Source organism: Cricetulus griseus, chromosome 4 (genome assembly GCF_003668045.3).
Source record: "Cricetulus griseus strain 17A/GY chromosome 4, alternate assembly CriGri-PICRH-1.0, whole genome shotgun sequence".
In the NCBI taxonomy this organism is placed as follows: domain Eukaryota; kingdom Metazoa; phylum Chordata; class Mammalia; order Rodentia; family Cricetidae; genus Cricetulus; species Cricetulus griseus.
In genome coordinates, this window is record NC_048597.1 from 138,129,055 (window position 1) to 138,417,412 (window position 288,358).

General features: G+C 42.1%; 1 protein-coding gene, 1 long non-coding RNA gene and 1 pseudogene across 5 annotated transcripts; all 3 read left to right on the plus strand.

Annotated features, from left to right (window-relative positions):
• The first annotated feature begins 12,581 nt into the window (after nucleotides 1-12,581).
• LOC107979159 lies at nucleotides 12,582-26,090 on the plus strand. The gene is made up of 5 exons (XR_004769574.1): nucleotides 12,582-12,627; nucleotides 16,207-16,285; nucleotides 22,037-22,149; nucleotides 24,104-24,532; nucleotides 25,199-26,090. It is a non-coding gene; the product is annotated as an uncharacterized LOC107979159 (long non-coding RNA).
• A 10,042-nt stretch (nucleotides 26,091-36,132) lies between these two features.
• Eepd1 (endonuclease/exonuclease/phosphatase family domain containing 1) lies at nucleotides 36,133-153,601 on the plus strand. 4 transcript variants are annotated; one of them, XM_027411704.2, is made up of 7 exons: nucleotides 36,133-37,823; nucleotides 100,028-100,079; nucleotides 138,260-138,370; nucleotides 141,880-142,014; nucleotides 144,638-144,776; nucleotides 149,046-149,240; nucleotides 151,616-153,601. In XM_027411704.2, the coding sequence occupies exons 1-7, from the start codon at nucleotides 36,946-36,948 to the stop codon at nucleotides 151,813-151,815; spliced, it is 1,710 nt and encodes a 569-aa protein (XP_027267505.1). In that variant the 5' UTR covers nucleotides 36,133-36,945; the 3' UTR covers nucleotides 151,816-153,601. The 4 variants fall into 4 exon arrangements, 3 of the variants coding, with proteins under 3 accessions (XP_027267505.1, XP_035299440.1, XP_027267506.1); XM_035443549.1 differs by lacking the exon at nucleotides 151,616-153,601 and adding an exon at nucleotides 149,361-151,588; XR_003484653.2 differs by lacking the exons at nucleotides 149,046-149,240; nucleotides 151,616-153,601 and adding an exon at nucleotides 142,875-143,277 and having other exon boundaries at nucleotides 144,638-144,775.
• Nucleotides 153,602-206,334: 52,733 nt separating this feature from the next.
• LOC100772654 lies at nucleotides 206,335-206,908 on the plus strand (annotated as a pseudogene).
• The last annotated feature ends 81,450 nt before the right edge of the window (nucleotides 206,909-288,358 follow it).

The window sequence follows — 288,358 nt, forward strand, 5'->3', positions numbered from 1 at the left end:
GCTATCAGTGTGGGGTCCATGAGCTTCCCCTTGTTCAGGTCAGCTATTTCTGTGGGTTTCACCAGTCTAGCCTTGACTCATTTGCTCATCACTCCTCCCTCTCTGCAACTGAATTCCAGGAGTTCAGTTCCGTGTTTAGCTGTGGGTGTCTGCTTCTGCTTCCATCAGCTACTGGATGAAGGCTCTAGGATGGCGTATAAGGCGGTCATCAATCTCATTACCGGGGCAGGGCATTTAAGATAGCCTCTCAACTGTTGTTTAGATTGTTAGTTGGTATCATTCTTGTAGATCTCTGGACATTTCCCTACTGCCAAATTTCTCTTTAAACCTATAATGGTTCCATCTATTATGGTATCTCTTTTCTTGTTCTCCTCTATTCTTCCCTGGAATCAACCTTCCTACTCCCTCATGTCCTTTTCTCCCCTCCTGTTTCTCCTACCTCCCTCTTGCCTCCTCACATGGTCCTAATTAGGTCATGAGATCTTGTCCCTTTCCCCTTCTCCAGGGTACCATGTATGTTTCTCTTAGGGTCTTACTTGTTTCCTAGCTTCTCTGGCAGTGTGGATTGTAGGTTGGCAATCCTTTGCTCTAAAATCCATATATGAGTGAGTACATACCATGTTTGTCTTTTTGTGACTGGGTTACCTCTCTCAGAATGGTTTCTTCTAGTTCCATCCATTTGCCTGTGAATTTCAAGATTCCATTGCTTTTTTTCTTGCTGAGTAGTACTCCATTGTGTAAATGTACCACATTTTTTCTATCCATTCTTCAGTTGAGGGGCATCTAGGTTGCTTCCAGGTTCTGGCTATTACAAATAGTGCTGCTATAAACATAGTTGAACAGATGTTCTTGCTGTATGAATGTGCATCTTTTGGGTATATGCCTAAGAGTGGAATTGCTGGGTCTTGTGGCAGACCCATTCCCATTTTCCTGAGGAATCTCCATACTGATTTCCAAAGTGGCTGTAGGAGTTGGCACTCCCATCAACAGTGGAGGAGTGTTCCCCTTTCTCCACATCCTCTCCAGCATAAACTGTCATTGGTGTTTTTGATTTTAGCCATTCTGACAGAAGTAAGATGGCATCTCAGAGTTGTTTTGATTTGCATTTCCCTGATGGCTAAGAATGTTGAACACTTTCTTATGTGTCTTTCAGCCATTTAAGATTCCTCTATTGAGAATTGTCTGTTTAGTTCTGTACCCCACTTTTTAATTGGATTATTTGGTTTTTTGGAGACTAGCTTCTTGAGTACTTTGTAAATTTTGGAGATCAGCACTCTGTAAGATGTGGGATTGGTGAATATCTTTTCCCATTCTGTAGGCTGCCATTTTGTCTTGTTGACTGTGTTCTTTGCCTTAAAGAAGCTTCTCAGTTTCAGGAGGTCCCATTTATTAATTGTTGATCTCAGTGTCTGTGCTACTGGTGTTATGTTCAGGAAGCGGTCTCTTGTACCAATTCATTCAAGGGTATTTCCCACTTTCTCTTCTAAGAGGTTCAGTGTGGCTGGATTTATATTGAGGTCTTTGATCCAATTGTACCTAAGTTTTGTGCAAGGCAATAGACACGGATCTATCTGCAGTCTTCTACATGCCCACATCCAGTTATGCGAGCACCATTTGTTGAAGATGCTTTCTTTTAGCTTCTTTGTTAAAAATCAGGTGTTCATAAGTGTGTGAGCTAATATCAGCATTTTCAATTTGATTCCATTTCTATTCAAGTTTATTTTTGTGCCGATACCAAGCTTGTTTTTAGGACTATAACTATAATAGAGCTTGAAGTCAGGGATGGTGATGCCTCCAGAAGTTTTTTTTTTTTATTGTACAGGGTTGTTTTGGCTATCTTGGGTCTTTTGTTTTTCCACACAAAGTTGATTATTGTTCTTTCAAGATCTGTGAAGAATTGTGTTGGGATTTTGATGGGGATTTCATTGAATCTGTAGATTGCTTTTGGCAAGATTGCCATTTGTACTATGTTGATCCTACCTATCCAAGAGCATGGGAGATCTTTCCATTGTCTGGTATCTTCTTTAACTTATTTCTTTAAAGACTCAAAGTTCTTGCTATACAGGTCTTCACTTGTTTGGTTAGCATTATCCCAAGATATTTTATGTTGTTTGTGGCTATTGTTAGGGGTGATGTTTCTCTGATTTCTTTCTCAGCCCATTTATTGTCTGTATATAGTAGAGCTACTGATTTTTTGAGTTAATCTTGTATCCTGCCCCTTTGCTGAAGGTGTTTATCAGATGTAGGAGTTCCCTGGTAGAGTTTTTGGGTCACTTATGTAAACTAACATATCTTCTGCAAATAGTGAAAGTTTAACTTCTTCCATTCCAATTTGTATCCCTTTGATCTCCTTTTGTTGTCTTATTGCTCTAGCTAGAACTTCAAGTACAATTTTCAAGAGGTATGGAGAGAGTGGACAGCCTGGTCTTGTTCCTGATTTTAGAGGAATTACATTGAGTTTCTCTCAATTTAGTTTGACGTTGGCTGTTGGTTTACTGTATATTGCTTTTATTATGTTTAGGTATGTTTCTGTTATCCCTGATCTCTCCAGGACCTTTATCATGAAGGGGTGTTGGATTTTTGTCAAAGGGTTTTTCAGCATCTAATGAGATGATCATGCAGTTTTTCTTTTTCAGTTTTTTATATGGTGGATTACATTGATTACATTGATAGATTTTCATATGTTGAACCATCCCTGCATCCCTGGGAGAAAGCCTACTTGATCGTGGTGGATGATTTCTCTAATGTGTTCTTGGATTCGATTTACCAGTATTTTATTGAATATTTTTGCATCAATGTTCATGAGGGATATTGGTCTGTAGTTCTCTTCTTAGTTGTGTCTTTGTGTGGCTTGGGTACCAAGGTAATTGTAGCCTGGTAAAGAGTTTGGCAATGGACCTTCTGCTTTTATTGTGTGGAACAATTTGAGGAGTATTGGTATTAGCTCTTCTTTGAATTTTCCCAGAGTTCCTTTAACCAAGAGATCTTGGCTATGTCAAAAGTGTAAAATTCATTATTATATTACAGTGATATGTAAAGCAGAGATTTGGTAGGGGCTCAGCTTGATGGAAAGGGACACTCTGAGGAGCCATACTCTCCTCAGCCTCCCTGACATGGAGAGCCTAATGCCTATGAGATATTTTGCAGAGAATGTTCTCCTGGATGGGTGAGGTGAGGCCTGACTAAAGTGTCAGTGTGGTTCACAACTTTATGACATAAAGAAAATGGAGCAGTGTAAGGAAAATTCATAGTGACCAGCATGGCCACCCCAAACCTTGCAGTGTCAGAACCCTGGTAAACAATGAGAGGTTATTGAGTAACCTGAAGACATTTTTCTGAGCAATAACTATCAATATTCAAAACCAAAACCAGGGACTGGAGAGATAGTTAATCATTTAAAAGCACACACTACTCATGCACAGGACTGGAATCCAGTTCCCAGCACCCACCCCAGCTCTAAGTCTGATGCCTCTGACCTCAGTGGTCTTTTGGACGCACATGCACATACAACTCTCACCTATAATTTTAAATAAATCTTTTAAAAAAGTGAGTTTTTGGAACACTATTTGGTAATTTATTTGACTATATAAACACATCTATTTTCCAATTGAAGAAACAAACTGAGTGACTGCAGTGGCATTGTTTTGTATTTCCTTATGTCTTTATATCACCTCAGTTTTCAAAAAGACAGGAGTCACATGCCCTGTAGCCATTGGAAAATGACACTGCAGACCCAAGGGGAAATAAAAGAGATGGACTAATATTGTTGTGAAAATATTTTTTTTTCTTTATGGCTTGAAAGACCCCAGAATCACCCAGGACAATTTGTGGATCCCTGGTTTAATGTTTAAGAAAATGCATTTTAGTGTTGGACTGAATGTCCAGGTTCAATCCTATCTCCATCTTCTACGAAGCAGTGCACACATCAAAGGTGATCTTTGTAGCAGGTACTTAGTGTATTCTCTGACTTTATCCAATAAAATATTGGACTGATTAGTATTGTTTGGCTGATATTCAAGCATTTCCAGCAGAAGATTTGAGCTTTCCTTGGGAGAATTCAGTACAGTCAGTAACGAATACTGTAGGCCAGTGCTGTATGTCATTCTTGTTTTGCTCCTATAAGCAATTTTCACGTAAGAAATCCTGCTAAAACACTAAACTTTGCTATCAAGATACTTACTTTCTGGCCAAAAGACAAATGACTTCATCATTTTGACACTTGGGCCCATTTCTCTCTTGACAATTTTTTTTCTCTTCTGTAGAATTAGAATTAACTAATTCATGGGAATTAACTAAGATATATCTGGATGCACTCAACCCACTACCTGGTTCATAGTCAACACCTGATACATTAGTTGCTCTCTCATAACTAACTCCCAGTTAATCATAGGATATTCATATAATATGGTGAGATTCAGCAGCAAGAATGACAAGGCTACATATTCAAAAAAGGACAATTTTTACAGTGTTAAAAGGAAATATTGGAAAATGAAGGTAAAATAGTCATAAGAATGCACAAAAAAGCCATAAGGAACCATACTATTAACTCTCTACCTAAGAATACCTGTGATGCAGGTAAGTCAGTATATAAATATACATGTGTAGTTTAAATAAAAATTTCCATCTGGGCTCACAATGCTTCCTCCAAGAGCCAAAGACCATCTAACAAAAGCCTCAACCCCAGGCACGAGAAGCCCTGTTTTGAATTGTTGCTCAGGGTTTTCTAAGAGACTTCCAAAACATTATGGGTAACTGCTATTGCCTTGGTTGCCTCTAGAAATAGAAGAAGATATCTCTATTGCTGAAGATACCTTGCACTTCAGATATAGGGCCCAGAGGTCCCTGAGCTGGAATTGACTTTAAAGCCTTCTCTGTAGGTACTAGCCTTCATGGTACCAGAAGTGCCTCCTTCAAACGGAGGGAAACAGCCAACAGTACTACCCAGCTTTTGATGCCCATGAACCACAACAACAGTAAGCATGACCATAGCTCTAGGGGTGCTGCAGTGGCATGCACACCTTGGCACTAACTAACATCTCTTTAATTGGACTTAAAGACTCACTCAAAATGAAAGAACTCATTCCTAGTACTGGAAACTTAACCAGCTACCCAGGCCTAGTGAGAATCATGGATCTTGGGGAAGAACCTAAAACCAACACTTTACTAAATAGTGTCATCCCAAATTATCTTCTAAACATCTGTCCTTATATCCACAGCATAGTTCTCACCCCTCATCAAGGAAAATTCTCTTTGCAATAGGCAGAGACTATTACATAAAACCACAACTAATCAAAATGCAGAGTTGTGGAGTCCAGTCCCAAATGGTACAAGCACAACACAATTCCTGCACCCAAGATTCATTGCAGGAATCGCTGCAGAAGAAGGAACAGAAAGATTGCAAGAGCCAGAGGATCAGTGAAGTTTGCTGTGAGATTGTGGCTCCTAGCAATGTCAGAAGCCACACCCATCCAGTCTCACCAACACCATTAACCTAAACATGAACTGAACAAGGACAATGATAATACACGTGCACGTGCTCATGTGGATGGGGCTTCAACCCTACACAAAGAACTACAGGCAACTAAGGAATTCTGAATGTGGGAGAAATAGCCTTCCTCATAGAAGAGTGCATCAATTGCTTATCCAATACCCAATGGTCAACCCTGAAAACATACATGCAAGTAACAGTATACAGGCTGAACAGGTTATATTTATACGTTTAAGAAAAAAACCCACATATATGCAGGTGTCTTAGGGTTTCCATTGCCATGAAGAGACACCATGACCACAGCAACTCAATAAATGAAAACATTTAACTGGAATTGCTTACAGTTTCAGAGGTTTAATCCATTATCATTATTGTGGGACATGGTAGTGTGCAGGCAGACAAGGTACTGGAGAAGGAGCTGAGAGTTCTATATCTTGATCCCCAGGCAACAGGAAGTGAACTGAGACCCTGGGAATAGCTTGAGCAAAGGAGACCTCAATGCCCACCCCTACAGTGGCACACTTCTTCCAACAAAGCCACACCTATGCCAACAAAGTCACCCATCTAATAGTGCCACTCCCTATGGGGAGCATTTTCTTCCAAACCACTATAGTATGTAACAACAATTAACCAAAAAGGCTATGAATTTGAAAGAGAACAGGGACAGCTATACAACAGGTTTGGAGGGAGGAAAGGGAAAGGGGAAATAATATAATTATATGATAATCCCCAAACTTTTTTTTTTTAAAAAACAAGAATTAAGAAGTGCATATTGAGAGGCTGTAGAGATAGCTCAGTTGCCTTGAAAGCTCAAGGACTCAAATTTGATCCCCATGATCTATGTAAAGCCAGTTGGGTACCTTGGCATGGGTTTGTTATCTTAGCACTGGGGAGGTAGAGACAGGTGGATCCCTAGGGCTCACTGGTGGGCTAGACCATGCTACTTGGGAAGTTCCTGGCTTATGAGAGACTCTGTATCAAAAAATAAAAAGATAGGCTGTATTAGAAACAATGTACTTACACACACACACACACACACACACACACACACACACACATACACGGGTGCGCAGAATACACATTATATGGCTACTTATAAAGCTCCTAAAGCTTGACCATGCTGGTGGAGAGCAGAGTAGCAAGTCCCCTTGGAGGAAGCACCTCTAAGGGGGCACATTAGTTCTATGCTCTTGCTGAGGTTGGATTTGAACTCAAGGGCTTAAGCAGTCTTCTTCTTCCCAGGTAGCTGGAACTATAGATGTGCACCATTGCACCCAGTCACATATTGCTTTTAACCAAATAGTTTCCTTTTAAAATTTACTTTTTAATTAAGCAAATAATGATTTTGTGTATCTGTGGAGTGCCATGTGATATTTACGAAAGATTTATCCGTTTGTTTGCTTTAAGTTTTTCCCTTTCTTTCAGTGCTGGGTTTGAACCCAGCTACTCATTCATGTGTTTTTTTCCTGAGCTATATCTCAGCCATTAGCAGAAGATTTGAGACTAGCAGTTATGTGTGGTAACACAAGGAACCTACTATGTAGAATGATTAAAAAGGTATTTGGTGTTGATACAAAATAACTCCCTAGTTGAGAGGCCTGGTGGTGGGAGACCAGAGTTTATTGGATTATGTTTCTAGAACTGACTCTAGGTTCCCAGGCTCAATCAGCTGAAGCCCAGAAATGGTCAGAGTTCACACATCCTTTCAGGACTGGGCCAGGCCAGTTACTGACCACAGTGGCAGGTGCACCAGGTCCTCATGGGCTGATTCACATAATTGGGAGTTCTGTCAGTCAATAAACACCCACCATCATCTGCTAGCAGAGTGTTGTGATAGATTCTGGCTGTCTTTGAAAACACAGAAAAGTGTTCCCAAGCCATTCTCACTTCGGGTAGTAGTGGCTTCTTGGAAAAGGCTGATAGAATCAACAGCAATCATATTAAGGCTTCATTGTCATTAATCACTCTCTGTTTCTCCCTATTTAATTTTATGGCTAAAATCCTTTCTAATATGATCTTTTACCTTCATAGACTGCACAATAATTACAATATGTCCCTTTTGACTGGTTCATGTTTAAAGGTTTGTGTGTGTGTGTGTGTGTGTGTGTGTGTGTTAGAGACCAAACCCAGGGCCTCATACATGCTAAGCACATACTCTATACTACTACTCTTGTCTCCAGTATCTTTTTTTTGTTCATCAAAATATGGAGAATCTCCATAGAGTGGCCACTATCTGCTTTTCTGTTGGCCAAGTCACTGTTATTGAATAATGCCACAAACAGGTACTGAACTCCACCTCTTTTGCAAACATTGCCAAGTGGACACAAGGGGAAAGGTAGGCCACGCTGGGCTGGGCTGGGCTCAGCAGGTAAGTCTCGATGATATGGAAACAGCTACACAAACAAACGGCCACAGTGCAGGGGAGTTCACACCTGGCAAGGACATCTAAGGTTGCCTCCTCTTATGGGAAGTTTTCAACTCAGTGTCACCAAGACATTTAGTCAGAGGTCCATTTAATACACAGTGATCTCCTTGTCTCAGTGTCATGTTACATGGTATGTTTGATTTCTCCCCACAATGTTTATTGTCACTCAAACATTTATTTGTCTTGTATACTATCTATATTCTGCCACGCCCTCCTCCAGATACATAGTGAGGTTTCCTAGTCAACAAGAGGAATCATCACATGAATATGTTAATTACATAATCTGTGTATATTGTTAAATAAAATCATCAGTCTGTAATGATTTGGAAGGAAAGGACAAAAATGACTAATATGATAGTTATCACTATCTTGAACATATCATAATTTTTAGTGAGACTGTAGATCAGGAGTCATCTGTGAGTATCACATAAAGTGGACTAAAATTAACTTGAGAAATTTTGTGGTAAAGCCCTAAAAATAGAAACATGAACCTGAGTTTAATTCTAAACACCAAGGAGACAAGTAAGTACTTAGTTTACCCCTGGTATGGGCAATGCCATTCTGTGGGCAGAGGTCCCAGACCCCATAAGAGGTGACAGCTGTCTGAGCACGAGTGTTCATTGCTCTCTACTTTCTGATTGCTAGCCAGCAGCTCCATGCTCCTGCTGCCGTGCCTTCCCTGATGGACCAACACCAACCCCTCCCGCCTTATGTTTCTTTGGTCAAGTATTTTGCTGCAGTAACAAAGAAAGTCACTAAAACATCCCCTTACCTGCTCAAAAGCAGAATGTTCACTCACTCTACATAATACAATATCCATGCAGCTATGCCCTAAATAACAACTCCTAAATAATAGCTCCAATGATGTAGAAATACACATGTACAGAATAAAACTGTGGCTAAATAAATGTCTGAATATGCACATATATTTAGGTGCTTACCATTATATACAAATAATTAAACATAGACACTTGGGGATGGCAGAAATATGGGGAAGACATTTAGCCATTCCAGCTTTTACAAAAAACCTCTGCTTGATCAACCTTATTCTCTTAGTTCTTGGGCACATTTATAGTGACACTTTCTGGGACAGAATTGTCACTAATAAGCTCAGTACCTGATGAAAGTGCCATGCATGTTCAGGACACTGCTTCAGAGTTGGGCCATTTCTTCACATTTTTGGAGCTTTGTATACCTAGGTGTCATAGTTTGAATTATAATTGGCCCCTATAGTTCATCAGGAGTGGCCTTGTTGAGGTAGGTGTAGCCTTGTTGGAATAAGTGTGCCACTGTGGGGTGGGCTTTGCGGTCTACTATGCTCAAGCTATACCTAGTTCAGAACACTTCCTGTTGCCTGAGGATCAAGATGTATTAATTTTAAGCTCCTCCAGCACTGCATCTGCTCTCCTACTGCCTTGCTTCCTGCTATAAAAATAATGAACTAAATCACTGAACAGCCCAGTTAAATGTTTTCCTTTATAAGAGTTGCTATGGTCATGGTGTCTCTTCTTAGCAATAGAAACCCTAAGATCGAGGCATTAGATACAATTTCTGATTGAGTGCTAGGCAGAGATATGGGGGAAACTTGTGCTAATGATGGTGTCAGAAAAGTAAGTACGTGAGTGCCTGACCTATGAACTAGGGCTGCTATATAACAGGTAGGAGAAAGGACACACCTGGGGTGTTTTGGAGGAATCTTGAAGGAGGTACCATTAACCAGAATTTGAAGGTCAAGTAGAAGCTTGAGGTTAACTCAACGGTAGAACAGTTCCCCAAGAATTTTTTAAGAGAGTAAACACTTGCCGAGTCCAGAGCATGGTGGGGTCAGGTTCATGGACTGAACCCCATCTTAGTGTGTGAGGCAAAAGGAACAGTATATGCAAAGGCAAGGAAAAAAAATAACAGCCCCACTGAGAACACAAGAGGGTGGGCTGGGTCCAGACATGGAGCTGCAGAGCATGCTGGGGCCCCATTTTCAGGGAACACTTGCTGGGAGCCAGAGAGCTTCAACTGCCCTGGGGTCTTGGTGCAGAATTGACTTTTAGAAAGAAACTCTTGGCAGCTGAGTGGGAGGAAACTTTCAGCTTTCAAGAACAGTTCTGGGCAGGGCAGTAAACAGCAAGTAGGTGGGACAGACATGAGGGTAGAGATGAAGATTCATCAGGAGGGCAGGATGTAATTGGAGGGGGATGAGAGGGACAGAGGATTTGATGAGGTTAGGGACTTCTGTGTATCCAGCTTCAAGACTTGATTGTGAACAGAGAAAATTCCCATTGCTGACTTCATGGTGCTGGCAGAAATAAGCAGGTTGTCATACAGCAAGTGTTGACCAGCACTGAATCTCTATGAGAAACATAAAGGTAGCTGGAAGGTTAGAGATGCTATACAGGGCAGCTGTGAAAGTTAGCATAGTGAAAGGACACTGAGAGGCCTGGCAAGTGACACTGGGGCAAGGGTGGAGTGCAGTGGAGAAGAGCAAGGTCAGAAGCACTGGGTGGGGTGGGGAGACAGTGAGCCTGGCATGTTCTAGGAAGTGCAAGGGGGCTGTGCAGCTGCAAAGACCCTGGTGAGGAATACGGGATGAGCCACACGGCTGCACAGGTGGAAAAGATGCTATAGATTGTGAGAGTATTTAGAATGGCTGTGTGGTCATTTAAATGTCCTTGGCCCCCATAAGCTCATAGGGAGTGGGACTGTTAAGATGTGTTTCTTTATTGAATTGGGTATGGTCTTACTAGAGATAGTGTGTAGCTGTGGGGATGGGCTTTGAGATTTCCTATGTTCAGGATACTGACTGGTGAGTCAGTCGACTTCCTGTTGCCTGAAAGTTGTAGAACTCTAGTTACCGCTCCAGTACTGTGTCTCCCTCTACACTGCCACGCTCCCTGCCATGATGATAATGAGCTGAACCTCTGGAACTGTAAGTGTTTTCCTTGTAAGAGTTGCCATGATCATAGTGTCTCTTCACAGCAACAAAAACCCTAACGAAGACAGAAGTTAGTGCCAGGGATTGGGGTATTATTGTGATAGGCTGGACCATGTTTTTGTTTGGACTAATTTGCACTTCAGTACTTTGGGTTAGAAAAGCAATGGAATGCTTTAAGCACTGCTTAATAGGCCATACTAGTAGGATCATGGAAGACAGTGGTGCTGAGTATGATTTGATGAACTATGGGGGGCTCACTCAAGAGGTTTCAGAAGAATTTTAGTATGTTGCTTAGAGATGGTTCTTGTGATATTTTGGTGAAGAAAGTATCTGCCTTTTGCCCTTCTTGAAAGGGTCTGCCTGAGTCCAAAGTGAAGAGTTTTAGGATTAATTTCATTGACAGAGGACATCTCAAAACAGCCTAGTATAAACTTTGTCCTGTGGTTATTAATGTTAACTCTAATGAAGATGTATAATGAAAATGAGCAAGCTGAGCAAATAAAAATACAAAATGTACAGATTGAGAAAAGGGACATGAGGAAGTGGAGTGGAACTAAATCTTCTGTTCAAGGAGATAAACAGATTAAGAAATGGAAGAAAGGGAGTGGTGACCTTAGGGCAAGACCCCACCCAGCTAAGTTTCCAACTTGTGAAGAGGAACTCAAGAAAGGTTTAGAGCTGGGTATGGTGGTACATGCCTTTAATCCCTTTAAGCACTTGGAAAGGCAGAGGCTGGCAGACCTCTGAGTTTGAAGCCAGTCTGTTCTACAGTGCAAGTTTGAGGACAGCCAAGCTTAGGCAATGAAGGACAGAAAGCTGGTGAAGATATAATTGAACAAGGGGGCCATGTTCCAGCCTCAGTAAGCAACAAAATTTGGCAGTTTTGTCCACATGGTTCTGGAATTAAAGGGGCTATGGGATTTGTCCTTGAGATTTGAGGAAAACCACTGAGGTCAGGCATGTGTCAAGGGGCATTCCTGAATGGGGGCCTAGTAGAGGCCATTGTGTGAAGCTGTGAAGTTAAAGCCTGGATTGCCTTGGAGATCTCAAGATGATGGAGATGCCAGAGGTGTGGAATACCTGCATAGGAGAGCTGCTAACAAGGAGTGGAGTCATCCCAAGAGAGAGAAATGTGTTGCAGTCCACATAGCTGAACAGACTCGTAAATCTGAAGAGTAATTTGACATCGGAAACAGAGATGCTGAGTTTGGAGTTTGCCCAGCTGGGTTTTGGTATTTGGTATTTCTTTGGTTCAGTATTTCCTCATTATGATCCTTTTCCTATGTTTTGGGATGGTAATATATATCCTGTAATATATATGTTGGAAATATGTGATTCTTTTAAATTTTCATTTTATACGGGATTACAATTAAAAGATTGCATGAATCTCTGAAGAGACTTTGGACTTTGGATTACTAAACATTGTTGAGACTGTGATAGACTATGGGGACTTTTGAAGTTGGAATAAATTCATTTTTCATTATGATACTGTTACAAGGTTATAGAGGCCAGGGAGTGGGATATGGTAGTTTGAATGTAATTGGCTCCCATAAGCTCATAGGGAGTGACAATATCAGGAGGTATATAGCTTTGTTAGACTGAGTATGGCCTTGTTAGAGGAAGTGTGTCACTGTGGGAGTTGGCTTTGAGGTTTCCTATGCTCAGGATACTGCCCAGTGAGTCACTAGACTTCCTGTTGCCTGAAAGATGTAGGACTCTCAGCTACCTCTCCAGCACCATGTCTGCCATGCCCCCCACCATGATGATAATGGCTGAACCTCTGGAACTGTAAGTGAGCCACCACAATTAAATGTTTTTTTGGTCATGGTGTCTCTTCACAGCAATAGAAATCCTAACTAAGACAGGCTGGCATTCAAATTCAGGAAGACCTGCAGTGATGAGATGGAGGTTTTTCAGGTTTAGCATGGCAGAGGAGAAGCTGGAGATGCAGGTAGAGAAGTCTAAGTAGCAGTGAGTTGCTATGGCCTGGCTATTCTGGATCTTCTGATGGAGTCATGATACAGGACAGATAGGAAGATCAGGTCGATGGCTCATCATTGAGTGTGTCAAAGGGATAATCCCTTTAGTTCTTAGGGAATGTTAAAGTCTGTCTTTAGAGTTACACTTCCAAATGCTGCTTCCAAAATGTCTATTCTCTCTAAGGGAATCAACCCATGCCAAACAAACAAACTACAAAGGTAGGGACACAGTGTTAGTATTCAGGCACCTGTACTTGCCTACCTGAATATTAATACACAGACAAGCAAGTTTCCAAATCTCTGTCAAGTGATTTTGATGGACACCATTGGAGAAGTAAGGTTTCCCATGTTGTAGAGAGATTGCTGTTTGCTTCATTCCTCTTTTAAAATGAAGAGAGAGTAAGAAAGATAGGACACGGATAGAAGTCAGGTATGACAGCACATGCCTTTAATGACTTTACCTGAAGCCCTCAAGAAGTAGATGCAGGTGGCTATCTGTGGATCTGAGGCCAGCCTGGTCTATATAGAGACCTCCAGAACAGCCAGGGCTACACAATAAGACCCTGTCTCAGAAACAAAACAAACAGAACCATCAAAAAAATCTGAACCACAGAATACATAGAAATAGCATATAAGCAAATGAAAATGCTTATTTTCATGTATTGGAATGCTCTAAAATCTCAAATGTTGACACCTATAACTGCTGAGAACGTGGAGCCACAAGGGCACCACTCATTGCTGATGTAAAACTGGAAGTCTGCATAGGAAGACAGTTTGATGGCTTATTACAAAACTAAATGCACTCTTATTATATGACTGGCAAGCACCCTCCTCGGCATTTAACCAGATGAGACTTCCATTCACTCAAAACAAAAAACAAAAACAAAAACAAAAAACAAACAAACCATATGAGAGTGTTTGAATGTTTCTAGCAGCTTCATTGATAATTATCTTGAATGTAGTCAAGGTGTTCTTCCATAGGTGAAGGGATAAACTGTTTTATCTGGAAACGGGAATATTTACTATTCATTGCTAAATGAGAATGAAGTTCTTGCTATTGTCAGTAGCAATAACAACATGTATAGATGTACCTTTGTACATTGTTGGTAGGGATGCAAAAATGAGGAATAGACACCACTTGCTTGAGAACATTATGCTAAGTGACAGAAACCAATTTTCCAAAGACAAATATTACATAAGTAATTTTCATGAGCTTCCTAGAATTCTCAAATTCATAGAGAAAATGTGGATAGACAGTTTCTCAGGCTGCGGATGGGAGTTGCTATTTAATGGGTACAGAGTTTTATTTGGCAATGATTAAGTCCTGGAGATGAATAGTGATGTGAGGTGGACAACAGTGTGATGTACTTAATGTCACCTAACTGTGCTCTGTGTGTGTGTGTGTGTGTGTGTGTGTGTGTGTGTGTGTGTGTGTGTGTGTGTGTGTGTGTACTGATACTGTGGATGTTCAAGGGAATGATTACTCTCAGAAGTGCACAGCTTTGATGGAGGCCAACTTCCCAGGAATGGGAGCAGGGAGGCCACTGGCAAATCCATCTTCTTTTTGTGTGGTCTTTGCTCTTCAGTGTCTCCATGTCTTATTTATGCTTCAAGCTCTGACTTACCAAGGACCAGTCTAGGCACCCCTTCCTCTCCTGAAATGTTCTGTAGTCTGCAGACATTTTCTTATTTCAAGATCCCACAATTCAATTTTGAGGGAATCAGACTAGCTACCCAGTTTATGTAGCATAAGCACAGTATCAGGGTCTAGGAAACTTGTGAGCTGTTGTTCCCTGATTAATCCCCTTTGCCTTGTAAGCATCCTTTCTAGTTGCCAGCTATCACCAGAAGTGGCCGGGGGGGGGGGGGGGCGGGGGGGCATCAGAGATGCCAGGTAATAGAACTTACCAAAGCACGAGTGACCTAACCTAGAACTTCAAGAGTGACTGGTTCCATATTCACCCAAAGTTATGGTTCCTCCAATTTCTCTCCCCAAAACTTCTGTGTTATTTGTTATTTTATCATATATTTACCCCAGAGACAAAAAATGATATATGAGGCAAAGGTTACATTATTCACTTTTGTATTTGGATATAAGTACATAGTATCACTTAAACAATGATTCACTAATTAACAAGAAATGAAACATTCAAAAGCATTGCTTTTGTAATCCAAACACACAAGTTGACTCCATTATCTGAATGACCTTTGAAAAAAAATCTTATCTCTCTGGTTTTGGAAAATGTACAGGCTGGATTGTATTAGGAGGCCACAGCATGCTCTACCGAATCCTGAAAAACTGGGGTGTATAACCTTACCTTCACTTGTTTCAAAGGCCTTAATAATGACCTTGTGAACATCTCAAGGGAGCTGAAAGAGACAACTTCCCAGGCTTGCCTGTGCACAGAATCCTTCGGACACAGACCATCCCATGGAGCTTGGCTGGGAGAATCTCAGACTACTTGCACATCTATTTGATGCTTCTGGCTTGATTACCTTAAGCTAACTGCTTTTGCACAATCTTGGGTTCCTTTAGTTGTTTCCTGTCTGTACCACACTCCTGCTTATCTGAGGTGCCTTTATCTCTGATCTGCAGGTCACCAAGTCCAGGGAGTCAGAGTTCACTGAAGTTGCTTTTTATCTCAAGGACTGATATGGTACTGCCTGTTACAGAGCAAGATAAGGCCCAGTTACTCCATGGCTGCTGTGCACGTGAAGCCATCTGAATGGGCACCTGTCACCTGGACAGGCCGTGTGCTGTGGTTTCCTCAGCAGAACATCTCACCTGTGAGGCACAGTGTAACTTTGCAGTTATCCTACAGCTTTAAGTATCTCTCATGCTTTGATTAACAAGCAGGTAATTAACAGATTGGAGGCCAGAAAGCAGCAGGAAAATGCCATAAAATACAGAATATAGGTGTGGTCTTGGCTGCAGGGACCCCTATTGTGGCCTCTAGGAACCATGAGCTGAGTAGCAAAGGTGACAGAAACAGCTCCCTTGCAGGTCTAGACTCTGGAAGTCTAGTATCCAGTGCTGCAGGGTCATGCCCTACCTAAAGCCTGAGGTTAGGTTTCTTGTTTCTCCCATCTTCTGAGAGACTTGGATGTTCCTCACTTGGTACCAGCGCGACTCCATCTTTGGCTCTGTTTGTGCAAAGTTGTCTTCCTTCTGATTGTGTCCATAGCAAAGGCTATGCTATGAATGCCTGAGAAACACGGAGAGAATATAAAATATTGATTGAATAAAGCAGGTGAGTACATAGAAGAGGAGCTTACATCATATTTCTTTTGCCTTACTGCAATTTAATCCTTTTAGCAACAATTGAAAGGACTTTTGTTTGTTTGTTTTTGACTTTGTTGTTGTTATTGTTTGGTTTTTTTGAGACAGAGTCTCACTATGCATCAGTGGTTGGCACAGAACTGACAGGGTTCTACCTGCTTCAGCCTCCCAATCGTTGGGATTGAAGGTATGTACCACCATGCCCAACCAAATTAAGGGTTTACAAGTCCAAACTTATGAGTGAGGAGACCTAGTCTCTCTGAAGAATGTAAAATCTTATTCCTGTCAGTGTACAACTAGCATTTGAATCCAAGTTGCTTTGTCACCAAGATCAATACTTTTGTCATTCTACATGATTCACACGCCTAGATAAATATACTAGTCACAAATCCAGGAGAGTGGAGGCTGGGGATGTGGACAAGGAGACTGTCAGCAGATTGAGGAGCCTGTTTTGTTCGGTTTGGTTTTGAGACTGGTTTCTCTGTGTGATGCTGGCTGTCCTGGAGTAGACTAGGCCGGCCTTTAATTCAGATCTGCCTGCCTCTGCCTCCTAAGTGCCGGGATCAAAGGTGTGTGTCACCATCTCCTCTCTTTCAACATTTGAACTCAAGACTCTCTTGATTTTTCTCTCTGGTTATCTATATCTGGACCAGTCCTGTCCTGCAGAAGGCATGCAAAGTCCCATAATTAATCACTTATTGTCCCTTCCCTATCTGCCCTTGACAAGCTTATTCTCTCAAGGTAACAGAACACTAGTGTACTACAAAGAGGAAGAAAGCATATAATTTAACTAGAGATTTGACAACAACGTGGGTCTGAAAGTGGAGAAGTGAAAGTAACCACTTGTAAAGTTTCTGGATATATGCACGAAGCAGTGTATCACCATGTGAAGGCAGACAGTCAGTGTTTAGTTAAATGTGTACACTAAAAACTCTGAAATAAACACAGAAATCATGATATAGATAGAGACCCCTAAGAAGCCACAGAGGAGATAAGATGAAATAAAAATGAGCAGTCTACCAAGAAAGATACACAAATAGCAAGCATTATTAGCTATCAGGGAACTACCTATCAAACCTCCAGTGAGGTACAGCTTGATACCCAACAGAATGGCTGCAGGCAAAAAGACAGATACTAAAAGATGTTGAGACAATGTCAAGAAGTAAGAATAATCAGACACTGCTGGAGGGAATGTACAAATTAGGCAGCAACTTTGCAATAGCTTGGCTACTATCCATATCATCCAGCAGTTCCATCCTAGGAACATTATCAGGAGAAATTAGCGGCTACCTGATGTCTTACACATCAGGGTTATAGTAGCATTATTGGAAGTTACCAGAAGTAGAAGCCAATCCAAAAGTCTGCCAACTAATGAATGGATAAATAAATATCGTGTGTGGTAGAATTCATTTTTTTAAAGGAGTGAGGTGTTGACATATGTTATAACATAAATGAGACTTAAAAAATCTTAGGCTAAGTGACAGAATCCATTCACCAAAGACTGTGCTATAGTATTCCATTTATATGAAATGTCTAGAATAGGAAAATTTATAGAACAGAAAATAAATTAGTATGTGCTTCGGGAAAGTGGCGGCAGTGAGAATTGGTGACCCAGTGGCAACATCTGAAGAATATAATTTCTTTAGGAAGTAATAAAAGTTTTATGATTGATGATGATAATTCCACAGTTTTAGATATCTTAAAATGAAGTGAGCATTTTGTGTAGGTGAAGTTTATAGCATATGAACTATAAACAAAAACTGCCATAAAAAGAAGTCAGTCCAAATGTAAGCAAGGAAAAGAGAAAAAGAACAGATGGAACAAATAAGAAAAAAAAAAGCAAACTGTTCAATCTAAATCTCACAGTATCAGTCATTACATTACATTTAAATGCATCTGTGCTTCAGTCTGAAGATACAAATTGAGATACTGGATGATTAACAATAACAGAAAAAGAACAAGCTTTTCTTAGTCTGATTCTTGCTGCTATAACAGAATGCTAGAGACTTAGTAAGTGACTATAGGCAGAAATATATTCAGCTCATGGTTCTGAAGGCTGGGAAGTCCAGGAATGTAGGACTGGCGGCTGGTAAGGACCTGGCTAGTAATGCAATGGCACAGGAAAGAAGCTAAAAGGACAGAGGAAAAGAAAGGGCCATACTAAAACAACAGCATGACTATATTCTTCCTATGACAAATTCACTTTAAATAAAATAAAAGGCATAAAATACATTAGAAGTGAAATGAGAGAGAAGGATTGTAGGCCGAGTTTTCCTGTCCCAACTGCCTACTCCCAAATAACTGGCAGCAGCTTCTCAAATAACTGACTCAGAGACTTAATATAAATTATAAATGATCGGTCAATAGCTCAGGCTTGTTACTAGTAACTTTTACATTTAAATTAACCCATATTTCTTATCTATACTCTGCCACATGGCTTGGTACCTTTTCTCAGTACAGCATGTCCATCTTGCTTCTCCCCTTGTTTCCTTGTGACTCCTTTGACTCTGCCCTTCCTCATCCCATCATTCTCAGTTTGACTTTCACCCCTAACTTAATCCTGTTCAGCTATTGGCCAGTCAACTTGTTTATTAAACCAATCATAGTGACATATATTCACACAATATAAAGAAGAATTATTTCACAACAAAGGATGTCCCTTACTAATATTACTTTTTATTATTTTTATTTTATTTTATGTTTTTATTGAGCTATACATTTTTTTCCTCATTCCCCTTCCAGCCTCCACCCTAACCCCATGCTTCCAATTTATTAAGGAGATCTTGTCTTCTTTCCATTCCTAGGCAGATTCATGTATGTCTCTCTTAAGGTCCTCTTTGTTACCTAGTTTCTCTGGGGTTCTGGCCTGTAGGATGTTTGTCCTTTGCTTTATGTCTAATATCCACTTATGAGTGAGTACATATCATATTTGTCTTTCTGGGTCTGGGTTACCTTGCTCAGGATGGTGATCTCTAGTTCTGTCCATTTTCCAACAAATTTGAAGATGTCATTGTTTTTTCCCCTGAGTAGCACTCCATTGTGTAAATGTACCACATTTTCCCTATCTACTCTTCAGTTGAAGGATATCTAGGTTGTTTCCAGGTTCTGGCTGTTACAAATAATGCTGTTATGAACATAATTGAGCAAATATCCTTGTGGTATGAGTGTGTATCCTTTGGATACATTGCTGGATCTAGAGGTAGATTGATTCCCAGTTTTCTGAGAAACCATCATACTGATTTCCAGAGTGACTGTATAAGTTTTCACTCCTACCAGCAATGGAGGAGTGTTCCCCTTTCTCCACATCATTTTCAGTATAAGCTGTCACCATAGCTTTTGATCTTGGCCATTCTGACAGGTATAAGATTATAGCTCAGAGCTGTTTGATTTGAAATTCTCTGATGATGTCTTTTGGCCATTTGAGATTCCTCTGTTGAGAGTTCTCTGTTTAGATCTGTATATCATTTTTTATTGGATTATTTGGCTTTTTGATGTCTAGTTTCCTGAGTTCTTTGTATATTTTGAAGATCAGTCCTGTCAGATTTGTGGTTGGTAAAGATCTCCCAATCTGTAGGCTGCTGTTTTGTCTTGTTGACTGTGTCCTTTGCTTTACAGAAGCTTCTCAATTTCATGTGGTCCCATTTGTTTATTGTTGCTTTCAGTGTCTGTGCTACTGGTGTTACATCTAGGAAGTGGCCTCCTGTGCCATTGTGTTCAAGGCTATTTCCCACTTTCTCTTCTATTAGGTTCAGTATGGTTGGTTTTATGTTGAGGTCTTTGATCCATTTGAACTTGAATTTTATGCATGGTGATAGATATGGATCTATTTACATTATTCTACATGTTGACCTCCAGTTATGCCAGCACCATTTGTTGAAGATGCTTTCTTTTTTTAAATTTTAAAGTTTTAGCTTCTTGGTAACAAATCAGGTGTTCATGGGTGTGTGGATTTATATTAGGGTCTTTGATTCTCCATTGGTCTACCTGTCTGTTTTTATGCCAATACCAAGCTGTTTTCATTACTGTAGCTCTATAGTAGAGTTTGAAGTAAGGTATGGTGATGTCTCCAGAAGTTTCTTTATTGTACAGGATTGTTTTTGCTATTCTTGTTTTTTTTGTTTTTCCAAATGAAGTTGAGTTTTGTCCTTTTGAGGTCTGTGAAGAATTTTTTTCAGGGATTTTGTTGGGTATTGCATTGAATCTGTAGATTTCTTTTGGAAAGATTTTCATTTTTACTGTTAATCCTACTATCCAAGAGCTTGGGAGATCTTTTCGTTTTCTGATTTCTGTCTTAACTTTTTTCAAAGATTTAAAGTCCTTGTCATTCAGGTCTTATGCTTGTTTGGTTAGAGTTACCCCAAGGTATTTTATGTTACTTGTGGCTATTGTAAATGGTGATGTTTCTCTGATTTCTTTCTCAGCCTATTTATCATCTGAATATAGGAGACAAATACTACTTAAAAAAATCTGGAGTGGATATATTAATAATAGACTGTGTAGACATCAGAGCAGAAAATATTACTAAGGACAAACAAGGTAATTTCAGAATGATAAAAAAGGTCAGTTTCATCAGGAGGCTAGAACAATTTTAAGTACCGAGGGGCTGAATATCAGAGCTCATAACCACACAAAGATAAACCTCACACAACACTGTGAGAGAAATAAAGATAGTCTTGATTATATCAGGTGTTTTAATTCAACCCTTTGTCCTATAAAAACACATGGCAGTCGAAGGTTCTCTAATGCAGTTCACTTACTTTTCTTTGTGGGGACTATGGGGCCTGGCAAAGTCAATTGACTTGTCCAAGGTATCAGAGCTAATTAATACCAGAGCTCGGCTGTCAGCCTGTGCCACTAGACTTCCTCCAATGTAGTGACTCCTCAGTTCCACATAAAGCTGTGCCGAGAGCTTTGCAGTCATAAGTAAGAGTCCCAGTAAGTAAGTACTGGTGTTTGCAGGGGACTATCCCTTGCAGATCTTTTCATAAAGGAAGGGCTAAGCGCCGTTGGAGCTGCTGGGGACACAACTGTGACATTCAAGTGTCCTCCCTCCAAGCATTTATGCTTTAGTGAAGAAGAAAAGGCAATATATGATGTATAAGAGGTGAATAATATTAAGAAAAATAAGGTAAGGGGAATGAGTGAGTCATGGTGTTTAGAGATTGTGATCTGCTATAGTTTGGGTCTGAATCCCTCTCTTCCATACCCCATCACATACTCACACACAAGACTTCTGTGTTAAAAGTTTAGTTGCTTGCTTATGGCAGAAGGCAGAAGTGAGAGGTGGAGTCATTAGAATCATTAGAAGGAGACCTGGAGAGAAGTCAGGTGGTTGTGGGGGTGCCCGATGTGGTGATATTTTGTTTATGGTCTAACAAATAAAGTTTGCCTGAAGATCAGAGTGCAAAACTAGCCACACTAGTTAGCCATAGAGGCTAGGAAGTGGTGGCACACACCTTTAATCCCAGCAGCCACATTAGTTAGCCATAGAGGCCAGGCAGTGGTGATACACACCTTTAATCCCAGCACTCAGGAGACAGAGGCAGATCTCTGTTAATTCAAGGCCATCCTGAGCTACAAAATAATTGATCCAGTCTAAAAGAGAAACAGCTCCCACAAAGGTGATCTCAGCACTTGGAATCCCACGCCTTTAATCCCATCAATAGAGAAGAATGGATATAAGGCATGAGGAGACAGGAGCTCAGTGCAGTCTGAGGTTTTGGTGGAGACAGATGCAGTCTGGAGATGCAGTCTGAGACCAGGCTTGCTCATTTCAGTCTGAGCAATGGGGGAGGTGAGAAATCGATAGTGGCTGGCCATTTTGCTTCTCTGATCTTCAGTTTTAAACCCAATATCTGTCTTTGAGTTTTTATTATTAAGAACAATTAGAATTAGTGCTACATCTTGTCCCTTCCTTTGTCTTTCTTTGTACCCTAAGGAAAGCAGAACTCTACTATGAAGTGCTGTCATATCACAGGCCCAAAGCAGCAGAACAAAACAGCCATGAACTGAAACATTTGAAAACATGAGCCCAAATAAATATCTCTGCTTGTAAGTTGATTGTCTCAGGCATTTCTATCACAGTAATGGGAATCTGACTCTTGCAAGGGAAGTCCACCAGAGAGCACACATAGACACTGTAAAAGCTGAAATGGAAGTCTTCCACTGGCCAGTGACTGCATGAGGAACTTTCCCAAATAACACTGACCCATCCTCACAGCTCTTTGTCTTTTGTGACCCCAAATCACATCGTGGTTGACACACCTCAGTTATCAAGAACAGTTAGCAAGAGGCCGAACTACAGAAGCCAGAGAGCAATGTTTGTACATTCATGGACCAGGTCTTTGGTAGATGAGGTCTTCTTTCCTGCTTTGGCAGGTGTTGGAACTCACATGCTGTGTTTTAAGGTAAGGATGGTGTCAGTTGTGCTAAGGTCTGGAGGCCTGTTACATGACTACACACACTTCATGATATCTTCCTAAGAGATGGAAGTCATGTGAAATGTTCAGGTAACAGCAAATAAACACTGCCTGGATGTCTTCCTTTTGGAGATTCTCTGTACATGCGAGTAAATTAAAGACAATGGGAAGTTTTACTGCAAGCATAAAACACACATTGAAGATCTCTTGGGCTCTGTCCTAGTTATCATTCTGTTGCTGTGATAAACATCATGACCAAAAGCAACTTGGGGATTAAAGTTGGCTTATACATCCAGATCTCACTGGATCATTGAAGGAAGTCAGGGCAGGAACCATGGAGGAATGTTGCTCAATGGCTTGCTTTCCATGGCTTTCTCAGCCTGCTTTCTTATACAATACTAGACAACTTGCCCAGGGTTGGCACTACCCACACTGGGCTGTACCCTCCCACATCAATCATTAATGAAGGAAATGCCATATACTTGCCTACAGACAGTCTCATGGAGGCAATCCTTTATTGAGGTTCCCCCTCCCAGATGACATTAGTATATGTCAGTTGACAAAAAGTGACCAACATGGGCTCCCTGAAACTCCCTTTGTGTTTTATTTGTAGATTAAATAACCCAAATTCTTTCTGTGTCTTTAACTTATTCTTAAAAAAGATCACAGTTCCGCTCAAAATTGCTTTGTGTGCGAGGTGATTATGTCTATTAGATGTGATATATGGAAGGGCCAGTGTTGGGCCTTAAGTTATTCCAAGACAGCAGTGACTGCCTTCCAAGGCTCCAGTGTCCTTGTGAATAAAGAGAGGACTGCTCTGGGCTTTCAGACTCCTATGGTCCATAGCTCATTGAATGAGAGTATCTGCTTTGGTTCATTCCATTCAGGCTCAAGGAAGCATTAGAGTCCTGACTTTCTAGTTTGGCATCTGAAGCTTTTATCAATGCCCTCTCAACACTTAGATCCCACTGACTTTGTCATGGAATTTACCCAGGAAAGGGCCTAGGGGGCATGTTTAATCTGGTTCCCATACACTGATTGCACATTTCTTGAGAATGAACTTTGTAGAAGACAACATTGTGTTGCAATTTCAAAAGGCTGGATATGCCAGGATGGGATTGCAACAACTGTCCTGGGGGTTCTTATGTTCTGCCAGGGCTGAGAATAACTGCTGTTGAGACTGTCTTCCTCCTATAACTTTCCTTGTACACCTTCACGGCTCAGGATTTTATTGAGTTCCATCTGTACATGGGAATGCAATCCTGCATATAAGATGGCAGACAACAGATTTTGTTGTAAATAGAAGTTATTCAAACAAAATAACCTGACAGAGAAAACAATAGGATTCAATTCAGGCTAATACTGCTGTCTGCCTAGAGTCTGAGCCTGAGGTCAGCATTTTCTCCTGGGAGACATTAACAGATTTAAGAGCATATTATGGTCACAGAGGCTTCAACTGAGAGCTTCTCCTGGAAGCTCTAGAGCAGCAGGCAGAGAAACTAACAGGGAGGGACTTCCCACAGAGAAGCTTCATGGTGTTTGTCATCTCCGGAACCTTCTAAATCCCTCTTTCTCTTTGACTTCAGGCCACACTCTAGGGGTGCTCTGTAAGACTTGGAGGAGCCATTCACTCATTCTTAAGGGAGGTAATGTTGTGGGGTAAGGGAACCCACCAATCAGTAAGTTTCCTGATATTTGGGAGGACAGGGTTACAAAAGGATATTGATGGTGATTTTGAAAGGAAAAAGAAGGGAGAAACAGAAAATAGCATCACGAGGTTGACCCGGTGCTAGTGTTGACAGTGGTGACTAGGCTGTTGCTTCTGCCAGGTGAATGTGAGGTAGGAGATAGGGCAGATGAGGTCACCTGCTGTTTCTATGTTCATAGCAGCCTTCCTCTCTATTCCCCAGGTCCAGGAAAGGCCACTTTCTTTTTCTTCTGACCCATGGCTGAGCCTCCCCATCCCACCCCACCAGCAGCACAGGTCATAAGGCATTGCTTCAGTTGATCGTAAGGTAGGAACAGTTGTCTTTCTTCCTTTTCTGTTTCTAGGTGGTTGTACAGTTACAGAGATTCTTCATTAGGCATGCAGAAATCAAATAACAGACTCCACCAAAAAGAACATTTCGTAAAAGCATTCAGTAAACAGAATAAACTGTTCTATGGAAAGTAAAGAAATCCGAAACTAACTGGAATTTCAGCTTTTTAGGGGAAACAAACAGAGCAAATGGAATCTTTATTTTCTAAGTGTCAAGGCAAGAACCGTAACACTTTTAAAGATTAATAAACATTATATTCTATAGTAATGGTAATTCTGGAGGGGGAACCAGGCCTCTGATGGTAAATGATCTCCATTGGGGTATGTAAATAAAGTTCTTATTCTGTTAGGGCTTTACCACAATGATCACCAACCAAATGCCCCACAAGTAATAAAAGACCAATCAGAAGTCATTTAGGATGTCAGGGGAGTGATAAAGGAGTTCGATTATCAGCCATGGAATGGAATAGTCTATCAGTCAATAGACTAAGCTTTAATGGAGCTGCTGAGTGCTGAGTTCTCTGGAAGCTAAGGGTGGGTGTTCTGGTTTCTAATTGGTAGCAGCCTCAATTTGAGAGCCTGGTATTAAGATACTTTTAAAAAACTGAAACGGATGAAAGTTCTTTACACTTATCTATGATAGGCCTGACTAGACATGGACCACAGTGATGAACAATGCAGGCAGGGCCTTACTCTCTTGGCTCTTCTTGTGCACATGGGAGTGAGGCCCACAGGAAGGAATGAAGCTTACTACTGCCAGTTGAGAGCACCCATGCAGTTCCTGAAAGGCCTATTACTACTGCCAACATTCATGGAGATGAGATGCTAAGAGAAGCTAACAAAGACTCAAAGTCTATTCTACTCAGAGGCATCTGGATTCTGAACCTTGTCTTCTTGGCCCAGGTGTTTAGGAGACCTCTTGTTCTCACCAGTGCCGATAGCTCACAAACCAGTTCTTGGAACACTGAAGAGTTTCAGGACCTCTGGCCACAGCTGACTCTGGTCCTTGATGACAGAACAACTGGGGCTAGCTGGAACCCTCAGTGCCACTTTAGCTCTGCTGTGATAATTTACCTGTCTGAAAAGTTTGGCATTCTCTATTCAGACTGTGCCCTGGAATATATCACAGTCATCCTCCGACAGAAATGTATCTGCTCCCATCAACGGGCTCATGGAACCCAGGAGGAAAGATGACCGAGGATCAGGGCTGGATACCCTGTGTTTGTTCACTGCTGATTGGGGAGACCACATTTGCAGGGGCAGAGAGAGGTCTTTAAGACACATTACTACCTTGACTCTTTAAGCAATGTATCTTTCTGAACACCATAGACCCAAGACTGCTGGTATAGCCTTGCACTAGAGGGGAAGTTTGTATTTATTCTGTAGGGAGTTTCATATATCAACCAGAAAGTTTGAAGAGGTTAAGAATATTCCTATGATGGATTAATTCTTTTTAATTTAAATTCTTTAATTATCACTCATATTTACATAGCCATCCCTCCCCATTCCCTTGCCCTCCCATGTTCCCCACCAACCCCGCCAACCCATCCCCCAACTCCTCCCCAGGGACAGTAGAGACCTCCCTCAGGGACCTTCAAAATCTGTCATATCATTTGGGGGAGGGCCCAGGTCCTCCTTGCTGTATCTGGGCTGCAACAGTATCCCTCCATAGGGAATACCCCCAAAGTCCATTTGTGCTCTAGGGTTGAAGACTGGCTCTACTGTTAGAGGTCCCATAGATTGCCCTGGCCTCCTAGCTGGCACCCACATTCAGAGAGCTTGGTTCGGTCCAATGCTGTTTCCCAGCTTTATGACTAGGGCCTCCATGCTTTCACTAGGTCAGGTCAACTGTTACTGCAGGTTTCTGCAGCACCATCTTGGCTCATTTGCTCATCCCTCCTCCCTCTCCACAACTGGATTCCAAGGGTATAGTTCAGTGCTTAGCTGTGGGTGCCTGTTTCTGCTTCGAACAGCTACTGGATGAAGGCTCTAGAAATGGTAACCAAGGTAGACACCAATCTCATTATAGGGGAAGGGCATTAATGGCATTTTCTCCACCACTGCCTGGATTCTTAGTTTGGGTCATCCCTGTGGATCCCCTAACATTTCCCCTGTGCCAGACCTCTCTCCATACCTGTACTGGCTCCCTCTATCAAGGCATCTCCTTTCTTGCCCTCCTCTATTCTGCCCCTGTCTCAGTCCTCTTGTTCTCCTCCCCCCTTCCCTTCTTCCCTTCACACCTCCTTCCTCTTCACCTATGCCCTGTGCTCAGGGTTTCTTGTTCCCCTCCCCTTCTTTGAGGGACTATGCAATTATGTTCATAGAAGCACTATTTGTAATAGCCAGAACATGGAAGCAACCTAGATGCCCCTCAACTGAAGAATGGATGGAGAAAATGAGGTACATTTACACAATGGAGTACTACTCAGCAGAAAAAAACAATGGAATCTTGAAATTTGCAGGCAAATGGATGGAACGAGAAGAAACCATCCTGAGTGAGGTAACCCAGTCACAAAAAGCTAAACATGGTATGTACTCGCTCATTTTTGATTTTTAGACATAGAGCAAAGGATTACCAGTCTACAATTCACACTGCCAGAGGAGCTAGGAAACAAGAAGGACCACAAGAGATGATGGATTAATTCTGATGAGTCCTTTTTCTCCTTTCCTTTCTCCTCTCCCTCTCTCTTGCAAAGTAATCTAAAGCCAGGCATGGTGGCTATGGTGGTTTGAATGAGATGTTCCTAATAGTCCAGGCATTTGAGTACTTGATCTGCAGTCAGTGGGTGGCTGTTTGGGAAGGCTTAGGAGGAATGGCCTTGGTGGAGGAAATGTGTTCTGGGGGCAAGCTTTGAGGTTTCAGGAGAGTCCTGCCATTTTGAATTCTCTTTCTTTGTTTCATGTTTGTGGTTCAGGGTGTGAGCTCTCAGCTCTCAGCTTCCAGATCCAGTTGTCATGGCAGCCTGCTGATCCTCTTCTCTCCCATGATGGTGACTGAGTCTTATCCCTCTGGAGCCATAAGCCCCAAATAAACCCTTTCTTATATAAACTGCCTTGGTCATGGTGTTTTATCACAGCAATAGGGACTCTAAGGCAGTGTGGCATGTGACTATAATCGCCACACCTGAAGCACTGTGACAGGAGTATTTCTGAGCGTTTAAAGCCAGCCTGAACTACATAGCAAGGAACAGGCCAGACAAGGTTACACAGCAAAAAATAAAAAGCTCAAATAAACACACAAAAAGTAAACAGAATTTAATAGGTTTTAGAATCTCATAGATCGAGATCCTCTTCTCTCCAGTGGGTGGTGGCATTTAAGTACTAGAAGTGCTGGTCCATTTTCAAAGTCTCAGGGACCAACAGAAAATATTTTGAGTTCTGAAGCTGGAACTGGGTTAGGAAAAAGATTGTAAAGCCATATTCCACTTTTCTCTGAACCAGAAAGGAGTCATTTTGTTCCAATTGTGAGGAAATATTCTGTGAGTAGGGATACAAATTAAACAGTACTGAAAAACAAAACTGTGCTATCATTTATAGGAAGTGACTATTTTTGTTCATGCATAAAATAAAGTTTATCTATATATGTATCTTCTTTATTCAACTCCACTGTTTATGAAACAGCTTTTGTGTTTTTTAAACATGTATACCAAGCATCATACATAATTATTTTTGGCACTTACTTTATTATCAAACAATGATGTTGGTTTTTAAAAAACAGTGTTTGAATTCTCTTCTTTTTCACTATCCATGTATCTGATGGGGAAAAACAGACTTCTCTATTTCTATTAGCATATGTGATCACCTGGTAAGTAGGAAGGAACATCTGCAAATAAGCAAGGAGACTCTAAATAGGGATTATTTTCACAATCATTTTGTTTGTTTGTTTTTGGTTTTTGAGACAGGGTTTCTCTGTGTAGCTCAGGCTGTCCTGGAATTCCCACTGTAGACCAGGCTGGCCTCAAACTCACAGAGATCCACCTGCCTCTGTTTCCCGAGTGCTGGAATTAAAGGCATGTGCCACCACTGCCTGATTATTTTCACAATCTTTTCAATTTAGTGGCTCAGTATGGAAAAGTATTGAATAGTTTTGCTTTTAAAACCTTCATTTCCTTAATGTGAAAGCCAGATAAAGATATCACAAAAGAGAAAACTACAAATCAATTATCACCCAAGAACATAGATGTAAAAATCCTCGATGGAATATCAGTAAACATGATATAGCAATGGATAGAAAGAATTGTATATGACAACCCAGTGGGATTTATCCCAGGTATACAAAGTAGTTTCAACATTTGAAAATCAACGAGTGTCCTTTGTTACATCAATAAGCTAAAGGAGGAAAAAAATCACATGATTATATCAATAGGTAGAGTTAAAATATTTAATAAAAATTCACTATCTGTTCATGATATAAACTTATTAAACTAGGAACATGGGAGCTTCTTCAAATAGTCAACCATTTCTACATAAAGCCTACAGGTAATATCACACTTAATGTTAAGAAACCAGAAGTTTCCTGTTAAGATAAGAAACAAGGCAAAGACAATCCTTGCCACATCATGCTGGGAATCCAGCCAGCCAATGCAGTATGACAAGGAAAGGAGATAAAGGGTATATATGAACTGGGAAGAAAGAAGACACATTTTGTTCATAGGAAACATGAGTACATATGCTAATCTAAGATAATTGACACATATTATACTACAGCTTATAAATGTACAAAACTCAGTCCTGTTCCTTCATGTCAGCAATGCATACATGGAAATTAAAATAGAAACTATTCTGTTTATATTAGTATCCTCAAAAATGAAATACTTAGTTAGAGATCTAACAATCCTTATGAGACAGTGAATAAAATGCTGATAAAAATGTAAAAGACCTGGGGTATAAGGTGGTTCAGCAAGTTAAGGTACTTTTCTTCAAGCCTGACACCTTGGGACCCACATGGTGGAAAGAGAGAACTGACTCCCACAAATTGTCCTCTGACCTCCACACGTGTGTGCCATGGCATTGGAATGCATGCTACCTCCCACCCTAAGAAAACAAATGTTTAATAAATAAATCAAAAGGACTACGTAAATGGAAAGAATCCCATGTTCACTGAGAGGAAGACTTAACATCGTCAAGTTGTTTCAAATCTGACCTACAGATTCCATACAATCCCAGTCAAATGCCTGCATATTATCTTTTGATGGTAAAAACAAAGCAAAAACCCAAGAAACCACCCCCAAACCAAACCAGAACAACAACCATAATAGATTCTACACAGTCACCAACTTAAACTTGAGGGAGAATCACTAATTTAATTGATACTACCTGAATTTGAGACTTGGTAAATGCCAAAGTAATCAAGGCAGTATAGACAGAATGTAGGGTACATGCCTACCACTTGCTTGTATGAGGCGAAGGGTTCAATTCCCGGCACCAACAAATGTACGTATTAATAACATTTCAGAGAACCCAGGCATAGACTCACATAAATACAGTTAACAGATTTTAATTTTTTTTGACTCTAGGTCTTGCTATGTATTTTAAGTCACAATCCTCCTGCCTTTGCCTCACCAAAAAATTCAAAATATATCAGAGACATGGATATAAAACTATAGAACCTCTATAATATAATACTTAAGGAGACATCTAAAGGATTTAGGGATTGGTGGTGACCTTTTAGGTACAATCTCTGAAGGAAACAAATGGTATGTTGGACTTGTTTAAGATTAAAAACTCCAAAAAAGCACTAACAAGAGAATGAGAAGACAAGACAAGACATAGACTGGAAAAAAATCTACTTGCAAAAGACATGTCTGATAAAGAACTATTATGTAAAATGTACAAAGAACTTGACAAAAGGAAACACAAAAGTTGATTAAAATTGTTTTAAGGGCCTGAAGGGCTTGTTCAGTCAGTAAAGAACCTGCTGCACAAGCATGAAGATTATATTTCACCTCCAGCACCCATTAGAAAAGCATGGTGACATGTGCTTGTAATCCCAGACATGAAGAGGCAGGGGCAGGCCCATCTTGGGTACTTGCTGACCAGACAGCCTAACTGAGCCAGGAAGCCTCTGGTCCTGATGAGAGGTGATGATAGAAAAAAAAAAAAAAAGGTAGAGTGAAGAAGAATGACATTGAGGCTGACCCATGGCTTCCATGTGTGCCAGACTTTTAAAAAGCTTTTGAAGGTCAACCAAAGAGATACAATGGCAACAATAAGACAAGCTACAAATTAAAATGACACTGAGATGCCACTACATACTCACTAAAACAGCCAAACTCCAAGTCCTTGATGTCACCATTAACAACAGGAAGTCTTACTTATTGCTGGTAGAAATATGAAGCTGTGCAGCAACTTTGGAAAAGTAGTTTGGTGGTTTTCATAAAACTGAAGATGCACTTAACATGAGATTTAGCAATTACACCAGTTTTTGTATTCTTTGTCCAGGGAGTGTTAGTCATCCTAAAAACTGCCTCATCCTTAGCCATCAGGAGTGGCTTTAGGAGGAAGGCAAGAGGGATCTATGGAAGACATGACCTGGAGGAGGATGAACCACATAGTCACTCCATATAGTCACAGTAAAGAAACTGGTAAAACAGCCAATGGTGTCCATGGTTTATAGAGAGCATTCAGGACTTACAAGGAGGAGAGGTGCTGCCCACTCATTTGCTCTTGTACGCCAAGAGATAGGAGTTGGAAATCATGCTGTTCTCACCTAGAATCACCTACATGACACTAATTCCACTGTTATCTGTGCTCCTCCCCCACATTGCAAGGAAGCACATGACATTCACTGGAAACCCCAAGCAGCTGAGTTTCAGTGTGTCTGTCATTCTCACCTCAGTTCTTCTTGAGAGGTGTTATAACAATAACAACAACAATAACAAAGCAATGAAAAAACCAGAGCCTGAGCCAAAACTCAGAGCAGAAGGCCAGTAGGACATCTAAAACATCCGCTAGCTCTCCACAGAGTCTAGACACAAAGATGGTCCATCATAGGCCCCAGCCAGGCTTTATGGCCTCCCCACAACCGCACACCACCACCAATGGTAGAAACACAGATGGACCCATTTCCAAAGATGAATATCTTCCCTGCATTCTGGGTAGCTGGGACCAGAAGAATATGCTACTGCTGGTGACCTCAGGCTATTCCTCTGGCCATAGCCAGGACCACAGGGGCCACTAAGTTCTGTCACCTTCCCACGAGAAGAGTTGCATTTCCGCTTACCTATGAAGGAGGAATAGAGATGGATGCAGAGTAGGGATGTGAAGCCTCAGGTGTTGAACAGTGAGGCCATCGTGAACACAAAAGCTGGTGGGAAGGTCAAGCAACCCCCTCTGTAATCTGTACAGAGCAAAGAGATGTGGACAAAGCTCAACGGAAGACGGTACAAACAACAGTGTGGATTATCTGCTGACAGCTGGGGTGGAGAGAGCAGGAAGCTCACAGTGTGGCATACTCCTGACCCACGTAGCTGCCACTGTTCCCACACAGGGGCACTGGGAAGGTACAAATGACCAGGGCTTAGTTCAATCAGGTCTGGTTGATAGGATGCCTAGCTGCTCCATGGCCCTCAGAAGTATTGCCTCAAGGTACATGGTCAGCTGCAAGGAGCTGTCTGGGAACAGAGGAGAGAGGCTGCCTGGCCTGGGGCCTTCAAAGACTGAACTGCCTCTGTTTCTCCCCCTGCCCTCACATCCTCTCTGGATTCTGTTCAATGTCTCTGTCCTGTAGAACACACAATACATACAGTGGTGAGCAAATTCATGGTTCTTGTCTCAGAGTTGACACATTATTCTGACAGATACAGTTGTCACCAAACCATCATCTGCAACTTCTCAAGGGGAAGCCCCTGAGCTCTTGTAACTCATCCTGTGACCAAGACAAAAAACAAACAGAAACATCCCTAAGGGAAACCAATACCTGAAGAGAAGGGGATGGATGTTAATGTGTGTGAACAGGGCTGAACTGGGAGCTGTACTACTTACTCTATTCTTGCTGGGAAACAAGCCCAGGACACAGACTGTATGATGAGCCTGCTGTGAGGGGCCACTGTGATATGCACTGACCCCTGACCTCTCTCATAATCTATGGGTACCCTGGGCACTGCTGGGTAGCTTCTCTGTCCTCGAGTCTCTACTGGGCTCCTCCTCTGGGCACATCTGCTATGTCTGGACTGGGTGAAGGTTCCAGTGGCCTCCATTGCAGAGTTGTGTCTGGGAGGTGAGTGGGCTGGGCTGTTTTCATTCTCCTCTGTGTGGCTTCTCTTTGCAGGTGAGCTAGATGAGTACAGCAGCTAGATTCCACAATATGGGGAGAGGTATGTGGTGAGGAGGATGGGGGTAGGGGGCGGGGGCTGGTTTACTGGGAAAATAGGCACAGTCTCCTCAGATTGGGCTGTGGCAGAGCTCTAGACACTCAGAGATGTGGGGGCATGTCTTAGTTAAGATTCCTATTGCTGCGATGAAGTACTATGACCAAAGAGCAAGTTGGGGAGAAAAGGGATTATTCAGTTTACACTTTCACATTGCTGTTCATCCCCAAAGATGCGAATTCTAATAGGGCATGATCCTGGAGTCAGGAGATGATGCAAAGGCCATGCAGGGATGATGTTTATTGGCTTGCTCAGCCTGCTTTCTTGTAGAACCCAGGACTGCCAGTGCAGGGATGGCACCACTCACAATGGGCTGTGGCTTCCCCCAGTGATCATTAATTGTGAAAAAGCCTTGCAGCTGGATCTCATGGAGGCATTTCCTTAGCTGAGGCTCCTTCTCTGATGACCCTAGCTCATGTCAAGTTGACACACAAAACCAGCCAGTATAGGGCCTTGGTTGCTAGGTGGAGTTAAGCTGAATGTCCACATGCAGTTTCCACAGCTGGGTGTGAAGGCCACAGGAACTTCTGTTGACACTGTCCAGGTATCTATCAGTGGTCATTCTCTGCCACCCTATGGCATGACTTGCAGAGGGGCAGGCCTGATACAGAATGTTCCAGAGCCTTGATGATGCCTGGACTTTCATCAGTTCCAAACACAGGGAGCACTTTAGTACACAGGGACAGGTCTATTGTCAGGGTCACACAAATAGTCATTGCTTTGACACACTGTTCTATAGAACAACACCTATGCATAAGGTTGATGCCAGGGTCCCTGTCAGCTGCCTGCTTGGACATTATTGATTTGGGAAGTGGGGATTGCCTTTTCTTTGAAGGAACTGGGAGTTTGTGGGTTGAGACATCACTTCTTTATTACTTTCAAGTCTTACATTAAACCTCAATTCCATGGGATGTCCTCTAGGGTAAGTTATCATTATTTTATAACCATGTCCCATTTTTCTCATCTTTATTTTAACATTTAGTATGCTTCCTAATGTCTCATCTACATCCCTGATGCTGAAGGCTCTGGGAATAGAAGAAATAAGAATTTGACTCATTACTGTCTCACAGTGCCTGCCCCATGGTACTGAAACTGGAGACTGACAAATGCTTTACCTCCTAAGTTCTACTACTTTTCTGTCATCACTCTTTATCTTTGCAACTGCTGAGTAAAAAGTGAAAGGTCACTGACCTGGTCCTCTCTGACTAGGCCCTAAATGAGAACTGTGTTACAAGGGGTAAAGGGCACTACATGTGGCATTTGGCTGGAACCATACAACCTCTGCCATCTTCTTGTCACTCAATAGTCAGCTAGAATTCTAATACCCTTGGAAACTCAAGAAAATTCATTTAAACTTTTGTTCCTTCTATAATAAGCCTTTAACCAACTTCTTCAAGTTAGTGTTGATTCTGGGAAGTCCAATATGTTGCTAGGTTATCTCACAGGCTGGTTTCCTGTTTCTTTGACCTTTCTGAGTAGTATATGCTGCTCTTCTGCTAGCTATTGACTTAACTTCTTGTCCTCTCTTACTCTTTTCAACTGCCAGCCTTCTCTCAATTCTGGATTACCTTGTCCTACCCCATTTTCATCTCTTCTTTTAAGTTAAATTATTTGTTGAAGGTTTGCCTAAGTTTATTGACATGTAGTTTAGCTACACTAAACTGTATACTTAAGACATACCATTTTATTGCTTTTTAACATGTGCAAACAGTATATCTCAAGCAATATTTCAACCACCCACCTTGAAAGTGGGTGCCGATTTTAGTCTGTTCTTCTCCCCTTCATCTCTACACACTCATTAACACTGTATATAACAGACAATTTCTATTTTCTAGTGTATACATGAGTCATGCAGCATGTTATTTTTTGCCTGGGTTCTTTCAGGCACAGACCGATTTTGAGTCTCTTTTCTGTTGTTGCTTCTGTTAAATAGTTTGCCTTTATTGCTCAACAACATTTCCAGAAATTGTTTTTTTATTGTACTACTTGTTTTCTGTTTCTATAATGAAATACCTGGAGCAAGGCACTTATGAAGAAGAGGTTTATTTTTGGGGTCATCAAGGAATAGTGCTGGCATGACTGTCCTCTCCTCAAGACCTCATGACACATGGCATCACAATAGTAGGGGAAGGGGTAATTGGGAGACTGGGAGCCACGGACAAGAGAAAGAACTAGAATTGATTTTATTGTAATAACCCTTTCCAACGACTGACTCAGGGTTCTTTAAATACCCCTTTACTTCCCTCAACAGGTGGCATCTCAGTGACCTCCCAAGAAGCGATGCCTAAAATTTAAAGTCCACCACCTTCTAATATCACTACCCTGACATCTGTAGCATTTCACATCCGATTGCCTTCTGCAGACATTCAAGACATTCAATTCAGGAGCCTTGGCCAGATGGTTGGGTTAAGATCTATTCTTTCAGGGGTCACTAACAAAATATCCACCATATTGTATCATATCACCACATCACTGCCACACGGCCGGGTTTGACTCCTGCTTCAGTGGATACTTGCAACTCATCAGGCCCTTTAATCTTTAACTAAATTATCGCTTCACAATGTGATCCAAAAACAGTTTGGGAAAGCAGCCTGCACTTCCCAGTATCATTTCCTTTTGTTTTAGTGATTAGACTTAATATTTAACAGAGGCATGCCCATATTTTCTCAGAGAGCTAAATTTGCAAATGGCAGCACAGGCACAACCTTTGTGAATACACAGGAGACAAGCCCTCTTCCAGTGACACATGGTTCGCAGGCATTCCTGGATGAATGAGGTCTCTCTGAGTAGAGGAAAGGCCTGAAAGCCAGGAGAGAACTGAGGTAGATCCCGTTTGATCCCGTCTGAGACTTTCAGGAGCCCTGGACTTGCTGGGCAAGCCTACCTCACCTGAGAGACTCCAGCTTGCCCCAGGCGGCCGTAAACAGCTCCACCCAACTAAAACAGAGCTCAGTTGGAGCCTAGGTTCCAGAAAAGCAGACAGGCTCACAAGTTCCAGTGAGCCATCCCTACCGCCCTTCCAGACTCTAAGCCCCGCCCTCGACTCCGCCCATCCAAGCATACCAATGTCCCGCCCCCCTGGCGCTCGCGCCCCGCCCCTACGTGCTGCGGGGAGGCGGGAGGAGGAGTTGGCGCGGAGGAGGCGTGGCTGTGCCGGCAGAGGCGCGGGCGGGCAGGCAGCGCGACCCGACTTCAGCTGTGACACCCACAGCGAGCAGCGGCGGGTGCGCGGCGCCTGGCTCAGGACGCGCTCCGCGGTATCTTGCACCGGAGTTGGGGGCCGGACTTTGTCTGGATCAACGCAGAGGCGACGCCGCAAGTCCTGGTGCAGCTTCGGGGGCCGAATTTCGCCACCGCTCCTGCTGCTCCTGAGCAGCCCTGCCTGCTCCGGGAGAACGGCACTGAGTTTCCCCCGCAGAAAGAGCCGGCACACGCGCTGCGAGCCACAGGGAACCGGGGGCCGACCCCAGCAGAGCGACCGAGAGGTGGGACGCGGATCGGAGGGCCGGGGTGGGTCCCTGAGCCCCTGATCGGCGTCTGTCCCCGCACGCTCAGCTCTGAGTTTCCAAGTTACAGTGTCTTGCGCGCCATAGGGGCTTCTTGTCTGTCTTCAGGAGCTCCGGTGGGGGTGTCCGAAGTGAGGAGGTGACCCCAGCGTTGCCAGAGCAGAGACTAGTGGGGATAGCTCTCTTCCCTTTTTGGCCCCTTGTGTGATAAATAATCCGAGGAAAACCCACAAGGGGCAGCCTCACTGCGTCTGCATTTTCAGAAGTTGACTGTCTCCCACTACTTAATGGACTTCCAATACTACAGGAGTGCTAAGGGTTGATTGATTAGTTTCAGTCAATTTCCATGTCAATTTCTAGGTGGTCCAGCAAAATTTTGAACACTAGCCATGGGAGATTTGATGTTTGTCTGTAGCAACTTCCTCGATCCCTAAGTCCTGCAACCTTCCATCCTTTTGTGTGCTTATAAAGGCTCCTGGGCTTCTCTATCCAGAGTTGTTCTGTGTTGGTTGGCCATGGGGAGCACTCTGGGCTGCCATCGCTCTATCCCCAGAGACCCCTCAGACCTGTCACATAACCGTAAATTCAGTGCAGCCTGCAACTTCAGCAACATTCTGGTGAATCAGGAGCGACTGAACATCAACACTGCCACCGAGGAGGAACTGATGACCCTGCCTGGGGTGACACGTGCTGTGGCCAGAAGCATCGTGGAGTACCGAGAATACATCGGTGGCTTCAAGAAGGTGGAAGATCTAGCACTGGTCAGCGGTGTTGGGGCCACCAAACTGGAACAGGTCAAGTTTGAGATCTGTGTGAGCAGCAAGGGTAACTCTGCACAGCACTCTCCCAGTTCCCTGAGGCGGGACCTGCTGGCTGAGCAGCAGCCTCATCACCTGGCCACCTCTGTGCCCCTCACTCCACGAGTCAATATCAACACAGCTACCCTAGCGCAGCTCATGAGTATCCGAGGCCTCACCGAGAAGATGGCTGTCAGCATCGTGGACTACCGCCGTGAGCACGGTCCTTTTCGCAGTGTTGAGGATCTGGTGAGGATGGATGGAATCAATGCAGCCTTCCTGGACAGAATAAGACACCAGGTGTTCGCAGAGAGGTCCAGGCCCCCATCTACCCACACCAATGGAGGTCTTACCTTTACTGCCAAGCCTCATCCCAGCCCCACCTCTCTGAGCCTGCAGAGCGAGGACTTGGACCTGCCACCAGGGGGGCCCACACAGATTATCTCCATGCGGCCCTCTGTGGAGGCCTTTGGAGGTATGCGGGATGGGCGGCCTGTGTTTAGGTTGGCCACCTGGAACTTGCAGGGCTGCTCTGTGGAGAAGGCCAACAACCCCGGGGTCCGAGAGGTGGTCTGCATGACGCTTCTGGAAAACAGGTGAGGACAGGAACTACCAAGGGTCCTGGAAGTGAAGGCATCTGGCATGGCCTCATCCCAGGATACAAATGAGTGGACCTTTTGGGGGCAAGGGAGGGGAGAGGTCATTTAATCCATGCTTCTGAGGTCCCGGATAGTATTCTCACCTACAGCTGCTTGCTGTGCAGTGGGCCCCTCCTAAGAGGAGGCTGTGTGGGTGTGGGCTCTACTTTGGAAGGTCTTGGGCTCACAGGGCTTCTCAGAGTCAGCTTGGAAACTGAGGTGTAGTTTTGCATGTAAGAAAAAACTGAGTTTTTGAAAGTTCTATTCATGGGAAGGAAAGTCATGTTTTCCCATCAAATACACCTATTTGCACGCAGAGAATCATTATATTTGCAAACACATATGCTGTATTTGCCAGGGTGCTGTGAACAAAGCACTTAGCACTTCCCTTTCCTTGTTGAACCTGAACTTGGCTTTTACCATACTCTTTCTCCTGTCCCATAGCCAGAAAAGGCCAGTTCGGGCGTGGATACTGGGCAGATTGTTCCTTCCGAACTAAAGGAGAAAAAACTGGCAGGTGGGGCCAATGGGAGAGATTGTTTCTGATAGTCACACAATCGCTGCCTGTTAGGAACATCTGCTAACTCCCCACACAGTGGAACAATACATCATGGCAGGAACTCCTGCTATTGCTAACATAATGTGCAGTGTAATGCCATTAGCTCCTTTCTGGGTCAGTAATCCTCAGATCACGATCTTCAGGGATCTGGGGTGTAGTGCGGGTGCTTCCTTGCTGCCTTCCTTTGGGGAGGTTGATCTGCTTGGCAAGGTGGTAGCTTGGTGTCTGGAAGCGAGAAGTGAACTCTGGGGTAGGTCATCAAGACAAATTAGCGAGGAGAAAAGCAGGTCACAACATTTTCTTGGCACTGTCCCATGGCACAGTATTGTCAGGAGAGAGAGGACTGCATGGTGGATCAGGATCAGTAGACCACTGAGTGCTCTTCCCCTGTTGTGTTGTCTCTCTGTCACCCCCAACTCATTCATTCTGCAAACTCATCTTGTTCACAGCCCCATTGGGATGGGAATGATAATAGCACTCTTTCACAGCTGCTGGCCGTTGGGGGTGTGTGTGTACAGGAACAGTGGTCAACACAGTTGCTTAATTCCCATCGGGGGCTTCATAAGGCTCAGTGTGAAGTAGAGACAGGAGTGAATCAGGATCTGAAGTCTTGGTAGGGACAACAGCCTGGGCAGTCCTTGTCCACTATTGCACCAGGGTTCTTTGGAGTATGGCCTCTGGACCACTGCCTAGGAAGCCCTAGGTGTCAGGATTCCCCCCCCCAAAAAAAAGTGCTTCTGGTGTGTTCTAGAGCTTGAGAAACATAGTGCTCTGTGTTGGGCCATCTCGGTACTTCTGAGTTTCTTTTAAAAGACCCTCATCATGTACTGGCATTTGCATGAGCATTTCCATTACTTTGCCCCCACCTTTGATTGTCCTGGTCATCCCTGAAGTCTGGTCAGGATTTGAGGACCTTATCAGTTTCTAGGACCTGTGAATTTGGAGAGTAGAAGATGGGAGGGTGAGAACTGGACATGGACTCGGGAGCCACTCAGGCATTTGGTTTGGCTCTGTATCAAGATGGAGCCACCAGGAGCTGCTTAGAGAGGGGTAGTAACAGTTCTTATCCAGCATGGACTCCTTGGAGGTTTTTGTCCTGATTTATTTATTTATTTATTTATTTATTTATTTATTTAATTTATTTATTTATTTAATAGAATACTGAAGACATTTAGCTGTTGACTTCAGGCAAGTTCACCCAAACCCAAGATATTGAAGGGACTTCTTGTAATAAGCGACGAGAAGGTGACCTCCACCCCCATTGTATTCTCACACTAGGCTGCTTGTGTGTTCTATGAGGTAGTGACTCCCTTGGCTAGGTCACAGTGCAGTCAGTATTCTGAGGAATCTTAGCACACAGTTAGTGCCTGGTAAAACCTAAGTAATAGGCTTAGAGCCTGATCCGTGCAAAGCTGGGGTGGGTGAATTTGCCTGTGTGGCTGTCCTAGGGCACCAGAAGCTGTCACAGAGTCCTTAAGGACAGGTGGCAATGCCCATGCTTCAAGAGCTATGTGCTCATCCTGATTCACAGCAGTTTCTCAACACCCCAGGAACTCCCTTCGTTCATAGCAGGAAGCATATTTAATGTGAGCAAGAGTGGATGCAGGGAGTTTTCCAGGTGGTTTTTATTTTCATATATATGTGTAGTACAAGAGTGCCTGAGTTTAGGGTGTGTCTTTGTATTTTCTGATGGCTTCCACATCTATATGATCACCCCAGTAACTATACAAAGTAGGGAATATTTATTTGGTTTTGTTAGATAACCTCCATCTTTGGGTTAGGAAACAAGAGACAGGAGTTAAAACACTTGCCTCTGAAACAGCTCATTTGTGACTGACCTGGGACAGTGACCAAGATTGGCTGGCTTTATACCATGCTCTTTGCAAGTGTGATGTTTGCTTAGGCCTAGCACCTCACACTGCTTCTTGGTTAGGTGCCCCACACTGTACTGAACCAAAGGTATTTGCCAATTTCTTTGTCAGTCACAGACATTAAATCTATTATGAAGGCATTATAAAGCAAGCTTCGGGCATTTTTGCAGCAGGGATGGCTGTCTCTTAGCTTCCTTTCTGTGAGTTTTGTTCAAGTATGTGCATTTTCTTAGGAGAAAGATACCTGTATGGGAATTGAGATCTTTATTGCCCTGATGTGGTGCCAGTTCAATAGGTGGACATGTTTAAGCCACAAGAAACTGTGGTTTGCATGTGAACCCCAAGGTAGAACCTATCAGAGCTTGATAATTATAGTCACTAGGAACCTTCAGGGACATCATGCTGTGGCATGTGTCCATGCACTGATGGTTTCATCAGACTGATTTGCCAAACTTTGGTCTTAGGCAATGTTCTTCCTCCCTTGGTATTTATGGAGCAAGACTGAGAGGAATGCTTCTGCTTAAATATCCATGCAAAGTTTGGGGACAGTCAGTATGAGGAATGATCCTTTACTGTTTGTTTATTGCTGAGTAATCTTTCTATCTTAAAGAAGTCCTTTGGTTTCTAAGACAAATGCAAGGAAGAGCTGACAGATAATCTCCAAAAGAAATAAGGAGATTCAACATCTCAGTTGTCCGTTTTCCTCTACATTCTATAGCAGCAGGAAACTCTAGTGTCGAAGTAGTTAGCTTTTTAATGGTTTCAATCTTATTTATTTCTTGCTGAGTCTTCACAGGTAAAGCACAGGTAGATTATTGCCTGGCAACATGTTCAGTGAAAAGAAAAAACACCACCACCACCACCAACAGATTTTAGTCTGTCTGACTTGATTAGTGGGATCAACATAGATAGAATTCATCTTGTCATTTGGTTCATTCATTGAAAAATACATATTGACTGTTCACTTGCTGTGTACATGCATAAACACAACTCAGGGATCAGCATGGCTCACCTCCATGGCAGAACTAAGTAAATGCCAGTCAGTTTGTGTGGTTCAGTGTCAAAACAGTGTGGTAAACCCAGAGTTTCTGTTTTTTGTTAACTCTCAAAGGCTGATTTGGCATCTGGTTATATTTTTTCCATATGAATAATTGGATCATGTTGGAGAATTAGAGAGTAGGTAGATGAACCAAATATAATATCCAGGGACAAAACTGTTCAACAACCCTCTTAAAATAGACACTGTGGCATCTCTTTTGATAGCTGTGGAAACAGGCTCAGAGGGTTGAGATACCATCCCAGTGGCCTTCAGAAATGCAGTTCTGGAGCCTGGATTTGAAGCTAAGCATTTGTCTGATTGCAAAGCTTGGACTAGGTGTTTATTTTACCAAATCCAGTATGTCCTTCCATGTTCTGTTTCTGGCTCTAGCTTTCCCAAAGTTTGCTGTTTCCTCCCTGTTGTGGGTCAAACATCAGGGATTTGGGAGAAGGATGGCTTCACCCAAATCCCTGAAACTGTCTCAGCCTCAGGAGGCCTCTGTGCCTCTCCTGTTTTTGTTCCTCCAAAGGATGGGGTGGTAACCAGATGTGTGGAGCAAATTCAGAGGACTTCAAGGCCTGCCTGCTTGGCCTTAAGTGTGAGTTTGAGACCTTGGGCTCCACTCCAAGGTGGAGTTCCGGTTTGCGGAGCCAAGGAATTCTGGGTCATTTCCAGAAAGAATAGTGGTCGGTATGAAGACTGTTGGATTTGTAAGAAGGTGGGGTGGGTAAGGGAGGTCTCAACGTGGGCATCAATCACTCAGGGCTATTGCACAGAAAGGAAAGGGGTTGTGTTTGTTTTTCAGAAAGGTTGAGTTTCTTTGGGGTCTAATGTCAAGGTCCTGATACTGTTGACTTTTCAAGGTGATTAAACACTCATTCAAGCATTGTTTTTTTTTTTTTTTTTTTTTTTTTTTTTTGAGCTTTCTCTGGGTTCCAGGTTCTTGCAGGCAAAGCTGGTGCTTTGCTGGAACTTCCCTTCTAGATAGGGAGAGGTGTATGTCAGTGCACAGGTACCTAACTGCAGGTAGGCGCAAAGGTGCCTTCCTCCCAGTGAGCTTGTTCCCAAGTTGGTCTAAATGGTGAATTACCAATACAGAGTCAGGTAAAGACATTAAGGTATTTATTAGGGAGATGTCTTACTTACAGAGCAACCTAGCCAACCAGCAGGGAAGGAAGGAAGTAGAGCAAGCCGATGATGATGATGATGCTGGAGATGAGGCAAAGGGAATAGATAAATAGATAAGTGGGGGTTAGAGGAGGCCTTGTCCAGATGCTGGAGGATGGCAGGGAGCCAGGCATGGGAAATCTGGGGATAGAAGAAGAGGCGGCCACAGTCTGAATGGGTTGAGTTCTGGGAGCTATTGTTGCTTCAGGTGTAATGACTGGGGAGATAAAATGGGTGGAAATAAAGGACCTACTAGAGGTAAAACCAGAAGGGATTTGTCTGTGTCTGAGATAGTGTGAGTATTAGGTAGTGACTGACAGTCTTGAAAGGAGATAGGAATCTGACATAGTCATCAAGGCAATGTGCAATCTGAGAGAGGAAGTGAATATTGCCGAGAGGCCAGAGAGCACAGGGTACCAGTCTGCTTGGTTCCACAGAGTATGTGGAAATCTCAGCCTTTGTGGCAGTGAGGACCAGTGTAGGGCACACCCTAACCACATCTCCTCAGGGTACTGTGGGGAAGGTTTAAAAATGAGGGTCACGCACATGGTAGCCCCTTCTTCCTTTTCATCATCGGCTTGCTCTACTTCCTTCCTTCCCTGCTGGTTGGCTAGGTTGCTCTGTAAGTAAGACATCTCCCTAATAAATACCTTAATATCTTTACCTGACTCCGTATTGGTAATTCACCATTTAGACCAACTTGGGAACAAGCTCACTGGGAGGAAGGTTAGCAGTCCCTCCATGCCTTCTCCTTCCGGTAGAGCAAAGAACTGACAGGGCCAAGCTGGGCTCTCTATTTAGGCCTATGTATAATACATAGAAACATAGAAGGTTTCTGATAGAATAGCACACAATAATTAACATAAGGAGCAAATGCCTTTGTCATAATTCTTTGAACCTTTTGTGGTGGGACATGCCTTTAGTCCCAGCACTGGAGTGCAGAGGCAGGCAGATCTCTGTGGGTTCAATGACAGCCTGCTCTACAGAGCAAGTTCCAGGACAGCCAGGCCTACGTAGAGAGATCCCCATCTTTGAAAACACAAAACAAGCAACAACAACAAAGTGTCTCAGTCCATAATTCCTTAATAATTTCTGCAAATAAAGTGATGCATTTCACTGAAGTTCCATTCACTCATCACAGATACCTTGTCTGAGTCTGTAGGGGCAGCAAGATGGGATCTGAAACTCGAATTCTCCCTCTTCCTGTCAGAACATTAAAGAGATGCCACAAAAATTCGGGGCAAAAGCTTCCTCGCCTTACTCCATGTAAAGCACTCAGGCCTTATTCTGGATCACAGTTATTGGGTTGTGGTTGATAGCTGCCACACACATGGATCCTGGTTCTATATAAAGAAACCCTGTTTGTTTGTTTGTTTGTTTGTTTTTTTGGTTTGTTGTTTGTTTGTTTTTTGTTTTTGGTTTTTTTTCCTGATTATAGTTCTCTAACTAACACTGGTTTGTGCTTATTCCCAACCAGCCCTTGTTTCCTGAGGGTTCTATTTTGGTCCAGCCATTACCTGATTAAACTGTTAGGCTGGGCCTTTGATTGCCAGGCTGCTGTGAAGTCCTGAAATGGAGTGCTTCACCTGGGGAACACTGTCCTGCTTGTCTGTGTCCCCTACATCCTGGTGTTCTCAGATCTATGCCCAGGGTCACATTGGTACTTTGTCTTTCAGAATTCAGGTTAAAAGCATGGAGTCTAAGAGGGCAGTTTAAGATAGATAACCAGCTCCAATAACTGGTTAAAGGAAAGCTCTCCTGAAGCTGTTTGAGTAAATTCATTAAAAAAAAAACCCTTTTAAAGAAACTGATAGTTATTTCTATAAAACAACCAGTTTTGCCACGATGTTTCATGCATGTGCTCTGTGTGTGTTAACATTCACCACCCACTACCATTCCCTTGTCTTCCCACTGCTGTTTCCATTGCTCTTCCCAATCCCTTTCTACAAACTCACATCTTTAAAAAACTATCTAGGTTCCACATTTGAGAGGAAACAGGGTATGTTTGTCTTTGTGGGTTGGCTTGTTTCTCCTGACACAACGATTTCCAGTTCCATCTATTTTTCTGCAAATGGCATGATTTTGTTTTCTGTTATTTTAAGTAGAAGAAAAAGTAAAACAACTGTGGTCTGGAACAATGATTGACTTTCTTAACCATCTTGCTGTCTACTCGGTTTCCTCTTTTCCTTTCTTGGTAGGAGTCCTTGCGGCAGATCTGGGAGTCATTTTGCCATTTGTTCTTGTTAACAAAGGGATCTCTAATCTTAAGCCTTCATGTCTCATTTTAAACAGCAAAATACTCCATGCCTGACTCCCAACACGATAGGGCTGTGGCTTTGGTCTGTTTGGTGGCAGTACATATGCCAAGAACAAAACCAGATAATTAACACTGGACTTTCTGGGGCTAAGACCTGAACCCAGCCAGTGTCACCTGTGGCCATCATCTTTGTCCGTTGTCTGATGGACATAAAAGGGGTTGCTCAGGGAAGCAGAGACCTCTGTTAGGGTCACATGGCTTTTAATAGTGGACTGAATGATGGTCTCAGCAGTTAGTGTCTAAGTTTGGTAGTTAGAAAGTGCCTGTAAATTCAGTCCTCCTCATGCAGTCTGTGTCTGGATTAGCAGCTCGGCTACCCTCTCTGTTCTGAGTTCTCTCAGTGTTTGGGTACTTAGTAATGCCATCATGTGTGTGAGTGCATGAGTTTGTTCTGGCTTTTGCTTCTTCAAAGTGGAGCAAGGATATTTGCAAAGCATACTGGGTGTAGGATATTGTGGGTTTTTAAAACTGACTTTTGAGTCATTTATAGTTTTCTTGCTCACACCTTTTTTGACAGCAGTTTCTTATATAATTTCCCTTTATACAAGCCTTCCAAAAATTCATCTTCCTTTTCTTAGGAACAACTTCTCTTTCTGTTCACACTTCTTGTTCATGAGTTGATGTCACATTTTAGGATGACATAGTAATACGTACAACTGGCATTAACAGTCTAGGGACAGATATAGTTGGCTCCTGGTAAGCACAAAATTCCCATAGGGGTGACTGGTCCAGTCAGGAATGTTCAGTGCGTGATGGATCTCCTGACTCTGCATTGATAGAGGACAGGGATAGTCTGTTGGGTCTTTTGAGTTGAAGTTGCTGAATAAAAAAACAAACAAACAAACAAAAAAACACATCTGTTGTACCTACAGATGAACCTCAAAACATACTAGCCAGGTATGGTAGCACATCCTCTCATCTCAGCGTTTGGGAAGCAGAGGCAAGAGAATTGAGAATTTGAAGCCAATGCGAGCTCCGTGGATCCTTTCTCAAACAAAAAAAACAAAATCCCAGTCAAACACTGGTACCTATGCCCAAGTTATTTAGTTTAGAGTGTTGCAGGGCATGGAGATTGCAGACTCCTGGTAGAAACTGAAGTTATTTGCTCAGTATCATTTTCCCATAAAGGGTGACTCAAAAGATGTGAGTCTAAACAAACAAGTTGATTGTTCCAGTGTACCAATTCTCCCTAAATGCATTATTTCAGCTTTCAGAAAGGTAAATAGCAATGAACTTTTATTTATTTCTATTCTTTGACTTAGAATTTGTATTGGTCAACAGAATAAAAAAAAAAAAACTGGTTCTCAACCTATAGGTTCTGAGCTCCTTTGGAGGGTGTCAAATGATCCTTTTACAGGGGTCACATGTCAGATATGTACATTATGATTCATAATAGTAGCAAAATTATTGTTATGAAGTAGCAACAGTATAATTTTATTGTTTGGGGTCAGCACAACATGAAGAACTGCATTAAAGGGTCAGCATTAGGAAGATTGAGAACCACCATTTTAAAATTGACTGCTTTTGAAACCTGTAAATTACTCTGAGCTGGGATGGATTTTTAAGAAGAAAGACTGGACCTGATGCCTTATAAAATGTTTTCCCAAGTTTTAAAGTTTACACAGTCTTTTTAAAATTGTTCTGAATTGAACTTTAAAGTTTAACTTTTGAAAATGTAGAATATGTATGATCTCTCAGTGACCAAGGGGAGCATTTCAGTGAACTGAACACAGTCAAATAGCAGGTGATTACTTGTGATCTTGTATTATGGTAGTTTTTTGGTTGTTTGTTTTGTTTTTTTCAAGACAGGGTTTCTCTGTGTAGCTTTGTAGAGCAGGCTGGCCTCAAACTCACAGAAATCTGCCTGCCTCTGCCTCCCAAGTGCTGGACTCACTGGCATGCATCACCACCACCCGGCTTGTATTATGGTAATTTTGATGATTCCACATTTATAATAAAAATATAAGCCATTGTTAGATATTGCTAATTTTGTAGCTAAAGTTTTTATCTCTCTAATTCTGGAATAAACTGAATTGAAGAGTATCTAAGATGATGGTTCAAATGTCTCCATATGCAACCACTTGTCTATGAAAGCAAGACTTTCTTGATATTACCCAAACAATTCGAGACCAAGAAATAACCTGGAGGATAAATGGGAGGCAAGACTGCAACATTATCCATAACAATCCCTCATTTCAGATATACTATTTTCTGTTTATTTATGTTTTTTCTTTTGGAAACAGGGTCTCACTGTGTAGCCATAGATGGTCTAGAAGTCTATTTAGACGTAGCTGACCTCAAATTCTGTCTGCTTCTCTCTCCTGAATGCTGGGTTTAAAAGTGTGTGCCACCAAACCTGGATCAGATACAATATTCGAGTTCATCAAAATTATTGTGTTAGGCCAGGAGGGTAGGGCACTCCAGTTCTAGCACTATGGAGTCAGAAGCAGGATTGGGTCGGGATCGTGGGCTCTGTAGTGAGACCCCATCTTGTCTTAAGGCCTGCCTCTCTCCCTTAATAGAAATCAAAAAAGAAAGAGAAAGGAAGGAAAGGAGGAGGGCCAAAGATTGTCTGTATGATATTTTGATTGGTCATTTTGTTGGTAAGTGTTATATACTTAGATGTATACAGTTCTTCTAAATTGCACAAGTCCCTTCTATTCTGCAGGTTTTTCCAGTAGAAAGCAAAGTGATCTCTATTTTCTGTCAAGCACCTAGAGTTCTGGGAAGGGAGAATGTTTCTGGAGATAGGGTTGCTATGATAAAGTACTGTAAAGAACTAAATTCATTGTCTCAATGCTGGAGTCAAGAAACCTCAGCCAGGGTTTAGCTGTTGTCTTTCTGTTTTATCAGTGGCTGGGACCCTGCCTTGGAGCTGACCTTCATCCCTCGGTGTTTTCACGGGGCCCTTCTACTTGTCCAAATGGAAATGTCCTCTCCTTGTGAGGACACCAGTCATATTGGATGATGGTTCCTTTTGCTTTTACCTCTTTACAGACTTTTAACTTCAAATAGTCATATTCTGAGCTCCTATGGGTTAGGACTTAACTTGTGAAGTTTAAGGGGACACCATTCAATGTATACAAAAATAATTTAGGGAGAACTGACTAGTTTGTCCCTTCTTGCCCATTTGAATTTTTCTGGTGAAAAATTTCAAGGTATTCAGTGTGCAAATTGAAGCTGGCATCCAGTTTCTTGGGTGACACTGTCCTCTGATATGAGAACAGCTTTCTTTTTTTTAAATTTACTTTTCATTTTACACCCCAACCACACTTCCCTCTCCCCCTCTTCTCCTCCCCCACCTCCCATCCTTCCCACTCCCCAACCACTCCTCAGAGGAGGTAAGGCCTTCCTTGGGGAGTCAGCAAAGTTTGGCATATCAAGCTAAGGCAGGACCAAGTCCCTGAGGTAAGTCCTGATGCCACTGCCAGCACCCTTCCCCCGCAATAGATCAAGTCTCATAACTGTCACCCATATTCAGAGGGTCTAGTTTTGTAGGACAGATTTCTTAGGAGCCACAGTAGGTCTGGCTTAGCTTTTGGGAGCTGGAGTTAGTTTTCTCTGCACTGCCCTTCAGAGGTGCCAGCCTGGACATCCTCCTGGAAATACATCAATGCCCTGAAGCCTTGTGGTCCACCTCTACTCCCCAGCAGTGGTCTTCAGTCTGCCAACTTTGGTGCTTGCCCTTAACCCCAGGTAATTTTGGCACTTGAGCTTGCCAGGCCCTACTCCGTCACTTCAGGTAGGATTTAGTGTCTGTCTGTTGTTTAGAACTTCATGTCCTTTAGACCTGCAGTAAGAAGGAGACATCCAGAGTGCCTGTCATAGAGCCAGCGCAAATTGAGCTTTTTCTCTTACTTTCGTTATTAAGTGCCCAGTTGAGGGCTCCTGTCCAGATCTCACCCACCATAGCGGGCCCTGTACCACAACTGCATGTAGAAGCCATCCACCCTCCTAGACTGACAGTTTCACAAAGGTAGGAGCTATGTTCAGTAGCATGGTTTTAGCACAACAGCACTAAGAAATTCATGGCAGGAATATATACCATGGCTCTTATTATTTAAGAGCCACTGTAAGCATTTTATATTCAGTAACAACTTTATTCTCACACAAACAAGTGGGTACAGTATGTCTACCATATACACAAGGACTTTCTTGTAGAGTTTAAGCAAGCTTGCAGGGAGTCACTTGGTTGGTGAGCAGGGAACAGGCCCAGCCTTCTTTATATAGAGAGGTGGAGAGTCTGTGGGTGTGGAGAGGGCCATGGGAGGTCAATAAGGGGACAATTCTGTACCTAGAGAGGCAGCATGAGTGGTGGGGTGGGAACCTGTGTCTTTGAGGGAGCTCAAGGTAGTTGTCAATCAGTGTGCAGGAAGTTACCCTATCTGTCACAGTGAGGCCAGCAATGTGGCAATTCATTGGTTTTTATTGTATCCACAAGATTGTACAACTCTCACCTGTCTAACTCCAGAACATGTCCATCTGTTCATAAGAAAGTTCCATATGTACTAGCTGTCACTTCCTATTGTCTCTACTTTCTTCTCGTGGGCACTTGGCTCTTTGTATTAGACCCCTTGCACATTGCGTGTTTCAGGCTTGAGCTGTGTTGTAACATGTATCATCATTCCATTTTTTTTCTCTTGTGAGCTGAGTAATATTTTACTCTATTGGTGGATGTTAGCTTTTTTTCTACCTTTTGGCTCTTATGAGCATACATGAAAACATTTTTTAAAGGGAAGGTATTTCTTAGGCTCTTGACTATATACAGAGTCAGGTTTGCTGGGTCAGAGTTCGTTTTAAGTTTAACATTTTGAAGAACTGCTGAGTTCTTTGCTAGAGCAGCCGAAAATCATTTTACATTCCCATCAGCAGTGTGGGACGGCTCATGTTTTCCACATTCCTGTCAATGCTTATTATTGTTTTATGCTTTTTGACCATAACCATTCTGTTGTATGTGGAATAGTGTTATCAATGTTTGGATTCCATTTCCCTAATAATCAGTGATGCTTAGCATCTTCTCATGTGTTTATTGGCTGTTTACTTCTCTTCTTTGGAGAAACATCTATATTTAGATCTTGGGTTAGGTTATTTTCAAATTTATTGCTAGCCTAAATAAAAGATACTGCACTGACAGCATGTCCTCTTCTTTCTTGCCACTTAATCATGGAGTCATTGCATCAGGACATAATCTGGAATAATTTCTTTGTAATAGGAGAAAGTACCCAACAGCCTATGAAAACAGACCTCCACCTGGGAAGATCTTGGCAGATTTGGGTTAGAGTGCTCCATGATTCTGGCTGGAGTCGTGTGTCTGAGCTGGACTTGTAGCAGAGTCCTTCAGAGGTTCTGAGTATCCTCCAACCTCACATTGAAGTTATGTGTTTTGGATGGGAGTTTAACACATTTATCTGAAGCCAGAATGTAACAGTGTGCCAGGGACTGTGATCAGAAGTGAACTCCTGGACTCTCACTCTAGGACCTGCAGTTCCCAGGCCCCCAGCCCAGGCAAGTGCCTTGAAGGAACACTTGCTACAGGATACTGGCAAAGCCATCATGCACAGATGAAATTACATGCAACGTGTTTATTTCCTGCTCCCTCTGAACCCCAGCTGTGGCAAGCTGAGTCATACCCTTTACTTCATGGGATCCTGTCACCAGCAGGGCTCTACTTCTCTTTGCTTTTGTGTTTAGAATGCCATTTCTTCCTCATGCTGCTCCATAGACTCTCAGTATAAAGAGATACTTCTATGTCCTCAGACATATCAGTGGGAATTACGATACTGCTAATTCACAAAAGCACGTTCTTCCGAAGGCTTTGCACTCAGAAGCAGTTAGTACGATACTGCTAATTCACAAAAGCACGTTCTTCTGAAGGCTTTGCACTCAGAAGCAGTTAGTTCACCCTGCAGCTGCCACATTTATGTGACCTCCACTACCGTCTCTCATGGAGATCTGTCCTAGTGTTAATTGTCTTTGTCGTCCCAGTGACCTCCCTAATGTATATCTTTATGGAATAGCCTGCCTTCTGTGGTGGTTAACAAAACACCTAAAACTGGGTAATTTATCTGATTAGAAATTTGTTTTGCTCATGGTTCTGAAGGCTGGAAGATTCCCAGGAATATAGTGCCAGTAGCCAGTGAGGACCTTAGGGGCTGCAGCATCCCATGGCGGAAGGTTGAAAGGCAAGAGAGTAGAGAGGGCCAACTTGCTTTTGAAGAGATGCTCAGGGTTAGGAGCATGCATTTTCTTTTTCTTTTGGTTTTTCGAGACAGGGTTTCTTTGTGTAGCTTTGGAGCCTATCCTAGCACTCACTCTGGAGACCAGGCTGGCCTCCAACTCACAGAGATCCACCTGCCTCTGCCTCCCGAGTGCTGGGATTAAAGATGTGCGCCACCAACACCCGGCTTGGTTTTTTGTTTTTGTTTTGTTTTTTGTTTTGAAGGAGCATGTATTTTCAAACTTACTGCTAAGCTGGAAGAAAAAAAAAGATAATTGCCCTGACTGCTCTATTCCCCCTCTTTCTTGCTACATAGCTACCGAGCCATTGCATCCGGACATAATCTGGAATGATTTCTTTGTGGTAGGAAAAAATACTGAGCATCCCACCAAATCAAACCTCCATCTGGAAAAACCCAAGAGGCCTGAGTTCACGTCCTACTACCCACACCAGGTGGCTCTTAGTTGCCTGTGACTTGAGCTCCAGGGGTTCCAACAACTAACACAACACAATCACACATACACATAATTAATAACAACAACAACAACAACAACAAAAGAACCTTGCTCTCTCGATAGCAATTCGCTTCCACAGTAAATGATGGCAATCCATTTGTGAGGGTGAAACTTTTTGGCCTGATCACCTGATATTTGACCCATCACCTTTCACTAAGTGTGAAGTTCTTAACATATGACTGAGTGGGGGCATGCTCAGACCATTTGTAATTCAGGACTAAATTTTCTAAAGCCCTCCTAATTAGAAATAAAGGCCAGTTGATCACAACTTCTTAGAAGTTCTCTAATACATTTGGAGGCCTCTGTTCTGTCTACTTCGTGTTTATCTTGTATGTCATTCCCATTCATTTTAGTTAATTTTACCCTTCCCTATGCTTTATATGTTTCTAAAAGCTCTAATTTTAATGTTGTGTGTGTTTGTGTGTGGTGTATATACTTGTTAGTGTAATTGTGCATACATATGTGCTTGTGTTTGTGCAAACCAGATGTTGGGTTTCTTTCCTCGGTTGCTCACTATGTTTGTTTATTTAGACAAGACCTCTCACCAAGATTGAAGCTCACAGATCTGCTAGGCTAGTTGCCCAGGGAGCTTCGGGAGTCTGTCCGTCTCTGCTTCCCATTCCCAGGGCTGTGACTACAGGTGTGTACCACCATGCCCAGCTTTTTACATGGGTGCTGGGGGTTTGAACTCAGGTCCCCATGTCTGCCTGGCACTCTATTGACTGAGCTATCTTTCCAGCCTCCCGTGCATTCTATCTTTAAGAAACAAATGAATTTATTTATTTTTGTCTGTGCTCTAAACCTTAGATTTTCCAGGTATATTTTGGTATGAGCAGATGCACAGATACTAATGGACCTAGCAGAAAAGCCAAAGCATATGCTGCTGGCTTAAAAGCAGAGACCCAAAACAATGTGTCTAAATTACAATTGCTTAAGTTTAAACCAATTTTATTTGTGAAAAATACATATAGCAGTGAATCAGACTTTATTACAGGTCAAACTTGAGATCAGCAACCTTGAAATGATCTTTAATGGTTCAAATAGGACCAATTAATGGAGTCTTACTTTTACAAACCTGTTTTGTGTTCCATGTGTCTCTAGGTTTGTATATGTCTGATCATAGACATATGTTTGTATATGTCTCCACCCACTGTGTCTGGCTATGTGAGAGCTATAAATATATCCATCTTTAAAAATAGATCTTTATCTTTAGTGCTAATTACATCTCTGCTTCCTTCACTTTCTCAGTGAGTAAGTCTAGTTGGGAGAAGCCGTGTGCAGTTGGCAGGATCCTGCCTCCTGACTAATTGTTTACAGGCCCTCCTCTCCAGCTCCTTTTAGACAAGCCCAGTGGCACCTGTCATCTGATTTACTATTGATGCAACCCAGGTGGAAACAGGGACTGTCTCTTGCTGTCTAGTGGCTGGAGGCTGCTGGAGCCAGGAACCTTGACTTTGGCTCTTTTCATAGTTCAAGGCCAGACTGTACAGCGAAGTTTTCTTCTTTTTGTCTTTGTAGAGTACTTAAATTTTGTGTGAAACTTTCAAAACAGAAAACCATGTAAACAGTGCTCCGGCTCCCTCTCTTAAGGTCATGGTGCATCCTACCTCGGTGCTCTTCTTTTGAATTCCTTCAGAACTTGAGAAATCCCCTTCCTAATGAGACTTAGTGGACAGCAGTGCTTTCCACCCTCTGAGTTCCTTTGCCCAGCACAGTGAGTGTGTCCCTGCTGTTCTTGGATTGAGGGACAGTTGCAACTATCCGAAAGCATAGGGAATATGAAGAACTCCACTTGGCTGTGGACACAATTGACATAGCATGGAGGTCTTAGGCAGACAGCAGAGACTATATGTTTGGTGGCAGGGAGTGGTGGTGTTAAGGACTGCTGCTTATAGAACTGCCCTTGAGGGGTTCTGTGCAGTAGTGCCTCTTTGAACCAGCCAGTGATGTTTTCTATTTCTTGCAGTTGCAACTCTTGGTAGATGTACCCTGATCCACAGGTCCTGGACAATGCATCTATTTATTTATGGTATTAGGGACTGAACCCAGGGTTTTCTGTGTGCCAGGCAAGCACTCCATCCCTGAGCTATAGCTCCAGATCCTAGACAGGCAGTGCTTTTAAAACTCTGTTTAGTCAAGGACACTTTTCCTTAAATGAAATCTTATGGCAATGGTTCTCAACCTGTGGTTCTCGACCCGTTTGGGGGTCAAGTGACCCTTTCACAGGGGTCACATATCAGATATCCTGCATATCAGATATTTACATTACAATTCATAATGATAAAAAAATACAGTTATGAAGTAGCAATGAAATAATTTTGTGGTTGGATGTAACCGAAACATGAGGAACTGTTTAAAAGGTAACAGCATTAGGAAGGTTGAGAACCACTGTCTTATGGGGAGGCACAACACACTACACTGGTAAAAGATGCAATGGTCAGGGCTAGAGCTCAGGGAGTATGTGGGGGCAGGGGAGGCTCACCACAAAAAGAAACACAAGCAAAATCCTGTGTGGACATTTTTTATCATCTGGCTCAATGTCAGGCTGCCTCCCTGCTCCCATTTCTAGGTTCTGTTCACTGCCAACAACCCATGGATGGTCATGGGACTGTTTGCTGCTGGTTCATCAGTTTGTTTTCAGGGCCTTCTAAGTGCTATTTATGTCCTCCATGTTGGCCTTCTGTTTATCGGGTGATTGCTTTCACAAGCATAAATGCTTGTATGTCTTCCCATGGGCCTGCACAGGTGGGGCCACTTGTACCGGAGGTCACAGTCTTTCTCAAAATACAAATACATTCTTAACATTTGGATTAAAAAAAAAAAACCAAAAAGCAAATAATAATACTGAACTAATTGGTAGGTGCCACATTGGCTGTTGCAGGTGAAGAAAGCTGGGCATTTAAGGCAGGCTTTCTTGGCCTCCGTTCTATCAGCTTTGGTTTTTTTAAATTTTACCTTTCATATTGAAATGATTGTAATTCGCATTCTATTAATATTTTGGGGCAGCTCATTCTTTGTGGTAGGGCTGGCTCATGTTTTATAAGGTATTTAATGAAGCCTTGGCTTCTATTCACTAGATACCACAAGGACCCACATGTGATACCCAAAGATTTCTAGGGAAAAATCTCCAAATCAATGTCCCTGGGGCAGCACTGGTCCATGCCAGTGCTTTAGAACCATTTTAACTGCCCAAGCAGTGGTATGGGAACTCTAACATTACCTAAGTGATTTTTGCCTAGCTGTAGGAGAGAGAAGGCAATCAACAGGGAAAGAGAAACCCAGTGTAGAGGCTATGGATCTGGGACCTCAACTGGACAGGAGAGGAGTAGTGAGGGGAGGTACTCTGAGGAAGTGCCTGCTATGTCTCTGTGACATTGACCAGTACATGTGGGCCGCCTCTTACAGGGAGATGAAGGAGGCAAATAGCAGTGGGCTCTTGTGTTTTTGGGACACTGGCATGTGACAAGGATGGAGATGGGGATGGTGCCAGAGACAGAGGCAGAGTGCAATGCAGGAATGAGGAGGCAAGGCCCAGGGTGCCTCAGCTATGGCAGCCTATCACTGGTACTTGCTCTGTAGAGGAGGAACTGAGAACTACTAGTCTACCTTGCCGATTATGAAGCTGGGCTGGGATAGGGATAAGAGGAAGCAGAAAAACTAAGCAAAGGCCTGAAAGAAGAAAGCTTCCTAGGAAAAGTAATGCAAGACTTTACGGATTTTGTGGGAGGAAGTGTTGAATCTCTTGGAAGACAGTGAGTATTTGAGAGGAGAAACCTGAAGATAATCTTTTCCCTTTGAGAAAGGGCAGGAGTTTGGAAGGAATTTTTTTTTTAAAACCTCTGTGATACCTTTTACAGTAGGAAATACTAGCTTATCGAGGCCCAGTGGATGTCTGAGCAAAATGACCTCAGTTCAGATGCTCTGAGCCATCTCCATTTTAGTTTTCAACAGCAGAGTGTTGTTTGTAGGCTTTGAGGTACTAAAGAATTAGTGTTTGTAAACCTCTGTAGGACTATAACAAATAAAGTGTTTTTGTAATAGTGTTTTCATTGTTTGTTGTGTAGAGGAACACCTAAAATTTAAAAGATACTCTATTTGACTTTGGATCACATTAATTTGATTTGTTTGACTCTTATTAGAAATATGATCCAAACTGAATTCCTAATGCCAAAACACCAAATGAATCATTGTCAGTGAGGCAAAAGGGTGGGAGATGGCATATGGTATGAAGTTGTACATGCTAAAAATAGTGATGCCTAGTCCGAAGTAGCTCTTCGGTACTTTGGATATCTTTGATGGGAGAGAAAAAGAAAGTCTAAGCATGATTTAATGTGCTTTGACTTAAGCTGTTATTGCATGTTGTTATAGACAGAGGGTGGGTCAGAGATTCGGGCTGGGAGTGAGAACAGGGATCAGCTGCAGATGGGCACAAGGAAGGTTTGGGGATGACTGGTAAATGTCACACCACTATCACTTATGCACTGCAGTGGAAAGTTATTGCTGTCTGCTTTAATGGTATCTACTGCAAGTTATCCATTTTTTCATCTCCTTGTTTGATTAGTCTTTTGAGGAGGTGTTATAGGTAAAATAAGTCATTTTAGCTCCCAGGGATCATCTTTAGGAAAACAAGATGATGCTGTGTCAACTCATGGAATTACTTGTAAAGCACTTGGGACACTCCTGGTTCATGGTCATCATTCATCGCCATTGTGACTTTCCTCTGCCCCTTTCATAGGCCAGGTTTCCTAGTTCAGGCTTACTGGGGAGCCTTACAAATGTACCCACACTGCCATCAGAGTGGGACTTCCAAAATGAAAATCCCAGTGTACCTGAAAGCATTGCTTTAGGAAGGTCCCTGTATGCTCTCTCTCTCTCTCTCTCTCTCTCTCTCTCTCTCTCTCTCTCTCTCTCTCTCTCTCTCTCTCTGTGTGTGTGTGTGTGTGTGTGTGTGTATGTTTCAAATGCCCTGTGCCCATGAGGAGGACCTCCATGATACTGAACCCCATCTCTGAGCTGTCTGTGTTTCTGTCAGACTTCTCCCAGTTTCTTAATTGCCTTTCCCCTGCCAACCCCAGTTTTTCCTTATGGTCTGGGCCTATGTTAGACCCTCCCAGTTTTGTATTCCTGCCCCCAAGTCCTTAGGTATTGTCATTACCATAATGACCCACATTCTGTGCAAGAGTCGAAACACCAGTAGTACCTGGCACAGTATCCAGCAACCAGGAAAGCAAACCATTTCTGAAGGGATGGACCTGTTTCAGTTGCCCTCAAAGATAACACTTGGTCCTGGGTGTGATTTATTCATTTAGAATGAATGAATAAATTTATTTATACCACTCCCTGTGTCTCCCTAAATTATCTACTCATATAAAAATATCTTTATGAAAGTCAGTACCAGGTACAATGAATACATGCAAACCCAAAGCAAAAGAGAAAGCCAAGGTCTAGAGCCCTTCTCTCTATGGCTCTTTATTCAAGAGAAAACTCCTTTCTGACTTCTAGTGTTTGACTGTGCCTGGGAAAGGGCTCTTGGTCTTTGCATGAAGTGGATGGTGCTTGTCATGGGGAAAAGCTTTCCCCCCTTTGATCTTGGCGTCTCCTGGTCTCAAGGTAGAAATGCTTTCCTTGCATGGGGCTAAGAGAGAGCATTCAGGAACCAGTTGTTAATCTGCAAAGCCTTGCTTGGCTGTATCCAGGATACCCCCATTCTCACAGGGAAGCATCCCCGTAGGTTGAGGAAGATGTAAGCTCATGAGGATATGATTATATAAAAGACACACGTGGCAACAGAGTTAGGACCTGCTCAGATTAAATGGAGTTTCAGGCTTTCTTCATTATGGAATTGTTAGGTGCATTTATTTTGGTGTCTTGTGTTCATTTGTCCTTTCTTCCACTTTTCATCAGGAGGAGGAGAAACTGCAGAGAGGCAGCACAGCCTTGCCCCATCTGTTCTAATACTGCTAACAGCAGAAGCAAAAAACAAAGGTTTTTGAGGTTTTCATTGACCTCGCTTCCTATCTCTTCTGTTTCTTACCAGGAATCAAGGCATTACACAAAAATGGAGATGATTTATAGAATTGTAGTGTGAGGGGGAAATTAAAATCTGTGCTACTGCTGCTGGGAATTTCTCTTACAAACCCGTGTGGAGAGTTCCACGTTGAAGTGTACTTTGTATGACAATCTGTGTGTCATCTGAAACAAACTGCTCCAGCCAGTCAGAAACGATTGTAGCTGTGACAAAAGATAACAGAGGAGGGCACATGGAAAATCTCCTATTCTATGTTGTTCAGAGGATAGCGCGCAGAACAGTATAGGTAAGTGGTTCTCAACCTTCCTAATGCTGTGACTCTTTAAACAGTTGCTCATGTTGTGTTGAACCCCCACCCTCAAATTATTTTCATTGTTGTCACTTTGTTCCTGCTATGAATCATAAAGTAAGTATCCATGTTTTTTGATGGTCATAGTGTGAAAGGGTTGTTTGATCCCCAAAGGGGTCATGATCTGCAAGTTGAGAACTACTGGCATATATTTTCCTCACACTTTCATGTAAGAAAGGGAGGCGTGAGATTACCTATTTACTCATATTTATTGCTACATTAAGAGACCCTGGTTAGACAGTAGTCAATAAAATGATAATCCAGGGGAGGACAGGGTGAGAACCCAACCTCTCACTGTGTTTATTGAACTCTGTGACATAAGTAAGAACAATACCTAGAATGGAAATTTTCAATTTAAAGGTATATAAATAGACTGATTTTTTTTTGTAATTAAAACCGAACTATCCACCAATGCATTTGCCCACTTGAATGCCCACGGCAGCAACAGACCTTTCACTCTGTCTTTAGGGGAAGGCTGTGGGCTTTCCTGGTCCCCTGAGGCTGAGTCAGTGTGGAACTACTGATCCCTGTCAAGCTCCATCAGGGCCTCTGTACAATGGCAGCAGCACGGAGTTACCACCACCCATGCAGAGCAGCACACAGACTCAGGCACTAAAGCAGCAATGCGAACTTAAATTCCTCATCTGTGTTTTCACCTTTAAATTTTGCCTCCTGCCTTCCTAGTCTGTGGCATGTCATATTCAACTAGACCCTTGCTGTCTATGTCTTTTGTCCCATGGCTCCTTCTTCTTCCTTCCTTCGTGAAAAGCAGGAGCCACACATTAGCAGAAGGGGCCTCCGGGTGGCTGGTGTGAGGCAGGCCTTAGAGAGGAGGGCCAGGTCGATGGCAGCCTGTCTCTAAGCTAACTCAGGGCTCACTGGTTTGTTCTGTTTATTCACCTACACTGAACAGTGGCCCTGGGCCATCCCTGAGTATCTTGTGATGTGCAGATGGCATACGCATTGTCATGCTCTCCACAGGGACTTAGAAACCTGTTTTGCTTGGCACAAGGACTGTAGTTGGCTCATGCAACCCTATGTTCCTTAGAGATCATAGAGCACACAGTGGCCCAGAGCATGGGCTCAGTGTGGCACGCTGGCCTTGCAACTAGCCTGATAGATGCCCCCAGAACAGCTATGCTTCAGTAATAACTCAGAACTGCACCCTCAGCTGCTCTCAGGAACCCAGAACCTGCTACTGCTTTGGCACTGGGAATGTTGTCAAAACATGGCCCATCTGTGAGCCTGCTTTGCACCTGAAGAGGCAGAGAAGCTTTGCTTTGAGCAGCTATTGTGGTCTTGTTTGCTTTCTTCAGTCTGAAGAAAGAAGCCCATCTTCTTGCTGTCTTGGTGGGCCTTCCCTGGTCCCATCTTCTTGCTGTTTCCAGATGATTCCTGGCCCTAAAGCCCTAAAGGTTTTGCTTTGCTTGGTTTTTGTGGTCCTGGGGATTGATCTTGTGTGTACAAACTAAGCACTCTTCCACTGAGTTACATCCTTAGCTCTGGGCTTAAGTTTTTTTTTTTTTTAATGTATTTTATAGAGTGCTTGTAATCTTATAAACAGTTTAAGCAAAGAAGCAAGCTATATCATTTCGTTCTTTTATACTTGATCTGATTGTTTTAAGCACTTTTTTCTTTCTAGTGTAGGGGTCAGCTACTTTTTTTCTGTCAAGGATCAGGTGTAAAGTAAATATTTCAGGCTTTTTTTTTTTTCTTTTTGTCTTCTTTTAGGCAGTCTATCCTGTCTCCTGCAGTTCCTCAGACAGAGCATGCACAAATAGGACTGTTTGCCAGCAGAACTTTGTTAGCAGTAATGTTTGAATTTCATATAATTTCTTATGCTATGAAATGTGTATTTTCCTGTTGATATTTTTTAACTGTTAAAATACTAAAACAAAGGTTGGGGGGGAGAGAATGGGGAGAGGAGTAAACAGAATGTATAATATCCATGTATGAAATTGACAAAGGACAAATTTAATTTTAAAAATGCCAAACCAGTCTTGAGAAATAGTTCGGTGGTTAAAGCTGTGCAAATGTGAGGATTGGGGGACCATCTCCTGAGCCCATGGACATGCCAGCTGTGTTGTAAGTCCAGTACTTGTGCATTGGAGATGGGGGAGACCTCTAGCAAGCTGGCTAGCTACACTGTCATTATTGGTGAGGCCTGTATTTTACTGAGAGATCCTGCCTTGATAAATAAGGCAGAGAGGGGGACTCCTGCTGTCAACCTTGGGCCTCCACACATATGTGCACACATGTTTGCATGCACATTTGTCCACATGCAAACACACACACACACACACACACACACACACACACACACACACACACACACACACACACACACACACGGGAAAATGCCAAAACCATTCTTACAAGCTGTAAACAGAAAAGTGGTGTACTGGATGTAGCCCATGGCCATAGTTTGTGGGCACTTATCTGGAGCACTGTGTTTTGGGCACTTCCTTGAACTAGGCAGTGTTTTGATAGCAGCCATAGACAGCTTAACCAGAACCCATCTTAACCAAGTGACAGTAAAAAAGTACATGTAGCCTGGGATTATAGGACCTAGGGTCATGAAGGGTAGGTCAGAGGTTTGAAACGAAAGTTTCCTTTTGTTCCTTCCCCTGAAGATTGATAGCATTTTTAGTTCTGGCCTGAAAGAGTCCACACAATTCTCTCAGAACCAGTAGCATATTACTGACTCTTTGTCTTGGAGAAATATCTTCATTAAAAATGGTACCTGGTGTTCCATATCTGAAGTTCCATCTCACAGAAGGTGGCGATAGGGGAGCCTTGCTGATTAGCTGTGCTAGCCTTATTGCTGAGCTCTGGGCTTCAAATGAGAGACCCTGTTTCTATACGTATGACAGAGAGCAACTGATGGAAGTTCCCAGTGTCAGCCTTGGGCCTCCACACATACACAGAAGTCAATCACAGTGGCATATACCTGTGTTCCAGCTACATGGGGTCTGAAGTTGGAGGATCATTTGAGCCCAAGAGTTCAAAACCAGTCTGGGCAACGTAAGACTGGGTCTCAAAACAGCAAAACAAACATTCAACGGATCTGGGAAAGACAGAACTAATACCACAGTGAGTAATCCATGAGCCACCCATGCAGCTCCAGCAGGAGAACCTCATTGCTTTGACATTCCTTTTGTGCTCTTCTTATGCAGCTGTAACTACTTGCAAGAAATGTGTGCCCATTGTCCCAGTGCTTTCCTGTGCTTTTACACAGGAGTTCTGATCCCTAAACAGATGCCTTGTGCTCTATATAACTGGGGTAACAGTTTATGCACTCCCCTGCAGCTTACTTTTGTTTCATTGCTGAATGAACCTGTTCCTGAGGTTCCCCCTGCCTTTGGCACCTGGCTGTAATTAATTCAGTTTTACCATAGTACTGTATTCTGTTGCGTGGGTGTACCATGATTTGCTTATCTGTTCTGCTGTTGAACATTTAGTTTGTTTTCAGGTTTTGTTTGTTTTGTTTTTGTTTTTGTTATTACAATCTGTACTTCTGGGAGCATTCTTGTACATATGTTTTGATGTATGTGAGCATACATTTCCCTTGGGACTAGATTAAAAAGTAGAATGGTTAGCATTTGAAATTTTATTTTATTGAACACACAAGCGCCAAGTATTCACGTTCCAAGCTTGTGGATCCCCAGATCCCTTGCCCTAATTCCAGTTGCTGTGTCCATCACCACAAGCCATCACTGTGGTCTGTTGCGTTTGGAAAGATGTGCTTCCTACCCTATGCCTCTGGAGTTGGAGATGACTCTTTTTAAGGGGAATCCACCCATTCTTCTTTGAATAGTTTCAAAGCTGCTTTGGTTGTTTCTTCTGTGCCTGTTGTGTGTGGCTGTGCTTGTTTGCTGTGTTGTTAGGAGCATCCTGGGACTGCTTATCAAATCTCTTGTAAGCCCTGTTTCTTTTTCAGTATGACAGCTAAAGTCTACAGACTGTCCTCAGAACCTCAGGGAACCACGTGTCTTTCTTGAGGTTGTGTCCTAGGGCTGGTTAGTGCAAGATTTTTAGACCACAACCGGAATGCCCCAAGTTCCTTATTCTGGTCTTTTACTGTCTGTCTTCCCTCAAGTCACTGCCGGCCACTGACCTCTTCCCCAGAAAAATACTTAGGAGGCCACTGAACTGAAATAATTTCTACATTTGCATTTACTCTGGAACTTTAGAGTTACTGTTAGGCTGAGTGGTAGAAATCTGAACTGTCCTTGGAAGCTGTATTGGTACCAGGTGACTTAGTGCCTATGGCTTCTGTCAAGGGAACAGTCTGAGAAGTACTGGATTGTAACATCATCTTGGCTATTTCTGTCAGTGGTTCTAATACTGAGCATGAGCATTGTGCTCAGAGTGCAAGAGGGAGTTTGTGGGAAAGGAAACAGGGCCCTAGGTTAGCACAAGCCATCCCCAACAAAAGTCGGGGATGGCTTTTTATTATAACCTAAAATCAATAGTTCAGCTCCCAGAAGAATATGGGAGAGAGGTATGCTTCATGCTGCAGGCCTGGAAACAGACATAAGAGAGGGGCAAATGCTGGAGTCATTGTGATGCCACCCTTGTACTGGCAGCTTTCATGTGATTGCTATCCAGTCTCTTTGTCTTATTCCATTATGGGTAAGGCCAGAAAGAACTATGGCTGGCTGGAGAGAAATATCCTTTGTTTCCTGCTGTAAGATTTTCACCTTGTACTGAAGAAGAGAGGGGACTGTGGTGACCAAAGGATGTATTCATTGCCTGGTCCAGATTGAGCCACTTGCATTGGCACAAGTCTTCAAACACACTGGATGGCCACTACATGTAGGCTTGTGCCTGCCTATTGCAACCCCAGGTGTCCGATGGGATGCATTTTATTTTAGGAAATTGTTCTTTTGTTTTGAGGGTGCTCACCATAGGGACAGTTTGTGACCAGACACTGTGATCTTCTGATTTGGAAGTCTAGGAGAATGAGATTATTTACTGACTCTTGTCACATGCCCTTGAGTTTGAAGGCATAGGCCTGGAGAGGTCAAGGTTTAGTAATCCTCTTGCTAGGATGGCAGAATCTCACAGGTCAAACCTGCTCATCTTTCTCTGCTCTGCCCTGGCATATGGAGGCCCAAATTGAATTTGAAAGAATGTACTGGGCGCCAAAGCCTTTCACCCTGCTCTAAAAGGGGAGCATGTGAGCTTTGCATTGCAGATGTGATTTTTATTTTTAAACTCTCTGAGTGATGGCGTGTGAGCAGTGACGCATCTACAGCCAGTTAATCTGTATTGTGCAAAAACACACAAACCACAAATTATTTTTAAAAGGGTAGAAGGCAGAGGAACAGATGCAGCCAGCTCCCCAAGTCACGTGAATGGAGGGAAAAGCCTGCCAGAGGCATTGCTGAGCAGTGGCAGAGGTCAGACCATCCTGGAAGAACAGGCGGGAAGTGGGAGGCTTGCTTTTTGGAGTAGCTGACCATACTGTCCAACTCTGTGTGTACTTCTTTCTTCTTTCTCTTTGAGAACAAATTCCTCACAGATTTCTTTGTATATACTGAGAAGAATGGTGACCAGGAGCACACAGTAACTTAAGCAGTTCAGCCTTACTTGTCCCTCATTAATGTGGAAACTAAACATATGATTGTATCATGTTGTCGTATTTGTATCTCAGATCTTTCTATTGTTTTATATCAGTTAATATTCCCATAGAAGGAGTGGAGATGTAGCTCAATGGTTATAGCCTCCCATGCGCAAGACCCTAGCTTCAAATTCCACTATTGTGATCTGCATATCCATTGGAGGTTTATCTCAACACTAAGAGTAGGCATAGTTGTGGATTATAGAAGTCATAACTTATTCCATAACTCAGCTCCTCTTATATTTTAGAGTCAGATCAGAATGTAAACAGGAATAGAAGTGGCACTCACAGGACCACAGCACAGAATTGTGTTTTCATGGATGAGATCCAGAAACACGTATTGTAAAAGCAACAGCATTCTAATTCTACTGTCTTCCCTGTCCCCAGTCCAGGGGGACTGGTTGGGCTGCTTGCTTCTTGTAAAGAGGAATAATGCCCAGTTGTCTCTCAGCCAGAAGGCAAGACTGGCAGTGTTCCTTCTTGCCATAGGCCATTGGATGGAGGTGGGATGGGAGGGCATCCTAAGTCTGGATTGGTTCCTGTTCTCACCATAAGGACAGTTTGTGACCAGTCTCTGGTCACAAACTTCAGGGTCTCATCTGGATCTTCAGGGCTCCGGTCCGAGTCTACACAGAAGGAATGCCAGCTCCAACAAGGGAAGCAAGAAGGGCACAGAGTGGGTGCTGTGGTGGGGTGTCGTTCCCATAGATGTTTATAGTTGTGATATAAAATCATCTTGAGTGGGTGGGGATTCAGGAAGAATCCCAGAAGAACAGATGGTGAATGGTAAGATCGGAATGCTGTCCATAAGTTAGATAAGTCGGCCCAGAGAACAGAGGTCTGGGCGGAGAGAATGGACAAAGACTTGAAGTCAGGAGACAGAGGGTTGCATTAGAATGATGAAACGGGGAAGCAGTGTGACTAGAGAAGAGACACTGCGAATTAAGATAAGGGTATGGTGAAGGGGCAGGAGGAGAGGGGGCACTGTAGTAGGCCTCAGCATCACGCAGAGGTGTGGCGTTACCTTGAGGATAGAGGGAGATTCTTGAAGGAGTAGTGGAGCCTTGGATGTTTCCTTGATTTATGGTGATTTTATCATTCACCGAGAGGGGAATCCCACTTTCTCAGCCTCACAAAAAGTCACTTTCCTGGTTCCCACAAGAAGGGGCATTGAGACCCCTCAGACTCTAAGCTAAGGAGAGAAGAGGGAGTGTGCCTGGCTATGCTAAAGGGAGCAGTGAGGAGATTCAGATCCACTCTGACCAGGGTTAAGTCTTATGAGAGAGTGTGCATGTCACATCAGAAAGTATCCTAAATGCCTTTCTATAGCTCACTAGCCCACTCCCATTAGAAGTGCCTTTCCTTAATAAGCTGTATCTATTTCTAGAAAAAAAAGGAGATTGTGAATGTCACTGTTCATATGTCTTTTTATTTATCTAATGATGAAGTACTCACAGTCCAAGAGCTGGTGGACTGGCCCTGGGCTCAGTGGTGGAGCATGGATGTCATCTCTAGTACCACACATACGCAAAACAAGCTAGACTATTTTTCAGTTCAGCGCCTCCAAGAGAGTAAAGGAATGATGACAAGAAGCCTAACAGGTTGGCAGTGAAGATACCTGGCTTTGGTAGATGCCACTTTACCAGGTGACCAGAGTTAATATCATTTGTTTGTATCCTTAATCACCAGTGTGTCCTGACTGACTGCATCCTTCTGAAGGGTTCAATCTCACCCCTGGTATTTTTTTTTTTTGCCAAAAATTCATAATCAGAGCATAAGCACAAAGAAATAACCAAGAAACCCAAATGGGGGTGGGGGAGGATATCCTAATCACCGACCTGCAAGAACTCTTTGTATCTATCAAGTCTTAGAAGATAGAGACTGGAGGGCAATTAGAGGAGGTCCAGTAACTAAGTGTACTCTAGAGTCCCCGGTTGGTCTTGGACCAGGAAAACAACTTCCATTGGTAGCTTGTGGAATGTCAGTGTAGGAGACAGAGAACTTAACCATGCCAGCTGTGGTTCTCTGACATCACCAATCCATGTGCTGTGTTTAACAAGTGTTATGATTTTGGGGGTGCTGGGTAAAAGGTTAACACGTTTTTTCCTCATACTGGAATGTGGAATAAAGTGCTCAGTTTTGTTTGTTTGAAGCCAGGAAGGCCTTGATTGGTTTCAAGTCTTATTTCCAGTGACTATTAGCTAATTACTGTGGACAGATCCTATGACCTATTTGAGTTTGACTTTTCCTCCTCTGAAAACGTTAAGTTACCACCTGGTGCAATCATGAAATGCATGGGGCACTTTAAGTAACCTGTAGTATGTGGCTTTGACCTCTGTGCTTCCCCTTCTTCAGTTGCCAACTGTCACTTTGCCATTTTCCCCACTTGGTCTTTCCTCTGACTTGCTCCTCTCCCGGCTCTTGCCACGGGGTACCCAGCCCTGTGATATTTCTAGAAACCTGCACTGGTCTATAACAACCATTTTTCTAGCCCTTCTTCCTTTAGAGTCCTTACTCAAAGAGTTCCAGTCCCCTGCCATTCTAACCACGGTGCCCTGGACCAGCAAAATTAGCATTGTGTGAGAGCTTGTTAAAGCCTCAGACTCAAGTGCTCAGAATTGGCAGTTTTCCAAGGTTCTCAGGTGATCTGTGATTCAAGTGTCCTCTACTTGACAACTTGATACAGGAGTTGATTCCAAAGCTGAGAGGACAATTTGCCTTCTATTGTGTGCCTCCACAGAGGAGGGCTGGAGCAGAGTCTATATGAGAGCTGGGAAATAGGACTGTGGGTAAGAAAGGATTTAAGGACATAGATCATTCCAGCCAGACCTTTGTGTGGAATTCTCTCCTTGGAGACAGCCTGGAATTTCTGTCAGGGCCTTTGCATAGGGGTTGCCTGGCCAGGATTTTGTCAGGGTTCGGTGTACTCTTTATTTTCTGGCCTAGATATGTGTTTCCTGCCCCATTTATTGCCTGTGCCAACTATGCTGGTGGCTGCTGGCAGGAAATGTTTGTAATCAGACCACCTTATAACTGGGACTGTCACCTGGTTCTCAGGGTGACAGGGCTGGTGTCCAGGCCTGAAAGGGTGTCTGTGGAAAATGAACAGCACAGATTGCCTGTCAGTGGCAAGTCCTAAGAACTCTCAGCTTGATTCAGGTGCTGAACAGGCTGTTCTTAAACCGAGCCAATGTTTCTTGGATGACTCAGTGTGTCTGAGGACTGAGCCATTTGCTTTTTATGACACAACCCTACAGACAGGAACTACCATTAAATAACCCTGAGCCTGGTTTTAGGAAGGCCAATGGGTCCGAAGGTCATGTAGCCCGAATATGTAACTGGGGTTTGAACCTACATTTCCCCAGTCTAAAGCCTGGCTCTTGAGCACCATGCTGCAGTGAACTCAGCTCTCCTTTCAAGTTTGAAGCAGTTTGGTCAAGCTTTTGTTTCTCAAAGGCAAGGTCAGAGGCTATCCTGTCCTCTCCTTCCTGAATTCTTATGATTGTTCTGGCCACATATCTGCTGGCAGGGCTTTCTGAAGGGGCGGCCTGTGGCTGGTACTCACTCTTGACATGTTGGGGGCATTGTCTGGGTTTGACGTTTTGGGTTTGAGTCCCTAGGCCCAAAGAGGGAAGAGTTTTGGAGTGCCTCAGGCAGAACCCCCTTTATTGTTGGTTAACAGCAGTTCACCATGGCTCGGCCCCTCAGGGCAGTCTGGGGTCATTGTGTTGGTTTCACACAGTTTTGAAGTGTGGCTCATTGTGGTCACAGAGTAGTCTGCATATGAGAGAAGTCACTTAGGAAAGCACTGTCGCTTGTCTCAAGTACTTTCAGTAGCATTTCTCGTCTGTGGCCAGTTTCTGTCCTTTCTTCCCCTCTGACAGGTAAACAGAGGGAAGTGGAAAACCACTGGAAAGTAAATTCACTCCTGTAAGTTTGATATATTCTTACCATAACTCTCTAGCCCAGAAAGTATCTTTAAAATTGTTCAGACATGATTAGATGTTGAAGAAAGACTGCAGCAACAATTTAGAAAGCTGCCTTAAGGAGTAATCATTAGCTGTGCTTGGATAGGAATGTGGCCCCAAACAAACAAACAGCAGACCCCGGCCCTCATCTTAGGGGCTGAAGGACACTGGCCCAGGTGGGATAATAAGGATCAGGCAGTGAGCCCAGAGTTATTGTGAGCTCTCTTCTTAATTAGGAAAAAGCTATATCTGACTGTGAAAATTTAGTGTTCAGAAAAGCAAAGCTAATGAAGAAAAATCACTTCAATACTCACACAGAACAGCTGCTTTCAGGCCCCAGCAAATGCTCCTGTAGTCTCCTTTCTGTGTTCACAGTTAAATGTTATCTGAGTACTTTTACAGACCAGTGGTTAATTCAGCAGTGTCATTAGATCCCCTTTTAGTGCTATTGAAAATGTTCACACTAGGTTTGGTGGCATTATAGTTAATCTATGAACAGTAGCCTCAGTGATGGTGATGGATAAGTAACTTGTTTTTTAGAAACAGAATCTAGTCTGACCCTTAACCTACTATGTATCCTAGGCTGGCCTCAAGTTCAGGGGGCTTGCCTCAGCCTCCTCAGTTCTGAGATGGTTGGCATTTTCTACTGTTCCTGGCTTGATGAGTAACTTCTGTTTAGAACTTGATCTGTGTCAGGTCCTGTTCCAAGTTTTACTTGATTTAGTATCACATGACTTTATGAGATAAGTTATGTTATTTCCATTTAATGTCTCCCTCTTCTCTGTCTCTGTCTCTGTCTCTGTCTCTCTGTCTCTGTCTCTGTCTCTCTCTCTCTCTCTCTCTCTCTCTCTCTCTCTCTCTGTGTGTGTGTGTGTGTGTGTGTGTGTGTGTGTGTGTGTGTGTGTGTTTACATGCACTAGGGTCAAATCTATGCTCAGGTCTCCAGCATGCTAGACAAATGCTCTCCCACTAAGACACACTCCAGCCAGGTTGGTTGGGTTGAGCTGTGGTTATGGACAGAGTTGCTGTCCCTAATGCTCTGTGCCTTGGTTTACTCTGTGTGACCTAGGAATCTAGGAGGAGCTGGTCTTTAGTTCCTGGATCGTTCTGCAGGACCAGCTGTACCAGGTTACTCTCTTGGCGTTTACCTTCTCACATCGTTGGTTAATTCAATTTCTTGATTTAGTGTCTCTCAGAGTGAAAATTCCCTGTGGGCAGTAACCACTTCTCATGTGCCCTCTCATAGCTGAGTGTGACACACTGGGCACATGTTCTGTTTTTATTAGCATAACAGAAAGGGGGGAAACTGTTTTAGTAAACCAAGGTGGGGTTTGCCAGTGACTGAAACACATTTCAGAGAGGGTAGAAACTGAACCATCTAAATCCCTTGCAGAAGGCCTATTTGTTTTGTGGATGAGGGTTACCTACATCCCTAACGGAAGCTCTAAGTTCATGAGAGTCACAGCTGAGTGGGTCCCCGACATCTTTGCTTTGTCTAGAACAGACTGGGAACCATGAGAGTGTGTGTCTGCAGGTGACATGAACTCAGAAAGCAGATGGCTCTCACCTGGGTTGCCACTTTCCTGGTGTGTGCTTCTTCTCCCTCTTCAGTATCTCGTGGGTGAGCTCTCTGGTGTATCTGAAAGAGCTAGACTTTATAGTGTGTCAGTGGACTTTAAAACCTACTTGGGATAATGTTGCAGGATAGTGCAGGCTTCTTAGATACGGGATCTATGCTTGATATTGTGGTGTGTGAATGAATCAGTTGTGGGGGTGGTGAGGGAGACCCTGTCTTTTAAATTGTGAGAGGTTAGATAAGCACAAAGCTGTGGCCTGGCTTATTTCTCTTCTTCACCCTGGCCTAAATGTAAGGTCATTCCAATCCCCCAACCATGCTGACTTTCAGTGGGGAGGGGAGGGGGATGTTTTTGAACCCCTGGTCCTCTAGGCTGACTGAGGTAGACAGGGTGAGGGAAGTGGAGGCTAGTGACATACTTGTCACTTTTCAGCCAGAGCAAAAGCTGGGATTACCACCTGCAGGTGCCAATGGTTCCAGCTTGTCACTCACTCCTTTCCATGTTGTAGGGTGTTTCTTCACAAGCAGATCATGGCTAGGGATTATTCATGTAAATAAAATAATAAAAAAGACACACAGTAGAAGAAATAATTAGTCTTTTCTCCAAAGACTAACCTTTTAAAACTGCATCATGTCTAAATCATCACAATTTGATTGTTTGGTGACAAGGACAACATCCTATATTTTAGGATGTTACAGTGGCATGTAAGATATTTCTGTGGTCTCTGTGCCCCCCACCCCATCCCATCAACACTTGATTTGTCCTGCTCCTTCCCCTCCTTGCCCAAGCCCACCAGTAAAATCTATCCTATGTCTCCTTCCCAGGGAGATCCATACCCACCCACCCCCACTTCTCTTTAACTAACCTCTCTGGTCTACAGATTGTAGCTTGGTTATCATATTTACTTAATGGCTAATATCTACTTACAAGTAAATACATACCTTATTTGTCTTTCCTGGGCCTGGGTTACCTCACTTGGGATGATTTTTTCTAGTTCCATCCATTTGCCTACAAATATCATGATGTCACTTTTTAAACAGCTGAGTAATGACTATGATAATGAATGTCTGTCTCTTGTGCCTGCTTTTGGGGCTCTTTTTTTTCCTGTTGGGTTTCTGTGTCCAACTTTGATATGATATCTTTTTGCTTCATTGTACCATATTTTATTTTGTCATGTTTGGCTGTTTTGTCTTAGAAGCCTGTTCTTTTATAATGAGAGACAGAAAGGGAGTGGATCTGGTGGGGGGGGGAGCTGGGGAGAAACTGGGAGGAGTAGAGGGGGAGGGGAAACTATAATCAGGATATATTGTATGAAAAAAGAACATTTTTCCTTTTTGTCCATATATCTACTTGCAAGTGTTCATTGCAAAGAATCTATTTTATTATCATTAATTTTTTGTTTTTGTTTTTCGAGACAGGGTTTCTCTGTGGCTTTGGAGGCTGTCCTGGAACTAGCTCTTGTAGATTAGGCTGGTCTCAAACTCACAGAGTTCCACCTGCTTCTGCCTCCCAAGTGCTGGGATTAAAGGCGGGAGCATTTTAATAATAATAATAAAAAAAACAGGTATCTCTGGCCTTCCCTGAGCAGAGATTTCTAGTTTCCTTGCCTCTGCAGGAAAGTGTTAGGAAAGAGTAAATTCAGGATTGCAGCATGACTAGTGATTGTTTCTGCTCAGATGAAGTGGTATGAGTGTGTGTGTCTATGTTGTGTCTGTCTGTGTATGTATGTATGTGTCTGTGTTATGTGTTGTTTATGTATCTGTCTCTGTGTCTGTCTCTCTGTGGCCCCCCCCCTCTCTCTCTCTGTGTGTGTGTGTGTGTGTGTGTGTGTGTGTGTGCGCGCGCGCGCACGCGCGCGCGCGTGCGCGTGCATGCTACTAGAGATGAACCTAGGGCCTCACACATGACAGGATAGTGGCCTATCGAAGTGACCTTTTCTCCAAAGGGACATGGGTTGCAGACAAAACTCCTTAAATTCACCCTGGACTCTGGGGTAATGGGGCCATAGGACTAAATAAGGGCAAGAGTTCAACAGGTTCCAGCTGCCAGCAGGATTGAGTCAGGATTGAATTGAGGCTGGTCTGTCTTCCATTCACGTGCTGGCCCTGTGTGTAGTTAGGTCCTGAGTGACATGGGGGTCCTTGTCTTTCACCAGTTGGACTGTGCTAGCTCTGCTGTCAGAAGGCTGAGTGATAACAGTGACCATAGACTGTAGCTCAGAAATACATTCTATCCTAAGAATCTAACACTCAAGGGACCTGCCTTGGTTAGAGAGTACTGCTGGGTGGGACTCCTACAGCTTCACTGCCAGCCAAATTCAATAAGAACCATGGGTGCTTTTTAAAAGTCTGGTAGCATTTGGAAGGACATCTTTTCAACCATGTTCATCACAGCATTGTTTGTAATAGACAGAAACTGGAAGCAGCCTAGATGCCCCTCAACTGAAGAATGGATACAGAAAATGTGGTACATTTACAAAATGGAGTACTACTCAGCAGAAAAAAAACAATGGAATCTTGAAATTTGCAGGAAAATGGATGGAACTCGAAGAAACCATTCTGAGCGAGGTAACCCAATCACAAAAAGACAAACATGATATGTACTCACTCATATGTGGACCTGCTTTATGATACATAGTAGTGACCGTGCTTTATCAGAGCTGTTTTTAATGATGTTGCTCAGAATGGTTTACTTCCAGATGATGATCGAGAAGCTAATTTAAAAAAAAATGGTGCCAGGTACCACAAGAGTAACAGAACTGTGCTGTTTTTCTGGAATTTTGTTTTTTACTTTTTTTTAAATGGAGAGTGCTGGATGTCTCTACAATTTTGTTCAAATGACTGCAGAACCTGGAAAAGCTGTTGCTGCTATTGATACATAACATACTGCCATTATTGGTCTTTTATATATAATATATATATATATATATATATATATATAATTTTTGGAAACTTTAGCTGTGCTGTCAACTTTGGAAAAAAGTATCCCAGTTTACCCTGTTGAATTGGCATTGTACAAAAATTAACAGCCATATTTGTCTAGAAATGTTGAACTTAAATTTTTTTCCATTTCTACAGGGGTAATGCACTGTATTAAATATGTAAGGTCTTAAAAAAAATGAAGGGATTTTGAGAGCCCATCCCTTGTGAAGGGATGCTCTCTTGACCTGGACACATGGGGTAGGGCCCAGGATGATGTGGTAGACTTTAGGGAGCCCCTTTTGAGGGCCTTACCCTGCCTAGGGAGTGGAGGGGGGATGGCTAGGGGAAGGTGGGATGTTGGGGGGGAGTGGAGAGAGAGGGAGAAGGGATTGACATCTGAAGCAAGCTTGTTCCTAATTTGAACAACAACAAAAAAGCCTGGTAGCACATTTAAAAGTTCAGAAGAAGCAGGCAACATTCACTTTAGCACTTTTTATTTTATCCACTGTATCCCATATGGGATATATTGCACATAGTCAATATAAAATTATTGCAGAAGTGTCTTCTATTCTCTTGTGACCCTTTGGAATCTTGTATTTTACCTGAATAGCACAAGAGAAAGGCCTTGGTCTGCTCAGGACACAAGGGCAAGATCTGAGTAGAGGGACTAGATGAGAGATCTGTGGTAGTAACTGGGAAGGGGTGGGCAGAGAGCCCTGAACACTGTCTGTTCAGTGAGGACTCAGCTGGGCATGTCTTCTTGACAGCCTAGACAGGTTAGGGTCCCTGCTTGAAACCCCACTAGGAGTTCACAGGAAAGGCCAGGAGCCCAGGAGTATGGGTTGGCCATCCTCTAGCAACTCTTCACATGGAAAGGGTTTCTTGGGTGTGGTCTTCACAAGAATACAGGCGTAGGAAGTAGCCAGTGCTGCAAATGGCTAAGTGGATGGCCTCAATTCTAAGTTGGGTTTCTTTTTTGTTTGTTGGTTTTTCTTTTGGTTGAGATCTGGAATTAGAATATTGTTCATGCAGTTCTGTGTAGTTATCATGTAGATCCAGTGAAGATGTATGCATTTAGTGCTTTGTCTTCCACGCTTACTCTGGAGTCCTGATGGGTTGGGGTGGGGTGGGGTGGAGTGGGGTGGGAGGCTTTGTTGCTCTGTCTTTGGATGCTGTGTGTCTTAGCTAGGGTTTCTGTTGCTGTAACAAAACATCATAACTCATAAAGCAAGTTGGGGAGGGAAGGGTTTATTTAACTTACAAATCTGTATTGTTCATCATTGAAGGACGCCAGGATAGGAACTCAAACAGGGCAGGGGATCCTGGAGGGGGTGCTGCTTATTGGATTGCTTCATATGGCTTGCTCAGCCTGCCTTCTTATAGAACTCCAGGACCAACAGTCAGGGATGGCACCACCCACCATGGGCTGGGCCCTCCCCCATTGATCACTAATTTCACTAATTGAGAAAATGTCCTACAGCTGGATCTCATGGAGGCATTTCCTGAACTGAGGCTCCTTCCTCTCCGATGACTCTAGGTTGTGTCAAGATGACACACAAAACCAGCCAGTATACAGTGGAACCAATGTGAATGGGCCTCTCTCCTGGAATCTCACTGCAGGCTTTTAAAACCTCGACAAAGAGCTGGGTTCTTGCCTTGTATCTGCTCTAGGTCCTTGCTCACCCCTATGGCAGAGAAGAGAGAGCACCAGCCTGAAGCCTGCTGCCCTCCAGGAACAGTGCACCCCCTCTGTCTCAGCAGTTTTATTTTTGTCTCATCAGCTTGTTCCTGCTTTTGAAGTGTGAATCCCAGTGACCCGAATGAGCAGTCTGCCTGGGCCTGGGCCAGCGGGACCAGGTTATTAGAGTTCAGAGGTGCCCCAGGGGTTTTAGAAGCGGGGTTGCTAGGTCCTATATGGTTGGGCAGGGGCCTTGCAGGCCAGCCTTGCTGTGGCCAGAAACAGGTGTCTGCAAGGCTGTAGTCTCCTCCCACATCCCTTTCATAGCAATTGTTAGCAAGAGCAGGCACAGTTTGATGCAAGTTAGATGTTACTTTTTTGAATTGCAGAATCAAGTATGTGTACCTGTCAGTGTCTGACAGGGCAGCATTTAGCCCCTTGCACCTTCACATTTGCCTATGGTGGTTTACTGTGTGCTGGTGCTTCAGAACAGGAGTGGGGGTGGGGGGTGCATAGTTAATGCCTATGTTAGGGTCTGGGAGCACATTCCTGTTCTGGGACTGTGAGGTCAGTAGTAACTTACTGCCTGGTGCTCAGGAGGAGTGGTATTGGTACAGGATGTGACGATACAGGGGATGCGATAGGCCATAGAATGTTAGATACAGAAAGCCCTTGAATACTTAATTCAGAGTCAGTTAAACTAATATTTGTGAAATCTCTTTACCCTCCCAGGAACTGGGTTAAGTTCTTTTCATGTGTAGCCCCAAGGATTCTTTACAACCATCTGTACACTCATCCTCTGAGTGAATGACAGCTTTCCATAAGGCTCTAGTCCCTTAGACTAGTGTGGTCATCGGCTGGATGGGAATGTCTTAGGAATACATATTTTCAGGCACCACCCAAGTCAAGGGAATGGGAATCCCGGATGTTTTAATGAATGTTCCAACCCTACCACAGGTGAGCCTGATGTCTAGGAAGTCCTGGGGACTCAAGATAGCAAGAAGAGAGCAGGCTAGGCTCCTCTCTCAGTCATATGCTTTTGGATGACTGGAGCAAGCATACTGTGTCTTAGTGCTCCCACCTGTAGATAAAGGTTGGTAACAGCACCTGTTTTTTGGGGGTGGCATGGGCTTCTGGGTCATGTAGCAACAACGTTGGTCATGAGGTAGGCATATGGTAAGCACTAATCATACTCAAATTTAGTCAGCTTTGATCTTGAGTGTGTTTGACTTCAAGGCTGTTTACTCAATGTATTATACTGATTGTCTCTTAGAAACCTAATTCACTTAGCCGTTAAGGCATCTCATTTTCCAACAGTAATGAGGGCTGTCTGTAGACCAAGGCTAGCAATGTGGTTTTCTCATAGTGCCAGCCCTGGTTTGTGTTTGCATTACCCCAGAGAAGGATTTTCTGGCCCAAGGTTGCCACGTTCAGCTCTTATTGCTATTACGCCTGTCATAGATATGTGGGATGTTGCATATTCTCCCTTCCTGCTGTGAACGGGGTATGAGTTTCTGACCTTTTTCTGTGACTGGGTTTAATGGGAAGAGCTTTAATGTCTCTCTTGAATACTTTAGGCTGAAGGAATCATATGGAATGTATGTTTGGGGCAAATCTGCTGGGCATTCCATGTGGTTTGTGGGCAGCTCCTGTGCTAGTAATTAATGTGCTTTCTGGATCCATGCCATCTCCTACAGGACATGTAACTATCTGGATGCAGTAAAGTGCTGAGTGAGAATTCAGATGTAGAGAAGCCTAGCCAAGCATCTGTCCATCTCATGACCATCAGGAACTTTGAGCCCCATTTTGCTGATAGGGAAAATACAATTCAAAAAAGCCAAGTGTTCTTTTTCAGTGCTTAGCCATGGCCACAGCGGGAGAAACTCTTAGTGTGATAGAACTTATGTCTGTGTGTATCTGGAAGCTTGGGTAGGGGCAGGGCTGGATCTGTTTGCCTGGAACCCACTCATGTGGCAGAGTAATACTTGAGCCAACCTTCTCTGCATCTCAAAGGTTCTTTTTCCAGAAGGCACCAGTTCTAACGTGCTCATGACCCCAAATGAGCAGCCAAAGCCCACTTGGCACCAGGCTCTTGGGTAGATGTCATTTTTCTTATCAGCGTTGACTCCTTCTGTCACGGCAGCTGTGACCTTGTTTTTATTGGAGGATGTTGTCAGTTCTGAGTGGACACTCCAGTTTAGGCTTCTGGAGAAGGATCAGAGCAAGCTTTGTTGGTTTGAGGTCATTGAGAGCTAGTTTTCTTAGGACTACAACATTTCCCAAGGCCTACTTCCATTCACGAGTATCTGTTTGTTGGGGTAGGGCTGGATCCTGCACTGATAACACAAGGTCCCTTTGTCCTGTTACCCTGTTTCAGCCCTCCTAGCCTGGAGGTGTATTGTGTCCCATTAGAAGTCCATCTGGGTACACTGGTAATAGCTTTGGTTCCTTCCCATTCTCATCCTCACCATACTGTTTTTGACAACATTCACAGCTTCTTCCTTCTGCCTCCCCTCCTCCCCTTTTTGTCTCTGTGATCATATCTGACCTTCACTGATTCCTGTTACACAACCACACATTCGTGGGCCTCCATGTACCCACCATTTTGCCCCTTCTTTTCTTTCAGTTAGAGGACAGCTTTCTGTGGAAACATAGGCCAGCAGTTAGTGCTTCTTTGTGGCTCTTCACCCAGGCAGCTGCTTCCTTTGCTTTCTGCGGCTCTTGAGGCCTCCCTTACCCAACTGACCCACACTTCCTGGTCAGGGGACTTCCTGGAAGAAGGAACTCATGCTGTTTACCCTTACTTGGTGGGCAGGACAGGTGTCTTGCACCTGAAAAGTCATCGCTTCTAGTATGTAGTTGTTCTGCTTTTCTGGAGGTGGTTTGGGAAGTGTTAGTTTATCATATTGTGTCTGGCATACTTTCTATGGGACCACCTTAGGAGTCTCTTTGGTGTCTCATGGAGACCCCCCTTCATTAATGTGTGCAAGTTCTCTTTAGACAGCGTCAGAGGCACTCTGGAGCAGTGGTTTCTTTCCTCCACAGCTTCACATGAACTGGGTTCTGAGAGGCTTCAGAGACTAACAGCTCATAGCTTGGCATAATTAATCTCATGACATCTGACCTAAAGTTAGCTTTGCCAGGAATGACACTTGGGGTAATGGTTCTCTCAGTTCCAGGGGAGGACAAGCCCCGTTAAGGGTTTTGGGAGAGCTTGGAGGAGGATGAAGGGTGTTGAGGCGTTTTGTAGGTCCCATGGATAGTGAGGATGGATGGAACAGAGGGAGCTGAGAGTGAGGAGGTTGGGATGGGGGTTGCTGGAAAGACAGACTTAGGGCTGCTGTAGAGATTAAAATGACACAGAAGGTGCCTAGCAGAGCCTGGCACATCGAGTAGGCAGACAATAAATGTTGCTTTTTCAGCACTCTGTTTCCCTCACCACCTACTAGAAAGGAGAACAGAGAGAAGTGTTTCTCCTGATTTTGTGTGGTGTACCCCATGCCTACACTTGTTCATGGCACATATTGTGTCTTGGTTAATGTTTGTTGAGTGAATATATAAAAACATGAGAACAGAACATACAGTAAGCGAACAATAATTAAAACAGAAGTTAGAGTACAAGTAGAGACAGATTATAGGAGCAGAATAACATCACAGAAGCAGCCAAGCCTTTCTGAGATCTTAGCACATGGAGCCAGGGCATTGCAGATCAGTAGGGTGGCTAAGTGCATGAGTGACCAATGAAAAAGAATTACATCCTTCCTTCACAGTATACATTAGAATTAGAACTGCATCTTTCAAATTAACCAGCTGGCTTTTAAAGCACAGAACGCTAGAGAAAATATGAGAAAAGACAAACAGTAGTGGATTGAATGACCTTTAAAAAGCAACTTTTGTATATCGCAAGCATTAAAAGCAAAATCTGATGTCAGTGTTGCAAACTTGACAAGCATAACAGGGTATTTTCATATAACATTTAATCATATAAATCAAGAGGAAATTATTCCTATCTATAAAATAATTACATGTATGGATGTTTTGCCTGCATGCATACCCGTGTACCATGTGCCTTGTGCTCAGGGAGGCCAGAGGAGGGTATTGAATCCCTTGGAACTGCAGTTATAGATGGTTGTGAGCCACCATTGGGTGTTGGGAATCTGTTCATTCTGGAAGAGCAGCCAGTGCTCTTAGCCACTGAACCTTTTCTCTGACCCCACCATTTTGACCCTAGTAGAAAAATCCGCCCAAGGACAGATAGAGATCATGCATGGAAGAATTATAAGCAGCCAGGCCACATAGGAGAAGTGTTCAGTGCGTTGACAACTGGAGAAATTCGAAGAAAAAGGAGAGAACATTTTTTGCTTATCAGCTATTGCAGCAGGGTTTGCCTTAAGACACTTCCCGAATTGCTGGTGGGAGAAAGGCTAGAAATTGCTTTTCTGGCACAGGCTTTAGAGAGGCTTAACAACGTGCACTTTTTTTTTTTCTTAAAGATAGTAAATTCAACTCTAAATTCAGATTAAGGAAATAGCTAAAATGTCTACCATATGTGCACATATATTTATCATAAATCACGGAAATGTTATAAGAATTAAGTGCCCAGCAACAGAGAATAATAAATTGTACATGCACATATGGAATATTACATGACCTTTAAAATAACTTTAAAGAATAGTTAATGGAGCCATTCTTAACCTCTATTGAGTCCTGTTTGCCGATACTTCATTGCCTAATTCAAGCCAGATGTAGTAGAAGTGCAGTAATCAGCTAGTACATCCCTCTATTGTATATGTTCAGAGCATGGTTATAGTTCATAAACTTGAGATACAGACACATATGTATATGGAAGTATTTTGTCAGTTGCTGTTCTTTAATTTATTATTCTCTGTGTTGTTAAAAGTTATTATAATAAGCTTTTTTGTAATAATAAGCAAAATGTTTTCCTTGAAGTAAGAACATTTGGGACATTTAACATGACAATGGATGCATTTGGGAGGTGGTTGAGTAGATAGAATTAACCAGTGTGGGTATTTTTTAGATATGGTACATGAGGTAGAAACTAGGTTGTCTCAAGAATAATGTAACTTTGATTGAATGGAAGGAACTGTGGGTAACTTTGCTTGGAAAAATCTAATTTAATATGTTGAGTTTGAGGTTCCTCTGAAGCTGTGTAATTGGAGATACCAGAGACATTGGAAATAATAAAGGCAAAGTTTAGGAGGGGGGAGGAGGGAGGAAGGAAGAGTTAATTCTTCAATATTAGTGACCACTGTGAGAGAGACAATGCCCTGCAATAGGACTGGGAGGGATGCAAAGATGGCAGAAGATAGGCCCTGTATTCACGGAAGTTCAAAGCCTGCAGAAGAGTCAGGAAAATGCCTGCTCTAGATTGCTGCTGTACTCACAGTGCTGTTGCTACCCCAAGTCCCAGTCTGCCTCATCTTATACAGCCTCGGCATCCTGCACCTCTCATTTGGGCCACTTGACCCATTTGTAATTCCTTTAATACTTGTGTCATTAGCTGACTGGTGGGCATGTTCTCTACCAGACTGTCAGTTCCATGGGAGCTGGTAGTCTGTCTTATTCTCTGCTGTTAATCACTGGTGCCTAGTACGCTGCTTGGCATGGGTTCTCTGGGAAGATGTGTGGCTCTATGAAGATGGAGGAAGAAGACTAGAGATGTCAGGATCCATGAAAGTACCAGTAGAGTTCCAAGGCTAAAATAGGCACCAGTATAGACCACTGTTAGTGTTGAGAAAGATGGGCTCTAGGTAACCAAGAATGCAAATGCTGTTATAGAGTAAGAATACAAGCAGGGCTGAGGAAATAAATGTGACGGATGAGTCAAGAACACGAGTGGACTGATGAGAAAAAAGCTGCAGAAAGCTTCTGAGTGGAATGGACCTCAAACAGTGATGGATGCGTAAATGTGTAAGAAGGGAAAGGTGGCCGTATGACAAATTGGGTATCATGCTTCACTAGCTCTGGGTTGACCCTCTCACACTGTGCTGATTGATTATTCACATCGTCCATAGGAGATGCACATCGTGTTTAAGAAATGAAATAGAGCTGTCTCTTCTTGCCCCACAACTGTCCTCAGAGCCATTGGGTGTCCCTAGGAGAGGCTGTCAGTGCCCCCACCTCCAGCTGCAGGTGTTGAATCCTTATGAAAGCCTACTGTGAGTCTGATGTTACACCCTCATGAGGTTCTCAAGTGATAGCCCTTCAAGGAATGACAATCTGGAGCACACACCCCACCCTTCAGTTTTTTTTTTTTTTGTTTTTTGTTTTTTGTTTTTTTTGGAATAGGAATTCCAAAGCCTCACCTGGGACCTACTTAGGAAGTTGGTCTCCATATTTGGAGAGCCACTGTCATGTTCTGAAAGCACAGGGCAGCAGATGCCATGAACTAATTCAGTCCTGGCTGACCTTTTTTTGTGCAGGAGCCCCTAACTGGCCTGAGTGGCCCTCCCCCCAGTACTCCCCTCCCCCACCTTCCTGAGAGTGCTTTTGAAGTTGTCTACTTGAAACCTGCTTCTGAATTCCCTAAGCTAGGGGAACTGGGCTGATAAAATTAGAGGCCCCTGTCATGTGACTGTTCTATTTTACAGGGTCTGCAGCTTCTGCTGGAGCCCAGGCAGTGTTCCAGGCCTGGCTGTGATTTGCAAATAAGTTTCTGAGCCAGAGAGAGGGCTCATGGGCCCCCTGAATTTGGTATTTTAAATTGCAGACTGAAGGACCAAAGGGAACTGAATTGCAGGCTGGAGGATAAGGTTTCATACATGGCAGCTGGAATTCATCGCTCTGGTGTCTGGGACGCATGCCTTTGAAGACTGGTGAGAGGCTGTTGCCTAACAGAAACCAGACCCAGGTGCCTGGCTCCAGTCCTCACTGTGACTCCACCCACAACGGGTCATTGAGCCCCTAACTGCACTCTGCCCCACAACCCCCAACTCCCAGATAAAAACTGGCTTAGCAGGGCATTTGCAGTTGCTTTTAAGGGGCCAGACCTCTCAGCTGCAGCTCTCAGCATGGAGACTCAGCAGCACATGCTAACTGCAGGAGAGGTGGGTGCAGTGTTTCCCATTTTGTAATATGGAGAGCGGTTCACAGAACTAGAGACCAGGCAGGTTCCTATATTTGAAGATGACTCAGAAACCAGGGTGTGCAGTTTCACAGCCCAGGCTCTGGACACACAGCAGGTGTTCCTTGGTCCCTGTGTGGATGCTCACTCACATTCCGAAGACCTATTCCTGCAGTGTTTGGGGCCTTCCTTGATGCCTGGGGGTTTGGTCCAAATTCTTTACTGTTGACTACAGTGTTGTGGGTAGATGTTGGGAGCAAGAGCCTATCTTCTCTTCCTGATGATGAGTTGGGTCTGCTCCTAGATGGCAAGTACTAGTAGGTTATTGCCTGCCACATCTCCTGGGGTGTACCCCTTCTCTTCTGAAAAACCTCTAGGCTTCCATACAGACCCCAATATATGTCCACTACAACTGCATTCTTTCATGGCTCTCCTGTAGGTGAGTCTTTACTGTTTCCAAAGCCACAGGGTGAGTCCAGTGAGCCCAGCTTCGGAATCTCTTCTACAAAATGATTTTGGGCCAATAAACCAATCTTTCTAAACATTCCTGTCCACTGGAATATGTAGGACTTTAGTCCTACTTATTTTAACTAATGGGCCCCATGCAAAACTTTTTGGACAAACTATCAGAAGCTTCTCATAGGAATGTTTGGAAATTTATAAAGCTACTAATAGCATTTTGATTTATCCAGGGAGACTCCTGATCAGGCACTGAGGCCCTGGTGGCTAATTGGTTGTTCTGCACAGAGGAGCTGGGTTCACTGGACCCCCAGCATAGCTTCACGGGTGAAGGCAGATCTCTGGGGCTGCTCTCTTCACTCCCCATCACTCCCTGTTTCAGATGAAAGAAGAATTGAGACTGGCCAATGATCAAATAAATGTGACTTTTCCACTGAATCACTGATAAGGAGTTTTTGATTACCCCATGCAAGAGTGTAGATTGCGAAACAGGTAGTGGAATCCTAGCAAATTCTAGTAGAATCAGAAGAGCAGTTTTGCAGAAGTTATAAAAACCACAGAAATTTACATAGCCCTTGACCTTGTACTCCCAGGAATTTACTGTTAAAAGCAGTTGGAGTACTGAAGAAAGCATGATGTTCAAATTGCTTCACCCAAACGCTAATGAGAACAGTGAAACATTAAAAACCCCGTTATCCACTAAGGCTTAGTAAGCCATAGCATACACTTGTATATTTGTAAATAGCCCCAATAATATCAGTTAATGACATAGCATGCCAATTATTATTTATATTACTCTGATAATTGCAAATGATAGAAAACAGTATAGATTATATTCCAATTTTATAAAGTGCACCTGGAACTCATTGATTTTGCTATGATTGTTAGCCAGTCAGTGAGCTCCAAGATCTACCTGTCTGTCTTCCTCCTCTCGCATTCCTAAAACCAGCCCTGGGGCTAGAGACTCACACAGCCACATTAAGCCCTAAAAGTATTAATTTATTTATGTATTTATTTATATTTATTTTGCCTTTTGTTTATTTTAATTTTTAATAAATTCTATTTTGAGATTAATATAATTATATAATTTCTCCCTTTCCTTTCATCCCTCTAAACTTCCTAAAGACTACTTCTTGCTCTGTCAAATTCATGGCCTCTTTTTTCATTGATTGTTGTTACATGTGTCTACACACACACACACACACACACACACACACACAGAGGGAGAGGGAGAGAGAGAGAGAGAGAGAGAGAGAGAGAGAGAGAGAGAGAGAGAGAGAGAGAGACAGAGACAGAGACAGAGACAGAGACAGAGAGAGAGAGAGACTCATAAATGCATAAATACAACCTGCTTATTTTGTGTAATATTACTTGTACAGAAGTTTTCAGGGCTGACCAGTTTGTATTGGATAACCAATTGGTGTCCTCTTCCTTGGGAAAGACTATTTCTCCTGCTCTTAACATTCTTTAATTGCCCGCAGTTCTTTGTGTGGGTTTGAGGCCTCATTGGCTTTCCCTGTTCATGTTAGCATTGTTGTTGTTCATCTTGTTCATCTCAGTCATATTGATGAGATGTTATGGGTGTAGCTTTTGACATTCCTAGGAAATATAATCTCACAGCAAATTCTGTATTTACTACAGATGAAAGGTTTATAGAAACCCTTTAGTGAACAAATTTATTGACAATTCTGTGTAGTCACTTTGCATCTCTGTTACATTCTTGGCGTCTTTCGGATTTCTGCATTATTATTATTATATCTGTGACCAGTGATCTATGATGCTTAATGACACAGCATGCCAACTATTATTTATATTACTCTGATAATTGCAAATGATAGAAAACGGGTGAAGGCAGATCCCTGGGGCTGCTCTCTTCACTCCCCATCACTCCCTGTTTCAGATAAAAGAAGAATTGATCCCATACAAGTACCGTATAACACAGGAAGCTTAATGAGTAAATGTCCTCCCCCATTGGAAAATGTGACTCTTGCAGTCTTTCTGTCCCTTTTTCAGCATTCCAGAGCCTTAGCAGTGCTTTATACATTATTAAGGTTGAGCTCTACAATTCTACATTTTGATTGGTTGTGGCTTCCTGTAATGGCCTCTGCCTGTTGCAAAGGATTGTCTGCATGAGAGTTGAAGACTATACTTATCTCTGGATATAAGGACAAATACCTAGGATGAAGTTAGAGCTTATGCTGGTTTAGTAAAGTGGTGGTTATAGGATCACCCCCAAGACCTATGACTTCAGTAACCCTGGGTTGTTGACTAAGTTCCCAGTACCAAGGCATGAGTTTCCTTTTGAGGAAATCTTAAGTTCAGTTAAAGAGCTGTTGGTTACTGCAAATATATTAGTGCCACTATTGTACCCTTATTATTATCATGCTATGCTGGTCATTGTTTTGGTTCATAGATGTCACAGCTGGGTAGAACTGTTGTTTGCTTCCCTTGTTTGGATACTTACATGGTGCTTTCTGGTTCTGTGAAAGCTGGTCCTTAGGTCACTTCCAGTTCAGGGCCCTCTGAGTCCTGTGTCTGAAGAGCATGGTGTCCTCGGCAATAGGGAAGGGACTTAACTGTCTACATCTGATGGGCCACTAAGGGAAATAACAATAGGCTGTATGTTTTTGGAGTCACTTGGACAGTCCTGAATGACAACTTGAAGCAGGCTTCTTGTACCTGGTATTGAGGTTCTTGAGGGAGCATTTCAAACTAGATGAGAAAATTTCATATATTTACATATGTAAACCATATATGTGCATTTATACACAGACTTACCTATATTGTACTTTTCTTAGGTAGATAGTTAATAGTATGATTCCTTATGACTTTTCAGACATCCTTACTGTTACTTTACCTTCCTTTCCCTTATATAATCATCTCCTTTGCTATCCCTAATTAGAGCCCACCCTTTTTCCCCACTTCCCCATTAGATCACTTGTACCCTGCTTTCCCCTCTCTATTGTTCCCCCACCACCCGACACCAATAGTGGTTGGTCCCTTTGTGCTTTCCTGGTTTCTGCAGTTACTACAGGATATTAAATCTGAAGATTTGGAGTTAGGAGATGCTGATGGGAAAGAACTGTGACATTTGTCTTTCAGGGTCTGCGTTACCTCACCTAACATTTTTTCTAGTCCCATCCATGTTTTTCCAGGAAAGAGTTCATGATTCCAGGCCCCCATGCTCTTCCTTCTCCTTCCCTTCCTTCTCTTCTTTTTTTATAGCTGCATAGTATTCCACATACTCCATTTATGTTCTACATTTTCATTGTTAGTTTTTTTGAAGGGCATTTAGGTTGTTTCCATTTCCCAGCTATGGCGAATAGAGCAGCGGTGATCATTGCATGGCTGAACAGTTATCTATAGAATTGGATATCAAGTCCTTTGGGCACTATATTCACTTTTCAAAGGTCTAGAATATATAATTAAGACTCTAATGGTAATTTCCAGTTAGTAGGATTATGATTCATGGTCCCTTTACTTTCTCTATATTTCCTAAGTATTCCAAAAAAGAAGAGCTTTGTAGAAAACTTATTCCTAAAGCCTAACAAAAAGACTTCTTTGAAATGTGACCCCCTAAGCTACTGCTTTACACAACTCTGAGCAGAAAATCCAACTGCCTGGTTTGCATTACAGGGAGGGGGAAAGTTTGCTTTTTGTTAATGAAGGAAGGCCAGGGTGGATTTCTTCGGGTCCTGAAGGAAGAACAGTGTTGTGAAGAGGTGAAAGGTCAGCCTTGGAAGTCAGATGAATTCTGGCAGGAGCAGTCATTTGGAACCACCTTGCCTGTGCTGTGTTAGAGAACTTGCTATTTCCTAGTGTGCTCTGAAAGCAGAAAGTTCCTCTTTACTTGCATGCCTTCCTAAATCCTCTCACATTTTCTTAGAAAAATAAAATGAGGAACAGTGTTCTTAAGATGTTGGCAATGGACTGAAAACACCAGTAGTGAGCCTGGATGGGGATGGGAGGCCATCCTGGCTGTTCGGAAGCACTCCATGATGGCTTGTTTTGTTTTAAAGTGCTGCAGAGGTTCACATTGGTTCCTATGTGGAAAACACAGTACCCATGTGTCCTGTCTGTCAGCAGATGTAAAATTTGACTTCAGAAGTCATTCCAGCATGGATGTATTGTTCACATTAATTCCTATGTAGAAAACATGGTACCCCATCCTGTCTGGAAACAGGACTTCAGAGGTCATCTATCATCAGACAGAGGTACTAAAGTGTGTGCGACAGAAGGGACAGGGAGGTGGAATAGTCACCTTACCCAGCTTGGGAAAGACTTGAGTATGTAGAAGTAGAGGCCAGAACTGAGAAGGGCCTGGGGAGAAGTCTGTCTGTCCTTTAGACGTCCTCAGTTCATTTGGACTTGGAGTCAATGATGCTGAGCGGAGAGCTTGGTGTAGACACATCTGTCTTGGGTCATCATCACTTGGATTAAAAATGACCACCAAGAACCTCCTGGGTGCTCTGCAGCTTCCTGTCCCCTTCTTGGATGTGGCATTCTGAGGAGTTTAGGATGAGGGGGAGGTACTGGTGTCCTAGGCCCTAAGTGTGAAGGAAGGCTTTGTTCTCCTGAGGCATCCTGGGCCATGGTGCTGTCCTTATCTTTCATGTAGACCTGATGACAATGACTCAAATGTCCTGCAAAGAGGAGTGTTTATCAAGTATGTAACTCAGTTGTGTGTTGGAGGAAAGTTATTTTTCTTCTTCCTTTTCCCTTAATTTGAAACTTATAGCTACACAGCATTCTTAAAGTAGCAGTTTTTTCTCTAGTTTAAGGGAAGCATTTCACTTCTCATTTTAAAATGACCTGATATTTAATTATGTTCTGACAGCTTATATTTTAGTTTCTGGAATTTTATCCTCATATTTTTTGTAAAGGTACTTGGATTTTTAAAAAAATCCTGTACACAGACTTGGTATTAAAGAAACAGATCTATTTTATAGGCTGACCACTTCTAGTTTGAAATCTGAAACATTTAAAATCACAAACATTCCAACCCTGACCTAATGAGATATGTTATACATAAAAGACATGCCACACACATATATAGTATGTATATACGGTCTTTATGAAATTCAAGTGAGTTTTTTGTTTAGACTCGAGTCCAATGCCCCAGCACATCTGTCTGTCTGTCTGTCTGTCTGTCTGTCTGTCTGTCTGTCTCTGTCTCTGTCTCTTTCTCTGTCCCCCCCCTCTCTCTCTCTCTCTCTCTCACACACACACACACACACAGGCATGCATGCTCACACACACACACATGCACACACACACTATATATATTTATGTATGTCTTTCAGGTGTTAAGGATTTAAGATAAAGAATAGTTGATCTGAATATGTTTGTCTATTATCTGCATACTTTTTCTTTTAAATTTTAGGGATGAAGAACAAAAGTGTGTTGTCTAGTCAGCTTTAGAGAACTTAGAGTAGTCGTGTACTTCTCTGAGGGGACATGGATCAGATGAGAGTGCTCATTGCTCAGTGATTCAGTGGTGATAGCAGGCACCCTGCAGTCCCTGATGTCACTATTAAAAGTTCTGGTACTGTGAAATGACAGCTTAGCAAGTCCACCTTCACAGTCCTTTTCCATTTGTTGGCGGTCATTTGCAGCATTTTTTTTTAAAGTTGTAAAATGCCAGTTTTATTTTGGTCAGTGACAGCTCTCTGTGTACTTTCCAGTTCTAAAGAAGGTAAGAATTGTGTTCATCTCAATGCATAAAAATATCATTAGGTAAAATTTATTGAGTACCCACTATCTGGTGCAAGCATGACATTTCTTTGAGTTTTCATAATGAGTGTATTAAATTAGAATTTTTATCCTGATTTTTACAGAAGAGAAATTGCAATCTTACCAAATACCTTCCATAGGACCGCCTTCACTAACTTCCTCATATCCCACTGACCACATGCTTTCATGTACTCAGTCATTCTACCTACTGTGAAACATTATAGTGGTATAATTTATCACACATTCTGTTTGTTATAGAAATATTAAGTATTTTGTAATCGTAGGTCATTGCAGATCTGGTCTGTCTTGGTCTGTTCAAGGTTCTGAGACAAAATACGGCAGAGCCAATGACCTATAAACAACAGCTATTAAGTTCTCCCACTTTGGAGTCTGGGAAGTCCAAGAGAAAGATGCCAATCAAGTTATTATCCTGTGAGGACCTGTCTTCTAATTTGTGCTTGGCTATCTGAGGCCTTGCTGGCATGTGTACACCGGGATGGTACCTTTGCAGTAAGAAGACTTGTTGTATAGGGATAGCATATTACTTTTGGTTTCCTAAGTGCAAGTAAAGCTCACTCTTCACTAGAACATGGTCTACTGAGTGTGCATACTTGCACTTAAAATATGTTACTGCTGAAAACAGCATATGTCATTTGAGCCTTCAGTGAGCTGTAGTTTTTGTTGGGGTATTGGGAGGTTTTCCCTAAATGATGCTGCCTATTGATCAAGGAGGTGGATGCCCCAGGTTATGGTTATTTTTTAAAATAACAATGGAGTTTTCCATCTGGATTGTTGTCTCACACATCTGATCAGTGAGATAGTGATAGTGATAGAATATGATAGTGTTTAATAACATTACCATAGCATAGCAGAACTTCTTTGAAAGTTAGAGACAATCCTCTCACATATTTATTGGTTGAGTTTACACTAACTCTGGGAGTCCTTTGTTTCACTTCAGCATCTTTCACCAGGCGCACCTTCATCAGCTGTAGTTTCCACCTTAGGAGATGACTTTCTTTGCTCATTTGTAAGAGCAAGTCCTCACCTCTTGTTTAACGTGACGTCATGGCATGCAGGCACACCCTCAACCTCCACTTATAATTCCTGCTCTCTATGGTTTCCCTCACTTCTACAGTTACTTCCTACTCTTTATTCCATCCCTCACCTCTACAGTTACTTCCTCCACTCTAGCCTTGGACCCCTTAATCATTCATGAGGATTGGAATCAAGTTCTTTCAAACTCTCATTAACGTCGATGTCTTTATCTCTCATAAATTTCAAATATTCTTAATGGCATATAGAATGGTAAATCCTTTCCAGAAGGTCCCCAGCCATGTCATTTACATCCATTAGAGGAATCTATGGCCGCTCAAGTCTTATAAATGCATATCTTAAGTAATAAGCCTATGCAGTTGACATGACAACTTCATAGTGTTGTCATGTTGGCTATGTTGGCAGGTTAAACGCAGCATTAATCTTGTTGGCTGCGTCTGCCAGAGTTCATGGGTGGCCAGGTGTTTTGTGAGTGTCCAGTAGTATTTGAAAAGAACTTTTCTGGGAAGTAGTTCAGTTATCTAGGAAGCCATGTTGCTGTCCTCTGCTCCTCCATTTATTGAGCGCAGGCAGAGTAGATTTCATTGTCAGTCTCAGGGGCTCTAGGAATTTGGGAACAGTTAATGAGCATTGGCCTCTACTCAAAGTCACCAGATACATTTAGTCCTCACAAGAGAGACGGCCTGTCCATAATGCTCTAAAGCCAACCTTTGATGTCTCTGGCTCTGAAGTCCTGGGGACTTGCAGCAGCCTGTACCAGTAGTCTCAGGAGCGCTTCGTTATTCCCATGGTTCCCTCATCAGCACTTGCTACTTCCCCTGTACTTTGTGTTCTGGACATGGCTCCTACCGTAAGCCCCAGCCCTGTTTTGTGCAGCTCCCTCAGCTCTCTCAGCATCACAGTTACAGAGTGCAGGGCCTTGCACTGGATTAGACTTGCCCCTGTTGTGGCTGGTGTGATCTATCCAAACCACTAAAACCTTTCCCTACCAACAGTGAGACTGTTTTATTTCTCTATCCTTTCTGTGTTCACTGACTTAGCACTTGTCATTTTCCCCAAGAATCTTTCCTGCGACCACCAGCATGGGTTAATTAGTTAATTAAAAATAAAAATCTAAAAAGAACTTTTCCTCTGTATGCACAGCTTGGCTAAGTGTCAGGCTCAACAGGTGCAGTGAGTATCCTGTCTTGCTTGGTGATTCTTTTCTACTAAGCTTGCTCATGTCTAGTTTTTGGTTAAAAGCAGCAGTTCTCAACCTGTGGGTTTTGACCCATTGGAAACTTCCCTTTACACAGGGCTCACCTAAGATCATTGGAAAGTACAAATATTTACAATTCATAACAGCAGCAAAATTACAGTTATGAAGTAACACTGAAAATAATTTTAGGGTTGGGAGGGTCACCACAATGTGAGTAACTGTATTATAGGGTCACATCACTAGGGAGGTTGAGAGCCACAGATTTCAAATGAGAGGATTTACACTCTTCCTTTTACATGGACACTCACAGGTAGCTGTAAGGTGTTTGACTGGCCTGGTTTCAATGTCGTGTCTCAGAGCCTATGGAGGCCTGAGGAGAGAGAGAGATGGGGAACAGCTTTCCAGTGAGGGAAGACATGCACATTTACTAATTAAGCTTCCTGTGTTATATGGTACTTGTATGGCATCCAAAACAATTATAGTAGTAACATCATGGATCACTGGTTACAGATATAATAATAATGCAGAAATGTGAAACACCATAAGAATGTGACAGAGATGCAAAGTGATTACATATTACATGGTTGTCAATAGGATTGTTCAGTAAAGGGTTTCTAGAGACTTTTCATCTGTACTAAATTCAGAATCTTCACAGCACAGCAGAATAAGGTAAGCCTGTGTGAAGGCTCCATCCATCATGGCATAATCAACCGTCTCCCAACTCCATCACACTGAAGACTACTGGGATTCAACATACAAATCTGAAGGGCCACATACATGTAGGCTCTAGCTCCTTCTCATAGAGAGTTCTGCTGCTGGGGCATTGAGGGTTTGTAATAGCCAGCTGATCACATCTCTTCCCAGCTCTGGCTTGAAACTGGTCACAATGAGAATGGCTATTATATGGCTATTATAAGCACTGAAATTGGTAGCCCTAGAGAGCACTGCTGACATTTCTCTATCAAGCAGTTCCTAGCATCAGAAGTAATTTTTCTTTTCTATAGTGAAAAGATATCCCAGTGAGTTTTTCAGTATGGGAGTGCTGTCCATAGGCATATCCAGCCTTTAACATTGCAACATAATGTCATCTATAGAGTCCTAGATTAAGAGTCACACAATTGAGTTTTAAAAACAATCACAAATCTTAATGGAAGTCCAAAAGGGGAGAGGAGATAAAACTTTTTATGCTGCTTGTCTGAAATACTGAGCTTTCCCTCAAATAGTTCTTTCCCATCTTCAAAAAAGTATTAGTGACCAAAAAAAGCCTCAGAGTAGTGTAATGCTTATACCAACCTCTGTGGATGCTTCCTATGAGCAGAGCAACATGCAGAGTTTACCTGTGTCCCTGCTCAGGGCCACCAAGGTATGTGCTGGACACTCTATCTTCTCCAGAGCTCCCGAGGTTCCTAAAAACACTGCAAGCAGGTGGAAGTCAGTACAGCTCACACTAACAAGCCCTTGGATCATACTCCCTGTACCACTATGAAGAAACTTAGTGGTAAACACTTATCAATCTCCAAACAGGTCTTTGAACTGCTCAAACCTTTGGGAAATAAAAGCAAAAACTCACACTGTAAAGGAGATCGGAACAAATGCTCTGAAATACTATCTTGCTGTGCAGCCCCTGCTGACCCCATCTCACAGTCCTGCATTTTCCCCACTAGTACTATGATTGCATTTGTATCGACTAGCCTAACTACTTCTTTATCTTTTTATTGGATAGGAAATAGAATTTGTTAGTGGATGTGAAGCACAGTGGGAGCCTTCAACTATAGACATGTATCACTTAGCAACGTGGAAACATTCGGAGAAGTGAGTCATTAGGTGATTTCATTATTGTTCATGAATCATAGAATGCACTCATACAGACTAAGAAGGCTCCAAAAGTACTAAAATAAAATCTTAATGGAAACACGACTGCATATGCAGGCCATCCTTGACTAAAGTGGACCGAAAAGACTGTAAGAGCTCTGAGATTTTGTTTTCTAGATGTGATGGGGATGCTGCACCATGAAATCTCAAGAATATGATTGCCTAAGCAAGTCCTACATAATGATAATACCAGTCAATGTGCCAATTTACAAAGGGGGAAATTCACAAGGCCACACCTCTAGATGAAGAGCCGGAGCTAATTAGTGACTGCCGAGAGAGGGAGAATCAGTTTTCTTCAGAGTCAAGTCCCTTGACAGAATGTCTAGTCCCACGTAGTCAGCCCTAAACACATGTACATATGAGAGACACTAAATGATCGCCATAGCTTTTGTATGTGCACACATATATAAAAATAATAACTAAAGAAGAGGTCATAAATTTGAGAGGGAGTGAGGGGAACATGGAGGAGCCAAACAGGGGAACGAAGAAGGGATGGAAGTGATACAAATAGAGTATTCATAAAATTCCCCCCCAAATTAAAAGTGTTAAATTATGTGAATGGTAAAACACCCCCCCCACACACACACACACAAAACCACCACTACCACCAACAACAGCAAACAAAAGCAAACTAAAAATCCCATAACCAACCCTGCCACAGAGGACTGAGATGAATAGAGGCTGTGTGCATAGAGAAACCTGTGGCTGTGTGTGTAAGAAATCATTTAAATAAATGGTTATCCAACTTAAGAAGGTAGTCAGAGAAAATGCAAAGGTGGAGAAAGGAATTACCTTAATAACTTGGGAAAAGAGTGGTAGAGTTGCTCGGTTTTCAGAAGGCTGACCAAGTAGACTGCATCCTCAGGAACTTAGTTCTTTTTAAAAACCCTCATTTATTATTCATGTGTGTGCATGTGTAGGGTTCTGCCTTAAGTATAGTATGTGTGTGGCAGTCAGAAGACAACTCTGTGGAGTCAGTTCTTTCCTACCACCCCTGCATGGGTTCTGGCATTCAAACTCAAATTGATGCACTTCTACAGCAAACCCCTTTACTCACTAAGCCATATTGCTAGCCCTAAACCCAGTCCTTAAGATTAAAAGAAAATATTTTCAGAAATGAAAGAGTGAAGAAGGGGACACATATTTGGATGAAGAGGTTGTCCTAGTAGGGTTGTTTACTCAAAACTTAGAAGTATGAGTAAACTGAATACATTTCTAAGGAAATGGAAATTATGTTAATGAATCCATTTTCAGTTGAAAACCTGAAAATGAAGCAAAACCTCTGGGGACCCTCCTTAAAGAAGGTCCTTTTCCCGACTGTAATGTGGACTCCCCAAGGGCAGTGACTGCAGGCTGAATTGTGTGCAGAATGTTCTTGAGTTGACATATGCAGTAGCACTCAGCTTTGGTGGAATGAGATGCCCGTGTGTTTGTTGGTAGTGACAACAGATGTGTCTGAGCACAGCAGGACCTGTGCCTTCCCTCAGAGAAGTCTACTGTTTGCTGGTGGTGGGGGAAAGTTAAACGTTCGGGAAAACAAGTTTGTCGGTGACATTCAGGACCTCTCCTGAAGATTGGAGACCACAAGGGAGATTTCTCCATGACCTTGTTCATGTGGAGCCTCCTCCAAGGGGAAGGGAGGAGAGTTTGGGCAGCTGGGTTGGCACCATTTCTGACCTTGACTTATTCAATTTCCTAAGCACTGTCCAGGGACACTGGATAGAGTGGCCCTGGCCTGTGGCCACCAGGCCTGGCTGTGGTTGTACCTTCACCTCTTTCCTTGTCTTGCCCTTGCTGGGAGCTTCCTGTCAGGTGCCTGCTGTAGCTTCCCTCTGCTAAGGCATGGGCTCTCCTCCTTACAGTTTGCCTTCCCAGGATCTCTGTAGGGTTTGGCAAAGGCTCTTAAAGTGGAGAGTCCTTACAGAGGAGACTGTGGGAATGTTGTATTATGATACAAAACTGCCCTGGGTATTCTTCAGAACTCTCTGGAATCTTTGTATTCTGCCCTAATATGCAATTGCTGATCACATATTCTAAGAAAAACTGAATTATTAGATTTTATCAAGGAAGGGGCCGAGCTTGGTGGCTTACTCTTCTCATCCCAGTGCTTGGGAGGCTGAGGCAGGATGATTGCTAAAAACAAGTGTGAGGCTAAATAGCATAGCATATCTTAGGCTATAAAGTAAAATACTATCTATCCAAAAAGAAATCAAACAATAACAGCAACAAAACAAACAAAAAATTTTAAGCAAACAGGATTTTGATAGGACAGAGACAAAAAGGAATGTGCAGAGCCCTACTTTGACTCTTGAACAAGGCCAACTGTATTATGAGAAGACAGAATGTATATTTTGCCTAGGTTTTAACCTGCTTCTTCTTAACTCTTGTCTACTTCTTCCTTTTTATTTTATTTTATTTTTTGTTGTTGATTTTTGTTTTTCAAGACAGAGTTTCTCTGTGGCTTTGGAGGCTGTCCTGGAATTAGCTCTTGTAGACCAGGCTGGTCTTGAACTCACAGAGATCTGCCTGCCTCTGCCTCCCAAGTGCTGGGATTAAAGGCGTGTGCCACCACTGCCCCCAGCTCCTGTCTACTTCTGATCCACTGAATTATATCATACATCACTCTCTGGTGTCTCTCTCACTCTGGGTATCAGCCTTTGTTCTTCAAATTGTGGCCTGGGTGTTGGGCTCTGGGCCTTCCTTCCACTTTCCTGGAAGTCCTCTCTGCTCCCCCAAAGAAGTTTTATTGTTGTTATTTTGTTATTTTTTTAATTTTTGTTTTGACAAGTTTTCACTTTTGTAGCTCAGGTTGGCCTAGAACTCAATATCTTATTATGTAGCACTGGCTAGCCCAGAGACAACATTCCTCCTGCCTCATCCTCTCAAGTGCCAGGATTATATCAACAGTGTGTACTACCATTCTGAATTTCTTTCTGTCTCTTAAATGGCTATGGCTTAGAGGCCTGGGGAGATGCTTAACAGTTATGGGTGCTTATCCCAGCACCCACATAGAACCTCACAACTGCCTGTAATTTTAGTTCCAGGGGATATGACACCTCTTCAGATCTCCTCGGATCCCCACATGCATGTATGGTACATACAGACAAGCACAGGCACACATACACATATAAAATAAATGAATATAAAAAGTGGTTATTGGTTGAGGCATGTGCTCTGTTTATTCTCCTGAGGAAGCTAACTCCTTTGGCACCATCTTCCTACCCAATTGTCCAATTCTGGAGCCCAGGACTTGCTGAGTTATAGCCAGCTACTATCTCATACTGTACTTCAAGGTCCCAAGACCCAAGTGTCAGAGTATTCCAGACAGAAGTCACCATTCTCCATGTCTACTTTCCTCCCTAACTACACATTCCCTGCAGTTCCCAGTCTTAATCTAGAAGTTGAGGTGAGGTTTCTCTTGACTTTCTCATATCCACTCATTTCTCATATTCATCCAAAAAACCCTGATGAGATGGTTCATACTCATGAGGCTGAGGCAGGAGGATCATGAGTTCAAGCCAGCCCAAGTTACGTAGTGAGACCCTGTCTCAAACAAAACAAAAAAGGATCCTCTTGGCTTTGGTGTCCTATTAGTGGGCTGTGTAGCACATTCGACTTGGAGAGTGTTTGCCATGTGGCCAGTATGATTATCTGGTTCTTTTATCAGACTCAGGTGCCTTAAGACAAAGGCTGCCCTTGCTTCTCAGTGTCTCCTGGTGGTGCCTGGTATGTAAAACAGGCATCTTAAATGTTTTGTTCATGTGATGAATAGTGTGTTATCGTGTAATACTCATGGATTTATCATAATGCCATCCTAGTCCACACACTGTGGTCCTTGACTCTAGTCTTCCACTTACTAGGGTGTAGTCTCCCTGAACGTATGCCTATCTTTAGAGTTGGGAATTTTGTGTTTAAATGTGTTGTAGCCCCATACAAGCTTTACACTTGAGGCTCAGGGAACATTGTAGAAAAGGAGGCAGACAGACTGTAAGATCCAGAGGACCAGAGTGTCTGTCTGTTACATATGACAGGAAGCTGTGCCCATGGAATCCCAACAATATGGTTGCTTACACAAGAGCAGCATAGTGATAGTACCAATTGAGACTGCAGGATACTTGTGGGGGACATCTCACAATATACCACCCCTAGATGAGATTAGTGTCTGCTGAGACAGTCTTTTCCCTGATAGATTGAGCCCCTGATTGATTATCCTCAAGTGGTCTGTCCTACACACATATACACATGACCAGCACTCAATGAACTATATATAGTGATCTATCTATCTATCTATCTATCTATCTATCTATCTATCTATCTATCATCTATCTATCTATCTATCTATCTATCTATCTATCTATCTATCTATCTACCTATCTATAATAACTAAAGAAGAGGTCATGAATCTGAGAGTTGGGGGGCTTGAGGAGAAGTTGGATGGGGGGAAGGAAGGGTTAGAATGATGTAAATACACTACTCATGTTTGGAATTCTCAGAACAACTGAAAACACAAACTGTTGTAGGCTCTATCTAGTGCTCTTGTCTGTGCCCTCGGGTGACTGAGGTCTGTTCAGTCTGTGGTTCCAAGCCACCCAGATTGCAGCTGCCTTTTGACTTATCTCTGACATGGTGGTACTTTTTTCCTCCCTGGGAGAGCACTCTGCACTCTTCCCCACTGCCTCTTCTAATCCTCTTAGAGACCCCACTGTGCCAGATGTTGCCCTGCTGAAAAGACAGTACCCCACCCCCCCAGCAAGTTCCCTCCTTGAGGCTTATGTGGCAAAAGTTAACTGTGTGTATTTTAGTGCTTGTAAGTGTTGCTTGTCTTCAGAACTTGCCTCTTAGGTTGTACTTTTTGAATCAAATCAGTGCTGCTAGCTGATTTGCTGTGTTTTCCCTCTCTTCTCTAAGTGGAGTACAGAAAAGGGAAAGACTGTTCATTGTCTTGTTCATCTGCTTGGCCTCTGTGATCTCAGAGAATGCTGACTAGGTTTCAGGCCACCCACAGACACATGCTGTCAGGCCTGATCCATTTTGGAACCTGTGAGAGTCTAAATACCATACACTCGTGCCCCTGAGTATGTACCTAAGTAGCACCTTTGTTTGTTTCTTTCAGCTCTTGAAGGCAGGGACAAATATGTGTGCACATGTGCTTCCCCAATCCCCATACATGATGCAGTTTTACAGCAGGAGATATTCAGTATATATTTGTGAAATTAGCAGAAGGAAGGATGGATTGAGAAGGGACAGAATTGAAAACAACACAACAGAAAATGGTTTTCCAGAGTACGGAAATGAGATTGTATCAAATGGTAAATAGGTTTGCTGCCCCTAAACATGTGTGAAATCACTTCCCAGGGTGTACCTGGTGAGCTAGAAGATTGGATATCATCAGTACTGATGCATGTGTCTGAGACTTGAGGAGCACCCAACATCAGACATAACAGTGTGGTATTCATCTAAAGGGACATCTGAGGACACCCTCAGAGCATGCAGGTCTCAAGAGGAAGAGTTCCAGATGGCTGAAGGGTTCCATTGCAGTAGCCTGGAGTAGCCACCTGCACACTTGCCCTGGTCCTGATGTGAGGCGCAGACTATCTCTAGATTGTGTGTCTCATTATTACCACTCCTGGCCCCCTGCAGCCCTTCCATTTTGGGATGGGTTTTTAAGTGTGAGAATGTCTGTTTGTCTCTGCCCTTTCCCAATGCCATTATTACTAGTACTGGTTTTAGAGCAGATGTTAAGTGGGTTTGAGCCTGCTATTAACTTTAATAGATTGCCTATGACTTGCTAGGGTCTTGAGAAGTATTCTGGAGTTCAATTAAAGTTCAATGGAGAGAAGCTCCATGGAAAGAGGTAGCAGAGGGCAGGGATGGTTGGAGAGGGGCCATGTAGATGTCACCCTGTTCTATAGGGTGGGGAGTAGTAGCCTAGAGTGGGTAGAGGTTACTTTAATTTTATTTTTCCCTCAGAGATTTCTCTTGGTGGTCTTCAGTAGGCTGAATATGGTATCTTATTGAATGTGGTATCTTTATGGATGGGGAGAGAAAGAGTTGAACCACTGCCACCTCTAACCTGTTGACATCTGATACTTGACACTAGATCAGACCCTGTGATCACAAACTAGCAGAAAAAGAGGCTGTTTACCACATCCCTCCACAGTCGATGTTTTGCAGTAGTTATTTCAGAGGCAATGTAAGCTTCTGTAACTTGAGCTGTGACTGGATACTCCTAACTTAACACATAGAGTACTGCCTACTTTGCTGACATAGAATCTTAGCTTTGGGAGTTAGAAGGTACTGACGAGGGGATCAATGGCTGTGAGCTGCCACTGGGTCTATTTTATAGTGACAGTCAGTTATACAATCATGTTTAGTAGCTTTTGTCTGGGGTGAATTTGTCCAGTCACTACCTTAAGGTGTTGTTTTTGTGTATGGAGAAACTGAGGGGCATGACGGGGCATTTGACTCAACCACACTGGAATGTAGGAGTTTTCAAAGTAATGTGGCCCTCGGGCCTCATGAAGTTAGCAAATACTCCTTGAATGTTTTACACGTCAGTTGTAGACATTACACGTGTAGCTATGGGCAAGAACATCTCAGCCCTCAGCTTTAAAGTGCTTCAGTAGTTGGGAGAAGATAAGTGGAAATCCAAGGTTTCTGAGAAAAACAATATGCAAGTAGAAACCCTCCACCATGGTTGACCAGAGAATCTGCTTGGGGACAGTCACACAGTGTTCCCTAAGTCTGAGAAACAACTGAAGCTAATCTGTCCAGTGGATGGAAGAGAAGTAAGTGGCTAGTGGAGAGAATGCCCTGAGGCCATCTGTTAGCACCCACCTTTGCCAAATTGTGTACAGATGTAGTGGTAGGCTTCTTATAGGCCTTGAAGGCACCAGTTGCCTTTCCTGGGCCTGCTAGTAAGATAATCCATTGCATTTGGTAGACTGTACTTGCTTAGTTGTACCATGAGTGTGAAGAAGTTTATAAGGGCTGGTGAGCCTTCAATGGCATTATCTCTGTAGGCAGCTATGCGTGACCATCGGGGTTCCCTCTGTTATGCACAGCCTATGACCAGTGACCATAAATACCTACATCAGCCTTGGGGATAGAGTGTTATCATCCAACTTACAGCTGACTCTTCTCCAAACCACGTCTGAATTCTCATGCATCTGTCTCTGTGTCACCTAGCCCAGGCCTTTGCCTGCATCCTTGACTATATCTGCTCACATTCCACAAATGCCTTAGAAGTAACTAAGTCTATTAAAGAAAGCATTGTTCTATAATCTACACCTGCTGCTGGATTCTGTCACCTCAGTCACTGGCTGTAGTCAAGACTCCAGGCCCTACCCTGAAAACTGGGATATTGCCCAGGTCTCTTGATGCCTTTGGGTATCCCCTCCATAACAGTGGTTCTCAACCTCCCTAGTTTTGAGACCCTTTAATACAGTTCCTCATGTTGTGGTGACCCCCAACCACAAAATTATTTTCATTATTACTTCATGACTGTAATTTTGCTACTGTTATGAATTGTAAATATTTTTGGGAATAGAGGTTACGAACCTCTGCTCTACAAACAGCCTTCATCCTAACTTTCACCTAGTAAGACTATTTTGGTCCCTTCAGAAAACCCCCTATGCTGTCTATGGAGCCAGCGCTCCTTTAGTATCTCTGTACATCCATTTGGCACACTTCATTTTATACCCTGATAGCAGCCCCGACCTCCTCATAGGCAGGCAACATGTCCTAAAGTCATGCACATCTCCAACCTCATGCACGCAGTGAGGGACCATCAGTGCTCGATGAGCAATATATGATGTTTGCTATTTGCCTATTATCACAAAAAGGATTGTGAGTGAAGATTAATACTGAACACAAGTAACTGTTGAATTCTTACTCAGAACTTACTCAAGTTCTTTACAGGAAATGATTATCAGTCACTTTAAGGATGCTTTGTGGTAAAAGGTATATAACAGAATTTACCACTTTAACCATCATTAAACGTGAATTTTGGTGGCACCAGTGCAATTTGCACTGTTGTGTACCATCCAACTCCAGAACTTTTTTTTCATTCTACACATAAGTGCCATACCACTTGAACAACAGCTCCCCACCCCTCTCGCCCCCAGCCCTAGGAAAGAAGCACTCCTCTTTCTGTCCTTATCAATGTGGCTACTCTTGGTACCTCATATAAGTGAAATCACTCAGTTATCTTTTTGTCACTGATTTATTTCACTTAGCATGTCTTCAAGGTACATCTATGATCTATGTTGTATATATTAGAATGTCCTTCCCTTTAAGGATAAGTAATACACACACACACACACACACACACACACACACACACACACACACACACAAATATACACAAACACAAACACACACACTCACACACATGCACACATACACAAATACACACAAGCACACACACAAACACATACACACTCACACATGCATACATACACAAATACACACAAGCACACACACAAACACATACACACTCACACATGCATACATACACAAATACACACAAGCACACACACACAAACACATACACACTCACACATGCACACACACCACTTTGCATTTGTTCACTTAATGTGCTGATGTATATTTGGGTTGTTTCCATCTTTGGGTTATGAGGAATAGTGTGAACATTGGTGTGCAAATTCCTTTTCAAGTACTGACAACATTTACTTGTACTGAAAATAGAAGTGTTTAATCCTGTGGCAAAGTTTCATTTGAAGTGTAGAAGCATTTTAAATATACTTGAAACAGTCATTTTGAATCAAACAGACAAAAAGTCACCTAAGGTAGGATGTAACTTAGAAAGATGGGATAAGAGTTCACATTCTTATTTTTGCGACCTGTGTGATGATGCCTGGTGACATGAAATGACTTGTTTCAAGTACTGTTTTAATTTTTGTCTTACAGCATCAAACTTCTAGCTGTGCAAGAACTGCTTGACAAAGAGGCCCTGGAAAAGGTAAATATTTTGTTCTTCCTGCCACACAGGAAGAATTCTGCTCCCCGACCAGAGGCAGCACTTACTGCAGAAGTGGTCTGCTTCTTTGTACTTTCCATGGGCAGCGAGTCTTGCAAGCTTTCAAAGCTTCCAGCCATACTCCGTTCACACTTGCAGACCCAAACTTGCTCTGTTCCTTCCAAGCTCTGTGAAAGCAGAGGCTTGTTTGTCACAGGCTAGGCTACCCTCTAAAGAAGGTTTCTTGGGCTTTTCTAAGCATCAGGAGCAAGAAAGAGCCTTGCCACATGCTAGCCTTCAAGTTTGCTGTCTCCTCATTATCTGCTCCATGTTTGATCATCTGAATGTGTGGATGAAGGGATTGAGGTCCAGCCACACACTCTGGATCTGGTCTAAGGCAAGTGAACTCAGTGGAAGAGTGAGGATTTGAACCCCACAGTTCCATTTCTGAAACGATGGCTTCACTGTTTGTGAAGATATGATTGTGGTAGTGCATCCTTTTTAGGCTGTTACTGAAGACTGGGAAATCACCACCTCCCCTGGGAGGTGATATTGGTTCATTTCTGCCTTCCCTGTTCGAGTCAGCCCTGGAACTGATAGCCTTTTGCTTGTGGGTTTGAGTCTAGGTGTGAGGAGGAATGGGCTCAACAGTGCAGGCTAGTTAGGGGCTGAGGAGGTCAGGCCCTAAATGCCATTGTGGAAACTGTTGTACTCATGCATTACACTCCCCTGGGCTAGCTCAGGACTCTTCCTACAAGTGTAGCTGCAGGTGTTGGTTGTAATCTGTAGTTTGACATAAAGTAAGTGGTTGGAGAGATAAATATCCAAATGGTATTTATCTTAGGAATTTAAACTGTTTGGATTAGTGCTCACTCTCTTGGTACTAAAATAAAGAAAGTCTTTAAAGTCAGCACCAAGCAGGCTATGAAGGGTAGGGAGTGGCCTGAGCTCTGAGGCTCCACTTGGCCTCTTTCCCATGAAGCAAGGACAGTGCTTCCGCCGGACCTCAGAAATACAAGATGCAAGGCAAATGAGTTAATGTAGCCAAATGGCTCTCTGGATGCCTAAGCACTCTGCTCATATTAATTCTTAATTATTCATATCAATTCTTCATATATATCCAGCTATTAAAACATTCTATGATGACTGACTACAAAAGCTATCAGTGGGCCAAATGGCAGCCTTGGTTGTGGATGGTAGATTAGATAAAGGGAATAAATTAACAATAACTTTTCCTGAAGCTGATGACTTGTTTGTGATCATGTAAGAGAATGGCCTGGTCCTTAGGAACCACAGGAAGGAATAAAGGAACAGATCTTACCAATCATTCTGAAAAGATTCCAGAGATAGTGGAGATAAAGAGGTGGAGGGAAAAAGAAGGAAGGGGAGAGGGGGAGGGATAGCTGTCCTTATCTATATCTGTCTGTCTATTATCTATCTGTCTATCATCTATCTATCTATCTATCTATCTATCTATCTATCTATCTATCATCTTTCTATCTATAGAGAGGAGCTATGCAGATGGGGGTAGAATACAAACTATTGAACCTTATGTATAAACAGGTATAGGAGGGTTCTTTGTATGTTCTTGAAACTATTTCAAAGACCTACAGCATTTTTTGTAGTAGTATTCACTGCAGCTATTTGCAGCACTTCCTCATTTTGAAAAGTTAGAAAAAGAAATGTTGCCACACATAGAGCTTCCACAGGCAGTGCATCAGTATAGTAAAAATACAGGTACCAAAAATACCAGTTATGCCTTTGAAGTGGTTACTGTCCAAGTAAGAGAGGCCACATGGCCAGCCCAATTCAGGGACCAAACCTACAAAATGGATCAGAGAGGTGGTGTCGGGCTTGCTGTGGCTGGCTGGCTGCCAGCCAGTGAGCCATTGTGCCGCCCTGAGAACCAGGCTTCTATGGCTGTGCTCCAAAGCCTGCCTTCTCCTTTCTTCCTGAATTATCTTGGGTTACTTATTCTTTGTGCCTCAGGTTCCCAGCTGTAAGGTCTGGAAGACTTAAGTGGGCAGTCTAGATAAAGGTGCTTAGGACATCTGGGTCCGAGCCATCTCCAGAAGTTAGTTAGCTTCTGTTTGTACTGCTCCCCTTGTCCCACCTCCAGCTGTCCTCCTTGTCTTCCCTTCCTCCCATTCAGGAATCCTGATGGTGGGTTTGTATCACCCCATCTCCACAAATGACGAGCAGAAAACTTTATAGGACCATTGAAATATACACAGGGACTGATAGGGAACCACATTCTTGCAGTTTGCTTCTCTCTTTTGTGTAGTTGTCTGCTTATTCGCTCATTCATTTTGCAAGTGTTTGTTGAGGTTCCTGTGTGCTGGGCAAGTAGTAAACATTTCTAGAAAATCCCAGAAACAGCCAGTAGTTTTGCACTCAATATCCAGTTGTATTTTGAGTGATACACGATATATTGCCTGGATAAGTCCTTATTTTATTTTTGCAGTAAGATTGATTCAATGATTTGTTGAAATAAGATATGTTCATGGATGGTAGATTTCTTTCTAATAGGTCAAGGGTAGAGAACCCTGGAGAAAAGTGCCTGGTAAACCATGCAGTTTTGCTATTCAAAAGTATTGTCCCTGCACCAGTAGCTCTGTAGGGTCATTAGAAATGTGGAACTTTGATCTTTAGCCCAGACCCATTGAATCAGAGCCACATGCTGCAGAGACCCCAGGTGGCTGGGGTGCATCAAAGTCCCTGAACTGTTCAAGAGGGGATCATTTGCTATCTCCACTGTGATTATTGACTAGAAACCTATTAGGGGCAAACATTTTGATTTTATATCCAATGAAGCTCTTTTGGGAGATGTGTGTGTGTGTGGGGGGGCAAGTAAAAAGAAGCAGACCCGTCTCTTTGTAAATTCCCCATTGTGTGTGGCTTGCACATGAGAATGCAAGGACACATACTTGTTTGCAAGCCAGAGCAGGATGGGGGAGGAGTTGCTCTCCATCCAAGGTTGCTGTCTGCCTTATTGCCTTGGGACAGGCTCTCACTAAAGCAGAAGCTCACTATTTTCAGCCAGGCTGGCCAGTTAGCCAACAAGCTCCTGGGATCTGCCTGCCTTTGCTGCAGGGCCCAGGGTTACAGATATGTGCAACCATGCCTGGCTTTTCTATGTGGATACTGGAGTTTGAACTCAGGTCTTCATGCTGGCAAAGTAAGCACTCTTACTCACCCAGACTCTTAAAACCTTACTTATAACTTTTTACTTGTCCTGCTAGTAATACAGCCAGCAAGAGAGGTCCCAGAAGTGTAGATTGCAAGCCTCAAACCTCTTCCATTATCATCCTGCTGGCTTCAAATGGAAACCTGCCTTTGGAGTTTATAATCACTGAATTGCTGAGATTTCACCATGTTGGAACTTGTGACTTCAGTCCTAATAGTAGGGGCCTGTGCAAGCCTCCATCTTGGAGGATGGTAGTGATTCTGAGGTGTTTTCATCCCCAGGCACTAGTAGGTTAGATCTGAACAGTAAAGACTTGAGTTGTGGAAGACATAACAGGAAAGATTGGCAGTGTTTGGAGGTCTCAGAAAATGAGGTTTCCAATGCTCTTACCTTTGCTGTCAGCCATTGTTACAATGATCTTAGTATTTTAGGTGAGGTTTCCCCGCTCTCTGTAGATCCCAGAACTGGGGCAGCTTCAGCCACGCTGTGCTTCCCTGTGGCTCCAGAAGCTTGCAGAAGACCCTCCTGGAGGCCTGGGTCCCCTCCTTACCTGATTTTGTTCTCCATGTTGCCTTCCATTCACACTCTAGAGTCATGCTTGTCAGACTGATCCCTGGCCACACTGTACTGAGGAGACCTTTTGGCTTTTTACCCTCTCTTCCATTTTCTCTACTTTCCCAGCATTCCTTACTGGGTTTGGGGCTCTTGTGACTTACCTGTTCTCTTCAGCATCAAAACTGGCATGCTGAAAGAGCAGTGGTTCTCAACCTGTAGGTTGTGACCCCTTTGGGGTTGTATATCTGATATCCTGCATATCAGGTATTTACATTATGATTCACAACAGTAGCAAAATTACGGTTATGAAGTAACAAAATAATTTTATAGTTGGAGTTCACTGCAACATGAGGAACTATATTAAAGGGTCACAGCATTAGAAAGTTGAGAACCACTGTGATTGAGGAATTGTGAACACCAGTGACCTCAATGAATATAGACTCCAAGAGTTCCTATTTTGACTTCTTGACCCCCACCCTCACCCCCTTTCTGGATTTGGTTTGGTTTTCTGTAGTTAAGGTTTTGCTGTGTAGCATTAGCTGGCCTGGAACTACTGTGTAGACTAAACTGTCCCTAGATGCACAGTGATCATCCTGCTGCCACTGCCCCAGTGCTGGGATTGTGGGCTTGTGCCACAGCTTCAAGTTAGGGATGTAGGTTGGGGAGAAACCCAAAGACATCTGGCAAGTCATGGCCCTGAATTTTTCTTTTTTCTGAACACTAGTTTCCAGATTAGCCACAAAAATTTGTCAGTTATTTTAAAAAATAAGTTAAAAACTATCAAATTAGCAATCTAAGTTTACTTATCAAGTTTTTATTTTAAAAAATTATTAGAACCAATGCTTAGGTCCCAAGAGCAGCAAGAAGGATGCTTGTCAACTGCCTGTCTGTTCTTTGCTCTCTGAGTATAGGACCTTTTATTTTCCTGAACTCAAGTCACTGGGAGTTGTTTTCCAGGATTTAAAAACAGACTCATCAAATGTGTTTAAATGTGTGGTGACATGAAAGGAAATAAAAATACTGGTACAGCTTGATTTAGAAAGATCATTTTTCAATGACCCTTTCAAACTGCTTCCTGCAAAACTGCAGACAATAGTTTGGCTAGCCATTGTGGCTGTAGATAACCTTCACCCTGGCAGTATGGAGGGCAGCCATCAGTGCCCAACTTGTCTCCAGGGACACAGACACTATCTAGCTCACAACTGCTGCCTGCTCTGCTTTGAGTCCTCCAGGCCATCACTCAGTCATGTATGGTGGGAAATTACCAAAATGGAGCCAGGTAGAAATACAAGGGATTTTAATAGGGAAAAAGCCTTATGTACAGAGCGACCTAGCCAGCTGGTGGGCAGTAGTCTGTACAGCAAGCCGAAATTGAAACCAAAAGCAGAAACCAGCCACCTGACCAACTCTCACTCTACATCACCCTGACCACGCTCTACAGCTTCCCCTACAATTCCCCTTTTAGTCGAAAAGAGGATTAAAACTTAACAGTGTAAACTATCCAAAATTAACAATCATAAAGGTGAAATATAAGAAGATACAACAATCTGCTTATGTCACATCCCAACTATCTATTTTAACTAAACCCTAAAGTCATCTGAAAGAGGTGTCTAAGCCTGAACACCTTCTTCCAATCCCAACCATAAACAATAGGAAGCTATCCCTAACTAGGTATATACACTATCCTAAGTGACAACAATGGGGGTAAAGGGGCGTAGCATCCTCCAAGTTACATCCTGCTGAAATGGGACAACGATAGCCTTGTGGGATCCTGTAGGAAGGAAATGTTAGTGTAATGAACGTCTTGAATGGATTGTATCCAGTCCATTTAGATGGGATCCGCTTGATTGAAGATCTCACTTGAAATCCTCAACTTGATTGAAGTCAGTACCCGAACCTCTGGCCAGAGTGTCAGTTGAAATGGAGCAAGTTGGATCCAGTGCATTCGAGGAGGTGTGGCCCACTTTCTTTCCAGGGTGTCCAGGAATTGCTGTCAGGCAGGACTTCATTGGCTGTGTGGGACTCAAACATAAACAGCAGAGAAATGTTTGCTTGTTTATGTACACATATTGGGGAAGGCAAACATGGGAGAATAACTATTACAAGAGGGTGTACACCTTGAAAGAAAGAGTCAAGAAAAGACAAAGACAGCCCCCAAATTCTTCTCTTATTCTGTATTACATCAATTGGCTTCTTGATATAATACAGAAACTCTAAAGCTTAACTAAACAACATGCTTCAATTTCAGAGGAGGAAAGCCAAATCCCCCTCTAAATACAGCATTGGTTTAATTGAATTGGGACTAAGAAATAAAGAGAAATAGAGTTCTCTGAGAGATAACTGTAAAGTTTACCGCATGGCATGTTCCTTTTGTTTGATGGTTATAGTTACCTTCTCTTTTTAAGTATCTACCCATGCAGTGTCCTTTGCCTTCTGGAGACGAGTTTTCCTGTGAAGATAAAAGCAAAAGACTTCCCCTTCCTTTGGGAGGTTTCTATTTAGTTTATGAGATATACCTTAGTAGAGTACCTGTCACTCGTCCTTGTCCAGAGGTTTGTCTTTTTCAACTCAATTCTGATCAACTTTGATGGTATCCAAAGTTTTTCTTCTCCTGTAGAAACCAATGCAAAAACCTTACCCCAACGTAACACATGTCCTGGTTTCCATACAGAGGTTAGTACATCTTTGAAGTCTACGGCTGATTGAGTTCAGAAGTTTTTTTCCGTCGTCCAGTGTCTTTCTGCAGCTGTTTGTCCTTTCTCATTGTCATTAAGAAAGTTTAGTGTTAATAAAGCATTATGCAACCTATGTTTGGGGGGGTTAGTCTTCCAAGCCTGTCTATTGAGCATCTCTTTTAGTGTTCTATTAGATCTCTCAACCACTGCTTGTCCTGTAGGATTGTGTGGTATACCGGTGACATGCTTTATGTTATAATATTTGAAAAACTGTTCCAGTTTTGTGGAGACATATGCTGGAGCATTGTCAGTTTTTATTTGTGCAGGTATATCCATAACTGCCATCAACTCTAGCAGGTGTGTAATAACAGAATCAGCTTTTTCAGCAGTAGCCCATTGGAACCCTGAGAATGTGTCTATAGTATGATGCCCAGATTTCAAATTTCCAAATTCTGCAAAGTGAAAGACATCCATCTGCCAAACCTCATTTCTCCGAATGCCCTTAGGATTACAACCTGCTGGCAATGGAGTTTGATTATAAAAGAATAAAGTAGGACAGCTTCTCACTATCTCCTTGGCTTGTTGCCAAGTGATGCAGAAGTACTTTTCCAAACCTTTGCTATTCACATGATGTTTCTTATGAAATTGTGAGGCTTCTAGTACACTTCCAATTAATAAACAATCAATCTCATCATTGCCATGTGCTAGTGGGCCTGGCAGACCCGTATGGGATCTGATATGTGTAATGTATATAGGATTACTTCTGTTTCTGATTGTTTCCTGTAATTGTGAAAACAATGAGGTTAATTCTGCGTTATCAGGAATGAATTCTGCAGTCTCAATGTGTAACATGACTCTCTCTGCATATTGAGAATCAGTAACTATATTAAGAGGTTCTGTAAAATCCATGAGTACCATGAGAATTGCATATAATTCTGTCTTCTGTACAGATGTATATGGACTTTGAACTACTTTACTTACCTCACCTGCTTTATAACCTGCCTTACCTCATTTGTTGGCATCAGTGTAGAAGATAAGAACTCCAGAAATGGGAGTCTGTCTTAAAATACATGGAAGAATCCAGACTGTCTTTTTTATGAATTTAATTCTGTCAGTTTTGGGATAATTGTTGCTAATTGTTCCCAAAAAGTCAGTAAGAGCTATTTGCCAATATTCATTATCTTTCCATAAGGAAGAAATTTCTTCATTAGTTAAAGGTACTATAATTTCTGCTGGATCTTTTCGAGTCAGCTGATGAAGTCTTAATTTACCCTTTAAAATCAAATCAGAAATCTTTTCTACAACCACTGAAACTGATTCCGCTTTCCCGCAGGCCAGGGGAAGCCTCTGCTGAAAGCCGAGGCCTATCTGGACTCTAGGCAGCTAGAGACTGTCTCCGAGCTTGGTGGATGGTTCTGAGCAGCTCAGCGGCAGCAAGTCGGCTGCTAGCCGGGAGCACCTGTGGAGAGAGGGCGCTTTCCGGGCCTAGGCCATGGGCCAATGGAACCCACAGCCTGTCCCAAATGGGGTGTAGGTTTCCAATATCCTGCTCCTGACAACCAGATATAGTGGGAAATTACCAATACAGAGCCAAGTAGAAATATAAGGGTATTTAATAGGGAAAAGCCTTACCTACAGAGCGACCTAGCCAGCTGGAGTGGCAGCGGTCTGTATGCAAGCCCCAAAGTGAAATCGAAAGCAAAACACAGTCCCCTGAAAGTCTCACTCTACATCACCCTGACCACGCCCTCACAAGCTTGGTCAGGCACACCTGTAGACAGCCCCTAAGTAGGCGTGGCTACAGCTTCCCCTACAGTGGGCTCATGTATTTCCTTAGTGCTGGCTTCTGATAGCCTTTCCACTCCTGACCCCACTTTGCTCAATCAATGTTTACATTGTCATAGTATATAAGCAATATGTATAACAACTATAGCATATTTGTTATACAGATAATTTTACTATCTATTAAGGGTTAAGGCAAATTTGAATATGAATTAGCTGAATGTGATTGTTTATTTTTATACGAAAAATTACATCCTGCCTGAATATTTGATGTTGTAGGATAGGCACTATCTTTAATAATTTTAGGAGTTGACTGATATTTTTGATTTTATAATAATCACAGTTGAGAATGCTGCTTTCTATAAATCAGTAGTATGAAATGGTAGAAGTATGTTTAAGATCAGTTCAGAAACTGTTAAAAATTTTGTTCGAATCACAAGCCACAATTCACCTAACATTTTAAAATGAAACTCATCCCAGCAAGCTAATAAGTAAAGTTTTACATGGGGAAATCAAACACAATGCAACCCAAGGAAGTATTAACTTGACACATGCTGGAAAATGGTAGCAGGAAATATTAAGTCTTTAGTTTCCTTAAGTAAGTCATGTTTTGAAGTTATATTTGTATAAGAACAAAATCTTTGTACATAGAATAAAAGCACTGCAGTTCACAACACACAATATTCCTACATCTGAACTGAGACTTTTCAGGAAGCATCTGTTGGCATTGCCAAGCATGATAGCATGCACAGCACAAAATATACCTTTTTTGTGTTCAGAACCAAGGCTGTAGTGAAGTCACATGATGCAACACAGAGAAGCACTGACAGAAACACCTCAGACTCATCATATTTGATTTTGAGGGTTTTGTTGTTTGTTTTCTTTTTTTGCCTTTACATACTCTGAAACTTTTACTGCTGACCTGTACACATTTAATTGCATGGCTCATGATCTAAATAGCTATGCTTTATAAAACTCACTGGACAGAATGGTAGGTGGTTTGGCTTCCTTTCTTGCTGTGACAAAAATATCTGTCCAGAAGCAACTGAAAGGTGTGTTCTAGATTAGAGGGGGTATATTCCATTTTGTCAGGGCAGGCATGGAGGCAGGAATGAGAAGTATACCGGCTGATTCAGTTTGGCAGTTTTCTCCGTAGCCCAGGGTCTTTCTGCAGCTGTTTGTCCTTTTTCATTGTCATTAAGAAAGTTTAGTGTTAATAAAGCATTATGCAACCTATGTTTGGGGGGTTTAGTCTTCCAAGCTTGTTTGTTGAGCATCTCCTTAAGTGTCCTATTAGATCTCTCATCCACTGCTTGTCCTGTAGGATTGTGTGGTATACCGGTGACATGCTTTATGTTATAATATTTGAAAAACTGTTCCAATTTTGTGGATACATGCTGGAGCATTGTCAGTTTTTATTTGTGCAGGTATACCCATAACTGCCATCACCTCTAGCAGGTATGTAATAACAGAATCAGCTTTTTCATAGTTAAGAGCAGTAGCCCATTGGAACCCTGAGAATGTGTCTATAGTATGATGCCCAGATTTCAAATTTCCAAATTCTGCAAAGTGAAAGACATCCATCTGCCAAACTTCATTTTTCGGTATGCCCTTAGGATTACAGCCTGCTGCAATGGAGTTTGATTATAAAAGGAACAAGTAGGACAGTTTCTCACTATCTCCTTGGCTTGTTGCCAAGTGTTGGAGAAGTCCTTTTTCAAACCTTTGCTATTTACATGATGCTTCTTATGAAATTCTGAGGCTTCTAGCACACTTCCAATTAATAAACGATCAATCTTATCATTGCCTTGTGCTAGTGGGCCTGGCAGACCCATATGGGATCTGATATGTGTAATGTATATAGGATTATCTCTGTTTCTCATTGTTTCCTGTAATTGTAAAAACAGAGAAGTTAATTCTGAATTATCAGGAACAAATTCTGCAGTCTCAATGTGTAACACAACTCTCTCTGCATATTGAGAATCAGTAACTATATTAAGAGGTTCTGTAAAATCCATAAGCACCATGAGAATTGCATATAATTCTGCCTTCTGTACAGATGTATAAGGTCTTTGAACTACTTTACTTGCCTCACCTGCTTTATAACCTGCCTTACCTGATTTGTTGGCATCAGTGTAGAAGGTAAGAACTCCAGAAATGGGAGTTTGTCTTACAATACGTGGAAGAATCCAAACTGTCTTTTTTGTGAATTTAATTCTGTCAGTTTTGGGATAATTGTTGCTAATTGTTCCCAAAAAGTCTGTAAGAGCTATTTGCCAATATTCATTATCCTTCCACAAGGAGGAAATTTCCTCATTAATTAAAAATACTATAATTTCTGCTGGATCTTTTCCAGTCAGTTGATGAACTCTTAATTTACCCTTTACTATCAAATCAGAAATCTTTTCTATATATGTCTTTAACTTTTTATTCTCTTTATGTACCAGAATATCCACTCCAATATGGTGTCTTCCTTTTGCATCAGAATTCCAGAAGGGTATTCTCTGGATGGCAAGATAACCAGAATACAGTCTGAATTAAGGTTTATCAGATCTACATGCACATCAAATATTCTGTTTTTTACCCATTGTAATTCTTTTTCTGCCTCAGCAGATAATATTCTAGGACTTTTTAGATCCTTATCACCTTTAAGGGCCATTTTAAAATGTTTTAAGTCATGTCCTTCTATACCAATAATCGTCTATAATTGAGAACTTTCCCCTAACAGCTTCTGAAGATAATTAAGAGTTTGATATCAATCCCTTTTAATTTGTACCTTTTGAGGTCTGATTCTTTGTAAGTCTATCTTGTAACCTAACTAGTTAATAGAACTAGTTAATCTCCTCTTTGTATCTTTTCTGGGGCAATCTGTAACCCCCATCTAGGCAGAACTTCCTTCACCATTTCAAACATAGGTTCCAAAGTTTCCTCATTAGAATCTGATAAAAGAATGTCATCCATGTAATGATAAACAAGAGATTGTGAAAATTTCTTACGAATTATTTCCAAAGGTTGCTGTACAAAGTGATGACACAAAGGAGGACTATTTAGCATTCTTTGTGGCAAAACTCTCCACTGATATCTCCTAACTGGTTGTGAATTATTAAGAGTTGGTACAGTAAATGCAAATTTTTCTCTATCATTTTCCTGTAACAGTATTGTGAAAAAAAAAAGTCTTTTAGATCAATAACTATGATCGGCCATCCTTTAGGTATCAAGGAAGGTAATGGCATTCCAGTTTGCAGAGAGCCCATTACATATTTATGGCTCTCAGGTCTGTCAGCATTCTCCACTTACCTGACTTTTTTAAAACAAATACAGGAGAATTCCAAGGACTGGTAGATTCCTGTATATGTCCAGCATCTAGCTATTCCTGTACTAACTTTTTTAAAGCCTCTAGCTTTTCAGAGGTCATAGGCCATTGTCCTACCCAAACAGGTTCATCTGTAAGCCACTTCAATGGCAGGGCCTTTGGCTTCTCTGAAGGCCCATCATTTGTACCTAGTTTCTGTACAGCATGGATGGTTGGTAACCATTTTCCATAGCGTCTTACCAGATCTTTTCTACTATCTAAAGATTGTACATAATTTGTATCCAACACTGGAGGAATATTAATCTGAGTATTCCATTGCTGTAAAAGATCACGACCCGAGAGATTTATAGCTATATCTGCCACGTATGGTTTCACTCTCCCTTTCTGTCCTTCCTGTCCAATGCAGACCACCGAGTTAACACTCTGTTGAACTCTAGATAGAGATCCAATTCCTAAAAATTGTATATTCACCTCTCTAAGAGGCCATTTCTGAGGCCAAGATTTTTGGGTAATAATAAGTACATCCGCCCTAGTGTCTACTAAGCCAGAAATAACTTTATTATTAATTTTCACTTTAACTGTGGCCTTTTATCATTAATAGAAGTTTGTCAAAATATGTCTCATTTTATCCAGTCACATTTGATTCTTCATCACTATTCAAACTACCATCTAGAGCAGTATCATTTTTCACAATAGGCAAAGAACTATCTATTCGTCCTGTGAGTGATTGTCTCCCACAGCTACTGGGAATGACTGGACCTTTCTCGATGTGGGGACCTTCTTGAGTCTCCCCTCGGGGTTTCCTGGCCTTAACGGGTTTCCTTGCATGTCCCTGGTCGATCTACATTCATTGGTCCAGTGTCTGCCCTTACCACATCTTCTACACAATCCAGAAGGCAGTGGCCTTTCCTATGAGGCATTGTTAGAATTTGTTTGTCTACAATTTCTCTTAGTATGTCCCATTCTACCACAGCTGAAACATCTAGGTTCCTGGCGCCTTCATGGTCTCCTGGGGAAGGCTCTTCCTACCCATGGTTCTGGTTCATAGTAGTAGTAACCTCTAGCCTCTTGGTACCTATGTTGACCTCTGTAAGGTGCTCTTTCCCAAGCCCTTCCGTCCTCATCTCTAGAACTTTTCATTTCCTGTTGCCTTTTTAAACCTTTCAAGATGGCTTCTCCTCCCCAACTCCTGTATCTTGCACATTATAGTCAATGTTGGCTGCATGCATGCAAAACCCATTCTTCTAGCGGACCTGATCTGATCTTTAAAGGCAAAATATTCTTTTGCATATTGGGTTTGCATTTTTACAAGCTATTGTATATATAATTGATTTTCTTGTTTCCAGATCTGTTACCTGTAATTCTACTGCCCTAGTTAACCTTTGTAATCCCTGTTCTATTCTGGTATAAGCTTCTAGGTATTCTTCTGGCTCACAAACCTTATCCCAGGCATTTAATGCTGCTTTCCTGCATATGGACAGTATATGGTCATCATATTCAGCCTGAGCCTGTGGGTTAGCATAAATACCCTCACCAAGAATCTTATCTAGGGGGTTTCAAAATCTTCCTTTATGCCTTGATGCTCAAGGAGCTTCGTTTCTTCCCTGAACCATGCCCTCCACTGGATTTCGCATGAATTTTCAAGTACAGTTGCTACCAGTTGTTCCCAATCTGTGTCACCCTGGTAAAGGTTGCCCATGAGTCTAATAGCTGTTTTATATATGGGCTATGGAGACCATATGAGACAACTGATTCTTTAATATTCTTAAGATCCTTCAGCTGTATAGGTTGCCATACATAAGCCATATGTCCCTGCGGGTGTTTCTTAGAAGCTGGCTTTTCTACCATGGTAGCTGGGTAGACTAATGGCATATGAGTAACAACCTTAGAAGAATATTCATGATACCTGGGTGGAGTAGGTGCCTTGGATTGGAGTGATTCTGCTTCTGAGGCATCCCAATGATCTTTAATGATATCCTTATGAAAAGTTTCAATCTCCTTAATCATAAAGGATTCCAAGCATGTTAGTGAATCTGTAAATTGCTCAAGCTGCTCCTCTACACGTTTTTCTAGGTCTTCAATAAGGTCGTCCCTAGGCAGCATCTGGATGGTATGGAAACTGACTTCTAGGTATTGGAGTCTAGATTCAAGGTCATGATTTGCAGATTTTGAGTCCTCAGCAATCGACTATATGGACCTATGTAATCTGTCAGCCCTGTACTGTAAATTATCTTCCAAACATTCAAATCTAGGCTAAAATTTATGATCTGCTACCTTAGATGCTTCAATAATTGATTGAATGATATTGTCCAATTCTTCAACCCTATCCTGGGTATTTTGCACCTTTGCCTCTAGTTTCTGGGTAACAGCGCCTATCTGAGTTTTTAGCTGGCTACAGATATTCTTTAGTTCACTTTAGTTTATCTTATCATAAATATGCTGCATCTCATCTTGGGTAACAGACAGCTCTGTCTTTAGTGTACTGGTCATGGATCCAAGCTTATCATCCAATTTTTGTTCCACTTGCTGCACAATTGTGGTCTGACCTAATCTGTTCTCCAAAACCTCATTGCTTAAAGCTGTTATTTCCTGTAAGTAGGTGGTGAGGTTATTCTTATCCCTGTTCCTGAGACTAGGAATGTTATTTGTACCAGCAAGCTAACTGCCATTACTGCAAATAGGCCAGTATATGGCAGATTAGCATCCTCCTCAAACATTGAATTCACGTAATAAGCAAAAATATTACCAATTTTAGCAAATGATAAATATTCTGTCATAATTTTACCTGATTTCTACTTTAGATGCAGTAACTATCTTTGACCAGCAGATGGCACAGCCATTCAGCCACTCCATGCGGCGTTTGGCAGCAGTCGGTCAGGCAAGATGGTGGTAGCTGTGGAGAGAGGTCACAAAAGCGATTGCACTTATCTTAGAGAGTATACGGCCTTGCGGTCACAACCACTGAAAGAGATGCAGCCAGGGGAAGCCGCTGTTGAAAGCTGAGGCCTACTTGGCTCTAGGTAGGAGGCCTCCAGGCATGGGTAGGCTGCAGTACAAGCCAGTCCTGTGCACACAGCTAGAAACTGTCTCTCAGCTGGGCAGATGGTTCTGTGTGGTTCAGCAGCAGCGGGAATGTGCTTGTGTGGTACAGCAGGCATTCTGTGGAGAGAGGGTGCTTCCCCGGCCTAGGCCCACAGTCCCAGTAGGACCCGCAGGCTATTCCAAATGGGGCCAATATCCCGCTCCTGACACAAGATATGGCGGGAAATTACCAATACGGAGTCAGGTAGAAATACAAGGGATTTTAATAGGGAAAAAACCTTACTTACAGAGTGACCTAGCCAGCCAGCATGGCAGCAGTCTGTACAGCAAGCCCAAAACGAAACTGAAAGCAGAAACCAGCCACCTGACCAACTCTCACTCTACATCACCCTGACCACACCCTTGCAGGTGTTGTCAGGCACACCTTTAGCCAGCCCCTAAGCAGGCATGGATACAGCTTCCCCTACAATCATCAGTCCTAGATCAGCTGATGTCATACCCTACCTTCTTGAACTGAGTTCCGAGACTGTAGACAGCTTGAGTCCAGGTCAGTTATTTCCCAGTGAGGCCTACTGGTCAGGTTACCCACAAACATCAGGGTTTCTAACCTCCCCCCCTACCCCCCGCCCCCAGCATGCATAGTTACAATTGTGACTACATCATTGAAATTTTGTGATAACTAACTGGAATAACTATGAAGCAAGAGACCATGTATTAGTAAACACCAGTGTGTCAGCATCTAATTACCCTACCACTGCCAGTGAGCTACTGTTCATTGTCATGTTTGTCATCCCCAAATCAGTGTTTGAGAAGCTTAATTTGAGCTTACAGTTGCCATTCGAAGATGTTAAAGAAAAAGCCATACCCACCCTCCCTGCTCCCCACCCCACCCCGCCTCCATTTGCCTAACTTAGACAGCAAGGTGTCCTTTGCTACAGCTGCCATGAGGTGTTTCTCTTAAAACACTGACTTTGAAATGTAACTCTTCATTTAGTTTTCTGGTAGGTGGAATAAATGATCTCTAAGTCTGTCTTTGGTGTTTTCTATGTGTGATAAGTGTATATTCATTTCACCAGCCAGCCTGGAGTTAGAAAATATAAACTTAGTGCAGTAGTCACTCTTCTAGCCAGACCCTAATGCAATAGTCAGTTGCTCTTCTAGCCAGACCCTAGTGCTGAGCAACATTGGGATTAGAAGTTAATAGATCCCTTGAGATCTTCAGAAGGAATAGGAGGCAAACCGTTTGTTTTCATATAGATCTGCATGACTAAGCTAAAGATGCTTGCTAGGCTCCTGGCAGTAATTGGTATTCCAAACTCACTGAAATGCACAAGATAAAGCCTTGTCTTTGTTGCACGCCTTCAGAGTGACTTCTGTTGTGATTTGGATTTCCAGTTAATTTAGCTTGTGTGACAGTACAGTGGCTATTCTGTCTCCAATTGTACTTTATACCAAAGAGAGTAAAGTTATAAAACTTTACGCTTGAATGGTCTGTATAGAATTACAAAATGTTTCAACTGAGGGAGACTTTTAAAACCATGTAAACCAACCAACCCTATACATTTTTAAGAATAGTACCCTGAGGCCAAGGGTATTGAGATATCCCTCTCTCTGGGGCTGTAACTGGTTTGTTGGTCAATCAAGGACCTTTCCGTCTGGTGGCCCAGCTTCCATATCTAGATGGTTACATAACCAGTGAAGAATGTATAGAATGATCATGGGATAGACACTCCCTGCATTTGGGCTAAAATACTTTCTGGAAATATGTCCTTTAAAAATATCAGCATGAGATCCTTCAGCTCCTGAGTGTTATCTTCCCTCTCTCACTTAGATTCTCATTAGTTGGAGCTTAATGTGAGTTCATGTTGAGTGGTTGGCATTCACACATCTATGAAGGTTGTCTGTTTTCTTACTGTGTTGAGTGGAGCTGTGTGTGGTCATAATTAATCTCATTGCCATCCTTTGCCTGGCAGGAAGCTGGCCACTTCTCTTTAAAAGGACTAGTGAGCAGAAATGGCACTCCCTGGGGGAGGTTACAGTCTCCTGAGTAGAGTCTGACTCTCACAGAGGCTTGCTGCAGCTTCCAGCACCAGGAGCTCCACTTTCCAGACAGCACCCTGGGGTCTACCCAGGAATCTCACTGCGGGGCCTTGGAGCATGTTGGTGAATTGTGGGCCAGGCTTTGTCTGTTTAAAGGAGGTGGGGCTGGGGGTGCAGTTCAGTGGCAGAGTGCTTACTTGTATCATGCATAGGTAAGGCCTGGCTTTAATCCCTAGTAGCAGCAAAAGAGTGGGGGCAAGAAATTTGACATTCCCGTGTGTGTGTGTGTGTGTGTGTGTGTGTGTGTGTGTGTGTGTGTGTGTGTGTGTGGGGGGGTTCCTGGGCCTGTCACTAGAAAACAGTAAGCTCATGGCTCACAACTTTTCAATTGTGAACAATTGGAAGGTCAGTGGTGTAGAGAAAGGCTTGCTTTTAAAAAGGACTATGGTAGATAGGCTCCAAGGATGGGAATGTAACTACCATAAATGGGAAAACAGCTTGGTGATATACCTTCCTCCCTCCCCCAAGGAAACTAAGCTTCTTCTTGCTTTCATAATAGCCATGTGTAAATATGCATTTATTCCTTCAGCCAATATTTATTGAGCCCCACCTTCCATTAGATATTGTGCTAGTGGATGTCCACATCTGTGAACAAGAAGCTCCACCCATGGTAGCTGGTAAGGAGACCACCATTAGCTGTTACACAGCTATGTAATTATACTAGTGAAACTAAAAATACTCAAAACAAAACAGAAAAAGCTGATTGCCAGGAAAGGGGCCCTAACATAATGTTCTCATTGCATCCAGGAAATAAGTAACACACATAATTGGGTAGGTTCTTATTTTTCTTTGTCATTGAGGTAATATTTCTGGATTGGACATTGTAAGGTCCCTTTGGAAGATGCAGTGGGAGGAGCAGGAAGAAGGAACATTAAGGAAGGAGACCCATGGTTTCTGAGGGGTAGGGTGGTGTACAGAGATAGAGCAGCCCCTGTAAATGGCGTGGCATCCTGCACAGTGCATCCTGATAGACCACAGCAGCTGGCTTGTCTTCATGAAGTATCACTGGAATACAGGCATACACACCCATTTAGCTCTGTGGCTGCTCTCAAGCTACAGAAAACAGTCCAGGGGTTGTAACAGATATTCCACAGACCTCAAGTTATCTATTAGTTGGTCCTTTTTCTTTATAATTTGCTGACTCCTCTTCTAGATAAATGTTACCTTTTAAGAGTAACATAGAAACTACATGCTCTTACTCTAGGAAAAAAATGCATGTATGAACTTTTACACGTGGTGGTTGACTTCCCTTATTTCAGGAGCCTATAGACCTCCTCAGGGTCATACTACTGATGATGGTAGGGTTAATTTCTTCATACTAGGTATGTTGAGTCATTTCTTCTTGTCCACATGAATGTGTCTTGTAGATGCTTTAATCATGGGATGATTTTGCCCAAGGCTATGGAGCATTGTGCTTGAGGTCAAGGAGAGAGATTTTGTGGTCATATCTGGTCAGATTTTGCACACAGTGTGCTACTGGTGCCAGGAGAGCATCCCCTTCAGTTCCTTTCTGTGTCTTTTGGACACTCTCACAGTGGGGACTGTAAAGGCTGTTATCTGGTTTTCAGAGCATCTGTGCTCCCATTCTTAGCCCCACCAGACATATTTAGGTCTCCCAAAACCTGAAGTGGGTTGACACTTGACCTACTCTCTTCTTTGCCTCTGTCTTTGTTGGTGCTTACTCAAATAAAAGTCTCGTTTTTCTTAGCCAGGCTTCATTCCCCTTCAGCTCCCCTTTGTATTTAGCCTGGCCCTTGTTTAATAATGTTAGCAATCTAGTAAATCATAGCTTACCTTAGCCAAATTCTTCTGTTCAAAGCTTTTTTAGTTGTAAATGCTTTTACTTTGGGGCCACAGAGATGGTTCAGCAGGTAAAGATGCTTGTTGCCAAGTCTAATGACCTGAGTTCAATCCCTGGAACTCACTGGTGGAGAGAACTGACTCCTGGAAGTTGTCCTCTGACCTCCATAATTGAACATGTACACAGAAAACACACACACACACACACACACACACACACACACACACACACACACACACACACACACTATACAATAAATTTTACTTTCTATTATTAAAGGTTATTGTTAAATTGTGTTAAAGTTTTTGTATGTAATATCTTGGATGATTTTTGTATACCTTATTTTGATATTGAAAATCAATTGATTTAGCTTTAAGAATATCTTTTAATTGTTTTTGTTTGGGGTATTCTGAGACAGGTTCTCAGCGTAGCTTACTATGGCTTCAGACTCCTAACCCCCTACATCTACCTCCCAAGTGCTAGGATTAGAGTCATGTACCTCCACATCTGCCTTTGAAAATGTTTTGAAGCCACAAAAGTATGAATTGGCAAGAAAAGGAAATTAGTCCCTTGGAGCAAGGTGGTCTGTCAGCTGAGCTCCTTTGGGGTGTTCCATGGCTGTTATCTTCTGTCTGTCTGGTTGTATTTGGGGGCTCCTCCTCTGATGGCCTAATTTGGTTTCCTGTATACTCTAAGAGTTCCATTACTACATCTTAGTCTTTCTAGATTCATAGAGGAAATGATTAAGTGATTATATACATGTGGATCATAGATGTATGCAGAGGCCGTGGCTAAGTCTACAAAAAAGGACAGAAGCCAGTTCAGCCATCTCTCAAGTTCAGAGAGGCCTGGCCCACAGGAAGTTGTTCAGGAAGTTGTGTGCAGGGAACCAGCTTTACTTTTGCTTCCAGAAGCCATTCCTCACTTGTGTTTCCACCAACCTGAGAGAGATTTTGGTGGCCTGCCACTGTGGCTCTTGACTTTGAGAAGTTCCTAGCCCATGTACTGGCTACAAATGTTCTGTGATGGCTTGCCCATCTTGAGATGCCTACCCCACCTCTGCTATCTTCAGTCTGCACTTCTGATCATGCTTGTGGAGCTTATGTCAGAATAACCGTCCCTCAGCTGACAATATAAACTGGGTAAGATGCACTCAAGTATTGCAAGGGTCCCAAAGGCAACCAAAGCAGGCAGAAACTACAGAAGTGTGTGTGTGTGTGTGTGTGTGTGTGTGTGTGTGTGTGTGTGTGAATCTGCGTTGAGGGAGGTTCTTTCCATGTGGCTTGTCCTTGTTCTCCAGAAGTGGGAAGCCATAGCCCTGGCAGAAGGGTGAGGTTTACAGGGAAGTATGGAATGTTCTGGGAGAGCTTGCAACTTCTCTGATTTTCTCTGCTGTTTTCTGTCTTCTGATATTACTGCTTTCTTCTCCCTGCATTTGCTTTAGCTTATTTTGTTTGGAAGTTTTAGATTATTGATTTGAACTCATTTTTATTTACTGGTGTAAAAAAAAAACAAAAAACAAAAAACAAAAAAACAAAAAACAAAAAACAAAAAAAACCCAATTGTTCATTGATCTCTAATGTTGCCATGGACAAGTTCCTTATACTTTAGCATTTTGCATCTTTTGTTTTACCCATGCCAAGCAGTTTTATATTCCCTTGTGATTTCATTTTCAACCTTTTGGTATTTCCAAGGGAATTGTTTAATTTCCACACATTTGTAAATTCTCTAAACTTATTTTTCTTATTAATTTTTCATTTCATTTCATCTTGTGTGGTGAGGGAACATGTTTTCTTTGACATCGATCTATATAAATGTGTTGATACATATTTCCTGGCTCAGTGTCTGGAGAGCTCCCAGGAACACACCAGAAGGTATGTATTACTAGATGTTTGCAGTGACTGTAGGCTTCATAGGTTCATGTTTTTGAATTATGTATGTCCTAGTCAATCACCTGTCTAGTCAAACCATCCATTTAGCTACAGTGGGTGAATTACCCGTTCCTTCAATTCTGTCAGTTCTTGGTTCAAGTATTTGGGGCCCTGTTATTAGACTTATAATGATTATATTATTCTAATCACTTGGCCCTTTTATTATATATTATCCCATCATCATCTCTAATTTTTAGTAATGTTTTTTGTTTTATGTTTTAAAGGCATTTTTTCTTTTCTTTTTGTTTTTTTAGACAGGGTTTCTCTGTATAGTCCTGGCTGTCCAGGAGCTCTCTCTGTAGACCATGGTGATGTCTAACTCAGACATCTGTTTGTCTTTGCCTCCTGAGTGCTAGGAGATTAAAGGTGTGCACCACTACACCTGGGTACAGTCCATTTTTTCTGACCTTAATATAACTCCTCTTTGTATATGATTTATACACTTTTTAAACACTTTTTTTTGCTATCACTTTCAACTCGTGCCTTTGAGTAACTCTTATATGCTGCATATAGTTGAGTCTTAATTTTTATATAGCTCTCCTATGTCCACTGTTAATCCATTCACATTTAATATTAATTAAAATCATGGTTGAATGTGTGGCCACCATTTCACCCTTGGTTTTCTTGTCTTTACTCTTTTTGTTTTGTTCCTCACCATTTCACTCTTAAATATTAAGCAAATATTTTGCCTTTATTTAATTTTTTTCTTACTGATGTTTTGAGACACAATCTCATTATGTAGCCCAGACTAGCCTTGAAATTGTGGCAGTCATCCTGCTACAGCCTCCTGAACAAAAGGATTATAGACATAAACTACCACACGTAGCTTCAGTAAATGTTTATAGTAGCATTTAACTTATTTACTCCCATTTTCACATATATTCTGGCATTCTTTTCTTAGTGGTTGTTTCAGGGTTTATCATAATACCTTAACTTACAAGGTTACAATAACTGCTTTCACATGTCTGCTGTCTCAGATTTATGCTGCCAGTTCCAGTAAGCTGTAGAAACATTTGTGCTCTAGAAGTCCACCCTATCCTTCCCACTTTTATGCTAGTGTTACACATACTAATATTTATCTTACAGACTGACTACACATTGTTATCATTCTTTCTTCTATGTCTTTTAAAGAAGGCAAGAGGTACAGCAAGCATTTACTTGTAGATTAGCTATGAGAATCCTCACTTATAACCACACCTGATTTTTTTATGCCTGTGGATTTGAGTTACCACTTAGTGTGGTTTTCTTATTCCAAAACATCATTATTTTTTCCCAGCTCCTTTCTACTTGACATAAGTGTATTGCATTTTTTGTAAAGTGTAGGCCCAACAATACAATTTTATATATGCTGCTTTATACAGTTCCCACCCTCATTACTCTGGGATTAAAATCACAACCCCATATATGCTGAGTATTCTGTACAGCTGAGCCACACCCCTGATCCCTACAATTGCTTCCTAAATGGGCTGAAGAAAGAGAGGAAATAGGCTCCCATAACAGCAATACACTTGCTTTTAAGGGTGTTGCTCTTTTTGTCTTAAGGTTTCCCATAAGTGTGAGGTCACTTGCTTTTAACCTAAATAACTTATTTATTTTTAAATTATTAAAATATAATTATATCATTACCTCCTTTCCCTTTCCCTTTCCTCCCTCTAACTGCGCCCATCCCCTTTTTCTTAAATTCATGGCTTCTTTTTTTTGATTATTATTGTTACGTATATGTACACTATAGTTTCTTATATATACATATTATATATAATTGCATAAATAAATACAACATGGTCATTTTGTTTAGTGTTACTTGTATGTGTATGATTTTAGGGCTGATCACTTGGTATTAGATAAGCAATTAGAGGACTCACCCCTGGAGAAGACTAATTCTCCCTCTCTCTAAGTAGTCATTAGTTTCCAGTAGTTCTTTGGGACTGGAGTTCCATGAGATTTCTCTCTTCTCTGATAGCACGTTTATTGGTCTTGTCATTGTTCAGGGTTGTTTAAATAGCCATACTGTTGAGGTGCCATGTGTATGGTTTACCTGTCATGTCTTGGAGTCATGATCTCACCACAGACTTTCTGGTCCTTTGCCTCCTGCAGTCCTCCTGAGCCTTAGGTACAGGAGTTGGGTGGTAGATGTATCCACTGGGGCTGGCATCCCACAATCAGTAATCTCTGCATTTTGACCAGTTGAGGTTTTCTATAATGGTGTCCATCTGTTACAAAGAGAAGCTTCTTTGATAAGGGCTAACAGCTATACTTATATGTAGATACAAGGACACATTTTAGAATGGAGTTAGGAATTATGATGGTTTAATAAAGTGGCCCAAGTAGGTTCTCCTCTAATCCATGCTTCACTAGCTGCAAGTAGTTGGCTAGGTTTCCAGTACCAGGCCTGATTTTCCTCCTGTTGAGCCTTTGGGACAGTTAAAGAGCAGTTGGTTACTGCCAAGATATGATTGCCACTGTTACTCCTTTAAGGAGTAATATATTGCTATACTGGTTATAACTTTAAAGTATTTCTCATCATTTAAGTTTCATCAAAAACTGACTTGGTTTTTGTTTATCTACAATTTTATTCTATCCTAGCTTTTGAAAAGCAGTTTTCCTTATTGTAAAACTGGTTGGCAGTCATTTTCTTTCAGTACTTTGAACACATCATTTCTTCCCTCCCCTCCATCCCTTCCTTCCTTTCTTTCTTTCTCCTTTTCTTCTATGACATGGTTTCATGTAGCCCAGGCTAGCTTTGAACTGAATGTATAGCCAAAGATGATCTTTTAATTCTCATCCACCTGCCTTCATCATTCAAATATTGGGATTATAGATGTTTACCACTCCTCCTGGCTTAAACATGTCATTTTACTGCCTTTGGCCTCCATTATTTTTGTGCAAGTTTAGTAGTCAGTCTCACTGGGAACAAGTGATTTTTGACAGCTGGATATATTCTTGGGTGGACACTGCCATGTTAACCAAATGAAGTATTACTGGATCTATTCGGTTTCTTAAGAAGTGACCCATACATATTTCCTTAGTGCTCTAAAGCTGGTTCTGCCTGTGAGACACTCTTTTGTTTGAGATGAGCTTTAAGGCATTATCTACAAAAAGTACAACAAAAGTTTCACAAGGTTTGGACAAAGGGAAAACAAAAAAACGACAAAATGTCGAGATATTCTAGAAACACCAAGGGTGTTATAGTGAGTAGACATTGAGTTTGACTCAAATACTAGGTCTTGAAATCAGTTTAGTATGTCTCTTCTAACATTTGTTTCAGTATATGTGTACATGGGGACATGCATGTATGCATGGATAGGGTGGGTGAGTAGGTACAGGGATGAATAGCTGAATGACAGGAAGACAGAAGAAATAAAATATATCAGACTGCTACATAAAATTCTATCTGTTGATAGAACTGCTGTGGCAGTTTGTTGGCTTGGAAGAGGGATGCTGTGGGATTTTTCAGTATCGTAACAGTTCTGCTTGTTCACTTTTTAATGAAAAGAAAATCGTACTCAGATAAGTCCTGGCCCTCACAATGACTGCACATAGCCAACACCACCTGTAAATGCTGAGACAGCATAGGGCAGGTATTCTACAGTTTCCTGACTTCTTTAGTCCATCCTCAGTGCTTTTCTTATGAGGAAATGCAAACAATAGTTTAGTCCTGGAGAGAACTTTCAATTCACTCTTTTTAGAAAATTGTTAGGCTTTTCATGAATCATTCATGCATTGGGTTCTGAAAAATGACTTTGTATTCAGCAAAGTGTGGGAGAGTCGGTCATTGAAAAGAAACAAAGGGCTTACAGATGAGACTCGTTTTCTTGAGTTGTTAGAAACATCACTGCAGACGTTCTCAGCAGTAAAATATCCTGAATGAACTGGTCCTTGAAGTTCGCTTTGCCAGAAATAATTCACAGAAGCATCCTAACAACTAATTGTCAATTCTGCATTTAGGATGAGTAATTCCTACACCTGATAAAATGTTTTGTTTTGTTTTGTTTTGTTTTTTAAACCTCTAAGGACATTGGAATGATGAGTTTGGGCCTTAAGATTCTACACAACCTGGGCAGTGATTCGGAAGTGTGCACCGATAATACCGGATGGAAGACTTGAGTCCTGGTCCTGGGGTCCTAGACTTGGCTTTCCCATCATACACAACTACTGCCACTCACTCCTGCCTAATCTTTCTCCACCTAAGCTTTGCCCATGAAATACAGATACGTTCATCATACAGAATTAATTATGGTGGAAGCAGAGAGCCAAAGCTGCCCAAACAGCTCTTTGACTATGAGTTGCTCTCAAGTCCCCTGCCCTAGTGGTTTTATTTGTCAGTGGCCCTATATAGATGGACACTCAAGAGATCTTAAGATCTTCTGGCCCTGCAGAAGCACAGATGACTCACCACTTCACTTCCCAGTGTGACTGTTCTAGTGCTGCAGAACTCCAGGGACCAGAAGTCCCCAGGACTAATGCAGATCCCCAGCATTTATGAAACAAAGCACCAAAATTGAGGAAGTTCCAGGGCTTTGCCTAAATGCCGATATTTGCACAAGTTTCTGGGGGAGGCAGTCAAACTCCCGGGGCTTCTGGCCTGAAAGACTGCAGTCTCCCCCTTTTCTTCTTTTCCCCATGGAGAATCAGCTCTCTCTTGAGTGTCACTTTGCTTTCTCTCTCCTTCTATCACTTAGTTTATATGAATATCTTTGGGAATAAGAGATGCAACACATTTATGCTTCATTTCAGGATGAGGCAGGGGCATTTTTGAGGTTTTGGTAATAGCAGTTAATGAGCTTTTTTTTTTTTTTTCTGGAAAAGAAGGGGACGAGAGTGGAAAAAGGAAAGCCCGTGTCTTCTACATGGGTGAAGTTTAAGGCAATTCAGTGATATTTTTTACCATGGGTAGATGAAATTTTTAGAATTTGGAAAGCTGGGAGAGAATTTAAATATAAGGTTATAATTTGGTTCCTCTAATGTTGTTTCAGTCTCTCCTTTATATTGTTATCAGAATAACCCTTCTATCCTAGTATTTGTACACAAGTCCTCTGGTAACTGCACAGCATTGTGCCAGGACTCCTCTGCACCAGTTCCCCAAATAACAAAGTATGTGCATGTATCCTATATGTATCCTCTCTTCCTATGTAACCATATTTAGTTTATAGTACTCAATACAGTGCAAACACAGTGCAAATAGACTTTGTCTGTGTTGTTTAGGGAATGATGCTAAGGGATGTTTAGTATGCACAAAGGAACTTCTTTGTGAATTATTTTCATCTGAAGTTGGTTGAATCCACAAATTTAAATATGGGACTCATGGGTATTGAAGACTAACTGTGTTTGCTTTAGAGTGGAACCGAGAGGCATGCAGACTTGGACAGACATACTGGTGATGTGTCACATTGATGTGATGTGGCTTCCCTGTCCCATAGCACTGCCCGGTTGCCACAATACAAACCTTGCCCACCATTTGGCTTGGTTTCAGCACCCTTTTTCTGGCCCTCTCTGTCCAGTACTCACTTAGCCCACCTTCTGCCTTTATCCTGGAAGGATCCAGAAAAGCCTGTGAAACTAACATCACATAGTTTGGCGTTGCACCTGGCCAGAAGCTTAATGAGAAAGCAACTTGACTGAAAGATACCATGGGGATTTGGCTTTCTATTTCCCCATTAGCCTAGAAAAATTAAGAATTAATGGATCTTAGACATTTTCCACTTCTTGCTGCCACCAAGCCTCTGGGAGTGAAAAATTGTAGGTCTCTCTATCTTTTGCTGCCCACACAGGAAAGAACTCAAAGCTATGGAGTCTACTGGGAAGAAAATAGGAAATGTAAAGGCTTTAGAGAGTAGGATTTGGCATAATGCAAATCGAAGTAGAATAACCTAGTGAACTGGAAATGTGCTCACCCACAGTGCTGAAGTCTTTATGGTATGATTACTGCTGAGGAAAGCAGGTCGTATAAACACAGTTTAGAAAAGCTGGAGACCAGCATTTCATAGGGAAAATGGCAGATGGAGCCATTTCCCTGAGGCTTCATAAGTGCTAATTCTGTTTAATGTGACAGTTCCTACATAACTCTGGGTCCCTCGCAGAAGCGTGAATAGATAGTGTTGGGGCTCTGCAGTCTAGAGAGAGTCACAAAAGAGGCTAGACATCAGCATGTACAGACCAAGAAAATGTCACTGGGGGTGGGGTGGGGCTTAAAAAAATGTTTGGTTGTTCACATAAGAGGCCCAGGAGCTGGTGTGAACAGCAGCTTTGTTCTGCTCCAAAGGGATTGCCTTTGGACTGAAGCTCCTGAGCACTGGAACTTCCTCATGTTTGCTGCCTTCTTCTCACTTCTCATCTTCTCCTTCTCTGTCCTTACCCTTTCTCTTGCCATCTCTGACCTTTGAGACCTCTGTGGTAAAAATGTCCCAGTAGTTATTTTTACATTTCTCTGTCAGAAATTCCAGACCTACAACTTTTAAGGCAGGATTTTCTTTGACTCATGGGTCCTGAGGTTTCAACCCCTAGTCCTTGGCTCCATTCATGGTGACAGGAGGCTCTTCACCTTGTGGCAGCCAGGAAGTAGATGGAGAAGATGCTGGTGTACCTGGATCTAGTTTTTCCCATTTTACTCCAGCAGCTCCAGTGTTTGGGATGGTGCCAGTCCCATCTCCCCCTCTTAGTCAATGTGGTTTTAGAAGTGTGTTCAAATACACCCCAAGGCCCACATTGCTAATTTCCCAGGCACTTGTCAGTCCAGTCAAGTGGATGACCAAGATTAGCCACATAGGCTGGAGAGATGGCTCAGTGGGTAAGAGCACTTTCTACTGTCCTAGAGGACCTGAGTTTGGATCCCAGTCCCCTCATCAGATGGCTCACAACTACCCATAACTGTGGTTCTAGGGGAACTGATCTCTTTCTGGCCTCCATGGGTATCCATACACATGGCAGATGTTCACAAGGACACATATACATACACATTTAAAAAAAAAAAAAAACGTTTAGAAATGATTTACCATCACACAGTCTTGTTAGTCACTTGGTTGTAGCATAGTTTCAGGGATGAAGGGGACAGTCTCTTTCTTCCATCTGTTACTCATTCTTTCAGCCTACTCATTTGCTGTCAAAGAGGAAAGAAGACTCTAGAAAGGAAAGGGGTGTGCTTGGCTAGGTTAGCAAGGCCTGTCTTAGGAAATGCATTGCCATGTAATACAAGTTCAGGGCAAGTGCACTTGATCACAGTTCCATGTTGTAACACACAGCCTGACAGCTCTTGCTGAACTGGGGGTTCAGCATTAGAGTAGGAACTAACAAGACGGCTCTCTTTCTTCAACCTTGACTATCAGTGTGTTTCCCAGGCCATTTAAACTTTACATTCTGTGGGCAAGCATGTTCAGTGTAAACCATGCCATGACCATCTCAGTATTTTTGCTGTGATGTAGGACGTGCTTCAGTCTGCCTGCAACTTGCCCACGCTCTCCCAAAATAGCTGCAAAATCCTTAAAAATGCATTGCTATTTTTAGACTTGCTTCCACTTAGAATAATTAGTTTCAATCATTACTCACAAGTTCAGTGCCTAATTGGGAAAGAAGAGCTTATTTTATTTGCCCTAAAACGGATCTATCCCCCTCCCACTCGATTCAAAGAGCCAGTTTTCGAAGAATTACTGGGCCAGGCAGTCCACTGCTAAGTTCGTGGAGAGAAGTCTTAAGTTACTTCCCTACTGTAGGCCCTGACCTCTCTGTTCCCATTAGATCAGTCTGCATTCTGCACTGCAGCAGAGCAACCTTTGAGATCGCAGGGCCCATCTTCACAGTCTTTGGTGATAGGGTGCTCTGGGCAAGGGACTGACCCTTTTCCTTGCCTGGCCAGGACTATGTAAGCTCCTACTGCCCCTGCTGTGTCGGCTGCAGCTAAATAGCTATGTTCTATTAACTGTCCATGCTTTCCCTACTATAGTCTTCTACATGGTATCTTTGCTTCTGAAATGCTCTCCCCTCTTCTTTCTGTAGTCAACTCCTCTTGATTAGGAACTCAGACATTACCTCCGTAGAAACCTCCTCTGACCAAGGCAGATTTTCCCATCTGCAGCATATATGCGTGCCCACTGGGTTCCTGAGTCATGTCTTTGTAGCGTGAGTCACAGGTCGAGTTAGGCTGTTATTTGATTAACTGTGTGTTTCTGTCTCTGTTCCCCAGCCTTTGTCCCTAGCCACCTTAGGCTGGGGAGGCAGCATGTTCTTTCCTAACTACTGGAGGTCCAGAACTGCTGTGGACCAAACGTTTGTCTCCTCCAGCCTTTGTGCACTGCAGCTTTAATCCCCGCCGGGAGGTGGGGCTTTGAGATAGAATGAAGGGGAGGAGAATGCAGACCTTGGGGCTAAATAATGAACATGTCCGGGAAGGGCACATCCGGGAAGAGAACCTTAGTGGTAGCAGTGGTGTGATATCTAGTGAATTTGTGGAAGGCACCCGAGTTGACCACAGACATTTCCACAAAGTTCTAGTCAGGTGATCAAATGACACTTTCAAACTCAAAAAACAACCAAACTACTTAGCTGCTTTAGGGCCTTACACTCACCCGAGGGCCCTAGCAAATACAGAAATAGAGGTTGGCGTCAGGAGAAATTAGTCACAGATGTGTTTTATTATAAGTAAAACTAGAGAGGGGGAGGAGAGAGAGAGAGGAGTATTGTCTGTCTCTGGGTGAAAGGAAAGTTTGTGATGAGTCCCCTTTTTATGCCCATCAGACATTTGAAAAAGGGCAAGTGTCAGATTCTTTATGGTCACAGATTCTGGGAGATAGAGTATGCCTTTGGCCATGTACTCTCCAGGCCCCTGTGTTGTCATCTACCACAGGTGCATGTTAAAATAAAACAAAAATTCTTGATTTACTCTCAGAAACAAAGACAGTATAATTTTAAATTCTTAAGATATTTTAAGCATGTGGATAACAAGCACTTTGAGTGTGTGAGGGTGGAGTGGTTGCAGGTCTCTTGTCAGCCTGTGAGGTGACTTTAGTTATGTTTATAGTGAAATAAGCCTCCAAAAGGCAGACATGTCCTCCAGGTAATGAAACTTTCACTATCGGGGGATGCAGTGTAGATGATAGTGGTTTGAAGAGCACTTTAAGTGGTTTCTGGGTAGTTTCTACAAGTGTAGCACATAAAATCTAGGCAGGGGCGTGGTTATCCGTAATCCCACTGGGGAGGTAAGACAGGAAGATCATATGTTTGAGGCTAGCCTGCTGGGCTACCTGCTGAGATACTGTCTCAGAAAAGGGGTGAGGGCACCATAGATATAGGAAAAGCAGAATGTGTGTGTGTGTGTGTGTGTGTGTGTGTGTGTGTGTGTGTTGGGAGGCCGTCCTTCCTTAGTACATGTTACTGTCTTTTGTCTGGTGTCTTTTGGGAACACAGAGAGATTTCCAGCCAACAGCCACTGGAGACAGGTTGTGTGCAATCAGGTAATAATTAGAATGTTGTGGGGCTGCTTGTTCCTTATCTTCCTCTGTGGAGTAAGGGTGTATAGACAAGGGTGGACATCCATCTCGAACTTCCTTTTGGTCCCTATGGAAAGAGGGGCTGAGGAGCTGCCCTCATAGTGGCATGTGATAATGCAGGATCAGACAATCACGATTTCTCTGGACAAAGAAGGGCAGGCGAGAGCCTTTAGAGCAGGGTCCCTTACTATACTGTGAACCCTTGGCTAGGGTTATAATTCCCACCAGAGGGAAGGCTAACCTTTGGCATGGCATTCATATGAGCTGGATATCATTGGAAAGCTGACTTCAGCAGGATGAGTTCTTTTCAGGCTACAGTTCCAGAGAGCTGACTAATTGCAGTCTGAATGGGCATTGCATGAGGGCATTGCAAAAAATGTGCCACCATGTGTCAAGTGCCTGCCCTGTGTGAGACTCTTAGGAAACGCTTCCCTTCCCTTGCCTTGCCTCTTCCTGCTGGCTCTTCTTTTTTTCTTCTTTTTAACAGAAGCATACCTGGTTGTAGATGATTAGGTACTTGAGTATTCTTATTATTGGATTTAGCCTACAAGGATCACTACCCATTATTAAAAGTAAGTTTTTGTTTTAAGCACTTTAGTAAGGGGACTTGGTGGGATTTAGGAGGCATTGAGGAAAGCTGGTATAGACCCTTTTGGGGGAACCAAGCCACTGGAAAGTTGGCCCCAGTGTTGTGATTGTATTGTCACCTTCTTCCTAGGGTCTTTCTTTGCTATTGGAAAAAGCTAGTTGCTCACTGGGCCTCTGAGAAGCAGGGACTGAAAAGGATCCTCCTTCCCTCTCCACAGGCCTCAGAGTCTCTGGGCACAGATCCTAGAGGCAGTGCTTCCAGAGTACTGTGTGTGGGTTTCAGAGAGGTCTTGGAGCCCAGCAGCTCTGTCTGCATTTGAACTGAGGTAGCTGCAGTTTGGCTGTGTAGGAGCACAGTGCTCATCTTTAAACAACACAGGCCAGGGACTCCTTTCCTTCTATTAAGGTTTTGGGAAAAGGGGGGTGGGAGATGTTCTTTGCTTTGCTCTCTAATTGTGTTGCTTGCATTCTGCCTGAGCCCTGTCTCTTCCTAGAGATGTGCCAGGGCTGTTAGGGTGCAAATCACCACCAAAGATATAGCTCCCAGTAGAACTGAGCAAAGGAAGAGTATTTCTGTCTCCTAGGCAATATGGCCTTTCAAAGCCTTGATAGTTGAGAGAAAGTTTACAATAGGCTTGTTGTATTTAGAAGGTCAAACATGGTTACTATTTAGTTTAATACTTAATGCAATATGCTTAGTTTTCTTCTGCAACAGGCTGAGGCTTTTTATGCATCTTGGCCATTTGTTCCTTCTGCCCACAATTGAGGGCTACTGGTTTCCAATGTCATCTGTCATGTCTTGTACTCAAAACATGCTGAAAAGGATAAGCCCTTCCTCCCCACCGACATTTCTACAAGCATTGTTTCTGTCTCTTGCCATGGTGTATCATAGTTACATGACAGTTGAGTCCCTTGCCCTTGCATGACCTGAGATTGGGCTTCTTCTCTTTGTGGCAGCGATATATCTTTATAAGGAGAAAACACTCCACCTACTGCGTCCACCGAAGTAGACTGGATTTTCAGTGGCCACACTGAAAACACAGAGGAAATCACTCTCATCATGTGGGAAACTCATTGTCAAAGGGAAGTCACGTCCAAAATGAGGAAAGTAAATGAAATACCAACCCAGGGAAACAACCTCATCTGGAAATCTGACCCCGAGGTTTCATCCTGGAGCCGACCCTCCCTATCCTTCCAGGAAGCAGGACGAAGCGGCCATGTGGTGTTGGCTTTAAAATACCTACCGATACTCTAGGTCTGCCTTCAATTAACTGTGCGGTTGCCATTAGCAATACATCTTTATAAACTGATCACAGAGCCACGGCTTTCTTTAACTTGACTAGAAAAAGAATTTGAAACCTCTTAGAGGGTTAGAAGACAGTTGTCATTTCTATTTCTTGGTCATGGCCAGTTGAATTAAGGGAATATTCTGTTTAGAAAGGGGAAGAGGTTAAAGTAAAGAAAAAGTGCAAAGGTCCATGGGCAAGAGTAGTTGTTTTAAGTTTTAGGTTTAGGGCCCTTTGGTCACTGTGGAGATCAGCAGTTAGCTAGTCCTGGGCAGACCCATCATGAAGAATGCACTGAGGTAGAAGCCACACTAGTCTTTTATCTTGGCATTTCCCAACCTTGGTGTCCTGGGCATCTTGTAGATTGCCATTAAGATGATTGACTCAGAGACTTCCTGTTGCCAAGGCCTAGGGTAGGGTGGTGATCAAGTAATTCCTATCATTTCTTCATTATTGGCTATATTAGTCAGTTTTCTGTGACTGTGACAGATATTTTGACTCATGGTTTTAGTCACTTCATTCCATGATCTGTTGGATATGCTGCCTTTGGGCTTATGCAAGGTGGAACCTGACGGTGGAAGAAGCTACTCACCTCCTGGAAGCCAGGAAGCAACTACAAGGAGAAAGGGCCACAGTTCCAATAGTCTTTTCAAAAACATGACCTAAGAAACCCAATATCTTCCTGTTAGCCCCCACAATTTGAAGATTCTGCCACATCCCCATCGAGCCACCTTGGAGGGGGGTTAGACCAAACCTTTGATACATAGGCTTTGGGGTACATTTTGTATCCACACTGTAGCACTGGTCATCTTTCTGGTCACTAGCTGTGGAATAAGTTTTAAAAATGATTTTCCCTGTTTGGGCTGGTGCTAGAGAAACAAGTTCTTTCCCTGGTCATCCTTGTAACTCATGCTGGGAGAGAGTAGAGGGTGGAGTCCCGCTGACTTACTCCTAACAAGCACTGCTGCTGCCTGCTGTGTGCCTAGCTGGCTCTTTTCAGATGTTCTGTTGTGATCTCCTGGATCAGCTACAGAAAGAACTACACATCAGATGCTGTCAAGGGGGATTGGAAAGCTAAAGTGGTTTTTGTTTTCAATAATGGAAGCCATTTTCCCAGACATTGAGTAATGGAAGTAGGAAGGCTGAGCTCTACAGCAGCTAGCCAGCTTGTCTGAGCTTCTCAAACTCGAGAATTGTGCGGGGAGATTTGTCACAACTTTCAACCTCCGGCTTAACCTCAGAGATTCAGCCAGTTAGGAGCAGGGTTTCCTAGTTAACTATATTAAGGGCAAGCAGGGCAAGTGATGGTATAAGCTTGGAGAGACGTCTGAACATAGATGAGTAAGGATGAAAGAGATTCAAGTCTTGAGAGTTGTCTTCCAGCCTCCACATATGTGCCCTGGCATACCCCCACCCTGCCCCCATAGGAATACTAAGCAGCTAACTTACAAAGGAGCAGAAGCCAGCTCAATTCTGAGATAAGTTGATATCCAGTTAGCCGTAAGAGTTCGAGGGTGGCGCATTGGTATTAGTGCTGAACAAATCAGAATTATGAGGACACTTTTTTTGTATAACACACGTATCTTCTGCCATTCCTGACATTTTGTCTTTTCTGTTTTGGTGACCCAGTTGTAGCTCATGAGGTTATTATTTCTTCTTGGTTGGGTACGTGAAACTGAATATTTAAGAATCAGCTGACTTAAATAAAACAGTTTTAGTCACAGGCCAGGTTGAGAGTACTTACAAGATGCTCTCAGTCCACTGGTGTATATTCATTATACATGGCCCTGGGTTACATAAAGACGTTTTCAAATGAATAAATATATAATGTACTTTGAGCATATTATTGTCCCATACCCATGCCTTTCCTTTCCTGTTAGGCCCCTACTCTCCTGATAGTTTTGATTCTACTTTAATATTATATGTACATTCATGATTTTACATCTCTAAAATTTGGGAACCACAGATGAGAAAACAAAAACAAACATGTGACAGGTGTCTTCCTGAGACTGACTTAATCCACTTAATGTGATTATGTCCAGTTGTGTCTGTTTTCCTGCAAATGACAGAATTTTGCTCTTTGTAACTGAGAAGAATTCCATTCTTCGTCTTTAGAATACTTTCTGAAGATGTATTTACTTCCTGATGCATGGCTGGGATTCAAGGACTCAGTCGAGAGGGCCTGGCCTCAGCCCCTCTGACCTTGACACACTCTGATACACACCCCCTGTCAGGCAAGAGATGCAGCAGAGAAGACATATTTCCAGACCCTCCCTCCAACACTTGCCAGCTGTGTAACTGTGAACTTAAACCGGAGTGTCCCCTGTCTGTGGGCGCTTTGCTTGTGAACAACTGAGGGCTGTGTGGAGACAGCAGGGATTTTTTGTACTGCCAGAGTGAGGCCAATAGGAAGGCAGGCATGCTGATTTCTTACAGCTTTCCCAGCTCACAACTCATCCTGGGAACCTGTGGACTTGGATGAAGTCTGTCTCAGGAGCCTGCTGAGGGTCATGCTGCCAGTCCATGGACCTCACTTTGATCAGCAAGGACAGAGGACAGAGGTATCCTACTGTGTAGGTTAGCTGTAAACACTGAGTGTACAGTCATCTCTCTTTATAAACAGGTAGTTCTTTTTTCCAGTCCAAGAAATAGAAGAGGCTCCTACCTATTACTTAACTCTGATCCTGAAAATCAGGAAGTCATCAACATATCTCCTCAGGTTCTTAGGTTATTATGTGTCTTCAAAAGCATAAGGAATACACGGAAGAGTGCAGAACAAGGAAAATGTGCTATATGGGCTGAAAGAGGATGACAAGGGCCAGACTAAAGATGCTTTAAATTAAGGTGGCTCACAGCGATCATGCTTTCCTTTAGGGCTCCTAGCGTTTACCAATGAGTCAACGAGTTTTAAATTTGAACTAACAAAAACATAATATAGTTCCATAGATCACAGCTCCATTTTTAGGAGTGTTTCATTTCCCAGCTGAGTTAGTTACTTGTCTCATTACTGTGATACTGCCTGATAGAAGCAACTTAAAGAAGGAGGAGTGTGGTTTGAGGGTAAACAATTGCTATGTAAAATAGGTTGGCCTGAAAATCAGTGTCTTCCTGCCCCTGAGTGCAGGGATTACAGGTATGTGCCACCATACCATGCCTTGCCTGAGCCTTGAGTTAGAGTGATGAGTCCCTCTTTGATATTGTCATGTAAGGTTATCCAGTCCTGTGTAATTATCTATTATTCTATTGCCCCAGAGGAGTTCCTTCTTCCCCTCCCTAGCCCATGCCCCACTGTGTTCTTTGTATACATCATGGTGGGGAAGGCATGGCGGCAGCCTGACGCGTGGTATCTCTAGTTAGGAATCAGAATGATGAATGCCCATCCTCTGCTTGTGTTGTTCTTCTGCATTCAGTGTAGGACCCCAGCCAGGCGAATGATGCCACTACATTTAGGGTGGATCTTCCTGTAGGCAACTTGTGAGTGAACTTGTAATGGTGGCCACAACTCCTTGGGCATGGCCTCAGGCAGATGGAAGTGGAAAGAGAGGAGCTTGAGGTGTGAACTTTTAATGGTGGTCACATCTTGCCCTTGAAGCTCCAGGAGATGTGCCTAGGAGTTTATCTCTCAGATGATTTGAGAACCTGTCAAGTTTATAATTATGGCACACCAACAGAGGATGGGTTTTAGCCAAGGGGATTCACCCCATCTCTCCTCCCCACCAGGCAAAAATATCACTGTCCTCCACTGCTGTGCAGCAGGCAGTGTTGACAATAAAACCAATGAAAGATGCTGGAGACAAAACTCGTGGGTAAACGCTTCCCAGACACCCTGAAGTGCAGAATATGCCTGTGCGCCAAACACCCAGTGAAAACTGAGGCAGCTACCGAGGGAGGAACTTGCAGGACGAATCCTGTTTGTCTGGCATGGATTTGAAGATTAGTGTCCACTTACATTTTCCACTCACTAGCAAACTGGCTTCTGTGCCAGGGGAGGGTTTATAAAGGCACAGACCCTGTCCTGACAGAGTCCACTGTTGGGGAAACACAGGTTTTTAGATGACTGGAAAAACAACTCCTTTCTAAGTCGACTTCTGGGTTCTTGCCAATCACCTGGTTCATTTTCCCTGGAGCACTTCCTGTGAAATGCTTGACCGAGTCCTTGCTTGTGCCTCATTGTCTCTGTTACAATGTAAGCAGCATCCAGAACTTTCAAGTGTACCTCTTGGCCATCGGTTGTATGGTTATGTGCTGCCCAGAGGTTGTGAAAGGAGCTTTCCCCAGCCGAGGCATTCTGTAGGTTTATTTGCAGCACTGCAGAGTCTAGTCTGCTTAGGCCAACAGAGGTAGCCATAGCTGTTCTCAAACCTAATTACCCAAAGAGCTTGTTTCAGGGTGGATCACTGGGAAACCTACAATGTGGTCAGAGAATTTCTAGTAATTTCCAGGGGATGGTGATGTTGCTGTCCTTCAGACCACTCAGAAGAAGCATAGGGTGGGGCCTCGATGTGGTCTGCTGCTTGCATCTGGTGGATGGATTGAGATTGGGAGGACAGGCTCAGAAACTCCTTAGAGGCCACTCAGTGTCACCATGAGGGAGATTAGGATCTGAAAGGGGCCCCAACAGTGGGACTGGAAAGCAAAAGAGACTTCATACCCAGGTGACAACAGAATCATTGGGCTTGGGGAGAGATGGGACAAGGGAGGATATGGAGGAACTGCAAAGAACCCAGTGAGACACAGGCTGTGGAGGAGGAGAAGGTGGCCCTTTGGGACAAGAGCAAGTAGATGCTTAAGCAGGACTGGAGGATTCTGCATGAATGTTAAAGAGGCTAAAGTTAGCTGTACGACTCAGAGCTTAGGCAAGGCTTGGAGTGATGCCACTCACTTGTAATCCCAGCACTGAGAGGCAGATGCAGAAGGGTGATAAATAGCAACTTTCAGGACAGCCTTGGCTGTCTCAAAATGAAGAGTTATCAGCAATAACAGAAAACCCTAAGAGACAATTTTGAACCAGAACTACTGATTTTGGTGCCTTCCAGACAGTGCTTTAAGCTGACACTATGGGGATGGACAGTCTTGATAAAGAACAGTTTGGTAGAGCAGACGTATATGGTACTCAGAAGAAGCCAGGAAGAGAGAGCTGGAGAGATGATTTGGTGGGTAGGAGTACTTGTTGTATAAGCATGAAGACTGGAGTTCCTGTCAGCATTCACACTAAAAGGTGGCCATGACCAAGGACAAAGTATGTGCCTGTAACCTAGCACTGTGCAGGACAGATGCAGGAGGATCACCTAGGCTTGCTGGTTGCCAGCCTATCTTGGAACTCAATGAGAGACCTGTCTCAGAGGAATATGACCAGATGCCCAGATGTTCTCCTTTGGACTCCTCGTGAATATGAATATGCATAGATGTGTGCACTCCCATACACCCATGCACCCATGCATACAACACACACACACACACACACACACACACACACACACACACACACACACACGGAAAAAAGCCAGTCAAGAACACTTTTTGCATGGGGAGCAGGTGAGCAGAGAGAAGTGAGTGCTTTGCTGCATGATGTGTCAAGCGACGAAAGGGTGTCATCAGGGAGGGGCAGGACCAAATGATGGAACATCTTGGAAACTGGCCCCAAACCCGACAAATTCTTGGGATTCCTTGGAAGAACCCAAGAAGAGTGTGTTAGAGTTGTTGGTCTTTGTGGTGTGCAGTCAGTAACTTTTCACCTCATCTGCGGGGTTTTGTGTTGCCTCAGTGATAAGACATGCTGTTCCCCTCTGAGCCAGATGCTGTGGTGGACACTTGCAATCTATAGCACTTAGGAGGTGGCAGCAGGAGTACTGTAAATTTGAAGCTGGACTAGGCCACATGGTGAGATTTTATCTCAAAAGAAGAAGAGAAAAGAAATAAAAGTAGCTATGCATACCATTGTCATGTACACAGGCTGTGGTAGCCATCCGGGATAGAGGAGAAACAGACAGAATAATTTGCTCTTTCAGAATTAAGCTGGGGTCATTTTTGGCCCCTCTAAGCTAAGCAAGCACTGGGGAGGAAAGACACTCCTTTGGGTTTGATCTGCATCCAGGTGCTCCTGGGAACCTCTAATCCACTGGTGTCACAGTGTGTAGAGGGACCTTTCTGAAATGCTTAGACTAGAACAATACAGAGACTCCATTTCTCCTCAGGTGATGATGGCTTGTCAGATGATAAATACTTGCTTGTTAGCTTAGTTGTGTGAATCTTTGCAAACCCTCTTTTTTTGCTTTGTTAAATTCTTACATATTTATTTTACAGTAGGCAGACTAGGCATTGCCACCCCTGATCTTTGAGAACACAGGGATGAAGTGTTGTGTGGTGACTTGGAATCATCTGTGTCTAGTTTCTAAGGATGCCATGTACAAGGACATAGACACACTAACCTGTGTTCTGTCTTTGCAGTTCTGTACAGAGCTAAACCAGCCGATCCTGCCCAACATCCGAAAGTGGAAGGGGTCCAGAGGATGCTGGAGGTCTGTTATTGCTGAGAAGCCTTCAAGTCAGCTCCAGAAGGTACCTTTGCACAACAGTCCTGAATGCTTTTGTATTTAAACATAATATTTTCCCCCAATAAAGGGTAATTTATATTTTCCTTTTTCAATATCCTTGGTCCAGTTTTGCATATCTGCCCTTACTTTTAATCATGTCTAATGCCCTAGGTCTCACTTTATATTTTGATCAGGGATTTATTTCTTCCCAGATAGAAATGGGAGCTTAGCATCTGGGGAGGAAAAATCCTGTCTGGAGCCAAAGCATCTCTGCATTTGTCTATATATCTGTCCTTTGTTCTTGTATTCCTTGGGTCACAGCTCTGTCCTCTGCTAAGTCTGCAGAAGCTCATTATTCACTGGCTGAGAATTCATGCCCACTGTAGTTTACACATGAAGCATTGCTTTCTGTGGGGAAACTTAGGCATCAGGAGGTATTCTGTTGAAATTTCCTTCTCTGTAGTCCTTGAAGATATAGGCAAATCTGCATATGAGCATTTTCATTCCCACATATATTCACACCCTTGGAATGTTTATGTCACCAGGCTCCTAGGGTTTGGGTTTTTTTGGGGGGTGGGAGGTTGAAGTTACCATCAAGTGTCTTCCTCCATTGCTCTCCACCTTTTATTTTCTCAAGACAAGGTCTCTCAATGAACTAGAAGCTCACGGATTCAGACTGGCAGTCACTGAGCTTCAGGGACCCACTGTCTCTACCTCCTCTCTCAGTGCTGAGGTTAGTCACAGGCCATTGCGTTCAGCTTTTTAGGTGGGTTTTGGGCTCTGAACTCAGGTCCCTATGCCTGTGTGACAGTTACTCTACTGACTGAGCCATCTCCCTAGCCTAGGTTTTTAGATTTTCAAGAATATTTCTTGTAACCAGTTGAGTTGGAAAAGCATGTTTATAATTTTTGCACAAATACATATTTTTTAAAGGTTCTAATATGACTCATCTGCTTACAACATTATGAATTATATATTTTATTTACATGATAGATTCTTATTTGGGCTCTTAAATTATCAATGTAGACTGGATTAAAATGATCTATTCATTTATTAGTATTGACCATAAACCCCTTTTTTCAGTGACTACTGAAAACTGTGCATGTAACTCCTTTCTCTGGGTTTGCTGTTTTGGGGTGGAAACAGCCTTGCAGAGGACAATGACTTCACAGTGGACTGAAAGGAGCTCATGTGGGATGCATTTGGTTTTCCAAATGTAGGGCCCTTCCTTTTACTCCACACAAAAAAATAATGCCGCTTTGCTTTTTTTTTTAATTTAAGCATTTTACATGGATATCAGTGTGTGAAAATTCATGTGATTCTTAGAGTCTGTTCTTCCTTATTCATTTATTCAACAAATCATTCATGAGAGGTTATTCATGTGTATGTGAGAAAAACAGACCAGCAACCCAGCCCTATCTGTGACCACTTTTTATAAGAACTACTAGGTATCCCAGCCCCTTTCATTAAGTTTACAGCCATTTTGTGGAACAAGTCAGCTCACATTCCTTTAGGAGGGGAGTCAAGGCCATCAGAGTATAGGGCTCTCTGCCTTAGTTACATCATCTGTACCATGGGAGCAGTAGCCCCTTCCTCAGTTCATAGGTCATCCCTAGTATAGGAGGAGATAGTGAGTGTTGGGGTGCTTCAGTAATGGAGCACAGACCAGGGCTAGGTGGGATGTCAGGTGATGGTGACTTTTGGACTGGGATCTCTGCCTGGCCACCTGCTATCATGGAATATTATGAGTGCAGTGGTTCTGAGTCACCCAGATTAATGGCATGCACAGTTTCTTAAATTTTAAAGATGCACAGATCCAAAAATTATTTTTAAACACAATGTAAGTCAAACATCATATATCCATAGCCATGAACCTACAGTCCATATGCCGAACAGCTGTTGTGTCTCTGAGCCCTGGAGTCATATCCAGGTACCTATCTGGAGGGGCAGTTTACAATGAGAAAGCAGAGAGATGTAGGAAGAGATGATTTTCCCCAAAGCAGGTCCCTGTGATTGGAAGTGGCAATTCACCTCGAGTCCAGTGAACTATCTCTGGCATAAGTGCTTTTCGATGGCTGTGGCTGTCCTGGCCACTTAAGTCATATGCGAGAATGGTACTTAGCAGAGGGTCAGAGCCACAGTGAGAAGTGTAGGGTTGAGAAAGGTCTAGAGAACCTGGGCATGGGTTAGACAGGTCTGAGGAGCAGCACTGGAAGGCAATCCTCCCAGGGGACCCCCACCCCCTTCCATATCCTGGAGGATTATGGGCCTGGACTGGTTTTCAGGCAGATGACGTGAGCGATGCCCAAGGAAGCTTGCTTTGGATCTTCTTCTTGGGGAATAATAACAAAATAACAGCCTCAACTCACAGCTTGCCATAGTGACTTCATTCTCTCTGTCTTTATGAGTCTTAGACAACCTGATGGGCTTCCTTGGGTTCCACGGTTCCCAGACACAGCTGGACTGAGAACCAGGTGTGACCATGCTTAAACTAGTGCGAGCTTTAGTGGTGGGCAAGGAGGTCCTCACAACATAAAAGGCTCACATACACGTCCTCGCTACTTCTGTCCTAAACACACCTGTTCAAAGGAGGTGGGTGTGCCTGTCAAATGTCTGTCTGGGATGTGAGCTGAAGTTGTATGTGTGACAGCAGCTGCTCAGAGGTATCCAGGGTTACTTAAACAAAGAAGAGCAGTGACAAGTGCTGCTGGCCTGCTTGCTGGCCTGTTGATCTGTCCCTGGTGTCAGACACTTACGAATGCCCTGGTGGCCAGCAGTGGCTTAACTGGAATAGGTAGGCTAACATTTTTCATGTTCTGCAAGGCCCCTGAGGCAGTGGCAGAAGCAGACAGCATGGGAGCTACTCCTCTGATTCCTAGAGCAGAAGGGGGTCCATGACTGTGCCCACTCTACTCCCAAGTTTGTCTGCACCTCCTCATCAGGGTCTCCAACCCAGACTTTAGACCTGTGTGCATCCCTGTCCATCTGCAGAGGACTTTGTTCAGTTTCAAGTCATTAGAACTGTAAGCACTGATTCTGTACATCCACCAAATACTGACTGAGAAGTGACTAGGGGCTAGGCACCATTTGTGTAAGCATTGACTTATCAACAAGCAATAGCTGCCCCCAGAGCCTTATCTTTGAACCCTCACACCGGCACTTATGTTGTGGGGTTTTAGGGAAGTTACTTAATCTTTCTTAGCAGCAGTGTCCTCCTCTATCAAATGGAGATGTGACCTGTTGTCTCGTGGCATGTGATGGTTTAAAAAGTGATTCTGGGCCTGACCTCTGCTTCCCTTACCTCCTCCCATAAAGGGAAGAGCCAGACAACCTTGGCCATGAGTAAAATTCTGCAGTGGGCATTGGTGCTGGTGCACTGTGACTTGGAGGTATGTTCTTCATCATAGAAACACCCTGTGCAAGTGTCCTGTTGCAGAGCCTGTTGCTGTGTATCTGGCCCCTCTGCCAGATATGCTGTGTGCCTCTTGGAATTAGGAACCTCTTACCAAGACCCTGTTCCTGTCTGCACTGCAGGGCGCCTGCTACTCTGGATTCCTGTGGGACACAGCAGCCAGTGTGGAACTGAGGGACATCCCCGGCCAAGAGAGCTCACCTAGCAATGGTCATGGGAAGGCTGTGGGTCCCAGTCCGTTCCTCGCCAGGTTCAAGGTACTTGCTTCTATCATTTTAGAATTCCAGTTCCTTCCAAAGAGGAAGTCCTCGGAACGCCGTGACCCAGAGAAGTCACATCTATCTCAGTTGATTCTTTTCTCTTAGAGTACGATCAGTACCCATTCTGGAGGCTTCCCTGGTAGGTGACCTTCTTCAGGACAGGAATGAAGGGATTTCTGAGGGACCCTAAGCCCCAGAAAAATCTAACACACAACAAGAAGGAAGACAGTAGCCTGGGAGGAATGGTACACCCTTGTTTCAGCATAAGGATTGCTTGAGTCCAGGAGTTCAAGACCATCCTAGGCAACATAGCAAAACTCCTTCTCAAAAACCAGTAGATAGACTGATAGTTAGATAGATAGACAGACAGACAGATAGAAGAGAAGGGAGAAAAGTGGAAAACAAATTCATATGGCTGTTCCCAAACATGATATACAGAAAAATCACCTGTCTTTTCCTAGTTTCCTTCCTTCCTTCCTTCCTTCCTTCCTTCCTTCCTTCCTTCCTTCCTTCCCTTTCTTCCTCCCTTAACTTTGGAGCTTATTCTTGAACTAGCTCTGTAGACTAGTCTAGCCTCGAACTCACAGAGATCTACCTGCTTCTACCTCCCAGGTTCTGGGATAAAAGATGTGCTCCACCAGCGCTTGGCCAAGAGTCACCTTTCTTAAAGTCAGCCATTCCCCAAGTCTTGCCCTTCTGGGATATGGCCCAGGTTGTTTTCAAAAGTGTGTGCAGTGGTCCTTCCTGCTTGGTATTAATTAGTGTGTGCAGTGGTCTTACCTGCTGGGTACAAGTTAGTGGAGAGTTTCAGAATGGCCACATTTGACAGAGTTGCTCCTTTTCAACTGCCCTTTTAGATGTCAGGAAGAAGGGGCCCACTGAGGGCTTGTTGGATTGGAGGTGGAATCCAGAAGCAGCTCTGGGCTGAAGGAAACTCTGTCACTGGCATCTTCATATATATCCATGCCCTGAAGAAGCCATGTCGACCATGTCTGGGAGCAGCTAGGCAGGTGGATCTGAGTGCCATCCTGCTGTGGCCTGCATACCTCTGAGGAGTGTTCTGAATAGCAGAATGCTTTGATGCTGGACAAGACAAGAGAAAGGCAGCCAGAAGATCACTACAGAGGCAATGAAATTCATCTCTACTTAACTGTGAATTTCAAGGTCTTGATCCCTTACAAGAGCCCAGGAAGCCCATTCTCTATTGGGCTTAGAGACCCTTTCTTTCCATGTGCTCTCTAGCAACTCTGGAGCTTACCCGTAAGCCACACATCATTTATCTCTAGAAGGAGATAGGGCTTGGGGACAGCCTGTGGCAGGGGATGTATAAGCCCGTGTGTCATTTCTCACAGTTTTAGCTTTAGAAGTGATGGGAGTGGTGTATGCTCACACACAGATGTCTGTTGTGTCTGTTGTGGTACTTAGTGGCTCCTTCTATCCCTCTTCCTGCTGTATTGATGAGGTTCTGTCTGGACACATGGCACCTGTGGTTCTGATATTTGAGTTGGCCAGGATTGTCTTTAAACCTGGTACTACTATCATTTTTTGAGAAAGAATCTCACTGTGTGGGCTATATAGTGAAGCTCCCAGTCCTAGCCCCTCAACTTCCCTAGTGCTGGCATTACAGGGTGAGTTACCATACCTGGAACCTTACAAAAACAACTTGTAAAAACTGTGTTTAGTTAACATGAAAAGGAGGTAAATTATTTTTAATAGGCTAATAAAAATATACTAGCTGCTTCATATACATCATCTGAAGCAGTCACCCAGCCTAGCCCTTGACTTCTTGTTCTTCATGTTCAATGCAAGGACAATGATCTGGGGCACAGAGAACTTATCCTTACAGGCAGTATGACCCAGTCCAAGTCTCGAGGTGTTTTTCTGGAAGTGACAGTAACAGCCATAGAGCTGTCAGTCCTGGGTATCGTGATGGTGAACTGGGGACACACTTACAAGACAAGATTGGCACTTTGCACTTCTTGGGGCCCCTACACTCATCCTTTCTCAGAAGTGTTTAGTGTTTGTTGCCATAGCAATTGAAAAGGCAAAACTGCTAAACTTGGGCAGCTGAGCAATGTTGTGATCACCCAGAAGGTAAACTGCCCTTATATGCACACACTTTAAGACCACGAGAGCCACCTTGGGGCCCAGGATCTGGGTATATCTTCTGCCCAGTATTGGTGAACTGTGGTTTTTTACAGAGGAAACCAGGTTAAAGTGGATTTTACACAATTGGTGCTAAAGAGAACCGGGGGTGAGGGGGAGGGCTTCCGGCTAGCCTCATGAGTAACAGCCTTGGATCAGTAACATCTAGATGCTAGAGATACCTCTTGCATACAATTGCTCAAAAGGTTTTCAAAAATCCTAACACTTCCAGATATGTGAAGGTTTTTCGATCTGAAGGAGTAGGTAGGAGGCTGGAAGAGTATTCGTGGTGGACCTTAGAGTAAAGGAATCTAAAATAAAATACCTCATGTTGCCTCCTATTCATGTGAGCTAGCTTTGCTTCTGTTTACCATTGCCAGCTGTTTGCACAGAACTATTTATGAATCAGTTATAAAAGATAAAAGAACCATGAGTATCTAAGCTTTTTCCTTTTGCTTCACTTCCTGCTGACTAGGTGGGAAGTAATGACTTGACCCTGGTTAACCTTCAGCTGACAGCCCTGGCCCTCCCAGGAGCTGAGAATCCAAGCAAGAATCACGGCGATGGCCACCGGTTGTTGAACTTTGCACTAACTCTACAGGAAACTCTAAAAGGTAGGGATTCTCTTTCTCTGTGGCTAGGCAGCACTTCTTCAGGGCAGACAGAGGTGTCTCGTTCCAGACATCTCTCTGACTTCTTAGCCCGGCCACTTGCCAACAGTCATGGACCCAGGGGCAACCACACTCCCTGCTCTCATGGAGCCTGGCTGACCTTTCTGTGTAACCCACTTTTGTGTCTGAGGGCCTCTGCAGTGGGTGCCAAGTTGTCAGCAGTGTGGTCTGTCAGCCTCTTGGACAGAGAGAACTAGAGCAAACCTAAGGGTTATATTCCTCCCCTGTGACAACACATCCTGGGTCTACTTCTCTGGTGGTTCCACCTGCAGATCTGAACGTGTTCTTGTGAAAGAGGAGCAGGAGGTGGCAAGGTGAAAGAGTTGCAGCTGAAGACCTTGAAATTCCTCCCATATTCTTGAGTCTTGACAGCTCTCCAAGCTTCCTAGAATTTTGTTATCAACTTATTCTAACATGGTGGGAAAGTCAGCAAATAATTGGCTGCAGAAATATTTCTGTCTAGTTATAACTTTGTGTTTTAAAAGCTTTTTATTGTAGTTAAGTAGACATAAAATTTGTCATGATGATGATTGGTAAATCTGTAGTTCAGTGGCTTTCAGGACATTCACACTATTGTGCTTCACACAAACTCCCATCTTCAGAACACTGTCATTGTCCTTCTAAAACTCTGTACCTACTGATTCCTGATCCCCTGTTCCTTCAGTGTCCAGCAACTGCCATACTATCGTTTTGTATGTATGAATTTGACAGCGTGCTTCATATAAGGAGAATCACATGGTATTTTATTTCCCTCTGTATCTGACTTTTCTCACTCAGAGTAGTATTTTGCAGATTAGTGTGTTATATCGTGTATTAGATATTCCATTCTTTTGTGGATGAATGATATTCTATTGTTTGTGTGTGCCACATTTTGTTTATCTACACATCTGTTGGCAGGGTTGCTTCCACTTTTGTGCACTATGAATATGAATGTACAGGTTTATGTTTTCAGTTAGGACCTGCTCTGATGAGAGTTCTACTTAAATGATGAATCTTCAGTCTGAAAAACCATTAAGCATACAGTTCAAACTGAGAAGCCCCATCCAACAAGTAGTCGTGTGGGGAATTCTTCACCCACAGCTAGTCTCTCACCTTTTCATATTGGTAGATATTTCTATTCCTGTCTATCTCTTAGATGCAGAAAAGAAAGATGCTGGTTCATAATTTTTCTGATAGCCTTGAGCAGACACCATTCACCCCTTGGTCTCCAGGGTGAGCTCAAGATTTTGTCTGAAAACTTCAGACAGGTTCCACATTTGCAAGGGACTACTGATTGACCCACAGTATGACTCAGCCTTGACACATCCAGGTAGGGACAGTGACTCATGCCCTCCATGTCCCTGCTTGTAACTAATACCCAGTTAAATGTTAACTGGTGACCCAGGGAATTCAGGAAGTGCTCCAGCCTGTGGCAAAGGAAAATCAATGAGTGCAGGATTCTGCTCGAAGGAAGATAAAGCTGCCTTTGCACACAGAGACAGAACATCTGATTTGCAAACTCCAGGCCTTTCTGCCTTTGTCTGCAAGGCGAATCCCAATTGGCATCAGGGATCCGATGCTTGTCCTTTCACAGAATTTTCTTTCAACCTAACAGGGTTTGAGGACAGGGTCTCCCTCTGTGAGCCCAGTAAGTATAGAGCACCCTGCTCACAGCCTCTGGTAGAAAGGTCCTCAGGTAGGAGTGCACATCAGTGGAGACCCATTTCAGTTGTTGCTACTGGCCCTTTCTTTTTTTATTATCATTTTTAACTTTAAAAACAATCTTTTCTCATTTTAGATACTGATCCCAGTTCCCACTCCCCTCCCCTCCTCCTGCTATCCCCCCATTCCTTCCACTCCACCCCCATCCACTCTTCAGAGAGGGTAAAGCTTCCCATGGGGGAGTCAAGGAACTCTGGCACCTTACTTTGAGACAGGACCAAGGCCCTCCCGACTACATCTAGGCTGAGCAAGGTATCCCTCCAAAGAGAATGCGCTCCAAAAAAGCCAATTCAAGCACTGGTCCCACTGCCAGTGGCCCCACAGACTTCCCAAGCCACACTACAGTCACCCACATTCAGAGGGGTTACTGGCCTTACCTAAATCAAGGGAATCTCTGGGGAATTTGACCCAGAACTTTCTTCCCTCTTAGGAACTCAGGGAGCAGTGACTAGGGAGCCTATGCAGGCATGCGACTAAGAGGAGAATTTGGGCTTCTGTGGCTGCACATTCCCAGGGGCAAAGCTGCTGCCATGTCACCTCTGACACATGTTTATCTGGAAGAACAAGTTGTGAGAAATATGGATGTGCCTATTTAAAAAGAGCCTTTGTTTTCATTTGCAAAGCTACACAGAACTGACTGTTTGACCCCCTGACACCAGCTTCCCTCCTGCTCGCCAAGCTGCCCTTTCCCACCAGTACTCAGGTCTGCACCCCACTGAAAGCCTTCTTCATTCGTATGGGAATTGTGTTCCTCGATCTCCCAGAGCCTCAGGGTTGTTGTCCAGCTTTTGCCTTCATTCAGGGGTCTTCTTCCTACCACACTCCGTCATCCAGCACAGGTTCCTTGTCTGCTGGGCAGCGGGCCCTGATCTGAGTTCTTCATGTGTCAGGGCAAACAGCAGCCCCAGGCCTTTTCCTCCCTAGCTCTTTGTGGAAAAACTCTGGGTTTGAGGGCTACCTCCATGATTTTGGGCAAATTATTCAATTTTCAGAGTCTGAGCTTTCTACCTGCAAAGAGGAGAAGGTGACATCACCTGCCTTGTGGGAGCAGTGGCAGTTAAGTGACATACTGTCCAAGAAGTGGTCAGTGTAGTGCCTAATCCATCGGAAGGACTTGGTGACTGCTCATTGACCCTGGTGAGGTCAGGTATGGGTTGTGATCAGCAACATGCTCAAGTTGGTTTTCCTGTTAGACACTGGCATTGGTTTCCCCAAAGAGCCTGAGCTCCCCCTGAATTGTATTGTGGATGTGATCTCCATGTGAGGAAGTGGAGCAGCACAAGAGGCTTCTATTGGGGCCTCCTGGAGGAGGGCATCATTTGCAGCACACAAGTGCCCCCTGCTGGCCTCTTCTGTCATTTCACTTTAGATTTCTTTCCTTTTAGCTATTATTAATACTGCATACTCATACTGAAGAAAAGAAATTTGCTGAAGGTCTTGGATATGCTATTTTGTTTATGAACTGCTTTCTCTAAAGTGCCTCTCACAGAGTGCAACAGAAAGCTCATTACCTAGGGCCCCTGGCTCCCCTGCAGTGAATTCCCCTCAAGGGTCAGCCCTGTCCATGGGAATCTAGCAGAGCCTGGCTGGGGGCCATTGTTCTTTTCGAATTCCTATTCACATTACTTGGGAAATACTTCATAACCATTCCATTTCCTGCATGCTGTGAGAGCGATGTCTAAAATACTTCAAAGAGACGACCCTTCCACTTGGCTCCCACCCTCTCTTTGTAGCCCTCACTTACACACAAGTGTGTATCTGCTCCTGTTTCTCTGGGGGACTCTTGTTAGTGTGGAAGGAGAGAGGGAAGGAGGCTTGTGCTGCTTGGGAGGTCCTGTGCCAGGCGCTCCTGGGAACTTGGGTCTTCCACATCTAACAACAGCTATCAGGAAATGGATTATTCTTTCCATGTGATGGACCACAAAGCCCTGCCTAAGGCCACCAAGCTGAGAGGTGGCAATGTCCAGTCACCCAGCTGCTTTCTCGCAGCACAGGAAGCAGTGTTCACAGAAACACTACTTTACAGAGTTAATCTGCACAACCATTCTTCTAGCTCTTGTGGGAAGCCTAGACAGGGCAATGCATATCCCAGGCCTGCCAGGGATGAAGGGTGGTAAAGGCCATCCCGGGCCACTTAGGAGCATCTTGTCTCAAAGCAATTGTGTTTTCTTTATCCCTGACTCCCGCATGGGCAGGCTGTGAGAAGCTTAAAGGTTTGCTAAGTTTCTGTTATCTGTCTAAGCAAGGCCTATTTTTCCTTTTCACACTCTAAGTTTAGGGCCCAGAGAGACTGAATGGGGTGTTCCTTCATTATGCTGCCCCTCATTTTCAAACTATCCTCTGCTTATTGCCAGTGGGTGTGCAAAAATTACCAAGAGAATAAGACCTAGACCTGTGGCTCCCAACCCTGAGTGGGTGGGGAATCCCTGTCCCTTCAAATTGGTGGGGCCAGTGTTGGGTTTTGCTTCTCACCTGTTCTTTACTTCTTGATTTTCTTTCTTCCATTTCCAGGAGAAAAAGATGTTGTTATTTTAGGGGATTTTGGCCAAGGGCCAGATAGCAGTGACTGTGATATCCTAAGGAGAGAAAAATTTCATCATGTGATCCCAGCTCACACCTTCACCAACATCAGCACCAGGAATCCCCAAGGCTCCAAGTCTGTGGACAACATCTGGATCAGCAAAAGCTTAAAGAAAGTGTTCACAGGTAGGGGAACCGCCCCCACCCTCACCCTCCACCCCTGTGCCCTGTGCTGTCTGTGTTCACTCATGGGCCGTGGCCCTGTAAGCATCTGAGGTGACTGATATCTTCTTCCCTCTTCTACAGATACTGACAGGGTTATGATAAAAAAGAAAGACTGTCATTGGTCAGAGACACACCTAAGAGGGAAGGGCATGTAACAAGTAATTTAAAGGTAACCATTAAGTCCATGTAGGCATTTTACATGCAAACCCAGCTGTAGTCACCTCTGAAGGTCATGGGGTCATGATTCAGAGATGAACTGATAACCTACCTGAACTTTAAGGACACTTAGTCATCCAGGGAGCATTCATCAAGTATTCAAATGCTGTGCTGTGGAATGAGGTATACTACACACTTTGAGAGGCAAGGAGACACGTCACTGTTAGTGTTTCTGTCACTGTGACAAATAGATCCATAAGATAAGCAACCTATAAGCAAGACAGGTTTACTTTGACTCATAGTTTCAAATGCTTCAGTCTGTGGTCACCGGGCCTATTGCTTTTAAACCTCTGGCGAGATAGTACATGGTGGTAGAGATATGTGGCACCCCTGGAAGACACCTGTGTCAGGAATCTTGAATTTGAACCATTCTTTTATCTGTCCCCTCTCCTCACACACTTCTGAAAGCAGACAGAAAGGAGAGGGAAGGATCCTATGCGGTGGCTGAAGTCCAGTGTCCCTGACAGGGCATGCACCCAATGACTTATCTTTCCCCACTTCCTCAACCTTCTATCACCTCCCACTCGTACCATCATTTGGGGACCAGTCCTACAACACACGAGCTTTTAGGGAACATTTAGGAACCAAATTGTAAAACATAATCACAGCAAGGTGAGAGAAGTGCTCAGAGCGCCACAAGGAACATAACATGATGGCTATGCCACCCTTCCTCAGCCTGTGACCCACAGAGCCAGGAGACAGCTAACAGCATGGAAGAACAGTAGGTTCTTCTGCCTGTGTGAGTGCAGTACTGCAGACAGAAGGAACTGTGGGGCCTTTAGATGCTCAGGAGGCCAATCACCATCTCCTGACCTACTGTGCATTCTTTGATGAAAGACAAGCATGACATTGTCAGCCTCTCCTGCCACTTTGCAGAACCCAGTGGGTGTGTCATGTCCCTCAGTGAGGGACTTAAACAGGAAAAGAAGCAATTCCTGGGTACCATTGCAAGATACCAATACACAGTCAAATTCCTTGGGATTTAGAGTTTTGTTTTCAGTGTGGATGACTGTGTTGCCAGCACTTCCTTCTCTCCGCACACTGGTTTCCTACTGGGCTCAAGTGAGCACTGACTCTCTCATCTGAGGAAAGACGTAATTTGCAGAAGTGCTTTGGAGGCCTACTAGGTTCCTTGGTGGACACTGGGGGAGGCACATGTATCAAGAATAGTGAATCTGAGCCATCCTTTCTTGTGCCCCACACCCACCCCAAGATGTGGACGCTGAGGTGTAGGAACAAGTTCTCTTACCACAACTGTCAGCTATGGTGCCCAGGCCAAACCCAGAGTCCAGGCCCTTCAGATCTTACATTAACCTTGACGTCACGTATCACAGAGGACTGCAACAGTGCCTTATAATTGTTTTGCAATCATTTGTTGTTTTCATATGTAATTATAGTACATATATTTCTGTCTCTACTTAAAGGTAACATTACTTTCTCAATAACCACTGTAAGTTTCTCTTTTCCATGCTTTCTGTAGGAAGAAGTTGTCCCCTAGCCCCTCTTAGGTGATTTGTTTTTGCTTTGTGAAGCAAGTCTTCCACTGACTGTCAAATACTCATTTGTCATTAGCAGGATAGTGGAGTGCTTGCCTAGCATATGTCGGGCCTGAGGATTAATCCCTAGCACTGAAAAAAAAAATTAAAAATACTAATTTGACTCAGGTTATAATAAAAAAAAGAGGGCATGAAGTTGGGAGGGAGATATAATTGAGGGATCAGGGGAGAGTTAGAGAGATTGGGTTGGATAGGAACAACAACAATAAGACACATGCTGCATATATGTGTAACAATTTTAAGAATAAGCTAAACATCACTGAAAAAGAATAGTAAAAAAAAAAGTTCTGTGGGCCATATTAGTCTCACTGCACGAGCAATGAGTAGGTCCCCCTGCACACTGTTTAACTGAACAAGGTGCCTGATCTCTGGGTGCTTTCAATGCCTGTGTGAGTAAACTGCCATCTTTGTATTATATGAAAAACAAAACAAAATAATAAAAGTGTTCCTGAGCTTTTGTTTGTGCAGGCCAGCTTACCAAGGAAGGCCATCAGGGCACCTTGACTTACAGATGAGCAGTGTTGATCACCCGTTGTCCTAATTCTTGGTCTCTTCTCTTTCCAGGTCACTGGGCTGTTGTGAGAGAAGGTCTCACAAACCCTTGGATTCCAGATAACTGGTCCTGGGGTGGAGTCGCTTCTGAACACTGTCCTGTGCTTGCTGAATTATACATGGAAAAGGACTGGAGCAAGAAGGAAGTCCCCAGGAATGGCAATGGAGTCACCCTAGAGCGAAGTGAGGCCAACATTAAGCATGAGCGATGATGACCTCACTGTTTCTACCGTCTGACTCGGGAGGGCAAAGGAAGGAGCTGGCACTACAGGCTGAGAAGATTCGGGGCCTTTGAATCAGCATCCTGAGGACCTTCGTCTTGGTCCCTGGACCACTGCCTGCTTTGTGAACACTTTAGAACATCTCCTGAGGGGAGCCTATCAGGCACTGGATATGCTGGGCACTACAGCAAAGCTAGCTGGGACTGCAACATCTTGATGCTGGACAGCTGAGTTCAGGCTTGGGGTGGGGGCTGCACTGCTGAATGCATCGCATGGCAGCATGAGAGCAGCAACAGAGGTAAAGCAGAGATGTGGAAGTGGTTGAGGCTGACAAGCAATGCCACGGCTCTCATGTCTGCCTCACCGGGACGTGACGTTCTGCAGACAAATTCCAGGAAGCTTTTAACTGTGATGAATGCACTTCTCAAAGATTTTTAGTTTTGTTTTTAAAAAGTAATAATAAACAGATTAATCTGACTGGCTTCAGTAAGGGTGTGGAATGGGGAGACAGCAAGGGCTCTGTCACCTGAGTCTGGTCATCCCTGTGGGCCATGGCCACCCACTCCCAAATGCCTATTTCTACCCTGTTCCTTTTATGTCCCTACCTGATACCCTACAAAGGTACCTTCCACATGCCTATTGTCCCTATTGTCTCCTCTCCTCCCAGCTTCTCCTTCATCTATGCTTCGGCAGATTTTCTCCTAGGACGACCATTTAGCTTCTAGGCTTTTAGTGTAAAACATGAGTCCTAACAGAAACGCTCTTTCCCTCCCACTTTCCCACACATTTGCTTAGTTAGAGCCTTCCTCTGCTGATTCTTTGTATCAGCAGATACTGCACTTACAGATCCAGTCAACCATAGATGAAAACATAGCTTTTAAATTGTGTCTGTGCTGAACAAATATAGTTCCTTGTTATCATTCCCTAAACGACACAGCGTAACTGTTTTATAGGATTTACATTGTCTTGGCTGTCTTCATATCTTTTGGATGGTTTAGCGTGTGAGGGGAGATGTGCAAAGGCTATATGCAAATACTGTACCATTTCATGTAAGGGACTTGAGCATCCTTAGGCTTTGTGCTTTAGAGGGAAGAGTCTGGGCGCTGGTTCTCTATGGTTGCTAAGGAATGATTGCTGATTGAAGGTATGCAGGAGTCTAAACCTGAGTGTATCATCAAGGGAGAGGCCTCTGGGGTGTGGGGTTGGGAGGGCAAGCAAGAATAGGTGGACTTCACTGAGGCCCCCTTCTGAAGTATTTATCTAATTATTCTTTATCAATAAAAAAATCAGGAGTCAGATATTGGGGTAAAAACCTAAATGATCAGAGAAGCAGCAGAGAATCGACCAATGACCTCCTCCCTTTCTTGTTCCTCAATTCAAAAAGGCCAAGACTCTATTTCCTGTGTCTATCTGTCCTCAGTCCTCCAAAACCTCTATGGCTAATTTTGGTCAACTAGTACCTAGTTTCACCCTCTGATTCAAATCAAACTTGATTGTCAGTCTTAGCAGTGTTAGAATGCAATCAAAATATCCCACAACACCCTTCTCTGGGCCTGAGCCAGGTTAGGCTTAACTTTAGGCATATCATTGGACTATTACAGTGACTCCAAGGTTAGATCCAGGGTTATACTGTTGCCCGTTTCACAGCTTGTGATAATCTCCCAACCAGTAAGTAAATACAGGGTCCAAGATCCTCTGAATCTAAAAGCCACTCACAATGTCAATGCCACACTTACCATGTATGTAAAGTAGTAATAAAAATAAAATGTAAATTTTAGTCATGCATTCTCTAGTTCATTCCAGTCTCTTGTGTACTAAGAGTATATTACTCTGTCCACACCAAGTACAGCATTGACCCAAGACAGAGAACCTCTCCCTGTCTTCATCCCTCTTGTGTCAACTTTTTCTGGAGAGTTGTGAACAAATGTGTGTTCACCAACAACAGACTAAAGAATGATTCTACCAAGTCTAGCTTGGTGGACCAGTGACTTCAGTTTACTTACAGGAGCATGGGAAACTTACAGGCAGCTACACCACCAAAGAAAAGCCTCCTCAGCCACTGTCAGCCTCTTTCTTTGGGAGTGGTGGAGCCTCCCTTGAGGTTTTATGTGCTGCCTCTGAGCAAGTCCCTTGTACACTGCCATGCGTAGCTTATGAACCCTCATTAAGGAGTTTTAGTGTGTCCCATTTTTTGAGGGCCTGGTGTAAGTAATCACAGTACTGTGATTTCAGAGTAGCCTTGGCCATGTTGTGACAGTGTTCCACAACAGGCCTGATGTCTTAAGTGCTACCCTGAAGCCCCATCACTGGTTTCTTTGCTTCTGACATCAGGCCCCTAGGAGGAGCTTGGCCTGAGGGCCATTGTTTTGTTTTTTTTTTCTTTTTATTTAAATTAGGAACAATCTTATTTACATATCAATGCCAGTTTCCTCTCTCTGCCATCCTTTCATGCCCTCCACCAACCCCCACCCCATCCCATCCCTCTTTTGCTCCCCAGGGAGGGTGAGGCCTTCCACGGGGGATCTTCAAAAATCTGTCACATCATTTGGAGCAGGGCCTAGGCCTTCCCCTTGTGTCTAGGCTGAGAGAGTATCACACAATGGGGAACAGGTTCCCAAAGTCCATTTGTGAACTAGGGATAAATGCTGTTCCACTACCAGAGGCCCCATAGACTGCCCAGGCCTCCTAACTGACACCCATGTTCAGGGAGCCTGGTTCAGTCCTATGCTGGTTTCCCAGCTGTCAGTCTGGGGTCCATAAGCTCCCACTTGTTCAGGTTAGCTGTTTCTGTGGGTTTCCCCAGCCTGATCTTGATCCCTTTGCTCATCACTCCTCCCTCTCTACAACTGGATTCCAGGAGTTCTGCTCAGTGATTAGCTGTGTGTCTCTGCTTCTGCTTCTATCAGCTACTGGATGAAGGCTCTAAGATGGCATATAAGTCGGTCATCAATCTCATTATTGGAGAAGGGCATTTAAGGTAGCCTCTCCACTATTGCTTAGATCCTTGTAGATCTCTGGACATTTCTGTAGTGCCAGATTTTTCTTTAAACCTGTAATAGCTCCCTCTATTACGATATTTTTTTTTCTTTGCTCTCCTCTATTCTTCCCCTGACTCAATCTTCCTGTTCCTTCATGTTCTCCTCCCCACTCCTCTTCTCCCCTTCTCTTTCTCCTAATGTCCTCTCCCCTTCCCTGTGCTCCCAATTTTCTCACGAGTTCTTGTCCCTTTCCCTTTCTCTTGGTGACCATGTATGTCTCTCTTAGAGTCCTCCTTGTTTCCTAGCTTCTCTGGTAGTGTGGATTGTAGGCTGGTGTAGATTGTAGGCTGGTAATCCTTTGCTCTATGTCTAATATCCATATATGAGTGAGTACATGCCACGTTTGTCTTTTTTGTGACTTGGTTACCTCACTCAAGATGATTTCTTCTAGTTTATCCATTTCAGGCCATTGCTTTTATTCTAGTCCCTTTTGGTTTTGGTTGACTTTTTTGCTCTATTTTTTAAAATTAATATCCTTTTATTTTAAGACCTATTTTGGGAATATAGGAAAACTGACACAAAGGACAGTTTAATTTCATCCTCAATGTCTTATTAACATGCTTTTACAACAGGTAATTTGTTACAATTGCTGTGCCAACACTGGCACATTATTATTGACTACAGGCCACAGTTTACATTTTTACATTTACAAATTCACTCTGTTGTGCATTCTATGACTTTGACAAGCATACAAATGCACCTCAATTTACTGTGAGATTATGTTCCAGTTAAGTTCCAAATATGACAGAAATAGCTGCCATCTTAGTTATAGTCATAAAACATCATAACCAAAATCAACTTGGAGAAGAAAGGGTTTATTTCAGCTTACAACTTTCAGGTCATAGTCCATCACTGACTGAAGTCAGGGCAGGAACTCAAAAAGGGCAGGAACTTGGAGGCTGGAGCTTATGCAGAAGGCTTGCTCCTCATGGTTTGCTCAGCTTGCTTTCTTACAGCTCCCAGGACCACCAGCCCTGAGTGTCATGACCCACAATGGGCTAGGCCCACCCAGCCTCACTGAGACAACTAGATGCATATCACTGGCAGCTCAAATTCCAAAGCACTTTTTTTCTGGTGCCAAAATGAAGGCAAAAGCCTTAGTTCTAAAGCATCCCAATGCACTAGGCTCAGGCATGTGTCCCAGAAAAACAGTCAAAGACCCACAGTACTGAGAGCAGGTAAGGAGATGAATTCTCAGTGTAGCACAGTGTGAAGAAGAGAGTGATGACCTGAATCCTGGTTCTCCAGTATTCACTGCAGTCTCAAAAGTGCTGAAGGAAAGCAGGCAAGGTGGGGACTACACTTCCACAGTAGCAGCAGTCCTGATTGTCATAGTCTGGCCTTGATCTCATTGGGCACCCCCTCAGGGTCCCCTGTCCAGAGCTTTGTGCAGCACCAATGACTCTTGTTGCCTGGTGGAGGCTGGGGGCGGGGATTGACTCTTTATCTTAAGAAGTTTATCTGTCAGGATTTTAGTTCCTGTGAGCCAAAGTAACCCAGGGAGAAAACTATGGAGGAGATGCACTTGAGAGGTGGTGGAGAGGTGGGTGCCTCAGAGCTCAGAAGGAAGGAGCTGAAGCAAGATGGGACTATGTCATTCAACCCATCAAATCCCCATTAAGCCACTACATTTCAGCAGGAGTGGGGCTGAAGGTAGAACACTTTCCATATCCACTGAATGCAACTCACTCTTAGACTATCATGAAGTTGAATCATATGTCAAATGGTAAGTTGGTACCATTTGTAAAATGGCATATATCACATTACAGTTTCACAAATAATACCTTCCCACATTGTCTTTGTTAGGGTTTCTATTGCTGCAACAAAACACCATGACCAAAAAAACAAGTTTAGGAGAAAAGAGTTTATTTGACTTATACTTCCACAGCACTGTTAATTATTGAAGGAGGTCAGTACAAAAACTCACACAGGGCAGGAAGCTGGAGGCCAGAGCTGATGCAGAGGCCATGGAGGGTGCTGCTTACTGCCTTGCTTCTCAGAGCTTGCTCAGCCTGCTTTCTTACAGAACCTAGGACCACCAGTCCAGGGATCGCACCAACCACAATGGGCTGGGCCTCCCCCAACTCCATCAGTCACTAATTATGAAAATGCCTTACAATGCAATATTATGGTGGCATTTCTCAATTGAGGTTCCCTCCTTTCAGAATACTAGTGTGTGTGACAAGTTGACATAGACTAACCAGCATACACACACTTTGTAGCTTGTGAAAGCCACCACTCTCGGTCTTCACAGTTTTTTTCTCAGCACTTCATAGATTTGGAATCATACACAAATCTTTCAGAGCTACTTTTTCACCCAGACAAATGCATTTGAGATTGTTTTGTTTTGTGTATCTGTGTGTTCCCTCCTTCCCTCTCTCCCCCCATTCCCCTCTCCCTCCCCTTTTCCCTCTCTCTCTGTTGTTGAAATATATCCCTCAGTATGGAACTGATCTGCTTATCCTTGAATTGACTCCTAAGCCTTTCCCTCTCCAGTGTCCTGTCAGCTCAGTCTCAACTTTGTCTATAATGACACTATTTGGTGTTCTCCTCTCCTGTTGGTTATTTCCTTCTCGTGCCTTCCACCACTGTTTGATAGGCAGAGAACTAGCCTAACTGTCAAGGATTTCATGGAAAAAGCCAATGTGAGTCTTTGGACACTAACCCTAGGGGAGCTCTTAAAGCCAGCAAGTGCTGAGTGAAAGCCTCCTGAGTTTCCCAACTCTCCCCACTATAGGTTTACCTCAGTGGCCTGTGATGCTCCCTGTCCGTTGTCAGGTGAGCCAAGCCAGCTTCCCATCAAGGTTAGGTGCTTTGCAGCCCACAACCACAGCAATGCTACTGGTTCTAGGCAGTATTTACCCTGTCAGGAATGACTCTGAGGACAACCGGATGTCCTCTTGGCCCATGAAATGGTTCCCTCACTACTCTGGGGATCCAAAGGAAAGCAAAAGCAACCCGAGCCTCTCAGACACATTTTTTTTTAATTCACTTGGTTTGGGTCCATTTCTCCTCTTGTGAGTTGGTGGAGAAGGATGAAAAGACAGAGAACTACTGAGCCATGGGTAAAGAAAGGAGCCCCTCACTCTGGACTCTCATTGAAGCATTTTTCTGGCTGAGAATCAAGGATTCTTTCACAATTAACAATTGCTATGAAGGTTACCAACATAGAAGAAGTGTTTTCTAATGAAAATGTTAACATAGCAATAAGTCAGTTTTAAGACAGGAATATGTATGATACTGAGTAGGGAGGGCCCTAACTCTCCTAAATATTTTCTGGGAAGCTCAACAAAACTATTAACTTTTGTTTCTTAAACAATGAAAATGTCCTAATTGCCCATGTTTCTCATGTAACATTCTATCAGGAATGAAGACAATATAAGGAGCTGCCTGTGCCTTTTTTGGGGGGGAGGAAGGGACTATTAGACTGTTAAAACAATGGGCTCCTCAAAATAAAAAATTCCCCAGGAATCTCGTGCTAGGATGAGGAAAGGGCTGAAGCCTGGTGCCAGCCCACTGGGGAGCATTTCTCCCAGAAGAGATTTGCATGTTGTGCCAACTTGCAGAGACTGGAGCCAAGAAAATAACAGGACCATGCCCCAGCTTACTTGTGAACACCCATTCCTACTACATAAACCTCATGTTAGGATCCTGAAAATGCATTTGGGGTAGAGGAGCTCACTAGACTTCTTTGTTCTTTCCCCAGTGTTGCCACATTGAATTATCTTCTTTTTGCTATTACTTTGTCTCTGTAAGGGGCCTATTGAGGGAAGTTGCCAAGCCCACGTGGTTAGACTTCAGGGCCCAGGTTCGGACCCTAACAACTCCAGTAACAGTTTTGGTGAGCCAAACAGAAGTTGAACCCACATATCCTAACTACTCCGGTAAAGCCTGCATCCTTGGAAGCTAAAGTTTTTCTCTGTTGATTTAATATTTTCAGCTATATCCTAAGAGCCACCCTGTGATCTCATTTGAATTGCTAAGCAACACAATGACCTGTAAAAACTACCCACATCCTAGGTATGATAAAGACAACTAAGTACAAATTCCTCTGAGATGCCCATACCCATACTTTTGGGTGTGTGTTCCTTTTCTTCTGAGTGCAGCTCTTGCAATCAGCTTCTGGTCATAAACCCATTAAGAACACATCCAATAAGCTCCTACATCTACCTGCCTTTTGCTTTCTTGGTTTGGAATGCTTTTCTGTGGTAAAACTAGGGATCTGCTTTTACCTGAGTGGCACTTCCCTAAAGATGACAGGAGTGGATTTGCAATTGGAACCCTGAAGGAATGAAGAGACATGAACATCAATCACATGCCTGAGAGTACAGCCATGAGAACCACACCAGTCTCTGTAATCTGATCCTGAAGAAGGACCACTCATCACAGAGGTGCTCTCAGGGGTGACACAGAATCCTGAGAGCTAGGGAAGGAAAGCTGAGACATCTGAGGCTGAACCCGGAAATCGGGCTAATCTTTTTTCCTATCTCACATCCTTGCCCAACTCTCCTTAGCATCTATCTCATTGTCATTTGTTTATGCCCGGTGTAAATTTAGCATGCTAACTTGGTCCTGCCCTGTTTTTGTCCTCCTTACTCTTTTTCATTTTCTCACCCAAAAGAACACAGACTGATCTGGTGTGCAGGTCCTCTGTGGCTCAGACTCCGTAGAGATAGATACTTTATTTTATATGGTAGCATTTATTTACACCATATTCAGTCCACCTTTAAGTAAAATACCTCCATCTCCTTCAGTTCTCCTTCCTACTTTTGTTTCATTTTTCTGCTTTCTATCAACATAACACTGATCACTAGTTTAACTCTGCTTGCTGCTTCCCTGTTTCTTTCCAAAAATACAGTAAGTAACATGTTGGTTACTTACAACCCATGTCCTGTTGCCCTTTAAAGTAATTGCTGCTTAAGAGAAAACAGTGTTTTAGTTGACTATTACTCTGTTTTCACAGTAGGTCTACTCATTGGTCATTACTACTGCAGCAGAGGCAGTCTAATCTCAGGGCAGTACTGGGAGCTGTTGTTACTCTGAACGCAAGGCTAGCAGAAGAAAATGACAGCTCTCCTTACAACAACCTTGTTCCTCTGGTACATAGCAAGTTTTCCCCGTGGAAAGAGGAAAAGTGATTTAAGTTAAAAAAAAAAAAAGAAACAAAAACTCCATCAGCCAATGGTTTCAGTTCAGATATACAAGTCCCAGGGCAAAATGCAAATAGCATGAAAAATCAATAGAAGTATCCTGCAAAAATGACCACATCCACAGTGATTCTATCAGTGAGTGACTTTGGAGAAACTCCAGACAAAGAGTTCAAAAGAGTGATAAATGAGGAAATCAAAGAGGATGCAAATAAATTCTCCAAGAGAACACGTGGATGAATGAAATAATGAATTCAGCACAGGATATAAAAATAGAATTCAATAAAGACACATAAATACTAAAGAAAACCCAAACTGAAAAGCTCAAGGTGAAAAATTTAGTAAGCCAAATAAAATGTTCAATGAGAAGCCCCATTGTAGAATAGATAAGGAAGTCATCAAGATAGGGACTTGAAGACAAAGTAGAGGAATTGTAACATTCAGTCAAAGACAAAGAAATGAATAAAAAATGTTCAAACAGTATATAAGACTGTTGGCATAGTGTAGAAAGACCAAATGTATGACTTACGGGCCAAGTAGGAGGAGGAGTGTGGAGAGAAGAGGAGAATAATTCTCTACTAAATACATAGAAACTATTTTCAATAAAGAGTAACAAAAAATTCAAACCCAAAGAAAGATATTATTAGAATACAGGTACAAGTATATAGAACACAAAATAGGACATAAAAACAAACACACTCTTCAGATCATAGTATACAGAGAGTGTACTGAAAGTTATAAGGAACACCAGATATAGAGGTAGGCCCCTCAGAGCAACTGGGGACTTGAAGGCAGAAATTTTAGAACCAGAAGTGTGCTGGTGCTTGCCTTTAATCCCAGCTCAGAAGAGAGAGGAAAATGGATACCCATGAGTTCTAGGCCAGCATAATATACATATTGAGTTCCAGACCAAACGGGGATACATACTATACCCAACAAAATAGTCATAATTGAAGGAAAAAGAAAAACTTACCATGATTAGAGATAGATAAGAGGATCTGTAATCCCTTCAGTAGCTCTAAAGAAGATATAAAAGGAATTATTCAGCTCATAGGTGGAGTAGATAGATGTTGGGGTGTACTAACTCAAAGGGCTGGATCTGGGCTCAGACAGTGACTGAGTTAGTTGGTCAGCCCCAGGCCAGCCTGGCATCCACCTGCATGGCTCTTCCAGGCCATCATCTGCCTCCATAGATCACTTTTTTAAAATAAATTTTTATTTAGATTAAAAACAATCTCATTTTATATATTAATTCCTCTCCCTCCAGTCCTGCCATTCTCCCCACCAGCCACCCATCCCACCCGTCATCTATTCCTCAGGGAGGGTGAGGCCTCCCATGGAAGATCATCAAAGTCTGACACATCATTTGGGGCAGGATCTAGGCCCTCCCCCCTCTATCTAGGCTGGGACAGTATCCCTCCATAGGGAATGGGCTCTCAAAGCCCATTCATGCACTAGGGATAAATACTGGTTCCACTGCCCCAGGCTCCCCAATTGACATCCACATTCAGGGGATCTGGGTCGTTCCTAAGCTGGTTCCCCAGCTCTCAGACTGGCGTCTGTGAGCTCCCACTTGCTCAGGTCAGCTGTTTCTGTGGGTTTCCCCAGCATGTTCTTGACCCATTTGCTCCTCACTCCCCCCTCTCTACAACTGGATTCCAGGAGTTTGGCTCAGTGATTAGCTGAGTGTCTCTGCTTCTGCTTCCATCACATTCATCACAGATCATTTTTTTAAAGACACAAAAAAGCACATTTTTACAAAGTGAATAGCATGTGGCCAAGACACACACTAAGGAGTGTGTCTTTCTTTATAAAACACTGTGTTGGTGATACAAGATGTACCATACACTAAGGGATCTCACAGAAGGGAAGAAGAAAACACAAGGTTTGGAATCTGAAAACCTTTACTGTCCAAACACCCAAGCGTGCTGCCTGTCAGCAGTGAATACAATATTTAGAAGACCTGAGGAATGTGTCCTTATAAAACCGTCCATGCATGCTGATGCTGCATGAAAGATGCATTGGATACTAAATGATCTTATGCAAAAAACAGACCTATGTTTCTAATGGCATCCTTTCAGAAACACACATGGGCCTATGCTCACATAGTGAGTGTGATGCTAATCGTTGTGATTAGCATCCTTTGTGATGCACAAAGGAATTCGTGCTCATAAACAGCACTTGTGGATGCAGAAGACAGACAAACAGCACTTGAAGATGTTACTTGGATGGAAGTAGAAAACGGTGTTAGGTTGCTGGCAGGTTTCCTTCGTCCAATGGCTCAAACAAATAACATTATCTCAAATACCAACTATGATATCTCAGGACAAGGCGCTTAGTCTGTGTGGATGCTGGGTGAAAGATGCAGCAGATTTCTGCCATGTAAGGGGCAAACATGCTTCTGACTGTACACCTGTAGGGAGTCACCCTAGCCCCGCCCAATAGTCCTGGGGCAGGTGGACCCGGGGACTCACCCATAAGGGCGGGGTGAAGGAAAGCCGGGATGACGTAAGGGAGCTTCTTAAGGGGCTGCACGTGGGGACGCGGGCCCCCTTTTTGTTCTGGCCGCGCTGGCTGGGTTCTTAACCTAGCTCTGGCCTGTGTTTCACCCGGCTGTGCTTTGAAATAAAGAGACCTTAATCCAATATCTGGCGCCCAACGATTAAATTCATAAAAAAGACGGTTTGGATTCTTCCACGCATTGTAAGACAAACTCCCATTTCTGGAGTTCTTACCTTCTACACTGATGCTAACAAAACAGGTAAGGCTGGTTATAAAGCAGGTGAGGTAAGTAAAGTAGTTCAAAGTCCATATACATCTGTACAGAAAGCAGAATTATATGCAATTCTTATGGTGCTCATGGATTTTACAGAACCTCTTAATATAGTTACTGATTCCCAATATGCAGAAAGAGTCGTCTTGCACATAGAGACTGCAGAATTTGTCCCTGATAACACTGAACTAACCTCGTTGTTCTTGCAGTTACAGGAAACAATCAGAAACAGAAGTAACCCACTGTACATTACGCATATCAGATCCCATACGGGTCTGCCAGGCCCACTGGCACAAGGCAATGATGAGATCGATCGTTTATTGATTGGCACTGTGCTAGAAGCCTCAGAATTTCATAAAAAGCATCATGTAAATAGCAGGGGTTTAAAGAAGGGCTTCTCCATCACTTGGCAACAAGCCAAGGAGATAGTGAGAAACTGTCCTACTTGTTCCTTTTATAACCAAACTCCACTGCCAGCAGGATGTAATCCTAAAGGCCTTCGGAGGAATGAGATCTGGCAAATGGATGTTTTTCACTTTACAGAATTTGGAAATTTGAAATATGTGCATCATACCATTGACACATTCTCAGGTTTCCAATGGGCTACTGCTCTCAACTCTGAAAAGGCTGATTCCGTTATTACACACCTACTGGAGATGATGGCAGTTATGGGCATACCGGCGCAGATAAAAACTGACAATGCTCCAGCATATGTCTCCACAAAAATGGAACAGTTTTTCAAATATTATAACATTAAGCATGTCACAGGTATACCACACAACCCTACAGGACAAGCAGTCGTCGAAAGGTCTAACAGGACACTTAAGGAGATGCTCCATAGGCAAGCTGGTAAGTCGAAACCCCCCAAACATAGATTACATAATGCCTTATTAACGCTAAACTTTCTTAATGCCAATGACAGTGGGCAGACAGCTGCGGAAAGACACTGGACTACGGAAAAAACAGCTGAACTGAACCAACCAGTGTATTACAAAGATGTGCTGACCTCGGTATGGAAACCTGGACATGTATTACGTTGGGGTAGGGGTTTTGCATTTGTCTCCACAGGAGAAGAAAATCTTTGGATACCATCAAAATTGATCAAGATTCGAGTTGAGGGAGACAACCCCCTCGACAAGGATGACTGACAGGTATTTTCTGAGGAACCCCCCTCTATAAGTCAAAGGACATTACATGTATGGATACTCAAGGAAAGAACGTAGCTATAACCATCGAACAAAAGGAACGTGCTATACGGTAAAAATTTACAGCTGTCTCTCGAATAACTCTATGTCTATTCATTTCCTAGTCCCTATTCAACTAAATCGAGACTGGATTTAGAGTTGGGTTTGACTTTCCTACTCTAAAATCCAAGCATGTTATTTAACAACATTTAAAAGTTTCTGTGTTATATCAAGAAGCCAATTACTATAATACAGAATAAATAAAGAATAAGAGGACTATCTTTGTTTTTTCTTGGCTATCCTTTTACACCCTCTCATAATCGTTGTTAGTCAAGGTTCGTCAAGGTACCTTTCCCGGTACACATACATAAACAAGTGAACATTTCTCTGACGACACTTATGTTTGAGTCCCATACAGCCATCAAGACCCAGCCTGACAGCAATCCCTACATGCTCCGGAAAAGGAATTGGACTACACCTTCCCGACTACACTGGATTCAACTCACTCCGTTTCTACTGACACTCCAAACAGAACCTCGAGTAACGACTTCAATCAAGTTGAGGATTTCAATGTAGATCTTCAATCAAACAAATCATCTAACATGGACTAGACATAACTCATTAGAGACTTTCCCTGTACTGGCATTTTTTTTTCCACAGGGCCCCCACATGACCATCTTCGTCCCTTTTCAGCAGGAAGTAACCTAGAAGATGCTACGCCCCCGTTCCCCATTATTGTGTATTAGGGTAGTGTAAGCCTAGTTAAGAATAACCTTCTTATTGTTTAGAGTTGGGATTGGAAGAAGGTGTTCAAGTTAGACACTTTTTCCACATGACTTTAAGACTTAGCTAGAATAGACATAGGATGTATCATAGCAGATTATTGTATATTCTTGTATTCCACCCTTATGATTGTTAGTTTTGGATATTTTACACTATTAAGTTTTAATCCTCTCTTAGACTAAAAGGGGAATTGTAGGGAGTCACCCTAGCCCCGCCCAATAGTCCTGGGGCAGGTACCAGGTGGACCCGGGGACTCGCCCATAAGGGCGGGGTGAAGGAAAGCCGGGATGACGTAAGGGAGCTTCTTAAGGGGCTGCACGTGGGGACGCGGGCCCCCTTTTTGTTCTGGCCGCGCTGGCTGGGTTCTTAACCTAGCTCTGGCCTGTGTTTCACCCGGCTGTGCTTTGAAATAAAGAGACCTTAATCCAATATACACCTTTTCCAAAGATACAAAATGTTGCTTCTCGAAAGGTGAGACAACAGAACAAACTGTTTATGAGCATTATGGAAGGTGTGCTTGTAACACGGCTTTTGCATATAACATGGTTTTATGTGGCATGAAAGGGACATCTCATACATCATAAGATATCCAGAATTCTCTTTTCTTTTCCCTTTTCCAGAAATAACCAAAGAGTTTTCATAGAGCAAACAGAATGCTTATGAGTGCTACAGAGTGTGTGTTTATAAAACAGTGTCATCGATGCTGTTTGAAAGACACATCACACATAACCTCAGGCTACAGAGAGCTGTCTTTTCTAGAGGTCCAAGGAGGCCTCTTTTCATACAATGAAGCATCTATGAGAACTAATGGCTGTGCGGGCACAGCGTTTCTGTCGGCTCTGCATGGGCAATGCAATGCACTAAGGGCTCTCGTGGAAGGGAAGAAACGAGTACACACTTAGGACTTGGACCCTCCCTGCTTCAAAGGCTCAAACAAGCTTCTTGTCATAGAGTGGAGGTGGCATTTGTGAGCACCCAGGAGTGTGTGCTTACAAAACAGAATGAGTTGATACTGGAAGAAAGATGCATCATAAACCAAGTGTTCTGAAGGAAGAAAAGATAAAAACACATTCTTAGATTTCATATAATACCCATTTATCAAAGACAAAACAGGCTTCTTTTCAGGCAGCGAATACATAGTCAATGAGTACTAAAAAATGTGCCTTAAAACAACTTGTGATGACGCTGAATAAAAGATTCACCACAACCCAAGTGTTCTGAAGGAAGACAAGAAGACACAGTCCCTGGCTTCAGAAAATATCACTTTTCCAGACACACAGACAGCTTCTTTTCACACAAGGAACACAGCACTAGCTGATACAAAGAGAAGGTGCTTGTGAAACCTCGTGTTGTTGCTGCTTGCAATGGTCTCAGAGAAGAGAAATAGAAAATACATTATTAGACCATGGGAAGATTTATTTATAAATATGTATATGCATGTGATTTATATGTTGTATAATAATGAAAATGTATATGCTTTCATTTGAGACAAGAACCAAAAACCCTGTCAGCAAGGTAACTCAGTGGGTAAGGTCATTTGCTGCCTGATGACCAGAGTTTGATCCCCAGGACATACACAGTAGAAGAAGAACCCTGACTCTTGAAAGTTGTCCTCTTCCCACAACATGTGTGCCCTGGCATGTGTACACACATGCATACCGAGAAATAAATGTGACCAACTTTAAAATGGAGAATCAAAGACATGGGTTTTGGAGAGATGACCCAGTGGTTAAGAGCACTGTCTGCTCTTGCAGAGGATTAGGTTCAGTTCCCAGCACTCACCTGTGGATCACAACCATCTGTAACTCCAGTTTCAGGGAACCTGGGACACTCTTCTGGCTCCCAGAGCATCAGACACATAAATGGTATGCACACATATATGTAGGCAAAGCGCTCATGCACATGAAATAAAACTGAAATTAAAAACAATCCAAAATGCCTGAAACCATCTTCTGTGAGTTAAATCTTTTCTTGTCCACCTTCAGTACTTTTTCATTTTCTTTTTGTTTCTTCTTGTTGGGGAAACTGAGTCAAGGGAGAAACCATCAACCACCAATTCCCCACTATAAATTAGCAACAACCTTTTCAGCCAGATACCTCTCATTTAGGAGAAATTTATTTTCCTTCATGGAAAAAAATTATGTCTTTATACTTCAACTGAAGTATAAAATAGTTCTAGAGTCCAAATTGGCAGTATTTTTAAACTGTGAATGGCTTCTACTTTTTCTTTTTTAATTTATGCATTGTTTTGTTGAGAGGATTTATATAATGAGAACTAGTAAAAGATGAAAGGTTTCAAAACAAAAAATGAAACTAATTGGAAATAGCGGAACATGTGGAAATGTGCCAGAGCAGAACACCACAACATTTCACCAGCATTACCAATCAGAAAAGAAAAATATGTCTGCAAGTAAATTAAATGAGCAATTAGAACAGAACAAAAAGATTTAAAATAGTTCCAAATGGCCAAACACCAATTCACTAAATCATGACTTCGTGGGTTTTCACTTTGTAGGGTGTGTGTGTGTGTGTGTGTGTGTGTGTGTGTGTGTGTGTGTGTGTACATGCATCCTTGGAGTAACAGATCATTGTGAGCCACCAGATGTGAGTGCTGTGAACCTCTTCAAGGGCAGGTCAGTCTCCTAACCACTCAGCGACATTTATGTTCTGAATAAAGCATAGGTGGCATTTACTGAGTTTTAACTGTTGAGTATTTTATGTGGAAAATACTTCTCCACTCTCATGGGCAGGGCACAAGTTTCCTAGTATCTTCTTTCATGTATATACAAATCTTAGAAGCTGGTCTCTGCATATGGGAGAATATGCTATATTTATCTTTGTGAGCTTGGGTTCACCTCACTTAGTCCTATATTTTCAAATTCTAACCATTCCTGAAAGTCACATAATTAAAACTTTCTTCATGGCCAAATGAAATTCCAGTGTGTTCATAATCTGTTCATCTATTGCTGGACATAGAGGCTGAAGCCATTTCATTGTTACTGTGAACAGAACAGCAATAACCACGGATTGGCAAGTGTTCCTGTAGAAGGCTATAGTTATTTGGACACATTGCCAAGAGTGACGTAGATGGTGCTGATGCAAAAAGCAGCTCTTACTTCAAAGGGAATAAGAGAGTTAGTTTATTTTGGAGTCAAATTTGAGTGACAAGATAGATAATGGCCCAGGAAATAGCTCTCCCCAAATGCAACATTCCAACATGAAAGTAGTTTTCACAGTAACGGAACAAAGAATAGTTATAAATCAGGGTGTTTTAACAATAATTGGTGAGAACATTAAGTGGGTGGTTACGCAGCAGAGGAATCTCAACTGTAAGCTTCAGATGCTCTCTGACTACATCCTTAGCCCTCCCATTGGTGGAGAATAGAGTTTTGTTGAGTTAATATATTTTAAAGGTTTTTTATCTGTTTGTCAGGATGTTAGGTTCAGCTTTGTCTGCTGAGTGTACAGTGTTGGGTCTAACATGGAGATGGGCAAGGAATAACTGTTTGGTAGTCTAAATATCACTCAAGATGAAATGTAATTTGGTTCTGAGGTTGCAGCATCCCATCTCTCCATGGTTATTGAATCGTAATCAGGCCCTAGCCTCTGTCACATGGCTTCTTTCCAGAGTTTTCATTTACACTGGGTAATGTTGTCTTCTCCAATGAGTATTTCCTGCACCATTATAAAGATCAGTGCCTATGGCTGCATGTGTGTTTGTGTGTGTGTGTGTGTGTGTGTGTGTGTGTGTGTGTGTGTGTGCCTCTATTCTTTCCATTGGTCTAAGTGTTGACTTTTGTGCCTGTACCATGATGATTACCATAGCTCTAGAGTATAACTTGAAATTAGAGATTTCGATACCTCCCATATTATTACTTTTGCTCAAAATTGCTTTGGCTATCTGAAGTCTTTTGTACTTCTAAGGGACTTTTAAGATTGCTTCCTTTAAGTTGGTAAAGAATGGTACTGGTGCCGGGCGTTGGTGGTGCATGCCTTTAATCCCAGCACTCGGGAGGCAGAGGCAGACGGATCTCTGTGAGTTCGAGGCCAACCTGGTCTCCAGGGTGAGTGCCAGGATAGGCTCCAAAGCTACACAGAGAAACCCTGTCTCGAAAAACCAAAAAAATAAAAAAACACAAAGAAAAAAAAAAGAATGGTACTGGTATTTTGAAGAGGATTATGTTGAATCTGTTGATTGTGTTTGATAAGACAGCCATTTTTACAGTATAAAGCCTCTCTCCTCTCTCTCTTTTCTTTTCTTTCTTTTTGAGACAGGAGTTCTCTGTGTAGCCCTTGCTGTCTTAGAACTTTCTCTGTAGACAGGCTGGCCTCAAACTCATAGAGATCTGCTTGCCTCTGCCCCCTGAATTCTGGGATTAAAGGCATGAGATACCACGATCCAACCATATAAATTCTTCTATTCCATGGACATGGTATAATCTTCCCTTTTTCAGTATTATCTTCAATTTCTCTTTTGAACATTTTAAACTTTTCATTATAGAGATTGTTCAGGCTTGTTCCAAGGGCTTTATTTATTTATTTTGAGGCAATTGTTTCTCTGATTTCTTTCTCAGCATGGTTGCACTGGTATATAAGGAGGCTCCAGATTTTGTAGGTTAAATTTGTATGCTTCTATTTTGGTGAAAGTGTCTGCCAGCTCTAAAAGTTTTCTGGTAGAGTATTTAAGGCCTGTTGTGTCATTGGCAAATAAAGATACCTTGCCTCTTCCTTTCTTGTTTACACCTTGTACTTTGCTTCTTGGGTCTAAATGCTTTGGCTAAGATTTCTGGCACTGTACTGAACAAGGCCAGAGTAAGGGAGTACCTTTGTCATGTGCCTGATTGTAGTGGAAATGCTGCGAATGTTTCCCTGTTTAGTATAATGCTGGGTTAATATAGCATAACTTAAACCTTATTATTCCAGAATGAGTCTTTACACTCTTCCTGAGGTACTAGGTTGTTATCACCTGAATGATGTGGTTGGAGATTCAGTGGACATACTGACCTGGCCAATCACCCAGTGAAAGGTGAAGCTATGTCCTCTAGAGCATGCTGGCCACACAAGCACGATGGCTGGAGCTTATGCCTCATGAATATGTTCTGTCAATCAGGGTGATTGGCAGACCTGGGCCTCCTTGGAACACTGAGTGACAAAGGAGAGATTGAAGTCTCATGGATGTACTGGCCTCACTGGAGTAATAGGAAGTGGCTGAAATTTATTGGTGCACTGTCTTTTTTGGAGTGATGGAATAAAGACTTGAGCGTATGGATTTATTGATCTCATTGGGGCATTGGGAAGGACTCGAGTGCCCTAGACATTCTATGCTTACTAGAGTGAGGACTGGGGTTGGAGAGTCTTTCTTTTTTCCCAGATTTTTAAAATCTGAATTAGAAACAAGATTGTTTTACATGACAATCCAAGTTCCCTTCTCCCTCTGGTCCTCCCCTACTACCCCACCCTCACTCCCTACTAAAACCCTACCTATCACATATCCTTTCTGCTCCCCCTGGATGGTGAGGACTTCCATAGGGTGTCATAAGAGTCTATCATATCCTTTGGGATAAGGCCTAGGCCCACACCCGTGTGTCTTGGCTCAGGGAGTATTCCGGGGTTGGAGAGTCTTAGACATTTGTTCCTCACTGGAAAAATGGAGGGGCTGGGGACTACTGGGCACATTGTACACACTGGGCAATCAGAGATGGTAAAGTCTCCTGGGCATTTGCACTCATCAGGACAATGTGTGTGGCTGAAACTTCCCAGATTCATAGTCCTCCCCTGAAGATGGAGGTTTTTGTCCTGCTGCCCTTCAGCCCCAAATAAACACACAAAACTTACATTAATTTGTAAACTGTTGGCCGATGGATTAGTCTTCTTATTTGCTAGGTCTGTCTTAATTATTAACCCATTTCTATTAATCTATGTATTGCCACAAGGCTGTGGCTTACGTGTAATCCAGCATGTAACTCCTTCTGCAGCACAGCATCTCTTCATTGTCCCTCTCTGCCTTCCTCTCCCCAGCCTTCTCCTGGTCTGGTCACCCTGCCTATCCTTCCTGCATGGCTACTGGCCAAACAGTGTTTTATTCATTAACCAATTAAAGAAACATATATACAGGAGGACATCCCCCATCATTCCCCTGTGCCATAGGCATGGCTGAATCTTCCTGGGAAAGCAGTGTTAACTATGGTGACAGGCCTGGCTTGTTTTTGCTTGGGCTATGAGTGTGGCTGGCATCTCCTGAACACATAATTTCTACCAGAGTGACAGGCAAGGCTGGAGCCTCCTCGCCAGGCTGTGCTCACCAGGGAAACCAGAGGGGCTGGAGCCTCCTGGGAGCCAAGTGACTTTGGGGGTAATTTGTAGAGCCAGGGTCTCCCCAGAGTGCAGTTCTGACTTGGATGATTGGGGCTAGGGCATGCCTGGCTTGCAATCCTCCCCTGGGCAATGGGCAGTGCTGGAGGCTCTTAGGCAGGCTGTGCTTCCCAGGGAAATGTGTGAGCCTGGAGCTTCAAGAGCATGCTGTGCTCACCAGAGAAGAGGAAAATTCTGTTTTCAAAGGCTCAGTAAAGCTTTTCAAAAAGCAAATGTAGTGCTTATGAGCACTAGGAAATGTGTGCTTCTGAGTTAGTTTTTTGTTGATGCTGGATGAAAGAGGCGTACATGCTAAGTGCACCCAAAGAATGGAGGAAGAGCATCCTACCAGGTAGCTGGCATTTGTTTTTAAAAAGTCACACCCAGAGTGTTTTCATCTAATAAACAGGATGCTATTAGCATGTACAGAATATAGAATATGTCCTTATGAACAGTTTTGCTTTGATGTAGGATGAATAATGCATCACACACTAAATTTACAATACATGGAAAAAGTCACATTTTCACTTACCTAGCACTTTTTTTTCTTTTTAGATTTTTTTATTTGAATTAGAAACAAGATTGTTTTACATGCCAATCCCAGTTCCCTCCTCCTTCCCTTCCTTCCCTACCACCCCCCAACTAAAACCCTACCTATCACATATCCTTTCTTTTATTCTTCCCCTGACTCAACCTTTCTGCTCCTCATATCCTCTGAATCCCTCCTCTTCTCCCCTTATTCTTGTAGCTCCCTCCCCTCTCTTCCCGTGCACTCAATTTGCTCAGGGGATCTTGACCCTTTCCTCTTCTCCAGGGGACCATGTATGTCTTTCTTAGGGTCCTCCTTGTTTACTAGCTTCTCTGGCAGTGTGGATTGTAGGCTGGTAATCCCTTACTCTATGTCTAAAATCCACATATGAGTGAGTACATATCATGTTTTTCTTTTTGTGATTGGGTTACCTCGCTCAGAATGGTTTCTTCTAGTTCCATCTATTTTCCTACAAATTTCAAGATTCCATTGTCTCCCCCCCCCTGAGTAGTACCCCATTTTGTAAATGTACCACATTTTCTCTATCCATTCTTAGGTTGAGGGGCATCTCAGATGCTTCCAGTTTCTGGCTATTACAAATAGTGCTGCTATGAAAATCATTGAACAGATGTCCTTGTTGTATGAACGTGCTTCCTTTGGGTATATGCCTAAGAGTGGAATTAGCACTTTTTCTTAACAAAAGAAAAGTGTGTGTGTGTGTGTGTGTGTGTGTGTGTGTGTGTGTGTGTGTGTGTGTGTATACATGAATGCCCACAGACTCCAGAAGAAAGTATCAGATCCCTTGGAGCTGGAGTTACAAGAATTTTTGAACAACCCAATATGGATGCTGGGATCTGAACTCTGGACCTCTTGGCAGAAGAGCAAACACTCTCGACTGTCTCTCCAGCTTGCAAATCTTCTTTATTTTGTAGACAGATGTAAGATGTTTTTCACACACTAAATAAGCCACGAGCAAGAAGTATTGTGGGCATAGAAAATATTTCATAGTGATGCCCCAATAAATATGTACCACACATTGAGTTAGATCATGGGAAGGAAGAAAGAGTAGCCACACTTTCTCACTATGAGAAACCTCATTGATTCAAAGGCACAAGTTAGCTTCCTTCATAGAATGAGTGCTGTATCTATGAGCAGCCATCTCTTTCAGAGGCAAAGACAAGTTGCTTTTCATGTGCTATGCTGCTATGCTTATGCACAGGAAGGGGTATGTTTTTATGACAGTTCCCGCCAACGACTTTTGACGTTTCACGCACTGTGTGCTCCCATGGAAACAAAGAAGACATCTCGTTATCAGGTACCCGATATTTTGCTTCTTCAAAGGCACAAACAAGTTGCTTTTCATGCACCTAATGTGATATTCATGTCTTCATAAAACTATTTTTGTTGGTTTTGAGGAAAAAAGACCTCACATTTTCCTCATTGAATAGAAGCAGGTCTTTTTTTTTTCAGGCTTCAAACTGGCTTGCTTTATAAGGCTTCAATGAGGTTCTTTTGAGATAGGGGATGCAGAATTTATGAACGCCGAGGAATGTGCACTTTTAAAATAGTGTTGCTGCTAGACCATACACTGGGTGCTGTCATGGTAGAACATACATTGTCAGGCATCTGGCTGTCTTCCTGATCACAAGGTGCTTTGACAGAGTGAACACAGCATTTGTGAGCACTAGGAAATGTGTACTAAATAGCTTACCGTGATTATGAAATATGCACTGTACCGCAATCGATTTCAGCAATGGAAAAGAAAGCACAGTGTTAGACCATCATGCATTCCTCCTTTTAAGATCAAAAGCAATGGTCTTCTCTTGTTCCAAGTCAAAGTTAAGCCAGCAGTAAGGAATGTGTTCTTACCAAACCGTTTGTGGAAGTGTTTGACAAAGATGCTATGGATAAGTAGTCTCAGGGAATGGAAGTAGAAAACACATTCTTATATTTCGGACAGTCTTGCTTTTTCCCAAGGCTCAAGCAAATATCTTTCAGAGTAAATACAGCAATTATGAGCACTGAAGAGTGTATTTTACGAAACAGTTTGGCTTGATTGTGCATGAATGATGAATCACAAACTAAATGAGCTCACAAAGGGAAGAAAAACACATCGTTGGGCATCTGATGGTCTTCTCATCTCAAAGATGCAAACAAGAAGCTTTCCCCACAGTTAGCATAGCATCTATGAGCACTAATGAGGGTATGCTTATTAACCAGTTTGTTTTGAAGCTAGATGAAACTAAAGTCCTCTCATGAAAGGGAAGAAAAAGTCATATTGCCAGGTGCAGGACAGTCTCTTCTTTCAAAGGCACAAAGGATGCAATGAGATAATGCACGCTTATTAAGCTTTTTGCTCTGGAATTAAAAAAGCACAAAACACTAAATTATCTCCCAGTCAAGGTCCAGGGAATGATAGTCTGTAGAATTGCTCAGCCTTAAATTAGACATTTACATCACACCTCCTTCTAGCAAGTCCAGGGATCCTTGTAGAAAAGGAGGCAGAAAGATGGTAAGAGGCAGAGCTAGTGGAAGACTCCAAGGAAATAGTGTTTTCTGGAAACATCAGGGCAGTTGCAGGTATGAACTCAGTATCTGTGGCAGCATGAAATCTCAAGCCAGAGAAACAGAGTCACAGCATAGAGAGGGAAGGGGGGCATGAAGTCCCATGCCCGGCTGAGGGAGCTATTGACGATTGACAGGTGCCAGGAAAAGGGAGACTGGGTTCTCTTTAAGGGATTATCCACATGCCACACCATATTCAAGTGGTTGACTACACACTTGAGAGCATGTTGACAGCACAGATTGGACTAGATTGATTTAAAAAACTAAGGACACAAAGTTGGGTGGGCATGGGATGGGGGTGGTGGATCTGAGGGGAGTAGGGCTAGGGAAGTGAGTATGGTCAAAATAAATTTTATGAAATTCTTAAAGAAGAAATTCTCAAGTAATTAAAAATACTCCCAGACCTGGAAAATGCTTGATTTTAAAAAATGCCTCAAAGAAGTCCCCTTCCCATGCAGAGCATTTATAACCATTAATACATGTATAGTTACAAAATAGTTGGTGCTCAGTGAAAAACATCTCATAGTAGGTGTCTCCTGGGAGGGAAGAATAAATCATGTTAGTAATCCAGTAGTCCTTTTTTTTAAAAATATTTTTGGTTGTGAGCCTAGCCTTTAACGTCTCTCCAGCCCCCCCCCCCCTGTTTTTTAAGACATAAAGAAGTTGTTATTTGCAATGTGGATGTAGCATTTTGGTACAGTAAAAATTCATCAATATAAATGAGTTTTTTTGATGCTCAATGAAATATACATTTCATGTTCAATTGTCACACAATAGAAAGAAGAAATCACATTTGCAGGAGTGCCAAGTGCACAGAGGACCGTCTTACCACAGAGAATATGGATTTCTGTGAGCATTAAGGAATGTGTGCTTTTAAACACGGCTGGTGTTAATTCTAAGGAGAAGATGCACACACACTAAGTTGTCTCATGGGATAGAAGAGAACACATCTAAAGGCTCAAAGGTTCCGAATAACATTGCTTTGTCAAAAACACAAGTATGCTTTTCACACACCATCCACAGTGTTTTTGAGCACTAAGAAATTTGTCTTTATAAAATGGTGCTGAGTTTGAATGAAAGGGGTGTCAACTTCTACATGATGTCAAGTAAGGGAAAAAATAGCACACACTGTCAGGACAAGGATTACTATTCATTGAGTTGGGTTGTATTTAGAATCACCGTGGAAACAGCTCTGAGTGTATCTAAGGAAGTATTTCCAGAAAGGTTAAATAGAGTCATGAAGACTGACCCCGTGTGAAATGCACCATGCATTGGCAGAGGGTCTCAGACTGAATAAAATGAAAGCCTGCCCTGACATTCATCTTTCTGTATCCTGACTGCAGATGTAAGGTGACCAGGTGCCTCACATACTTTTCCCCAGCATAATGGACAATATCCTCAAACTGTGGACCAAGATAAGTCTTTCTTTCCTTGCACATATCTGTGCATATGTGTTTGTGTTTTGTAATGAAACGTGTGTGTTCACATGTGTAAAAGTGCATGAGTACAGCATGTTTGCAAGTGTGTATATGTGAATATGTGTACCTAAATGTATGTGTATGCATTCATATTAATACATCTATACGTATACATATAGACATATTTTGTGTATGTAGGCTTATATGTATAGGTATGTTCCTGCACAAGCACAAACATGTTTTTCTGCACGTGTGGGTATTTGTGTACATGTGTGTATTCATGTGCATATGTGTGTCTGTATTTGTGTGCGTTTGTTCAGGAACATGCACAAAACGAGTTTGTATGCATGCCTGTGTGTATGTATTTATACTTTTGCACACATGTGCAAATGATAGAGTATATTTGTGTATTTATGTTCACACATGTGTATTTGTGTTTAGGAATAAATCTACATGAACACATGTGTGGCAAGTGTGTATAGTTTTTAGTGTGTCATAAGTATGCACACATTCATACTTGCAACATGTCTCAGAATATGTATGTAAGCACACGTGTAGTGTATGTGTTCCAATATGTGTTTACTCCAATGTGTGTACATATGTACACATGTGCTTCTATTTATATGCATGTCTTCAGGTCTGTTCAAATGTTTGTGTATGTATTGCATTTTTGTGCATGCATACATGTATCCATCTATGTGTTTTATATGTTCATATGTGCATTATTATGTCCATATGTTTGGTCATATATATATATGTGCAGTATTTACTTTTGTCTTTGTGTGTACACATAAGTATCTGCTTGTGCACATATGTGTATATATGTGTGCAGATAAGTGTACTTGCATTCATGGATTTGGGTGCTTATCAGTGTATGCATCAATGTATTTCTGTGTTTATTTATGTTTTTCTTCATTTGGTGTTTTCAGATAGGGTTAGGGTTTCTCTGTGTAGTCCTGGTTCTCCTGGAACTCTCTCTGTAGACCAGGCTGGCCTTGAATTCACAGAGATCCGCCTGCCTCTGCCTCCTGAGTCCTGGGATTAAAGGTGTGAGCCACCACAGCTCAGAATTTTGTGTTTATTTGTATGTGTATACTCATATGTGAATAATCTATGTGTGTGCTTGTGAACATTTCATGTATGCATTTGTGTGTGTTCATGAGAATATATATATACATACATATGTATATGTATATTTATATCTGCACCTGTGTTGTATGTGATATGTATATGTGTATGTAAGAACTCACAAATGTCTGTGTGGTTTCATTCATATTCACTTGATATTTTGTACATGGTCACAATTGACTGTATGCATTTGTGCCTTTGTGAATGTATGTACATATGATAATATATGAATATGTTTTTGTCTATACGGGTGCATATCAATGGGTATATGTGTCTGTTTTTGTGGCTGTGTGAGAATGGATGTTCACATGTACATATCTGTAGAAATACATTCTTTTTTATTATTTAGAGAATACTTTATTAGTTTTTGTAATCAAACCCATGTAGATAAGACCTTACATATTTAATACAATGCACTATCTCTGTACAAATGGAAAAAAATAAGTTCAATATTTCTAGACCAATATGGCTGTTACTTTCTGTACAATGCCAACTCAACACAGTAAACTGGGATACTTTTTTCCAAAGTTGACAGCACAGCTAAAGTTTCCAAAAATTCAAATTATATATGTATATATATTTATATTTATATAAAAAGACACATAATAGCAGTATGTTATGCATCAATAGCAGCAACAGCTTTTCCAGGTTCGGCAGTCATTTGAACAAAATTGTAGAGACATCCAGCACACTCCATTAAAAAAAAAAAACCAACAAAAAAGTAAAACCAAAACCCAGAAAACAGCACAGTTCTGTTACTCTTGTGGCACCTGGCACCATTTTTTAAAACTAGCTTCTCAATCATCATCTGGAAGGAAACCATTCTGAGCAACATCATTAAAAACAGCTCTGATAAAGCACGGTCACTATTATGTATCATAAAGCAGGTCCACATATGAGTGAGTACATATCATGTTTGTCTTTTTGTGATTGGGTTACCTCGCTCAGAATGGTTTCTTCAAGTTCCATCCATTTTCCTGCAAATTTCAAGATTCCATTGTTTTTTTTTTCTGCTGAGTAGTACTCCATTGTGTAAATATACCACATTTTCTTTATTCATTCTTTGATTCAGGGGCATCTAGGCTGCTTCCAGTTTCTGGCTATTACAAATAATGCTGCTATGAACATGGTTGAACATATGTCCTTGTTATATGAATGCTTCTTTTGGGTATATGCCTAAGAGTGGAATTGCTGGATCTTGTGGTAGACTCATTCCCATTTTCTTCAGGAGTCGCCATACTGCTTTCCACAGTGGCTGTACAAGTTGGCACTCCCACCAGCAGTGGAGGAGTGCTCCTCTTTCTCTGCATCCTCTCCAGCATAAACTGTCATTGGTATTTTTGATTTTAGCCATTCTCACAGGAGTAAGATGGTATCTCAGAGTTGCTTTGATTTTACATTTCCCTGATGACTAAGGATGTTGAACACTTTCTCATGTGTCTTTCAGCCATTTTAGACTCCTCTATTGAGAATTGTCTATTTAGTTCTGTACCCCATTTTTTAATTGGATTATTTGGTGTTTTCGAGAATAGCTTCTTGAGTTCTTTATATATTTTGGAGATCAGCCCTCTGTCAGACGTGGGGTTGGTGAATATCTTTTCCCAGTCTGTGGGCTGTCGTTTTGTCTTGCTGACTATGTCCTTTGCCTTACAGAAGCTTTTCAGTTTCAGGAGGTCCCATTTATTAATTGTTGATCTCAGTGTTTGTGCTACTGGTGTTATGTTCAGGAAGCGGTCTTCTGTACCAATTAATACAAGGGTATTTCCCACTTTATCTTCTAGTAAGTACAGTGTGGCTGGGTTTATATTGAGGTCTTTGATCCATTTTGACTTAAGTTTTGTGCAGGGCAAAAGGCTTGGGTTAGAAATAGATAAATTCTACTGTATGTGTTCAAACGTATGAGTGCATTGGTGTGCTTGTGTATGTATAAATTTATATGTGTGTACATACCTTATTATGTGTCCCCATTTTACTGTGCAGACATGAAAAGCCATGAGTGTGTGTATACAGGTGTGCTTGTGTGTTTGTCCATTCATGAATACGTGGGTTTGCATATTTCTGTGCATACATAGTGTGTGCCTTTGTGTTGTGTATCTGAACATATATGTACACAGCTATGCATGCAAGTGTATGAGTGAGTCTTTTGTACATGTGTCTACGTGCACTTATATTTATTTCTGTTTATTTCTGCCTCTTTGTGCATGCTTGTTTGCTTGTTTTGTATATTTGCATGCATGTGAATGCATATTTTAGCATGCATAGATGTGTTTCTGTGTGATAATTTGCATGCCTGTGTATATGTGGTTATTTGTGCATGATGTATTCATTTCTTGTCAGATGTTTAAGGATGCATGTGATCCCATATGTATATCCATATGTATATTCCATATATATATGCCTGCTTACATATATATGCAGTTTACCCATACAAGTTCATGTGTACTGTGCATGTGTATTCATGCTGGTAGACAAATTTTTGCATAAGTTGATTTACTCAGGTGTGATAAGGATGCTTTTTATGTGTTTCTGTCTGTATGCCTATGTATGTCTTTGGTATGTTCACATATATTCATGTATATTTCCATAAAATTTAATGTATGGGTGCACGTGATCTTGTATGTGCACATTTATACATGTGTACATGTGTTACATATGTGTGTCTATTGATTTACATATGTGCTTATATGATCATGTGTCTCTATGTCCATGAATGTTAATATTCATTTTTCATGATTATATGGAGATATATCTATTCATGTGTGTGTCTTTCCATGTGCTTGGGTGCATTTGTGCATACAAATGTTTGTGAGAGGGTTGTGTGTTTGTGTGTGTATCTGTATGTGCAGGCAGGAGAGTGTAAAGAAACACAATTTTTTACACATGTGTGTGCATATGAGTCTATGCTTATTTGTGCATCATTGTGCTTGTATGAATGTGATCATGTACAGGTATTTATGTGTGCATAGTTTTGAATGTGTGTTTGCATATACACATGTACATTTTTATATCTATGACATCACATGAGAAAGGCAGGTAGACAGACAGACAGAGAGAATTGGGAAGAGGGAGGGGCGGGAGTGAAGGCCTCGAAAAATCTGGATAAAGGGAGTTCAAAACAATTATCTTATGGTGTGAGACAGTCCAATTTGGATAAATTTTGTAGCAGACACCCTATGGGTGACTGAGGATTGGAGTTTAGACACGGGGTTGTCCATTTCCAAACCTGTGCTGGAAACGAAAGACTAGGGTGAGGTGTCCCCCACAATAGCCAGGGATCAAGCAGTGGGGGTGGAGGTAGCATTTGGGTAGGAAGTCTCCTTTGCAAAGGTCCCCTTGCTCCTTTAATACATTAGGCTTGGCCTGACAAGTCCGTCTGAGGCTTGGCAGGATGTCCCAGGATGGGGTCTTCGACCTAGAAAAGGCCTTGACCTTGAAGAGGTACCCGGACATCTGTAGGAAGTGGCTTGGAAATGGGTGATTTACCCCAAGTCAAAATCGATCCTGTCTGGCAGAGAGAAAGATAAAGAGAAACAAGTGCTCCTCCACCTCCATGTGGCTGGGGCACCTGGTCCACTCACTGGCTGGAAAGCTCAAGGGGTTTCCTGGCACCAAGATAATAGGTTTTCTATACCTTGATAGTAGGTTTCTCTGCCCACACAGTAAGCCAGATAAAACTGATGTGAAAAAGTAAAAGAACAGGTTTATTTTGAGCAAAGCAACTCCAGGGTGAGTTCTCCAGCCCCCAGGGACAAAGGCAGGAGAAGGGGGCAATAGAAATCAGGTCTCAGAACTAGAGCAGGGAGCTTAAATATCCTGTAGGAGGGGGTGATGAGGTATCTTCCATAAGCTGGGTTTGTAGCTAACTATAACACTTTGGGTGGGGACTTGGGCTGCTAGCAACTTCAGGGGAGGAGCTGCCACAGTTGTCAAGGGTGCAGAACTGGGTGTTTTGGTGCCTTTCCTTTGGTGGAGAGTCTCGGAGAGGGTGGGATTTGGCGAGAGGAATGGGGCTTCCTGGGTCAAGCAGGAGTGAGCTGGAGAGTCCATCTGACCAATAGGTGTTGAATCTATATTTGCTGAGTGAGTGAGCGATCAACTGATCATCAGCATTACACAAAAGCTCATGCCATTCCTTAGAGTAGGCAATTGGACGTTCATATACTGAGTCTATTTGTGTGGCATTGCTCAATGTATTTATTGGTATTTTTCATTTATTGAGCATTTATCATATGCCAGAAATGTGAATACATGGGTTTATCAAGGTCTATCAGAAGGAACTGGGGAGAGAGAAGAGAAGAGAGGAGGACAGAGAGGACTTTGGGGAAAAAAAGGTGGAGTCACAAGCTACACAAGGAAGAAACAAGATGGACAGAATGGAAATGAGGTAAGGAGACCAATCAAAAAACAGACTAAAAAATATGGGTTAGTTTGAATTATAAGAGCTAGTTAGTAACAAGCCTAAGGAACGTTGTACTTTTAAAATTAATATAGAAATATCCATGTCATTATTTGCAGGATGGAGGTCCCAATGAAAAAAATTCTACTACAAAGAGAAGAAGAGAAGAGAGGAGAGGAGAGGAGAGGAGAGGAGAGGAGAGGAGAGGAGAGGAGAGGAGAGGAGAGGTAGGTATTATGTTCTCTTTGAAAAAGCTGAGTGCATTCCCCAAAGCTACACAGCATCCATCAGTCCCCTAAACCCTCACAAACTGAAATGTTAATTCCTCAACTAGCAAGTGCATAGAGGCTGGGCCTCTTGGGAGGTGCTGGATTCACAGTGAGAGCATTGCTAACTGGATAATGTCTCATTTAGCCCAGCTGTTTGTCTCTCTTTTCTTTCTTTGTGTGCTTTTCTCCCATATTTCATCCTGTGAGCTAGCATGGGGCCTTCATCAGGTGTGCTGCCTGACCCTGAACTTCCCAGCTTCTAGAATCAACAGCCAAAATATTTTCCTACGCAACCTAGTCTTGGGTGTCCTGTTATAGCAAGAGAAAACAGACTTAAGGCCTCCAGTGCTCTGACTTACCATGTGCTGGGTTCTTCTTATGTTAGAGGTTTCTTTCCAGGCCAGCCTCTGATTAAGGGCTATGCACAGACATCAGCTTTACAAATTTAAGGCTACCCCTACACTTTGAAGCACATTGCTGTTGGTCACCTTGCCACCACACAGCCAAGTGAGGGCTCCTGTGCTCTACCTGAATAGAAACCATGGTCGGCAAAAAACACTCTCAGGGTTTGTCTCTAGTCTTACAGCAAGGAATTGTAGTAGCAAGCAGGTGGAGGTCATGGCAAGTGGCACTCTAATATTACTGTCCTTTTCTAGCCTTGGGTGTCAGGGTTGGGACTCAGTGTTACAAGTGGTAGAGTTTCCAAGCAGGCCTCAGGTAGTAGGTATTGGGACCCTGAACCTTGGCAGCCAGCACTATAGCTCTTGATTTGCTATCTCAGATCTTCAGCTTGGAGGCTTGGGAGGGCTCTGTGTCTCTTCTAGAGAGCACAGATAGCAGGCTCTCCTCCCTCACTCTCTGTAGTCTTACTATCTTTCTGATGTAATGTTGCTTCTGCTCCCACTTCCCTCTTCCCTGACCTGGCTATAAACCCTTTAAGCCACATAAGTGACTGCTCCTTCCCCAGAGGACTGCCAAGTGCCAGGTTCCACCCCTGGAACACTCTAACTGCTGGACCCAGCCCTTCATCCTACAGAGTAAAAAGCACAGTCTCTGGACATGAAATCCCATCAATCTCCATTCTGGAAAGCTCCACCCGGAAAAGTTCCACCCCTCTCAAGAAGCTCTCTATATGCCCTGTATGCTATTCAGTTCTCTGCTGATTCTCCAGAGGCAGCCACCCTCCTGGTTTTATCCCTCTCAATAAATCTCTTGTGTGAAGTTTGTTGTGCCATGTTACTTTGTGGTATTTCTTAGCTCCCGACTGCCAGGACGCCTTTCCATCCCAGCTGTAATGCTTCCATTGGCCACTGTCAAACTGTTCATATTGGAGGCGGTTCAGGAGTTGCCACTGGGAGCAGGCCCAATTGACCAAGTACAGACAATCCTTCCTGCAGTGAGGCTGGAGTCCAGCAGGCATGTGGATGGGATGTCCTGGTGGGGTTAGCTGGCATCCTGAGGCCTTGTGCATCACAGGTGCCACTGGATAGGTTCAGACCTAGGGACATTGCAAGTGGCTTCCACAGGCAGCCACTTCAGCTGTCAAGTGGCTGTGCCAAGGCTTCCTCCTTGTGGCTTCTTCAGATGTCATGTGATGGGCAGTTGCAGTTGGCCATGGAAAGCAAGGGCCTGGCTACTAACAGGGCTATCTTGGAGCCAGGGTGACAGGTATCAGAAATCAACCCCCCCCCGCCGACTTCCTGCAGATGTCAAACAGTTGCAGACACATTTACACTCAGAAGCCCAGGAACACACACTAAAAAAGGAAGTGACATCTAGGCACAGGGTATCATACAGGGCAATGCCCAGCAGGGGAGAGATTCCCATGCACGTGTAGATCTTCAGCTATCATGGTGGCACCTGCAAAATCAGGCTCTGGGGACAGTCACAGGATCAAGCACCTGCCAGAGGGTACATGCTGCTGCAGGAGGTTGGAGCTTATCCAGCTGTCTGCGTTGCCAAATCACATCCTTACTGCTATATAGTCTCTTGTGCTTCCTTTATGTTTCCTATGCACCTGGACCACTGAAATTAGGCAAGGAAAGTTCACTTCTGGGCACTCTTTACTTGGCCTGATGTCATATCACCAGAGGAGGTGACCCAGGAGAGTCCATCCTAGTGGCCCCAAAGCAGCCTGCTTATGAATGCAGCACTAGAAGGGTTGCTTGAACCATTCAGGCATTTGTTTGGCTAATCACAGCTTTGCCTCTAGCACCACTCACAGTCATTAGGACTTTTGACTCACACCCGCATGAACTTCCTACCAGCAGAAGTACTCCTCATTTGGAGGAGGTAAAGTGGTTTCAGGCTTGTGATTGCAAAAAGCCTGGTACAAATGGTTTCAACAACTCCTGCTGGGGCTGTGCCTTCAGGAACCAGGGAAATCAGCTACAGTCTTCTGCACAGTCATCTTGAGGTGTCCAGAGGGTGTTTGTGACGGCTGGTGCAGGCATGAGGGTCATCTGGCTGGCTGCTTGTCAGCCAAGGCAGCGAAAGGGTTCACTAGCAGCTATTTAGGGACTCCACTCGATTGTCTCCAGTGTCTTATTTACAGGAAAATGAACAGCAGATGGTGAGCTTCCCGCGTAAACTTGGAGAACTTATCATTAACACTAATAGCGATTTGAAAAGATTTTGACAGTGCCTTAACAATGCTGTGGAACTGCCCAGTGTACAGGGAGGGAGACCTCCCTGTTTATCACCAGCTGAGCCACTGGCCATATCTTCCCAAATCAGCACTTTCTCACAATGGCTTTCCTATTAAAAGGCAAAGCTTTGGCACCATCTAGAACACAGCACGAAGGGCCATTCTGAGCACCATTCCACACATCACGGGGGTGAAGGTTAGGTTCCTGTTACTGCTCTAGGAAATTACTGAAAACCTGGCACTTCAGGCAGCAGAAACTTATTCTTTTCCAATCTAGAATCAAGAGATCAGAAGCCTGGCAGAGCCTTGCTCCTTTCCAGGGTGATAGAGAACCTCCCACGCTGTACTTTCTCCAGCTTCTCATGGCTTTGGTGGCATTCGTAGGCTTGTGGTCGCATCTATCTTCACACAGTTGTTTCCATAGATCTGTCCTGTTCTTGTGAGTCCAGAAGCCCGCTGCCTCTCTTTTGGAAGGGTCCACGTAAGACGTGCTGAGTCAGGTTACATGTTTCTGCTCTAGATTCTTAACTTCATCACGTTGATCACATAGACAGCAATGTTTCTGGCTAAAGCTGCGGGCAGCAAACATGTCGTTGGGGCCACTAGCCAGCTAACACAAAGATGTCTCCAAATGGTCCATGGCACACCATTGTAACAAATACATGGCCTCAGAACACTCAAGAACAGGAAATCAAAATGCATTTGGTCACACCCATTTCACCACGCTCCTCACGAGAATAAGAGCTGGGTATATTTAATATTCACTCTGCCTTGTGTGTGTGGGAATCTGTTGTTTTGTCTAATGAACTTGCAAAAATAGTTAAGCACTCCCAAAAAGTACATGACAAAATACAAAGTGTTTGTATAGGTTGTTTATCTTAATTTTGGTTTTATGTAGAAATCCACTTTCCTAATCCTCAGACCAAAGGAACATCCTATTCTATATGGAGCCTAGAAACAGAAACACACTTTTTAAAGCGTGTTTTTTAAACCTTTGAAAATTTGTGTTTTGAGATTTATGTAGTGAGAAATTAAGAGGAATCTGTAAGAAAAGTGCAGGATCTGTTTCTTCAGGCAGTCTCATTGCAATTGACTAGACGGACACTAGAGGGCACTGTTGCAACAAGAAGAAACTATTGAGGCCTAGAAATCCCAGAGCAATTGACTAAGCTGAATCTTCAAGGATGTTAGTTAACACGTTAGTAACAAATTATACCTAACACTTAACAAATGCTTACCAGGCACTATGCTGGGTGCTTAAATGCAAACTTCTACTCTTCCTTCCTCTCCCATTTCCATTCCATCAGCACAAAAGCTTTCTGGAGAGCGTTCGTTAATGCCCCCACTTTACAGTGGAGGACACAGAATCTCAGCAATGACACTTAACCTGCCAAGGCCACAGTGGGTTACAAACTGAGATAAATCTCAAGGATTAGATTTAGTCAACACACATTCTCTGGTGTATTCTGGGCCTGAAGACCCCCACGGCATGTCCTAGAACTCTTTGAATGAGTGGGTGTTGTGTCCAGACTTCTCTGGTCTGCTTGCTGTCCTTGTGATTTAGGCTCCTGTGTGCAATGCTCATCAGCAGGGTAAAGATTGGCAGCTTCCTCATTTCTCTGCCTCCCAGGGGAGGGGTTGGGAGGATGCAAAGCCATCCCCCAGTTTGGATTTTCATGCATGTCCCCTGAAAGACAGATACTCACATCAGTGAAGGATTCATGATCTAGTAGTCAGGATTCTTTCAGATCTCTCTCTCTCTCACTCTTTCTCCCTCCCTCCCTCCCTCCCTCTCTCTCTCTCTCTCTCTCTCTCTCTCTCTCACACTCTGTGTGTGTGTGTGTGTGTGTGTGTGTGTGTGTGTGTATTAGGGGTCATTGGCTGGGGTGGACGAGATGTTCTACTCGATCTCCAGTTTATTCTTCCTCTAGTCCTGCTCTTCTCTCAGCCACAGTCTGGAAGTAGACAGCAGTACAAAGTGGAGCAAGGCCTTCGGGCTTCTCTAACAGAAGCTAATAGCAGTAGATCTTTCAGGAACCTGGGGAGACTGAAGAAGAACAACTCCAACAATGTATTGCAGGTGGTGGACATTCAGTGGACATTTGCTTATTTCCTGGTCACGTCACATATGAAGACTTGGAGGATATCAGCCGAGAACACAGCTGTCCTCTTTGTCCTGCCTATGCACAGCTGGCTAATTTGAATCCTTCAAGCGCCCCTCCCCCACCCCTTTCAGGTTCCTTTTCCTGGCTTCTTTCCTGACAAAGGGAGCACAGTTGATCTCTTGGGAACCCTCATTTGACATTATCCTGGGTGAGAGATGGTTGTAATGATGGCAAACATCTGTCAGTCTCTAGGGCCATGACCTGTCTCAGGGGCATTTTGGATAAAACTTAGGGCTGATTTTCTCCTTCCAAAGACACCTGTCCCTATGTCCCTTAAGATTCACTCCAGCTTCCATTCTCTGACACCTTTGCAGGAATCCTCCCTCCCCCTCCACTGTTTCAGGTTCACCATTGAAGGGAAGCGGGGGCTTAATAAGCTCTCTGTAGTTCAATCCAATGCTGAGGATGCTAAAGAGGTGAGTGCTACTGACATGTCAGTGCCCTAAAGAAAACAAGAGTTCTCAAAGACTAGGTTGAGCTCTTCCCATCAGTCTCTCGGTGCAGACCCAGCCGCAAGCCCCCAGCCTCAGTTCTTCCCTTTCTCCTTTCCAGCCTTCTCTTCTAGCCCACCTCCACCCTTTCTGATCCCTTCTGCCCCACAGAACCACTCTGCATAAGGAATCCCACATTCACCACAATTGGCCAGACCCTGGCCATTCCTTTTAGCCCTTCTTTATTTCTTAGTGACTCCTGCTGACCCACAGAAATATTCTCCACCAGGGACCCGTGATTTGTCACACTTAGCTAGGACTCAGGTTCGGTAACAGCAATTAAAGACCTGAACATCCACCCATGAAAGACGAGACCAGACATCTACATCAAGAACACTTCAAACGTCATAGCTCAAGATGCCTCGATCCCGAACAACCAAGATAATATGCTTCCTTCAGAAACCAGCAACCCCATTGTAATAAGTCCTTAGAAAATCAATTTGGCTGAAGCCCAAGACAAGGATTTCAAAATAGCAATTATGAATATGTTCAAGGACCTTGAAGAGGATATGAAAAAATGTCTTAATAAGACTGTGAAATCGCAAACAGTTGAATGGAATAACAAAAACCATTCAAGATATGAAAATAGAATTTACTGAAGAGCTAGATTCACTAAAGAAAAACAAAACTAATGTAAAATTTGGAATGAAAAGCTCAAGCAGTTAAACACAGAGCTCAGAGATAAGACTCACTAACACATTAAAAGACATTGAAGACCAAGATTCAGAAGGACAAAGATTGATTCATGTTTTCTCCTATTGGGGTCTACTAGCTCCAAATCTCCAGATGTAAGCATGTAGCTTGTAGGAGCTACATATATCAGGAAAGTAAAATGGTACCCTTGCTAGGATAGGGAGTGTTGGGGAGCAATAGAGAGGGGAATAGGAGGACTCTAGTGATCTGATCAGGGAAATGGAAAGAGGGGCTCTTCAGAGAAGGAGAGGAGATAAATATAGAAGAAATCAGGTAAAGGGTAAAGGAGGATACAGTGATCTGACAGGAAACATTAGGAACCAGGGGGTCTTGTTGTCCCAGGAGGAAAAACAGGAGGGAGATTGGTGAATAAAAAAAGGAGGAGGGAGGGAGGCAAAATAACAATAAGGATGTCTGAAAGAGCCACAGGAATTGTACTATTAGCTGTGTACCTAAAATAAAACCCCAATAATATTCATACTCCATGTGTAAGCATACATAAATAGTTGTAATAGATGGTGTCCAAAATCAGAGCCAAAGACCCATCTAATACCCCCAATATCAGACATGAGAATCCTTCTTTTGATTCGTTGTTTAAGGCTACCCAGGAGACTCCAAAAACACACAAGTTTTTGCTATTGTCCTTGGCAGCTCTCCAGTGGTGGATGGTTAAGTCCCTATTGCTAAAGACACCATAAGCTTCAGACACAGGACCCAGAGTCCCCTGAGCTGAGCTAACCTGAATGCTCTCTCTATGAAGACTAGATTTGCTGGTTCTAGAAGGCTGCATGCAAGCTTCCAGCAGAGAGAGGCAACCAACAGTCCTGCCCAGCCATGACAACCATGAACCACAACAACCAGCATGATCCAATAACCCTAAGGGTGCAGCAGAAGCAGACATACTGTGGCAGTAACCAGTAGCTCTCTAAGGGAACTTAAGACCTGCTCACCAAGAGGGATAATTCCTAGTAACATAGTGCTTACCCATAGATTAGGGCATTGTTCAGCCCTCATCAGGAAACAATGGTAATTAACACAGAGATACACAACTGGATGATGTGGAGAGAGTGAGAGACTTTGGAGCACTAAGCCCTAAATGGGAGGTCTTCATCAAACCCTTCCCCTCAAGGCTCAGGGAGCTATGTGGAAGAGGAGGTGGAGAGATTCTTAGAGCCAGAGCTGATGAAGGACTGCAAGGAAACAGAGACAATGCAGAGCTGATGCACATATGAACTCATAGAGACCATGAAAACATGCAGGAGGCCTTCACAGGTTCAGTTTAGACACGGTGTGAGCACTGAGAATTGGACACAGTCTTGAACTAAGAAGTTGTTTGCAATTAATATCTGCTGGGAAAGAGAACGTCAGTTTTCCTTAGTTCAGTGACACTGGTTATATCAGCCACACTCCAAGGAAAGCCCAATGCACAGGAGTGGCTGGCTAACATGAAAGAGATTCCATTTGTGTGTGTGTGTGTGTGTGTGTGTGTGTGTGTGTGTGTGTGTGTGTGTGTGTGTGTGTGTGCTTTTTTTTTACTTGATAATTTGTGTTTTTGTCTTTTTTTTTTTTAAGAAAAAGAGAGAAGACATGAAGGTATGAGGAGGAGAATAGAAAAGAACCTAGGAGGAGCTGGGGGGCAAAATATGATCAAAATACGTTGTATAAAAAGCTTAAAGAAAAAGTAAATCCACATAGCAAAACAAGAAGAGGTTTGCTTCAGCCCCAGCTCTCCCTTGTTGAAGGTGTGGTTCTGTCCTTCCTACCATAGCCGTGGTTTGGTTTGAACTGTTACACATGGCAGTGAATGGGGTTGGGGACTTTTACTAAAAGCCACAGCTGCTGTTTAGGGTGTTTTCTCTTGTGCTTTCCACTTCTGAGGACAGTCTCCTCGGTGCTCTGTGTTACCTACTTAAATCCGGGAGCCTCATTTACTCTTTCCCATCATCTGCCTAAAAATTACTTCTCTGAACTTTCTGTGTCCTCAGATCTGCTCCCTCTTCACCAGGGCTTTCCCTCCCTTCGGGATCAAGTTCTAGATTTCAGTTGCTTTACCTGACCTCAGTTTCCTCTGCTCACCTTTCCCCAAGCCTCAGTCCAGGAGCATCCAAACCTTATCATCATCACTGAGATAGGACCAAGGCTTGGGCCTCCCTTCACTCTCTCCTCATGCTTGGCTGCCTCATAAGTAAACTCTTGCCAAACTTGTCATTTCACTGATTGACACTGTGTGGCAGGCCAAATGAGTCCGGTTCACTACCATCTCGCCATCTGGCTGCCTTGGTCCGGGCTCAGTGGATGTATGAAACTAATAACAATGCTAGAACACGATGGGGGTAGTGCTGCAGCACTCGCCACCAAGGAGTCATGTACATGCCCCACCCCCACCACATAGCAGTCCATAAATACAGACTGCAAGTGTTAAGAGGCAAGGTCCAGAACCCCTGTTTGTGGTTGATGGTAACAGAAGTTGATGTGACTGCTCCAAACACTCCTTATTGGGTTATAAGCAGGTGTTTAGGTTCACTCAGGAAGTTTCCTGGGACACCCTCTCCCCTGGGGCTGTAACATAAGGTCAAGTAAGGTTCTCCTCTAGCTTTGTTCTTATTTATTTATTTTAATTTTATAACCTTTTTTATAAAAGAAACTGTAAAAGTAAATAAAAACATCACACATCAAAATTAACCAGACTCAAATTTTATACAACTCAATGAACTTTTTTTATGGTTAGAACTGACATCCGACTTAAACATTTACTACTGCCCCATGCTTTTTTCTTACCAATTTTCAGGGGTGTGGGCTGAACTGGCAGCAGGAGGAAAGCAGCAGAGAGCCAGGAAGAATCCTTTTGGCCCCTGGAGAGGTCTCTGCAGCCTCTGAAGTGTCCCTCGTGCATGCCCATAATTTCTGTCCTGGTGCTGGGCTCCTGAACAGGTCACTTTCTATCTAGAACATGGTTACTGAGCCTAAGCCCTGGATTCTAAGTGTAGGTGTTACAACAAATGCTTGACAATCAAATTAGCCTCAGACTGTGTACTTACCCAGTGATGGACCTAGTGCTGACTCTGAATGGCATACATGTTTCTTACGATATCCACATCGAATTGATCTCTACCACACCTAACATCAAGTGTCTGATTGGCTCACTGTCATGAGTAGATACCCAACTTCGCACCCAGCCTTTCAGACAAAGTCTCAACTAAAATAAACATCTTGAGTCATTGAAGCATCATCCACTGGGTTACTGAAGGTCAGACATCCAATCAACTGAAGAAATAAATGAATGACTAAATGAAATAATGAAGACAGCGCAAGCTATGACAATTGAATTCAATGAAGAGCTAGAAATGTGTAAGAAAACCCAAACTGAAACGAAATGAAAAATTCAAGAACTCCACTAAAAGTCTCATGTGGAGAAAAGAATAGAAAAGCTTGAAGTCAAAGAAGAGGAACTGTATTATTCAACCAAAGAAAATAAGAAATTAAAAAAAAGCCCTTGTGAAAAGAATATGCAGGAACTTTTGGCCATAAAAAGATTAGATTTGAGCATTATGGACTGAGAAAGTGGAGAATTCCAGTCCAAAGGCACAGAACATATCTTCAATAAAACCAGAAGATTTCCCAATTGTCCTTCCCAAGGATAAGCTCCCTTATTGGTTGTGTGATACAGAGTGGTCAGCCCTGAAACCATATACACATAAACAACAAAATGGGCTCCCAGATGGTGTTTATATGCACACACACACACACACACACACACACACACACACACACACACACAGGTATATATGTATATTGAAGAACCAGTCTGCCTACATCTTAGGCTCAAAAGTCATCTTAGAATAAAGACAAACTAGGTTCATTCTTTTTCTTTTTTTCAGAGACAGGGTTTCTCTGTGTAGCTTTGGAGCCTATCCTGGCACTTGCTCTGGAGACCAGGCTGGCCTTGAACTCACAGAGATCTGCCTACCTCTGCCTCCCTAGTTCTGGGATTAAAGGCATGTGCCACCAACGCCTGGCATCTACTAGGTTCCTTCTTATTTATGACTAAACCTCTGTCTCTCAAGGATTGAGCTATGCTCTACCTGTAACCCTAACTACAAATGGTTCTGGGGTGCATGTTTAGAAATGGCAATTATGTCTTTGTTTCAAAAACTTAATAACTATCTTGCAACCCTGTCTTTGTTTCAAAAGTGTTACTATGGCAACCTTGTTAAGACTACCTTTACAACCACCTTGTAATCATGTCTTTATTTCAGGAGGTCATGTGATGGCTAATGTGATGCTTATGTTCTGCTCCTGTAATCCCACCTATTTTGCCTGCAAATACCCCATTTGGAAGCCCCTTACCTCTGAGATATAAAAACCTTGCCTTCCTCACATCCAATACTGACCCTCAAACTCCACCTTAGGGGGAGGCAATCCGTGTACACAAATAAAAAGAAATCTTGCTTTAATTAATTTGGCTGTGATGATTTGGGTCAGTGGCCTTCCTCCTCAAGTCTTTGGAATTAACATGTATCCCAAAATAATAAAGTAAAATAAAGAGGCCATCAACTTGAAAGAGGGGGAGTATGGGGGGATTGAGGGGAAGAAAGTAAGGGGGTAAAGGAATGTAATTTTATTTCAAATAAAGGTATATTTTTAAAAGTTAAAAAGAATCAGGAACAAGACTGGTATCCATTATCTCTGCTTCTGTTCGATACATTATTTGAAGTATTTGCTACAGAAATAAGACAAGAAAAGAAAACAAAATGACACAGACAAGAAGAGAAGTCCAAGTATCCTTGTTTGAAGATATGATACTTTACAGAAGAGACCCTAAGGACCCCATCAGTAAACTCCTAAAATTGATCAACACTTTCAGTAAAGAATCAACACATAAAACACATGAATAAAACATAAAAAACAGTAATCTTGCTACATATAGATGATACCTTGATAAAGAAAGCAGGGATAACAGTCCTATTTACAATAGTTTAGAAAAACCAATAGAAAGCAAAAGCAAAACAAAACAACAACAAAACCAACCAATCAACCACCAACAAAAACCTATCATAAACCTAACCAGGAGATAAATGATGTCTACAGTGAAAGCTTCACAATTATGAAGAAAGAAATCAAGGAAGAACTTGGAAGAGAGAAAAATCTCCCACAATCATGGATTGGTATGATTACTTTTGTAAGAATTGCCATCATACCAAAAGCAATTTACAGATTCAGTGCAATAAAAATCATGACGATATTTTTTAACAGAAAACAAAAACAACCTTAAAATTTGTACATAAATACCAAAAGCCCTGAGTAAAAAGAACAATGCTGGTGTGATTACTACACCCAGATATCAAGTTATGTGAGAGAGCCATAGTAATAAAAATGGCCTGATATTGTTTAAAAAAGAAACAAAAAACAGGTAAATCAATGGGAGAGACTTAAGCTGATGCAATCACAGCCACCTTATTGTTATAAACATGCCAACAATACACAGTAGAGGAATAAAAGCATCTTCAACAAACAGTGCTGGGTAAACTGAATGTGTACCTACACAAAACAAAAGCTGGACCCTTATCACTTGAACTAAATCAACTCCAAATACATCAAAGACCTCAACATAAAACCAGAAACTCAAAAACTGATGGAAAAGGAGGTAGAGAATATGCTACAGCATTGATGCACAGGTAAGAACTTTCTAAATAGTACTCTGGTTGCTTAAGAAATAAGCCTGCCACTTGACAAATGGGATCTCATGAAATTAAAAAGGGTTTGTACAGCAGAGGGAACACTCAATCAAATGAAGAGCCAGCTTACATAATAGGAGAAAACCTTTGCCAGCTATATATCAAATGGAAGATTAATATCTAGAATGTATAAAAAAAACCCAAACCAATCAAGAAAACAAATGACCAATCAAAAAGGGACCATAGATCTGAACAGAGAATTCACAAAAGAAGTGAGAATGGACAACATACAGTTTAAAGTAAGTTCAATATCATTAGCCATCAGGGAAATTTAATTGAAAACTACTTTGAGATGCCATCTTACCATTGTCATAATGGCTATCATCAGGAAATCAATTGATAACAAATCCTGTTGAGGAAGAGAGAAAAGAGAAACATTCTTGCTCTGCTAATGGAATTTCAGAGTTATATTGCCACAATGGAAATCAGTGTGGAGATTCTTCAAATATCTAGATCAGGACTACGATGTGACCCATCCATTCCACTCCTGGTCTTTATATCCTACTACCAAGACTCTTGTTTGTTGTCAGTTCGTTTATAAGACCTAGAAAGTGCAAGTGGCCTTGATGTCAATCAACTGATAAATGGAAAGTGCAAATGTGGTACATTTACACAATAAAATTCTTCTAGCTGAAAAAGAAACTAAACTATGAAATTTTCAGATAAATATATAAAACTGGCAGAAACTGCACTGAGTGAGGAAACTCAGGCACGGAAAAACAAATGCCAACTGTTCTTTCTATGTGGGTCAAAATTTGAATATCCAATTTTGTGTGTTCACCTTAGAGTTTCTGTACAGGTCAGAAATCTAGAAAGAGGGTTGCTTGATACCTTAAGGGAGGTATCATAAGGGTAATATGAAAATAGAGGGGGCTTATCTGGCGGTGTGGGTCAGGAGATGAGGGACTGGGAGGAGAGAAGGAAGGGGAAACTAAATGTAAAACAAACAAACAAACAAATAGGGGAGACAAAGGTGTGGAGAAAAGGGTTAACCAAACAAAGGCATATGACAGAGCCACATAAAAAAACTACTATTTTGTAACAAAACTAAGTTGGAAAGGAAATTCTCTGCAGGTTGGAAAAAGCTTCTTCTGGAAACTATGTTATCAAACAAAAACTCCAATTCTAGGTGTGGCCCAATGTCTTATGAGTTATTGGTCAGTGAGGCCTCAGAGGCCCCCAACAATAAAGGCTCTTGCCATTCCTCTTGGTTGCCTACCAGAGCTAAATGATACCATCCTATTGTTGTAGAAACCACACACACACTTGTTTGTAGGAAATGGAGAAATCCAGTTTTCATGGTGCTGGAATGTGTTATTCAGGCTTCTGGTATGGGGGTGACAGTACCTGTCTTACTCAGATATGAATCCTACAGACTTTCCAGGAAAGGCATGCACACTTCCACAAGAGTGGCATGGTCATTATGGCAATTACCATTGTTCTCTTATTGTATTTGAAGTCTACTCCACAGGAGGAAATCTATAGCTAGTACTCTAAACTTGCTCAAAAGTCCATGGCAGTGGAGATCATAGGCCCTAGGGGGAAACTTAACATTTGTTGTTTAGCTAGCTTGACATAGCATCAGGCTACCTTATAATTAAATATGTTCATACCCATAGTAATTATCTCTCTTGGCCTTAATCAGAGAAATCTCTTTCCAGTAAAATGCAGTGAATACTGAAACTCATGGCAGCACAAGATTCTCATAATAAATGATGATGGAATGTTCAGCTATAAAAAGGAAGGTAAGATCCAGAAAGTAGAGAGAAGAGGTGTAAAATGCTGTTTACTGGGCAATATACAGCTACTGTAATCACAAAATTTCTACAGTTGTGCATGACTGCACTGGGTCTGCACAAGAATGGGCCCATCAGCAGCTAGGTGTGGATGGAGGAGGGGGGCGATGGAGCCTATCTCTTACTGATGAACTATTTCCTACTGATAGAGTCAAGGAAAGGTGGAACTACTGTCTTCATTTGGGTATCCATTGGTGAGCCTACTAGGCTCCAATGTGTAGTTCAAATCTAAGAGTCATCTGATGGCCTTAGTTAAACTAAATGAGTCATGAAACAAAACTGAAAGTCATGAATCTGGGAAATGGACAGGTACTTTTATACTTGCAAAGCAATGCTGTTTTTCCAACTGGAAGCTTGCAACTAGGTTTTCAGGAGGATACTCAGAGGAGAGAAGACAGGAAGGTATCCTTGCCCTTCAGGTAGCTTCCCATGGCTGTCCTCCACCTCATCTGAGCTGGAAGGCCTTGGAACAAATTACACAGGGTTCTGAAGAGGGAAGGAGATGCTCCCTGGGTAGCTCACTCAGTGTGCCAGCCTTTAGGGTTCTGATGGTTCTGTGTGACTCTCCCTACTTCCCAGACAACAAAGCTGGCTCCCTGTCCCCTCATGAGGTATTCAAAGGCATTATTCAGACTTCAGCTGGAATCTGAACTCCTGTTATTGCTCTCATTTTCATTACTGATGAGTTTCCAAAATCATGAGAATTGTGGGCTTTTGATTCTGTTTTGCTTGGGTGTATTTTAATTCTCTCTCTCTCTCTCTCTCTCTCTCTCTCTCTCTCTCTCTCTCCCCCCCTCCCTGTCTCTTTCCCTCTCTACCTACCCCCTGTGAGTGTGTGTGTGTGTGTGTGTGTGTGTGTTTGAATCTACACACCATCCCCAATTCACTAGACCTTTTACATGCCAGACAAGTGCTCTACCACTGAGCTACATCTAAGTTATAGCTATTTCCACCCCATAGGGGAAGAAGAGCAGAGATCCCTATCAGAATGCTTGAAAACTCTAGTCCCATCTGAATCTCATTTACCTGGGGCTATAGTGTGCTGAGGGAGGTGACACTTGACAATGAAGAAACTGGTATCTGTTTAGGGTAGAGATGTCTTCCTAGATAGAGGAGGTATTAACTCATATTCTCTTCTCTGTGGTTCTGATCTTTCCTTCCTTTTTTCTATTTTCATAAAGAACATAGAAATTATAATTATCAGGTCATAATCATTATGAGCTCACTCAAACTCTTTTTGGGAGACAATATAGGACGTAAATATAACTGGTAAATTAATAAACTAGCCAATAACAAATAACTTAAATTAGGTGCAATTGCTATTTTAGTTTTGCCCATGTTTATGTACAAGACTGTGTAAGTTTATGCTGATCTTATGTCATTGCTTTTCTCAGAGCTCTGCTTCCCGTTGTCAGTCAAGATACTGGTCTATATACTGACTCCCAAGGCTCTTTGCAAGGGGAAGGTGCAATTGTAGAACACTTACATCAATAATATCATAGTGATGGCAATGATTTCACATCAAGTTAAATGAGTTCTGAAAGGAAGGTTCTTATTTCAACAGCAGTCTCAATGATGACTGGATTTAAACAGCTTCAAGCAGAGAGCCTTAGAGACAGTGAGGAGAGGCGCCACCTTCTCATCTACCTTGGCTGCCCTTTGAACTCAGCTGAATTCTCCAGGGAAGTGAATTTCAGCATGAGATCAGCACTGTATGACACCAGGAAGAGAAAAGAGAGGATTTACTCTGATTTTCATAAAATGAGTATGATAAAAGAGAACAGAATAAGATGTGTGTGTTTGTGTGTGTGTGTGTGTGTGTGTGTGTGTGTGTGTGTGTGTGTGTGTGTGTGTGCGCGTGCTTATATGCATTGGTGTGTGCATGTACATGTGTATGCTTGTACAGAGAGATAGAGAGGCAGAGATATATAGAATGGAATAGGAGTGATATTTATCTTATGGAATGGACACATAATTGTGGTGTTAGTCAAATCTGAAATCTGGTAGACAGGTAATGAGAGATCCCTGGATGAGTTGACAAGTAGAAGCTGTCTATTGGCAGAGTTCAGAGTTCTCTCTCTCTCTCTGCCCCCCTCTCTCCTTAGTCTTAGTCTTCTCTGTTAAATCTTTCACATATGAAATGTGATTCACTTCAACTATTAAAAGTTATCTGTTTACTTATAGTCTGCTCATTTAAACATTGATCTCATCTAGAAGAATCACTTAAACTTTTAGGATTTTATTGTACATATGGGAAATTAGTGTTAAAATCGGTTTTAAAAACACTGTGTGACTACACTTAAATTCACAGAAAACGTAGTTTTTACAACCACATTGAAATTCAATCCTTTTACACAGGTTAGCAAAAATATATCATGAAAAACTAAACATTGGATCTGACAAAAACAGTAATTTAAAAAGTGGGATGCTGTTTTCCTTTAAATTGTTTTTAAACAAACGGTCATTTCTGTTTCAATTAACTGCACTAAGGAAATACTCTTAAAATGTAGCTGAGCTCAACTGAGCCATTTGTTTGCACTACAATATATTACTTGAAATGAGTCCTAAAGTAAATATTTAAAATCATTCCATGTGACAAGACTCTATGTGTTGCACAGTCTCTTCAGCAGAGACACTGTCCCTTCCTTCAACAGACAAATTGTGGAAGATTGGCTAGATGTTAGCTTTTTGCCCCCTCTCTATATTCAGTTCAAAATATATTACCATTTGTGTCACAAGCTGTTGCAGGCAATGACGCAAATAAAACAGATGGCAGTTGATAATTCAGATGTCAATCCACCAGTTGAATAATTCTCTTGGAGGGGAACCCTGTTCAGGCAATGCTTATGGGATCACAGACTCTGGAAACTGACTGCTTCTGTCTGTATGTTCACATGTGCAAAGACAGCTATGGTACCTCTTCAATAATACTGCACTGTACTGCACTGTAATGTATAATCTCATGTGATGTGTATATGTGGTCTCATGATTACATCTCAGTCTTATGGGCACATATATCTTTGGTTGGTCTAGAAGATGACCTCTCATTAATCTGCATAATTTTGATATATACTAGGATATGCTTCATAACAAGATCTATTATTCCACTATGACGTAAGACACTTAGGCCCTGATTTTTATCACTAGCTCAGACAGGCATAAAGAAAACAACAATTTCTTCTCAGTTCTAGGACAAGCCACGTACGATTTATTGATTCAAAACCTCAAGAACAAATTCAAACTAGACTGAATGTCTCTGTGAATGGTCCATTAGTTATGCTTTCACAGTTTATACAGAAGGATAGAATTGCAGATGTCTGGTTTGTTGAATTAAGGTCTTATAGACACAAACATGGACTAAAAATACTATTCCAGTTTCTTTTCTTTAGCCAGTCCTGATTGATAACAGAGACCAGTTTCCATTCTCTACTAAATTTCTTAGCAATTAGTACTTTGCACAAACTTCTTTATTTATTTAAATTAGAAACAAGCTTCTTTTATATGTCAATATCAGTTCCCTCTTCCTCCCCTCCTCCCCTGCCCCCCACCAACTCCCTATCCCAACCCCTTTCTCCTCCCCAGGGAAGGTGAGGCCTTCCTTGGGGGAATCTTCAAAGTCTGTCATCATTTACAGCAGGGCCTAGACCCTCGCCAGTGTGTCTAGGCTTCGAGAGTATCCCTCTATGAGGAGAGGGCTCCAAAAGTTTATTTGTGTACTAGGGGTAAATACTGATCCACTACCAGTGGCCCTGTAGATTGTCCAGATCTCCAAACTGACTTCCTCCTTCAGGGAGTCTGGAACAGTTCTATGATGGTTTCCCAGCTATCATTCTGGGGTCCGTGAGCAACCCCTTGTTCAGGTCAGCTGTTTCTGTGGGTTTCTCCAGCCTGGTCTTGACCCCTTTGCTCATCACCCCTTCCTCTCTGCAACTGGATTCTAGAGTTCAGCTCAGTGTTTAGCTGTGAGTGTCTGTGTTTGCTTCCATCAGCTACTGGATAAAGGCACTAGGATGGCATATAAGGTAGTCATCAATCTCATTATCGGAGAAGGGCTTTTAAGGTAGCCTCTCTACTATTGCTTAGATTGTTAGTTGGGGTCAACCTTGTAGATCTCTGGACATTTCCCTAGTGCCAGAAATTTCTGTAAAACTATAATGGCCCCCTCTATGATGGTATCCCCTTTCTTACTTCCCTCCATTCCTCCCCTGAGTAGATCCTCCTGCTCCCTCCTGTCCTCTCCCTTCCCTTTCTCTTTCTTCTAACTCCCTTTCCCCTCCCCGCATGATCCCCATTAGCTTATGAGATCTTGTCCCTCTCCCCTTCTCAGGGAGATCATGTATGTCTCTCTTAGGGTCCTCCTTCTTGCCTAGCTTCTATGGCAGTGTCGATTGTTAGCTGCTACTTCTTTGCTCTAGATCTAAAATCCATATACGAATGAGTACATACCATTTTTGTCTTTTTGCGACTGGGTTACCTCACTGAGGATGGTTTCTTCTAGTTCTATCCATTTGCCTTTGAATTTCAATATTCCATTTTTTTTCTGCTGAGTAGTACTCCATTGTGTACCACATTCCCTCCATCCATTCCTCAGCTGAGGGGCATTTAGGTTGCTTCCAGTTTCTGGCTATTACAAATAATGCTGCTATGACCATGGTTGGGTTGAGCAGATGCCCTTGTTGTATGAATGCTACACAAAGTCCTAACCTCAGTTTATGGTATAGACTCCTCGGCTCAGCTAGTTAACTGTTTATGTTTTAGTCCTGAAATTTATATGGAGGACAAGAATAACAATTAACCAATTAACCAAGTCTGTAGAAAAACAGGTTTATGTGGAAAAAGTGTCACAGATAGCCAGGGCTATAGAACATTGTCTGGCCTCCCAGCCTTGATAGTCAGGGCTACAGAGGATGGTCTGGCTTCACAGCCTTGAATAAAAATGTTACACATGCAGGATAAGAAAATGCATCTTTAGGCTTGGAATGCCTTTCAATGTTAGCCCTTATTGAAGATTGCTGAAACTTCCAGCACTCTATGCTCCCACCTAGGTGTTGTCATGGTAAATGGCTCTGCCCCTTATCATTTACTCAAGAATGCAGTATGACCCTTAAAAGTTGTTGTGATAAATCTTTCGGCCAAAAGCCGCCGAGCCCCGCTGACACATGTGCGCTTTATGCCAGCTGCCTGCCCTAGTTAGGCCCAAATGAATACACAGAAACTTGTATTAGGTTTAATGCTGCTTGGCCAATGACTAGGACTTCTCATCTGCTAGCTCAGTCTTAATTATCAGAAATCTATATATGTTATAAGACTTATCTTATCGGACACCTTATTGGCGTCCCTCCTTGCCGGTGGATCACATCCTGCCGCTGGAGGAGGAAGGGGAAAAAGGGACCCTTCCTGTTTCTCCTTCTCTTAAATATGACTCTCCTTGCTATGTCATTTCCTATCTGGATCATTACTTCTCTACTACATTTCCCAGAATCCTCTTTGAGTCCTAGTCCTGACTAACTTGCCATTTCATTGGCCAAACAGTATTTTATTTAACAGTCAATAAGATAAACATACACAGTACATTCCCCATCAAAAAGTAGCTTTTGTAACCTTGCTTTTATTATTGTTGAAACTTTGCTATTGAATGTGTATACAAATGTATGAACATAGGAGCCAAAGGAGTAAGAAAGAAGAATTAGAGCAGAGAATGAGAGCTGGAAATACAAAGAACTTGACCCTCTGATTGTATAGATGAGTCTCATTCCCTCAGATAGATAGAAAATTTTCCTAAGTTCCCACTGCTCTGAAGGTGTTCTTTTCTGCAACCCTGGGTGCAGACTGGGAACTGGTCTCACAGGCTGTGGTACGTTTGTCACACAGTCCAGTCTGGTGCATTTGTCACACAGTCCAGTCTGACCTGAATGATAAGCTCCTCATGGAGAGGCCCTTTAGTGCAGTCCATGACTTGGCTCTTATTACCTCTGGTCTGTAACTGAGATAAGGGGGCAGAATAAAATAATACATTTATAGCAATTATAAACAAACACAAATATTTGCATGAAATAATTTTTCCATAAACTTTTAACAAGCAGTCCTTACTTGTCACAGAAATGAACCAGTATATTACCTCTTTCACCTAATGCATTTATCTTAAAGTCTCAACCACAGTGGTTTGAATGTATTCAACTTATTTTCAAACAATTTTCTCCCTTTACAGCCATATCAGTCTTTATTATAATAAAATCCCTTTTACCATTGGGTAGATTCTTAGCAGGCATCTTGTCAATAGTCCTTTGAGTTTGAAGTGATATTTTGCTTTGGTTGTTTGTTTAAAGATGAGTTCTATAGGAATTATTCTGTACTATCAGGACTACTCAAAAGGAAATCCCATGTTAGTGTCATGGGACTTATTGTCAGGATGTCCCATGATTCAGGGAACAGTGAGAGCAGAAGTGAAAAATACCAGAGCCCCAAGCAGCTATTTGCTGTCTGCTTACTTTCCATATGTTCCTTCACAGTGACATCTAGTCTAGTGTTGACCAAATATCTGGCCATGATAGCCTAGCCGAATTGAAACATGAAGTTAACTACCACAAGGAAACTACCAAAATAATTTAAGGAAGCATGAGGATGCATATCTAAAATCATGGCACTCTGAGGACTGAACCAAGAGAATTTTGAGTCTGAGGCTAAACTGGGATACACAGAAAATTATGGGTTAGCACCAGATACATATTAAGACATTAACCGAGAAAGGTAGGGCTGGGAGGGATTTGAAGATAGAGGATTTGGAATCTGTATAGATCAAAGTAAAACTTGTTGTCAGCCAAATAGTAAAATGATGAGCACTAGAGAAGGAGGACTCAGTATGTAGTGGTTGTAATGAGGAAAATGAAAGATTAAGATGAGAAGAAAATCTCACCTGAATTTCTCAAGGTGTAGAATGGTTTGACCTTGTTTTCACTCTTTTTCTCTACCCTCTTCTTGAAGTCATATCTGTCTACCCTTGAGCTCAGGTGTTCTTTTTGGCTTCATATGTCTTGTTCTACTGACTAATGTCTGATGATGCAAATGGTCTTTAAATCTTTAGTAGCAATACCCACCTTACATAAATCAGCAAATGAGATTGGCTCTCAATTTCACACCATTTCTTTTATTCAGTTTTAAATACCACTGTCCTCAGACACATATAAACAATCAAGGAAAATAAATTTGGAAAGAGTCAATGCTGTCAACATCATTTCAAATCTCCTTGATGTGGGTTGACAAGTAATCACCAGAGATGAACTAAAGAAAATGAGTGTTGGGAAAGAACCAAGAATTAGACTGCAACGTGTATCCATCATTTTGAGCGTTCACCGGAGATGTTGGCTGCTTGCTTGAGTTTTGACCTAAATTAGACTAGAACCCTGGAGACCTTAGAATGGATGTGATTTCTTTTCTCTTCTCAGATAATGCCATCAAAAGGTATCCACCACTATGGCGTACTGAAGGAAATCCTTCTTTGGATATTGTGAGGGTTAATCTTGCTTCCAAATTGACTGTGTTAAGAAACCCAAAAAAAAACATCAATGGAGGACACCTCTGCATGCTTTTATAAGAATATTTCCAGAGACAAATAGATCATGTTTCTGACTTCATGAAATGTTTAAACTATGGATAGATTTAGAGTCTAAGTAAACCACAGAGAGATAGTAGATAGTGGGTTTTGTTGAAGGAAGTATGTGATTGAAGAGTGTGTACTTTGTGACTATATCTAGCCCCAGAACCTCCTGTTATAGCTCTATTTGCTTCTTACCTACCATGAGAGGGCTGCTTTTTTCTCAATAAGATTCTTCACGACAATGAGAGGGATAGCCTAGTTTTCCACACGTATTTGCTATGCCATGATATTCTGCTTAAGTGCTTTGGAACAAGTTACTGTACACTGAATCCTCTGAAATGATGAACCCAAACAAAACCCCCTTTACATTGCTCTATTGGGTGTTTTGGTCACAACTACTAAGAAGTCACTAATGCATATTTATTCTTTTGGGCTGCAGATTTTGGGTTTTCTGGCTTCCTTTTTATATCTAAATATCCTACATAGAGATTATATTTCATTTCTTTATAGATCAAGCCTAAAATAGGAGGATATGATGGAGGAATAAAGCAGGATTGTGCCATGCAGCCAAAAGAACGTATTTCATGTATAAGGCATGAAGAAGAATTTAACAAGGACAATATCACAGGAAGAATATTAAATTATGTTTTTCAAAGTAATTCCTACTACAGTGGTGCTGTTCAGCACTTGCAATATGGCTATGCTGAACTGACTTATTATTTTGTTAGTTTTCTTTTTAATTGCAGAGATATAGAAATCAAAATAGCATGATACTGGCAAAACACATGGTATCAGTGAAACAAAGTAGAAAACACAAGTATTAATTCAAGGAATTATAGCCACAAGATGTCAGACAAACATGCAAAAATACATTGCAGGAAAGGCAGTGTCTTCAACAAATGGTGTTCAGAAAACTGAATGCACACAAGTAGAAAAATGGAATAGATCTGTATCTATCATCCTGAACAAAAATAAACTCCAAGTGTATCAACTATCTCAATGTAATATCTGAAATACAGAAATTTCTGGAGGAAACCATAGGAAGTACCCTATAAAATACAGATTCAGGAAAGAATATTCTAATAGGACTCCATTAACTCAGAATTAAAGGCCAACTGACAAATGGAACCTCGTAAAATTAAAAAGATTCTGCACAGCAAAAAAAAAAAAAAAAAAATCAACTTCATGAAGGAGCCAAAAGAGTGGGAAAGAATCTTGGCCAATTATGCAGCTGATCGAGGACTGATGTCTAGAATACACTAAGAAACAAAAGAAACCAAACAAAATGAAAAAACTCAAACAAACCAAAATAATGACTAAAGAAACAAACTGAAAAACAAAATTGGGCTTTAATAAGAAGAATGGCTAGAAATAGTTTTAAGAACTGTTCAAAATCCTTAACTGTAATAGTAATGCATATCAAAATGAATTTGAGATTTCAGTTTAAACCAGTCTGAATGACTAAGATCAAGAAATCAACGGCCATCAAATACTGGCAGGGATGTGGAGCAAAGGGTACCCTTATTCACTGTTGGTGGGATTGTAAAATGATGCAATTCTTCTACATGCAGCCATCCAGTTTCTCTAGAACCATTTGCTGAAGATTCTTTCATTTAGTGTATACTTTTGTCACTTTGTCTAATTATTTGTATTCATGTTTGTGTTTTCCATTTTGTCTCATTGATCTTCATGTCTTTTCATCATTACCACACTATTTTGAGGACTTTAACCACTACACTGCTTGGCATATCTCCAAAGGATCCAATACCCTACTATAGATATACTTGCTCACTCATGTTCATTGCTTCTTTATTAATGATAGTTAGGATATGGAAGCAGACTAGATGCCCACCTAATTATGAATGGAGAATAGAAATGTGGTACATTGGAGTTCTTTATATCTGTGACAAAAAGTAAAACTGCTACATTTGTAGGTAAATGGATGGAACTAGAACAAAATTACTGAAGGAGGTAATCTAGACCCAGAAAGACATGTTCTCTCTGATTTGTGGATCCTAGCTCCAAATCCTTAGATGTGAATACATAAATGGATTAACTGCGGCAGCCAGGAAAGTAAAAAAGGACTATAAGGGAACCGGCAAAAGGAGTTCTAGAGAGGTAACAGAACACAGGTGGTAAAGTGGGCCAGGAAGGGGAAAAGCAGCATGGATAATAGTTCACTGGGGATGTAGGGTAACACAGAAAGACAGGGAAGAAGAAGAGACATAACATTAAGAATGTTTGAGAAAGCCATAAGGAATCATATTTTATATTTACTTAAAACACATACATACATACATTTATACATGCATAGATATGTAGTTTAAATGAAATTATGCCACATGAGATGGTAATTCTCTCCTCAGGAACTGTTGATTATTTAAAAAAATACTTCAGTGTCTGACAAGGCAATCCTCCCTTGAGTTATTGCTCAGAAGGGGCCAAAGGATTCTTAAAAATTGGCTACTGCTGTTCCCTGTAAATTGACATTCCCTGTCCCAACCATGCAGTTCCAAAGAATTGACTGAGAGGCTGAATATGAATTATAAATGCTCAGCCAATAGCTCAGGCTTATTACTAACTAGCTCTTCCAACTTAAATTAACCTATTTCTATTAATCTATGTATTGCCACATGGCTCGTGGTTTTACCTGTCCTTTAGCATGTTTTGCTTCCAGAGTGTTTAACTCCACTCTCCTTCTTCCCATCATTCTCAGTTTGGCTTTCCTGCCTGTCTATCTATTAGCCTGTCAGCTTTTTATTAACCAATGAAAGTAATACATATTCATAATTCATAGCATAGAAAAGGATTGTTCCACAGCCTTCTCCCTGAGTATTTTAAGGTACTTCATAGTATCTGAAAGAGCTATGCAAGCTGACAAGGAAGAAAAGTAGTCAATAGTCCTCTATGAGTTGTAAAGGCTGAGAATAACTACTACAGGCTCAGCAAGCTATTGCTAATAGTGCAGTAGTGGCACCTATATCTTGGAAGTAACAAATAGGTAACCAATGGCTATCTATTTTGTCTTCAGGTCAACTCATTAGGAGGCAACTCATGCTCAGAAATACAAAATTAGCCAAGTACCTGTGGTTGAAAGGGTCATGAACACTAGAGGAGAATGTATTAGATTGTATTGTAAATACACATCCTCATACCCACAGCTATGTGCAGCTTTTACACCCTCAACAAAAAGTTTCTTTTTTGCAACAGAGATGATCATCAGAAAGACACATGGCTGGTAAAATGCAATGAACAAGTGGTTGTAGGATGCCAAGCCTCAACTGGTACATCTATAACACAACCCCTAAGGCTTGGAACACTGTGGATGGGATAAAGAAAGATTGTATGAATCAGGTGACCTTAGCCTGTTGCTATATACCGTCTTCCAGACACAATAGGGATACTTCACCCATGAAATCTCAAAAACATGCTTGCCTAATCAGGACCCAAATAATGACTATACCAGTCAACATGACAATAAGAACAGGGAAGAATCTATAAGAATCTACCCCTAGATGAAGAACAACAGGGTGTCAATGGATATTGAGTTTTCTATTTTCTTCAGAGACAACACCCATGATAACTTGTTCAGTCCCAGGTGACCAGCCCTATATACATGTACATATGGATAATGCTAAATTTGGGGGTAGGTGGGAGGAGTTGGAGTGGTTAAATGATATAAATGCCATGTAATCATATTTGAAATGCTCAATGAATAAATTAAAAACTATTTTTAGAATTAGTATATAAAATATTAGGTTTCGTTATAGGATTAAAAATATAATGAAGGGCCCCATCTACTACGAGAATGAAGACCATTCTCAGCAATCAGACTATCGACATTCCAGAAAATGTGGACATCACTCTGAAGGGGCGTAGAGTCATTGTGAAGGGCCCCAGAGGAACCCTCCAGAGGGATTTCAATCACATCAATGTAGAGCTGAGTCTCCTTGGGAAGAAGAGGAGGCTCCGGCTTGACAAATGGTGGAGTAACAGAAAGGAATTGGCCACTGTCTGAACCATCTGTAGTCATGTTCAGAACATGATCAGGGAGTCACACTGGGCTTCCGCTACAAGATGAGGTCTGTGTATGCTCACTTCCCCATCAACACCGTTATTCAGAGGGTGGGTCTTTGGTTGAAATCCGAAATTTCTTGGGTGAAAAATACATCCACAAGGTTCAGATGAGAACAGGTGTTGCTTGTTCTGTCTCTCAAGCCCAAAAGGATGAATTAATTCTTGAAGGAAATGATATTGAACTTGTTTCAAATTCAGCGGCTCTGATTCAGCAAGCCAAAACAGTTAAAAACAAGGATATCAGAAAGGTTTTGGATGGTATCTATGTGTCTGAAAAGGGAACAATGCAGCAGGCTGATGAGTAAGACCTAAGTTACCCAGCTCAGCAACAAGATCCTGAATTTAAGCATGATTTGGGTGTCTTTTGGAACAATAAAAGACTTGTATTGATTATATATATTATATATATATATATATATATATATATATACATACATACATACATATATACATATATATATATATATATATATATATATATATATATATATATATATATACTAGTGCTGGGCAAAGGTGGATCATGCCGGAACTCAGGAGGCAGAGGCAGGAGGATCTCTGTGAGTTCAAGGTCAGCTTGCTTTACAGATCAAGTTGCAGGACAGCCAGAGCTATACAGAGAAATCCCATCTCAGACAGCTACATGTATAATTTAGTTTTGTTGCTCCTCCTTTCCCACTCCACCTCCTGCACCCCTTTGCATTATTCCTTCCCCAGCCTCCTTTCTGATTTCATGTTATGTGCATCCTATTGCTCCTGACTCATCACTACTTTTTCTCTTCTTACAGTCTTCTTTCTGGGTTCATGATATGTACCCATAGTTCTCTCTCTCTCTCTCTCTCTCTCTCTCTCTCTCTCTCTCTCTGTATAAGTATTAAAAACAAGGATCTGCACATGAAAGAGAATATGTTGGACTTGTCTTTCTCAGTGTGGATCACTTTGCTTGCTATTACAATTCCAGATCTATTGATTTTCCTGCAAATTTTATAATTTCACCTTTGAAATAGATGAATAAAATACAGTTCTTTATATATAACATATTTCAGTGATCCATTCTTTTGCTGGTTGAAATCTAGGATGATTCCATGTGTTTGTTATTGTGAATAGTGCAACAATTAACATGGATATGTACATGTACATATCTCTGTGGTAGGTACTATAGTGGTAAAAATCCAAGGTTCACTGTTGTGAATATTTCTTTACACTGTAAAAATGTGTAAGGTGTTTTCACAAAGAGCTAAATGGTCAAATAGCTGAGCAGGAGACATAGGTGGGACTTCTGGGCAAAGAGAGGAAATTTGAGATGAATCCAGACCCCAACAGATACCAGCCAGATATAAAATGAGTCAGACACACAGAATGGGATGGGGGTAAAAGCCACATGACAGAACATAGATTAATAAAAATATGGTTAATATAAGTTATAAGAGCTAGTTAAAAACAGGCCTACGCTAAAGGCCAAGCTTTCATAATTAGTAATAAGTCTCCATGTCATTATTTGGGGTCTAGAGATCCAAAGATAGTCCAAAAAAATCCTACTACAGTGCACAGATAAAATAATTTACCAGATAAGAATTGATAAGTTTTAATAAATAATAGACATTATGTTCAGGAAAACAGAAGACAAATACTCAGAGAAACAGATTAATACCTCTGAGAAAGATGTGGGTTTTTTTTATAGCAGTTAAAGTTGTTTGACCTTGCCTCCTGGGCCATTTGAGTATGGTTATACTAAATAGACTTCAAGAGAGAAGCTTACTGTCTTGAAGTAGAAAAATCTTATAGTGCCATTTGTTTCATCCGAAAATGGCTATTTGGGGTGAGGTATCAGGGCACTAAGGATTGTACTCTAGATGTATAACAAATACATTTAAAATTACTGGGTCAGACTTCTAGCCCTTATGGTGTGTCTATAGAGAGTGGAGAAATTTGCTTTTTACTTTTGACTTCTTCTTCTCTACAGTTGGATATAATGTTCTTTGCACACATGATCAGGAGGTAGAGCTGAGCTACATGTCACCACCTTCCATAATGGCTACATGATTTTCTACTTCCACTAACAATGAATACGGGTTCCTTTTGACCCATGTCCTCACTAGTATTTTTTGACATTTGTTTTCTTGGTAATAGTCATTTTGTCTATTTTGTTGTGTTTCCTCTTTTTTCCTGTTATTTTTTTATTAGTTAAAATTATGAACAAGCTTGCTTCATATGTCAATCCCATCTCCCTTTCCCTCCCCTCCCCCAACCCCACCAGCCCCCTCCCCCTCCCCCTCCTCTCCCCATGGAGGGTAGGGCCCTCCACAGGGGCTCCCCAAATTCCATAACATCTTTCGTTTTATTCATCCATTTGTTGATTGATAGCTTTGGGGGTTTAATTTTTGCAACTTTCATATAATGTAAATAAATATAATATATATTACCCTCCTAACTGAAGTACAGCTGAGTTTTTTTCTATTTTATAGTCTGTTTCTTCACTATGTCAATAATTTCCTTTTCTGTGTAGAAGTTTCTAAATTCTTCTAATTATAAAATATAGACTGTCCTTTGAAGATATCTAGGATAAAAGAATAGAAAGTGTCACATTAGTGGTTTATATTGAATACCTGTTAAAGTTCACCTATTTATTTTTACTTTTGAAAGTGTGGTTTCTAGAATATTTTAAATCATATATTCAATTCATTTATTTATATTTCTCTTGAGTAATTAAGTTATGGAAAGTATAATTCCAAGAAAAATGTCTCCAATATCATCACATAACAGTAGACACAGGAAGTCTTCTGTCTATCTATCTATCTATCTATCTATCTATCTATCTATTCTTTCTTTCTTTCTTTCTTTCTTTCCTTATCTGTTTTCCATCAACTGAGTCAACCATCAATCTGCCTAATCAACTGTCCATCCACATCTAAATCCACTCATTCATAAATTTACCACCCAGACAATATCCATCTATTTATTCACCTATGTATTCACTAAGTTTATACTTCACCTTGGAATATACTAGAAAGGAATTCTGTACTGAATTTCACATTTATTAGCTTATAAACTTCTCACAAAAAAGAAACAGAAAAGACAGCAGTGAAGACAGTAGAGGAAGTGGTTGATAATGAAGGAAAAGTTCATCAAGGGTTCATCAAACCCTTCCTTGTTTCCCCTGTGAATAATCTCCACACTCTTTTTCGTTAGACAGTCTTGTAACTTTCTCAGCCCAGTGATGACATTTATGGTCTTACATTGTCACTAAATGTCCTGCCAGTTATATATGTACTCAGTAGAATGCAAAAGAAATATTTGATTATGAAGGCTTAAAGAAGCATGCTTTCATCTTTCTCAGAAGCTGCTGGGATTTGGTTGAAATGTCAGTTTTAGTGGCTCAGTGATTTGATTGGCCTTTCCTTCTTGTATGTGACCTTGGGTTTATAAAATGGCAACTATAGTTCCAGGCAGTTCACTTATATTCACAGAAGGGAAAAGAAGTAGAGGCTTCTACTGCAACTTTGTCTTGTTAGACCCCCCGAAAAACTCAAGTATCCGGGGTCTCAGGCCAGGTTCGCGGTCACCCCAATCACCAGGCGGATTCGAGAGCTTGCTGCAAACTGCACGAGGCTTTATTGTAATTTAACGAACTAACCCCATGTTAGCTCGGGTCTTTCACCCACCCGCCATGGCAGACGGCTAGAAAAAGACGGCTCCAACGGGCTCCCAAAAGATCTTATAGGGCAGCGTAAGGGGAGTGTCTAGGGGTACGCACAGGCTCAGGATTGGTGTGCTTCCAGGCTTGGAGGGCTTGCCCTGTGTTGATTGGTCAACTGGTTGTTATGGCTCATAGGCCCTCCCAGGGCGGTTGCTATGCTCTCTACGTCATTGCTGTGCGCTTGTCCGTAAAGCACACCCAGGGTCGTAAAGCATAGCGCCACCAGCTAACTTCCGATTGGTTCCTTGTCACAAGACAGGCATCTGACCTCTAAGTGACTAAGGTTCCTTGTCACGAGACAGGAACCTCTACGTGACCAAGGCAGGTTTATGGCAAGCACGTGTTCGGCTGTTATGGCTGCCAAAAGGAAGCTGGTTCCTTCATTCCCCCATTTTCTTTTTTGTAAATTCCAATCATGGAATTGCTGTCTCTCTAGCATCCCCATCAGGGAGTGATAGATACTGGCATCCCCATGTAAGGGAGTTCCTTTTGACTTAGCATTTTAACCAGGGAAAATGGACGGCGAAATTCTTTTCCAAACTGCTTCCTGCTGACTTTGGGACGAAGTTAGGGACCCCAGAAGGTTGAAATGCTAGTCAAAAGCAAAAAGGAATTTAGGCAATGGGGAATTCATCAGGGGCTTCTGGTTAGCAGACACTGTTGCAGAGACAGGGGGTGTCCATATCAGCTGAACTGGTTCACATCCACAGCAAGTTTAGGGCTCGCAGTCTACTTAGAACAGCCTGTAGTCAGCAACTGATACTCAGATGTCAGCCAGAAGCAGAAACCTGTTTAAGACATGTTTAAACTAGGAACAGAGGTTAAAACTTATTTTCTGAAGCCCACAGTGTAGAAAAAGCAGATATTTGGATATCTGTTTAAACAGCAGGAATATATTTATAACTTTGAGTCCTAGCAAAAACTACAGATTTGGGCTATAAGCATGTACATTTCTCTTCTGTCCAGAGAGCCAGGTATGGATTGGACAGAGGTGCCTTTGGCCTGATGAAAAGCCCTTTAAGTTTGTACTTAGATGACAACCAAAATAAACTTAAAAACCTTGAGCTTGTGCCTGAACAGTAGATAGTTACTATTTTATCAGCTAACATACTGACTAGTCTATAGTGGACCTGACTGCCTGATGCTGTCAAGCTGACAACCAGTAATATTTCAGAGATCTGAGAAGGGTATATTTTGTCCGAATCTATTAAAAAGTGACAGAAGCCAGTCTATATACAGTTAGCCACACCCAAGTTTCTCCATTACTGTTGGAGGCAGCTGTCTCAAAGAACAGCAATCTTCGCCAGGCCTATACTGTGAGAGTTTTTTTCCTCTCTGTGGAAGAGGGACATGGAAAAGACTGACCTTGTTTTGTCTAGGCAAAGGGGTGCAATCAATTTTCCAGTGTCCAGCAGCTTTGTCCACAGTCTCGGCCAGGTTCTGGCAGGCGGCAGGTTTCACATCTGAGCATCTCGCTCACTGGTCCAGGTGCAGGAACTGAGGTGCCTCGTAATCTTCTTTGGAGACTTTGGGTCACTGTCCGGATCTGGCGGTCTGTCTGACATTATAAACTTTAAAGATAACAATTTAAATGCCATATTCTGAAGATCTCTGAAGCATTAGAGGTCTGTTTTAGTTGCTTTCCTTAAGCACACAAGAAGCACACAGGTGGCTAGGTAAGGTCTTATTTCTGTAAATGATTTTTAGTCTGACTGTAACTGGTTTTAACTTAGTAAAATGTTTGAAACAGCACAGCTGAACTTAAAACTGCATAGAGCTACCTTATATTCCTTAAACAGTAGCTTAACTTCTTTCTGAGGCAGGGTTTTTCTGTGACTTTGGAGCCTGTCCTGGAATTCGATCTGCCGGACCAGGCAGGCCTTGAACTCATAAAGATCCATCTGCCTCTTACTCCTGAGTGGTGGGATTAAAGGCGTATGCCACCAACGCCCTAAACTTAAAGGTGTGTGCCACCAATACCCTGAGTTTAAAGGTGTGTGTTACCAACATCTTAAACTTAATTTTTAAAAACATGAACTGTAACATCTTAAAATAGATCAGCATCTTTCATAAAACAAGAACTTTACATTGTCAGGCTTTGCTTAAGAATAATTCTAAATTGAAGCTCTTTAAGTACAAATATTAATAAAAACAAACATTTGAAAACTGGTTTTAAAAGAAATTTAAATTCCCTTAAGGTCTTTCTGTAATATATAGAAGCATTAACATTTTAAATCTTAACTGAAAAACTTGTTTCTAAGATGGTACCTCTAATTTCCATGTGGTCATCTTTAGTCAAGATGGCGGTTTAAGTATTTTTTTTTTAACTTTAGCAAAATGGCGACCAGTCAAGTCATGTGACCAGTTGGCCATGTGCTGGCTAAACCAGGAAACAGAACATTTTAAAACAAATATATATAAATTACTTGAGAAATAAACAGGACTTTTTAAAACAGAATTAGTTTAACATGACAAAATTTTAATTTATATTATCATTTTTAAAAATTTATTATTTGTAGACATGAGAAACCATAGCACAGTTTACATTTTTTTTTCACTTTTCTCTGACCTTCGACAACTTTCCTCTGACCTTTTACAACTTACTTTAACCCTCTATAACTTTTACCATTTGCTTTAACTCTCTTTAACCTTTTATTTTATTTCTCTGACTTTCTTAGACATTCTTAGACAATTTTTTTTCTTTATTACTTAAGTCTTTTACATTTTTTTAAAATTTTTTAGTTAACATAAAAATTTTGTCAAAGTCCCTTTTATAGTTCTTAATAACTTTAAGGCCATTTAGATGTCCGGATCAGGCCAGATAAGTTCATACGCTCGAGCTCCATGTGCTCAAGGCAGAGAGACCTGGGGTAGGGGTGCTGCTGGTAACCCCAGACCCTAGGCCAATCCAGGTGTGGGAAAAAGACTCCTGCGGCCCCCCTGCATACCATGTGTGTAGAGCACAAAGAATGCCGGGCAGCTAGGCAAATGGCAGGGACCCACGGGACCGGCAAGTGGGGATAGGGAAAGACTCACCTACATGGGCCAGGCTCAGCTGTAAGGGCTGCAGCAGTGGTTCGAGTTCAGAAAAGCAGCATCGGGGGACTCCAACATAACACATTCTAACCCGTGACACATGGCAGAACTCCTTTCCCGTGCCATGTGCTTAGGGCAACAAGAAAAGACCCCTGACCCATGCATGCCACAAATATGAGACATGGAGACATTAGACAGGACAGACATTAGACAGGACAAACCGCGGCAAAGAAATGGTGCCCCAAACCAAAATTACAACCAAACCTTGGACTTTCATCCAGGGTGGAACCAAGGTTCTCGCAAGTCTGCTTACCCTATGGTTCAATTACAAATTCTGCGCAGATCAAATACAAATTACAAATTCTGCGCAGATCAAATCAAGCAACCCTCGGACTTTCATCCAGGGCAGGACTTCAGGGTCTTCCCCAGAAGTCCGAATTACAAATACAAATTCTGCGCAGATCAAATACAAATCATGGCACCAAACCAACAACACATCAAGAGACAAAACAAGAAACATAGAACATTGAACATATATAAATTGCGAGCTCTAATCATCTTACCTCCAAGATCGAATCCACTCAGGTGAAGGGTGGTCGCAAATCCCGGACGAGCCCCCAAAATGTTAGACCCCCGAAAACTCAAGTATCCGGGGTCTCAGGCCAGGTTCGCGGTCACCCCAATCACCAGGCGGATTCGAGAGCTTGCTGCAAACTGCACGAGGCTTTATTGTAATTTAACGAACTAACCCCATGTTAGCTCGGGTCTTTCACCCACCCGCCATGGCAGACGGCTAGAAAAAGACAGCTCCAACGGGCTCCCAAAAGATCTTATAGGGCAGCGTAAGGGGAGTGTCTAGGGGTACGCACAGGCTCAGGATTGGTGTGCTTCCAGGCTTGGAGGGCTTGCCCTGTGTTGATTGGTCAACTGGTTGTTATGGCTCATAGGCCCTCCCAGGGCGGTTGCTATGCTCTCTACGTCATTGCTGTGCGCTTGTCCGTAAAGCACACCCAGGGTCGTAAAGCATAGCGCCACCAGCTAACTTCCGATTGGTTCCTTGTCACAAGACAGGCATCTGACCTCTAAGTGACTAAGGTTCCTTGTCACGAGACAGGAACCTCTACGTGACCAAGGCAGGTTTATGGCAAGCACGTGTTCGGCTGTTATGGCTGCCAAAAGGAAGCTGGTTCCTTCAGTCTCTTATTAGGAAAAGAAAAATTCTTCTACAAACCAATCAGATGATCACTTTTATTTTGCCAAACTTTAAAAAAGAGATTTGAGTTTTTATTCTCAATAGTAAATGACAGGGAATAAAACACCTCTCTTCTGGAACAGACAATGAACCTTGTTTTCAGAATAGTAAAACATGGAATTGGAATCTCAGATATTGTACACTGAGATTCTCAAAAACAAAAATAAAAACAAACAAACAAACAACAACCTCCTGCTAGTGGCTTGTTCTCTGAAGCAGTTCTACTACTGTCATGGCCCGGCCTGTCCCATCCTCAAGTCACGATAGCCATCAGGTTCGGCCTGAGTGGGAGCGTGGACTTGGAAACTCCTAGCAACACAATAGCGATAAAGACCAAACACAGGCATCTTGTCCTCTTTAGAGAGCTCTCAGTTTCATGTTGCAAAACTGGAGTCTCTTGTTTATTTAGCATCTTCTTGGCTGTTTCTTAACCATGTTTCCATGGCCTTGAGGAGGCCATTTCTCTCCTTCTGACCGCTCTCTGCTCCCTGGCTCCTATTTCCTTACTTGTTACTCACACATCTAATCTCCTGCCCAGGTGCAGGCCTATTCAAATGCTTAGTCCTGTAGAGATGCAAACTAGGAGGCATTCTACACTGAGGCTATGCTAGAAGATAGCAGACCTGCTCACATTAGCATTACAATAGTGGGCAGGAGTTCCCAGGTGCTCCTGTTTACTGAAACCAGAGGCTAGACCTTAAGATTAGACCTTAAGATATTCCATAATGGAACTATTTTGGTCCCCGACATACTACTCTATAAAAATTGTATTCCATGGGGGAAAAAAAAAAAAAAACCTTACCCGAATAAGAGACTGCTACAGACTTCAGGTGTAATTACATTATTGAAATGTGTGATGGTTCCCTAAGATTGCACTGTCTAGGGAGTCATGAGACCCAGATTTAAGTCAGATTTGGATGCAATTTCCATGGTTTTCTTCTTTTTTCCATGGTTTTAGCTTTTTCAATGAAGTTGGAGTAATTATCCATATTAGTATTGTTAGAACCCTGGAAAACTCAGGTATCCGGGGTCTCAGGCCACGACCTCGGTCACCCCAATCACTAGGCAGATTCTCACTAGACGGATTCAAGAGCTTGCTGCAAACTGCATGAGGCTTGATTGTAATTTAACGAGCTAACCCCATGTTAGCTCGGGTCTTTCACCCACCCGCCATGGTGGATGGCTAGCAAAAAACAGCTTGAACCCATTGCATACCGATCTTGTAGGGCAGTGTAAGGGGAGTGTCTAGGGGTACACACAGGCTCATTATTGGTGTACCCTCCAGGCTTGGAGGGCTTGCCCTGTGTTGATTGGCCAACTGGTTGTTATGGCCCATAGGCCCTCCCAGGGTGGTTGCTATGCTCTGCGTCATTACTGTGTGCTTGTCCGTAAAGTACACCCAGGGTCATAAAGCATAGCGCCACCAGCTAACGTCTGATTGGTTCCTTGTCACGAGGCAGGCATCTGACTTTCTAGTGACTAAGACAAGGTCAAACAAGCATGTGTTCGGCTGCTATGACTGCCAAAAGGGTAGCTGGTCCCTTCAGTATCATCACACAGGGTTTTATGAGATTCACAGTGAACTCCTCTGAGGGTCACATGTGAGCAACATTGACTGTGTTAATAGTAATATTGTTAACATGATACCTGAAAATGTGTGGATATCAAGAATCCATGTATGGTGATGCACATGTCTGATCCCAGCACTTGGAATGCTGAGATGGGAAGACCATTGTGAGTTTGAGGTCTGTCAAGCTGAACTAACTAAACCCTACCCAAACCTTCTCACACCTAAATAATTTTTTAAAAAATTACCCAGATGATAATTTTATAATCATTGTCAGTTCATTAGAGTAGGAAATTATCTTGATATTAAGTTGCATTTCATTTAACCATTTTTTTTTTTTTACCAACAGTACTACAACAATTCCATTATATGTGTTTAAGTAACTATAGTCAGTTATACATGTGCTAGGATGTACATACTTTTACAATAGTTTGGGTCCCACAGACTACATTCACATAGAATTTTCAGTCACGTTTCTTTCTGTATTCTGTCTTCAAGTCAGTTTCTACAGGGAAACACTTGATTGTCCCTACCCAACTGCCCCTACCAGTGGAGATATAGACAGGAAGAGTCTTATACCAGGGAATTTAAAACTCAGATGAGGAACTCTTCTCCCTCTTCAGCAGTCCTGCCTGAGTCTGAGAACACTGGTCCCACAGCAGTAGCTCGTAAAGGGACTGCTTTCTCACAGTAGTTGCACATGGGAGTGCCCCTGCCTAGTAGAGGACAGCTTTACATCACAGAAGCTTTACCCGACCAACCTAACCAGGCTTACTAATGTCTCTGGAGCTTTTCCAAGGAAAATGCTTCTGTTTGTTGGAACAGTTGAGTGATAAAAGCTGATGGTACATTTTCAACATGCTCAGCTTTGGGGAAGTTGGGAGACATGAGTGTGCAGAAGAGGGTAAAGTAGAACAATGTATAATACAAGACAGATCATGATGAAAAATAAATATGAAGAAAATTTTAGTGATAGCTTTGAAAGGTCTATGAGCAGAGCCGCGGCAGCAACAGCTTTCAGGCAAGACTGCCACCCACTGGCAACAGGTTCTAATTTTTTTATAGGTAAGTGACTGGCCTCTTCCAAGGTCCCAAAGTATGAGTAAGGACTCCTCTGGCGACCCCTGCTCTCTCATCCACATAAAGAGGAAAAGGTTTGGTTAGGTCAGGCAAAGCTAGGGCTGGGACCGTTAGTAGAGCCCTTTAATTTCTTCAAAGGCTTTCTGATGATCTGGGGTCCACATAAAGACTCCCCCTTCCTTGGTTAGAGGGTACAACGGGGCAGCCAAGGTTGCAAACCTTGGTATTCACAGCCTGCAGAAGCCAGCAGTCCCCCCAAATTTTCTTACTTGTCTAGGCGTAGTTGGGGTAGGGATCTGGGTTACAGTCTTTTTTTTCTGGCTTCCGTTAACCACTGCTTTCTGTCTCAAAGTACGTATCCCAGATAAATAACCTCCGTTTGACACAGCTGAGCCTTTTTAGCCGAGGCTCGGTACCCCAATTCACCCAACTCCGTTAGCAGTTTCTCAGTCCCTCGACTGCATTCAGGCTTAGTAGGTGCTGCCAAAAGCAAATCATCAACATATTGGAGCAAGGTTACCTGGGGATTTTCAGCTCTGAAGGTGGCCAGGTCCTGGTGGAGGGCCTCATCAAAGAGAGTAGGAGAATTCTTGAAGCCTTGGGGTAATCTAGTCCAGGTCAACTGACCCACTATTCCGACGTCTGGATCTCTCCATTCAAAAGCAAAAATAGGTTGGCTGGAATGATGTAACTTTAGGCAGAAGAAAGCATCTTTCAGATCTAGAACAGTATACCACGTCCTGTCTGGTGGGAGCGAGCTGAGGAGACTGTAAAGGTTGGGGACAGTCGGGTGTATGTCCTGGACCCTCTTGTTGATTTCCCTTAGGTCTTGTACTGGTCTGTAGTCATTAGTGCCTGGTTTTTTGACTGGTAACAGGGGAGTATTCCAGGGAGATTGGCAAGGTACCAAAATACCTTGTTGTAGTAGCCTTTGGATATGAGGCCTAATTCCTTCTCTAGCCTCTCTGCTCATTGGATACTGACGTACACCTATAGGGGTGGCACCAGTTTTTAGACCCACTACTATTGGGGGAACTCTTATTGCCATGCCCATTCCTCTAGTTTCTGCCCAGGCAGAGGATTATGTGCTGCTCTCAGAGAAGAATGTTGCTTTTATGTAGACCATTCAGGAGTAATTAAAGACTCCATGAGCAAACTTAGAGAGAGGATAGACAAAAGACAGAGAGACAAAAAAAAAAAAACACATCAAGGATGGTTTGAAAGCTAGTTTAATAGATCCCCTTGGATGACTACTCTGATATCTTCCCTTAAGGGACCTTTCTTGATTTTGCTTCTGCTTCTGCTTTTAGGTCCATGTGTGTTAAATAGGTTAGTTACCTTCATTAAAGAAAGAATAAGTGCTGTTCAGATTTTGATGTTGCGCCAGCAATATAGCTCTTTACAACGTCAAGAGAATAAATATCATGAAGACATTGATATCTAGTTCTATGATTAGAACTAGATACTAGAAGAAGTGGGGAGATTAAAGGCCAGGATAAAGAAGACCCCCATCAGCAGACAAAATAAGGCCTAGGATATAGGGATATCCTGCAACTCTGTTCCAGGAAAAGGCTAGTCATAAAAAGTTTGTAAGATTAGAATCTTACAAACAGTCTTAAGGAATAGGGAGTTTCCCCTTGTGATTTCCCTCGGGACCTTTCGCTGGTATTCTTGGTATTTTGGGTTGTGGTTTCTTCCTTTAAAAACCCCTATTCCCAGCCATTTGGGGTCGAAACTCCTCTACCCCTGAGTGGGATATGAGTCTCAACCCCAGTGTGCTGGTTCCTGTCAATAAACCTCGTGCGATTGCAGCAAGGACAGTCTCTCGTGAGTTCTTGGGGGATTGTGTCATCCCGAGACTTGAGTGAGGATCTTCCCTTTCCAGGGGGCCTTACATATGAAGCTGTCTTAACTCGAGTTTCTATTGCTGTGAAGAGATACCATAACCAGAGCAACCCTTTTTTTAAAAAAAAAATTTAAATTATTTTTTATTTAAATTAAAAGCATTCTTTCCCTTTCCCTCCCGTCCTTCCATTCCACCCATCCCACCAACCCCCATCCCATCCCCCATCCACTCTTCAGGGAGGATGAGGTCTCCCTTGGGGGATCATTAAAGTCTGTCACATCATTTGGGCAGGACTTAGGCCCTCCCCCATGTATCTAGGCTGAGACAGTATCCCTCCATAGGGAATGAGCTCCCAAAGTCCATTCGTACACAAGGGATAAATATTGGTTTTGCTGACAGATGCCCCATAGACTGCCTAAACACCCAACTAACACCCACATTCAGGGGACTGGTTAGTCTTATTCTGGTTCCCCAGCTGTCAGTCTGGGGTTCATGAGCTCCAACTTGCTCAGGTCAGCTGTTTTTGTGGATTTCCCTAGCATGGTCTTGATCCCTTTGGTCATCACTTCCTCCTCTCTATAACTGGATTCCAGGTTTTCAGCTCAGTGTTTAGCTGTGAATCTCTGTTTCTGCTTCCATCCATCAGCTACTGGATGAAAGTTCTAGAATGGCATTTAACATAGTCATAAGTCTCATATAGGGGAAGGGCATTTAAGGTAGTCTCTCCACTATTGCTCAGATTCTTAGATGGGGTCATCCTTGTAGATCCCTGGAGATTTCCCTAGTGCTAGATTTTTAGTTAAGACCATAATGCCTCCCTTTATTAAGATATCTTTTTCCTTGCTGTCTTTGTCTGTTCTTCCCTCAACTTGACCTTCCTAATCCCTCACATTTTCCTCCTAACAAGGAGGACCCTAAGAGAGACATACATAGACCCCTGGGAGAAGGGGAAAGGGAAAGACCTCTTGAGTAAATTGGGAGCACAGGAAGGGGAGAGAGAAGTAGGAAACCACAGCAACTCTTACAAAGTAAAACATTTAGTTGGGGATAGCTTACAGTTTCAGAGGTTTGGTACATTATTGCCATGGTGGGAAGCATGGCCGCATGCAGGCAGACATGGTGCTGAGAGTTCTGCATCCTTATCACTAGGCAACAAGAAGTTAAAAAGCCACACTGTTTCTGGCTTGAGCATCTGAGACCTCAAAGTCCACCCCCCACAGTGACATATTGCTTCCAACAAAGCCAAACCTACTTCAAAAAGGCCACATCTCCTGATAGTGCTGCTCCCCATAAGCCAAACATTCAAACACTTGTGAGTCTTTGGGGGCCATTCCTATTCAAACCATCACAGAAGTAAGTTACCACTTCATAAATTAAAACTCACAATAGTTACAAAGAATGCTCCTACTCTTTACACAGCCCTTGGTGTCCTTCTGTTTTGCATCTGTCCATTAAGTCAACTGAGGATTGAAAATACTGAGGAAAAAATTGTATCAGTAATGTATACTTTGTTTCTTTCCTAAACAATATGGCACAGCAACTACTTTCACAGTATTTGCACCATATTATTATAATTTGGAGGATGGTATATGAAAATATTGCACATTTTCATACATGGGACTTGAACATTGGTAGATTTTGGTATGCAGGAAGTTCTGGATTCAATCTCCCACAGATACTAACAGACACTGCATATTATTAGTGATATGGAATACCACTCAGAAAACAGTTCCAATGATATCATAACATATCAGTGGCAAATAATATATAACAACCCAAAGGATTGTGACTGGAGTGTACTGGAAACAAAAGGGATGGTAATGCCTCATAGGAATGCAAGAAAGAACCATTGTTACACATGGGAGAAACCAGTTTTCCTAAGTGGACAAGGAGTGAGGGCTGTGGAATCGGGGGCCATCTAACATACTCATAATCAGCATGATTGACGATTCTCACTGGAGGCAAAATTTCACATAGTGAGGCATGGAAATTATGGCTTTATTAAGATTCAAAACTACAAGAAAGGAACGAGGACTAGAAGTACTTTCAGGAGAAGAAAACAACTTGTTTGATCTGTTAAGGACCAAAAAGGGAGAGCCAATCCCCCTGTGTGTTTGTAGATTGGCAATGAATTGGTTAATTCATTTATAAACCTGTGTCCTGCTTAGAGAATTAATAGATTCATAAAAGGGTATAATTGATTTATTTGCCTCTGCTTTTTTTTGTGTGTGTGGTGATGCAAACTACAGGCTTTAGAGCAGAAATGTGCTTTCCTTTCTTCTCTTTCTGATCCTTTCTCCTTTTTCTTTATCTCATCTCTCCTGACCTTTCCCTGACTCCCTGACAGACTTGATCTCTTTTATTCTCTTTTCGCTCATCTTAAAGAGCCCAGCTGCTTCTGTTTCTCTGCCACCAAGTGCAATTGTGGTGTTTGAAACTAGCGAGAAGATGTGAGGACTTTTGAAGTGTCAAAGACACATGCGAAGATCAGGAGGAGAATACTCTTTCTATAAAGATCTCCTTGGATTCCGTATAATGGCAGAATTACTTTTTCCCAGTGCTGATTGTGCCAGAAGGAATGCAAGCTAGAGTAACTGTAACACATAGCTAGCAGTGCATATCCCAGGCAGCATCGGGAGTAATGCAATCCTACTGGTGGCTCCTATTTTGTTATTATTCTATTATTTGCACTGTAGTATTATATGTGAATCAAACAAAAATTAAGTATTAATATTGCATTTTCTTATTGCTCTGTGAGGATACTCACAACTATTTTGAATTTTTCTGGTCTAAGCTGACCCTCAGCGATTCTGCTTGGTGTCCCTGCCTTTGTATAGTCCTTTTTCCTAACAGGCAGTACTCAGTTCTGTGACCAATATTGTGGAGACGATTTTTAAAGCTAGCTCATACAAGGTACTATTGTTATTCCCTACTACCCAAGTCAGAATCCATTCTCATTTGCAAGCGTGAATTTGAAGAGACAGTGTATTGTTTTAAGTTTTAGTCAAAGGCCTTTCAGGGTATAGTTGTTTCTCTACAGTAAGTAAATATGTATCCATTCAGCATACAGTTATTGGATATCTATTACATACCAGATATCAGATCAAACTGAAGATAATCTCTCACTTTGTAGAAATGAGAGTCTATTGGCTGAAACTTGAAAAAAAATGTAGTTAAGGATTGTGCTGTTTTAGTAACATAGTAGTTGTAGGTTTTCCTTTAAGATTAGTGACTTCACTAGCCCTGAGTAGTTGGCTAGCTTTCTAGTACAAGGAAGAAAAATACAACTAATCAAAATGCAGGGTTGTGGAGCTCAGTCCAACACCTAAGGCTCAGGAGAGATTGTGGAAGGGGGGATGGAAAGATTATAAGAGCCAAAGACCAGGGTATTTGCTGTGATACTATTTCCTAGCAATGTCTGGACCACAACAGAATGGTCTCCCTACCAACCAATTAAGTTGACATAATTGAGGAGGTACATGCATTAATGGAATTTGTCAAATAGTTACAACAATATTTTTAGCATTTCCCAATCTAAGTTGACCACAAGAATTTTAGTCCCAGGACACCCATGGAAAAGCTTATAGGTAAGATGTATCAGTGTCATTTTCTCTGAGTGACAGAAACATGGATCAGATTTTTTTCCTGCTTGCTTATCTATATTGCATATATCTCCTGTTATAAGTATATTGTGTTTGAAATGGGAGCAAAACAAAACAAATCCCCTTTGTTTCTTCTAGTGGGAAGAATTAGTGAGACAGTGGTTCCTTCTAATATTAGAGATAGGACTCAAATCCTATTCTTTTAACTGCTTATCAGAGTCCTACAGTTTTATTACCTGGTTTTACAAGTTGTTGACTATGTGGGTTGGGTCAGTTGATCCTCAGTGACTTTCAATTCTGCTCATTTCTGTCTGGTTTCTTAGCAAACCAAATATTTGAGTTTACTGAGGGGCAGAACTAGGACTTCAACTGAAAACAGTCTAGTTCCAGCACAGCAGTTACCCTTCAGCTGTTATTCAAGTCCTTAACTCTTCATCCTATAGCAATGGTGTGTGTGTGTGTGTGTGTGTGTGTGTGTGTGTGTGTGTGTGTGTGTGCATTTGCATGAGTATATGTGATTAGGTGCTTGTGCATGCTTGTGTGCTTGTATGAGTGTGTCTGTATGTAAGTGTGTGTAGCCAGAAATCAAGATGGTCAGAGGAGCTAATGTCTTCTAACATTGAGTTTAAGTGTGAGACAGTAAAATGGTGGCTAAGATGAGTGCAAGAAGCTTGAGCATGTTATCTCAAGAGGTTGATAATCAGAACATTGTCTCCAAGATGATAGGGAGATAGGTCTTGACCATCACGTGGGAGGTGAAGGAAACCAGAGAAAGGTGTTTTAGAGATAAACTACTCCACAAGTACTTGGAAATGGATTTGCTCACAAAGGTTCCTGGGCTGAGACTAGTGGAACAGTCCCTGCTGTCCACCCAGAAGTGGACAGTGTATGAAAAGTCACTGTAGGCTGAGGTAGTTGTGGAGATGTGGAGAGGAATTTTCATGGATTCAGCTTGACACCATCATTGCCCCTAAATATTCTTGGCTGGTTTTTACTACAGACTTTCTCAGCCAACTACAAACAAACATCAAAGTCACAGTGGAGCTTTGCAGTCAGAGAAACTGTCACCCTGTCATTAGTTTAAGTTAAGACAAGTACATTTCCGGTGGGATGCAGTCACTTTTGTTCTAACCCAGGTAGTTGTCCCCCCTTCTGCCATCAACTTCAGATACCCAACTGCTCTTTCTGCCAGCCAGGACCACATTTCCCCAGCAGGCCCCTGAATTAACTGTAGTCTCTTCGTTCAGTAGTCTTTGGTTTCATGACACATTGCTGCCAGGCTCTTAGGATTGGGTGGTTTGGAAACAGAAACATTTGAACAGGCCAGCAGTGGGTAAAAGCACGAGCCTTGCGCACTGATAGATAAGAGTTTTGTCCATTTATGAAATGCAGGCCGTCTCAGTGTTTCTCATCTAGTAAATAGAAATGACAGCAATACTGACCTCATAAGGCTATTGTGAGGAAGAAATATGCTCAAGCATGCAAACTGTTCATTTGTCCATGTCTGAATGTGTGATGAGAGTTACAGGTGCAATTTCCACCCACACATCGGTCTAGAAACCAGACCACAGTGCCGGTGCTTTTGCTCACCGAAGGCATGGCAGACACTGGAGGATGGGGTGAAAGCCTTTGTGAATGGTGAACACATGGCAGGTCTGGTGAGGAATGCTGTGACCAGGACACAGCTCTCCACCTCGTCTGCCACCCAGGCTGGAGTGTCCTGTCCAAATGCAGCAAAGCACTGATGCAGGCAGAGCTCCCCACTGCTTTAGAAACAGAGTGGAGGCTGTTGGAGTAGCATTAGGGAACAAAGACCCAAGTGCACAAGCAGGGGTGCAGCAGAGCCAGGCTACACAGTCATATCTGGGGCAAGATGGTCTGTCTATCCCACCCCCACCCAGTGGTCTATACAATCTACTTCCCTAAAGAAGCAGCACTTTTATTTCTGATGTTAAAGTGAAATGCAAAGCAAAACAGAAGCACAAAAATACTGAATGGTTAATAATAATGGTGTCTTTCTGGAACCTTGTAAAACTAATCGCACTGACTCACCAGGGCAAATTAGAACTGGGCTGTACAAATAATGCTGAGCTTCCTGTTGGGTGATGGATAGTAAGTTGAGTAGGAGGGACCATAAACTTTATGGATTTATTCCCCAGAGGATATTAATGGAAGACAAAAGATCCCGCCCATGGCCAGAAGCCATTTTACTGTTTATGTGACCATGAAGCATCACAAGCACCTACAGTGTGACTAATCCTTAGTCACATTTACTGGCACTGAAACATCCATTTGGATGTTTTCTAATGTCTATTTATGAAGAAAAGCTTTACGTGGAAACTTGGTAAATTAGTTTGAAAATACATATTCTCTCCTCTTGAGCTATATTCATCCCCAAAAGTAGTTTAAGCTTTTGTTTGTCAAGAGAAATCTAAAAGCAGCCACCATCATTTTTATGCCCAGTGTGTAAATGTGGGGCATACAGGAAAATGATTCCATGTGGGTTGTTGTGGGTGAGCAGTTGACAAGAGAAAATGTAGAGGTAGCAGTAAGAGCTCACATGAGCGCACACACACACACACACACACACACACACACACACACACACACACACACACACAAGTTCACGAACACATGTGAGCACACACAAACACACACATAAAACATTCATACAGCAAACCAGATTCCTTTGGAGTGATGAGAGAGAGAGAGAGAGAGAGAGAGAGAGAGAGAGAGAGAGAGAGAGAGAGAGAGAGAGAGGAGAGAGGGAGGGAGGGAGAGGGAGAGAGAGAGAGAGAGAGAGAGAGAGAGAGAGAGAGAGAGAGAGAGAGAGAGTGTGTGTGTGTGTGTGTGTGTGTGTGTGGTGTCTATGTGCATAGGCCAGAGGACAATGTGGGGTGCTGTTTCTCATTTCTCAGGGTCTACTCCCTTGTTTTTTGCCTGCTAGTACTCACCAAGTAGGATAGACTTGCTGGCTAGCAAGCCCCAGGAATGTGCGCGTCCATATCTCCAGTGCTGGCATTATTTGTGTATATCACCATGCCTAACCTCTTTTTCAGTATGGCCATCCATTCAACTTACAGGCTTCAAAAAGCCAGTTTTCTGGCAACCCTTGGGGTGGGGGGAGTCCTTGCAAGTTCTGAGCTCTGAGGCCAGGAAAGGAAGATGGTTGTGTGATGTCATGATGTTGAAAATAATACAAAGAGACATGGGCAGATAAGACTTTATTCACAGACCCTTAGGACCCTAGGCAGGTAGCCACTGAGGCAATTAGACACACACTGGCACATACCTGCCACACACCGGCAGGCATAAGCACATTGCAGATCAGCATGCCCCACATAAAATAGCCACCTCCAGGATTTACTTGGCCACTGAGAGACATCCACTGGCAGCAGCATGGCAGGAGCCCTGCACCAAGGTCCATGTACTTGCTTACACTGGCGAATTCTGCACATCCAAGCTGTCTGCTGCACCCTGGCAGCTTTAGCACAGGAAATGTAGCTAGCTGCAGGAAGGAGGGAGTGCTCCACAACTCTGCCTACTGGATGGAACCCGTTGCTTTCAGCATAGAGTGTGTACTGTTTCTCAAGCATGCTGCAGGAGGAATTGCTTACACTTGGGGGGTCTGGCACAGTTTTTACTCTCCAAATATCTGTATTAAGTCTATGTAGGAGGTCCATTTACCCAGTTCTTGGGAAGTCATCAGCACTGGCCCATAACAGACACACTCTACCCATCACCCATTTCATTATCTGGTGTTCTCCCTGTTTTTATGGCCTTAGCCACTTCAGGCACTGCCTTAATGAGGGGTAGGTGGTAATGGAAGCTAATTTTATTATCTCCTCCCTATCAAAGAGAGCCTATGTGTCCCCTAGTGCAGCTTTGTCAGTTCTGCAATTTTGGCATCGTATAAAGAATGTAGGAGGCTCTGCAGCTGTTCTCTGCCCATAGACCCAATCGGGACTCAAGGTTTCTCTATCCTATTGCCCTGGCACATAGCACAGGCTGGCGACTTCTGGTAGCTGGTCCCGTTTTTGGTAAAGGAGTTAATAAACTCATCCTTTTAGTCACATTCCTGAGATTTTGACGGCTCTCTCCAGTCTCATGTATTATCCTCACGTTAGCCTTTAGCAGAGTCAATACCAGATCATTTACTTTAGCTACTCCATTCCTCTCCTGGCTGGGTGGCGGAGGACCTTGGGAGTTTTCGCATCAATCCAGGAGCCCTCTTTACTTCATCTAGGATATCATCTTGTATTTGCATCCTATTGACTGTGCCAGATGGGGTGTGAGCTTCCAGCTAGGAAACCTAGGGGTGTCAAGGGGACCATGAGGCTGAAGTGAATGTGAAGAGTCAGGCTGATAAGACATGCTGCTAAGCAGGCAGACCCCGGTAGGTACCAGGCACAAACTAGTATATATAGGTCATACACAGGCTGGCGTGAGCACACATGCATACCAGCACACATGCTGCAGGCAGGCCCCATTGGGCTACATAAACTGATTGGCCAAGGCAGAAGACCTGCGCTTTTTATACATAAATGGTCTTGTGTGAATTTTTGTTTCCTTCAGTCCCAACCTACACTTGCTAAAAACAAATGTATGTGGATTTCTCTGTCATCTTTTCCAAATACTTCCTTTGTCTCTAGGTCAACTTCTTTACATGTTAAGCACATGATTAGCTATGTTATATTTCCATGTGTTTTTACTCCTCAGGGAGATGGCTGTGATTTTTGTTTTAGTTATTATAACAAAATTATTGTACTGGCTTACAGACAACAGTTATTTTTCTTATAGTTCTGAAAGTAGGGAAGTTCTAGGTCATTGTAATACAAGATTCAGTGTCTAACTCGACTTTTATGCTTACCCTTACATGGAGAAGGAAGTCAATGAATGTTTTTTGATTCTTTGTTATGGTTTTTAACTCCGTTGGTGAAGTTTTTGCCCTTTGATCTAACCACTTCCAAAAGGCTTCACCTGTTAGCACTTGCACATTGGTTTTGTTGAGTGAGTCCTAAAGCAGCAAACACGTAGGAACACAGCAATTTACTTTTTTGAATCAGAGCTGTGGCATATCAGGCTGACTAATACAACCCCTAACCTCAGAAGTCAGTAATCCTTGGAATGGGTGAATATGTTCTTTGATGGGAACAGGGATTAAAGTTACAGATAGAGCTAAAGCTAATTGGGTGGCTTTAAGGAGATTACCCTGCACTATTCAAGTAGGATTGATGAAATAAAGGATCCTTTAAGTGTTCAGAAGCAGAATGTAGTCTGTCAGGACATTTGAAAACACTGCAGTATGAGCTTTAAGGCTGGAGTTGGACCATGATCAAGGAAAAAATATACACAGGTCAAAAAGGAGAAAGTATCTTAGAGCCTCTACAGGGAACAAAAATTTCTGACCGCTTGATTTCATTTTTAACAATTCCAGATATCTGACTTGGCTATAAGATAATATGATTCTATTATTTCAAGCCACATTGCATATCTTTTTATATTATTAACTGAGAACTAAGACCTATAGTTTGGAATGCACTCACGTGGAAATGCTTGCGTGCTTCACTTCTCCTCCTGAGAACACTGGTCCTGTTCTGACTACTTTTCTTTTTTTTTTTTCCAACTTTTTTTTTTTATTTGAATTAGACACAGGATTGTTTTACATGACAATCCCAGTTCCCTTCTCCCACTCGTCCTCCCCTACCCCCCCCAACTAAAACCTTATCTGTCACATATCTTTTCTTCTCCCCCTGGATGGTGAGGCCTTCCATAGGGTGTCATCAGAGTCTATTGTATCCTTTGGGATAGGGCCTAGGCCCACCCCTTGTGTCTTGGTTCAGGGAGTATCCCTCTATGTGGAATGGACTCCCAAAGCCCACACCTATGCCAGGGATAAGTACTGAACTACTATAGGATCCCGTAGACTTTCGAGGTCTCCTCATTGAAACCCACATTCTTGGGGTCTGGATCAGTCCCATACTGGTATCCCAGCTATCAGTCTGGGGACCAAGAGCTCCCCGTTGTTCAGGTTAGATGTTTCTGTGGGTTTCACCAGCCTGGCCTGGACCCCTTTGCTCTTCACTTGTCCTTCTCTGCATCTGGGTTCCAGTTCAGTTCGGTGATTAGTTGTGGGTGTCTGCTTCTACTTCCACAGCTGAAAGCTCTAGAACAAATGGAAATAAATTAACCCCGGAGGAGCAGACGCCAAACTGAGGGCCAAACTGAGGGCAGAAATCAATAAAGTCGAAACAAAGAAAACAATTCAAAGAATCAATATAACAAAGAGTTGGTTTTTCAAGAAAATCAAGAAGATAGACAAACTGTTATCCAAACTAACCAAAAGGCAGAGAGAGAATATGCAAATTAACAAAATCAGAAATGAAAAGGGAGACATAACAACAGACACTGAGGAAATCCAGAGAATCTTCAGGTCATACTTTGAAAACCTGTAGTCCACAAAATTTGAAAATTTAAAGGAAATGGACAATTTTCTGGACAGATATCACTTACCAAAACTGAATCCAGAACAGATAAACAACTTAAACAGACCTATAACCTCTAAGGAAATAGAAGCAGTCAATCAAAAGTCTCCCAACCAAAAAAAGCCTGGGGCCAGATGGATTTACTGCAGAATTCTACCAGAAATTCAGAGAAGAGCTAATACCAATACTCCTCAAATTGTTCCACACAATAGAAGCAGAAGGGACACTGCCAAACTCTTTTTCTGAGGCTACAATAACCTTGATAGCCAAACCACGCAAAGACACAACTAAGAAAGAGAACTACAGACCAATATCCCTCATGAACATTGATGCAAAAATTCTCAATAAAATACTGGCAAATCGAGCTTTTTGGAGCACATTCCCTATAGTGGGATGCCATGCTCAGCCTTAATGCAGGGGGCATGGGCTCTGTCCTGCTCCAACTGAATAGGCCAGGAGTTGTCAACTCCTCATGAGAGCCCTTACCCTTTGGGAGGAATGGATAGAGGGTGAGATGGCAGGAAGTATGGAGGGGTGATAGAGAGAACTGTGATTGGAATGTAAAATGAAATTAAAATAAATAAATGAAAAAAATGTTTAAAAAAATACTGGCAAATAGAATCTAAGAACACAACAGAGAAATCATCTACCATGATCAAGTAGGCTTCATCCCAGGGATGCAAGGATGGTTCAACATATGAAAATCCATCAATGTAATCCACCATATAAACAGACTGAGGAAAAAACCCACATGGTCATCTCACTAGATGCTGAAAAAGCCTTTGACAAAAACAGAAGCAGGAATTTTTGAAGGACTTTCCAAGTTTGTCTTGGCAAAGTTCAGCAGTCACCTTTTGTGTCCTGCTTGTCCAATTTGAATAGCGTACTGTCAGCATTTGAAGCAATGGCAGTTTCTTGCACAGTGGCTACCTTTGACACAATGAAAGCAAATTTCATATTGAGGTTCTTCAATGCCCATCACCTTTTTTAAAAATGCAAATTGGTGCTGCCAGGAGCAGACATGTCTCACTGTCATGAAAAGCCTTCTGTTATTAACACATCATAAATGCATACATATGCATATTCAATATATCACTAAAGTTCTTGAAGACTACCTATCTGTCTAAAATAAATCTGTTTGACCTTGAAAACATGCCTAACATGACTACAAGTTTGATTATTTAAGATGACTAATTAGCAACCTGTATTTCTTAATCATTTATTGCACTTTTAAGCGAGTTACATAGGTATGATACCTTAAACAAGAGTAGAAACATATATAAAGTATATTAAAATAAAAATGACCTTAAATTTGTATCAATATACAAAAGTCTATACTAATGTAAATATTTAAGACTAATAGTTGCTTTTAGTTTAAAAATAGATTCAATTATCTACCATTTTATCCTATCATTCCTATAGTGCCCCCTTTTCTTTTTAGAAAGAGATTCTTGAACACAGCCTTCATTGCTTAGTTTTCTCCTTTTCCATGATCAATAACAACTTGCAACAATCCCCCTTAATTAAGATAAATATCTATAACTGATTAAAAAAAACACCCACCCCATCTCTTGGAGATGTGGGCATCATGTTCTCTAGACTGTTTCTTGTTGTCTGGGGGCAAAGATATCTTTTGAGGATCCTGAGAAAATTGGGATAATGTTCAAGTTCTGGGGGAGCTAGCTGTGTCATTTTTTGTCCAGTCTCTGTGTAATGGGAAAGGGCAGGCCTTACCTGAAGTCCTGGCTGGAGTAGTCTGTGAGGCTGGACCATCTCAGTTAGCAAGTTTGAAGTTGTTTGAATGGAGATTTTTGAGGAAACTGTAAAAGAGGGATTCTGAGAGGCTGGATCACCTGGGCTACTTGTCCATATTGATGTGAGTCTGGACTTGACCTTTTGTGTGTCTGTAGCCTTCTCTAACTGTATGAGCCAAATCTTAAATGGCATGGCTCTGCTTAGCACATGGCACTGGTGCCTGTCTATGCCCCCTTCAGGTCTGCAGGCAGCAGCAGGAGTTGTGCCTAACTGCCCCAGCTGTGTCTAACTACCCCAGCTGTGCCTACCTGCCCCAGATGTGTGTAAGTGTCTCAGCTGTACCTAACCATCCCAGTCCTGGTAAGTTGTTTTGCCTGCTTTCTGGAGTCCCTGTGAGTGGTAGTGAACTGCTGTTGAGTGCTACAGAGAGGCCCAGTTGGCAACTGCAGTGGTGCTAGTTGGTGTGATTTCTCTATCCCCATCTGTGTGATCATGTCATGTGTTGGAGAGCCAAATATAGTGGAATTTCTTGGCCCACCAACACCAAATAATGGCACAAAGACTTCTTATTAATTATAAAAGCTTGGCTTGTTCCCAACTAGCTCTTATAACTTAAATTAACCAGTTTTTATTAATCTATGTTCTACCACAGTGTCTTGCTGGTGTCTCTTGTGTACATAGATTCTTCTCCCCAAAGTTCCTCTCTCTCCCTGGAAGTCCTGACTATTCTCTCTTACCTACATATTGACCATTCAGCTCTTTATTAAACCAGTCAGATGCCTTAGGCTCACAAGGTAAAACAGAGATATATCTTTATACTATTGGTTCAAATATCCTGGGCAAGTTTCATTATTTTAATAACTGAATAATATTCCATTGTAAACAAATACCACATTTTCTTTATTCACCAGTTGATGAACACTGAGGTTGATTGGATACCTTGGCAATGGTGACTATTACTATGATAAACTTTGAGTGTGTTTCTTTGACACACTGATTTCATTTTCTTTGGGAGTTGATTCAATAGGAATGATAGCTCATCTTTATTGTCAACTTGATGGGATTTATAATCTTCATGGAGACATATTTAAAGGTGTGTCTGTGAGGGATTTTCTAGATTAGGTTAGTTGAAGTGGTAAGAGCCAACCTGAATGTGGATTATAGCTGTATCCTTCCAGTGACTGGGGTCCTGGACTGTTTACAATGTAGAAAGCAAGCTGAGTACAAGCACTCTTCATGTCCTGTTTTCTTTTGTGTCATTTTATATGGGCTGCCAGCAGAATGGGGGCCTTCCTTCTTAAAATAATCTGATCAGGCGCATCCCTCAAAGGAGTGCTTCTTAGGTAGAGGGACCAAATCATTAAAGAAACAGGAAGACTTTCCAGGCCACCATTGTTTCTGGATGTTGCATAGTTCACAGCAATTGGTCATAATAAATTTGCAGTGACATTCTATTATATGGTGAGCTGTTTGCTACATACACTACTTCATCCCATAAATAGTGGCCAAATAATAAAAATGACTGAGGGGGGATGTCCTTCTGTATGCTGTGAATATGTTTCTGTTATTGCTTGGTGAATAAATGCTGATTGGCCAGGTGATTGGCCAGTGGACAGGCAGGAAATATAGGTGGGACTACCAGATGAAGAGAATTCTGGGAAGAGGAATGCAAAGAGAGAGTTACCAGAGACACATGTAGCCTCCAAAAGAGTACCATGCCAGAGCATTATGAGTAAGCCACAGCCTGTGACAATACATAGTTTAATAGAAATGGGTTAATAATTAAGAGAGGACTAGAAAATAAGAACCCTAAATACAACAGACAAATAGTTTATAATTAATATAAGCCTCTGTGTGTTTATTTGGGACTAAATGGGGCTGGGGGAACAGGAGGGACAGAAACTTAGTCTTCAAATCACAAACTGTTGGATTCTGGGTCTGATATTAAACCCTGAATAGTTGTTCCAGTCCTACCCTATGGCCCTGAAGTCCTAGGGAAAACAAGTGCAAAACCACAAATAGTTTGAAGTGTCTCAAAGCCTGGCCTAGTTTCACTTTCACATGACAATGAGTGCATTTTTCCTTCGTGTTTCAAGGTCTGAGAGATGTGGTAATATTTTGTCTGTGCTGTAACAAATAAAGCTTGCCTGAAGATCAGAGTGCAGAGCTAGCCACAGTAGTTAGTCATAGAGGTCAGGCAGTTGGGGCACACATCTTTAATCCCAGCACTTGGGAGGCAGAGGGAGGTGGATTTCTGTGAGTTCAAGGCCACCCTGGCCTACATGAGATTGTTCCAGTCTAAATGAGAAACAGATGGTGGTTACTCACACCTTTAATCCCAGTACTTGGGAGTCATCCACCTTTAATCCCAGCACTAGGGAGGTGGACACAGGCATGATATAGCTGGAGGAGACAAGGGTATAAGGTGGGAGGAGACATGAGCTCATTGCATTCTGACTGAGGTTTTGCAGAGATGTCATTCAGTTTGAAGATTCCTAGGCATAGGATCACCCCTTTGGTCTGAGGATTCAGTAGAGGTAAGAACTAGAGGCTGGCTGCTTTGCTTCTCTGATCTTTCAGCATTTACCCTTATATCTGATTCCAGATTTTTATTATTAAAACCAATTAGAATTCATGATACACAGAGATAGAAGGAAAAGAGAGAGAGAGAGAGAGAGAGAGAGAGAGAGAGAGAGAGAGGAGTTAGTTGAAATAAGCAAAGTAATGGCCCCCAAAATTCCTAAATTCTTTTCTCTAGAACTTGTGAAAATAAAAGGGGCTTTGCAGAATTATATTTAATTCATTATAATCATTTAATTATAAGATTAATTAAATGATACCAGGATGGGAAGATTATTTTCAAGTATCCAGGTAGACCCAGTGTCATTACATAGTTCTCAAAAATCAGAGGGTAGAGATGGAGCTGAGGATGAGTTTGTCCTCAAAGCAATCAGGCCTGTTCACACTGTGATGTTATACATTGAGCTATAGCTGACATGGCTGACATCTGGAGCTCTTGAGTTGCCTTGAGCTCCCACATTTGTGTAATCTGTTATAGAAGTCATAAGCATGAATATAATATGGTATGCTAGTCTAAATAATATTGCAATTCCAAACAAAGTCATTTTCAAACAATGCAGTGAAAAGAGCAGCCTACTGTGTTAATTTTCGCTGTTTCCAAAAGCGTAAAATTGTCCAGCCATATATCAAGCTTGAACCTTTTACCAACATAAATAGCGTAGTGTGCACATTAAAAACCACGATGAGTTGATAAAAGCAATCACTTCCACCTCTGCTTCTTTCATTTGAGGAAGTAAGACCTGAGGGGTGACCAAGAGAATGAAAGAGGGAGGGTTTCTGCTACTCAACCCTAGCTACCACTTCTCTTGGAGATTACTTAGCCAGGCCATCTCCGAAGTACATTCAGGACCATATGCCATAAGGCAGAAGAAGTGACGTCTGTATGTCTACCCTGTGGGGCTTATTCTCTGAGACATTTGCCAGGGTGGAGAGGGAAGAGGAGAGAAACAATGGAGAAACAGAGAGGAGGGAAAGTCCAGAGAGATGTTGGAAAAGGCAGCCAAAGGAGCAAGGGTCCCATTCTCTCTCATCACCTTCCCAAGAAGACTGAGCAGAAAAGGAAGGAGGGAGAAGGGGGCACTGAGGGAAGGATGATGAGGAAAAGTTAAACATGTGATGACATAGAAAGTACAATGGGATTTAAACCCATAGCAGTTCTGTTTGGTGCTTATGATGGATGGGTAATTCTCTATATCTCATGTCTGACCTTGTCCTTGCTTCATGAGATGCTATGAAGAATCTAAAAGAGCTGTTTTTCTAGCACTGGATTCCCTCACTTCAAGTAATGGTCTGTGAGAAACCATTCTGTGTGTGTGTGATACCACAGGCCTGGAGGTCCTGTTTTGAGCAGTCAAAGTCTTTACTGTCCCCCAACCTTAATTAACTACTTTCTTCTGAGCCTTCAGAACCTATCATGGCCTATGGCCTGTCCTTAGCATAGCCTGGCCAGGTGTTGGCGAAGACAGACTCTAGCTTCACTTGAAATTCATTCAGCTTTTAATCTGGGTTAAGTAGATTCCAGGTGGTACACATATTACCTTTGCAGCCAACTGGAAAGAATCAAATAGCCAAAGGTCTTGCCAAAGGATAATCACAAGGTGATTGGACAATAAAGTATTGGTCCTCTGTCCTTTGTTTGTCCTTGTGTTCCCTTGTGATCCTAGCCTTGCAGCTGTGCCTGGAGAAGCATTGTCTGAATAGTGACATAGGAGTAAAAAATCCAAGGATGTGGAGCTATAATACCGAGTATGTTTCTTGGCTTTCATAGGGCAGCTGGAGGCAGTCAGGACTTCCATGTGGTCACAGGATCAGGGAAACCATGGAGTAGGTCTCACAGAGCAAAGCCTCAACAATTGTGTGACCTTCTGCTGTAGAGAGGCTGAGAACTGTGCTGAGTAATGGACCCTCTGAACAGGAGCTGACACTTTTCTGTGGGAGAAACTCTGGCAGTCAGTCAGGTACCCCCCAAAAATACTGCTTTTGGTGTGTGCCCTTGGACACCACAGTGGGATGCAGAGTGCAGCAGAAACTTCAAATGGGTGTGAGTAGCCTGTGAGATGTTGATGTGCAGAGAGACTAGTTCAGAGATGATACAGGAGTGGAGCTGTCAGGTGATAACGAGCAGCTACTTATGCTTTGCTGAGCTGAGAAGGTTCCTGTTTAGCAATGAAATCTGTGGTGGGGAACAGGGCTAGAAGTGGGTGAAATTAGAAGTATAGAAAGTCATCTCCCATAAGCCAACCTGAGCTTAGGGAAGTGTATTCTTGAGGATGTATTGTGTGGATACCTGGATCCAGGTAGAAAATGCTGAGATTCAAGCCCTGATGCAGTTCCCACATCTCCCATCTCTCTCTCTCTCTCTCTCAAGAACTTCAGAATCCCAGGACAGTGATAGCATCCACTGCTCAAGAACCCCTTTCTCTATCACAACTCTACCTGATGAATCTTTTAGATTGCTATTTCTTTCACAGTGCCCTATATAATCACAATGCCAGAAGTGAGTGGTACTTCAAAATCATATTCATCCATGTACTGAATAATTCTCTCAAACAACACTTACGCACATTGTTTTTTATTTAAATATAAAGACAATCTAATAATAGATAAATTCAAATTTCTTCTTTTTTTGGATAGGGAAACAGAGACATGTACACATGACTCATATTGAAAGTTTTATTGAGGGGGAGGTAAGAAAAGAGGTAAGGAGACACAAAGACAAAGAGAGGACAGAAGAGAGCCTTTATGGGCTGGGGTCTTTCTTTTAAAGGGTCCTTTGCATCTGCGTGGAGACTATGTAGTCATGGAACCCTGGGCTGACCAGGGTACTGCCTGAGTGTATTCTGCCAGGTGACAGGGGCAGGCCAGTATAATGCCTGAGTCCTTACCCCTACACTGAATGGTCACAGTATGGACTATCCTTTTATTTGCCATCTAATCCACCTCCAAAAGTAGAGAACACCACTCACTTAAGATTTTTCCATTTTCAAGGTTAGTGTTTGTAGGGACATCTCGGAGGACTGACCACTTAAATCTGACAAAGGGATGAGAGTGATAGAGGTCTGTAGTCAGAGTGTTTGCCCACATGCTCTGTCTGTCCCACCAGGGAAGGTCCTGAGTCACAGTGGAAAACAATGGATCATGATGTTTGACAGAAGTGAAATTTTTTTAAAAAACTGAATTTGTGCTTTGCTAATGTTATTTATGTACTAAGTACATTTGATTATCCCCTGCCTGCTCTAATGTTCCTCCTACCCCAATTAACTTCACTCCTTCCCATAATTTTAAAAAGACAAACATGGTATGTACTCACTGATGTATGAATTTTAGACATAGAGCAAAGGTTTACCAGCCTATAATCCTCTTCACCAAAGAAACTAGGAAACATGAAGGACTCTAAGGGATAAATAGACCCCAGGAATGGGAAGTGCCATGAACTCCTGAGATAATTGAGAGCATGAGGGTAGGGGAAAGGGTGCTGCCACAATAAGAGCACAAGAAGAGGAGTAGAGGAGAGGAAATGGAGGAGCAGAGATATTGAGTAGGGGGAAGAATAGAGGAGAGAGAGCAGGATGAGAGATACCATATTAGAGGGAGCCACTATAGGTCCAAGAAGAGATCTGGAACCAGGGAGATCTCCAGAGACCTACAAGGATGACACGATCTGACAATCCAGGCAATGGAAGAGAGGCTAACCTAAAAGCCCTTCCCCTAAAATGAGATTGATGACTGCTCTTTATGTCATCCTAGAGTCCTCATCCAGTGGCTGATGGAAGCAGAGACAGACATCCACAGCTCATCACACTGAGCTGAAATCTGGAACCTAGTTGAAGAGAGGGAGGAATGAAGATCGAAGGGGTCTGTACCAGGTTGGAGAAACCCAAGAAACAGTTGGTCTGAACAAGGGAAAGCATATCGACCCCCCAGACACTATCTGGGAGGCTAGTACAAGACTGATCCAGCCCCCTGAACATGGATGCCAATAAGGAGGCCTCTGCACTCCAGGGAGCCTCTGGAAGTGGATTAGCATTTTTCCCTGGTGTAAGAAGGGACTTTGAGAGCCCATCCCACGTGAAGGAATACACTCTGGCCCTGGACACATGGGGAAGGGCCTAGGCCCAGCACAGGAAGATTTGGTGGACTTTGCAGAGCCCCTGTTGAGGGCCCTACCCTGCCTGGGGAGTGGTGGGTGGATGGGGTGGGGGGTAGGTTGGAGGTGGGGGAGGAGGGATGGGGGTGAGGAGAGGGAGAGGGAGAAGGGACTTACATGTGAAACAAGCCTGTTCCCTAACTTGAATTAATAAAAAAATATATTAAAAAATTAAAAAATTCATGTCTTTTCCTTTTATTTTGAGATCCACTGAGTTTAACCAGGATCACCTGTGTGACTCTAGGTTTGGGTCTTGCTATTAGAGCCTAGTGGTCAGCTCAGTGGCTGTTCAACTGAAGACAATGACTATCTCTTTCCCAGAATCCATCAGGAGCCAATACTTCATCAGGAAGAGGCAGGGCCCATGGGCTCCTCCTTAATCCATGACTTACTGTTGATGGGGCTATCACCCCAAATGTACCTTATTTTGTCAGAACTGAGTTTTAATGCTCATCTCTTCAAACCCTGATAGTCATGGGTAAGTTGCTCAGTTCCCTTTAGTTTGTTTCCTTATCATTACTAGAAAAAGAATTTTCATTTCAGAGCCATTGTACAAATCTAACAAGGTAACATATATAAATTGCTTAATGAGATGCTCTGTGTAATGTGGAAATGAGTAGAAAATGAGTGTGAGTAGACCAACAGCTGATAAAGCAAATGACCAAGTACAGAATGCCATATTGATTGAGGCTAGAGGCAAAACCATAAAAAGAGGTTTGTGATTTGTGATTTTAAATAAGATGGTTAGGGAAAGGGATGTTTGATCAAAGCTATGGAAGGAATGGATCTCAAAGAAATCTGTAGGAGGAGAGATCAGCCCGAGCAAAGCTTGCTTGTAGGATTACAAGCCTACAATCCACACCTCCAGAGAAGCTAGATTATAAACAGGGCTGCTGGTCATCTTACTTAGTTACCAGACTTACACTCCCATCCTTGCCCCAACAAGTCAGGTTCAGCCATCCATCATTAATAAACCAATAAACAGAACCAAGTTAATAGTGAAAGGTGGAAAAAGGAGATTTAACCAATGTAACCATATTGGGAAGAGGTAAAGGATATCCAGTTACACATGCCCAACCTATTCCAGATCTTGTCATCAGTTTAAGGTTTAGTTTAAATAGAGGGTCGGATATAAGAATGTCTAAACAGTTTTGGTCAAGTTGTAGTGGAACTCACCATTGATCCACTGTTTGGTCTAACCTCCCTGCAAAGTGGTCTGGCAATTTGTAATTTCTTCTGGGATAAAAGTTCACACAAGCTGATCAGGCTCTTTTCTCTCCAAGGATGAGATTCCTGAGAAAATTCCAGTGTCTTGGAATCCATTGCTGACATAGTCAGATAGTCAAAGTGTGGAACACAAATGCGTCTTTCAAATATCTTCATATCTGTAGGCCAGTTACATTGGAAACACAATTAGGAACTCAGTTTGCCCTAATGTGAAAAGCAGTCAATGAAAGTGCATAAAATACAAGCTGGGTTGAGTGTCAGCAGACAACAGAGGCTACAATGTCTGAGAAAATTGTGATACCTTTAGTAACATGCCTCTGCAGGCAGCATCCTCCTTCTCCAAACTGCAAATTATCCAGCTATGAAAGGAAGTGTTGACAGGATTAATTAGTACCTTGAAAACAATTTCATGATAGAATAAACAGGGTTTTCGACAAGTATATTGTAAAGTCCAGATCTTAAGTGGGAGACTTGATATTTTTTAAAGGAGTCAAATGTTAGCAAGAATGACCAGAAATCACATTGTTTAGCAAAATCAGGAAGTGAGGTTTGAGGTGTGGCAATAGACACAGATGGATCACATGCTGAGGACAAAAACCTGCTGTCAGGACATGGGCTTCTGACACACAGACACAGGTAGCTTGTCTCTGTCTCAAGAGTCCCAAGGAGGAGGGATTCAGTGAAGATTAGAAGTAGAAAAGGAGGCTACTGGAGACTGCCTATAAAAATGGCCCAGGTAAGGACCTTGAAGACAAAGAATAAATAAATAAAGAAAAAAGTCACTAAAGTGACACGATGGTTAGTCTTGACTGATAACTATATTGGATTTTGAATCACCATGGAAACAAATCTTAGAGCACATCTGTGAAGGATTCTTTCAGTTAGCTTAATTGTGGTGGCAAGTTTCATTTTAAACAAAGGTTCCTCTCACCCATGGACTGGAGTCTTGGACTCAGTGAAATGGAGAAGTGAGCCAAGCACAAGAGCTCAACTGTCACTGCTTCCTGACTGTGTACACAATGTGACCATCTGCCCCAGGCTTCTGCTGCCACGACTTCTTGCCATGATTAATTGTTCCCTGGAACTGAGACCCAGAAAAATTTGCCTCTCCAAGTTGCTTTGGTGAGGTATTTTGCTCCACCAATGTGGAAAGTAGACAATACATAAAATTGATACCAGCGTAAAGTTATTACTGTGATAATCCTTATCATGTATATATTGAGCCTTTAAAACTGTTGTATAGAACAATTTGGCACTTTGGGTTCAAATGGCCCTCAAGTACTATAAGCATAACTTACTGGGCCATTCTTATGGGAACTAGGAAGACAAGAATGCTGGAGAAATGTGGACATGGAGGATTGGCTTATGAGATTTCACAGAACAAGAACTCTATCAGAAACTGGGTTTGGTGTCATTCGGGGGCTATTTTGGCAAGGACTACAGCTGTGTTCTCCCCATATTATGAGGACCTAAATGAAGTTAAATTTAAACAAAAAATGGACTAATTTGTTTGGAGGAGAAAATTTCAAAATAGAGACACAGAGACATATGTCCCGCGCGCTCTCTGTATTTCTCGCCAGCAAGAAATCATACACGGGACACTCGGATCCTTCTGCAGACAAGCTTTAATGCATCTTGAGAGGAGAGCATAAGCTTACCAGAGCGGAGACCCTGAACCAAGAAGCCCGTCCCCTAATAAAGGAGGGCAACCGCCGCCTTGGACATGTCACCCCATGATTGGCTGCAGCTCATCCGGCCATATGACGCCACGGAATAGGCAGAGATCAAGGAATGGAAATTTACCCAGCGCCTGCGCAATAATCTTGTTTACATTCGGTGCCTGCCGGATGCAGGCGCCATCTTGTAATGGAGAATGCAGGGACGGCTCCCTACAGACATAGGCAGACAGAAGAACAGAGAGACACGTAGAGAGAGACAGAAAGACAGAGACCCACAGACAGAGACAAAGACACAGAGAGTCCAGAAATATAAGCAAATGTGAAGTTTGGTTAGGTAGCATGTGACTTTCTGACAAGGAGAATGTAGAGACAACAAAGCACCTGTAATTATTAAAGAGACTTCTGAGAAGAACAGAGTTTTCATGCTGATAAACCTGCCCTTCTGGTTAAGGAAAGACCTTACCTATGAGAGGCAACTTGAGGAAATACAAATTAATTTGAGAAAAGAGAAACTAAACAGAACACTTCTGTCTAGGTATGTTATTTCCCCTTGTTTTGCTCACTAGGGGGATGCAATTATGGCCCAAGTATGTCAGGCTTCATTCCTAGCATTCATAAGAAATTTGCAGCATCATCCATGTGATACTAATTTCATGCAAACTTGAAAGCTAAAAGATGGAAGGTGTTATGAAGTCTTGTGCCAAGGTCCCAAAGTGCTGCTGAGGCTATAAACTATGTGGCAGCATTGAAGTCCTTACAAGGATACTTGGGAGGCCACAACATGAAGCTTCGAAAACAAAGCCCAAGTTGCAATGGAAACTTCAGGAAGCTTAAGATGCTTTGAAACATCTTCAGGGGAAAGCTGTAGACCCAGGGTGGAGCTGACCCAAGAGAGTCTGAGTGTGCTACAGGTAGCATAGCTGTGTGTGGGCTCTACCAAAGCCTCTGGAGCCCAGATGAAAACACCAAAGTTTTTTTTTTTTTTTTTTCTAGTTTCACCATCAGCTAGCTTTTCCAAGTGTTCTTTATGGGGATGAGCCACACCCAGAAAGGAGTAAAATACTGACAGTTACTGGTACATTATAACATAAAAGTCTCAGAATAAGACATGTAGAGGCTCAGGCCTGAGTAAAAGAGGCTGTTATGTGTGTGCTCTGTCATAAATCATGGATGGACATGTTTGTGTCTTTCCAAAATGTTGGAATTAATTGCATAATAATTATTTTGTAAGATAAGTTGGCTTTCATTGGCTCATATGTACCCAGTAATTCTCATGTCTCTTGATACTATGGCCATTAGCAATCAAGGATCTTTTATTCCAATCTCAACTAGTAATATTAACTATTAGACCACACATTTTCTTTCACATAGTAGTTCTCTCTCTCTCTCTCTCTCTCTCTCTCTCTCTCTCTCTCTCTGTGTGTGTGTGTGTGTTATTCAATGACTACAATAAAGTTAAAGAGGCTGCAGAGTTCAAAGAAGTCTTACTGATGGCAGAGGTAAAGAGGTATGATACAAGTCAAGAAGTGTTAGGTGAAATACCAAAGAGACAGGATGAAACACTTCTGGAATTTCACACGTTAGTTAGTTAGTAGTAATTCAAGACAAGTTACGATGAGACAGGTGATCTGGTCAAGATAGACAACCAGACAAACAAATGGATTGAGACATGACAGTAACAGTAGGATAAGTAAGATGAACTAAAGTCCAGAGGACTACTGGGAATTCACATGCACCACATATTTAGATGACAAGACAGGCAAGTGGCCTTTTCCACCACAATTTTCCTTCCTTTTTAGGGTCCAGGTAAGGGTGTCACCCTCTTTGTTGGTGTGCTGTTTTGGCTATATTAAGAAATCTGGTATGGTTTTAATAGGCCTATGTGTCCATGTATTCCCAATACTTTGATTAAGTTCTCTGGTAATACTTTGTAAGATGCATAAGCAGGTTGTTTGTCAACAATGCCTTATTGTTCATACTGCACAGCTTGCACTGTCTATTTAGACAAATATGATGCAATCATTCTGCCCTGCATTTTAACTCAAAATAGAACCAACTGAGGTTTTGTAAAATATAGTTACCCAGGGTAAGACAACCTGAAACCCACTGTTTCATGTAATATACACCACGGAAGTAACTCAGAATAGGGTACAACAATATAGACAAAGCAGTAACTTAGGGCAGTAACCTAGAATAGGCCACATCCTGATCTTCATACTAAAAAGTTTCTAAAAAGCTGTAGGGGATGCTGTAGCCATGCCTGCTAGGGGCTGGCTACAGGTGTTTCTGACCACTCCCTCATAGGCGTGGTCAGGGTGACAGGGACGGTTTAAGAGTGAGGGGAGCTCACATGGAAGCCCCTTCTTCTGTTTCATCTTCAGCTTGCTGTACTTAGTGCTGCCCTGCCTGCTGGCTAGGTCACTTTGTAAGTAAGGCTTTTCCCTAATAAGTTCCCTTGTGTTTTTACCTGACTCCATATTGGTAATTCCCACATTACTATGCCCTCTACAGGTGCCATCCTCCAGGTACCATCCTCCAGAAACTTCCAACTGCTCAGAGTCAGGTTTTGTTTTGGTTGACCTCACGAAGTTCTTTTTTCCCCATGTTTTAGTGGTGGATGGGATTTAATCTAGGGTCTTGGGCACATACAGTCACAGCAAGGGCTCTATCACTGAGCAACATTTCCACCTCCCAAGCTTGACTCCATTTTATCCTTAAATTCTGAGGCAGGGTTTTACTAAATTCCCAGACTCACCTGCAACTGATTCCATAGCCAAGGCAAGTATAATTATATTCATTCTGTTTCAGCCTACCTATGGCTGGGATACATGTGGGTGATACCAGGCCATCTATCTATCTATCTATCTATCTATCTATCTATCTATCTATCTATCTATCTATCTATCTATCATCTATCTATCTACCTGTTGATTAATTTTAGCATGCAAACTAGCAGGTTTCCTTGTGTGAGTACTTGGATTTTGTTGCATGTTTTTTTTTTTTTTTTCTCATTCTTTGGTCTTCTGGGGCCCTGCCACCCAACTCCTAAATAAATACATGGTGACTTATTCTTTCTTATGAATGCCCGGCCTTAGCTTGGCTTGCTTCTAGCCAGCTTTTCTTAACTTAAATTACCACATCTATGTATTAGTCATCAATCTCATTATCAGGAGAGGGCATTTAAGGTAGCCTATTCTCTGTTGCTTAGATTGTTAGTTGGTGCCATCTTTGTAGCTCTCCAGACACTTCCCTAGTGCCTTATTTCTCTTTAAACCTATAATGTCTCCTTCTATTATATTATCTCTTATTTTGCTCTCTTCTGTTCTTCCCCCAACTCAACCTCCCTGCCCCATCATGTCTTCCTCACCCCTTCTCTTCTCCCCTTCTCATTCTCCTAGTTCCCTCTCCCCTCCCCCCATGCTCCCAATTTGCTCAGGAGATCTTGTCCCTTTCCCCTTCTCCAGGGGACCATGTATATCTCTCTTAGGGTCCTCATTGTTTACTAGATTCTCTGGTAGTGTAGATTGTAGGCTGGCAATTCAGCAGCTGGTAGAAGTAGAAGCAGACACCCACAGCTAAACCTTGAACTGAACTGAAATCCAGTTGCAGAGGAGGTCAGATGAGCATAGAGGTCCATACCACGCTGATGAAATCCACAGATACAGCTGACCTGAACAAGGGAGAGCTCTTGGGTCCCAGACTGATAGCTGGGAAACCAGTATGGAACTGATCCAGAACCCCTGAATGTGGGTGTCAGTGAGGAGAACCTGGAAATCTATGAGGCCTCTTGTAGTAGATCAGTGCTTATCCCTAGCATAGGAATGGACTCTGGGAGCCCATTCCACATAGAGGGATACTCCTTGAGCCTAGACACAAGGGGGTGGGCCTAGGTCCTATCCCAAAGGATATGACAGACTTCCATAGGAGGCCCCTATGGAAGGCCTCACCTTTCCTGGGGAGCAGAAAGGGTATGGTATAGGTAGGGTATTAGTGGGGGGGGGCAAGGGGAGAGAGGGGGGCCTGGGATTAACATTTAAAATAATCTTCTTTCTAATTAAAATAAAAAAGCAAAAAAAATTAAATTACCCCATCTATATTTTGCCTCTGGTGTTTTAAATTTCTCTCTTCTTGTATACCTTCCTTTACTTCTTACTCTGTGGCTTGCTATGTATGTAGGTGGCTGGCCACTGATCTTCTCCTCTCCTTCTTTTCTTGCTCCTCAATTTTCTCTTCCCAGATTTCCTCCTTCTGCCTGCCAGCCCCTCATATCCTTTCTCCTGCCTAGCTATTGGCTGTTCAACTCTTTATTAGATCAATTAGGTGTTTTAGACAGGCAAAGTAACACTGCTTTACAAAGTTAAACAAATGCAACATAAAATAATACAACACATCTTTGCATCATTAAACAAATGTTCCACAGCATAAACCAATGGAACACATCTTCAACCAATATTCCACAACAGTTGCCCTCTCCTGACTTCAATCTTCCTGTCCCCACCCTCCTTAAATCCTTTCATTTTCATACCATACATGTTCTGCTACTCTTCTTCCTTAAAGACTCTTTTTCCTCATCTCATGGACGCCTTTCTAGTTTATTGGCATCAGCAAACAGTCTCACATAAACCCATATAAAAATTAGAAGCTGAGATCTTCACATGAGAGAGCACACTTTCTTTGTTTTTAGCCTGAGCTACCTCACTCAATAATGTTTTCTGGTCCCATCCATTTTCTGTTGCATAATTTAATTTTTCTTCATGGATGAACAAAATTGCATTATATATATGCACCATATTTTCATATTCCATGCATCTATTATTGGACATCTAGGCTAATTTCATTTCCTAGATGTTGTGAATGGAGTAGCAATGAACATGGATGAGCATGCTTCTTTGTAGTAGGATATAGAATCTTTTGGGTATGTGACCAGGAATGGAATTTCTGGGTCATATAGTAGTTTTATTTTTAGCTCTTTCAGAACCTCCACACTTACTTACATAATTGCTATCCTGGTATATACTTTCCCTAACAGTGAATGAAGGTTTCCCATTGCTCATATCCTTTCCAGGATATGCTATTATTTTTGTTTGCTTTCTTTTCTTCCTTCCTGTCTCTTGTTTTCTTAATGATAGTCATTCTGAAAAAGGTAATATGGAATCTCAAAATAGTTTTAATTTTCATTTCTTTGGTTTTTATGCAAAATTAATTACTCTTGTGATTTAACTCACAGATTTGAAGATTTGGTACCCAGTTGAGGTGCTGTTTGGAGAAGTGTGGAATGCTCAGGAAGTATAGGATTTCTAGAGTAAGTACATCACTGGGGATGGCTTTAAGAGTTTATAGTCTCATATTGTTGTTGAAGATGTAATATCTCAACTTCCTGTTGTAGTTCCCCACTTCCATACCTCCCCTGCCATTATGGATTCTTCCTTTGCAACAGTAAGCTGAAATAAATCATAAATAAAGCTTTCATAAATCACTTTTAGCTAAAGAGTTTTATAACAGCAACAATGTGGAGGACTTTGTAACCATGGATGAGAAAAGTTGCTGAATAGTGTAAGCATAGCTTAAACAAGTGATTCTAGTAGGAACCTGGAGAACAGTACTACAGAGTAATGCAGATTGTGGCTGCCTGGCTCATAAGGTTTCAAAAGGGAATGGGTAGTCTCTAATAGCAATCAGGCTAGAAGTTATTCATGTGATATTTTGGCAAAGAATCTCACTGTTTTCTGCCCATTTCCTGAGAATTTATATGAGGCTAAATTAAAAGGTAACAGATTAATTTTTTTTTGGCAGAGGATATTTCAAGACAACATAATGTTGACTATGTCTCATGATTATTAATGAGAATACTTATGCAAGTATATAGTGAAAAAAGAAAAAATAGGCAGAAAGGGTACAAAATGTACAGTTTCAAGAGGAAAAGAGCACCAAGAAGCTTAGTGATATAGCTAAGGCATGGGGCTGGAAGAGGTTGTAATTGTAAAAATTAGTACCGTTAAGGTGAGGCCTTCTGCTCTGCACTGAAATACTGATAAGCATGCCCGCAGGAAAAGACACCATCCAGCTGAGCTTCTAACTTATGAAAGGAGGAAGCCTAAGTGTTTTTGTGTTCCTAGAACATACAATAGTTTCAGCATACAAAAGCTGCTGTAAACACGGTAGAAGTGGGCAATGGTCCATCTCAATCTGTCAGCTGAGCTTGTTAATATCATTCTCATGGAACTGGATTTGGAGGCATGAAGGAAGGATACAAGAATAAGAGTGTTGTGTATTCTTCCTCCGTAGTGCCAGAGAGCTACTGGGGCCAGGCAATATGTGATGGGGGAATCCTTCTGAGAAAGCTGTGAGAGACTAATGTATGAAGCTATGGAATTGAAGACCAAGTTGTAGTGGAGACCCAAAAGCTATGAAACATTTGCTAAGGAGAGTTGAAGATATGGATTGAAACCAGAAAAAAAAAAACAGATATATGTTCTAGGCAGCAAATCTGGAGGAGTGGAGCCATCTAATCCCTATGCAACTAAGGTCCCACATACCAGATATGGAGCTACTGGATTTGGTGTTTGGTCTGCTGGTTTTTAGTCTTGCTTTTGGTCCAGTATTTTCTCCCTATGCCTCTATTCTTCCCCAATGGGATGGAAATGCACATTATGTACCATTTTATGATGGAAGTATATCATTTTTTTTTTTTTACTTTGCAGGGGTCACAATTAAGATATTGCCTTTACCTATTGCTGAAGGCAACACTTACATATGTTATTGAACATGAAGAAGTCAAGATGGTGCCTAACTAGAAACTTCATCCCTACTGACTAGTAGCATTCATGGTACTGGCAGTTACTCTTCACAATATTGAAGGAGAAAGCATTCATCAAAATCATCCAGCTACAGCCCTACAACCTACAACTTGCAAGATATATCTGTGCAGTAGTGACACAAATATTATGGGAGTAACCAATCATTTTCTAATTGGATTTAAAGCCTGCTCCATGAGATGGAACCCACATCTGACACTGCTAAAGTGTCCAAGAACCTGAGACTAGATAGGTCGTGGGCCCTAGGTTAAAACATACTACTGTTATTCTGCTAAAGGAACATAACAACAGAAAGACTCCTATTGTTATACTCATAGGTCAGTGACATCATCAGAAAGGTTTCTTGTAGTAGATGCAAATTAACACAGAGATCTACAAATGGACAATGTGCAGAGTGAGAAATTTGGGGGCACTTGATCCTAAATGTGTTTTCTTTGTCAAAGTTCTCCTCTCAAGGTTCAGGAATCTATTGGAGAAGGAAGCAGGAAGATTTTAAGAGTCAGAGATGATAGCTGATTTCTTTTCTTTTTTTTTTTTTTGCTTTTTGTTTTTGTTTTTCGAGACAGGGTTTTTCTGTGTAGCTTTGGAGCCTATCCTGGCACTTGCTCGGGAGACCAGGCTGGCCTCGAACTCACAGAGATCTGCCTGCCTCTGCCTCCCAAGTGCTGGGATTAAAGGCATGTGCCACCAACGCCCGGTGATGATAGCTGATTTCAAGGAAACTGTTTTTCAGACACCATATGACTGAAGCATAAATGAGCCCACTGAGACTGTCATAATGCACACAAAACCTGCACAGGTTTAAGTCAAATGGGGTCCAAGCACTGAGGAGGGGAGGTAGGCACAGGTTTCCACCCTTACCTAAGAAGCCATCTGCAATTGATACCCACTAACAAAGGAAAAATCAGTTTTCTCTAGTGGATGGTCACCATACTTCAGGGCAGTTTCCATGCCCTGGAGTAGTTGGACAACACAAAGCAAATTCAATAGTATTTTCTTTCTTTATTTTTCCTCCATTTTTAAATTAAAATAAGAAACAAGATTGTTTTACATGACAATCCCAGTTCCCTCTCCCTCCCCTCTTCCCCTACCCCCCACAAGCACCCTACCTATCCCATACCCTTTCTGCTCCCCAGGGAGGGTGAGGCCTTTCATATGGGGTCTTCAGAGTCTGTCATATCCTTTGTATAGGGTCTAGGCCCTCCCCCATGTGTCTAGGCTGAGGGAGTATCCCTCTATGTGAAATGGGTTCCCAAAGTCAATTCCTATGCTAGGGATAAGTACTGATCTACTACAAGAGGCCCCATAGATTTCCGAGGCCTCCTCACTGGCATCCACATTCAGTGGGTCTGGATCAGTTCCATGCTGGTTTCCTAGTGATCAGTCTTGGAGCCAACAACTCCCCCTTGTTCAGGTCAGCTGTTTTCTGTGGGTTTCACCAGCCTGGTCTTGACCTCTTTGCTTATCACTCCTCCTCTGCAACTGGATTCCAGTTCAGTTCAATGTTTAGCTGTGGGTATTTGCTTCTACTTCCATCAGCTGCTGGATGAAGGTTATAGGATGGCATATAAGTTAGTCATCAATCTCATTATCAGGGGAGGGCATTTAAGGTAGCCTTCCCACTGTTGATTAGATGGTTAGTTGGTGTCATCCTTGTAGATGGACATTTCCCTAGTGCCTGATTTCTCTTTAAACCTATAGTGGCTCCCTCTCTGATGGTATCTCTTATTTTGCTCTCCCCTATTTTCCCCCTTTACAACCTTCCTGTTACTTTATGTCCTCCTCACTCCTCTTTTCCCCTTCTCATTCTACTATCTCCCTCTCCCCTCCCCCCAGGATCCAAATTTGCTTAGGAGATCATGTCCCTTTCCCCTTCTCTGGGGGACCATCTATGTCTCAGAGTCCTCCTTGTTGCCTAACTTCTCTAGTTGTGTGGATTGTAGGCTGGTAATTCTTTTCTCTATGTGTAAAATCCATATATGAGTGAATGCATACTGTGTTTGTCTTTTTGTGACTGGGTTACCTCACTCAGAATGGTTTCTTCTAGTTCCATCTATTTTTCTGCAAATTTCAAGATTCCATTGTTTTTTTTTTTTTTTTTCCGATGAGTAGTACTCCATTGTGTAAATGTACCATATTTTCTGTATCCATTCTTCAGTTGAGGGGCTTCTAGGTTGCTTCCAGGTTCTGGTTATTACAAATAATGCTGCTATGAACATAGTTGAACAGATGTCTTTGTTGTATGAGTGTGATTCTTTTGGGTATATGCCTAAGAGTGGGATTGCTGGATCTTGTGGTAGACTGATTCCCATTTTCCTGAGGAATCGCCATACTGATTTTCAAAGTGGCTGTACAAGTTTGCACTCCCACAAGCAATGGAGGAGTGTTCCCCTTTCTCCAAATCCTCTCCAGCATAATTTATCATTGGTGTTTTTGATTTTAGCCATTCGGCCAGGAGTAAGATGGTATCTCAGAGTTGTTTTGATTTGCATTTCCCTGATGGCCAAGGTTGTTGAACACTTTCTGATGTGTCTTTCAGCCATTTTAGATTCCTCTATTGAGAATTGTCTATTTAGCTCTGTACCCCACTTTTTAATTGGATTATTTGGTGTTTTGGAAACTAGCTTTTTGAGTTCTTTGTAAATTTTGGAGATCAGCCCTCTGTCAGATATGAGGTTGGTCAATATCTTTTCCCATTCTGTGGGTTGCCACTTTGTCTTGCTGACTGTGTCCTTTGCCTTACAGAAGCTTCTCAGTTTCAGGAGGTCCCATTTATTAATTATCAATTTCAGTGTCTGTGCTACAGGTGCAATGTTCAGGAAGCTGTCTCCTGTACCAATTGGTTCCAAGGTACTTCCCTCTTACTATTCTATGAGGTTTAGTGTGACTGGATTTATGTTGAGGTCTTTCATCCATTTTGGACTTAAGTTTTGGGCATGGAATCTATCCTCAGTCTTCTACATGCCAGCATCCAGTTTAGCCAGCACCATTTGCTGAAGATGCTCTCCTCCTTCTGTTGTATAACTTTAGCTTCTTTCTCAAAAATCAGGTGTTCATAGGTGTGAGGGTTAATATCATGGTTTTCAATTTGATTCCATTGGTCTATCTGTCTACTTTTGTGCCAATACCAAGCTGTTTTCAGGACTATAGCTCTATAATAGAGCTTGAAGTCAGGGATGGTGATGCCTCCAGAAGTTCCTCTATTGTACAGGGTTGTTTTGGCTATCCTGCATCTTTTGTTTCTCCATATAAAGTTGAGTATTGTTCTTTCAAGGTCTGTAAAGAATTGTGCTGGGATTTTGATGGGGATTGCATTGTAGATTGAATCTGTAGATTGTTTTTGGCAAGATTGCCATTTTTACTATGTTGATCCTACCTATCCAAGTGCATGGGAGATCTTTCCATTTTCTGGTATTGCTATAGAGGTCTTTCACTTGTTTGGTTAGTATTACCCCAAGATATTTTATGTTGTTTGTGGTTATTGTAAAGGGTGATGTTTTTCTGATTTCTTTCTCAGCCCTCTTATCCTCTGTATATAGTAGGATTACTGAGGTTTTTTTTTTTTTTTTGAGTTAATCTTGTATCCTGCCACTTTGCTGAAGGTGTTTATCAGCTGTAAGAGCTCCCTGATAGAGTTTTTTGGGTCACTTATGTAAACTATCATATAATCTGCAAACAGTGAAAGTTTGACTTCTTCCTTTCCAATTTGTATCCCCTTGATCTCCTTTTGTTGTCTTAAAATATCCCCTATAGGCTTAAGCACTTGGATACTTGGTCAGTAGTTGGTGTCCCTGACTGTTGAGGATACAGAACCTTTAGCAAGAGTAGTATTGCTGGAGTCAGTAGGTTACTTGGGGAGGCTTTGAGAGTTTAAAGCTTTGTCCCATTTCCAATTCATTCTCTGCTTTGTGTTTGTGGCTGAAGATGTGACCTCTCAGCTTTTTTTCTCTAGCTATTGCTGCCACATCTCTCCTCCTAATATGAACTCTTTCTGGAACCATAACCCAAAATAAACCCTTTCTTCCACAAATTGATTTTTCATGGTATTTTCTCGTGTCATGGGAACAAGATACAACTAATAAAACTATATTGGCATGTTTGTTTAAATAACCAGGCATTGGTGACTAACTTAACCTTTAACCTCAATTCCCCACTTAAAGTGGGATGAGGAAATACTTAAAGTGCAATCATGTAATCAATCTTGAGTTAGTATTTTGAGAGAACAAACATATTCCTGAAGCAATTCGTAGGTTGCCAAAAATTAGTCAATTTTTAGCCTACAAAAACACATTTAGAACTGTAAACATTCCAAGAATGATTGTCGGAATTACATGCCAGGAAATTGAGATGATTACATAATAAATATTTCACAGCATCACTGGTCTTAAAAGGACTGATACAGAGACAGATAAAGAGAAAATATAAATTGTAAGCACCACGAATAAGAAAATGTCTTATTAGGTGTGCATTTTATTTTTAAGTGTTTGTTTGTTTCTATTGAAAATAGCTGCTTCTCTCATACAATACATCCCAACCAGTTTCCCCTCCCTTCACTCCTTCTAGCCCCATCCCCATTGGTATTTTCTTTCTTAAAAATAGCTTAATTAGTTCTTTAAGGACTTTGTACAAGGTGTTTGATCATATTCACTCCTTTTCTCTGAACTATACTAAATCCACCACCTTTCCTATCCACTCAGTTTGGTGTCTCTTACCCTACTCCAGGAAGATCAACTGTGCTGTCCAAATAGTTTTGAATGTGTGGCCTTCCACTAGAGTATGTTTCGAGTATGATTTCTTTTAAGATTTAAGTTGTATTGCATAGGCTTTGAGCCCCCAACTCTTTATGACTCATTCCAGAGAAAGGCCTTCCTACAGGACATATAAAATGAGTCCTTTTCAAGTTTGATTGTATGGGTTGAAGTACTAATGAGCTTCTTCAACTTCACTGGACTGGGATTCTGTTTTACGGCCCTGGGTGGGCCTCTTCTATCTTCTTTCAGGTCTCAATCCACAGAGGTCACTCTGCTAGGGTGTAGATTATGAGCCCTTGTATGTCAGCCTGCTCCAGAAGGATCCAATGCACATTTCTTCTCTCTTCCCCTTCACAGACTCTGGTGGAGCTTCACTCCTTGGGACTAGTGAGATGGCTTCCCTGCTTTCTCAATCGGTTCAACATTTACCACAAGGTGGATAGCCTGGTGGGTATGAGGTTTGCTTTGTGTGTGTGAACATTCTATGCCAGAAACACAGGTTGGCATATTTGTGACTTTCTGGAATGTATGTCAAAATTAATTGAGTACCAGTAAATTCAGGCAGTACATTTACTTTGCTGGCTGAACTCTTACCAGTTGTCTTAATTTCTCTCTATAGCTGGTTGTTGGCAAGCATAGTATCTTTGTTTCCCTCCCTGTTGCCTTGGAAATAATACCCTGACAAAGAAACTTAATGGAGAAGGAAGAAAAGGTTTATTTGACTCCTAATTCCCAGTTACAGTCCATCAATTTTGGGACACCAAGGAGGCAGTAGTTTGACGCAACTGATTATGTCACATCCATCAGTGAGGGAAAAGGCAGTGAATTAATAAATATGTGGTACTACTCAGATCACTTCTTACTCTTAAGCAATCCTGAATGCCTACCCAGGAAACAGTGACACCTGTGGTTGATGGGTCCTCTCATCTCAATGACAATTCTCCATAGACATACCATAGGCACAAATCCTCCCTTAGACAGCCTTTCTGGGTGAATCTAGATTGTGTCAAGTTGACAATTAAAGTTAACCATCATACATTTATTCTTTTATTTGATCTTAGTTACTAAAGTTAACTCACAGATTACCTATCAATCAGTATTTATTTATTTATTTACATGGGTATTTATGTATATGCAGGTTACAAAATGACTACAAAAGAGCTGAAGAGGCATCAGCAGAGTTCAGGAAGTCCAAAATAAGTCTTACTGGAGCAGACACAAATTCAAAGCAAGTCATTGAAGTAGTTTGGAACATTACTAAAGAATCAAGTTGGAGAGTTGCAGGAGGTGCAGAGCCAAGATTCAGGGCTTGAGGGGCTTTAGGGTCACAGATTGAGTTGGGCTTTGGGGTTGAGTCCAGCATAAGATGCAAGGTGGAAAACCATGCTGACCCCATGAGAATGGTACAAGACTAGTTAAGGATATACAAATGGATGGGTGAATGGGTGGATGGGTGACGACTTGAGTGTGCTACAACATCAGTGGGGGCCAAGATTATCTGAAACACCAGGCACAGTTAGGAGTTGTTAGTCTCTGGATGAGTCCCAGCTGACTAGTCTTTAGGGGCCATCACCATGGCAACAGGAGGTGCATCCCTTTTTTGTGGGGTCTAGATATAGGTTTTGCATACATTGGCATCATTAGGAATAATGGAAGGCCCTTTTGGGAATGATTCCATTCAGGTATGTTGTAGAGGCAGTTTAATGACAGATTTGTTGGATCTATCAGGCTTGGACTTTTTCCTTTTTTGGTGCATTTCTGAGTATTCATAACTTACTCCAGGGTGAAGCCTTCATTTGGAACATACTAGTCTGTAAGACATAGCTTTTCTGCATCTGATTGAAAGGGCTGAACTGCTTCTATAGTCTGTCTGGTGTATTCAATTAGTCTCATGGCTGTTGTTTTTTTATGGTTTTAATATGCCCATATGTTCAGATGGCCTTAATTAACCGATAAATAAATAGAGTGGTGTCTTTTGACTTTTAAGAATATGGTGTGTCTGTGACTGGTTGGTCCTGGGCAGGTGGTGACATTTACTTGCACAAGAAGTTACAGTCATCATGTCCTCTTGTCTGTATTCAAAATGGAACCAAGCTGCTTTGTATAGTGAAAACATCCAGGACAAGGTACAGTTGCTGTTTTACACAATGTGGAATGACTTAAAGCAGGACACATCTGATCACAGCAGTGTGTCTCTTCTCTGTGACTACTGTTCTCTACTCTCAGGCAATGAATTCCAGAAAACAACTACCTCATTATTTTTATCCAGGTTTATGTGTTTAGTTTTTACACCAGGAAAATAAGTCTAGTATTAGTGACTATGCCATGCTCAGAAGTGACATGCTGCATGTGCACAGAGAGCATTGCAAAGGTTGTCTGTCTTTGTAGCTTCAAATGAGGGTGTGACTTAAGGGGAAAGGCAACTGTTTTTCATAAAGGTTGTGGCTGTGGATCGATGATCTCTGCTATTCATTGGCTACAAACCAAGTCAGGTACATTCTCTATGCAGTGAGTAGAGAGACACCCAGGCATTACTTGGCTTGTATTCTATATTCCTTAATACCCATGTACAGCAGCTTTTCCAATAATCATACTGCAAAATTAATTTTCACTCATAATAGTGTGGCTAGCCCATCACAGGCTTTGGAAAGATTGACACATCTGTAGCTTTTAACAGAAGAATCACATTTAATATCTTAGAGAACCTGAGGCTCACAGGAAGGGGGAGATCACTATTCTAATGTCATAGATCACAGGTGGGGCAGAGCAAGGCAGGAGGCTCTAAGCACTGATTCTTTGAGACTGAGGGAGCTGCTGAAAAGGAGGGCTTTCTAAACCAAGCTTCTCTCCTTCTGCTGAACCCCTCAGCTCAGCCTCATTTGCCAGGTCCTCAGCACTTCCAGTCCTTGCAACTAGATTCATCAACCTCCAAATTCAGATCTACTGGGCTAATTCTTTGGCTGGGAGCTTGGTCCCTTGGAAGCAGCCACATCTGCCTCTTTTCCCTGGGCTACAAACTAATGAGAACAGGTGAAGCCATTTATCATTTTAATAAGATCTTCACATTCAGATATCAGAGGCCTCGACTTTATTGGTACTTTGGGATAAAATACTAAGGAAATCATTACCTGCTGTAGTCGAAGGGTTCTGTGAAGGCTGCTCACATAAGCCACAGAGAGTCTAAATCAGTCATCCCTGACACCCTCTCTCTCCTGGCACTGCCAGTTGCCAGTGTGGGATATACCTCTTTTCATATCCTTAGCACAGACCCCCACAGCTGTAAATATTTGCATTTTTTGTAAAGTACAATGGGTGTATACATAGCACCTCAGGATATGTTCCCCAGTTCTTCAGATACCCTGAAATCTTCCTGTCCTACCACACTGCAGCTGAAGAAATCAGCACACAGCACCAGGTGATGTTACCTCTACAAACGTGGATGTTGGGAAGAAGCCCCTAACCAGTCATTAAACAACAGTCATGGGCTTTTGGAGCTACCAAGATGAGCCCAGGGTTTAAGACAATGTGAGGGCAGCCACTGCCTTCAGGACCTTAACCAGGGCAGTGCCTCTGTGGCGATCTTGATCTATTCCTATTGTGTGATGTTTTACTCTTGACTTTTTGAGGGGCCCAAAACCCAGCTCCCAAATAAATCACATGCAGAGGCTTACTCTTAGTTATGAATGTCTGGTCTCAGCTTGGCTTGTTTCTTGCCAGCTTTTCTTAACTTAAATTATCCCATCTCTCTAAGCCTGGGGATTTTATCTTTCTCTCTTCCTGTATACCTTTTCTTTCCTTCTTACTCTGTGTCTGGTTGTGTATCTGGGTGGCTGGCCCCTGAAGTCCTCCTCTTTCCTCTCTCATTCTCGATCCTTTCTTCCACATATTTTGCCTCATATTTATCCTCTTTGCCTGCCAACCCCACCTATTCCTCTCTCCTGCTTTTATATTGGCTGTTCAGTTCTTTATTAGATCATCAGGTACTTTATTTTATTTTATTTTTCTGTTTTTTTTGAGACAGGGTTTCTCTGTGTAGCTTTGGAGCCTATCCTGGCACTCGATCTGGAGACCAGGATGGCCTCGGACTCATAGAGATCCGCCCGCCTCTGCCCCCTGAGTGCTGGGATTAAAGGCGTGCGCCACCAACTCCCAGCCACCATCAGGTATTTTAGACAGGCATAGTAACACAGCTTCACAGAGCTAAGCAAATTCAGCATAACAAAAGTAGCACACCTTAAAATTAATACTCCTCAACAATGCCCCCAGGAGAACTGGGACTGAGAGACAATCGCATGAGTTAACAATGGTGGAATGTGAAGAAGTCATAACCTAGTACCAGTTTTGCAGTATATGAGACATCCTCATCCTCTACTGCATTTCACATCACTAGATATGGATCTATTTTCATTCTTTTACATGATGACATCCAGTTTTATGAGCACCATTTGTTGAAAATGCTTTCTTTTTCCATAGTATAATTTTGGCTTCTTCATCAAAAATCAAGTGTCCATAGGTGTGTGGTTTTACTTCTTAGTTTTCAGTTCCATTCCATTAATCAATCTGTCTGGTTTTATGCCAGTACCATGTTTTTTTTTTTTTTTTTTTTTTTTTTTTTTTTTTTTTTTTTTTTTATTAATAGTGCTCTGTAGTATGGCTTGAAATCAGGGATGATGTTAATCCCAGAAGTTCTTTTATTGTATAGAAATTTTTGGCTATCCTGGGTTTTTGTTTTTCCATATGAAGGTGAGTATTATTCCTTCAAGGTCTGTAAGGAATTGTGTTGGGATTTAAATGGGTGTTGCATTGAATCTGTAGATTGCTTTTGGTCAGATGGCCATTTTTACTTATTAATCCTATTGATTCTTGAGCAGGGAGATCTTTACATTCCTCAGTTTCTTTCTTCAAAGACTGGAAGTTCTTGTCATACAGGTCTTTCATTTGCTGAATTAGAATTACACTAAGATATTTTATATTATTTGTGGCTATTTCGAAGGGTGTTATTTCCCTGATTTCTTTCTCAGCCCATGTATCCTTTGTACATAGAAAGGCTACTGATTTTTTGAGTTAATTTTTTTATTCAGCCATTTTCCTGAATGTGGTTATCAACTGTGGGAGTTCCCTCATAGAGTTTTTGGGGTCCCTTATGTATACTATCATATCATATGCAAATAGTTATATTTTGCCTTCTTTCTTTCCAGTTCATATCCCCCTTGATCTCATTTGGATGCCTCGTTGTTTTAGCTAGAACTTAGGTACTATATTGAATAGATATGGAGAGAGTGCTTCCTTATCTTGTTCCTGATTTTAATGGAATTGCTTTAAGTTTCTCTACATTTAATTTGATGTTGGCTATTGGTTTGCCATATATTACTGTCATTATATTTAGGCATGTTTCTTGTATCCCTGAACTCTCCAAGACTTTTATCATGAAGGGGTGTTCGATATTGTCAAAGGACTTTTCAGCATCTAATGAGATGATCATGTGGCTCTTTCCTTTCAGGTTGTTTTTTGGTAGATTGGATTGACAGATTTTCATATGTTCAACTATCTCTGCCATCTCGGGAATGAAGCCTACTTGATCATAATGGGTGATTTTGATGTGTTCTTGTATTCAGCTTTTGAGTTATGACCTGATGATTCTTTCAGTATCTCCAGTGTCTATTGTTAAATTCCCACCTTTTTTTTGTTTCTGATTTTGGATATTCTCTCTGTGTCTTTTAGTTAGGTTGGATAAGTGTTTGTCTATCTTGATTTTTCTCAAAGAACCAACTCTTTGTTTTATTGACTCTTTGTATTTTTCTCTTTGTTTCTATTTTATTGATTTCAGCTCTCAGTTTGATTATTTCCTGCTATGTACTCTCTCCTCTTAGATGTGTTTGCTTCTTTTTTGTTCTAGAGTTTTCAGATGCCCTTTTAAATCACTGGTATGAGATCTCTCTAATTTCTTTATTCAGGCACTTATTGCTATGAACTTTCCTCTCAGCACTTTTTTCATTGTGTCCTGTAAGTTTGTATATATTGCGCATCCATTTTCAATGAATTCTAGGAAGTCTTTAATTTCTTTCTTTCCTTATTTGTGAATTGACCCAGTTGTAATTCAATAGAGAGTTGTTCTGTTTTTATGAGTTTGTAGGCTTTATATTGCTTCTGTTGTTGAAATCCACCTTTAAACAATGGTGGTTTGATAGGATCAAGGGGGTTGTTTCAATTTTCTTGTATCTGTTAAGATTTGTTTTGTGACGAAGTGTATAGTCAGTTTTGGCGATGATTCCACGGGGGGGCTAAAGAGAAGGTACATTCTTTTGTATTTGGGTGAAATGTTCTGTGGATATTTGTTAGGTCTATTTGAGTTATAATGTCTTCTAGTTTGGTTATTTCTCTGTTTAGTTTCTTTCTGGATGACATGTCCATTGATGAGAGTGGGGTGATGTATTGATAACTCTTACTGCCAGTTGCCTGGGTTCTGCTGCCTCTTTAGGGCCCCAAATAACACACAGAGTCTTATATTAGTTACGATGCTGCTGGCCAATGACTAGGATTTCATATTTGCTAGCTCAGTCTTAATTATCAACCATAACTACTAATATATATATATTTATAAGGACTTATCTTACTGAGGTTGCCAGCCTTATGTGTCTTCTCTTCCTGGGATCACATGGGCACTGCCTCCCTTTACTACATTTTCCAGAATCCTCCTTCTCTCCTAGTCTCGCCTATCTTGCTTTCCTATTGGCCAACAGTGTTTTATTCATTAACCAATAAGAGAGACATATACACAGAAGGACCTCCCCCATTAAGGTGGTGCATTCTCCCACTATATATTAAGAGTTCAGTGTGTGATTTAAGCTTTAATAATGCTTCTTTTACAAATGTGGGTGCCCTTCCGTTTAGGGCATAGATGTTCAGAACTGAGACATCGTTTTGGTGAGCATGAAATGTCCTATCTCTTTTGATTAATTTTGGTTTGATGTCTACTTTTTCAGATATTAGGATAGCTGCACCAGCTTGCTTTTAGGTCCAGTTGATTGGAAAATCTTTGTCTAACCTTTTGCTCTGAAGCAATGACTATCTTTGATGTTGAGGTGTGTTTCTTGTAGGAAACAGAAGGATAGATCTTGTTTTTGTATCCATTCTGTTAGCCTGTGACTTTTTTATTAGAGAATTGTGTCCATTTTTATCGATAGATTATTAATGACTATGGATTGTTAATTCCTGTTATTTTGTTGTTTTTGGTGGTGGTGGTATTGTGTGTGTGTGTGTGTGTGTGTGTGTGTGTGTGTGTGTGTGTGTGTGTGTGTTTCTCTTCTTTGGATATTGCTTATGTGAGATTATCTATTGCCTGTGTTTTTGTGGGTGTAGTTAATTTCCTTGCATTTGAGTTTTCCTTCTAGGACCTTCTGTAGGTTTGGATTTATGGATAGACATTGTTTAAATTTGACTTTGTAATGGAATATCTTGTTTCATCCATCTATGGTGATTGAATTTTTTGTTGGATATATTAATCTGGGCTGGCATCTGTGGTCTCTTAGAGTCTGCAAGACATCTGTCTAGTCCCTTCTGGGTTTTATTCTCCATTGAGAATTTTGGCATAATTTGGATAGGCCTTCTTTATATGTAACTTGGTGTTTTCCCCCTGCAGCTTTTAATATTCATTCTTCTGTATGATTAGTGTTTTGATTATTATGTAGTGTGGGAACTTTTGTTTCTGATCCAATCGATGTGGTGTTCTGTAAGTTTCTTGCAACTTTATAGGCATGCCATTCTTTAGACTAGGCAATTTTTTTTCTATGATTTTGTTAAATTTCTTGGTTTATGAGCTGGGATTTGCCTCCTTTTATTCCTATTATTCTTAGGTTTAGTCTTTTCAAGTTGTTTCAGATTTTCTGGATGTTTTGTGCTAGGAGATTTTTAGGTTTAATATTTTCTTTGATCAATGAATATATTTCTTATATAATATATTAATGCCAGAGATTTCCTCTTCTATCTCTTGTATTCCTTTGGTCTATAGCTCCTGTTTACTTATCCAGATTTTTCATTCCCTAAACTTCCTCAGTTTGTGTTTTCTTTATTTCTTCTATTTTGATTTTTATGTCTTGAATAGTTTCCTTCACCTGTTTTTATTTGTTTGCTGGCTTTCTGTAAGGGATTTGCTGATTTCATCCAATTTCTTGGTTATCTTTTCCTCAATTTCTTTAAGGGGGTTTTCTATTTCACCTTTAAGGACCTCTATCATCTTGATAAAGTTGTTTTAAGGTCCCTTTCTTGTGCTTTGGCTTCATTGGATATTCAGGTCTTGTTGCCATAGAATACCTGGGCTCTGGTGGTGCCATATCACTCTGGCTGAGGTTGATTGTATTTTAAAACTGGTATTTAGGGATCTTGGTTTGGAATGATGAGATCTAATCCCTGGTTTCTGAGTTTATGTTTGTTAGATGGGTGTTTTGTTCCTTAGTTTCTGTTTTCTCTTTGGTTTTCTGGCCTTTGTGGCCTGGATTTCTGGTGGTCAGCATGTCCTCGAATCTAATGGGAGTCTCTATCCAAAATGGGAGATGGCCTTCTGGCAATTAGCTTGGCCTTTGATGTATCAGGGAGTTAATATTCTTCTTAATGGTGTGGCCTGCACTTGTTTTGATTAGTATGGCCTACACCTGAGCAGATGAAGTCTGTTCTGACTGATGTGGCCTATGCCTGAGTGGTGGAAGTCCACTGGGGTTGGGAGCAGTGCCCAGCAGCAGAGTGGGCAATGAGCTGTTATTCTGACTGTCATGATCTGTGCCTGAGTGGTGTTGCAGCAGGGCACAGCAGCAGGGCCTGTGAAGAACTGGGAAGGCATCAGAGGCTGCAGTCCAACTAACCCACTAATGGCTAGCTGTGAATGGAAAGTTCAAGAATCCAGTAGTTGCTCAGTCCCACAATACTGGGTGTCTTAGTTGGTCTTCTGTGTATACTAGAATCCTGAAGAAGTAGGTTCCAATTCCAGTGAAGGAATGGATGTGTTGGCAATGCAATGACAAGCAAAGAACTTCCAAGTGTACTTTTAAGAGTTTAGAATTCTGACTAGTAATAATCCCCCTAACTTCTGGCTTGCATTTAGTAAGTATCCTATATTAACTAAGTATCTGTCTGTGATATATGTATTATAAGAAATACCTGAAATAAATTAACACATAGACAAAAATGTTTACTTTGGTTCACAGTTTTGGAGGTCTTAGTCTTTGTTACATTGGTTCAATTGCTTTTCTCAATGGGAAGTAAGCAATCTGGAAGCAGAAATTGGAGTTGAGTGACAGGAGAAGGGGTTGATGACCCACAGTTCCATTTGAGAGCATACAGCTAATAATCTGATGACACAACCTCCCAAGAGTTTCCACTGTAAATGAAGCTCTTAATTGGTCTAATAATAAAAACCTGGAGTCAGATATAGAAGAAAATGCTGAGAGATCAGAAAGAAAGAGCAAGCCACTGCCACACCTTATCTCCTAATTATCTCAACAGACAAGGGAGTGAGTTCCTGTTTCTCCCTGCTTATATCCTGATTCTGCCCAGCTATCTCACTTCCTGTCTGTCTGTACAGACCTCCAGATCTCTATAGTTAGCTAGTGGCAAACTCCATTCTCTAACCTTCAGACAGGCTTTATTTGTACAAGCAAGATATCACCACATTCCACCTCCTAACAATTTAACCAATTTCCAAAATTCCTGCTCTAGAGACAATGAATTTAATACACAGATCCTTTAGAGACTAAGATTTAACTATAGCAGTTAAATAATTTAAGCCATAATTCCTCATCCCTTGATGTTTCATTGAATTTTCTTAGTTATTTTCATCTACTAACCTCCAATGTTCATTGTCTATGATTTCTGTGCTATCTTTGCTGTCTTTGAAGTTGAACTGAGTTTTATCCTTAAATCTATCTTTCCTGTTGTAATTGATCTTATGAAATATGTCTTGCTGTTTTGTATTATCCAACATCATAACGAGAGATACTTACAATATCAGGGACCTGATTTTTCACTTCTTTTTAAAAGATTAAAACAATCTCCTTAAGCTACTTATTGATGCATAATTGTATACAAATGGCCATAGAAGTTGGCATATTTTTGTGGGCTAAATATTTATGCTTATCTAAAGGAAAAATCAGAATGAAACTAGCACACTTCTTTGCACTGGTGAATTGCTTCCTACTCCAAGGAATTCAACCTTAAATAGCAATTCAGATTCAAAGACTTTCATAGCTACTATACTGGTTTAACAAATCCTAGATGAATCTTTGATGCACACTGCCCCTGACCTCATAGACTGAATTGTTTGTCTTGTTGTATATGGTTAATTGTTATGTTAGTAGCATGCATAAGTAATTAGAAATAGAAGTCAAATGTCTTCACAAATTAGACGAATGCTGCTTGTGATATTTATTTAAATTACAAATGTTTCTTCTTAATTAAAATGTTTGTCTTCACAAGCAGTGTATAATTGCTGTGAAGAAAATGAGAACTGACAGTTATCATTGCTATGGATGAACAGGCCTAGTGATGCCATACAAAGGGCAATCAGCTCTTTCCACTACACCATAAGTTCAAGAGTACATCACTGGAGTCTCTGAGTTAATGGGACTTACTTTTGTCACACAGCTAAGAGGGGGTTGTGTGACCTGCACAATAACATCTGACCATGAAGGCAGACAATTGAAATTGTACCTCATAGGAACAGAACACTTTCACAAGATGTTATTTCCTGATAGAGAGCAAAGTAGGTCTTCCTAAGATGAGGTGTGAGCATTTAGACTTTCTAAAATACCTTATATAATCTTTCTGGAAAGAGAGATAGGTAGAGGTATGTTTGAGGATTTTGTTAGTGTCTGAAGGATTTGTTTACTCTAAATTCATATGTTGAAAACTTTATCCCCAACATGATAGTATTAAAAGACAAGGACTTTGGCAGGTGATGTGTTGATGAAGACAGAGACCAAATGATGATGATGAGTTCTCTTCTCACAGGGCATTCAGACACCCACCCCTTTCATCACAAACACAGCAGGGAGATATCATTTGTGTAACACACGAAGATACTCATGAGAGATCAAATATTGTTGCTTTGGTCTTAGGAAGGACATATCCTTCAGGACATGTCTGTTCTTACAGCTGTTTCATTTATGGTACTATGTTACATGATCTGGAACACACAGACACACAGGTGGATGTCTCATTCCACTCTGTGACTATTCCTTTGCATAAAGATCCCTGAATCTTAAAAATTCCCTACACTTATTAATAATTTTATCCTACAAGAACCCAAATACCACAGAAGCAGCAAAGAACTTTATATAGTCTCCAGATGTGAAGCATCTCTGACACCTTATGAGAGTTTATGGAATAGGCCAGTATTGAAAGTCATGTTTATACTTGGTGGCTGCCTTAGTGAACTTCTCCCAGCCTGGCTCATTCAGAGACCTCCCTCATAGGGTCCCTATTCCTAAAAGACCACACTGACTGGACTCCTCTGAGCACTTGGTTCCATGGCTGCTATCAACTCAATCTGTACTACACATTGATGTATTTACACATGTAATATAAGGGTAGAGAAAACAAAGAAGTTGGAGCAACTTCAGTAACACAGGCTCCCTTAATTTAGAAGTTTAATTCATTCAAATGCTATCTTTCTATTTCCACCATGTGTTTTAAAAAGATTTGCCAAACATATCTAGAGGAAAAATGATATTCATAAGATCTTTTAAACAGCTTAAAAGAATGACACCATTAAGCTCATTAGACACATGGTTTTGCATTGTTAAACTCTTCTGTCTTCATTAGGCATCCATAATCATTCTTCAGAGTCCTTTACTGGACAATATTTTATTTGCATGCTTAAAATAAAATATATAGGCACAGATTTTTTAAAGTTGAGTAGAAAATTACATGAAAATTGAGATAAGTATAATGACCAGGAAAGTCAATACCAATACTTGAAGCAATAAATTTTGCATAGATTTCTGGATGTAACTATACTGGCAGTAATGAAGATATTCTGTGTTACTTCTTTTGTCTGTCTTACTATTTAAACAGTGGTCTCCATGAAATTAGAATTTCCCTAGGAATATCATGTTGAGAGAAGAAAAATGCTGAGTTTTTTTAAAGCTTTTAAAAGAATCTTTTATTTATTTTGTAGTATGTGCATTACAGAAAATAAAAACAAGAAGCCAAGAATAGTCTCCCAGTCACAAGCAGCTCAGCTTGCTGTGTCCTTCTAGATGCTGCAATGTACATACATTTAGGGAATTGAGATTAATACAATATGTATCAAACTTTCCCTCATATTGTGAATATTCACCAACTAAAAACTCAAACACTACATGAGTATTTTGATAACCAAGAATATACCAAACCATCTCAATCTGTCAGACAAGACTGTAATCCTGTCTTCCTTGGCAACAAAAATTTCATAGAAGACAAAAATGGCAGCAGGCTTCTATATAGAAGTACTGGCGAAGTTACAATTAAAATTCTGCATTCCCCCAATGTTCAGCTTATAAGGAAACACAAAGCAACAGACCAACTAACTACAGCATTCCTAAGTTTATCACCAGATCTATATACTAAAATATGAAGGTGTGTTCCTGCTCAATAAATGTATTCCTGTGGAGCACTGAAGATGCACCTAGGGCACGGGTCCTCAGAATGTCAATCTCAACACAGCACAACGCCGCAGATCTTGCCCTGTGAACCTCTCTGCCTCTCCAGTCAGCCTAGCAACATGAATTAACTCACACTGTCCAGACATGACTTAACAATTCAAGAGGCACCTTTTCTGTCAATCTATGAAGCTATACTTTTAACTATATGCTCTCCTTTAGGACATTCATGAAGTTCAGATGTTATGGGATGAACTTCATACACAATAAACACAAGTATCTGCACATATGGATCCCTGGGTACAGCTGTTTTCTAGATGTGGTGGTCCTAGCAAAGAATGCTGAGGTTTTCATGCCAGCCAAGTTCAGGGATTGTTTCCCAGAGAAAGATTCCATACAGTTCTGACAACCTGTCAGATAATGTTGTAGGACGAAGCCAAAGAGAGCCAATGACAGTGAGTGTGAGCACACACCCTGACCAGGACTACACATCTTGCTCTTTATTTAACTATAAACCTCAGGACACAGAAAATGCAGTTGATGGGTTATTGGGTCCATGTTGTTCCTTTTCATTTTTGTTTAATTCAATTTTTTGAAAATTTCATATATGAGAACTATTTATATCATTTCCACCTGTTTCCCTTCTCCAATATCTCTTGTGACTCCTATAACTCCCTTTAAAATTCATTGCTTATTCTATGCTTAATCTGTGGGTGTTATATGGAAATTAGAAATTATATTGGTTTAAAAAATGACAGTAGTGTTTCTCTTCTAGGGACCATGATTTTACCAGCCATATATAGCTAGCTATGTTTACAGTACCAGACATGGATTCCCTCCTGTTGAGTGGCTTTAAGTTCAATTAGTTATCTGTTGGTTACTGCCAAGATGTAAGTGCCACTATTGCATCTTAGGGTGGTCATTTACTGTGGTTCTCAGGCTTTACAGGGATAGGACTGTTGATTGATTTTTTTCCTTTGGTAATTTATGGGAGCTAGATCTTAGGGAAGAGAAGAGGTTTCAGATCAGTCCCAATTCAGTTTCTCCAAATATTATCTCAAAATGGTTTAGTCTCTTTATCATCAAGGTGGCAACCAAGAGCAATAGTAATAGCCCATATCACTTTTAGGATTAACTTGAGAGGTTTTCCACACATTAGGCACCAGGGATTTTGTTAGATAGTCTATGGCTCTTAGAGGGAACATTATTTAACTTAGTGGACTAACTTAATTTAGACTGTGTATATGTACATAGTCACACACACACACACACACACACACACACACACACAGGTACATATATTACTATACACACAGGTACAGCCTGTTCACTCTGATGATAATTGTATGTCTCATTATCATGATTGCCTAAACATGAGGTGAACAAGAACAACAAAAATAAACATGTGGAAACCCTATACAAAGCGATCAAAGAGTTCTGAGTGGGAGGAATAGTCTTTCTCAAGAAAAATCAAACCAATTGGTTATCCCATACCAAATGGTCAGTTCTGTACTTTTAAGTAAATATAAAACAACACGCTGCCCTATGATTTTTCAAATATCTTTATTGTTGTTTATCCCTCCTTACTCTCTCTCCCTTTGTATTGCCTTCTCATCCCTCTTCCCAACTAAAGTCTCCTCCCTTTGTTTTTATATTGTCCTTTAATAGCAGCTGTGTCCTATTATCCCCTTCATTGGAACTCTTTCTACCCTCCTCCTTATAGTTCCTTTTACTTTTCTGATATGTAAAGTTACTTTAAGCAAAATACTCAAATCTAAAGATTTGGAACTAGGGTCAACAATTAAGAGAGAATACGCAGCATTTGTCTTTCTGGGTCTGTATTATCTTACTCATTCTGTTTCATAGTTCCATCCATTTAACTAAAAATTTCATAATTATATTGTTCTTCACAGCTGAATAAAATCCATTTTGTATATGTACCATATTTTCATCATCCATTCATCTGTTGAAGGCTATTAAGGTTGTTTCCACTATTGTGAATAAAATGGCAATGATATGGCTGAGCAATTATCAACAAAGTAGTCTGTCAAGTCCTTTGAGGTATATTCTCAGAAGTAGTATAGCTGAATCATATGTAAATCTATTTCAGTTTTTTTGAGAAGTCTCCATACCAATTTTCAGAGTGACTGCATCACTTTGCAAAATGGAGAAAGAATGAATGTTTCTCTTCCCCTACATTTTATCCAACTTAGTTGTCACTTATTTTATTGAACTTAGACATTCTGACTGGGGGAAGATGAGATATGAAAATTGTTTTAATTGGATTTCTGTAATTGCTAAGGCTGTTGAGCACTGTTAAAGGTATTTCTTAGAGGTTTTTGTTTCTTATTTTAAGGACTCTGTTCTGATCCATAGTCCACTATAATTAACTTGGTCATTTGTTTTCCTGGCTCTTTGTATTTTAGATTCTTGTATATTCTGGATACTAGTTCTCTGTCAGATGCACAGCTGGCAAAGATTCTCTCCCACACTGTGGGATTCCTTTTCACTAGATTGATTGCTTCCTTTGCTGTTACAGATGCTCTTTTAGCTTTATGAAGTCCCATTTGTCAATTGTTGGCCTCAATTCCTGAGCTAATGGAGTTATATACAGAAAATTATATGCTGGATCTCTATCTTGTAGGGTACTACTGCCTGTTTTTTTCTAACAGTGCTCCTCTTCTTTTTTTAATATAATTTATTTTTTATTTAAAGTAGAAACAAGCCTGCTTCACATGTCAGTGCCAGCTCCCTTTCCCTCTCCTCCTCCCTGCCCCCACCAATGCCCCATCCCATCTCCCCTTCACTCCCCAGGAGGGTGAGGCCCTCCATAGGGGATCCCCAAAGTCTGTCATATCATCCAGGGCAGGTCCTAGCTCCTCCTCCATGTGTCCAGGCTGAGAGAGCATCCCTCCATGTGGGATGGGCTCCCAAAGTCCATTTGTATGCCAGGGATAAATACTGATCTACTACCAGAGGCCCCATAGATTGCAGAGGCCTCCTCACTGACACCTACAATCAGGGGGTCTTGGTCGGTCCCATGCTGGTTTCCCAGCATCATTGTGGGGTCCATGAGCTCCCCCTTGTTCAGGTCAGCTGTTTCTTTGGGTTTCACCAGCCCGGTCTTGACCCCTTTGCTCTTCACTCCTCCGTCTTTGCTACTGGGTTCCAGGAGTTCAGTTCAGTGTTTAACTGTGGGTTTCTGCCTCTGCTTCCATCAGCCACTGGATGAAGGCTCTAGGATGGCATATAAGGTAGTCTTCAATCTCATTATCAGAGAAGGACATTTAAGGTAGCCTCTCCACTATTGCTTAGATTGCCAGTTGGTGTCATCCTTGTAGATCTCTGGAAATCTCCCTACTGCCAGATCTCTCCTATAGTCTATAATGGCTCCATCTATTATGATATCTCCAATCCTGCTCTCCTTTATTCTTCCCCTGACTCAACCTTCTTGCTCCCCCATTTCCTCCTCTCCCTTCCTCTTCTTCCCCTCTCTTTCTCCCAGTTCTCTCTCTCCTCCCCCCATACTCCCAATCTGCTCAGGAGACCCTGTCCCCTTCCCCTTTTCTGGGGTACCAGAGTGCTCCTCTTCTTAATGTGGCTACACTGAATAAACATCTTTGCCCTTCTTCTCACTGTGACTAGTAGGTATAATTGACTTATTAAAGATGGTGCCTGAGCTAAGAACCAGACTCTTACCTTTATTTTTTAAATTTTATTTCTTTTCTTATTTTACATACCAAACATGGTTCCCCCTCCTACCCTTCCTCCCACTACCCACACCTTCCCCCCAACCCACCCCTGCATCCACCTCTCCAAAAGGCTAAGGCCTCCCATGGGGAGTCAATAAAGCCTGATACATAAAATTGCTACAGGACCTAGCCCCTCACTGCTCACCGAAGTTGAGCAAGGCATCCCATCATAGCAGTGGTCCCCAAAAAGCCAGCTCATATATCCTGGAACATATCCTGGTCCCACTGTCAGGGCCCCCCAAACAAACCAAGCCACACAACTGTCACCAATGCATAGAGGATCCAGATAAATTCCATGCAGGTTATACAAGAGTCAGTCTAGAGTTCATGAGATCCCACAAGCTTGGTTCAGTTGTCTCTATAGATTTCTTCATCATGGTCTTGATGTCCCCTTGCTCATATAATCCTGATTCTTATGGATCTTCAGATACAATGTAATTAAAAAGGCAGATTTGGATTTTGATACAGCTAAAACTACAGTCATCTGTCCTGTGGCAGAAGTACAGGTATTAATTAGATTTAGAATGGGGAATTGTTGGGGCCCATAAAATGGCTTCACTTCATCTTGGCTTAAGGTCAGAGAGTTCAAAACTATCCTACTCTTTCAAGGTTAAAGTCATAAGACCTAAAGGTCTAAGGTGTGGCTACTATAGGATGTTTGATCTTAGTCGTATCTAAATAACAAGAGACTTACTCTGAGGTGTGGTTACCCTTAACCCTCAAGGCCAGGATAATGAGAAATTTAGTCTGATGCATGGTTATCAAATGTTTGGAGAACTAAAGAAGGTTTGTTTCTTCCTTGTGTCTTGATAAAGAAGTCTTTTTTTTTTTTTTTTTTTTTTTTGCCATGTTCCCCTTTTTGGTTGGGGATATTTAAGAATGTTGAAGAATAAACTTGGGGCATTCAGTATTCACTGGATTGTCCTCCTGACTATATTCTGTGTCTCTCTTTCCTCCTTAGCATCTTCATCCTCAATTTCTCAATCCACACTCCCTGCTTCCCTGTCTCGGGCAAACACAGGTTAATACAAACTGGCACCACAAAGATGGGATACTACACAATCCTTCTTCACTCTCTTCGACAGGACTCCTGGAGCTTGGCCTGGTACTGGCTGTGGATCTCTGCATCTGCTTCCATCAGGTACTGGATGAAGGCTCTATCTGAGCCCATGATTACTGGTGTTAGGGCAACTGAATTTTGTATCTTTGGTGAATAAATAAGCCCTCAAAGACCAGGTAGTGAGGTCATCAGGGAAGGGAGTAGGGAGGAAAGGGGCAGGCTCTCTGCAGAGGGCTGACTAGTTTGAGCTGAGAGTGCACCTATAAGGCACACATCAACTTCCTATATCAGCAAAGAAGACAAGGGGAGAATTAACCTGTATGGCATCTCCTGTAGGTCAGAGGTGTTTCTCTCTGGGCCCTTTATAGGATGGAAAAATTATAGGCATATTTCAGCATGCCTGGTTCCACTGGGCTTTAAGCCCTCCTATAGGATGGCTGTGAATCTAGGTGTGATCAGATGGGGTGCCCTTGGAAGGTTGATTGATGATTTTGTAGAAAGGCTGGAGCTATTGTTATCTGGAAAATATCCTGAAAGGTGATGGGCCAAGAGTTTTGAATGGCTGCTAGAAGACATCTGAGTCTCCATTGAAGAAGACCATTCCCTAGGCCCAGCTGAGGACACTGAAGCCTTGACAACTTTCAGGAGTCTGATCACACCTGGGATGATATAGGAAGGCACTTCTCTGTATGGATATTCAGTGCATTGGTTAATATTCAGTGTTAGCTTGACAGAATTTAGAATTATCAAAGAGATAAAACTATAGTCATACATTTGAAGGGTTATTGTGATTAGGTTAACTGAGATGGGATAACCTATCAAATATGTGAGGAGTGTCATTCCTTGTGTTGCCCTATAATTAATAAAAAGGAGAAACCCATCTCAGTAGGAGTATTCAATGCTATATTTCCTGACAACAGACACGCTGTGACTAGCTTCATTAAGAGCCAGCTGCATTAATTTCCAGCCATGACTTCCCTGCTATGATGTACTTCAAGTCTAAATAAACCCCCTCTTCCCTGAGTAGCTTTTGTTGCTGTTGTGTTTCAGTAATGAGGAAAGTAACTAATACACTCAGTGGCCCAAGGAGGAGGCTTTCATTCCCTTCCCACTCTATACAGGGAAGTTGCTCATAGCCTCAAAACTCCAAGACAGCAGTCTAGTAGCCCAAACTGACCTTTGGGAAGATCAAAGAACTACTCAGCATATGTACCTGCCTTCTTGTGTTTTCTCCAGTTGATTATTAAAATGAGCACAAGGCCCCTTGAAGGAGTGAGGGGATGGTTCATGGTAGAGAATTAAGTACTTACACAATGATCAGCAGCCAATCCAAAGATGACTGAATATGAGAAAGGGACACGAAGGGCTTTGAGAACAGTATCAGGACTCTGTTTTCCACCTGCTTGAAATAGCGTGAGCATTTAGAGAGGCCTGCCCCTGCTGAGATAGCTAGAATGGTGTAGGCTTACCAGGTTGGAAATGTGCTAAAGCATGCACTGTCCCTAGAGGCTGGAGACCTACAAGTCCATTGTATCTCCTCATAGCTGGCTAGGCCAAATTCTCTTTGCTTTATGTTTACTTTCTGCCAATCATAACCTCCTTTATTGTGAGGAGAATTGCCAAATTGTGCTTATCCTGTCAAGATATGTTCTTCAATGCACCCATCCCTATCTTGTAGGGTCACTTTCTGGTCCCCACTTAGTAGCAGGAAGAAGTTATTGTCTTACTTTGGCATAATCTTAGAGGGAACTGGGTTGATGGTATTTTTATGTCATTATTTGTTAACCTCAACCTTCTTGACCACATTATCCAAAAGGTATCATTGCCCCCACATTGCCAACAAGGGAACTGATCCAAACCTTGTCATTTATCCTGTTCAAGGTGAAGCATCTGAGGTTTGGATACAGGGTCCAGTAGAGTCTGACTCAGAGGCTGAGTGCAAGACTAGACAAGGACAAGATTCAACAGGATCTCCCTTGAGAAGTATTAGTTGAGGTTTTTCCCACTTCATATAGCTATCCATCTTGGTTAGAGATTTTTGTGCATTTTCTATTTTTCCTTAGCATAAAGCATTTATGAGGTTAAAAACTCATTGTGTGTCCTTACTAGGAGCTCTGTTGCTGACTGTACTGTTTCTTCATGTCTACTCCCTTCTAAACAATGACTCTAATTTTCCATCCAAATAATCCAGGGAGGGAGGGAGGGAGGATTGGAGACAGACAGACAGACAGATGCAGATGGAGGCCACCTCTCCTCTTCTCTGCATGCTCTGTGCAGGGCAGAGAGTGGCAGTAATAAGCATCAGGGGTCCTTAGGCAGAGTTGCTTTCTTCCCCCATACCCTCATCTTTCTAAGTTTTCAGTTTTGATAGTGGGTGTGTGCTGTCCTTGTGGAGTACTGACTAGAGAGGGGATTTTTTCTGGAGGTCCAGAAGCCAAACTCACTCTCTTTCTTTACCCCTTCTTCTGTATCTTTCCCCTTTCTTCTTTCCTTCTATCACTTCCTAATAAATATCACTAGATCTTTATCCTTTTAACCTCTACTGTCTGTGTGGCTAGCTCAGTCCCTTAGAAACGGCAGGACTCAGCAGGAACCCTGTCAAAATAAGGAAGAAGAGTGGAGAAATTTCTCCTAAACTTTGCTTCTTTATGTGAAGGAGGGCATGGAAGTCAGAGAAGGTATGTGTTCTGCCTGATGTCTCACTTAAAAATGGCTGAGAGTGATACAGTTACTGGGTTGGTTGTCTCATTTCTGCCTCCTCAGCAGCATTATAGACTGCTCTATAGAAAGTCATGCATGTTGAGATTTGTGACAATCACAGTAATCCCTTCTCTGTGCTTGGGCAGACAGAATGAATAGTTGCAAAGAGAAGGCATCCCCTTGCATCATGAACACAGCTTCTAAGGAGAAAGAATCACAAGTATCAGAGTGTTATCATGGGGACACTCACAAAACGTTCACAGAGATAGATGGTAAAATGAACAGTTATCTACAACCCTTTAAATAGGATGTACATAGATAGTATTAGAATTCTCTTAGAAATACCATCTTAGGCAGGGCTGGTGATTTGTAATGCCTGCCCTTCTGTCTCACTCAGCTGGCCCCTCAGCAAGTAATCTCTGAACCCACTGGTTGGGACAGTCTGTGTGGTCAGCAGTATCATTCCCTTTATGTACCCTGGTCAATGTGGATCACCTGTTGAATTCTTGGATACCCTTATTCTCATGTCCTCTTTTCAAGGTCATCTCATTCTGATTCTCCTGGCAGAAGGTTTCTCCCCCTTTTTTCTTTTAAAATAGTGTATTTTTATTTGGAAATCTCATATACTTATATAATGTATTTAGGTTATATCCCTGTACCACTGCTTCACTTCAATTCCTCTATTTCCCCCAATTCCTCTCAAATTTGTACCCTCTTTTATTTATTTTTAATACCTCACGAATCCAATTAAACATGCTAATATGCACACAGGTATTCGTCATCTGCTGGGGCATAGGTAACATACCCTGGGCCATGTGGCTAAAGAAGAGTGATCCATCAGCAACCATCAACTGCCAATGGCCCCTTCCCAGTCCACAACAGAATTTGGAATAGCTTGATCTTGTACAAGCCTTGAGCAGGTAATCACAGATGCTATGAATTGATGCATTCAATAGCTGTGTTATGTCATGAAATCAGAATTTCACAGCTCTTCTCCCTATCTACCAGCTCTGACATTCTTTCTACCCTCTTTTCTACAAAGTTCCCTGAGCATTGGAAGGGAGGAGGTTGATATAGATGACTCAGTCACATCTGAGCACACTGTATTGCTTATACTCAGTACTTTTGCAAGTTATGAGACTGCATTTAAACCACCACTGACTGACTGAAGCTTCTCTCTTCAGTCTCTGATCAGAGTTACAAGCAACAGAGATGTGTAGGTAAAACACGATTCAAAGACAGTTTGACAATGTGAATACTTAACAAGACTACACTAGCTAGTGGGTTCTTCCCTGGGGGCCTATGATCTCCATGGTCATGGACTTTGGGGGCAGGATTACAGTCCCAGGCACAAAACCTCTCCTGTGCAGAGGGCCTCATATCCAATCAGAAAGCAGTTGGTAATCCCATAACTATCATGCCACTATTCTACAGTGGGTACATCTTGAAAGGCAAATTAGTATTATAGTATGCAGGGAACAACTATGAGTAATATTATTGACGTCTTTTTTGCCCATCACTCTATACAATACCCTTTGTCACTATGTAAGATAGCCAGCATAAAGAGAGAGAAAGAGACAGAGAAAAAGAGAGAGTCACATATAGGGAGATACAGACACAGAAAGATAGAGCTATAGAAAGTGATAGAGAGACAGAAAGAGAGGTAGACAGAGACAGACAAGCACAGAGACAGAAAGAGGGGAAAAGAGACAGGGAGGGACAGATACAGAGAGATAGAGAAAGAAATAGAAGAAGAGGGGAGAAAGAGAAAAAAGAACAGGATGGACAGACACAGAGAGAGATGGAGAGAGAGAGACACACACACAGAGAAACAGAGAGATAACATTTTCTAGTCAGTTTTAAGTTATTTCTCTTTGTCTAGCATCCAAACTGACAGCGATAGGGTATTATCATTTTTTAACCCCCATCCACATTCCAGGTAACATTCCACACACTTCATGGCTCAGTGGTGTTCAATTATTGCCTCTGTCCAGCTAGATTATCATCCAATAATGTCCATCAAAGTTGCCTCTGAACACTGTCTTCCACATTCAGCAATCATATTTACATTTCTTCTGTATAGTCAAACTCTTGAGGGTAATGATCTCCTCCTTCTCATGAGGATCTCAAGAGCTGTGTCCTCCATCCACAACAAGGTAGCACTGATTTTCAGAGGTTTTGGGATGTCCCCAATGGGATTAGACAACTTCTGACTGGACATAAGAGATAGTTCTCAATATGGGAAGCTAGTGGACTCAGAATAACATGAAATGAGTAAAATAAAAGACAATAGACTGAATGTGATTTATAGGCTGGATACCATTTTAGTAGAGACATGAACCATGGCAGAAAAGCTGTGAATACTCCAGAGCAGTGGTTCTCAACCTGTGGGTCATGACCCTTAGGGACTGAAGTGACCTTTTCACAGGGATCACCTAAGACCATCAGAAAACACAGGTACCTACATTAAGATTCATAACAGCAACAAATTACAGTTATGAAGTAACAATGATTATAATTTTATGGTTGGGGGTTACTACAACATGAAAAACTGTATAAGGAGTTGAAGCATTAGGAAGGTTGAGAACTACTGCTCTAGCGGTGTACATGTGCCTAAGTATTAGTTGTCCCTTGGGTCCTTTGTCAGACACATAAATGTCAATAGGTCTTCTAGGCAGATTCAGGAAGTTAAGTATGGACCCTTTGACCTAAAGCAAAGCACAAAGACATCCCCATATACCAGAACTCTGCATTTCAGACAATGGTCATGTCTATATTCTACTCCTGAGGACCAAAGAAATCGAAATGTGAATTGACAGATGGTTTTCATGGTACTCTTTCTATTCTCTACTACCAGGTGGCCTTTTAGTTCTCAAGTTTCTCAGTAATAACTGTTTCTGCATCTCTACACTCCTCAAAGTCAAGAATATCCATAGTGTATAATACCTGATATGAACACAATTCCTTTTCTCAGAGCACCTGTGATGGCTGATCTTGGTGTCAGCTTGACCTACTTGGAATAAGTGATCTTCAATTTAAGAATAGCCTTTATAAGGTTGTTCTTTTTCCATGTCTGTGGGGACATTTTCATGTTTGCTAATTGATTTAGGATGGGTACTGTGGGCAATTTCATCTTTAGGGGGGTGGGCCTGGCCAATATAAGGAAGGTAACTGAGCATGAGTCACAGAAAACAAGAAAGAAGGATTATCACAATTTGACTCTGGGTTCCTGTCGTAAATTCATGACCTGACTTTCCTCAATAAGGGTATGTTACTTGGAAGTGTCAATAATGGTGTAAGATAAATATTTTCCTCCCCAAGTTTTTTTTCATCATGGTATTTACTATAGTAACAGAAAACAAACTAGAACTTAATCATAATCTAAAAAGAAAGATATTTTAAAATAATCATCAGAAGTGAAAAGTCTATAACATGGAGGAACCAGACATCTTCTACCCATGATCATCTAACCAAGTGGGATGCAGTGTTCATGTTGTTGGTTCTTGGGAAGCTTATTTTAAAATAAATAAATAAAGCACCCCATTTGACAGTCTAGCTATGATTTAAAAATCAAACAAGTTACTGAACAATTGCTATCATAAGAATAGAGAATGCACAGAAAAGGAAATATTATCAAGTTGGAGGCATAAAAATTACACATTATGCTGTGAAAAATGTCTGGGTTTTCATAATTTGTTTTGTACTTAGCACCTGAAAAATATCAGTAAGTACAATTGTCTTTATTAATTGAAAACTTAGGAAAAGTTTAAGATGGAAAAACCTGATAAAATTAAAAATCAAATGAGAATAAATACTGTGGAAATATAGAAAACAGAAAAAGGTTTTAATAAAATCACAGTATCCATTCAGGACTACAAAAGTAAAAAAGATTGACCTTTGTCCATGACTCCATCATGTCAACATCTACATCCTCAGTTCCCTCATGTAGTAGAACCATCCCCCTTGTTTCTTTTCCTCTGGATCTAATGAGGTGAGCCCCTGGGTAGCCTCTTAGTGGTAGTGGTCATCAGAGAGAACAATATTTTGGGCTGATCCAGACAATTAATAGAGCATGTTGTCTAGTGACAAGACCAACTCAAAGGCAGCATACTTTGTGATTCTAACACTATGGCTTTGTGGGAAACCATAGAGGCAATAAATCAGACTGGTAATGATTGTGTGTGTACATGCATGTGAGAGCATGTTCATGTGTGTTCGTGTGTGTGTGTGTGTGTGTGTGTGTGTGTGTGTGTGTGTGTGTGCAGTGAACAAGTGGTGTACAGGGTATTTTAAGGGCCATATGGCTTAAAACCCATACTGTGAACTTTAATGTATACTATGGACTTTTTAGTTAATAGCAACATATTGATATAGATTCAATTGTAACATAATACATGCATTTTACATGTTAGCAATAATAGAAGGCATTTTCTGTGGAGTTGGGAGGACATGAGTGAGTGACATCTATCTCTTATGTACAAGTTTTACATAACTTGCAACTGTTCTAAAAATGAAGCTATCAAATTTTAGTGATGATGATGATGATGATGATGATGATGATGATGATGAAATTGCTATGTAGGCTACCATATAGGTTGTCCTGTTCAATCTTTCAAGTGCATTTAAGAAAACTGTGGATCTTGCTACAACTGGGTAAATTGTTATATTCATTTTTGTTAGAGGTACTTGGTCTACAATGCTGTTCTTGTTTGCAATTTTTCTTTTAATTTAATTTTGTAGGCTTTTATTAGCATACAAAGTAATGGGTTTTGTTATGCCATGTACATATATGTCTATGAGATATTTGATTATATTGTGCTTTACCCAATTGATGGATGCACCAATGTCAATCAGTTGGCCATGAATTTATGGAATGTTTACTTTAAAGATTCCTGACAGCATCCATGATTGAAAGGAGGCCAGGTCCTTTGTGTTATTGGTTTTCGGTACAGTAGGAAAGGTTGTCCTGGATTTTCCATTTTAGTGTGGTGATAAGAGCATTGGCTTGATGGATCACATGTATTAAATACAAGACCTGTTTTTTCTAAAATCATGATTTTATTTTCCTGCTTAGGAAAAAATTGTAGTGCAAAACATAATATAATTGAGAAGATTAAACAGTTAAACAACTCTGCCTAAATCAGCTTCATAAAAAAGAACAAATAAAACTAGAAGATTTGCTAAGGCTTGTGATTCATATTTGTGCTTTGAATGCTTCTGGGATGTGCTCCATAGCAGACACCAAAGCACTGGTACAGAGTAAGGAAGCTGATCTCCAGGCCAGTGGAGCATGTCTGGTGTATAGACTCCTGAGTGCTCTGCTTTGTTGAAAGAAGACAGAGGAGACCATGTCTCCACACTTCACTCACAGGTCATACTGCACCTAGAAACAACTTTTTGAACTGAGTTTCTTCCTATTACCCTGAAGAGATGGATGGCAATCTCTGCTTCCAAATGTGACTGAATATTAAGAAATCCCTTCACCAACTGATCCGAGAAATGAAGACAAAGAGAAGAGGAAGGTATGGGAGGAAATAAATACGATGGAAAGAGCTTCATCTCCCTGGGTATATTTTAAAGCCTGCAGCGCTGTGCTCTCAATGAGCATATCTCCAATTCTACTCTCAAGCGACGGCTTTTTGTGACCAGATGAAGCAGAATTATTAGAAGAGCTGAAAAAATGTTTCAAAGTGTTCTGCAGTTAGGGAGTACCTCTTTCCCATCAAGCAAGCCAGAGCTGGCAGCCTAGCGCACTGGGATTAATAACTCTACTTTCAAAGGAAGTTGCAGTGAAAGGCTCCCCCAGCCCCAGAGGCAGACAGAAGATATTTTCTCTGGGAATTGGCTCTAGGAAGAGAAGTGCAACAACCAACAAGACCAGGGTTTTATGGGGAAGATTGTAAGGGAAAATGAATTCAGGGCTCATTGTTTAAGACCAGCAAATGAATGTTCATAAATGTATTTTAGAAATCTATACATTGAGATTATTTGTTTCTGATAATATTTGTGTGTCTTTTCTGAAATTTTAATACAGGTGTACAATGTATCTTGATCATATGTACCCCTACTCTCCTCCTCCAATTCTTTTTTTTTTTTGGAATTTTTTTATTAGTTCAAATTAGGAACAAACTTGCTTCACATGTCAATCCCTTCTCCCACTCTCTTCCCTCCCCCACCTCTGCCCCTACCCCCTCCCTTCCACATACCCCCCACCCTATCCACCCTCCACTCCCCAGGCAGGGTAGGGCCCTCGACGGGGCTCTCCTCCTCCAATTCTTACCCCCAAAAGCATCTCCCTCCCAAATTCATGTCCTTTCTTTTTTAGATTTATTTTATTTTATGTTTATCAGTGCTTTGCCTGTATGTGTGTATGTGCATCATGTAGAAGTCTAGTTACAGTGCCTGTAAAAGTCAGGAGAAGGTATTGGATACCATGGAACTGGAATTATGATGATTGTAAGCTGCTATGTGAGTGCTGAGAATCGAACCCCAGTCCTCTGCAAGAGCAATGAGTGCTCTTAAGCACTGAGCAATGTCTCCAAATCCCCCCCTCTTCTTTTGTCCTTCCAAGTACACAATCTATTGAGTCCAATTAGTACTGCCTGTGCATGGTTGTGGGGCCATTCATAGGTGACCTACCAGTAAAAATTGACTCCCCCTACCCTATCTGAAACCAATTAGGAAAGCTCCTTGGCTAGGGAAGTGACCTCAGGAAACCCTACCTCATTCACTCTGAACTTTTACGCAGCTGGATCTTATCCTGGTAATCACAGTTCCTATGAGTTACTGTGTGAACAGCCAAGTCATGTCCAAAAGAAGGTATTTCACCGCACTTGTTCCATCCTCTGCTTGTCCGTTCTTTCTCCCATACTTCTATGGTGCTTTATGAACTTTGGGGTTTTTTTGAGAGGGGCTGATATGATGACTTATTTATGCCTGAACAGTCATAGTCACTTATTTTCAGTCCCTTTACAAGTTATGAGTCTCTGCATTAACCAATGCCCACAGCAAAAAAGAGGCTTCTCTGACCAAGGCTGAGAGAAGCCCAAGTCTATGTGAATCAACATAATTATTTAGAAGGCAGGTTGAAGACATGGCTTTTTGCCAAACAATAGATTCTCCTCAATGCATTTTCAGAAATACTTTTCTAAAGGATACATACACATTAAAATTTGTTTTTTTATTTACAAAATTTACATTTTTCATATGGACATTTTTTAGAATACATTTCACATTTTAAATAAAAAAGTAAAATAAATTAGTCTCCCTTTGTCTTTCCCTAGGCTGTGCAGACACAATAAAATGCATATACACTATATCCAAAAGATGTTCAAACAGTTACAAGGACACTTGCTCAACTATGTTCATAGTAGCATTATTTGTAATAGCTAGAACCTGGAAACAACCTAGATTCCCCTCAACCAAAGAATGGATACAATGGAGTACTACTCAGCAGAAAAAAGCAACAGAATCTTGAAATTCGAAGGCAAATGGATGGAACTAGAAGAAACCATCCTGAGTGAGGTAACCCAGTCACAAAAAGACAAACATGGTATGTACTCACTCATATATGAATTTTAGACATAGAACAAAGGATTACCAGCCTACAATTCTCTTCACCAAAGAAACTAGGAAACAAGAAAGACTCTAAGAGAAAAATGCATGGACCCCAGAGAATGGGAAGGGGCAGGATCTCATGAGCTAATTGGGAGCATGAGGGTAAGGGACAGGGAGCTGGAAGAAAGAGGATGAGAAGAGGAGGGGAGAGGAGGAAATGGAGGACCAGAAATGTTGAGTTGGGGAGGAATAGAGGAGAGCAGGATGAGAAATACCATATCAGAGGGGACCATTATAGGTCCGAGGAGAGATCTGGCACTAGGGATATTTCCAGAGATCTACAAGGATGACATGAATTGACAATCTAGGCAATGGTGGAGAAGATAACCTAAATGACCTTCCCCTATAATGAGACTGATGACTACTTTTTATGCCATCCTAGAGCCCTCATCCAGTGGCTGATGGAAGCAGAGGCAAACATCCACAGATATACACTGAACTGAACTCTGGAACCTAGTTGCAGAGAGGGAGGAATGAAGATCAAAGGGGTCGGTACCAGGCTGGTGAAACCCACAGAATCAGCTGGCCTGAACAAGGGGGAGCACATGGACCACAGACTGCTGTCTGGGAGGCCAGCACAGGACTGAATCAGACCCCTGAACATGGATGTTAATGAGGAGGCCTCCGCACTCTAGGGGGCCCCTGGTAGTGGATTAATATTTTTCCCTGGTGTAAGAAGGGACTTTGAGAGCCCATCCCACGTGAAGGGATGCACTCTTGGCCTGGACACATGGGGGAGGACCTAGGCCCAGCCCAGGATGATGTGGTGGACTTGGGGGAGCCCTGTCAAGGGCCCTACCCTGCCTTGGGAGCAAAGGGTGGATGGGGTGGAGTGCAGGTGGGGGGCTGGGGGAGGGGAGGGAGAAGAAATTGACATGTGAAGCAAGCTTGTTCCTAATTTGAACTAAAAAATAATTACAAAAATAAAAAATAAAATAAAATTAATGCAAAAAAGAAAATGTAGTATATATACACAATGGAGTACTACTCAGTTGTTAAAAACAACAACAACAACAACAACAAAATGATATCATGAAATTTTCAGGCAAATGGATGGAAACTGAAAAAATCATCCTGAGTGAGATAACCCAGACTCAGAAAGACAAGCACCATATATATTCACTCAGAAGTAGTTATTAGATGTAAAGCAAAGGGTAACCAGACTACAACCCTCAGCCCCAGAGAAGCTAGGTAACAAGGAAGACCCTAAGAGGGAACTCATGGGTCTCCCTGATAGGAGGAAATAGATGAGATATCCTGGGTAAACTGCTGGTGGGGCAGTAGGTTGGGGGATGGGAACCTGAGGGATCAGGATAATTGAGTTGGGGTAGGGACAGGTACAGAGTAATGAAAGTGATATCTTGATAGATGGGACCATTATGGGATTAGGAAGAAACCTGGTATCAGGGAAATTCCCAGGTTCCACAAGTATGATCCCAGCTAAGACTCCTAGCAATAGTGGAGAGAGTACCTAAAAGGACATCTCTGAGATGCTGCTTTGTGAGTTGAGAAAATATATTCACACAGGTGTGGATGTGTGACAAGGAAAGATGGCCTTTCCCTGTAATTAGATTAGTGATTAACCTAATTGTCATTATAGAGCCTTCATCTAGTACCTGACGAAAGTATATGCAGAGATCCACAGACAAACAATGGGCTGTGCTCCCAGAGTCCAGTTGAAGAGAGGGAGTTGGGATTAGATGAGCAAGGGCAGGGGTCAAGATCATAATGGGGAAACCTGCAGAGACAACTGACTTCAGCTTGTGGGAGCTCATGGATTATGGACAGACAGCTAGGGAGGTGGCATGAGACTGACTTAAGCCCTCTGTATCTGGGTGATGGCTGTGTAGCTTGGTCTTTTGTGGGGCCCCAGCAGTGGGACTAGGTCCTGTCCCTCATACATGAGCTGGCTCTTTGGAACCTGTTCCCTATGGTGGGATACCTTATTCATTCTTGTTGCAGGATGGAAGAGCTTGGTTCTGCCTTAACTTGATATGTTATGTTTTGCTGATTCCCATGGGAGCACTTATCCCATCCTAATGGAGACAGAGAAGGTGTAGATGGGGAGGTAGAAGGGAGTGGCGGGAGGGAACAGAGAAGGGAGTGGAGGCAGGGGAAACTGTGGTTGGTATATAAAATAATTACATGAAGGAAATTATTAAAAGTTAAAACGTACATATGCACATCAGTCTCTATTTGTAAGTTGTGATTTGCACACAGGCACACATCACTGGAGGCAGCACAGGATTCTGAAGCAAGACTACCTATTTTCCCTCAAAAAGCATCTCAACCTGCAAGCTGATACTTCCAATATACTATTCAAATCCTTCTCAGGCAAAGTTTGGATCTTGATGCACATACACCAAACAAAGCTCTATGATAAAGGATTGGTAGTCAGGGTAGTGCAATTAGAAGGTAGTGTAAATTTTACTTGGGGGCTGATTATATCTTTATGGGATGTGGCTTCTGAGGTAAGCATACCTTGACACATACCCCCTGGTAAACCATCTGGCACCTCCACCAGAGGCCTTTAAGCAATGGAAGTGACCAATCATAGACTGGTACCCCTGAAGCCATAAGTAAAAATAAAGTTTTATCCTTATAATTTAGTTATAGAGGTATTTTGTTATAGTAATGGAAAGATGACTAACCCATGATTGTCAGTTTTGTAGTTTCAGAATCTATCTGATAGTGTCTGGTGGGGACAAAATAGGATTACCTTCAGGGCAGACAGCATAGCACTTGGTATAGAGCTTGGCAAGGATTAGTCATTCTGAAGTGCCTATATGTGTATCGGAAAGCACATGGTTCACACACAGTGCCCTGGCATAGTGACACTGAGGAGCTTGTCACACATCCACACCTGTGTGAATATATTTTCTCAACTCACAAAGCAGCATCTCAGAGATGTCCTCACTTCACCCTCATTCCTGCTTGAAAAACACCCACCCATAACTCCTCTCTCACAAGCACAGTGAAATGTTTTTTAGGGAGTACAATTTACCTCAAGGCATTCTGGTTCTTATTATAGTGTGAATTACCAAAAGCTAGGGTTTTGTTTACTTATTAGTTCTAACTTGGACTTATCCAACATCATACATGCATATTGGCCTTTTGTTCTGCACACGTTGTATTTGTATGGATGAACACATGAGCAAAGTAATGATAGAAGATTTGGATGGGCTTAGAAGTCATCACAGATCAGGCTTATTTTCCATGGGGCCTTTTGAATGCCACTGTGGTCCCCATTGGTTTGGTTGAACACACTGTACTAAGGGATTGCTCTATGTTTGCAAGCCTAGAACTCATGGCTATTAATTTGTTTTTCTGCTCTGCAAGTAAGTAAAATGCAAAGTTTTGAAACAATAAGAGATATGTTCCCAGTACTTTAAGCAGGATTTACAGTTATAATGAGCCTGAAAGATTTGAGCCTCAGCACAGGTTCACAAGGTGATTGTGGGGTAATTCCTAACAGTGAGAATGGATGGCCACACATAGGCAAACATTGGAAAGAGGAAGATTTCACAGGATCATTTTATTTTATTTTTATCTTAAATATATATTTAAATTGAAATACAATTGCATTATTTCTTCGCTTTCCTCCCCCCACCTCTTCCTTATACCATCCTTGTCATCCCCTCATATTAGAAGCCTCTCTCTTTTTTGTTATTGTTTTACACACACACACCACACACACACACACACACACACACACACACACACACACACACACACGTACACATATCAAATATACAAACATAGTCTGTTTAATGTTGCACATGCTAATGATTTTAGGGCTAACTACTCGAAATTGGACAAAAAAATCAAGAAGCTCATCCATGGAAATCTTTCTCCATGGTCTTCAGTTGCCTATAGTTCTTAGTCTAAGGATGGGATCTGTGAGATTTACCCTCTTCACAATATAAGGTCATTTGGTGTTGTCATCATTTAGGTCCTGTTCAGTCAGCTATATTGTTAAGGTAACACTGGTCCAGTTTCCTTGTCATTTCTAGGGAGCATTATCTCACAACAGACTTGCTGTTCCTCTGACACTTATAATCTTCCTGCTCCCTATAAGCCTTAGATGCAGGAGTTGTGTTGTAGACATATCCATTGAGTCTGGGCACGCAAATGGCAGTTGTTTTCTGCATCTTGACCAGTTGTGGTTTTTCTTTCATAACAGTCTTCATCTGCTACAAACAGAAGCCTATTTGATGAGTGGTGAGAACTGTACTTATCTGTAGGTATACATATTTAGGATGCAGGTAGGAATTATACTTGTTTAGTAAAGTGGTAGTAGAAGGTTCTCATATAAGATCCATGTTCCATTAGCCACAGATTGCTGGTAGATTTCCAGTATTAGGCATGATTTCCTTCCTGCTGAGAACTCCAATTAAAGAGCTGTTGGTTACCACTAAGATATAAATGCCACTATTGCACCTTTCAGGATATCTTGACATGTTAGTCATTATTTGGTTCATAAACATAGATGGGTAGGAATATTGGTTTCTTCTGTACCTTGGCAGCTTGTATAGTACTTTCTGGAACTACAAAAGCTAGTTCCCAGGGATAGGCTTTTGAATCATATCCAGCTGATTACTCCCAATTCTCTGTCTAAAGTGTGTGATACCTTCACCAGTAGGGACTTAACTTCATCCTTTGGGAAGCAACCAAGTAGATCAACAATAACCTATATTGTCTGGGGATTCTCTTGAGTTTCTCTGACCAAAAACTCAAAGGGAGTTTCTCATGCCTAGAACTGGGTTTTTTGATACATATTTAATGGCTCTTGGGAGGAATTGTCACTATAAGTGGCATAACTTTATTTAAGTATATATATATACATACTTGCAAATCTTATATAAATTTGGGTAAATAAAAGATAATATGGTCATTTAGTTTTTATAATCTTTTAAGCATTTTCTCCCTACTCCCTCCTCATCTTCCTTTATTGACATACTTCTTCCTTTCTCAATTAATACCCCCATTTTTATGACTTCCTCCTTCATATCACTTGTATTCTGCTATTCCCCTCTCCAATAGTGCCCCTCCAATAATCTCCTTTTATTTTATTAGTTTCTTTTGTTACTCCAGGTTATGCCCACATTTGAGGCCTTGTAGTTATGAACTTCAGGTGGGAAAGAACCTTATGTTTGTCTTTCTGGGGTCTGGGTTACTACCGTCAGTATAATATTTTCTAGTTCCACCCATTTTACATCAAAGGTTGTAATTTCATTTTTGCTACAACATACATAAGTCAATAGATTTAAAAGAGTTGTTTTCAACTTGGGTGTTGTGACACTGCAGGGGGCACATATCAGATATCTTGAATATCAAGTATTTACATTATGATTCATAACTGTGGCAAAATTACAGTTATAAAGTAGTAATGAAGTGATTTTACGGTTGGGGGATCACCAAAACATAAGGAACTGTATTAAAGGGTTGCAGCATTAGGAAGTCTGAGAACCATTGATTTAAAAAAAAACATCATGTAAATGGATTCAAAGATAAAATTACATGATAATCTCAATAGATGCAGATTTTTTTGAAAATTATACCAAAAGTAATTTACAGATCCAATGAAGTCCCAATCAAAATACTCACAAACATTCTTTGCATAAATAGAAAATACTATCTGAAAATCCCAATGAACTACAAAAGAACAAGGAAAGTGAAAGAAAGCCTGAACCAAAGGACAAGGTGGGAGGGATTGCTATTCCAGATCTCAAGATATATTGCAGAACATAGTAACACAGACAGAATGATATTGACATAAAGAGAGACATGTAGACCAGTAGAACAAAATAGAAAACCCTAACAGGAGTACCTGTAACTATAACCATCTGATATTTAGCAAAGATGCCAAAAGCATACACAACAGAAAGGAAAGCATCTTCAGCAAGTAGTGCTGGGAAAACTCAATGTCTACATGTAGAAGAATGCAATTAGATTCACATCTATCACTTTACATAAAAACTAACCCCAAATGGATCAAAGACCTTAAGGTGAAACCTGAAACACAAAGACCATTAGTTAGAAGGAAACATAGGCTGTTCCCTAAAATTACAGGTTCAGGAAAAACTTCTGAACAGGATTCCATTTTCTTGGGGAGTCCAGGCCAGCAATCGACAAATGAGACCTCATAAAACTAAAAAGATTTTATAAAGCTAAGAAAACAATCCAGTGAAAAGGAAGCTCAAAGCACTAAGGGAATCTTTGCCAGCCATAGATCTCTTGGGTTCATTTTAGATTCACTCCAAGTACAAACTCTTAGGTCGGTTTCTTTCTGTTGCAGCTGTTAAAAAGGGTGTCAGTTAAGAGACCTGGGCAGTCTGTGGGGCCTCTGTAGGGGATCAGAATTTATCCTAGCGTACAAATGTACTTTGGGAGCCCATTCCCCATAGAGGGATACTCTCTCAGCCTAGACACACAGGGGAGGGCCTAGACCTTGCCCCAAATGATGTGATAGATTTTGATGATCCCCATGGAAGGTCTCACTCTATGGAGCAGAAGAGGAATGGGATGAGGGTTGGTGGGGGGCATGGGAGGATGGGAGGGATAGGGAACCTGGGTTGATATAATAAAATAAGGTTGTTTCTAATTTAAATTTAAAAAAGGGAACTAAAATTACAGTGTGTGTGTGTGTGTGTGTGTGTGTGTGTGTGTGTGTGTGTGTGTGTTTAGGGAGAAGGCACATATTAAACACCTAAGTTTAAATTGCATGTAAAAATCAACCACAGACTTGTTTTGGACAGTAAAGTTTTGGCTATCTTCCAAAGACTTTGATTTTATCAGCTTTGATATGAAGCCCAGAGATGTTTGTACCACACACACACACACACACACACACACACACACACACACACACACACACCAGGATTCTTACCTAGCTGGTCTAATTATGATGCAAGGGAGCACAAATATTGTGCCTCCAGACTGCTTCTACACCCAATGGTCACTTGAATTTCAGAACACTGTAAAGCAAGAGCTCTTGTACTCTTGTCTTCATCTATGTTTCCTAAGTACCATCTGTTCAGATCCTAGACTACAGTTGTTCTAACATATGACTTTTGGGTGACTTACTCAGGATGTTAGCTCAAATTCGGGGCTTTTTCCTCTTGAACATGTGAGTTTGCTTTGTTCCATTTTTCTCTTCTTACTTTTTAATTAGCATTATATATTTTAAAATAAAATATAATTATATCATTTCTACTTTCCCTTTTCTCCTTCCACCCCTCCCAAGTCCCCTCTGTTTCCTTTCAAATTCATGGCCTCTTAGTCTTTTATTTTCCATTTTTTTATTTCATTTTACATTCCAACCACAATTCTCCTTTCCACCCCTCCTCCCAATCCCCATTGCCTCCTCCCATCTCCCTTACCCCCCCAGTCCACTCCACCTCACCGGTAAGGGGTCCCATGAGGAGTCAACATATTCTGACACAATAGGTTGGGGCAGGGTCAGGCACCCCTCCCATGCATTAAGACTGATCATGGAATCCCACCATAGGAAGTGGGCTCCAACAAGCTAGCTCATCTACCAGGTTTGTATCCTGGTCCTACTGCCAGGGACCCCTCCAATAGTCCAATCTTCACAACTCTCTCTCACATAAGGAAGGTCTAGTTCAGTCCCCTGGAGTCTCCACAATTGTAGGTTTAGAGTTCATGAGTTTCCATGGGCTTGGTTCATGTGTCTCTGTAGATTTCTCCATCATGATCTTGACCTCCCTTGCTCATATGTTCCCTCCTCCCTCTTTTGACTGGTTTCCTGGAGCTTGACTTGGTTCTTGGTAGTGGATCTATGCATCTGGTTCCATCAATTACTGGATGAGGATCCTATTCACTCTCCACTATTGCTAGGAGTCTAAACTGGGGTCCTCCTTGTGGATTCTTGGGAATTACCCTCGCACCAGGTTTCTCCCTAAGCCCATAGTGGCTCTCTCTATTATCTTTTTCATTGCTCTTCCACTGCAATCCTCCTTGCCTAGGCCATCTTGTTCCTTCCTGTTCTCATCCCCACTCCACTCCCCCTTACCACCACCTCCACTCCCTGTTTGTCCTGTAGATACCATCTAATTTCTCTTCCCAGAGTGATACACGTGTCCCTCTTAGGGTTCTCCTTATTACCTAGCTTCTCTGGAGCTGTAGATTTTAGTCTGGTTACTCTTTGCTTTACATCTAATATCCTCATATGACTGAATACATAAAGTATTTGTCTTTCTGAGTCTGGGTTACCTCACTCAGGATGGGTTTTTCTAGTTCTATCCATTGTATAAATGTACCACATTTTCCTTATCCATTCTTTGGTTGAACAGTTCAATCATACCACAAAGACATTTGCTCCAGAAATGCTCAAAGCAGCATTATTTGTAATAACCAGAACCAGGAAATGACCTCTTGTTCTTTAGATGTTCATCTCTGGAGAAGACTAATTCTTCCTCTCAGCAGTATTTAGTTACCTATACTCTCATGTGATTC

Excerpts from the sequence above, each read along its gene's own strand:
- Eepd1 (XM_027411704.2), top strand. The coding sequence starts at position 36,946 with ATGGGGAGCACTCTGGGCTGCCATCGCTCTATCCCCAGAGACCCCTCA. Across the intron at positions 138,371-141,879 it reads CTTCAAGTCAGCTCCAGAAG|GGCGCCTGCTACTCTGGATT; the intron begins GTACCTTTGCAC and ends TCTGCACTGCAG. Across the intron at positions 142,015-144,637 it reads CGTTCCTCGCCAGGTTCAAG|GTGGGAAGTAATGACTTGAC; the intron begins GTACTTGCTTCT and ends CCTGCTGACTAG.